Source organism: Giraffa tippelskirchi, chromosome 6, assembly GCF_054371585.1.
Source record: "Giraffa tippelskirchi isolate mGirTip1 chromosome 6, T2T-mGirTip1v1.2.pri, whole genome shotgun sequence".
NCBI lineage: Eukaryota > Metazoa > Chordata > Mammalia > Artiodactyla > Giraffidae > Giraffa > Giraffa tippelskirchi.
Window position 1 is genome coordinate 134200416 of NC_137280.1, and position 241293 is coordinate 134441708.

The 241293-nt window shown below is 51.3% G+C and overlaps 6 protein-coding genes, 3 long non-coding RNA genes and 2 other non-coding genes across 35 annotated transcripts; 6 read left to right on the top strand and 5 right to left on the bottom strand.

The window, feature by feature from the left end:
* The first annotated feature begins 423 nt into the window (after window positions 1-423).
* On the top strand, window positions 424-19624 carry CDX1 (caudal type homeobox 1). Its single transcript, XM_081495791.1, has 3 exons — window positions 424-1447; window positions 16187-16332; window positions 17151-19624. The coding sequence occupies exons 1-3, from the start codon at window positions 1003-1005 to the stop codon at window positions 17355-17357; spliced, it is 798 nt and encodes a 265-aa protein (XP_081351917.1). The 5' UTR covers window positions 424-1002; the 3' UTR covers window positions 17358-19624.
* Window positions 19625-25520: 5896 nt separating this feature from the next.
* SLC6A7 (solute carrier family 6 member 7) lies at window positions 25521-44058 on the top strand. The gene is made up of 14 exons (XM_081495790.1): window positions 25521-25553; window positions 30429-30612; window positions 32276-32407; window positions 32550-32784; window positions 34451-34589; window positions 35935-36069; window positions 36909-37012; window positions 37135-37259; window positions 37960-38072; window positions 38393-38524; window positions 39020-39119; window positions 39311-39411; window positions 40002-40169; window positions 43849-44058. The coding sequence occupies exons 1-14, from the start codon at window positions 25521-25523 to the stop codon at window positions 44056-44058; spliced, it is 1911 nt and encodes a 636-aa protein (XP_081351916.1).
* Window positions 33682-38345, bottom strand: LOC145508679 (uncharacterized). Its single transcript, XR_014055528.1, has 2 exons — window positions 37105-38345; window positions 33682-34691 (listed from the first exon to the last, which is right to left on the bottom strand). It is a non-coding gene; the product is annotated as an uncharacterized LOC145508679 (long non-coding RNA).
* On the top strand, window positions 41706-41868 carry LOC145511861 (U1 spliceosomal RNA). The gene has a single exon (XR_014058232.1). It is a non-coding gene; the product is annotated as a U1 spliceosomal RNA (small nuclear RNA).
* Window positions 44059-53484: 9426 nt separating the features above from the next.
* Window positions 53485-117299, bottom strand: CAMK2A (calcium/calmodulin dependent protein kinase II alpha). Of its 5 annotated transcripts, XM_081495792.1 has the most exons (19): window positions 117238-117299; window positions 101383-101477; window positions 94081-94140; window positions 87074-87128; window positions 86168-86233; window positions 85987-86059; window positions 82972-83074; window positions 81580-81663; window positions 81345-81439; window positions 80201-80323; window positions 79777-79860; window positions 78228-78270; window positions 75660-75700; window positions 70821-70853; window positions 69791-69839; window positions 63694-63769; window positions 60981-61075; window positions 56899-57127; window positions 53485-56645 (listed from the first exon to the last, which is right to left on the bottom strand). In XM_081495792.1, the coding sequence occupies exons 1-19, from the start codon at window positions 117297-117299 to the stop codon at window positions 56642-56644; spliced, it is 1470 nt and encodes a 489-aa protein (XP_081351918.1). In that variant the 3' UTR covers window positions 53485-56641. The 5 variants fall into 5 exon arrangements, with proteins under 5 accessions (XP_081351918.1, XP_081351920.1, XP_081351919.1 ...); XM_081495794.1 differs by lacking the exons at window positions 70821-70853; window positions 101383-101477; window positions 117238-117299 and adding an exon at window positions 94256-94487 and having other exon boundaries at window positions 81580-81737; XM_081495793.1 differs by lacking the exons at window positions 94081-94140; window positions 101383-101477; window positions 117238-117299 and adding an exon at window positions 87690-87851 and having other exon boundaries at window positions 87074-87257.
* TRNAG-UCC (transfer RNA glycine (anticodon UCC)) lies at window positions 69266-69338 on the bottom strand. The gene has a single exon. It is a non-coding gene; the product is annotated as a tRNA-Gly (tRNA).
* Window positions 77917-92882, top strand: LOC145508681 (uncharacterized). Its single transcript, XR_014055529.1, has 3 exons — window positions 77917-77990; window positions 88033-88139; window positions 92608-92882. It is a non-coding gene; the product is annotated as an uncharacterized LOC145508681 (long non-coding RNA).
* A 7124-nt stretch (window positions 117300-124423) lies between the features above and the next one.
* ARSI (arylsulfatase family member I) lies at window positions 124424-138420 on the bottom strand. Of its 3 annotated transcripts, none has more exons than XM_081495801.1 (4): window positions 138153-138420; window positions 136933-137076; window positions 129843-129982; window positions 124424-126018 (listed from the first exon to the last, which is right to left on the bottom strand). In XM_081495801.1, the coding sequence occupies exons 2-4, from the start codon at window positions 136960-136962 to the stop codon at window positions 124614-124616; spliced, it is 1575 nt and encodes a 524-aa protein (XP_081351927.1). In that variant the 5' UTR covers window positions 136963-137076; window positions 138153-138420; the 3' UTR covers window positions 124424-124613. The 3 variants fall into 3 exon arrangements, with proteins under 3 accessions (XP_081351927.1, XP_081351926.1, XP_081351925.1); XM_081495800.1 differs by having other exon boundaries at window positions 137752-138420; XM_081495799.1 differs by lacking the exons at window positions 136933-137076; window positions 138153-138420 and having other exon boundaries at window positions 129843-130375.
* A 46989-nt stretch (window positions 138421-185409) lies between these two features.
* On the top strand, window positions 185410-224048 carry TCOF1 (treacle ribosome biogenesis factor 1). 18 transcript variants are annotated; one of them, XM_081495802.1, is made up of 27 exons: window positions 185410-185567; window positions 188194-188249; window positions 191072-191217; window positions 193940-194013; window positions 194825-195011; window positions 195623-195696; window positions 197412-197642; window positions 198463-198672; window positions 198870-199094; window positions 199255-199458; window positions 199570-199752; window positions 199922-200176; window positions 200265-200456; window positions 205547-205774; window positions 205878-206063; window positions 206193-206399; window positions 209051-209161; window positions 213367-213550; window positions 214775-214911; window positions 216634-216738; window positions 217181-217418; window positions 217904-217986; window positions 218515-218695; window positions 220808-221347; window positions 221991-222088; window positions 222822-222865; window positions 223661-224048. In XM_081495802.1, the coding sequence occupies exons 1-26, from the start codon at window positions 185460-185462 to the stop codon at window positions 222846-222848; spliced, it is 4470 nt and encodes a 1489-aa protein (XP_081351928.1). In that variant the 5' UTR covers window positions 185410-185459; the 3' UTR covers window positions 222849-222865; window positions 223661-224048. The 18 variants fall into 18 exon arrangements, with proteins under 18 accessions (XP_081351928.1, XP_081351929.1, XP_081351932.1 ...); XM_081495803.1 differs by having other exon boundaries at window positions 205547-205684; XM_081495806.1 differs by having other exon boundaries at window positions 205547-205684; window positions 223664-224048.
* Window positions 224049-225208: 1160 nt separating this feature from the next.
* On the bottom strand, window positions 225209-232892 carry CD74 (CD74 molecule). 2 transcript variants are annotated; one of them, XM_081495822.1, is made up of 9 exons: window positions 232757-232892; window positions 229932-230104; window positions 229652-229725; window positions 229058-229120; window positions 228206-228301; window positions 227849-227936; window positions 226645-226836; window positions 226098-226157; window positions 225209-225826 (listed from the first exon to the last, which is right to left on the bottom strand). In XM_081495822.1, the coding sequence occupies exons 1-8, from the start codon at window positions 232831-232833 to the stop codon at window positions 226114-226116; spliced, it is 807 nt and encodes a 268-aa protein (XP_081351948.1). In that variant the 5' UTR covers window positions 232834-232892; the 3' UTR covers window positions 225209-225826; window positions 226098-226113. The 2 variants fall into 2 exon arrangements, with proteins under 2 accessions (XP_081351948.1, XP_081351949.1); XM_081495823.1 differs by lacking the exon at window positions 226645-226836.
* LOC145508685 (uncharacterized) lies at window positions 230873-235831 on the top strand. The gene is made up of 2 exons (XR_014055530.1): window positions 230873-230915; window positions 235557-235831. It is a non-coding gene; the product is annotated as an uncharacterized LOC145508685 (long non-coding RNA).
* The last annotated feature ends 5462 nt before the right edge of the window (window positions 235832-241293 follow it).

Sequence of the window (241293 nt, forward strand, 5' to 3'; positions counted from 1 at the left end):
ATTTGTTTTAAAATACTTTAGCAAGAAAAGGGAGGCGAGTCAGTTAAATAAGTGGGGCAGAATCTTGATAATGGTTGAAGCTCATGATGGGTCTATAGTGATTCACTCTACAATTCTACTTTTGTGTATATTGGAAACTTCTCATTAAAATGAAGGCAGGGGTGGGGAGGAGAGAGGAGGTTGTCAAGAGAATTGTGAAAGGTTCCCTAGAATATCTCTAAAAGGATGCTCCTACCCCACTTCTCTAAGAACTTCCTCTGGAGAGCCAACTCAGGTGAACTCCCCAATTGTTTGCAGACTCATGTATGTGCATATGTGCATTTTTCCCCCAGGGGAAAAACATCCACAGCTTTCAGGAGAGACTCAGAGGGGTCGTGACCCCTCCTCCCCCGCAAAAGATTAAGGACCCGCTACCTTAAAGACGGGAACCCTGTTTGAAGTCAGCGGTCCCTCCCTTTCACCTCAAACTGGTCCCTACCGACTGCGCCATAGGCCCGGTGCGGCTGTGTGACGCTAACCTGCAGTCCCCCCACTACCACCACTCAAATCCCTTTTCTTCACCTGTAAAATGGGGTGGCGGAGAGGTCGGTATGGCGGCAGGGAGGACAAGGCCGCGGGGAGGACTAGCCCCCAAGGCCGCTAGGCCGGGGCCTTGCAGGAGGCTCCCCATACCTAGTGATGCCTGGATGCTCGCCGGGATGCGCCCTCCGCGCCCCCACCCTCTCTGGCCCCAGAGTCCACCTCCCGCTTGGGGCGGCAATTTGTCTCCTTTTGAACCCCCCGCCCCCGACGGGTTTCCCCCTTTGATTCGCGGCTTGGAGGCTCCCCCCGCTTTGAAATGCAAACCCGCCTCGGCTGGGGCGGCAGGCGGCCCGGAGCTATAAAAGGCCTGGGTGGGGCGGGCGGCAGTAGGGCTGGGAGTTCAGGTGTGCAGTTGCTCGTCGGGGCAGCCGGCTGCGGCGGCTCCAGGGCCCAGCATGCGCGGGCGGCCTCGCGGCCACCATGTACGTGGGCTATGTGCTGGACAAGGATTCCCCCGTGTACCCCGGCCCCGCCAGGCCCGCTAGTCTCAGCCTGGGCCCGCAAGCCTACGGCCCTCCGCCCCCGCCCCCTGGACCCCCGCAGTATCCTGATTTCACCGGCTACTCTCACGTGGACCCGGGCCCCGTGCCCCCTGCAGCCTGGAGTGCGCCCTTCTCTGGGCCCAAGGACGAATGGGCTGCCGCCTACGGTCCAGGCCCCACGGCGCCCACCGCCAGCCCGGCCCCGCTGGCATTCGGGCCCCCTCCGGACTTTGGCGCGGTGCCCACGCCCCCGGGGCCTGGCCCGGGTCTCCTGGCGCAGCCCCTCGGCGGCCCAGGCACACCTTCCTCACCCGGAGCGCAAAGGCGGACACCCTACGAGTGGATGCGGCGCAGTGTGGCGGCTGGAGGCAGCGGTGGCAGCGGTAAGGATCCCTCTCTCGCTCTGGGCCTCGGAATAGTTCCCTTGGGCGCCAGCAGGTGCTGTCTGACCCTCTGCCGTGGCTCTGCTTGGGTTCTAAAATGTGACCCCCAACCACTCTCCCTGGAGGCTGTTCTCTCAATCTCCCCCTTCTGAATCCCGGCCTTCCAGAGCATTGGAAAGCACAATCTGTCTTTCCCTGTAGATAGCGAAACTGAGACCCCAGCAATGAAGAAAGGCCCCCTGTAGGAACTAACCACGGGTCCCCAGACCTTTACCCCTGGGTAAACTTTTGGCAGCACTGGTCCAGGTGGTCATCTGTTCCTTGCACTCCTATCTCAGCCTCCAAGCTGCAAGCCCCCAAGGGACATGCACGATATGTGTACACACACAAGTCACTTTCCTTTCCAGGTCTCAGTCCCCTATCCATATAATGAAGAGATTGGTGGGTCATATCCTTTGGGCTAAAAAAGAGCCTTCTTTGGTTAGATTGGTGGTGGTTGAGGGTCCCTACCTTACCATCCCAGGGCTCTCCCTGAACTCTTGACCCTGGGGGAGGGGACAGCAGCAGCAGTTGGGAAGGTGGCTACTGTTTGGTTCCTGAGCCTGTGACCCTCCTGCCCCCAGGCAGGCCTCTCGGATCCACCCTCTTCAAAGGCAGGGGAGAGGGCAGGACAAAGGCTCAGCTTTAATGAGGGGCGGCCTGACCTCTTTATAGGTCCCCCCTTTGTCATGTAACAGGCTGGGCCTTGGCTCGGTAGTGACTCCTGTCGGCCGGAAAGTGAACATGATACCCCATTGTCCTGACTGTGTTTGGCCTGTCCTGACAAAGGCCACCTGGCCTTAGGGGCGGGAAGTTGGCCTGCCCACCCTTTGATGTCCAGCCCCTCCTCCCCTTCCCCCAGCTGGGAGTGAGCCTGGGCCTTCCCCACCTCCCCCCTTTTCTCTCTTCACCCCTATGTACCCCCACACGGACAGCTCAACCTGGGGCAGATGCTGCGGAGGGGGTGCTCAGCAGCTACAGGTCTGGCTGCAACTGTACCACCTCCTTGAGAGTCCCTGGGACACAGAACCTCCTACCTGCCTCCAGAGGCCTCAGAGGACTGAGGTTTCTGCTGCAGCTGTGCCACTTGTCTCTGTGGCTAAATAATAACAGCTAATTCTTACAGAGCACCTACCAATGGAGCAGGCACTGACCTAAGATCTTTTCATCCTTATAACTTTATCATGGGGACTATTATCACCGCCATTTTCAAGATAAAGAAACTATAGCATAGAGAGATAACAAAGTAAGGCAAATATAGTTATACTTGTGTAACCAGTATATGGTGGGGCTGGGATGTGACCAAGCCTGTGCTCTAATCCTCTCAACAGAGTCCCTTAAATCAGCCATCTTTTCTAGGTCTCAGTTTTACCACCTGTGACATGAGCGAGAAGGGTCTTGTACATTTGTTTGAGTTACAAAAGGACTCCTTTGAAAAATGTGGTGGAAAGCATAAATGTTCTCCCTAGGAAAAAAGAAAACGTGTTTCCTAACTAGGCAGACAATTTCAGGGGTCCCAAAGGCCCCTAGAAGCTTTATCCATAAACCTCAGTTGACAATTTTACCTTAGATTATATGAGAGGAAGTGTCTGGGGCCCCTGACACTTGGGGTCCTGTGGTTTTGTGTCTGTTCTCTGAAGAAGGAAGTCCACTTGTCCTGCTCCTTTATTCTAGTTGCTACTTCCTGGTCATCAGCCGACTAGGGAGATGGATGAGGAGGTTCTCCAGGGGCCTGTAGCGGTCAGAGGACTGCCAGGAGCCCTGAGGAGCTTCCAGGCTGTATGATGTCAGACAAATCCTGGCTCTCTGGGTACTGGAGCTGCCAAACCCAGTTTGGCTTGGGTCTCGAAAGTCATCTGGAAACTGTTGCCCTGGGCACATAGGAGACCTAGGAGTAACTCTTCCCAAAGGCAAACATTCTTTCACCCTCACTCCCAGAAAGTAGAAGGGCAGGCCAAGGGAGGTTTGGGGGTTCCCAAGCAAAGTGGCCACCCCTGGAGCCAGGCCAGAGCCACTCTGCCTTTTAGAAGCTAGAAGCTGCTGCCTGTCCACTCAGGTGGCATCTGAATCTGACCAGTGCTCTTGAGGCAGGGGCAGAACTGGGTTGAGGTTACAGACCCTCCCTGAGCAAGGGGCCAAGCCCCCTCCTCTTTGGCCTCAGTTTGTCCCTCTGGGGAATGAAGATGTGGGGTCTCCAGGAGTGTTTCCTGGGTAACGCTGTTGTCTGGGACAGCAGAGGGAAGGTCAGTGCATGCCATCCCCCCCCAAATGCTGCTAGTCCCCCATCTGACGGTATCCTTCCTGCCCCTTCCTTGCCTTCTGTGCCTCTACCATTCTAGAATATCTGACTGGACAGTTAGAGACCAGATATACACATGGGAAACTGAAGCCTGGAGATTGTAAGGGAATGTTCTAGTTTCACACAGGTGGAGGCTGGGCTGGAGTATATGTTGGATGAGTCAGTTAAAATTTTTCTGATGTCTTCCCATTATATTTAGGGCAAAATTTACACTCCTTCCTGAGGTCTACAAAGCTACATGTGCTTCTACAGGCAGGTCGTATACATTTGCTGTATTCCCTCTTTCAGGAAAACTCTTTCCCTAGACTCTTTGCAAGCTGTCTCACCTTTCAGGTCTCACTTAGCTTAATGGCCACCTCCTCAGAGAGGTCCTCCATGATGTTCTAAAGTCGGCGCCTCCCCCACATACCCGTTGATAATCTTTGCCTTGTTTCCTTCAGAACATTAACTTACTTATTTGTGTGTTTGTGTGGTGTCTATTCCCACACCAACCCACCAAGGTAAACTCCCATGAAGTCCAGAACCATGTTTATTTGCCCCATGACTGTGTTTCCCTGATAGCTCTGTTCGTAAAGAATCCGCCTGCAATGCAGGAGACCCTGATTTGATTCCTGGGTCTGGAAGATCTGCTGGAGAAGGGATAGGCTACCCATTCCAGTATTCTTAGGCTTCCCTTGTGGCTCATCTGGTAAAGAATCTGCCTGCAATGTGGGAGAAGACCTGGGTTCAGTCCCTGGGTTGGGAAAATTCCCTGGAGAAGGGAAAGGCTACCCACTCCAGTATTCTGGCCTGGAGAATTCCATGGACTGTATAGTCCATGGGGTCGCAAAGAGTCAGACACGACTGAGCGAGCTTTCACTTCACTGCATTCCAGGCACCCAGCTCCGTGTGTGGCATTTAGTAGGTGCTCAACATATTCTGTTGAATGAACAAACAGCGCAAGTTGAGGGACAGTAAGACAGCTATGGGAGAACAGGGGAGAGATGAGATCTCGACCAGGAGATGGGGCCCACAACTGTCCAGCTGAACCGCTCATGCCAGTGGTGGAAGCCTCGTTGCCCCTTTCTCCCTGTTCCATGGATGGTCAGTACTCTGTTCTTACCCAGGGAATTGGCAGAACTGAGGCTGGGACTAAGATGCCAGTTTTACCTCAGGAGAGGGCAGCAAAGCTTGGGAAGGTGCAAGAGAGGCTATTATGTTGTCCATAAATAAAATATTAAATGGTTCTGAGTGATAACTGTCACTTGACTGAGGCCAGGATGGGAAATGACTGCAAGCGGCTCTATTCGTTTTTGCCTTCCCCTTTTGCAACTATAAATATTTTCTTTAGGAATGTTATAAATCATCCTCTGTCAAAGGTTCAGTCTCTGATGCAGTATCAATAAATAGTTTTTCACAGTTTAATGGCCCATTGGCATGGCTGAAGTCCCATACAAGTAGGGAAATGTCCACTCAGATGATAAGACTCTTGTAGCAGGGTTTGGACCTTGGTCCAACCTCTTCAGCTATCAGACAGAGAAACTGAGGCCCGTGGAGGGGATGACCCTCCCCCCCCCACTACGTTCCAGGCCTTCTCCCTTGGCCCATTGCCACAGCCACCAATCTGGCCTCTCACCTTCAGCCTCTCCCTAATACTCTGCTGCTCCTGGTGTTTAGTCACTAAGTTGTGTCCAACTCTTTGCACTTCCATGGGCTGTAGACCACCAGGCTCCCCTGTCCATGGGATTTTCCAGGCAAACATACTGGAATGGGTTGTCATTTCCTCCTCCAGGGGATCTTCCTGACCCATGGATCGAACCTGCATCTCCAGTGTCTCCTGCATTGGCAGACAGATGCTTTACCACTGAGCCACCTGGGAAGCCCCCCTACTCTCCTCAGTTCAGTTCAGTTGCTCAGTCATGTCTGACTCTTTGCGACCCCATGAACCGCAGCACGTCAGGCCTCCCTGTCCATCACCAACTCCCAGAGTCCCCCCAAACCCATGTCCATTGAGTCAGTGATGCCATCCAACCATCTCATCCTCTGTTGTCCCCTTCTCCTCCCGCCCTCAATCTTTCCCAGCATCAGGGTCTTTTCAAAAGAGTCAGCTCTGACCTCGATGTCCTCTAAACCAGGGGTCTCCAACCCCCTGGTACTGGTGTGTGGCCTGTTAGGAATGGGTGGCACAGCAGGAGGTGAGTGGTGGGTAAGCAAAGCTTCATCTGCCATCCCCCATTGTTCACATTACCACCTGAACTATCCCCCACCCCCATACTTGGAAAAATTGTCTTCCATAAAACCAGTCCCTGGTGCCAAAAATGTTGAGTGGGGGGGCGGCCACTGTTCTAAACCACTACTGGATTTACCTTCTCAAAGCTCATCCCCTGCTCAAGAGCATCCCATGGCTCCCCACTGCCATGGAATTGCCCTTTCGTTTTATACCATTCGATTGCTGTAATGAAAATCCAGCCCCATTTCAGAGTCCTCTTGAGAACCAGCCCCAACCTACTCTTGAAGCCACTTTCCCATTAGTTTGTTGAGATACAGAAATGCTTACCTGGGACAGTTAAGAGTCCAGCTTCAGAGCCTCAAGCCTGGGATTGTATTTCTATTAGAAGCTGCATTAGCTGCAGTCAAATTGATGTGGATCATTTCTCTAAGCTTCAGCTTCTTCCACTGTGATATCAAGATGATAACAGGATTACACCTTGAAGCAACGGTCCCTGCAAAACACAGCCCCGAGCCTGGCATACAGTAGGTACTCAGTGTACTGGTGCCTGTGACCATACACTGCTACCTGTCATTAGCAGGTACATGTGAGCACATACCTCATACTCCCTGCCTCCCTAGTGTGGGTTCCTTGACCTGAACTGTCCTCCTCTATCTTTAACAGGTCAAATGCTGCTTTGCCAAGGTCACCTCCTCTAGGAAGCCCTCCTTGGTTCCCTCCCCTCCAAGTACTGTATCAGATCCTTGTTTGAACATTTATCACTGACTGTCTTGTTGATCTCTGCCATCTACCATCTGTTATCCCCTCAAGGAACAGTCCTAGTCAGTCTCATCCTTCTCATCATGCCTTGTACATAGTAGGAGCTCATGACAATAACTGTGACATCGGCTGAGTCTCTACCACGTGCCAGGCATTGTGTCAAAAACTCCCCATGGGTGATCTCATTTAAGTCTCATAATAACTGTAAGAGGTGTGAGGATCTATTATTAGCTTCATTTTTACAGATAGAGTTAACGAGGCTCAGAGAGGGTAAAGTGACTTGCCAAAGCTCACACGGCCAGGTTTGCTGCTGCCCAGGATTCAAACCAAGCCTCTACAGCCTGATGACCATCTGTCAGATGAAGCGACACCCTCAGAATGGGAGCCCAAGCCCCCCTCCCCACGTGCATTCCAGTCCAGGTGGGGAAAAGGAGGCCAGTCAGTGATGAGCTGTAAGAGGCTGAACAGGGAGGATGGGCACAGCAGGCTGTTTAAAACCGGTTCTCCAGGCAGAAGCTCCATTTGACACCTCCTCTCTCAGATGTAGCTGGGAAGGGGGGAATGACCCAGTTAGAAGGTGGCAGAAGGCTTTTTTTGGTAGGGTGTTTTCCCCCCACTTTGCAGATATTGCTGCCGAGAGCTTGGGGAGTTGTTCTGAAGGACCAAAACAGCTTTGTTAGCAGCAAGCCTCTCTTACTGGTGGGAATTATCTTAATGAGATGCCCCTCAAGTTTCTGTCCCAGAGTTCTTGGGACCTGGAAACAACATATATGTCTGGAGTCAGGTCCATCACCATGTTAAGAGGCTAAGCCCTCCCCCTGCCATACTTGCCCCTCAGCCTTATAGGGGTGCCCCACAAAGACCCCTCAGCATCAACAGAGAGAGGGAACAGGTGTCAGTAGAAGCCAAGACTGACCCTCCAGGCTCCGATGTCTTCCCATTGCTCTCAAAGTCAAATCCAAGCCCCTCACCCTAGGGCTCAAAACCCTGCTAGTCGTTTCAGCCTCCTCTCATGCCTCTCTCATTCATTCACGAGGCAGGTGGTGCTAGTATCTGAGTCTTTCTTCTATTCTGCTAGGTGCTGGGGATTCCTGCCAGGGCAAGGCACACGGGGTCCCTCAGGGGTCTGGCCCTCTGTTGCTACTCTCTCTGCTTTAGGGCCTTTGCACATGCTCTTCTGTCTTCCTGGGATATTCTTCCCCATTGGTGACATAGAGACCTCCTTCTCAACCATCAGATCTTGGCTTAGATGTCACCTCCTCCAGGACACTTTCCTCAAGCTAAATAAAGTAGGCTCTGCCCCCTGCCACCCCACCCCCACATCTTAATCTAGCTCTGAGCTCCATGCTTCCTTTCCTTCACACTAATCACAGTTTGTAACTATTTCTTATGCTGGTTTGTTTTTAATCTACTCCCCACCCTTGAAAGTGGGAATGAACCATTTAACAAATAAGTACCAAGCACCTCCCATAGTAATAATAATATGCACTACTATCTATTGAGTACTCACTATTTTTCAAATGCAAGTATTTTTGACCCCAGAACAACACATTTCTCTATTAGAGTAGTGGCTTTGACTAAGGCTTTGTGAACAGTGGAGCTAGACAGAAGGATGTCCTTTGGAGGTTAAGCCAGCCAGCTGATGGTTGGAATGTGGGGAGCGGGGAAATTGCCACCCAGGCTTTTGGCCTGAGTGGCTGCAGGAGAGGGGCCATTTACTGTGAGGAGAAGGCCAGGAAGCAATGAGTCTGTGTTAAGTTTAACAAGGATTCATCAAGTACTCACTGTGTGTGTCTGGCACAGTTGTAGAACCAAATGAGCAAGATGGCATGGTCTCTACCATCATGGAGCATGTAGGGAGCCAGGAACCAAGGGGAAGGGATTTGCTAAGGTCCTCAGTGAGCATGAAAAGGGCTGGGGTCCACAGCCCCTCCCTCCCTGCACCTCTGCCCCAGATGTGACTCTTAGGCAGGGACCTCACCTCCAGACCACAGAAAGATGGCCAGGCTAGGGCAGAGGCCTGGAAACTCCACCAGGAGACAGTTGAGAGGCTACAGGTTGTTCAGCCCAGGAGATAGAGGGATGCAGTTGCTGCTTGTAACTCTCAGAAGGGCTGTTCTAGGCCAAAGGTGCCCCCTATTTCTGGTGCCCCTTGTGGAAAATCCTAAGAAGAATATAACTGGGTGATGGATGGAAGAACAGGCTGCTTTGCAGATAGTCCAAGCAGTCGGGTTAGGTATATGCTATTGAGGGTGTGGACATCTGGACTTTGCTGGGTGTTTGGTCTAGCTGTGTTGTCCAAAAGAACTTCCTGTAATGATGACTCTGTATCTATACTCTCCAGTGTGCTAGCTATTAGCTACATGTGTCCACTGAGCACTTGCTATATGGCTAGCATGACTAAAAAACTGACTTTTTAATTCTATTTAATTAATTTCAATTTAGGTAGCCACATGTGGCTAGTAGCTGTCATATGGGACAGCGCAGGAAAATTCCTCTCTAGGGTTCCTAGAACAGTAATCCATTCCTGATGTGCCCCTTATTCTCCACTGAGGATTCTCTTGCCTCTTTTGTCTCTGCAGTCATCATCTTTTCCTTCTTCTTCCTGATCCTCCTCTTCCTTTCCCTCTTCTCCCCACTCCTCCCTTCCCCTCTTTCTTTTTCTCCACAGTCACAGATAGCTTTTATTAATATCTTGTTAAATACATGATCACATCTACTCTCCACTGCTTCCATGTCTGAAGGAGGCATTCCTGTCCTCATTTCACAGATGAGTAATGGGATTCAGAAATATTCAGTGACTTGCCTGGGTTCCCACTGCTAGCCCATGGGCGGGCTGGGTTAGAACCATCGGGTCTATTTGACTATGAACTTTCTGTCTTCTTCACGGCCTCCCGTAGCCGAGTCAGATTGGGGACATCCTTGAAGAAGATAGGTGAGGGGAAGATGCAGAGGCGGCCTGGGAGGAGGAGGGGGCAGTGCTGACTGAGCTCAGTGACTAGGAAGGAGGGTGACAGTGGGGTGGAGAAGCTTGCCTAAGCCTGCAGGGCCCCTGAGTGTAGCTGGTCTGGCCATCCTCTCATCTCACCCCCACACCCATGCTAGCCTCACTCCTGCTCCAGGAATGAGCAGGAGTGAATAAGGAATCGTGCTAGAGCAGCTAGGACTGTCGAACCAGCCAAAACAAGGACTAATCATGGGCCCAATAGAGAGCCTCATGGCCCAGGGAGGATATCCATCTATCATGGAACTGGGCAACAGAAGTCCACCCACTGGTCATACACATGGGGAAATGGGTCCAAGCTGAACATCACATGCCCAGCTGGTGGCCCAGCCAGACCTCCCCACCCCCAGGCAATGCTCTTTGCCCTGAGGGCCCCCATCAGGAGGCATTCCTCCCTCTCCCAAGGGATCCCTCCAACATCCACTTCCACAAATAGCTCAGTTCAGCTTGTTGTCTCCATAGCTCTTTGCCCTTTGCAAACTGCTTTCACATCCATTCTGCTCCCCAGAGGGAAGGGAAGCCCAGAGAAGTTCAGCCCATTGTTAAGTCCACTAGCTAAGGATGAAGACCTGGGCCCAGGTCCTTAAGGGTGGGCTCAGAGCTACAGAGAAGTTCAGAATCTATAGGGCCCTGGGAGCTGACACCCAACCTTCTCCTGCTGCATAGGAGAAACAGGCCCAGAGGGGAGAAGGGACTTATTTACGGCCACACAGGTGGCACAGCACCAGGACCTACTTATTCCAACTGGTGATTCAGAATCCCCTTTGGTAAGCTTGTTAAAGATGGCAGAGAGACCAGGATGCAACAGGCCTGAGAGCTTGTGCATATATATTTTTAACAAGCATCTATGCCTGCCTGTGTGCATTTCTCTGTGTCTGTGTATGTCTTTCGGGTGCGGGGGATTTTGATGTACAGCCAGTGGGGTTGGACCACACAGAGAGGGGTCATGGATTTGTGTTCCCAGCTCTGAGGGCCAGAGCTGGCAGTGTCATCCCTCAGGGCCACAGACTCAGCAGGAAGAGGTCAAAGGAAGTGCTGACCCAGAGGCCACTTGATTTTCTGGGAGCCACCAACCCCGCCCTGGGGGCAGAGGCTAAATTCTGTCCTTGCCTGGCCCCGGCTGGATGAGGAGGCCCCACTGCAGACCACCAGGCTCCTGCCCGCACCCTCCAGCTGGGCAGACTTTGTTTCTAGACTCTCAGACAGGGAAATCAGTCTTAGAATTCTTTCAGCAATAATAACAAATATAATCAGAGCATCAACAAACATTGGGAGCTTCATGTTTCCAAGTTGGAAGGGACCTTATAAATAAATGGTCTCATCCAACATACAATCCATTGCTTAGATCCATTTCCCAGCATCCCTGCCATATGGTTATCCCACCATGGAAATCATTAGGATCTACCTCTCTCTGCATGCCTACTATGTGTTCGGTATATGCTAGGCATCATTCATCCATCCATCTCAAGTGATCTCCTATATACTCGGGGTGGGAGTTAATTATGGGAGACCTTACACTGGGTAATAGGTTCTAGTGCTGTTTCTAAAACTAGACAGACCTGGGCCAGGCCTCACCTGCAGATGTGCAGACCTTGCTGGGCCTCGGTGTTCTCATCTGTAAACTGGGGCTAACACTTGCACAACTTCATAGGTTGTTGAGAGATGTATACAAAGTTCTTGACACATGGACATATTGGCTGTTGTTAGAATAATTATCACCATGTTGTAGATATAGAACATGAGGCTCAGAAAGGTAAGGTGACTATCCTAGATCACCCAGCCAGTGAGAAGCTGGACAGCAAGCCCTAGAGGTCTGCCTGCCCAAACAACCACATGTCATGGTCACCTGGAGAGCTATTCAAGTATCAAATCCCCGAGCCCGGTTTTAGTACCCCTGAGTCTGAACTTCTGGGCCAGAATCTGTGCTTTTAAAAGGCTCCTCAGGCATTTGAGGCTGCTGGTCAGGAGTCAGGACATTTAGCCTGGAGCTTCCCAGGGCCTCTGCTGTGCATGCTTTAGGGGTGGGGAGCTTGCTAACCTCTATGGGAGCCTGATGCATATGGATGGACCGTTCCTAGCATCCTACAACTAGAGCAGAGAGAAAGACTCTCATTTGGAGAGTTATCCAAGGCTCTTGTCCTCCCATGCTTCACCCCTAAGAGCTGGTGGGGGGATTCCCACCCTCTGTCCCACCTACGTGCCCTGGCATCTGGCCCAGAGGGTTACTCATTAGGTGACTGGGAGTGGCCTGGCCCCCATCAGACACCTGTTACAGGAGTCTGGACTTCCCTCTTAGGCCCAGTGTCCCAAAGGCCTGTAAATCATTCATCCTGGGCCCTCTCCCTGCCCCACCGCTGTCACGCACCTCCCTGCTCCCTTCCTCCTGGGCCCCCAGGGTGGCACAGATGATAATAGGAGGGGAAAGGAGGGTTGCTCACAGCAGTGGGGAGTTCTGGCCCAGAGCTGGGACTGGAGCCCAGGGCTCCTGATTGTCATTAAAAATACAAATTCACATCTTCAGCGGGTAAAAATGCAAATACCCCAAAGACTCCCTCCTACCTGCGGCTCCCCAGGCTTCAGTCCCTTCTGCAGGCAGCCCCGATACTGGCTTCCTGTATATTCTTTCAGAAAGCACTCTATGGGTGCACAAACATGTTTGAGTGTGTGTATTCCATTTTTATACAAAAATAGTAACATACTATTCATACCATTTTGCCTTTTTAAAAACGTAATGTTTTTTAGAAATTGCTCCATATTGGCACATACAGAGCTTTATAATTTCTTCTTAATGACTGACTAATGATCCTCTCCATGGATGTACCATCTCTTATTAACCAGTCCTGACTCACAGACATGTACATTGTCCTTACTTTTGTGCTATCTGAAACAGCTACCTCTCTGGGCAGTTTTCTGTGGGATCAGTCCCTGGAAGAGGGATTCAGGAGTCATAGGGCATGTGCATGTTAAATGAGGCCGAGATCACCAAGTTGGCCTCCAAGGAGGACATTCCCATTATCTCCCTCTGGCCAGCAGATGGGACTTTCTGGTTCCTGGACCACACAGTGTGATTTCAAACATTTGGTTCTTTGGCAGAGCCATTTTCTCAGCAATAAATTGTGTGCTTTGAGCAACCTCCCCAGATAGAAGTTGGTCAGTGGGTTCCTGAGCCCATCAGCCCCTCTCTTGGGTCCAGGAGGCTATAACAGGTCCTGGGTCTTCACTGGCAGCCTTGCTAGAGGTGCAACTATGCAGAGAGGAGTAACTCTGCAGCTAGAACCCCATATCTTGTCTAGTTCCTGCTGCCCCCAGAGTTGGGGGAAAGAGCCCAGGCTGGAGGTCAGTAAACCTGAGCCCGAATTGATACCACTACCAGCCAGGATGACCCTCAGCAAGTGCCCTTTTCTGAGCCTTGATTTCCCCCATCTATGAAATGGGTGTAATAGATCCCCACTTGCTCATCAGGGAGGGTAGGAGTGAGGGTTGGAGGCCTGAGGAAAAGGGTGTCTTTATAGTCTCTCAGGCTGAGGTCTGGGTGGGCAGGAAGCCTCCTCCCCCTACTGCCAAAAGTGAATCTTTTTGGCATTTTCAACCTGAGGGCCATCCAGCCTCAGCCAGGACTTTTGGGGATCTGCCCTCACCATGGTCTGGACCCTCTCTTCCAGAAATACAGGTAGACCATGGGCCTGCAATTTGAGCTTTGATTGCCAATGCTTACAAGGCCATATAGCAGGCTCTGTGGACCCCAAATCTGGTGGGGTGAGGAGCTATGCACTACAACAGGAGCTGCAGGCCTGGTAACTGCCCGGGGCTTCAGTAATCCTGAATGTACAGGGAATTTGGACTAGAAGAACTCACAAGGCCTCTCTTATTTGGACCTCTGGCTGCTGTATAACCATTCTGAATGTCAGTATCTTCATCTATAACGTGGGAGGAGACTGAACTTCTATGACCCTTTCTGGCTTTGGCCCAGTGAACCCAGCGGGGCTGTGGGTTCAGAGATCTGCTGGGTTCCAGCGGTGGTGGCATTAGGCAGAATTGTTTTTGAGCTGGCGTTGAATTTTCTAGGTCAAGAAGGGGCCCCATCTGGAGCCAAGGCCTCAGCGGCCACTCCCTGGTCCCTTTCCTGGGTTAGGCCTGGCTGAGGGCCGAGGCTGTCTCGTGCTGTGTCGGGCAATGGGCTGAGGTCAGTGGTTGTGGAAGAGTCCAGTGTGGTTCTGCTGCTCTGGCAGGAAACTCAAGGGAAAGAGCCCAGGAACATCTGCTGTCTCCTGTTCTCCACAAACCATTTGGCTCTTGGGAAGCCCAGCACTGTCCTGCCAAGCTGTGTGGGCTGGGTGGGGAAGGCGGAGACTGGAACAGTGTGGGGGGGGTAGTTAGCACAGGGGTGCTGAGGGACAGGCAGGCCCAGAGCTGGGACCACGGAGGTGAAGGTCAGGTTGTTGTGGGGGCATCTGGGTGAAGTAGGAGGGGGTCGATGTTATTCAGACTGGCCATGCCCTGGTGGGATGCAGGGGTGAGTCTGAAAATGCTTGCATGTGCCTCCTGCTCATAGCCACGTGCTTTCTTACAAAAGGACACTGGTATTGAGTCAGGCCCCCACAGCAGCCCAGGCCAAGCATGACTCTTTAATAGTCTCTCCAGACAGACCTCTGATCCCAGCCCGAAAGAGATCCCTGACATTAACCCATCCAGTTCCTGGTCCAAGGCTGAGTCTCATGTGGAAGCCAAGCTACCACCTTCTTTCTCCTGAGTTATGGCAGGTCTCTCCACACTTCCCCCTTCTCACCAGTCTGTTCTCTATGCAGCAGCCAGAGGCATCTTAAGAGGCATCTTAAAACCTACATCAAACCTCATGTCTCTTCTACTCAAAACCCTGTAATGGCTCCTGTCCCAGACAGAGCAAAACCCAGAGTCCTTTCCATGGCCTGTGGACCTTGCATGACCTGCCCACTCCTTCTGCTCACTGTATCCTGGGTGCACCAGCCTCCTCACTGTTCCTCCCTCTTCAGACAGCAGGCACATCCCCACCTCAGGGTCTATGCACCTACTGTTCCCTCTGCTTGGGCACCTCTTCCCCAGACAGCTACATTGCTCTTTCCCTCACTTTCTTTAGATCTCTGCTTAAGCTCCCCTTCAAGGTAAGGCCTTCATGGACCACTCTATTTAAAATCATAGCCTCTCTCCTCCCTAAATTCCCAGTCCTTCTTTTTTCTCTGAAATACTTTTCATCAATTAACATATCAAGTAATTTTCATATTTTTAAATTTTTATTCATCTCCCTCCACTAGAACCTAAGCTTCATGAGGGCAGGGACTTTTAATTTTGCTCATTGCTGTACCCGGGACTTGGCCCACAGCAGAAACTCAGTAAATATCTGTGGGCTTATCTGAGCACTTCTGCTGTGCGCCTAGGCTCAGGCTAGAGTGTGAATGGCTCCAAACAGACCAGCCCCTGGTGTGCAGCCCCAGCTCAGGGCTTCGTGTCTAGAACTAGGGTCTTTTGAGAAACTTGACAGGTCCTGGGGAACAACCAGCAGCCCCAATACTTTCTGTCTGATTGTTTAGCCAGCAACCAACAGGCATTCAACAGGAATTGAGGAGCATATACCCCAGGGCAGTTCCTGAAAGCTTCCTGCTTCCAGCCTCTGGCTGTGGCGGCACTTCCTGCTCTCTCCACCACAGGAGAGAAGAGCAGCCGATGTCTCTATCTCAACCTACCCTTGCTGCCATGTGTTCCTCCAAGGATCCCCAAATTAGAACCACCTGGGGAGCTTGTGAAAAATGCAGATTCCACCCCAAGGCTTTCGAGTTTACACGCTCAGTGATGCTCTGGAAGCTGTGTTTTTCACAAGTTCCCCATGTGTCTCTTGTGCAGCCACACCTGGGAACTGGTGCATAAAAGCTGGTGGGCCTGGCAGTCAGAGTAGAGCTCTGGGTCAGCAGACCCGGCTGAAACCCCAACTCCACCTGCAGCTTGCTGGGTAACCCTGGGCAAGTTGCATCCTGTCTCTGAGCCTTGTGCTCAGTCGCTCAGTCGTGTCCGACTCTGCGATCCCATGGACTGTAGCCTGTCAGGCTCCTCTGTCCGTGGGATTCTCCAGGCAAGACTACTGGAGTGGGTTACCATGCTCTCCTCCAGGGGATCTTTCTGACCCAGGGATTGAACCCACATTCCCTGCATCTCCTGCATTCCAGGTGGATACTTTGCCTGCTGAACTGTCAAGGAAGCCTCTCTTTCAGTGTTAGGGACCCCAGATGAGCATGAGAACAGTGCTTGACTCCCAGGTTGGGAGTCTCCAGGCCTGATTGTTACTCTCTCAGCATTCTTCTTCAGGGGGCCTGGATTTCTCTTCCTCCTGGGAGCCCTGCCTTGGCCTTTTGTGGGCTCCTCTCCCCACTCATCTCTCCTTCTGGCACTTCTGCTTCTCAGGTAAGACCCGGACCAAGGACAAATACCGTGTGGTCTATACCGACCACCAGCGCCTGGAGCTGGAGAAGGAGTTCCACTACAGCCGTTACATCACCATCCGGCGGAAATCAGAGCTAGCTGCCAACCTGGGGCTCACTGAACGGCAGGTGTGTAGGGCCCCCCTACTTCAGCCACAGGAGCAATACTGCGAGTCTGGCCTCCAGGCTACCAGGCAGATTATGGAGCTCAGTCAAGGGAGAACAGAGAGGTTGTCTCCTGGCCATGGTCATACAACACAACAGAAACTGAGCTGCTGCCATAAATCCCCTGGTCAATAAAACCCAATATCCCTGGGCACCAATAGGGGAGTAGGGGGTCTGATTAATTATAGGCTACAGCAGGCTTTGATCAGTGCTGTTTAAATCCAGAAGAGGGAGCAGTCACAAGGAGAACAAGGAAGGCTTCCTGGAGGAGGGGTGTTAGAGCCTGGCTTTGGAAGATGGAGAGGAAGAGGGTTACAGAAAAATTTTGTCTTAAGAGTAAAGGAGCAGGGGTGGAGGGGTGGGTGTAGGGGTGGGAGGGAAGCTCAAAAGGGAGGGGATATATGTATACTTATGACTGACTCATGTTGTGGCACAGCAGAAACCAACACAACATTGTAAACCAATTATCTTCCAATTAAAAATAAATAAAATTTAAAAAGTAAAAAGTAAAGTAAAAGGATGGAGGAACTGCTGCAACTCCTATATATTGCTGGGCAAAATAAAAAAATATTACAGGTACTTCAGAAAAAAAAAAGGCAGGGGAACAAGTTCCAGAAGGGTAGAACATGTTCTGGGTACATGAACAGTTGGGGTAGCTAGAGCTGGAGGGAAGCCCCAAATGCCACATCGAGAAACAAGAGCTCCACTGCCCTCTCTCTTCCTCTTGCTCTGTCATTTGGTCTCCACACTGCCTGCCCCATCTCTGTTCTCTGACCCCACAGGTGAAGATCTGGTTCCAAAACCGGCGGGCCAAGGAGCGCAAAGTGAACAAGAAGAAGCAGCAGCAACAGCCTCCACAGCCACCCCCACCAGCCCATGACATCACCCCCACCCCAGCGGGGCCACCCCTGGGGGGCCTGTGCCCCAGCTCTGCCAGCCTCCTGGGCTCCTCCTCCCCAGCGCCTGTCAAGGAAGAGTATCTGCCATAGCCCCCTGACCAGCCTTGTGGGCTGGGGGCCTTGAGGACTCAGGTGCTGGGAATGTGGCTTCTGTTGGGGCCCAGGAGTCTGAGTCCCAAGCCGTGCCACTGACCTTCTGAGTAACCCTGGACAAATCACCCACCCTGCATCCCCTGGGCCCATCCGTGTAGTGAACCTGTCGAATAGGACCTTTTCCCGCTTTGGTGTTCTAGGCCTCAGGGGGATAAGGGCGCCTGGGGTGGGAAGTCTTAATTCCCAGGGGGCTAGGTGAGGAGGGGCTAGCTCCTCCTCCATAGGCTCAAAGGTGGGAGGCTGTTGTAGGGACCAGACTCCTGGAGAAAGGAGATGGAATCCAGAGAAGATGGCTTGCAGACTATGACCTGAGGGGGTCCAAGGGAAGGGAGTCAGCTGCTACCTGCCTTTTCCTGCAGCCTCACTTCTACCTGCCCCCATCATCACATGCCTCGAACCCTCTCCTTGCAGGATGCAAAGCACAAAGCCTGCAGGATTGAGCCTGGGCAAGAGATGAGCGTCCTCTCTGGGCTACACAGCATATCCCCTCACACCCATTCTCAGTGGGGTTTCCAGATTGTGGGGAGGCCCCTGAAGGGGACACAGGGGTAGAGTCTACCCTTCCAAGTTTCTACCACCCCACCAGGCTGTCCCTTGGGGACCAGGCCTCAGAGAGCCCCCAGAGGACTGTCTCTGAACCAAACAGACCTCACAACTGGGCTAGTGTGTTGCACAGAGAATGGAATCTCTTGGATGCAGCTTCAAGAATAAATTTTTTTTTCTCTTTTTAAAAATGTATAAAACTCATTATACATAGCATGAAAGGAAAATATTAAAAAGGTGTAAATCATCCTCATCCTTCTCAGCAACTGCATAGTCCCTCCTAGTCTCTGCAGGCCTACAACAAGGTCACCTTTAAAACACATGTGACAGATCAAAACACAACATCATTAGAGTAGGTCTATGAGACTATGTCCAATTTTAAGTCCATTTTGTAAGCAGAATCATCAGATTCAATCTTTCAGTCTTTTGAATTTTTCAAATACTCAGGGATTTTTTTTAACAGATGACATTCATTGGGCACTCCCACGTGCCAGGCATGGCTGGACCTGGGGAATGCACAGTCCTTGCCCCCCAGAATTCCCAGTCTGAGCTATGCTTTAGGTGTCAGGGGAGCAGAGCATCCAGGGAGTCCAGAGAGAGCTCCCAGCTTATTTTGGAGGGTCTGGAAGGCTTCCTGGAGAAGGTGATGTTTGAAGTGAGGCCTATAGGACTAGTGGGTGTTGTCAAGCCAAGAAGGAGGAATGGTTAAAAAAAAAAAAAAAAGATTATGAGCAACATGAGCTTGAAGTCTACTTTTTAGAAACTCCTGAGAAAAGCTACTATTTTCAGCTCCTTTTCAGAGGTGGAGAGGAGTCTGTTGCCTGGGGCCCTCACTCCCTAGAGGACTCCGGTGCCAGCTGCCTGCCCCTCTGTTTACTCTTCTGGGAGGTGGCCCAGCCATAAAACCTGTGTGCAGTCTGCCTGCCTGCCCTTTGCTCCTGGGACACAGGACAACATGCATGAGGTGGATCCAGTCCCCACGAGTCCCTGAAGAGCAGAGGCTCTTCTCCCTCCTCCTCCTCCTGGTGGCCTGGGAGGCACCATGGTCTACCTGAGGATGGTGGACATCAAAGGCATGGGGACCTGGTGGAACCAGGGGGAAGGACCAGGCTTCCAGGAGCAGAGGGAGAAGACTGGCGGCAGGCTGGCTAGCAGGGATGGAATATAGTTTTCTGATCTTCAGAAACGTTTGCTGTGTGACCCTCCGGTAATTGCTTCCCCGCTCTGAGCCTCATTTCCCCATCTGTAAGACAAAGGAGCTTGTTTATCAAGGAAAAAAATGGCGCTGGTCAAGTAAGTTTGGGAAGTCCTGCAGACTCAACCCTTCTGGGATAGTCACAGTGGTGTATTAACACATCAAAGATTGACAAGCCCCACAGCAAAGAAACCCCCTGAATTTTCTTTAATCCAGCATTCCTCATGCTTCACTATCCAGAGACCCTGACCAGCACCTACCAGCACCCCACAGAACACTGTGTGCTCTGGACTGTGGGGCTGGAGGGCCATGCTTCAGCTGTGACTCTAGTTAGCAAGATTTTGTTGTCACAAGCCCTGGACTCCAGCTTGGCTACTTCCAAACTGTGAGACTTCAGGCAAGTTACTTAGCATCTCTGAGCCTCAGCATCCCCATGTGTCAAATGGAAATAAAATACTCTAAGCTGTCTCAGAATTGTGTTTGGCACAGGGCCTGGCATGTAATAAGTCCTATGTTTTAGCCACCTGCTCCCAGGGCTGCTATATCCTAGGGCGACACGCTGGCAGGCCTGACTGATGCTCTAACTACCCCTGCCCCCAGGGCTGAGGACAGATGGTGGCTGGGAGGATCTGAGGCAGGACAAGCCTGCCCCCAACCACAGGAAGACCTCTGTGGGGCTGGAGGTCAGTCACCAGGCCTGGCAGGCTGGAGGAGTTGCAGCTGCTGTCTACTGGGAAGTCAGGGGGTTGGGTGGGACCCACAGGTTAGGCTGGCCATCACCTGTCAACTGCTGTTTGGGCTTCATGGAAAAGGACACTTTGATCTAAGACAACTTCCAAGCAGTGTCTTGAGCTGCCATGTGAGATAATACATTCCCTGCCACACAGAGAGTTCCACCAGATCTGGGGGTGTTATAATGGCTCAGGAAAAGGACCCCTCAAGTACTGTCAGACCCTGCAGTCACCCCAGTTTTAAGAGGTGTTCGGGTTTTCCTATCAAGAATGAGCCGGTGCTGCTTTTGCTTTGCATCTAGTGACTTTATGCTTCCCCCCTGGCTGGGTGGCAGACTCTGAGTTGGTATTAGAGATGCGGGAAGTGTGGAGGCAAAAGTGAAATCTGGCCTGGCCTGGCTGTGCAAGGCGCAGGGCCTACTCATGGCCTCTAGCAAATCCAAAACATGCGTGTTAGCACTACATTTCTGTAGACCCCTAACACCATGTTGAGAACCTGAGTCTTGTGGAAGAGACTCTGTCACTAACTGCCAAGAGCCTGGTGTGGGCTGAGCGGAGAGGGCCACAGATCAAGACTAGGGAGGGACTTGGGGCTGGGAGTGGAGTGTCCACACAGAGGAGGTCTCTAGGCAGGAAGCCAGCCTGGCTCTAAATGGATGAGATGCCCAACCAGTGGGACACAGAAGCTGGCAGCAGAGCAGGTGTAGGATGGCACGGCTTCAGAGGGTATGGCCGCTCCAGAACTACTTTCTCTGAATCTCACCAGATGGACTAGCAGTCTGGATCCTCATCTTTCACAGTCACCACTGGCTGGTATAACAAAACACATGCTCTTCAGCGATAAAGTCTGAACATTTAAGCAAACTAAAAATGTTTATTTATATGCATTTAAAAATACCTTCCTATATAATAAAAGGAAGTACATTTTCATCTCACATTTTCTTTAAGTCCAGTACATATCCCCATTTTTCTGGTTTGATGTGAGACTAAGAAAAATAAAGGAGAGGGAGAGGGAAGCGGGAAAGGGAAATAGATTATTTATTAGGTTTGGATTCCTAACTAGTTATTTTGCCAAGTGGTACCCAAATTTCCTCTTGGAGGGGGAGGGGGGTCATGTTGAGAACAACTGTCAAATGTGCTCAGTGGCAGAACTCATGGCCAGTTACATGATCATAAAACCAGGGTTTCAGAGGGTGACTGACTCATGTGGACAATGTCTTGTAAAAACTATTGGGGGGGGGGGTTGTTTGTTTTATGAAGTACAGACTTTCCCAACAAGGGCTGTGGTGATGAGGGTGAGGATGGAGGAAGTTGTGATATGGAGGGCACAGCCTGGGTGGGGTCAGACTCCTTGATTCCAGGCCTCACCTGCCTCTACTTCACTCAATGATTTTCCAAGTCCTGCTTCCTCTGGGCCTCACTTTCCCCATGTGAAAGGTGAGCCCCAGTGACTGCTGCTGTTGCTTGGTGGTCACCTCATGATGTGTTTGAGAATGGCTAAAGTCCCATCCCTGATCTCTTCCCCTCCCCTAGGGCTGGCTCCCTCCAGGGCTGGATCTGGGGGGAGCAGATGCTACTGGGAAGTGGCAACAAGGAGGCAAGTCTGTTAGGGTTCCTGAGCCAATGCCTCGTCTCTACTCCCTGTTCCCATGCTTCTCTGTGCCTTGCTTAGAGTCTAATGAAACCTACAAGCCAATGAGAGGGAGTGGTTCAGTCAAGCTGCCACCCATCCTGTAAGAGGTATGATGGCAGGCCCTTGGATCCAGGAGCCACTGGCTTTTGCCTCTCCCCAGGCATGGCCTGGAAGCAGATATCAAATTGCCAACATCTGTTGGATCATCGAAAAAGCAAGAGAGTTCCAGAAAAACATCTACTTTATTGACTATGCCAAAGCCTTTGACTATGTGGATCACAACAAAATGTGGAAAATTCTTCAGGAAATGGGAATACCAGACCACCTTATCTGCCTCCTGAGAAATCTGTATACAGGTCAAGAAGCAACAGTTAGAACCAGACATGGAACAACAGACTGGTTCCAAATTGGGAAAGGAGTACATGAAGGCTGTATAATGTTACCCTGCTTATTTAACTTATATGCAGAGTACATCATGACAAATGCTGGGCTGGATGAAGCACAAGCTGGAATCAAGATTGCCGGGAGAAATATCAATAACCTCAGATATGTAGATGATACCACCCTTATGGCAGAAAGCGAAGAACTAGAGAGCCTCTTGATGAAAGTGAAAGAGGAGAGTGAAAAAGTTGGCTTAAAACCCAATATTCAAAAAACTAAGATCATGGCATCCTGTCCCATCACTTCATGGCAAATAGAAGAGGAAACAATGGAAACCTTGAAAGACTTTATTTTGGGGGGCTCCAAAATCGCTGCAGATGGTGACTGCAGCCATGAAATTAAAAGATGCTTGCTCCTTGGAAGAAAAGCTATGATCAACCTAGACAGCATATTAAAAAGCAGAGACATTACTTTGCTGACAAAGGTCCATCTAGTCAAAGCTATGGTTTTTCCAGTGGTCATGTATGGATGGAGAGAGCTGGACTATAAAGAAAGCTGAGCCTTGAAGAATTGATGCTTTTGAACTGTGGTGTTGAAGAAGACTCTTGAGAGTCCCTTGGACTGCAAGGAGATCAAACCAGTCAATCCTAAAAGAAATCAGTCCTGAATATTCATTGGAAGGATTGATCCTGAAACTGAAGCTCCAATACTTTGGCCACCTGATGCAAAGAACTGACTCATTACAAAAGACCCTGATGCTGGGAAAGACTGAAGGCAGGAGTAGAAGGGGACGACAGAGGATGAGATGGTTGGATGGCATCACCGACTCGATAGACAAGAGTTTGAGCAGGCTCTGGGAGTTGGTGATGAACAGGGAAGCCTGGCATGTTGCAGTCCATGGGGTCGCAAACGGTCAGACATGACTGAGTGACTAAACTGAACTGACTGAGGCATGGCCTAAGGCCCTCCTGGCTTTATCTTCAAAGCTCAAAGATTCAGTGATTTGTGACCCTGGGTATACAACTTCACTCCTCGAAGACAGTTTCCTCAGATGCAAAATAGGGAAGCACAAACTTGACTTTCCAGGCTGTTGGAAAGAACTAAAATTTAGATATTGGATATGAGCTGGTCAATGCACACAGTAGGGCTCAATGAATTCCCCTTCACTTCACATTCATGGCTAAGCGGCTCCTTCCTTCCTGGGTCTGGAGAGGCCCTGCCTGCCCTGTGAGGCCAGGCTTAAAGAAAGGAGCAACTGGGTGGGACCTAAAAATCACTCGCTCCAAAATCATTGCAGACGGTAACTGCAGCCATGAAACTAAAAGATGCTTGCTCCTTAGAAGAAAAGTTATGACAAATCTAGAGAGCATATTAAAAAGCAGGGACATTACTTTGCTGACAAAGATCTGTATAGTCAAAGCTATAGTTTTTCAAGTAGTTATGTATGGATGTGAGCGCTGGACCATAAAGAAGGCTGAGCACCAGAGAATTGATACTTTCAAATTGTGGTGCTGGAGAAGACTCTTGAGAGTCCCTTGGACAACAAGGAGATCAAACCAGTCAATCCTAAAGGAAATCAACCCTGAATATTCATTAGAAGGACTGACACAGAAGATGAAGCTCCAATACTTTGTCCACGAGCTGACTCACTAGAAAAGACCATGATGCTGGGAAAGATTGAGAGCAGGAGGAGAAGGGGGTGATGGAAGATGAGATGGTTGGATGGCATCACTGACTCAATGGACATGAAAACTCCAGGAGATAGTGAAGGACAGGGAAGACTGGCGTGCTGCAGTCCATGGGGTCGCAAAGAGTCAGACACGATTTAGCAACTGAATAACAACAACAAGGTGGGACCTGGGGAGGAGAGGTAGACCTGGGAGCCAACCAGGTCCTTTATCTAAACCTGTGCTGTGCTTTAAACTCTTCCTGTCTCCTGCTCCAGGGAGAGGAGAGGCAGCAGACACTTAATCTCATTCTCCCCAAAGACCTCCCATGTTGGCTGCCAGTAGGGCAATGCCATGAGTGTCTGAACTGGGACACTTTTGAGAGTGAAAGGAGCATGATTTGTAATGTATATGCTGGGCCTGCTACCAAATACGGGTTCAGTTCCATAAACCAATGCATATAATTGTGCTTGCTCAGTCATTTCTGACTCTTTGCAACCCCATGGCACCGGGCTCCTCTGTTCATGGAATTTTCCAGACAACAATACTGGAGTTGGCTGCCATTTCCTACTCCAGGGGATCTTCCCAACCCAGGGATAGAACCTGAGTCTCTTGCATCTCCTGCATTAGCAGGTAGATTCTTTATCACTGCACCAGCTGGGAAGCCCTAGCTAATAATTTCCCATCCTACCTGTGGGCTCACTGGACCCTTACAACACTCTGAGAAGTCAGCCAAGCCCAAACTGGCTGACGGCCCACTTTACAGATAGGAAACTAGAACATTTTCAAGCTCATACTTCTGGGGAACAGGAATGCACGTGTTTATGATCTAAGTCGCTAACTATCACCACCATACAGTGGCACTTGCCCTATTCTTTCTTCTCACCCCAAAGTTCTTGTTTCATTTTCATCCCAAGAAAAGGGCATGTTCAGGACCACTACTAGTCTAGAAGGTCCATGAGGCCTGACTCTGTCACTAAGGTCCCTCACTAGCTCTGTGAACTTGAGTAACTCAACCTCTCTGTGCTTTAGTTTCCCCTTCTGTTAAATAAGGATAATAACCTCTTCTCCAGGTCACTGTGTTGAGAAAATATTAGCACCTAGCCCAGGACCTGGCACGCTTTAGGTGCTCAATAAATATTGGTAGGTTAGGTGATTGAATAAATACCTGACTATTGGCTGTTCATTTGTTGGCAAGAGTGGACAACCCATACTGGTCCATAAATGTTTACTGAGCCCCTACAATGTGCCAGGCCCTATGCCAAATGTTTTCTATGCACAAACTTCCTGGATTCCTCACATCCTTGTCAGGAAGGTAAGTTTGTTGTTCCCACTTTCCAGGTAAAGAAATGACAGCACAGAGAGTTTAAGTAAGGTGGACAGGTCACACAGAAAAGAGGAGGCACAGGGATGCTGGAACCCAAAACCAGGCTGTTAGTGTTCCTGTGCATGGCCTGTCTCCCTCATTGCCCAGCTAAGGGAGAGGGAGGCCCAGAGAGGGCAGAGTACTTGCCCAAGGTCACACAGGGGGCGATAGCTGAGGCCTCAACACCGAGAGCTTCCTTCCTAGACTCCCCTCCGCACGCGCTCAGGGCCCCTCCAATCCGCAGCTCTGCTTGCGGGGGGTGCGCATCCCTTCCCCCCGCTTCCCCCCTCCTCCGCTGTCCATCAGTCAGCCCATCAGTCTGGGAGTCTACACCGGCTCAGCGGTGCACCCCTCCCCAGCCTCGGGTGCTGCGCAGGGAGAGGCAGGGCGTTTGCAGCGCCCAGCCCGCGCCCCACGCCCGCAGCAGACGGTAGCGCCTGCGCCCGCGGCCCCCCAGCCGGTGTGCGGGAGTTGCGGAGGCCAAGGCGCGGCAGCCGGCCAGCGGCACGATCTCTTGCCCCCTCGCCTGCTCTCTGCGCTCAGGAAAAGCCAAGCCGGGAAGCCCTAGCGACCTGCCTTCCGAGATGAAGAAGCTCCAGGGAGCTCACCTCCGCAAGGTAGGGCACGAGGGCAGGGGCCCACCTGAGGGAGGGGTGCAGAGGCCCGCCCCCTCTCGAGCCCCCTGGGAGGGTTGGAGAGGACTCCGGGGGAGGCCGGCTGAGCTGGATTGCAGGGAGGGGCGGGGTCGCGGTCTGCGCGGGGTAGGTGGGGGGGTGGCCTTCCCCATCTGGGGTCCGGATGCAGTGTGACGGTGGGGCGGGGAGGGGAGGCGGGGAGAGGCTAGGGTTCATTGGGCCAGGTTCTGCGAACAGGTGTCTGCAGCGACAGGAGGCGGGAGGTAGGGGTGCTGGGGCTAGGCACTCGCCCCTCCCCGGTACCTTCATCCCTTTCCCCCAGGGGCTAATTGGGGGAGTGGGGGATGCTGGAATAGCTGAGACAGCCTTGAGCTGGATTAATGGGGGTGGGGGCTTGGACCTGGTCCTTATCTGTGCACTCTACACTGAAGCAGCCTCAGGGAGCCAGCAGGGGCACCCTGGTTTCCTGCCTGTGCTCCTGCCCTGCAGCGCCCACCACCTGCTTCCTCTCCACCGGCTTCGGCTTCTTACTCCTGGCAGCTTTAGCTTCCCTGCTAAAACCCCAGGCTGCCCCTCAGCAGGACACAAGGGAGGCAAAGGCAAGGAGGGAAGAAATGCAAGACCTCACAGCTCGGGAGGTGGGGTGGAAGCTGGCATGAGAGAGGAGGCCAAGTCTCTGTGTTCCTGGGCCCAGACCTCAGCCCCTCCCCACCTTGTCCTTGGGGTTGGACTCCCCAGCCAAGTTGCAAGTGCATGAGAAGGGAGAGTCTTGGGGGAAGTTTCTGGCTTTGGGCTTAAAAGTACCAGTATTAACCAAGGAGTCCAAACTCCTGGGTAGTGTTTCTGCAAATGCCACTTACCTGGTGACTCTGGGCAAGTATGTTCTCTAACCTGGACCATCGCTGGTCCGTCCCCAGTAAGGGGCACCAAAGCAGGCCCTCCAGTCCTGGGGTGGGGGGATGCCATGAACTCACAGCAGCTGGTATTGTTGACTGTCCTCTCTCCCATAAGCCACACCCTCACCCCCAACATGCACTCATTCAAGCTCTCTGCCCTTGGGCAGCTGAGTGTGGAACTACTGTGATAAATGGGTTCTTTTTATTCACTGACATGAGTGACTTGTTAGGGTCATTTGTGGGTCTTCTGGGTCTTAAGTCCAGCCGCTGTTCTTTTCCATCCTATTCTCTCCCCCCTCCTCTCCCTCCTCACAAGAGCCCCCGCCCCTCACTGGCACAAGGCCACTCATTATGTAAATACCCATGTTGTGTGAAACCTTCTCTCAAGTAATTCCCCAATAATTCTGGGAGCTGGGTCTTATTATCCCCCATTTATAGACAAGGAAACTGAGGCTCAGAGGGGTGCAACTTACTGTTTTCCTGAAGGTTAAGCCGAGCAACCTAAAACCAACAGGGCAGGGCTGGGGCCCTTGGCCTCAGGGTCCCCTCTCTTGGTCTTTAAGAGAAGGGGGCAGGGAGTGAGGAAGTACCAAGTGTGGCAAAGGAATGGTGTTGTTCAGAGAGGAGCATACAACTGAGAGTCAGGGGTCTGGGTCCTGGCTTTGCTTTGCCCTTAACTTACCATATGACCTTGAGCTCACCCCTTTTCCTCTGAAACTCATTTCCTCGTCTGCACAATGATGAAGTCAGACTCCAGATTCCTATTGTCTCTCTCATCCTGAAGAAAGTATGAGAGCCTTGGCTTGGGAAATCCTACCTTTCCCAGACCTGCTGCTGCTGGTGACTAAATCTGCTGGCCCCTAAAAGAGGGGTGAGGATCTGGCAAGCTCAGAAGTGTGTTCCTGTGCGACTCTGGGTAGGGAGCAGGGGGATCAGGGATGGGAGCCTCAAATTCAGGCAGAAGTGTGAAGCTACTCATTAAGCTTCCAGCCTGCCCCATTGATTTGGTTGCTTTCCTGTCTCTCAATGAGTTCCATCCTCACTGTGCCAGCCCCCTGGGATCTACCCCATGGTGGGGATGGAGGCACCACATAGGTTTTGGATTGGCTCAGCTTTGGAGGATCCCATCCTCTGTCCCTGGAGCAGAAGCAGGTTTCCCTCTGATTGGGGGAGGAGCTGACAGCATCCTGCTCTTGAAACTCTTGTCACCATGGAAACAGAGAGCCAGGACCGCTCTGTGAACACAGAAAGGGCAGCAGCTTCTCAGGAGGGATCAGAGGAACCTCATTATCGGGCCCTCCTGCCAGCTGGCCTGAATGGGACTGGGGAGTCACAGGGTGTCAGGCCTGCCTCCTCATCCAATACCAGGGGTTAGTGTCAATGGCTGCTACCCTATTCCTCTTAGAGTTCACCTGGGAGGGAGTGGCTCCAGAGGGCTGATACCCATTCAGCTGGAGAGGGAAAGGGGATTCAGAAGGAAGAGGTGGGTTTCATACAGGTCTGGGAGCTGCTGCTACCCTCACCCCAGCATGTTTGAGATCACAGCTAAGAAATTACCAGCAACATACTGGTTTCAACCCTTAGATCCCAGTTACTCGAAAAGCAGCTTTTTCATGCTCTTCCTCATTGTCACTGTCACCCATAATCATGCTAGGCTGCCCCCATCACCACTGCCCCTCTGGCTGATAGCCAGCCTCAGGCAGGATCACCACCACGGCTGTCATTATCACCGAGGGCCCAATGCTGTTACCACATTTCTGCCACTGCAGCCAGAAACCTCCAGTCCTGTGACACCTGGACCCTCCTTTCACTATCTTCATCCTAGCACTGCTCAGATGACAAGTCACCAGCAAAGTTTCCTCTGTCACCTGATGTGTATGTAGACCTCCTTGGGCTGGTGCCAGGAAGGGCAATTTTAGGAGATAAAACAAATCAAGTAGTAGCTGTTTGCTTGGACCTGATCTGATTCGTGACCACTGCAGTGAAGTCTCCTTGGTGAATTTTGCCTCACAGACCATCAGCACCAGAAGATGACTAACTAAAGATTATCTAGACCCACATTTCCTGGCACGCTAGCTCCTTGAAACCCTTTTCTTAAGTAGAATTGGAGGATAGTTGTCTGTTCTAGCCCCTCCTTGGAGAGTCACAGTGCATAGTGGCCCATTAAAGGATCTGACAAGTCCTGCAACAAAGAAACCTGTTTTGGCTTGTGATAACCCAGCTTTCCCCAAAATTTTGAATCAAAAATCCCTTGTTCCCTCAAACATCTACAAACATTTCAAGTGATTTGTTTTTGGAAATCTCCTCAGTGTCCATATGGGGAAATTTAAGGCTCAGCAGAGTCTTTCCTAAGGTTGCATAGTGAATTAGCACAGACCTGGGGTGAGAATCGTCATCTCCTGACATCCAGTCTAGTGGAATCACTGTTTCCCGTGGTTGTTCCTCAGCAGGAAGCAGGAGGTCCTTTTTCCTCTCTGAAAACCATGACACTATTTGATAACCTGCCTTCTTGGCAGCTCTGTTCTCCTCTACATGGGACATAGCTTTCAGAATCAAGCAGAAAAGGTCTAATGGTCCCCTTTCTCCTGCCCCGCTTCCAGAGGCACTTCTGGGAACTGCTGTGTGAATTTTAGATGGTCATCCTGGGGACTTTTGGCTTCCATCTGGGTCCAAAGGCCAGACAACTCATGGACATGCTACCTCACATCCCTTTGGTCAGGATTCCAAGCACTCTGAGGAGGGCTTCCATCTCCCAGCCCCAGCCTAAAGGGAGGATGCCCAGTGAACTTCTCCACCCTCCTTAAATTATGGGAGGGGATCTTAGGGACAGCTGGTTCCCATTCCTCTCTGTGCAAGCATCTCTCCTCCAGAGACAGGAAGGTCACAACTTCCTTAGACAGACTAGGGCTTCAGTAGCTTCTTCCTGCTTTGGAACTAAAATTCACAGTCCTCAGCAGGCCTCCTTCAGCCACAAAGCATAAATCTAAACCCAAGGGAGCCCACATTCCCTCCATGCCCCATCCTTTCTATGCTAAGGGCCCCCACTTCTTCCTCTTGTCCTCCTGTAACTGCTTTTCCTGAACATGCTCCAGTCCAGCCACCTGCTTTGTGCACATGCTCCAAACTGCTGGTATCGTTCTTAAAATACGGCGCTCAGAATGGAGTAGCAGAACTCCAGCACTGGGTGATTGAAGATCTGGGCTTCAGCATCTGGAAGTCTGGACTGAAGACCTAGTTCTCCCACTAGTCAGCCTCGTAAAAACTCTGGATGTGTCACTGATACCTCTTTGAGCCTAAGTTTCCCTTTGATGAATACTTAGCTCTCAGAGATTCCCAGGTAGCTCAGTGGTAAAGAATCAGCCTGCCAATGCAGGAGACACAGGTTCAATTCCTGGGTAGGGCAGATCCCCTGCAGGAAGAAATGGCAACCCACTGCAGTATTATTGCCTGGAGAATGTCCATGGACAGAGGAGCCTGGCAGGCTACAGTCCATGGTGTCGCAAAGAGTTGGACACAACTGAGTATACACGTACCTCTGTTCGTCCCTAGCTCTCAGAATTGTTTTGGGAATGAAATCAGGTAATGTTGAGTAAAATGTTTCGCACAGTGAGTGCATGATAAGTGCTCACACATGGTAACTGTTATTAAGATTATCATCAAAATAGGACCGTCACTTGATTTGACCTCTGTGTTAGCCAAACTAAGATTAAGGTAGCTTTCTTAGTACCAGAGCCACCTTACTACTCTCAAAAGTTTGTAGTCACCTGAAATCTTGAGGAGCTCCTGCCTGCTAACCTGTCAGCCCAGGTTAACAGTGAGAGCAGTTGATTATCTGAACCAATAAAGTTCTTTGCATTTAGCCCTGTTTGAGTTCATATTCTTATTTGAGATGGGGGGGGGGTCCCCAGTTCAACCTGGCCTCACCTTTCTGTCTTACCTCTTTGGTGTCTCTTACTGGCAGCCTGTCACCCCAGACCTGCTGATGACCCCAAGTGACCAGGGCGATGTAGACCTGGACATGGATTTTGCCACAGACAGGGGGAACTGGACAGGCAAGCTGGACTTCCTGCTGTCCTGCATCGGCTACTGTGTCGGCCTGGGGAATGTCTGGCGTTTTCCCTATCGAGCCTATACCAATGGAGGAGGTATGAGCCTGATGCCTGCATGAGGGGTGTCGAGGCCAGTGGACCAAGGCTCAGGGTGGAGTGAGGTTTTAAGTGACCTTGGCCACTGCCCCCTATGTGACCCTGGGCTGAATTAGTTGAAAGCAGTGACCTGGGCTGGAAGGAGGAGCTCACCCTGCCTAGTCCCTTTTCCTCTCCCAGTCCCTTCCTTCCTTTCTCATCCCCAGTGTGGATACTCACTCAGTTTTCTCCCTAAGCCTTGGCACTTCCTGGGCCCTGAGTGATGGGCAGAGATGGCTGCCTCTGCTTTGTGATAAAGGGCTGTATCTGCCTGTCAGTGGTTACTGTGCTCTCAGTATTCTTCCCATCCCTTCCTCTCCCACCTCACCTCCCTTGGAACCCCACTCCATCAATCAGTCACTCCTGGGTTCTTGAATCTCCAGCCTAGCATTGCCTCTTGGTTCCTTCCTTTCAAGCTGCAAATACAACATGTTTTCCATCTTAAATTCTCTGTCCCTGCTCCTTCATCAAGTGGCTATTTTAAGTCTCACCACCAATAGCTGGGGTTGAGCACTCACCATCTGCCAGGCCCCAGGCCTGCCTCACTTAACCCTGATGACAACTACCTGGGCGGGCACTGTTGTCTTGATGAGGCAACTGTGCTTGGAGAGGCCAGGTTCCTTGCCCAAGGTCACACGGTGGCGACCCAACGTTCCACCCCAGGGTTATCATCTCCGGAGCCAATCTGTTCCTGCCAGCACTCCATGTCTCCTCCCATGTCTACCAAACTCCTTAAAGAAGCACGTATTGGCAGAGCAACAGAAATGCAAGTAAAACTAGATGAAGCAGGGACAAGATGAATTGGGATGACGGGGAAGTATGGGATGAGTGCTGGCCTCTGAAGCTCCAGGAACTCAGGGATGGCCACAGTGGTCTCTGCCCTCCCTCTCCCTGGTTCCCGAGGCTTTTTCTCTCTGTGTGCTGACCTCATTTTTCCCTGGATCAGACTTCCTCCCTACAGGTGTGTCGGGGGTGGCCAAAGACAACTATGGAATGACTTCCTCCTCAGAACTGTTCCCTCTGAATGAATCTATGTTGAATTGCAGGGAAGGTCTCTAATTGGCCTGCCTTGGGATATGTGCCCAGGAAGGGTGGGCAGGGGTTGGCTGGTGTGACTGGCAGCCCTTCCAGAGCCATATGGTGGTGGGCAGTCCTGTAAAGGAGCTAGCTGCCAATATGAGAAGAAAAGGAGGAGGGATGCTGGGCACAGGCGACCACAGGTGGCAGCCACAAGCATCTGAGGTGGCATTGGGAGGAGGGGAGGAGCAGGTAGACAGAAGCCAGATTCTAAAGGTCACCGATTTCTGTACTGAGGAGTTTGTACTTTATCTGGCAGGGAATGCATTCATTCATTCACTCATTTGTTCATTCATTCACTCAATGTCTGCTCTGAGCCCAGTCCTGGCCTGGGCACTAGGGCTACAGAGGTAAGTAAATCCCCATACGTCCACTTGGCCCTCAGTGATCTCCTGGCAGAAAAGAAGACAGTCCTGCAGTGCCCAGCCCCACATGAGAAGTGAAGGAGTCTGCCAGTCACGGGAGCGAGCGGGGCTAGAGCTAGGCTTTAAGGGGAGCCGACCTCCCATCCCTAGACCTTCCCCACTCTCCCTCCTCCTCCTTGCAGGCGCCTTCCTGGTGCCCTACTTCCTCATGCTGGCCATCTGCGGCATCCCCCTCTTCTTTCTCGAGCTCTCTCTGGGCCAGTTCTCCAGTCTGGGACCCCTGGCCGTCTGGAAAATCAGCCCGCTCTTCAAAGGTGAGGCCCTGAGGGGGTGTGTTCAAAGCCTGAGGGAGGCAGGGAGGTTGCCCCCTACTCTCTCTGCCCTCTAGGCAGAGAGGGAGGTGAACTCTAGAAAGGGGATGGCTTCCCTGGCCTGAAGCCGCCCCTCCCCGCCCAGGTGCCGGCGCGGCCATGCTGCTCATCGTGGGCCTGGTGGCCATCTACTACAACATGATCATCGCCTACGTCCTCTTCTACCTCTTCGCCTCCCTCACCAGCAACCTGCCCTGGGAACACTGTGGCAACTGGTGGAACACGGACCTCTGCCGCGAGCACAGAGGCTCCAAGGACGGCAATGGCGCCCTGCCCCTCAACCTCACCAGCACTGTCAGCCCCAGCGAGGAGTACTGGAGGTCAGGCCCCTGCTGGCCCAGCAGCAGTCAGGGAGGGACAGAGGGCAGGATTGTGCCCGTGCTCCCATGGGGCTCTACATGCACCTCAAAGTTGAGTTCAGGTGCTGTGTTGGATGGACTCTGAGTTCTAATCCCAGTTCTTCACCTGACCAGCTGTGTGACCTTGAACAATTTATTTGGCTTGTGATGCTTTATCTTTGAATCAGGTGTGATAGTATCTGAAGGCTACTGTGAGGATTAAAGTAAAGAAGGCATATAAATTGTGCCGCTCAGCCTGGTGGATAGTGAGTGCTCAATAAATGCTAGTTGATAGTAATGATGCTGATGATAACAGTCATTGTCAACATCTGGAGCCTCAGTTTCTTCCTCTGTACAAGGAGTAGTAAGAGTCCCTGCTTCATAGGATGGTATCAGTCAGTCACTCGTTTATTCCCTCAATCTGTGTTATTGAGCACCGACTATATATTAGTAGGTAAAACACTTAGCAGAGACCATGGTCACACAGGACCTTCTTGGGTTAGTCTAACAGGAGAGAGGAGACTCTAGGAGAGTAAAGGGTATGAGAATGACACAGGTAACTCAGAACCAGCCACATCACGAGCCCCTGTGGGTGGCGGGGGTCAGAAGGGCATCACTGCCCATTGGCCTGTCCCAAAGTCCCACTTTATAGCTGAGAAAACAAGGCCCGGAGGCTTGCTCAGTACTTTCTGGCAGAGGCAGTACTGGAATCAAGGCCTCCTGATGCCTGATCCTCTTCTGGAACATTCCAGAGTAGCCTTGTTCCTAGGTAGGGACCATTGGCTGACCAGAGGACACCTACCAGATAACCATAACCCTTTGCCTGCAAAAGGCTACTCTTAGGAGTTTTCTCCCAAATGAGCCCCATGTTTTTAAATGTTTTAGCCTCCAACCTGCATTTATTACATAGTTCATTCATTTGTCCACTTGAAATGAATCTAAAGTGTCTGCACCTGCTGAGGAATATGTCTGACCAGTGGGGAAGGACAGGATTGGGTCTGCAACTAAAAGCCAAAGAACATGACATGGTCACTGGCAGCTGCCTAGGGTCTCCATGGCAACGCCATGGCCCACTGCATCACTTGGGGAGCAGGCAGGAAGCAGATGGCACTGTCACAGGGCTTCACTGAAGGGAGTTGAGTGAGTGGAAGGACTTCACAGAAGTGAGGGGATCCACATGGAAACGTGAGGCACCAGGGACTAGCAAAAGGGACAGTCATACCACCCCTGAGGCAAGGAGGCAGTGTTATCAGAATCAGGGGAGACTGAAAGCCTCAGAGGAAGGGCCACCCAACCAGAGCTGCGCTGTAGAAAAGGTAGTCACAGCCAGACCCTCTGATGGTGTGTAGGCGTGCATGCTTATACATGTATAAGGGTATTTGCATGTGTGCAAATACCCTAACCCATCATCCAGTCTCCTGCTATTGCCTCCCATTAGCCAGGCCCATGTGGAAACTGAAGAGGAAGGAGCCTGGGTGATGCTGTCTCTAGAGGCCCAGCTCCTGGGTGCAGAGCTGATCAGAGCAGGATGGGGAGGAATCAAACAGAGAATAGCCAGGAAAGCCTCGTGGGCTGGCCACAGCTTCACTCCATGTCTATGGAGCATTGGCAAGGTGACCAGAGGACATTCAGACCTTGTATCCCACAGCCGCTACGTCCTCCACATCCAAGGAAGCCAGGGCATCGGAAGTCCCGGGCACATCCGCTGGAACCTCTGCCTTTGCCTGCTGCTCGCCTGGGTCATCGTGTTCCTCTGTATCCTCAAGGGTGTGAAGTCCTCGGGCAAGGTGAAGCTGGGAGGCCCCAGAGGCCTGAGAGGCTGGGAAGGGTGAGGGCTTCCTGGAGGAGGCAGGGTGTGGACTGAGCCTGAGAGGATGAGTGGACTTCAGCTGGGAAGAGGGGAAGGGAGAGGACATTGAGACTGGGGAAGGGGGAGGCATTGCCTGAAGAAAGATGTGGAGATGGGGCTGGATGGTGGCTAAGCTGGTTCACTAGATTAGAAACATGCCAAGGGCAGGACCCATCTGTTATCTAAGCTTGTATACTAATCTAGTGCTTGGCTCTTTGAAGAAGCTCAGCAAGTGTTTGTTGAATGCCTAGAGGGTGGGCATGAGTCACAGCTCTTTGAAATGCAAGGACTAGAAGCCAGTTATCACATTCAGTTGGAAAGTCCAAAGGGTCTGCTTCAGGTACAGCTGGATCTAGGGGTTCAGATCAGGAATATTGTTCTCTTGGTCTCTCAGCAATGCTTTCCTCCAGACTGACTTCTCAGGCTTCATTCTTCGTGAGGTTGCCCCTAGCAACTCCAGGCATACATCTTTCCTACCTAATGTTCTCCCTTGCCCTAGGTTTCAAAAATCCTAGAACTGAGCCTCACTGGATAAATGGGTCTTAGACTCATCTCTGGACCAGTCACCCTGGGCAGAAGGGTGGTGTGCTCTGCTTGGTTGGGCCTGGAGCTGGAAATGGAATCAGTCCCAGGTGGAAAAGTCAGGCAACTGTTATGTGAAAAATACCAGCTAAAAGCTGGGGAGACAAAGCCCACTGTAGCTTATGGAGGGCAGGAAGGGCCAAAGAGCTGTTTCACTAGCTGGAAACCTTCTGAGTGGTTTACTCAATCATTTATAAATTAGAACTTGTCTCTCTGCAAAGTGCTGAGAGATGTTGTCCACGAGGAAAAGAACCATTAAAAGAAAGGTTAGAAAGCGTGGAGACCATTAGAAAGCCAGGAGAGGTCATCGTGGTGCAAGCCAAGGCAGTGAGGGGCTTGGGACTTGATGGTGTTTGCTGAGGGTGAAGCTGGAGGTTTGGGAACAGGTGGAGACAGGACAGAGGAGAGTTTGGGCATGTCCAATGTCTGATGACCTTGCAGGCTGGGTTTGCATGGGGGGAGGGGAGGGATGGGGGGTCTGGACCAGGGCGCAGGGCTGGAGAGAGTGGATGGGTGGGAATAGCCCTGGGAAGCAGTGATGTGTGGTGGGAATGAGGGAAGGAAAGAGAGCATCAGATGGTGGCTGTTTCCAACTTGGGCTACCTGAAGGTTGGAGAGGTGAATCAGTAAGATGGGGATTTCTGAGAGGAGGAGAGAAGAGAGAAAGTCACCTCCATCTGTCCCCATTTACTGTCTCTCAGGTGGTGTATTTCACGGCCACGTTCCCCTACCTCATCCTGCTCATGCTGCTGGTCCGCGGAGTCACCCTCCCTGGGGCCTGGAAGGGCATCCAGTTCTATCTCACCCCTCAGTTCCACCACCTGTTGTCTTCCAAGGTGAGACCCTCAAGGCCAGCATGTAAAGGGAGAGGTCAGGCTAGGGAGTGGAAAGAAGACTCCCTGGGGAAAGGGAGTGGGGAGAGGATCTTCCACACGGCGAATATTATATACGATTCTATGCAGTAGACATTATTCTCCCATTTTACAGATGAAGAAACTGAGGCCCAAAAGAATTAGCAGATCACGCGGCTAGGGAGCAGCAGAGTTGGGATTTCCACCCAGACCTGACTCGAAAACCCAAGGAGGGTATTAGTAATAATAATAGAAACAATGGTCCTGACAGGTAGCATTCTTATTTGTTGGTGGATGACTACGCCTGCCCCTACTCTAGCATTGTGCATAATGTAGTCATGTGATCCTTACCACCAGCCTATGATACCATTCCTACCCCCTCAGTACAGACGGGGGACCTGAGGCCCAGAGAGGTGATTGGCCTGGACAGTCTACACAGCTCAAAAGTGGGGGAACTGGGATTCAAATCCAGGTTCCTCCAACTCTAGGGAGGCAGTAAAAGGGTTACAGGGGCTGATTGTCAGTACACATCTACTGAAAATTTATACAAGGCACTACTTTCTTCAGAACTGGACCAAGCTTAGAGAGTATCTTCTAGATCCTAGATGGGGAAACTGAGGCCCAGAGAGAGGAAGGAACTTGACCAAGTCCTGTAGTGTTAGAGCGGGCCTTGCTCCTAGGTGCTGTCACTCATCAGCCGGGCCCTTCACCACAGCATCCCTGGGTCTGTCAACTGGCTCTCGCCCTACCTCCTTCCCTCTCTGGGCACCACGGTGTGCCAACCTCTCCTCTCTGCCCTCCCTCTGTGTCCTTCCCTGCCACAGGTATGGATCGAAGCTGCTCTTCAGATCTTCTACTCCTTGGGTGTGGGCTTTGGAGGGCTCCTCACCTTTGCCTCCTACAACACATTTCACCAGAATATCTATAGGTCAGTGCTGCCTCCCAGACCCCGGTGGCTGGAGTGGGTAGGAGAGTGGCTGGCCGGGGAGGGCCTTGTGGGTGAGGAGGGGGGCCACTCACCCTGGCCTGTGCCTGGACTTCTCCTGGCAGAGACACCTTCATTGTCACCCTGGGCAACGCCATCACCAGCATCTTGGCTGGCTTTGCCATCTTCTCCGTGCTGGGCTACATGTCTCAGGAGCTGGGTGTGCCTGTGGACCAAGTAGCCAAAGCAGGTGGGCAGGCTGCCTGGCCCTGGTGGGTGGAGGGTGAGTCAGGCACAGCTGGGCTGGGCAAGTGAGCATACATGTGGACCAGCAAGGTTGTGGATGGATATGGTGTGTGTATGTGCATGCACGGCATGCGTGCATGAATGTGTCTTAGCTGTTTTCTGAGTGTTCAAGTGCAAAAGGATGGGTGTGCAAATGAGTACGTATCAACCTGTGTCTGGAGAGAAGTGACTTTCTGGAGGAGATTGTCGTGTTTTGTCACATCTCAGGAACTTGCCTTGCTTGCCCAGATGAGTCACATCCTGTATGGAGGTGCCTGTGTAAGTGAATTGAGGGTTTGAATGATGTTGTGAATCAGTGTCTTGCACCAGTGGGAGTATCTGAGTGTGTGTGTGTGTGTGTGTGTACGTGGAACTGTTTGTGCAAATGATTGCGTACATAAGCGTATTCAAATGAGGGTTTATATTTGGTCTTGTGTTTACTCATGTACTCATTATTAATTCATTTTTTTATCAATCTGTGTTTATGGAGCACGGACAGTGTGCTGACCTGTGTCTTAGGAGTTAAGAAAGTGTAGGAAGTGTGCAGTGAGTGTACATCTCTGGGTTTGGCCCAAGTGGGTGTAAGTAGTAATCATGTATGTTTAAGTACATATGTGGGGCCCCCACGTTCCCCAGGCTGCTGACCCCGTGTGCCCTTGGCCCAGGCCCTGGCCTGGCCTTTGTCGTCTACCCACAGGCCATGACCATGCTGCCTCTGTCACCCTTCTGGTCCTTCCTGTTCTTCTTCATGCTGCTGACTCTCGGCTTGGACAGCCAGGTGAGCTGCCCATGCCGGTGGGTGTGCCTTGTGGTATGTGTCTGCGATGTGTGTGCATCTTGCTGTATGTGTTATCCGTGTGTGATGTGGGTGTCTCTGTCTGTATGTGTATCTATGTTTGGGTGTATCTGTCCAAGTATGAAATGTATGACTGTGTATCTGTGTATGTCTTCACATGATGTTTCTATGTGTATGATATGTGTGATGTGTGTGTGATATGTGTGTGATGTGTGTGTATCTGCATCTGTGGGATGTACATCTCTGTGTGTGTTTGTATGCGTGTGGTGGGAGCAGAACTCTGACCCCCTCCCTCCCCTCAGTTTGCCTTCTTGGAGACCATTGTGACAGCTGTTACGGACGAGTTCCCATACTACCTTCGGCCCAAGAAGGCTGTGTTCTCGGGGCTCATCTGCGTGGCCATGTACCTGATGGGGCTGGTCCTCACCACGGATGTGAGTGGTGCTATGGGGTGGGTGGACAGCTGGTGGGCAAGGCTGGGGCCAACACCTGCAGCGCTGCCTGTGGCCAGGCCAAACACGCCCCAAGCTATCTGCTTCCTCCTCTTTGGGAGAAAGCTAGTCCACCCCAGACCCTCTTTCTCAAGGGGCAGCTTGGCCTATGACCCCGAGTTCTGATTTTGGAGTCTGAAAAGTCTTCAAGCCTTATTCCTACACTTGATGAGTGACCTCAGGACAAGTGGCTTCACCTCCCTGATCCTGTTTTCCCACTGATAAAGTGGGGTCTACATATAGGCTATAGGCTTGTTGTGAGACTCAAATCAGATGGTGTGTATAGAGGGCTCGGCAGGCAGAGAGCAGTCACCCTCTCACCATCTTGCTCTTCCTACTGGCCTCCCTGCTCCCTGCTTACTTCCTGCCTGGAGAAGGGGCAGCACTGGGGATCAAGGCTGGGATGAGGGCACTCTAGAGCTGTGACTTGTGTTCCAGGGGGGCATGTACTGGCTGGTCCTTCTGGACGACTACAGCGCCAGCTTCGGGCTGATGGTGGTGGTGATCACCACGTGCCTCGCTGTCACCCGGGTGTATGGTGAGAGGGGCTGTGAGAGGCGGAGTCAGGCTCCCCGCTGTGGGAGAATGGGAGTCTACCCTGGAGCCCCCCTGCACTGGGTCTCTGGTCCCAAGGGCCAGGGTTTCCAGTGGGGGCAACTGGGGTGGAGGAGGGGCTGACGGTGCTTGTGGGGCTGTGGGTGGGGCCATTCCCCTCCTTTCCCCGTGCAGGCATCCAGAGGTTCTGCCGGGACATCCACATGATGCTGGGCTTCAAGCCGGGCTTCTACTTCAGGGCCTGCTGGCTGTTCCTGTCCCCAGCCACACTCCTGGTAACCAGGGTGGAAGGGAGGGCTGCTGGCTGGGGGCCCAGGGGTGAGAGCAGGGCCCCCGTGGGCATTCAGTCTGGGAGGACTGCCCTGGCCCTCAGTGGACCTCTCTTAGGGCTGGCAGATAGAGTGAGTACCAGGATCCTGGTCTACTCCCCTCCCCCGTGGTGCCCCCAGCTTTTGTAGCTGTGCTGGACCTGGCCCTGCATTTGATTGGCAGAATGAGTGGGGCTTTCTTAGGCTTCAGAGCTTTAGGGCTGGGGTGGTGAGGCTGTGCTTCTCAGCCTTGGATTTGGAGCAGCTCAGGGATAGGCCGTCTCAGAGCTGGACTGTCTCAGGCTTTGGCATTGGGTCAGCTTTGGACAGGGCTGTCTCAGGACTTGCAAAGGCTCCAAAGATGGGCCAGCTCAGGTTCTGGTATACTTAGGACTGGGCTTTCTCAGAGACTGGGTGGCTCTGGGCTGGGCTCTCTCAGGCCTTGGGATGGCCCTGGGCTGAGCTATCTCAGGCTTTACAGTAGCTCAGACCTGGGCTATCCCGAGCCCTGGGGCCTGCCCGAGGCCCTCTGTGACACTGGGAGCCCCCACCTGCAGGCCTTGCTGGTGTACAGCATCGTCAAGTACCAGCCCTCAGAGTATGGCAGCTACCGCTTCCCAGCCTGGGCGGAGCTGCTGGGCATCCTGATGGGCCTGCTGTCCTGCCTCATGATCCCAGCCGGCATGCTGGTGGCCGTGCTTCGAGAGGAGGGCTCGCTCTGGGAGGTGAGTCTGCCCCACCCCTGCTAGCCCCTAGTCCCCAACCCCATGGCCCTGCTCTGTGCCCAACCTCTAGAGCACACAATCTCTGCTCCAACACCTTTTTCAGAGCCTGCAGGGTGGTTTTAACTGGGAAGAGCATTTTTTCCTAACCAGTAGCCTGAGTTGTGAATCAGCTTAGATCAGCTTGGGCTGCAGCAGGCTCTGAGGGCCAGAGTCCTGTTCTGTGGCCCCTCATACCACGCGGGGCCTCTGGCAGGGGAGGAGCGCAATCCAGAGACCAGTAATGTTGGTCAATGCCCGCCTGTCCTGGGGGAACCTGAAAGGACAAGGGGTTTATCCACCATCCCATGGTGAGTTGTGCACGGGTCAGAACTTGAACTTGGGCTGCTGGCTTTCCTATGGAACTCAGGGTCTGAAGCAACATGGAGGGACCCCAGGGATGAGCTGTCACCCTCCTCCTGTGACCAGGAGCCCTGCCCATGGCCAGGGCTTTGTGGGGAGACCCAGGAAGCATACAGAGTGCAAGCCATTTGGCACGGGATTCTGCAGGCTTGGAAGATGGGAGTAGGGGCCCTCTGTGGGTCAGTGGACATGCCGGGATGCTGTGTGGCTGCTGGAGACCCACCCCCTCTGAACCTCAAGTGTCCTCTGCACACTGAGTCCTCCACTTCTGAGGCAGTGGGCAGGGAGTCCCCTGGTGGCAAGAGGGTGTCACAGTGAGCAGGGCTGAGTGAGCATGCTAGGGTCCAGAGACAGCGTTGGGACATGCACACATACATGCCCACTATCAGAAGTGTACTGGAGCCACCAGCACTGCTTCATGAGAGCTAACTGTTAAATATTCTAGAAAACTGTGAGCCAGTTGTTAAATCATTGATAACTTGAAATTGACAAGGGTGGGAATAATTATTACAGTGAAATTGGCTAGCAATCAGGCCTCCTATGCCCTTCCACTCCTCCCCAGCCTGCTAACCAGCACACTACTGCCCCCCTGCTCATTCACCTTCACTGTTCCTTGGCTGTCCCTCATCCCACCTTCCAGTTTCTGAAGAGAAGCTCAGAGCCCTTCCCTGGCAGAAGTGGATTATGGTCACACAGCACAGACCACAGGAGAGTCCTGGAGTCCAGCCACTGCTCTGTCTCCAACTGCTGTGTGACTTGAGGCAAACTCCTTCTCTCTCTGAACCTCAGGAGCCCCACCTGTGCTACTAAAGGAAATTTGTCTCCATGCTGAGAGCCAGGGTGTCTGTGAAGGGAAGGAGGAAGTTTATGGCGCCCAAGCCTGGCTTTGTCTCCCTCCTGTCCTGCTGCCACCACCACCCACAGCCAGGCAGAGAGGCCAGGGCGCTGGGGGATCTGTGAGTCCCACAGAGGAGTCACTGTCCAGCTCAGGAGCACCACCTTCAGAGACCAGGGCTCCCAGAAGTGACACACTAGGACAGGAGTCCTGGGGCTGCCACTTGCCAGCTTTGGGGCCCTAAGCAAGTGAATGCACCTCTCTGAACCTTGCTTTCTCTGTCTTTAAAATGAGGGCAGTGTGTCCTTACCTGTCAGGGGACTTGCCATCATCACGAAGGTGGTTTTCCAGGGTGTGGTTCATCCATTGCACTCCAGATGTGCTGACCCCTGTGATTTCCCCAAATGTAGGAAACTCGACCGCATAATTTGTGGTAGTGGGGGACTGAGCTCACGCTCTTCCTAGAAAAAAAAGGGGGAAAAATGAGTACAATGATACCTTCCCATAGGGTTGCTGTGAGAAGGAAAAAAGCTCATCAACATAGTCAGTACTGTGAGACACAGAAAAGCAGGGTATTTTTCAAGTTCAGGATGCGGTCAAGACTGCCTGGGTTTGAACACCAGCACCACCACTTCTCCCCTGTGACCTTGGCCAGTTTAACTAATGTCTCGGAACCATTCTTTCAGATAGTATCTGCGGGGCTGGAGGTAATAAAAATACCCTCTCACAGGGATACTCTAAGGATTAAATAAACCTATCCTCAGCACAGAGCTGGGATGCACGAGTCTCAGTTCTAAGCCAGTTCAAAATTGCCTCAAAATCAGGGGTGATTTTGCCCTTAGGGGATACTGGGTAATGTCTGGAGACTTTTTGACTGTCCTGAGAGGGTAGGGCTGGAGGAAGAATGCTACTGGCATCTAGAAGTCAGGGATCCTGCTATACACACTGTTCAGTGTGCAGAACTCCTCTCTGACCACAGTGTCAGCAGGGCTCTCAGGTTGAGCAACCTGGTCTAGACACTAGAGTGCAGCTGGAAACAAATTTCAGTCCTTAAACTCAGGGAGCTTGTATTTTAATGCAGGAGACAGACAATAAACAAACATACGAAGGCAGTCGTAAGTGTAATACTTAAAAACAAAACCAAGCCAGAATACAGGAATAGAGAGTGAAGGAAGTTCTGGCCAGGGTAACCAAGGGAGACCTCTCTGAGGAGGTGATAGAGACCTGACTAAATCACCAAGGTGATTGGTTTAGATGTCTAAGGGGAGAGCATTCTAGGCAGGACAGTCAGTGCAAAGGCCCTGAGGCAGGAGGGGCTAGCATGTTTGAGGCCAGCAAGGAGGTCAGTGAGACTGGATCAGAGCTGGTAGAGAGACTGTGGCAGGAGCCAACATCACAAAGATAGACAGGGGCCAAGACACGGAGGTGAGGTGAGCACTTTGGATTTCATTCCAAGTGAGATGACAAGTTTTTGGCAGGTTTCTGATCAGTGGGGTAACATGCTTCCAATAAACAACATTTTAATGGACATCACTATGCTTTGAGTATGGGGCCATGCGAGGCCCTTAGCCCAGGACTCACATACATTATCTCCCTTGGAACCTACACCCTGTGGCTCCTTACTGTTGGTGTCTTTCTTCACTGAAGAGTCTGGGGCTCTTCTCCCTAGCAGGGCAGGCAGAGAGCTTTGAGAATATGGTTTGAGGAAGATGGAACCCTAGAATGTCCAGGCTTAGTCATCATCTCAGTCAGCTCCCTCCTTCCATAGAAACTGGGCTGGGAGAGGGAAAGGTCAGACATCAGAGTAAAACAGAGGCACAATGTCAGAGATGGCCACTCTGGGATTTCCCTAGTGGTCCAGCGGTTAAGACTCCATGCTTCCAATGCAGGGGATGTGGGTTCAATCCTTGATCGAGGAACTAAGATCCCACATACCACCCACTGTGACTAAAAAATTAAAAAGAGAAAAACATGGTCACTCTGTCTCCATCCTCCTAGGGCATAGGTGTCCCACCAAAGCTCCCAGCTCTTCAAGACTCAGCATTTAGGGAAAGGGACCCAGAGTGGACTCCCAGACTGCCTGCCATGTAACCACAACAACAGCCACCATTTAATGGGCCTTACTCTGTTGTCAGCACCCTGCTGAGAGCTTCACCTCAGTGCCTTACTAACCATCCTTTGAAGGCATCCTGTTTCCCAAGTTACAGATGCTGGAAGCAGAGCTTAAATCTCATGCCCAAAGACCACCCACCCAACTTGTGAGCTGCAGGGCAGGATTCTCTCCACTCACGTGACACTCCTCTGGGGAAGTGACAGCACCCCCTCCCTTTCCCCCAGTTTTTGCAAAGACTAATCCAGGTGACTTGGTGAGGGTTTTGCCAGTGCTCAGCCGCAAGAAGCACTCCACCAGCCCTGGTTCTCACCCCTGTGGTTGCTTTGCTGCAGCGGCTTCAGCAGGCGAGCCGGCCCACCATGGATTGGGGCCCATCACTGGAGGAGAACCGGACAGGCATGTACGTGGCTACACTGGCTGGGAGCCAGTCACCCAAGCCATTGATGGTGCACATGCGCAAGTACGGGGGCATCACCAGCTTCGAGAACACGGCTATCGAAGTAGACCGTGAGATTGCAGAGGAGGAGGAATCCATGATGTGAGACGGAAAGAAGGCAGACATCAGGCCCTGCTGGCCCCCAAGGGGAGCTGCACACCCTCTGGGGTTCTGAGAGGCCTGAGGCTGTTGAAGGCTGCCATGGTGATGCTGGTCCCCAAAGCAAGTCCTTCTTTGTGACCTCTGCCTCTCCCAAAACCTCTGTCTGCTCCCTACACACACACACAGGCATTCAAAGCTGAGGTGAGCCAGCTCAGCCCTTCCTTCACAGACAGACAGACTGAGGCCAAGGAGGAGGGACTTACCCAAGGTCACATGGCAGAGGGGACTGGACCCCAGGCCTCCTAACCAGCTAGCTCCCTTTCTCACACGGCAGCTGGCACCACCCTCTCATCTCTGTTCAGGACTCAGTCCCTTCTCTTTCCCTAAGGGAGCCTGCCCCATACACTTCAGTGCAGCCAGAATCTTGAGCTGGGTAGGGAAACTCGGGTGTCCCAAGGTTCGTGAGGCCCCATCGTGGGTTAGCAAGTCAAGTGGGAGAAAGAGCCCCATGGGGTCACGAGTGCAGGCCAAGTTTCCTAAAGGAGGTGGGGCCTGAGGCCCTGGAGGATGGGCAGATTTGGAGAGAGAGAGAAAAAGAGGAGGGCAGGGTAGGGAGGGCCTCTGGCCAAGGCGCTCACCCAGCCAAGGTGTGGAGGTTAGAATATGGCCCCCTTTTCCTCCCCTGGGGCCAGGAGGCAGTCCAGGGAGTGACCAAGGGCAGAGAGCAGGGAGAATGGTGGGAGAAGCAAGTGTTTTCAGGTTACAACTGGATTCAGGTGCGAACGAAGACTGAGGGGGTGGGGGAGTCAGGGACGTGGGTGGGCAGGGCATTCGCATGATCCTGTGCTTTAGATAGAATATACTTCTGGCTCAATGCATAGGGTGGAGGTGGGAAGCCTGCTGAGGACAGAGCATAGGGGCCAATGCCTAAGCTAGGTTGTTAAGCGGGTAGAGGGAAGGGAAAGGAGGAGGACCCCACAACTTCCCTCACTGGACCCCATTTCCTCCTGTGCAGGGAGCCGTGGACACGATTACGACTGGGGGAGGGGGTACCTGCCCTGCCCTGTCGAGGTGGCGACAAGGGGTCATAGTCAGGACCTAGGTAGCCCCCACTGTCCTGGTAGCCCTCACTGTCTCCACCAGCTCCCGGCATTGCTGGGGAATTGACCTTGGCTATGGACCACCAGGCAACTAAGAGACTTGGAGCTGGTTCACACACATGACCGTCTGGTCCCAGTGCTGCCCACTCTGCTTCAGCACGCGGGTCCCTGGGCATGGACATGAGGGTAGAGGCAGAGAACAGCTGACACCCCAGGCCTGTGACCTGGGGACAGGTTACCCAGAGACTATGGCGTCTTCAATCCCCAGGCATGGGAGGGGCTGTCCTAGGGTCCCTCCTTCCTGAAGGATGAGGGTGGGGTGGGAAAATCCCTGAGCAGGTTCCCTGCACAGGGCATCCTCTGTGGGGCAGGGTGGCCTGGAGCAGTTGTCTAGCCTCTGTGCTCTCTCTCTCCCAATGTCTCCCCAACTCATCTGTGTTCTGTTGGCTTATTGTTAATAAACACCAATGAAGTCATCTTCCTTACCCTGTCTCCTTGCCACTGAGAGCCACAAGGTGGGCAGCACAGAACTTTCTGGTTCTTAGTGGACAGATAAGGAAACTGAGGCTTAGCTGCCTCCTTTCCTGGCCCTCTTGGCCTGACACTAGCTTTGCGATTTCTCCAAGGCAGTGGTGGGTGGGTGGGGCTTAGGAAGGATGATGAGGAAGGTCCTTAATGACCACTTAGTCTCCCATTATACCTATGGACAAACCAAGGCCCACCAAGGGTTAGAGACTTGCTCAAGTTTACCTCGTGGAGACAGGCAGAGCCAGGGACAAACCAGGGCCCACCAGTCCTCTTCTTTTCCCTGGCTGGCTGCCCTCCTTTCCTCCCCAGCCTTACCTGCAGTAGCAGCTAGAGCTCCAAGAGAGGGACTGGGAGGAGCCAAGAGTTTCCCAGGCTGGAAGAATTTCCTGGTTCTACCCACCCCCATCTGGCAGGACCTTGCCAATATAAAAGGGCCCCAGGGCCTTTCAAATGCGAGGCCCAGGTGTCTGCAAAGGCTTTGATTGGGGTGGAGAGGAGGGGCTGCTGCATATTTCGGATATTAATAAATTTCCCCTAACAAAGGGTCAGAGCTCCCTCCGCCCCACCCCTCTTTGGGGCTCTAGGTGGGGGACAAGATGGGTTTGCTAATTTGCAAAGGATGCAGGAATGGCCATCACAATTCAGAAGGCTTCTTCCCACACCCTGGGAGTGGGGGTGGGCTCAAGCCTTGCTCACAGAGCCCCTGGTGCCCAGCCTGCTGAGAACTGCCCTGGCCCTGGAGGAAGCACGCTCTGGACTTGATCCAGGACTAAGCCCGGGCTCTAGGACTGAGCTGTAGGCCTGAGTCCTGGGAGTCAGGAATGGAGGATCCTAAGAGTTTAGGCTTATCTTTTCCTAGATTCCAAGTCTGCATTTGGAGGATTCTAGGTTTCTACAGAGCCCCACCAGCTTCAGCCTCTCCAGCCTCACTCACCTGTCCTGCTTCCTCCTGCCTCTGCTTCCCCTGCTCACTGCCTTGCCTCTGCAGTTCCTGGACTGTCCTCCCTGGCCCAGTCTTCCAATCTTTCCTGCTTTTCCCATTTCTGCTGCTCCCACAGCCTTCCCTGCCGCACCACACTTCTGCTCCCTCTGCTGCCCACACCATGTCCCTACTACTCCCATCCTGGTCCCCATATTGACTTCATATCTCCCTGCCTTATACCAGTTGCCAGTTAGGCCCCAGTTGCAGTGGGAGCTGACTGGGGATCAGGGACCCACAGCTGGAGGAAAGCCTGACAGCACAGTGCTCACTTGAGAGGAGACATCGGCCCTGTCTGGAGTAGAACCCTGGCCTGGAATCCTAGAATGTCCCAGCAGGTGCCAAACCCAAGTGCCTACAGGGACTTGGGCAGGGAACCTGGGCGAGCAAAGCTGTAGGTGTGAGTGAGAGAGTAAGTGGCAGCTGACCCTCAGTGAGTGTTAGAGAGATGAGAGGGCCTGGTGTGGATTGTGGTGAGCTGGGAAAGAAGGTCTGTCTCTCTAAAGGAACAGCTACCGCCTCAGAAGCGTGGGCCCGGGTTGCCAGATATTCTGGGTTTTTAAGAGAAGAGGGAAATTTGGAGTTTCACAAAGTATGTCCCATTTCTAAATATGAGCAACTGATTCAGAAGGTATAAAGCAGCATGGCTCAATTAAGGCCTCCTCTTGGGCCCTCAATGCAGGCCAACAGCTTGGCAGACTTAGGGGCTTAGCAGTCAAGAGAGGCAGGGCTTGCCTGAGAATCCCCAGTGAGAATGACCTAGAGTACAGCCCCGCCCAGGGCGCCCCACACCTACTCAGCGCTCTGCTTCCTGTCTTAGTTGATCTTTGTGTCCGTGGACCCCTGACCTTGGGAGGCTGGTGGAGGATTCTGGGAGGCAGTGAATGTGCCTGGCTGGGGTGTGGTGGAAGGTGGCCTGGGGCCCTCCACTCCTATTCTGGGACTCCTCAGAAAAGGTGTTTCCTTGGGCAATGCTGGGAGGCACTGAGATGGGGCCCTGGACCAAATGCAGTGACTTCCAGCCTAAGATCTGTGAGAGCAAATGGGGGTGGGGGTGGGGCAAAGGAGAGAGAGGCTTCTGGCCACACATTAGATCAGTCATATTCCCAAGGTCAAGTGAGGGTCAACAGATAACACTAGGGGTCACACTGGTTATCTCAGTGTTTGATCCTCAGTAGGCCCTGCCCCCTGAGTTCCCCTTCACCACCTCAGCCAAGTTCATCTCTGCATGGTTCCCTGTGTAGGGCCAGGCTGCCTGACCCAGTGCCTCCTCCATCTACCCATTGGAATCCTGCCCATCCTTTTAGGGCCCACCTCTATACACTCTTCAGCACCCAGGTATGGACTCCTGGAGTCTTCATGGGGGCTGACTCAGCCCTACATCCAGCGAGCTCCGACAGCCCAGCCCAGCCTGCACAGGGCACTCATGGTCTTTTGAGATAAACCATTTCATGGAATTATGAATACTTTTTTTTTCACACTCCTTGGACCTGAGTGCTTGGGGCAGCAGCAGGGCACCATGGGAGGGATGGGTGCACTGCTCAGCCATGCAGGCACGGGGTCATTTCCAGCTCTGCCTGTCTTGGCCGTGTGGCCTGGGGGACCCACACTGCCACTTCACAGCTTTGCACGATGGGTGTAGCATCAATCTGAAAGCAGTTTCTTGGTGGCTCTGGGGACAGCCAGGGAAGAGTTAAGCCAGTCCCAGCCCCTCTGAATTCCACGTGACCCAGGGTTGCTGAGTCTCCGGGTCTGCGGTGGACACTGTTCTCCAGGCTCATTTTTTGCTAATGGCTCATGGAAAGTTTGGCTCCTTGAGCTCCAGACTGCTCCCTCTGGGGCCTGAGGCCTTGCTGACGCTAGTCATGCCCTGGAAGGGCGTCCAGAGCAGCCTCCCTCCTACAGAGCTATGGTCAGCACCTTTGCTCCATGTCCGCCTGACTTCCTGCTGCCTGACCTTCTCCCCCAGGACAGAGCAGCAGCCGGCCCCTTCCGGCTACATGGAGGCCTCTTCCCAGCACCCCCATCCAGGATTACTTTTCATTTGCGAGGTGGGGGCAGGGGGTGAGGGGAGCCTTTTTCCACTAAAGTCCACAGCATCTGTGAACTGTATCCCTTTGAGTACTGAAGTAGGTAGCTGGCCAGAGTCCAATCTCGACTCTATTGCTCACTGACTGTGTGACCAGCTGAATCGACTTTCCCTCTCTGAACCCAGGTGTCTTCAGACTCAGATGGGGAGAGTAACAAGAAATTAAACGAGATAATATAGCTGCTTGATGCATAGCTTTAAAAAAATGATTAGAGTGCTTCACATAAAACATGGCATGTAGAAATTCTCCAGGTGGGATGGTTCTCATGAGCCTGCTGTCCAGATAAAGAAACAGAGCAGGGGTGTTGTGCTTGGAGCCAGAGAAGGGCCAAGATGGAGGTGCAGGGCTTGCACCTTCCAGCTCCATGGCAAGTTCCTTGGAGGCTAGGCCAGTGACCCCATCAGTAAGATGAATGGGCTGGACAAGAAGCTCGTTGTGCCCCACAAAGGTGACTGGAAGGAAAGCTGTGGGCAGAGGAGAGCTCTGTGCCCTTGCCTGCTCAATTCAGCCTTTTGTCAGTGACCATGCCAAGGAGAGCTATGGGGGGAGCACCGCCTCTTTGGAGCCAGATTCAGGGGTTGCCCTCATTTGCAGGATGGACTTCATGAGTAGGAGCCCTGATGGGTTCTTCAGTGAGCTGGTATGTCCTGCAAAACCAGTTGGAGGTGGGGGATGTTGGGTTGGGGTTGGGGAGTGGGACAGGAATAAAGTCCTCTGGGCCAAAAGCCTTGCTTTGACCTTGACTCTGCTGCTCCAGGGTCAGGGTCTCAGAGAGTTTCAGGGGTTGGGGTGACAGGAGTCAGAGGCAGGGGAGGGGCCGATGGTCAATATTGATCTAGCTGAGTCAGGGGAGCAGGATGGGGAAGCAGGAAGGCTGGGGTGCGGCCTGCCGATAACTGAATCCCAGTGTGACTGTGGGACCCAAGGAAGGGGGGTGCTCGATACAGAATTCCCAAACTGGGTCCTTATGAAAACAACAGTGGTCTGCAACCCTGCCCAGTCCAAATGTGTACCAATCCCTGAGGGTGGAGCCTAGAATATCTGTATTTTTAGCAAACTTCCTGGGTGACTCTGAGCAGCCAGGCCAGTTTCCATATTTGGGGGCCACAGGATTACCCACCTAGTTGTAATAATGAGGAAACTGAGGTCCAGAGAGGGAAAGTAACTCACCCAAGGTCATACAGTGGTGATAATCCACCTCTTTTTCCTGAGGAAAGCTATAGTCCACTACTAGGTAACTCCATTCCCTGCCTGCTGTGGCCCAGGGCCCTGGAAGGGACGGCTGCCCAGAGGGAAGTAGCCATGGAGACCTTGGCAGGCCCAGGTGGAGAAGGTAGGGTGGGGCTCATCCCAGGAGAAAGGACGTGGGGGGGGGGCATTCCCACAGGACTGGACCTGCCCCGCCTTGCCCTCTGCAAACACTCCCATTACCAGCTGGGGGATGTTCCCTAAAAGATTTACTATGGCCCTGGTTTGGGGAAGGCCTTTTCCATTGCTCAAGACCCACCCATGCCCTGGAAAGGCATGCCCCTGGCACGACAGGGGGCTTCCCAGGTGGCACTAGTAGTCAAGAACTCATTTGCCAATGCAGAAGATATAAGAGATGCGGGTTCGATCCCTGGGTGGGGAAGATTCCCCTGGAGGAGGGCATGGCAACCCACTCCAGTATTCTTGCCTGGAGAATCCCATGGACAGAGGAGCCTGGCAGACTACAGTCAATAGGGTCGCAAAGAGTCGGACACAACTGAAGCTACTTAGCACTCAAGCAGCACGGTAGATTCAGGGGCACTCACAGCCTTCTGACACTTCTGGCCCCCTTCTCCCCCAACCCCTAAACAACCCACCAGTCAGGGCTCTCAGCCCACCTCTTGCCTGCATGCTTCCCCCACATCTCAACTTGCTGAGCATCCGTACAAATCCTCCCAGAACTCCCAGGCGCTACCACCCTCTCCTGCCTCTTCTTCTGGCTCCTGAAATCTTGCTACCAGGTCCAGCCTTCACCCTAGTCTGCCCTGAGTGCTGGTTCTCACTCTCTGGGATGGCGTCAGAGATTCCTGGGGACAGGAGACAAGCTAGCTCATCTCTGCGTCCTTCCTGGAGCCCAGTCCAGCTGCTGCATGCCCTAGCAGGTGTTCAGAGTGGTTCCGATCCTGAATCTCACCTCCTTCTCTCCCTGGGCCATTTTGGGCCAGTGTCTTCACTTTCTGCACCACAGTTCCCTTATTTGTGGAATGCAGAGAATCGTAGTCCCCACAGAGACGTGAACCGAGGGTCGTGAGAGCACATATAAAGGAGGTCAGGTGTGAACAATTTTAGCAGCACACATTTGTCAGGGGTCTACCCTCGGCAAGAATGACGATACCTGCTGCGTGCATCCGGAACATGGACAAGGTGCTGACTGACTTCAAAGAGCTCATGGTTTTGTGGACGCTTGCTCAGGTAACTTCAAATCAGTGAGCTCTGGTGAGGTAGGTAGAGGAGGCTGCGGAGCCTACGGAGGCTGTGGACCTAAAGCAGTGCATGCTGGGAGTGGGTAGAGGAGACTGTGGAGCCTGTGGAGGGACCTAACGCAATGCATGCTGGGAAGGAGGTGGGGCTTCCAGGAGAAGGTACCGCAGCTGTGTCCTCAAGGGAGCAGAGACGTTGCTATGCACTGAGCAAGGAATAAAAAGGAATCCAGTCCTCTGCAGTGAGTTCTGGAGTAAATGGGCAGTGAGGAGGTGGAGACTACAGATGTAGACAACTAAGAGAAGGCACCAGCTGGAGTGGATAGCGGTTAAAGAGAAGGGGGTTGGTAGGGGGAGGTTCCTGAGAATCCCAGCCACTGTTAGCTGGCTATCCACAGACGGGGAAACACAGACCAGGGCCCTGGAGCTCTGCTTGCGCTAGTCCTGACTCTTGCAAGAGGCCTCTTTGCCTCTGAGTCTTATTTTCTTCATCTTCAAAATAGGACTGTTCCAACTAGGGCAAGAGGTGTGAAAGTACCCTGTGAACTCTAAAAGATCATGCTCTTGTAGATAATAATAGCGCTTTAAGTGGATACCTCAAGGTTTACCGGGAGCTCCCAGAGCTTTATAGACTCACAGAACTCTGGACCTCCTGTAATCTGCTCCTGTGCTGCCACCTGCCGGCGAATGTCTGCAATGGCAGCTCAAGTTCTCAAGTCCTTCCTGCTGCCCAGGAGGGAGATCCAGGGCATCTGAGGGCTCAGGTCCAAGCAGTCTTGGCGCTGCCATGCCAGGCTCCAAGACAAGAGTGCAAATGAAGGGCCTGGATCCCTCTGCTTTACACCTCCTTGTGCTTTTCAGCCTTACTGCCAAGCTCCTCGCATGTGCTATAGGCACATGCCCTGTAGAAATGCCCTCTGGCCATCTCACATGCCAACAGCCAGGATAGACCCAGAAAACAGCTGGTGCGGAAATTCTGAAGCCCAGGCACCCAGAGCATGGTCTGGAGAGGACCGTAGGCTCCAGAAGTCACACTCCCCCCGCCCCCCAGTCCTGTGGAATAATCGAATACATCAAACACAAATTGGCACTTGCCATCAGCACTTGCCATCTAGCTCTAAAAGGATTAAATCATGTGCTACTGCAGCTGCTGATTTTTAATACCCCTTGAAAGGAGTTCAGGGAGGAGAGCAGAAATTAGGAACTCTGTGCTCTGGGAAAAACTGGCAGAACAGGTCTTCAGATTGTTAGATATTTTTAGGTGCTGATTTTATGAGCCCAATTCTTGTATCTCCTCTTGTCTAGAAAAACACTAAAATCCTTCGTGGTGATAACTCCTCGTGACTAGCAGACACCTTCTGCAAAAAATATGTGCTTGATTGAATGTACTCCCCCTTCACCAGAATCACATATATGCTGATTTTCCCCTCTACTACTTTGGAGCAGTTTCTCAGAGCTATCTGAAATGCTGTCTCCTTGGATATTGTCTTCATTTTGCTGCCAAATAAAACTTACCTTGCAACTCTCACGTTGTGCTTTTTTTTTTTTTTTTTTCAGGTCACATCTCTTAGGTGGGGGCATAACTTACAGTGAGCAACTCATCTGTTTTGCATGAGACTGTTGGGTTTTGTACTGAAAATTCATGTCAGCAATGAATGGTTGGTCACCCTGTCATGGCCTGAGGCGGTCAAATCCTCTGCATCACCACCCTAGGTCAGCCTGAGCAACTTGGGGTCAGGGAACCAACTAGCCTCTAATGTGGTAGTGGCCTCCCTTCCCCCAGTGGAGCCTTTCCTCCACTCCTTTCTCCAGCCCCAAGGCCTCTGCCCTAGACTCTATGTTTACATATAGTCTGTGGGTAAAGAGACCCTTCCTCTCCCTCCCCCTCTCAAGGCCTCTGGGGCTGGGGCCTTGTCTGTGAGGTTGGGCAGAGGAAAAATATTGGGTAGGAAGGGACTTCTGGAACAACTTCTTCACTGTAGAAGGAAACCAAGGCCCGGAGGAGAAGAGCCTTGCCCCAAGTCCCTAAGGGAGACTTTCTGTTGGCCATTGGTGGCAACTCATTGCTCTTGTGAAGGTCACCCCAGCCCCATCCCCGGCTCTAAGGCTAGGGCACACAGGTCCAGGCATTAATCCCATAGTGATTGGCTCAACCTTGAGCTTGTGACCAAGTTAGTCCAATCAGAATGAAGACCTGGGTCTTTATTTTGCAACTGGGAGGAACTAGAACAGGAAACAGACATACTCCCCCAGTGCTCTGCTTGACCAAGACAGAGAGACAGCAGGTGCACAGAAGTTGGTAGCTATTTATTGCACTGAAAACACCAAGAATAAAACAGACACCCCTTCTTCCCCCCAACCCCACAATAGCAGAAAGTTTGAGCAGTGGTCATTCAAGTTCACAGCCACATATTTTAAAAAAGAAAGAACTGAAACAACCCCCCAAACAAATAGTAACAAAGATACCAGCACGGGGAGTCTGACAAATACATCCCCTAAAGGGTCTCCCCTTGAAGGGAGACAGGAGGCCAGGGGTCAGGATCAGCGCTTGCTGGACGCACACACGGGAGAATGCTTTCCCGTGAATGTGTTTGCATGCTGGAGCCTAGGACTTGTCTTAAGTCTGGATTTTTTTGCATCTACAGGATGTTTGACTGTCTGGTGGTATTGGGCTCTGGGCCACTTTGTCTGCCAGTCTCCCTGCCTGCTGTCTCAGGATCACGCCGTGCCCTATGGTCCATACCAACTGGCTGCACACCCACAGGCATGGCCTTCGCAGTGGAGCCATCTCAACTTGGGGTAGGGACCAGCCTCCACTTCTCTGGCATCCAGAGAGGGGCACAGTTGACAGGAGGCATGTCAGCAGACAAAAGGCAGGAAGCTGGTGTCCTCCAGCTCAGCTCCCTCTGGTGGGGAACCGAGGGGAGAGCAGGGAAAGGACTTTCCCAAGGTCACACAGCAAGTCTGGTCAGAGCTGGGAATGAAATCCTAATAACCCCCAAATGTGGCTCTTTCCCCCACAGTCCTCCGCTGATGAGCAGAGGACAGGCGCAAAGAGGGGGCTGAAGGGTAGCTGGGGGAGAGATGGGGGACTGGCCGGCCCAGAAAAGGACAGGAATCCAGCCAGTGACTCACCCTGTCGATTCTCATGTGTATATTCAGTGTTCAGACTTCACCCCAGTGTTCTGTCTGATCCCCCATCAGCCCTGTAACATAGGCTGGGCAGCAATATTTAACCCTTTTAACAGAGGGGGAAACTGAGGCTGAAGAAAGGACCAGACTTTGCCTTGGTAGTGGCAGCAATCCCTCACCTTTGGCTTGGGGCCGGCTGTGGGAGCTGGCAGCTCGCAAGGGAGGCAGGCAGTTTTGCTGCTGGGACGCTGGGATCACTGGGCCTTACTGGGAAGCCCTCTGGACCTAGGACAGACCAAGTGCCTGCCCTGGGCCTTGGCAGCAGGGTCTCTGCCAAGGAGAGAGGCCAGTGATCAACCAGTTTGGAGACCAGGAGGGCTGGGTAGCCTCTCTCCTGGCCTGCGGCCCCTGCCCAGCCTGCCTCACCTGTCCCGGGGGCAAGTGTGCAAGAGAATGGGCCCAGCAGACAGCTCATGATCAGGGAAAACTCAGGAGGTACTGGGTCACATCCCATCAGTCCTGCTCCACTCAACACCCAGGATACCCCAGAGGTTTGGAGGGATCAAAGATTCCTCCAAATGTTTGGAGATGTGGCTCTTCCTCCCCTAAAATCCTCCAGAGGGGACAGTATCTCATGCTGGCAAAACACGGCCACACAGAGGCCAAAAGCACAGAGAGGCAGCAACATAATTCCGAGTCGGACACTGAGAATACAACCTCTATTTCTTTTTTTGTCCAAAACATGTAGATTGGTTTTGCTGAGTGTTATTTCTTCTTCTTTTTTTTTTTGTTTCAACATACTTACTGCATATAAAGTCATGCAAAGAAAACAGCGCAGACAGTAGATCCAGGTGGATGTGCCAAGGCATTCCACATCAGAGTCAATCCCAAGGGAAGAGGGAAAGAGAAAGGAAAAGAGAGATGCAAACCACAGCCGCCGGAGGAGGTGTGAAGAGGAGAACTCCCAGTGTTCTTTTTGGACCCGCATGAAGACGCATGCTCATGAACCCCCCAGAGATGGCTGGGGGGGCGCTGAGGGTAGTGCGCAGGTGTAGTGAAATCCTGGGCTGCATGGTCAAAAGGACCTCAGTTTGGGAGGCAAGCAAGATAAAGTCCAGATACTGCCACCCTGACAACCTCCCCGACTCTCTCTGCCCGGATTTGCTATTTCTTCATCAGCACTAACATCTGATGCTTCTCCAGTCCCCAGGGGAACCTGGGGGCTGAAACGTCAGAGATCTTTCCCCATCAGGCTGAGTCCACCTCAGCCCCAGATAAGCCACAAGTGACAAAGTCTATCTCAGAAATGACCAAAAAAAAAAAAAAAAAAAATCTAGAACAGGAAAAAAAAAAAAAAACTACCCCTCACCCCTCTTCCCACCTCCCTTCCCAACCCAAACCTTCTCACAATAATTTGAGAGGTCTAGTTATTACATAAATATCCATTAACGCGAAATCCATTTACGAAACACACAGAAGTTTGGCTATAAAAAGGCATGCGGTCCAAGTAGAAGTGATACCTAAAGGTTGTTTTCTTTTGCCCTCAAAAAGCAATCAGATTCTCTCCTTTGGATATGATGAAGCTGGAATTCTCCAGGCCTGATGGATGGGTGGAATGGGCAGCTAGTGTTGGAAGTAAACATCAGCAGAAGGAAGAAAGGAAGAAGTGGGGGCACCCTGAGAGGATCGAGCCCCCCACACTGAGGGAGGAGGGTCGGCTGGAGAACAAGAGGGCAGGACAGGATGGGAGAAGAGTTAGGAAGGCAGTTTGAGGCAGGAGGCTCCTGACATCTTGCTCCTCTTTTGCCCTCTCCCGGAGGGGGAGGTTGGTGCAGAGGGCTGGGGGTTCTGCCCTTCTCCGAGGACCCCAGAAGAGGGGAGATCAGGGAGGGGGTTCTGGCGGATGCCACATTCCTCCCGGCTCTGCCCCTCCTCCCCAGCCCCTGGGTGAACACACAGCTGGGACCGTGGCCTCCAGCCAAGGCAAGACCAGGCCAATGACAGCTGGGAGGGGGGTCCTCGGGGCCAGCACCCAGAGCACCTGGGCCTGAGGAAGCCCCACCTTGGCAGGGGACAGAGAGCAGGAGTGACAGGTGGAGATGGGGAGATGTGGCCATTTGCTCTGAAGTCATGATGGCTTTGCGAACGGACAGGCTTTTTCTTGACACAGGTATGAAGGTGACGGTGATAGTGGTGGTGGTGAGATGATGTGATTGGGGGAATTCCAGCAAAATCCAAGTGGGAGAACCAGCAGCCACATTCCACGGACAAAGAGTGGATCTCTGCGGTACAGCGCCTCCAGCCTGGTCCTTCAGCTGCAAGACATGGTTGACGTGGTGGGTAACGTGGGTATTTCTCAGGGCACCATGCCCACCTCCTTGGATGGAGTTCAAGTTGCCTCCGGGGGGGTCCTCCCCCTACCCCCTGGGACCCACAGGCCTGGTCTCCTCCCAGTGGTCTTCCCACCCCCGCCTCAGGGCCCGTCCAGCAGCTGGGTTCTCCAGTGTGTACCACCTCCAGATTGACACCACCGCATTCTTTTAGATTGTGGGAAGGAAGGGATCTTACTGCGGCAGGACGGAAGGCGCCCCGGATCTGTGGAAGTGGACGATCTGCCATTTGCCATCCCGGCGGTGCCAGACGCGGGTCTCTTCCGACTGGGCCGTGCGGGGGATGCCGCCGGCGTCCAGGTACTGCGTGATGCGGATGTAGGCGATGCAGGCCGACTCGTCACCCATCAGGTGGATGTGGGGGTTCAGGATGGTGGTGTGCACAGGCTTGCTGTTCCGGGACCACACTGTAGGCAGGGATGGGAGGGGGCGGAGGAGTTGCACCTGGGGGCCTCCGTCTCAATTCCTTCCCTTCCCCACTTGTCAGCAGCCGCCTCAGCAGAGCACCTCTGCCTGCCTCATTTCCAGAGGAGCAGGTCTCTGTGACAGGGCTCAGCTACCTGGGAGTCAGGGCACCGCTTGTAGATGACTAGATCAGACCCCAGCAGAGACACGGTGGACTTCAAGACAAGGTGAATTCTTCAAACGCAGGGGAATGGAATTTGAGAATCATGATATCTCAGACATACAGGTGAATGTAGTGTCAGGTGAGCTGAGACTGGAGTCTCAACCCAGATCCCTACAGAGGCCAGGAGAGTACACAAACAAGGGGGTTGAACTGGGTAAGAGATGCTAGATGACTACGGACCCTCTGTCTCTGGGTGAGGGGACAATAGGGAGTGGTGGGGACCGTGGTGAATAGTGTACCATGTCCCTTCTAAGGAGGTGCCCCGGACGCAGCTTCCCTGGCGTTTGCTATATAAGTGGGACCCGTGTTGCCACACCTCATTTTTCAAGAGACTCTAGAAATCTGGATTTCTAAGTCAAATGCTTCAGTTTTAATTATTGCTTTCAAATTTAAAACATCATGCAGACCACATGAAAAATGAGTAGTCAGATACGCCTTATGGGCACCTCATTAGCCACCTCTATTCTCAACGTATAGAATTATGGAAACTTGAAGAATATTAAAACTGTAGAATCTTGGAATTGTAGGGATGGTACTGGTGGCCATGGGATGTGGTCGCGGAGCTTTCCAGAGTTAGAGGGAAAGGCACAGCTCTTGTAATCATGATAGAACTGACAATAACCAGCCCTCTCTGTGTAATATGTGAGCCGCAATTATTACTATAATCATCATCACCATCTTGGTTCTAGGAACTCTCAATTTTTTTCAGCAAGATAGAAAACAAAACACAGGAAGGCAATCATCTCAGGAGGGGCTGGACAGGGGTCACCAGGATCTTGGGCTTCAGTGGAACCCTCACACCTTCTCTCAGTGTAGCCCAAACGTACCCAAATCCCACGGGAGAGATGATTCAAAATATAGATTGCCCAGCCCCGCCCTTGGAGATGCCAGTTCAGGAATCTGTCATATTGAAAAAGCTCCCTTCCCTCCCCCATCCTCTGATTCTGCTGCCCAGCCAGGTTTGTGAGCCACTGATTTCCTGAAAAATCAATTTTTTCAATCAATCCTAAAAAAAAAAATTTTTTCACAACTTCAGAAAGCATCCGATAGTATCTGCACCTAAATATTACACTCACATTATATCCAGGTTTTGGATAAATGACCCCAAATCACTGAGTCTTAGATATGTAGACTAAGAGGCTTTTACAATTGTGGGCTCTTGTATAGCAAGAGTGAAGAGCTTTTGCACTATAAGCTTTGGAGTGACCTCAGAGGTCAGAGGTCACCCCTTGGCCCTCCCACAAAATGCAAGGAGGCCTCTGTGAGCATCCTCAGCAGCATTCGGGGCTGGAGGCTCTCAACACTGTTTAGTTCAATGCATCTATTTAGCAGATCTGGAAACTGAGGTCCAGAGAAGCAATTGGACTTGTCCAAAGCTGGGCCAGTCTCTGAAAGAAATGCAGTAGAACCTAAAGAAGTCAGTCTCTAGGTGGAACTGAATTAGGACAATCTAGAACAATCCCCAAAGGGACAGAACTTAGCACTGTTGAGGGCACTGGGCCTTATTGCTGTCTGCCAGGGCTGGGGTCCTGAGAGTCATTTGTAAAGCAATGGTCACCCTAACGTGGCATCTCTTGAACGGATTCTAGGCTCCCAACATGTACCCTCATGGATAGCATGGGAGAAAGGGCCAGGTCCTCCAGCAGGAAAAAGCAAGCAGGAGGGTGAGACTTGCCCCAGGGCAGGCAGTTACTCTGTGTCTTGCTCTTTTTGATCCTTTGATGTGATCAGGTGTTCAAGCCCAGAGTCCAAGGAGCCAGTGTTATGATGGGACTCACTGCTAGAGTTAGGCCAAGGGTTTACACAGCCTTCCGTGTCTCCTCCCACTTTTGTATCCCTGAGTCTTAATAGCCAGCTCAGCCTGATCTCTGCTCTGTGGGGATTGTGGTGTTCATTGTGGGGAACCAGCACCCCCCAGAGGACAGACCAGTAGAGAGGTGCCCCTGGTGATCAGCTAGGGAGCTCCAGGCTGAGCGGGACTGACTGCGGGGTCCAGCCACCTCTCTTTACACTACCTCTGTTGCTAGCCTTGGAAAAGCAGAGTTTGATTTGTCAAAGAAAATGCAACTTCCTTCTTCACTCCTTTTTGGGGATGCTCTTAAGCCCTCGTACTCTGCAAGATTCCATTAGTCTGTGTGCAGGCAGGAGAGGTGTGCCAGCTCTGGTGCCCAGGTGAGGAGAGAGTACAGGGAAAGAAGGAGGCTCTGGAGGCAGTCGGGAGCCAGGTTCTGTCACCAACTTTCTGGATCCTTTGGACAAGTTGCTTCCTCTCTCTGGACCTCAGTTTCCCCTCTGTACAATGAAGAGTTGGACTAGAGCCAACTTCAGTTGCTTAAGTACTACCTTTATTTTTACCATCCACCTGTACTTACTTTATGGCAATCCATTCCAGTATTCTTGCCTGGAGAATCCCATAGACAAAGGAGCCTGGTGGGCTACAGTCCATGAGGTCGCAAAGAGTCAGACATGACTGAAGCGACTTAGCACGTGCACATACTTACTTTATGAAAATATTTCCTTAAATCGATTCACTTTATTAACGTATACACATTTATTTTAAAAGACCACTTTCTAAAACAATCATTAATGAATAACCAGTCTTACAGAATACACTTTTAATAAGCCCAATGAAAATGAAATCAAATTATATAATCCTAGCTCCATGCTCTTTCCTGCAAGTCACCTGGGCCTGAGACCGCTCTCTTTTTGATAAAGAGGTGAGTTAGAAAGTGGGTAGGTATTTAAGAGATACTAACATTAAACTGAGCCTTTCCTCTTGGCAGAGCCAGATATATTGAAAGAGAATTTAGAAAGGGACCAACTTTCTCACTGTGTGAACCGGTGCTGTTTCAGTGGGTGCCCACAAGCACAGGAAATCACAGAGTGTTGCCTCAGTGCCTTCCGTCTGGGGGACCTTGGCTGTGCCTCTTCTCAGGGCCTCCCTCCAGGTCCTAAGCTACATGAGTCTAACCTGCGAGTGCATTGGTTTATCTCTGTCTGACCCCTGGCCAAGGTGAGACACAGACGCAGGCAGAAAGCGCCCTAGGTCAGGCCCAGCCTCAGCCCCCTGACGGCCCCGGGTTGCAAAGCTGCCAGGGTCTCTCCTGCAAAGGAGAGGCCCGGGAAGGACAGACATGCGGACAGAGACCTAGACAAACAGGCAGGGCACAGCAGTGTGAGCTTCGTCCCCTTTTCTCCCCTAAGAGCGCATTTCCATGCCCACCCACTGGGGCACCTGCATGACAACAACCTACATGCCAGTTTGCAACCAGCTGGTCAGCTGGGGTGGCCGCAGGCATTCAGGTGACTGTAACTTGGGGGTGTGCCCCTGGGGGCTCCCTTATCTGTAGAAAGGGAATAAAGGTCTTCCCCAGGCTCTCCCAGAGTATGGGCAGGTGAGGGCTGGGAGAGCTTGTCACACTGATCCAAGTTTCCCATCCACAGCCACAGTGGTTGGACGGGCCAGGGTTAGGAGAGAGACTAAGGCGGTACCAAGCCCTGTCCACACGGGCCCTTCCTCCTCACTGGCTCCTGAGCCACCCCAGGGGCCCTGCCCATCACCCTGCTGTGCCATCTGGCAGGACACCGAACAGAGCAGACAACAGGCAGCCCAGAGGGAAGGGATTGCTCACGGTTTTCAAAATAGAATCGATGGAAGTCCAGGCCCTCGACCAGGTTCCCCAGGGCCTCGGGTTCGAAGGCCGTCATCCCAGGGTCACACATCTTCCTGGGGGGAGGAAGTCAGAGGAAAGATGGGCTGGGGTGGCCTCTCGGGTGCCCCCTCTAATTCCAGGGGCCTGGACCCCAGGAAGGGTGAGCCTGTGAAATCAAAAGTGACTGCACCCACCTCATAGGATCAATGAGGCTGTGGAGGGGACAGGGCTAGGACAGGTGCAGTGTGGACACTGCTGACTGGCAGGCGCTACTGGGAACTGGGAAGCCTGGGTCCAAACCATGGCTCTGCCACTTACATGTCATGAGACCAACCCCACCCCCTGCCCCCAAGCAATGGTTTAACGTCTCTGAGCAAGAGGGCCATACCGAGATGCCAGCGGGGATAACTCAGCCTGTACACAACTCTCCAAATTACATCACATCCCCCCACCACAGGCAGCAGAGCTTCCCAGAGAGGGCTTTCCTAATTTGTCTTCCTTAGGCAGGGGGGCCTTTTCCTTCACTTTAAATTGACTTCTGTTCACCTAGCAGATGTGTCCCTGGAGGGGGTGTGTTTTGCTACATTAAACGAAGGTGTCCTTTTGTTGGCAGCAGCGTCCTCTGGGAGCCCCATTTCCCTCTTCTGTAAGATGAGGAAAATTGCAGTCCAGGAAGCTATGCCTGGGAGGAAGGAGCCCAGGGCATGGCTGAGCACGCCCTCTGCTGTGTACTTTCAGCTCAATGCTCCCACTCGGGTCTGCTTTCTGGGAGACCCTAATAGCCAGATGGAGGAAGGAAAAAACTCTCTCCCCCATCCCTAGGTCTCTGAAATCTTCTGTGACACAACGTGGACCCCTGTGACAATGACAGTGAAGCCAGGGACAGGAAGTACCCCAGGACAAACAAAGATCCAACCTGGGGAGGGACTGAAGACAAGGGCGGAGGGCCCAGCCTCGTGTGAGCTGGAGCTGTGGTGAGTGCAGGGCGCCCTGCCCTTGTTCTGCCCTAGCCGCTCTGTCTGTGTGACTCCAGACAACTCGCTTCTCCACTCAGAACCTCAGGTTCTCCTGACAGATTGGCCAGCGGGGTTGTTCTCAGATCATGTGGGATTCCCAGGATCCTTCCAGATCCAGAGTCCTCTAAGGCGGGGCTCTGAGCTCTGACCATCTGGAAGACTAAGCACCTCCTCACTCTCTCCAAGGAACCCCTCTCCAGGAGGTCTCTGGGCCTCTGAAGGGACTCAGAAGCCATCTGCTCCAGTTCCATTGTACATGTAGGGAAACAGGTTCGGTGAGACGAAGGGACTTATCCAGGGTGACACAGGGTCAGACTCAGCCACCACAGGCTCCAGAGGTCATAGCAAGGGGTCAAAACCTAGGCTGCAGAGGAAGTGATATCGCAGAGGTGGAAGACTTGGGGGGTTTGGGGTCAAAAGGAGACACCTCTCCTTCCCTCCCTCCTTAGCTGTGTCTTCAAAGCCACTCTCAGGCTCTCTCATCACTGACTTAATTCTTTCCAGGGCCAGATGCAAAATCTGTTCAACAGCGCATTTCCATGTCTTTATGTAACCCTCAGGGCACACATGCACACATACCCATGCACACCCCTTATGCACGCACTCACAAACGTGCACGTTACGTGTGCATAGGTACATCACACTCACGTGTACATGCAGCCTCCGTCTCACACCTGCACCTTCCAAGGTCCTTGTTTCTCCAGAGATAATCAGCAGATTGCCGGGGCTTTGTCACCCGCTGCTGCTGAAACCCTCCCACGATCAGGATGCACCTGGCCTGCCCAGCCTTTGAGAGACAAACTTCAACTCCTGGGCATAGCAGTAACCAGGATCAGGCTGCCCAAGGAGCAAAGCCCACCCAGGTCATTCCTACTTCACCCAACAGGTAAGGGTCGTTCTGCCCTTAGTTGGCAGCTTTTGTCCACCAAAAAGCATAGGTAGGGACTTCAGACCCGGGCCTTGTCAGCCCTGGCCAAGACGTTGAGGCCTCAGCCCAGAATCCTGGCTCTCCTGGGGGCCCACTGAGGTCCGCTCCTGGCCTAGACCAGCAAGGCTGAAGATGGCCACCAGGGGGCGGTCCAGCCCAGTCTTTGTACACTGGTCGCTTCTCCAAGGGCTGGTCCAGCTATGTAGGGGATGTCTCATACCACTTGTTTCATATCATGCTATTTTTGTGCACTCTGCCTTATTCCTGGATGGCTCAGAATTGCTTTTTGCGGTTCTTTTGCTCCCCGTCTGCTCACTGAAGTTTGGTTTCCTGCCTGCTCCTGCCCATCTGAGGTCAGACGAAGTCCAGTGGCCCAGGCCCACGTGGCAGGACTGACGATGGGCCTGCCTCCCTCCCCTCCTTCTCAGCTTGTCTCCTGAGGAGGCCCATGTTGCAGTGGAAGCCACCCCCTCTTTCCTTGGGGAAGGAAAAGAGTTTTGTTGGAATTCTTCCTAGACAACAAGATAGGAGCAGGAAGAGCAGCAGGACTGAGATATAGACAAGTACTATGAGCAAAAGGCTTAATGAAAGCATAAAGTCTGAAGGCAAACCAGAGTTAATGAGTTCAGCCTGATTCATGGCACATGCAGTGTGAGTGAAGGAGGGTCAGAGACAGAGACCCCCCAACGTTAGCCATCAGCGCCCCCTGATTCAGGCAGGACATGCAGGATGCACCCAGCCAACTCACGTGTAGGACTCAAAATCTCCATTGCTTATGGCTTCAATCAGCTGCTCTGTCACTTTTATGATTTCTTGTTTCCGCACTGTAAGGCAGGAGGGGACACAGAGACATAATAGTGATCGTGATGGAGATGTGGCAGCAGCCTCCATATCCTGAGCTCTCACCACGCACCAGCCCCTGTCCCGAGGGCCTCACATTGTCTCAGTTGTCCTCACACTGTCTCTGGGTGTCATCACTCCCATTTCATGGAAGAAGAATCTGAGGCCCAGAAAGGTAAGAGTGTGAAAGTCCCTTCAACTACAAAGGGTAAAGCCTGTGTCTTAGTTGGCAGCCTCTGCTTCCAGAGAGCAAGCACCATTCTGGCTCTAGGTCTGATTTGAACCCAGGTCTTGACTCCAAAATACACTTCTCCATCACCTTGTTTTGTCACTTGAATCCAAGCAAGGTTACCTGTGATGATCACCACCAGCAGCCAAAAACCAGAGGTTCCCCTGTGGTCCAAACTGGGGCCACTAAGGAAGGGCTTAGGGCTTATTTATCCCTTAGGTCTGGGTGAGTTTTTATTCCATTTGCATACCTACAAGAATCAGGCACTGAGCTTTCCAGAACTTTCCAGGCATAATGAATCCCAGTTACTGACACCTGGTCTCCCCTGTCTGCCACTGAAACACCACAAACAGCTGCCATCTTTCTGGTAGAGGATTAGATATCAGTTTTCTTATTAGGTGTGTGTTGTTCTGTGCCCTAGCTTTCCCATCTGTAAAATAGGGATGCTATCACCTCTCATACATTCAGTGCTGAACAAGTGGTGTAAAGAACCTGGGCTTCAGTATCAGATAGCCTTCATCTAAATCCCAGCCTGGGTCCTTATTAGCTGTGCAGCCGTGAGCCACAAGGTTGTTTTCTCATCCATCATATGGAGACGATAATGCCCTCATCCCAGAGTTGCTATGACTATGGGATGAGATGATGTGCCCGAGGCACTTGGACCAGAGCCTGGCTCATAGTAGGTACACACTGTAAGTACCACTTCCTATATCCTCCCACATGCACTGTTGTATCTGCTCCTCACAGCCTGGGAGTGCGGGGAGGCAAGGCCAGTTTCCTGCCATTTGATATATGAGGAGACCAAGCCTCAGCAATGAAGGAACCGGAAGTCAAATGTCCTGGCTCCCAGCAGGGCTGTCCTACCAGAAACCTCACTCAGTTTCCCGGGGCCTTCTTCCCTTCTTCCCCAGGCTCAAGCTTGGCCTCAAACCTGGTCAGTGAACTGGCTGGCCAGAGAAACCTTAGGTGAGATGGGTGGACATACTGCCCATCTCTCAGGCTGGGAGCGTGAGAAGGAGACTGCTCCTGTCTGAGCCCTTGACCCTGCCTGCCCCTTTCCTTACCAACTGCAGGGAGCCACCACAGTGAGCCACACAGTCTTTATCTCCTGGCTCCTCTAAGAATCAGCAGGACTGGGAGTGAGTGTCTTAGACCATGAGCTCTGCTGGGTGACCCTGAGGTCTTGCCTGGCACTGAGACGGGTGCATGAATGAATGAGTGGATAAACCAAATCAGGGTCTGAGGCTGCTGTCTTTGCCCTGTTCCCTGGAACTGCCCAAGTTGCCTAGTGGCCTCTGTCCCTTGGAGCCCAACAATCCAGTCTCCCGATCAAGCTAGAGACTGAGGATGGAGAGAAACGCACCTCTATCAGGAGACGCCTCATTCCAGCCACTCCCACGTGGAATCATGGTGACCACCCAGGGAAAATTCACAGGCTCCTGGTGGGCCCTGGGACCCGAGCCACTCCCCTTGCCTTGTTTACATGGCTTTACGTACCCTTTCCACTTGACATTCCATGAGCTTCTGCTTAACACCCTGTCTCCTATGGGCTGCTTCTCCCCAACGTGTCAGAAAGACTAGCCAAGTGTTCAAGGGCATGGATTTTGGAGCCAGACCCCAGCTCTACTACTCAGTAACTGTGTGCCCTTGGGCAAGCTGTTTCCCCCTGCCTCAGTTTCCCATATGTATAATGGAGCTACTAATAGTACTTACCTCATAGGGTGGTTCTGAGGGTTGAGTTAAGAATATATCAACAAAAATAACTAACATACATATGGTCCTCACTCAGAACCAGCTACTGTTCCAAGCCCTTTATATCAAGTCATTTATGTAAATAATGATGCATTATGTAAAGCGTTGAGAGCAGTGCCCGGCGCTCCATAACAGAGAGCTGTGATTATCCTCAGTGGAAAGCTCTGAATTGGAAGTTCCCCCTGAGGACAGCCTCTATCCAGGCCGGGACACTTCCCAGCAGCCTGATACATGATGCTTCAGTTTTGGTTGAAGCTTTGGGGCTTGCAGCCTGCCTGGGAGGCCACCACACTGCTGTAGAGCTTCTTCCATTTGCACCCATGTCCTTCTTTTAAGTTGAAATTTCCCCCTAAAAGCCCCTTAGTTACTGGGGCCCTACACTATGCACCTGATATCCCAGACTTTATGCCTCCCACCTACCAGCCTTTTCTTCTCAGGGCTGAAAGCCTCCAGCATGTGGTTTGCAGGATCTCACTCAAGCTGGCTATCTACTCTTCTGGGGTACTTAAGCTGTTAGATGCTTCTGTGAGTATGAGCACACAGTCCTTGATGTAGCTTGAATATTGCAGAATCTCAGGCCTAGGGTAGCACTCTTTATCCCCTCCCCAATTCTGGATACTATACCTCTATTAATGCAGCCCGAGACAGTGCCTAACTTGGCCTTCACTCACGTAGGACACCAAGTCTGCCAATGGTTAAAGCCTGGCAGGCGGGAATTCCCTCGCTTCACTCTCTGGGACCAAAGATCTGGGGCTCTGATGCTCCTTAGATCTAGAGAAATTCACTCTTGTTCTGAGCCCCTCCCATGCCCTCAGCAGACCCACTGCTCTATGAAAGATTCATCCAGCAGCTGCTCAGTAGCAACTCTGGCATTTTTAATCTTCTAGGCATTCATCCAGACAACCAAGAGTGTTCCCTCATAGCTGGGGAAGCTGAAGCCCCAGAGAGGTTAAGACACTCTCTCAAGGTCACACAGCATGTAGCGGCTGAGATGAGATCAGCGTTCCTGGCTAATATTTCCCAGAATGTTTCTGCCCAGATTTGGAGGCAGCCCTTTGGAAAAGAAATGGAGTTTTCAAGGAGCTGACCAGGAGGAGGAGGGCGGTGGGGAGGAAGCCTAGCACAGCCCTGTGCAGCTTGGAGGGTGAGAGGCCTGTGTATCAGCCTGAGGGGCTCTGAAATATTCATGTCCCCTTCTTTGCTCAGGGGGAAATGTTCCCTGGAGGATGACATTTCTAATTAACTTTAATGTTAGGTCAGAATCCACCCTACCAGCTGCTATTCTCACTTAGTAAGAAGACTTAACAAATTAACACCAGAAAATGGTTCTCTGGAAATTTTCTCTGAGGCCTGGAGAACCTGGGGGAGGTGCAGGCCTCCTCTCTCCTGCCAAACAGCGGGAGAATCTCCTGGTTGGGCCAGCATCTCTTCCAGCAGACATAGCCCTTTACATGTATGGAAACTGAGGCAGGGAATGGGCTCCAAGTCCTACCATTAATAACAGTGACATGCCCTTTCTCTTCTCTTTGCTTCAGTCTCCCTCTTTTTATTTTATTTATTTATTTTTGGCTGTGCTATAGGCATCTGAGATCTTAGTTCCCCGACCAGAGATCAAACCTATGCCCCCTGCAGTGAAAGTGAGGAGTCTTAACCACTGGACCACCAGGACAACTTATTCTTCCCCTCTTTAAAAGGGACATAAATGAACTAAAATTCAAGACTTCACAAATGTTCCCATCCTGATATCTCTAAAGCAGAGGATAATGATTGTAAACATCAGGCCTTGGGGATACAGCCCAGAGCTGTTACTCCAGGTGGAAAATGTCTTTAACGGGTCACATTGCACATTACATTAATAGTGCATACAAACTTTACATTCTATTTCAAACATTTCTCCGTCTGTTTAACATATAAATATTTATCTTAAAATAATCTTTGAGTAAAACTGACGCTCCAGGAAAATGCCGTATAGCTTCCAGTCATTCAACCATAAGCTCCAGTTTGAAAGAAAAGAAATTAAGATTTATTAAACAGTGACCATATGCCAAGCACCGTGTAAGCACTTTAGACACAGCCTCTTGTTTCATCTGCACAGCAGTCCTCTGAGCTTGGTACTATTATCATCATCTCTTTACAGTTAAGGAAACAGAGACTCAGAGAGGTTCAGTAAGTTGCCTAAAGTCACCCAGCAAATAGACTCCAGTGAACAATCACAGAGCTCATTTGCCTCCACAGACCCTGTCTGCTCTGAGACCAGGATTATGAGGCCACAGCCAGTCTCCTCAAAACACCCAGCACCTAACTCTTACCACTGGGACAGGGAGCCTCAGATACAGCGAATGTCTCAGACACACCCTCTATTGCCCCACCACAAACCTATGGAATCAGGATCCACATGAGCAGGGCCAGGAATATGGTTATAAATCATGCTCGAGGGGCTGAGAATGCTGGCCTGATCCCAAGGAATTCTTCAAAATATTGCAATCTGAAGGCTGTCCTGACTGCCATTGTAGAAGCTTGATTTGTTCTGACACCAGGCAATGGTGATGGAGTGACCACCCCCACCCCCCTCCCAGCTGGGAATGACCAGAGAGGGATACACACAGGGTGGGACCACTCTTCCAAACATCCTGGTAGAATCAGGAGGCAGTCACAGTGTTTAGTGTGTCAAAACTGCCTTAAATCAGCCTGAATGGCAACGGTGCAGAATATGTGTTACATAATAAAACGCTCTTTCCTCATGACTGTATTCTTTTAGAAGCAGGTCATCTAAACCCCTGAAAATATCTCGACTGGCACCACTGTGGTCTCTCCGGGTCAGTGCTGTTTTTCTGGATCTCAGAGACTCCCCAGCCCAAATATGCCCGGGCTGTATCTCAGACAGGTATCTTGGACACATGCCGAGTATGAGAACCCCCAGCCTTGCCGGGTCTCCTTGTCCTGGGGGAACAGGGAGGGCCAGGTACAAGCAGAACAGCAGGACATCACTAACTCATCCAAGGACCTGGTGCCCTCCTGGGCAGATGTCAGCGCTCCACCCTCCCTCCTCTAAGCTCCAAGCACACTTTCCACCTGGCAAGGCCTCCCCAGCCGAGGTTACAGGCCAGGCCCTGGAGGTGCACTGCCTGGGTTCATATCCTAACTTTATCCTTTATGAGCTCAGGGACTTTGCACAAATTTACTCAACGCCTCAGGTTCTGGGCTGTTGAATGGGGTTAATCACAGTACCTACTTCCTAGGCTTGTTGTAAAGCTCAGGTGAATATCAAGCAGTTGAAACATGTCTAGCCCACAGCAAGTGCCCCATAAAAGAGCCATTATTCCCGTTGCCATCCTATTATTTCCTCTCTTACTATCAAATCACATTTATCTGGGGTCTTGCTCCCCCTTCCTTCTGAGTGCTGGTGAAGACTATTAGTCACTGGCTACAATAGCCCCTGCATTTTAGGTTGGTCTTTTTTTTTTTTTTTTTTCTGGCCATGCCGAGTGGTATGCAGAACTTCCCCAACCAGAGATCGAACCTGTGCCCCCTGCATTGGAAGTGCAGAGTCCTAACCACTGGACCACCAGGGAAGCCCTTGGGTTGGTCTTAGGCAGTGTTTCCCATATTCCAGTTTGTTGAACTTTCTACATTTTTGCTTGCCCTTCCTTTACTTCAAGTTTTTAAAATCAACTCGTCTTTTTTAAAAATTTCAAAAACACTTCCAAAGGAAAATGTATACTATTACATTTATGATTTGACTATGTTAATTTTTTCATGTTGAATTAATTTAATACATGTTAAAGTTAACACATAACTGCTGCTGTAAGAAAAGTCCATCTAGGTACCACTAGTGGGCTAGGCACGCCATACGGGGGAATGCTGCCCCACAATGTACCCAGACTATAGGAAGCAAAGTAAGGCTTTCTGCAGAGAAACAGGACACAAAGTTGGCCTAGGGGCCCCTCCAGGCAGGAGACTGTCAGTGCAGGGGGCCCACCAGGAGGCCTGGGAGCCCTGATACTGAAGGCAAGGCCCCTCCTACCTTTGGTATCTTCATCCTCAATGGTGGTATTGGTGCTCTCTGAAGATTCCTGCCAAAGAGAATACGGGAGGTGGTGAGGCCCACTCGCTAAGCAGAAAGAGGTGGGGTCAGCTGGGGGCTGCCCCAGCTGCCCGATGCTGCGGCCCCGTTTCCGTAAGCCTCATCGGCTTGGCCGTCCAGATGCTGCACTGAAAAATCCCATCAGCCTTCCGAGCCTAAGGAGGGGCCCGGGCCCAACTCAGCAGGCGGCTGGTGACGGGGAGCGGGGTGAGAAGGAAGGGGTGGATGCACGGAGAGCCCTGGCCTTTCTGGGAGGGCTGGGTGGGGGGGAGCTGTCCTGAGCCCTGTCTGCTGGAGGGAGCAGAGAGGGGGTGTGGAGGGCAGAGAGGCACATGGTGGCCACAGGATGGGGAAGGAGTACACACACTGGCAGGGGAGGAAAAGAGAGAGACAGGAGGCCCAGTGTGAGAGAGCCTGGGCTTTTCAGGGGGAGAAAAACCACACAACTGAGGGAGACAGCAATGGAGTCAGAAGAAGAGGGGCGTGGGCCACCATGCCACCACAGGAGCCCCTAGACAGAGGCAGGGGCTGGTGGCTCCTCTGCCACCGGCAGGCCCTGGGTTGCCTCGCAGCTCAACAAGGGCCTCCATGGCTTTGGCCAAACCAAGCCCCCCAGCGGCCGCAACTGGCACAAACCAATCCCTGAGCTGAGTTCCAGAGCCAGGGTGGGGAGAAGCGAGAAGCCACGGGCTGGATGTGGGATGGGGTTCAAATCAACCTTTGCTTCCAAGGGAGTTCCCAGGTCTACTATCAGGCTGCTGGCCGGGGCCATGGAGTTGGAGGTGTCAACAGAAACACGCCAACAACACGCACACACAACACACATATTGTCACACGAGGCACACGTACCAAGCACGCCCTGAGCCCCCTCTCCCCGCCCCGGGTTCCCATTGCAGCCTGCAGGAGGGAGGCGGGAGCGAGGGTTCGAGGCCCAGGATTTACCGGCGTTTGGGAGACGGCAGACACTCACCATTAACTGAACGCTGGAACTGGACTTTCTTTTCTGGAAAAACAAGGAGAAGAGATGGGACAGGAAAAGACACAGAGTGAAAACGGCAGGGAGCAGAGGAACGAACAACAGGGGAGGGTTGGAAGGAGGATGGGCCTCCGGGTCATCCTCTGTGGCCCCTTGCCAGCCACAGTGTCGGGACAAGGTCAGGGCCACCAGCAGCAGCTGACCCGGCAGGGACAGTCTTCTCCAGCCTGGAGTTCTGGGGCCTCGTGCACAGCTGCCTGGGTCTCAACAACACGACCACCAAGCTCCAGGCCAAGCCTCTCCTGGACCAGGGCTCACCTTATGCCAAACTGGGATGTAGAAACAAATCCTGGGTCTCAGATACTAGTTGCCTAAGGCCTCCAGAATCCAAAACTCTTGAGGGACAAAAGGATGCTCAGGTCTGGAGACAAGGCTCAATGTCTCCTCCTAGGCTCCCCCGTGTCTCTGCTGAAAGGACCCCACTCCTGATTTGGTTGACTGTCACAGTCACTCAGGAAGCTTGTCCAAAATATACATAACCAGGCCCCCTCTCAGGAGTTTGATAACTAGGTCTGCATCAGAGCCTGGGCATATTTATTTTAAACGATATTCCCAGGTGATTTCAAAGCAGAGACAGGTGTGGGAACCAGTCCCCTAAGTGACCTCGAAAATCCTCGGGCCCTCCCTTTAGCCTATTCTATCTTTGCAGGGATTTGTCATGTGACCTGCTGGAATCAAGGGAAGGAGAGAGGAACATGTAAATTATCTTCTCCTTTTAGTTCTAAGCTCGGAGTCTTAAAGACTCACACTCATAGGAGGTTGCAGGTCAAGACTGACACTTGCATTGCACAGGTGGGAAACTGGGGCTCAAGGTGGCTCAGATAGCTACTAGCAATGAAGAGGCTGGGGCCCCAGATGCAGGCCCTCTGCCCTGTCTAGGTCTTCAGGTACCCAAGGCCTGATGGTGGCTCTTCACGGCTCATCCTGGAAGCACATCTGAGAGGCCAGAAAGCTGCTCCCTGTCCTGCTCTGTGTGGGGATCAGCAGGGAGACTTGAGATGCCCTCTAAGTAGGCCTTTGCCAGGGGAGGCAATGGATATTCTTTGAGGGTCCTCAGGTCTAATTCTGGGCTTTCTGACTCCAAGATCCAGGAGCCTGAGATCCTTTCCTCTCCACCCAGGGCCTCTGCAGAGGTGGCCAGGGTGGCTCACTGGGCTTTTCCAGTGTCAGTGCTCGCAGCCCCTGCCTCTGCCCCAGCTGGCCTGGGCGGTGTGACTTCTGCAGCCAGCAGCCAGTCCCTCCTCCCCTCCCCTTTCCTCCTAGTGTCGGCTTCACTCCTGGCTGGAGCCAGGCCAGGCACAGCGTGTGTTGGACGGGACAGGCCCACACAGCTCGGCGGTCAGCAGAAGCCCGAGAGTGGCGTGGGGGCCAGGAGGTTCCAGGCGGGACACGAGGAGGGAACACAGAGCAGAGACTGCATCAGATTCGGACATACAGTGACAGGATGGGACATGGAGGGGAGGGGTCATGACACACGGATGGGACACCAACAGGGGCAGTGAGTGGGGTTGAGGGGTGGGAGCAGCAGCCCCTCTTCATGGAAGTAGTGGCCTAGTAGTGGCTGGGACGGGGGGGCATTGCTTCTTGGTAATGGAAAGACTCGATTTTCCTGAATCACAACGATGATGATGATACTAATAATAACCCCACACCAACCAGCATGTTAGTTCATTTCAAAAGTGGGCTGTCACCAGTAGAGTCACATCTCTTAGAACCACATGGAGAAGACGGTTCTAAGGTTGGTAAGGATGGTAGAAACGGACGATGGTCAAAATTAGCCTTGAAAAGCCCTTAAAAGCCTATAAAATACTGTATTGTGTTATATCTTGAACCAGCCAGTTTTTCGGAGAAGTGAATGGCAACCTACTCCAGTACTCTTGCCTGGAAAATCCCATGGACGGAGGAGCCTGGTAGGCTGCAGTCCATGGGGTCGCTAGAAGTCGGACACGACTGAGCGACTTCACTTTCACTTTTCACTTTCATGCACTGGAGAAGGAAATGGCAACCCACTCCAGTACTCTTGCCTGGAGAATCCCAGGGATGGGGGAGCCTGGTGGGCTGCCGTCTATGGGGTCACACAGAGTCGGACACAACTGAAGTGACTTAGCAGCAGCAGCAGCCAGTTTTTCCTCCAGCGTTGGAACCAGTCAGTGCTTCTTCAACTAAGCTCTGGGTGGAATCAGTGGTTTGTCTCTAGAGACGGAGTTGGAAGAGGAATGTGTGTTTCCCACTTTGGCTGCGCACGTGTTGGTTACCAGAGAGCATCATGGTGTGACTCCACCAGGCCCCCCCGCCCCGGTGGGAGACCCTCACCAGCTCCCCGAAAACAGCTCTTCTCCTCTTGCACAGATGACGGAATTGATGACCCGGACCCCCAAGGGAGGGAACAGGGCCCAGGCTCAAAACCCTGGCTTCTTGACTTGAAGTCCGGTTTCAATCATAGTAAAAACATGAATGGACCTCCCAGAACAACATCTTGTAAGCCAGATCCTGGGCCAAGCCCCTTGGGTCACTCTCATCTTCCTGCTAGATGTTCCCCCTCCTTCATCCCAAGCAGGAGGAGAAGGCTGAGCTGCAGAGAAAGGGTTGGGCCAGGAACAACAACCTTTGTGTGTCTCTTCCTCCACACCCATGCCACCCTGAAGAGTCACCCGGAGTCTGTCCTGCACTACAGGGAGCAGAGGCACGCTCTTCAGCTGTGCCCGCTGGAAGGTCCTGCAGTGACCAGCCAGAGCCCTGCCATGCTATAGGATGTCCTTGCCCTCAGACAGCCTCCGCCTCCTGGCCACGACCGGAGAGGAGCCAGACTAGAGCTCCATTCCACAACCTGGCCTGAGGGAGGCCCTGACCACGACTTTGCCAGAGTTACACCCGAGTACCAAGCAGACCTCGGCAGCCCTGTCTGGGCCCCTCCTCCTCCTACATGGGCCTCAGCCCACCATCACCTGTGGCTCTGCCTCATATCCCCCAAACAGGATTTTTCTCATGGTACCCAGCACCCCCAGTGTCTACACACGAGAGCCAGATTGAGCCCCAGCTGCTCTATGCCTGCCCCCCACCTACACTGCATAGCCCTCCATCATCCTTTCAAATTGGGAGGGGAGGGGGTGACTCATGGGTAACCCCAAACAGCAGGTAAGCCAAAACTCAATTCTGGATTCCATTACAGCATCTGGGATGGATGCATGTCAACTTTCTAAACTAGGCTGGCTTTAGATCTGTGGTTTCCAAATATTTTTTTGAGCAAACTTCAGAAGAAATCTTACCCCAAAGTCCAATACATAGAACAGAAAAGATAATACCATTGACTAGCATCTCATGAGCTCGTCTCACATGCCAGGACTGTGCTAAGTCCTCAAAACACAGTATCTTAGTACATTCTCACAAACAGCTCTGGGAGGTGGGAGACCCTTTCTACCTGTTGCTTGAACAAAGAAAGACAGACTCAAAAGATTCAAATAATGGGCCATAAGCTCACCCAGGCTCTCTCAACCACTGTGATGGCTAGTACATGGAGCTGTTCTGGCTGAAGTAGGTAAGAAAGCCCCGGCCCTCTCTGCTCAGTCTCCCACTTTTCAGTCCCTCCCCAGCTGCTGCCAGAGGTGCCTCCCAAGAAGCTTTGGGCTCCAAAGAGTTCCATTTGAAAATCATGGGCTTTGACTGATAACCAAATAATAACATATTCCTCAAGCACCCAAGATGAGAAGAGAAAATGATTTTTTGTTTGTTTGTTTTTAAAGCTGAAATCTTGGAAATCACGGAGTTCACATCGTCCCACTTCCCCACTGTACTTATAGGGAGACTCAAGCCTTCAGAAGGCTAAGAGCAGAGAAAAGGCCCATATCCTGGCTTCAGGCAAACAGCCCAGTTCCCTCCATGCAACCCCTGGCAGATCAAAGCCAGGAGCCTGAGACTCTACATGCCACTATGAACCAAGCCATAAGCCACCAGACCACCTGGGTGGCTGTGTTTGGACAGCATCCCACACCTTCCAGTGTTCTGGGCATAGACCAGCCCTGGGGCCCTTGGCCAGGCAGGGCTCTGAGCCCAGAAAAAGGCAGGGTCTCAAGAGAGGAGAATCCACAAGGCGAGCCAGTGGCAGGGGAGGAGGGAGCTGCAGAGAGCAGGGGACCAGGCCCCAGAGAGCAGAGGGAGAAGAGAAAGGAGGGAGGGATGGGTCAGCAGGGTGTGGAGGGAAGCAACTCGGGCATCAGGGTTGGGGACGGGGCAGGCCTGGGTTGGGGGTGGGGTGGGCTGTGGGGATGCGAGGAGGGGATTCTTAGCACTGAACCGGCAGGCCTTGATGGGGGTGGGTACCTCTGGATGTCAAAGCTGAGAGGAATGGCTGTCCATCCCCTGCAGGCTTTGTAGGTTGGACTGGGACATGCATTGGGTCAGGGGCCCCTTCCAGCCAGCCCACACTTGGGAAGGAGGAGGTCACCCCTCATGGTATCTCTGTCCCTTCTTTGTGCCCTCTCACTCACCAGTCCTCCAGAATCACAGAAATCTCCTTTAATTTACCTTTATGCCCACCCCAACCCCAAGCCACCTGCCTCTCCCACCCTCTTTCAACCCTCCCTTCCCCCACCCGCCCCCATCCAAGCTGGTGGAAGGGTGGGCACCGAAGCCCAGGTCTCTGGGTCTGGGGACCCCAGGCTGCATGAGTGAGCGCATCTGCCCAGAACCCTGTCGGCAAGCTTGGCTCTCACCCCAGCCCTGCAAGCCGGGCCCTGCAAGCCGGAGGCAGGCCCTGCTAGGCTGGCTGGGGCTTACCTTCACACCATCGTTCTTCTTGTTTCCTCCACTCTTCCCGCCTGCAGAGGAGAAAAAGTAGAGGGTTATCAACACCAGGCAGGGCACCAGGGCCCACAGCGCGAGGAAGAGCAACATCCACGGGCCGCAGAGGACACGGAGCCGCAGCAGCTATGTGAGGAGACCTCCTCCTCTTGCTCTTCTTCCTTGCTGGGTGGCCCGGGGACTGCCGGTGGCCCACCGCATAGGGGTGGGCCTGGGCTCCCCCCGGTTCTCAGCAGTGTCAGGCGTGACCCTCTGGCTCCATGGGTTGAGGAGGTGCCCACTGTGCCCCAGACCGTGGGAGCGCTTTCAGTCTGGGGATTCCCTCCAGATCCCGGTCACCACTTGTGCTGGTAGTGGCCAACCCGGAGGCCCGGCTCCCCAGCCCAGGGCTGGACGCTCCCTCCCCGCCCCGGCCCGCTCTAATTTTAGCCCCACGCTGCTGCGGAGGTCATGTGTCAGCCCTGCCTACTCACTCGGGACAGCTGCGAGCTGCATTTTGCCGGTGAAAAGAAGCAGATGCCCACCCCCACTCCCTGCTCCTCTGGTGCCCACCCCAGCTAGAGCACCCATTCCCTGAAGAGGCCTCCCCATCCTCATACTCTAGAGCTCTGCACTGGGGCTGGCCATCTCCCTGGTGGCCAGGAAAAGCAGAGCAACCACTCCCAAGGAGGCCTCACCTGGCATTTCCCAGTTCCTTCCTTCTCACCTGCTGGCCAGAGCCCTTGGAGAGGGCACCAGTCAGGACAAGGCATGAACGCCCAGCCCTGCGCAGCCTGACTTCTGGCAGCTTCAGATTTCAAGCAAATGGCTTTAAGTTAAATGAGACACAGCACTTGACATGTATGCAGTAGATGCTCAGTAAAGAGTAGCCATGCTAAGTCCTTTACCTGATGAGAGCAAGCTGGGGAGGAGGGGTGGTACTGAACATTGATGCCGCAGAGGTTTGGAAGGATGGGACTCACAGCTGGTCCAGCCCCCCAGTCATCCTCACATTCCCACCGATGACCCCTCTCAGGCTCTTGTGCATTTTTCCCCTCTTGCCAAGTTTCCACCTTACAAAGCAAGTGGGGGGCGGGGTACCTCTGGATACCAAAGCCAAGAGGAATAGCTGTTCCATCCTCCATGTACTCTGTGGGCTGGACCAGGATACACAGCAAGCCAGGGGAGGACTTGCCCCTCACGCCTCCGAGGCGACCCCCTCACACTCCAGCCCACTATGACTGGACTGGGGATCCCCAGAGGCGACACATTCTAATTTTCAGGATATTTTCTATGAAATGAGATTTTCTATGAAATCTCCCGGTTTTTAAGTGCTGAAAACTCTTGCCCACCGCCCCCCCCCAAAATTTTTGCAACACCACTGGCCCCCCAAGCACATGGAGAGAGAGGGAATAACTTATGCACTCCATTTTGTGAGCTCTGGACTAGAGTGCTCGAGGGGCCCTTCAGTTGTTAAAAAAAGACTCTGACTGCCTGGGCGGCTCATCTTTCAGTTTAAGGAACTTCAGGATCCCTGTCTGGGGAGCGTGTGGGAAGGCAGCTCTGCGTGGTGGGGAAAGCCCAAATCTGAAGTTCTAGGGCCTTCCCGGGCCTGGGTCTCATTCTCCCAGCTGGTTAAATGGGCAGGTGGGCCCTCTCAGAGAAGCCAGGCCTGTAGCTCCCCAGAGCCGAGCCCTCGTGGTGGGGCTGGCCACCTGTCCACAGCAGCCCTCCCTGGCCAGCCCCGGCACCAGCCCCAGCCAGAGGGCCCCTCGGGTGAGCTTTGCTATATCTGCTCAGCTGCCCCGTCAGCCATCCTGAGCTCCCCAGGGAGAAGCCTCTGGCCGGCGCTGGCCGTGGCACTCTCCGACATGCCAAGGGGAGCTTCTTGCTAAGCCCTGATGCTAATCCCTTCCCCTTCTCTCTTCAGGGCCACATGCCACAGGTCACTGGGCCTTCCCTGCCTTAACCAGCCTGGCTTTGACCAAGGCCAAAGGCTCCTACCCTGGACTCCTTGGTGACTCAGCCTGGTAAGGGCACGTGCTCTGGACTGGTCACACCTGCCCTGAAAGCTGCCTTTAGCAGCGTGACCTGGGGTGTGTCAGAGTTGACCTCCCTGAGCCTCTGCTTCCTCATTCAGAAAACAGGGGTGGCAATTGCCTTGTCACAAAGGCCACATCAGTGAAAGCATGGGAAGTGCTTGGTAACTGTGGGTAACAGGAATGCCACTCTCCCTGGGCCTGGCTCAGTCCCTCCCACACCTGGACCCTGACATATGGGAGGCCTCCCCACAGCTGGCCCAGCCTGAGAACCCAGCACCACTGTGAGGTAGGAGAGGTAAGGGTTAACTTCTAACCCTTCCTAGTGGGCCCTTGGCTTGATGACCTTTGATCTTTACCACTTCTGCAGGTGGTATCAGGTGAGCTAAGCCCTTGGTCACTGAAGCCTCTACACCCCCCATCTCCCCAGGCCCTCTGGCCTGAGGGCACCCAGATACCCTATCCGACAATGCCCCCACCTCCTGCAGGATGTATGTGAGGATGAATCCAAGGTCCTACCACCTACCAGAGAAGTTCCTGGTGGCCAGCATAGTGGTGAGGATAGCTCCCTGCAACAGACAAGAGAAGGCGGTTTTGGGGAGAGGAGGCCAGAGGTGAAGGGAGAGGAGAGACAGAGATGGGAGGGGGTGGGAAAGGAGAAGAAGGGGCTCCATTCAGACACAAAAATCTTCTGAAGTTCCTTGCCCTCCATTTCTCCCTCCCCACAGCCCTGAGACCATCCCCGCCTCCCGACAGAAGGGTGAGGCAGAGGTGAGCTAGGCCTTAGCTGGCACTGCTCAGGGGATAGGGCCATCCAAGGAGCAGATATTAATAGATTCCACCGGCCTGGCCAGAGCTGGTGGATGTGCTGGGGGACACCTGTCAGTGGAGGTTCCTAAAGGCCAAGGAAGTTTCCTGCTGGGGCAAGGACACTAGACTCTGCACCCCTCGGCCCTCTCTGTCTCCATTTTCTGCCCGGGCACAAAGCTCCTCGCTCTAGTACTGGTTCATCCCCCTCTCCGTAGTTCCTGGGCTCAGAACCTTGGAGGATTAATGAGGAAAAACCCTCCTCTATTCATAAGGGGGCTGGAGACCAATGGCCAATTCGGATACTCTGAGTCCAACGGTCCATGATTTTAAGACTCCCTGATTCTGACATTTTAAGACTATATCTATGACAGCTCCCACTAGGGGCTGGGGGTGAGACTCAGTTCCCCTGGCATCATGCTCACCACCATCCCCTTGGCCCATGTTTCTGTCTGGAGCCACCACACCAGGCCTGGGGGCAGCTGGTGAGGAAGTTCTGAAGGAGCCAGGGCCTCAGCATCTGTCACTCAGCATGCTGATGGCTTCTCTGTTCCAACCAGCTGGGGACCCCCTCTGTCATCCTTCCTACCTGCTCACAGGGCCTCCGGCAAGGTCTAGGACAGGACCTGTCACAGTCCTGAGAACACGCAGACCTGCTGAGAGGCCAGCAGTTCGGGGCTCACCTAGGGCACACTGTGGCTCCCTCAGGGCACAGCCCCTGTCAAGTCCCTTGGCGGTTCCTTTCCAGAGGTTGGCAGCTGGGGTCTCTCACCCTTACCGTGGTCGCATATCATCTCTGGAAACCTCTCCCTGCCCCCACTGAAACCCTTGCTGTGCCCCTAAGGGCTCAAGCTCACGCTTCCAGACTTCTGCACAGGCTATTCTCCATGTCTAGAACACCTGACCCATCTGACTTTACACTGTTAATACCTGCTTATCCTTCGGGATCTCAGATCAAATGCCACTTGCCCAGAAAGGCTTCTGGGATCCTTCCCTAGTCCATGCAGATCTGTTCCCCTCTCTGCCCCTCTATGGATCCCCACAGCCTCAGGGCAGGCGGTCACAGCACTCACCACTGCCCCGTAATGTCCTGGTCACTTGTCTGTCCTCGCCACCGCTCACTGCCCAGCCCAGACAGCAGGCGGTCAACAACGCTTGTTGACTCAGTGAAGGAAAGAACTAGTGAGAAGGTCTCTTGGCCTCTGTGCAGACCCAGGCCAACCTATTCCCTTGACTGTGGGGCATGGAGGATGAGGACCTGCTGTTACCTTCAGTTTTCTCCTGGCATTGAACTTCTTCAGGCAGTCCACGGTCTCCTGTCTGTGCATGCAGGAGGCCACGGTGGACCGGTGCTGGAGGAAGTGGGAGAGAGGTCTATGAGTGGAAGGCAGGCCCACCCGAGGTCCCCCTACTCCCAGAATATCCTGTGGATGCGGTCGATATCTTGTGAAGAACAATTCTCTGTTCTAGGGGATGGTGTAACCATTCTGGCACGAGACATTTGAAGCCAATAGCTCCCCCCCCGCCATTCTGCCAGCTCAGAATGCCTCCCACTGCCACTCTCCACCTGAGAACCACAGCAAGGTCAGTCTCTTGGACTAAGCCCCCTCAGCCCCATGCTGGGCCTGAGGGGAAGCAGCAGGTCCAGGACTGGAGGGATCCTCAGGAGGGGCTTTGCTGAGGAAGGCTCACCGAGATCCAGGGGTGCTTGAGGGCCTCAGCAGCCGTGATGCGTTTGGATGGGTTGATGGTCAGCATCTTATTGATCAGATCCTTGGCTTCCGGGGTAACGGTGTCCCATTCTGGTGATGGGAACTGGAAGGGGCAGAGGGGCCAAGTTTGCCCAGCCTACCCCAGGCCACCCCTGCGATCCCCCAGCCCCTGACTGGCAGGGGAGCAGGCAGGGGTCCTACTGCCCGTCCATTCGGGCATCCACAACCAGGAGGAGTTGGGGCAAGGTCCCCTGACCCCAGGACAAATCAGAGCAATGGCAGGGGGAAAGGAGGCCTCCCCCTGCTCTTCTGGGGCTGTGCCTTATCTGGAGAGCAGCAGGTCAGTGGTGACAGCCCAGACTTCAGAATCGGAAGGTTGGGTTCAAGTCCCAGCTCTGCCTCCTGGGCTATGTGACTTTGGACAAGTCACCTTGGACATATGACCCCTCAAGCTATCCCTAGAGATGTTGTAAGGATTAAATATGATATAAAATGCAAGGCACATGGCTCAATAGATATCAGCTGTGCAGAAAAGCAGTATACTTGGTAGGCAGAAGCATGGACACTAGAGCCAGACTGCCTGGGTTCGAATCCCAGTTCTACCATTCTTAGCTATGTGGTCTGGCCAGTTATTTAACTTCTCTGTGCCTCAGCTTCCCTATCTGTAAAAAAGCAGTAATAACAGTACCTATGTCATGATTGGTATGAAGATTAACTATAATAATAGAAAGCATTTAAAGACTGCTATGTGTGTTAGCTATTATGACTGTCTATCTATATACATACAATATATAATTGTGTATGTGAAACTATGGAGGGATAATCTGGCTTCTGGGGCCTGCCCTCTCTATATCTCACCCTACTTTTGTGCTGATTCTGCCTTCTGCGGCCCCATGGACTAAATCCCCATCACTTAGATGCTCCAATCACTAGCATGGCCGGCTCATCATCTGGCCCCAGTCAGCCCTCAGGCTCCACCTGCTGGTCACCCCCACCCCATAGCTAGAGAGTGGCAGGAGGGCAGGAGGGAGGCGTCCTTGGGTCTCTGGCCTCACTGGGCCTTGACTCTCACTGGACGGGGCCCCGGGGCTGGCAAGGAGGCTGGAGACAGGAGCACCACTCACATCATAGGCGCCAGCTTTGATCTGCTGGTACAGGCGATGCTGGTCCTCATCCCAGAACGGGGGGTACCCCACCAGCAGGATGTACAGGATGACCCCTGGGGAGAGGACCAGGAGAACCTTAAGCCCCAGGAGTAGGAGCAATGGGGGGCACATGGAGGAGAGTGATGGGAAAGGAGAGAGAGGGCACCAGAGGGCAGGCAGCCAGGGGGATGGAGGGGCCTTCAGATGGACTCACCGCAGGCCCACAGGTCCACGGGCTTCCCATACGGGTCCTTCCGCAGCACTTCTGGGGAGAGGTATCCAGGTGTCCCTGCGAACCCTGCTCCCCAGACACACAGACAGGCAGACACATACACAGAGGTTGGCACGTAAGTAACCGGGAGCAAGATCCTGCTGGAAGAGGGATAAGGCTGCCCTGGAGATGGGGAAAACACCCCTTGCCCCCAGAGCCAGCCAAGGGCTGGAAGCCCTGACCTGTAACACAGCAACACCTCTAGACCACAGTGGACAAGGACACAGTACACTCTCACCACCTGCCTTGAGAGCCTCATGGCAGAGTCACTGATCCATCCCAGGGTCCTTTCCACAGAGTCCTGCCTCAGAGTCACAGATTTCTGGCAGAATCCTCCCAGAAGCCTCCACCAGTCAAGTGCTGGTGGTCCTTGAGGTGAAAGGTCCTGGCCTGTCAGCTCCAGGCTGAGCTGAACCCTCACCCACTCTCCACTCCATTCAGGATCTGGTCCTGGGGTGGCAGGAGGCATATCCCTAACACTGGCTATGCCCTAAGTCCCTTAAATAGGTCCCTTTTCCTTTGGGGCCTCAGTTTCCTCATCTGTGAAACAAGGGATTAGGGATTTCTATCCTAAACACCTCCCAGCACTGTTGGGAGAACTACTTAAAATAATGGACACCCAAAATGTTTTGGTAAGTTATTGTGAGAATAGTTCCTATTAAGGAGTATGTATGCTAAGCAAGACTGAACTTTCTATGCCTGATCTCATTTAATCTTCATACAGTCCCAAGGAACATACTTTTATTATCCCCATTTTACAGACAAGGAAATGAAGTCTCAGAGAGGTGAAATGACTCACTCAAAGTCATACACCTTGTAAATAGCACAGTCAGGATATAAACCCAGAGCTCAAGCTCTTAACCACTGATCAACATTGCTCACTAAAAAGTATTCTCAGATAGCCAAAAGGACTCAATTATGCCAAAAATCTCAAGAGCATGCTGGGTCAACTGACTCCACCCCTTTTAATTTCCTTTGACCTATTCTTAGTTTCTTAGCCTCCGTTCCTCATCTGTAAAATCAGGATGATAATCTAGCACCCAGGCTGCTGGGGAACTCACGGAAGCCCCCAGCTGACAGTGTTGGGTGTGCACGTGAAGAAGTCATGTACTGTTTTAATGACAACCAAGTCCCAAGCCTGGACCCCAGGGAGTTAGGATGGGCAACAACCACTGACACAAAGAGGCCGGGTAAGGGGCCCTCTGCTCCCTGAGCCGTGGGCTGGGGCAACAGCCACCTCCAACCAGCCCCTGCTCAGGCAGAGGGTTCCTAGAGGCCAATGTGTCAACTCAAGGCTGGCCGTCAACACCCCTGCCACCCCCTGCCCTCACTCACCAAACCATGCCTGTTGCTCGCCCTCTACCTCTATGGCCAGGCCAAAGTCCGCCAGCTTCACCGCAGCGCCCTTGAGCTTGGAGGCCAGCAACAGGTTCTCCGGCTTCCCAGCACCAGAGAGAAGAGGAAACACGGGAGAGGCAGAAGTCAGGGGACAGTGAGCAGATTCAGAATCTCACCTCCAGAGGTCTGGGTTTTCAGGAGGAGCAGCTGAGCGATCCAGAGGCTCCCTGCCCCTGCCTCCCTCCAGCCCCAACCTCAGGACCCCTGCCCTTCCCAGAGACGGGACTACCCCCACTGCAGTCCTCCACCTGCTGCAAACGCAAGACCCTTCTTCAGTCTGCCAACCCTTCCTTCAGCTTCCCGCAGGGTTTGGTTCTGGGGCTGAGGTGGAGTGGGGCAGTGCTTCTATACTATATGTCAGTCCCTAGGCTAAGGGTTTTGCATACATCATTCGATTTGTCATCCCAACAATCCTTTAGGGTAAGCACTCTCCTTCTCCAGTGGCCTCCTTACATCCTCAGAGACAGTCACTCTCGTTCCACCTCAGGGCCTTTGTACTTGCTGCTCCCCTTGAGTGATTTGCTCTCCCTCTGAGCTTCACAGGTGTGGCTCCTTCTCATCATCCAGCTTTCACCATGTCACCTCCTTCAAGAAGCCCTCCATGACTACTCTATCTAAAGGGGGAGTTCCCAGGTATCTTCTGTCTTAGCAGCTTGTTGTTACCTTTACAGATCTCATCACAATTTCTAAGTGTTTTCCCATCTGTCTGTGTGCTTATTCATTATCTGTCACCTCTGTGCAATACGAGTTTCTGTCCACCAGTGTATCACTAGCACCTAAAACAATGGGCAGCACATAGCAGGCACTGAAGTATGTATAAAAATAAGGAAACCGAAGTTCAGACAGGTTAAGTCACTTGACCGAGGTCACACAGCTGGTGATGATAGAACCAGATCGAGGCACAGTCTGGCTAGAGATGTGCTCTGAGCCCCTCCATGCTGATTGCCGCAGGGCCTCCTACCTGCCACCTGTCCTATGGAGGCATGAAGGCTGCCATCTTCTGCTGAATCTGAGGACAGAAAGTTCTTCTCCTCAGGACAGAGAGGTAGTAAGAGTGGGGGCTTTCCAGTTAGAAAGCCCTAGCTTCTGATCCCAGTGCTGCCATTCCACACTATGGAACTTGGGTAAATTCATTTCACTTCTCTGGCCTCAGTTTCTTCTCCAAAAGTGGGAATAATGCCTACTTCATGGGGTGGCATATGGATTAATTGCAATAAATCCCTGTAAAGCACTTCCCAGTGTCCTACAAGTGTTTGATAGGCATCAGTACTCATACTTTTTGTTTGTAGATGGGGGGTGTGGGCTCCCAGTCTCTGCAGATAGCTGGTTTCCTCTGACCCGCTTTCCCTCTAGAACTTAGGGGTTCCACATCTGACCTTTCATTGCCCAAAGCTAGGCAGGACGCAAACAAGTATAGCTCCATCTGCCCCTGGTTAAGGCCTCTTTGGTCCTCTGGGGACTGTGTTCCCAGCATGTCCTGGGTCTTGGTAGCTGTTCTGCCCTGGTTTGATGAATGCGCCACTAATTAATCTACCCAGAGTGGCCTAAATTTGTGCTGCCTCACTCCCTGTTCCTCCTCTCGGGCAGGGGCTGTGGTTATAACGGGAACAGGCCCCTGGGGAGAGTTGCCCTGCAATCCGGCCAGAGACCCTCTTTGTGTGCACACTTGCCTGCGGGTCTAGACTGAGACACGGGGAGCTCACCTGGGCTCAGGTACGGAGCCACAGATGGCTCGTGACCATCAGGGGTGAGCAAGGGTTCTGGTCAGAGCACTGCACCCCAAAGAGGGATCTGGACTGACAGGAGGATAGCCAGGGAGGGGGCCAGGATGAGGAAGGCTTGGAAATTCCATCCTGGGGGGAATGGAGAATAGCCTGCAGAATTCTCAGGAGCTACTGCAAAGCCACCCACATGCCTCCAGGGCTGCTCTGAGCTGGGGGCTTGACCTCTGTGTGGCCTCAAAGGGTAGAACTGGGGTTCACAGGTGAAGCCCCCACCACCTGTGGGGGAAAGACTGGAGGAACATTTCCTAACGGTTCAAGGGGCTACCCCATAAAAAGTGAGTTCATAGTCACCGAAAGTCAAAAAGCAGAGAGTTTATGGACGCCCAGCAGGGTCACCTAGAAGGGGCTGCTACAGAAGCAGGAAGTGCAGTCAATGGCTTTTTAGCCCAAGCCCAGGGAGGGCAGGGGACCTGGGGTCAGAAGGCTAGGGCTCCAGCCCTAGCTCAGACACAACTGAACTGCATGTTCTCAGGAAAATCTGTTGGACTCTTTGGGCCTTCGTTTCCTGCTCTGCAAAATGGAGGTGATGTTAGGCAGCTACCAGTCACTGATGCTGAGGCCCAGCAGAGGAGCACCATGAAGTTGTGCTGACTGGGCGAGGCTGTGCAGCCAGTGCCAAGCCTACACCCTGCATCTGCTTAGTCCTGCTCATCTCTTCAAGTGGGAAGAGGGAGGACTCGGAAGGCCTCAAAGCCTGCTTTCCTACCTATCACTCTCTTCCAGAGACCGGAAGCAAGATTAACAATGCCTCTATCTTCCAGGCACTGTGCTGTCTCCTTTGACATCTTCACTGACCCTGTACCGAGGTTGCTGTGGCAACCCCCACTATAATGAAGCTGAGGCCTTGCAGCTAGAAAGTGGCCTCGCTGGAATCTGGACTCCACCAGAGCCAGCCTTGGCAGTCTAGCCGCCTCTCACCTGGCCTGGGACAAATCACCTGAGGCTGGGAGTCGGGAGACCTGTGTCCCGAGTTCAGATGCACTGCTTCCCTGAGCTCAGTTTCCTCATCTGAAGAGTGGGAAAAATTTTCCCACGAGCCCAACTCAGGAAAGCTAACGGGGCTATGGTAATAACACTGGGTCCGCAGGCTGAGGGAGGGGCCGGGCGGCAAACGAGCAGCTCCCGGTGAGCCGCCGCTCGGGGTGGGGGCGGGGGGCGGGTCGCTCACCTTCAGGTCCCGGTGCACCACCCCCATCTGGTGGCAATGCAGCACGGCTTCCAGGATCTGCTGGATGCAGTGACTGTGGGGAGAGAGGAAGGGGCGGGGGTGAGGGCGGGCCTCCCCTGGGAGGCCCCAGGAGGGAGCGCCCTGCCCCCAGGCACAGCAGCCAGGCTGCACTCTCACTCACCTGGCATCCGCCTCACTGTAATACTCCCGGGCCACTATGTCTTCAAACAGCTCCCCGCCGGTGACGCTGGGGAGACAGGCACAGAGTCACCCTCCCACAGAGGCCCCAGGCACCGCATCTTCTGGAAGAGTCTCCAGGAAGCTAAGGATGGGGCCCAGGGACCTCAGAATCTCAGCCCCAAAGGGACGGGCCCCAGAGGCCACGGGGATGCCCCTGATACAACCCCCTTCCTGACTTCCAGTCCACCCTCCCCTCCATCCTCAGCCTTCTCCTCCACCAGAGCCAGGCTGAGGTCAGGACTGGGGGTGGGACACTCAGAACTGTGATTCATCAGGCTCTTGGAAATCCAAGGGCTGGAGCTTTTTGTTGTTGCTTTTTTAATAGACTGTTTTTAAAGAGTAGCTCTAGGTTCCCGTCAAAATTGAGCCAAGGTACAGAGGTTTCCAATAGTCCCACTGCCCCCCGCCCACTCCCCGACCCCAGCCATGCACAGCCTCCCCCATTGTCTCAAGTGCTGTTCTTTACAGATGAGGCCAAGAACCAGTGAGGCCTCTCAGTCCGCGATTGCTTTTCCTTCAATTGCCTGGCTTTAAAAACTTTAAATTTATTCTGAAAGGAAACTTCATAGCACCACTAGAAATGGAAAACCAGCATCACTGGCCACAAATAGAAGCAAAACTAAATATATGATGATGAAAGTTAAAAGTGTTTGTTGGTGTGTCAGGAAAACCAGCCTGCACTGCTTGGGTGGCAGGCCTACCACATTTTGGGAAACTTTATCAGAAGAGAGAATTCAGCCCAATCTGGGGGGTATGGGGGCCCTTCAAACCAAGGGACCCAGTGAAGTCATCCCTGCCAGGGCTGCCCCCATCCCCACTGGACACCCCAGGGTGAGGCCAAACTTACAGGTCAAAGATCAGGTAATGGTGTCCCTCCTCAGAGATGCTGTCATGGAGCCGGACTGCAGGAGGGGCCAAGGTAGCTGGTTATGCAGGACACAGGGCTCCCCATCCACCCCCCTCTCACCCTTCAAATAGCCAACATTCCAATTTCTCTGAAAGTCACTGAGCTCAAGCCAGTTACCAGGTGCCTTGATAAAGCAAGAACAAAGGCTCATCTTTGTTGTCATTTAGTCACTCAGTCGTATCTGACTCTTTGCGACCCCATGGACTATAGCCCACCAGGTTCTTCTGTCCAAGGGATTCTCCAGGCAAGAATACTGGAGTGGATTGCCATTTCCTACTCCAGGGGATCTTCCCAACCCAGGGATTGAACCCGCATCTCCTGCATTAGCAAGTGGATTCTTTACTGTCTTAGCTACCAGGGAAGCCCTCACTGATCTCAGGCATCACCCAAATAAGCCTGAGCATAAAGACAAAAGACCCCAGCTTTGGTCAGAGTTTAGTCCCCTCCCCTCTCCAACCTTCAGTTTCCCTGCTGGGCAGGCCAGGGTCATGGAAAGAGCCTGTGACTCAAATCTCTGCCACCTGCTAGCTGTGCATCTTTGACCAAGTTGCTATACCTTTCTGAGCCTCTTTCCTTGCTTGGAGGGCTTCCCTCAAGCCCTCAAACAGTAAAGCATCTGCCTGCAATGCGGGAGACCCAGGTTTGATCCCTGGGTTGGAAAGATCCCCTGGAGAAGGAAATGGCAACCCACTCCAGTATTCTATGGACAGAGAAGCCTGGTCGGCTACAGTCCGTGAGGTCACAAAGAGTCAGACAAGACTGAATGACTTCACTTTCCTTGCTTGGACAATGAGAATGAAACTCCTGGAACTGCAGGCTTGTTGTGAGAATTCCATGAGGCACATAATCCATGTTGACTCAGTGCTGGCCCTGAGCTAATAGCCCTCCTCTGTTTCCAGGTCTGAGGAGATAACAGAGCTGGTGGAGGAGGGAATGACAGCAATTCCAGAGTTCTAGCCTGTTGAGAAACTGTCATCTTTTCATACCTCATTTATCAAGAACAGAGGTAAAGCTCCCAGGAGCCCAGAGCTTCCAAAATTACCCCCTAAGCTTCTTTCAAAAAAAAAAAGGAGGGAGAGCCCAAGGCCTGGGGCTGACTCTAGGGGGCCTGCACCCTGCCAACCAAGGGCGAGTTCTCCCAGGTCAAGTTCATGTCCTTCCCTGTACCACAACCTAAACAGGTCCATGGGCAGGGGGGAGGGTGGGCTCAAAGAATTATGGTACATCACACAATGGAAAATGTTAAAATAATGCAGTTCTTTATTCACTAGTTTTGAATCATATCTAAATTCTGTTGTTTAGTAAAAGAGCAAAGAGCAAAGCAGTATGCATAGTCCTTTCTAAAAAGGAGGATGCAATTCAGCTTTGGTATGGCATTAGTCTCTCTGGAATGATCCAGCGATGTGGGCACTGAGGTGGCCTTGGGGAAGGGAATTAGGACAGCTGGAGTTGTGGGCGGGTGAGACTTTTCACTGTAAGCCCTAGTGCCATCTGAATTTCTGCCACATACAATATTGAGTCCCTTAAAGCATATGGCCCTCATGTCGCTGTTCAGTTGCTTGGTCGTGTCCAGCTCTTTGTGACCCCATGAACTGCAACATGCCAGGCTTCTCTGTCCTTCACTGTCTCCTGAAGCTTGCTCAAACTCGTGTCCATCGAGTTGGTGATGCCATCCAACCATCTCATCCTCTGTCGTCCCCTTCTCCTCCTGCCCTCAATCTTTCCCAGCATCAGGAGCTTTTCCAATGAGTCAGCTCTTCGCATCAGGTGGCCAAAGTATTCTCTGCATAAAGTTTGGAGAGTGGGTGCCTATGCAGATGGGGCCCCGAGATGGAGCATGAAGGGATACAAATTTAAATAACATGTTTTTTAAAATCTTAAATAGTATATATTTATAAATAATGACCAAAAGATGTTTTTAAACTATTTTAAAGCAAAACTAAAAACTAAGTAGCCTGAGTATGTATAATTTAATCCTGCTTTAATTTTTTAATCAACATTTTATAATAAAAAATTTCAAAATACAGTCAAGTGAAGACCTATGTACATACCACCTAGATTCTATTAGTAGTGTTTTCTCAGATGTGTGTGCATGCTCAGTCTCTCCGTCATGTCTGACTCACTGTGACCCCATGGACTGTAGCCCACCAGGGTCCTCTGTCCGTGGGGTTTCCCAGGCAAGGTTACTGGAGTGGGTTGTCATTTCCTATTCCATTTCTTATATATGCCTTACTATATTTCTATCTATCCCTCCATCCCTCAATCTATTTCAATTTTTAAATGTGTTTCAAAGCAAAAATAGACTTTTGAAATGTATGTGTGTTTTGAACTGAGCATCCTATATTTTGTGTGTGCAGAATCTGAAAGCCCTATTTTGGTGCCCTGCTCAGACCTCCTGTAGGAAGATGGTGCAGCCATCCTGAAGCTGCTGGGGGGTTGGTTAACCATGCACAGGTGCCCTCCTTCTCTGGAGAACTGCCCACTGCTGATGGAACTGCCCACCTTGCCCACAAGGTTATCTACAGCCTTCAGGCAATGATGGACTAATGTGGGGAGGCAGAGGCCACGCAGAGGGCCAGTCTGCCTTAAAGAAGGGACAGCTCCAAGACAGGGTTTATGTTCCAGAGGCCTCCCCACTGCACCCTCCACCTGGGATCAGGTCAGAAATAGACTTGACCTGAAGCCGCATCTCTGCTTGGTTCCTTTCCCCCTCCTCCATCCTGCTTCACCTTATCCTTACAGGTCTCCCGTGGGAGCACACCCTCATGTTCCCACACACACACCTGAATCCTTGCCTCAGGCTCTGCTTCTAGGAAACCTGATCTGATATGTTTAGATGTACTTAGGAAGCTACAGACATCAAATACCACATGGAAGTATGTATCATCAATGTTAGCTCCAGATGCTGAGATTATAGGAGATATTTTAAAATTATTTGTCTTCTCATTCATCTACCATAAACTTGCTTTAATAGTGTACCAAGGTAAAGTTTTGAGAAAGACCCTTTACCCCAAAAGGATTCTTCAAGAGCAAACTCCTTCTCCTCTACTCTGCTCAGGTGTTTGAGGTTTTGACTCCTTTTTTTGTGATTGTGAGAATCTCTGAGAAGCCAAGCTGCATCCAGAACCCCCTCAAGAAAGGGCTTTTAGAACCAGGTCAACAGCCATTTGGGAGGAGCTCCAAGAAGACTAGGGTTCCCTCCAGCCAGAAGCCTCAGCCTCTTTTAGAGAAGGTCCTCAGGGCTCAGGGAAATGGACAGAATGGGAGAGGGCGTCTCCAGAGCTTCCTCTAGCTCCGATGGTGCCTTTGTACTGATTGTTGAAGGCTGGCCCTCTGAGCAGGGGCATATGGGCTGGATTCCAGTCCCCACCTGTGGGATGATCCTGGAGATGGCTTCAGTCCCCAAGAGGTGGCTAAATCTTGGCTCAGAGCACAGGAGAGAGGACTCCTCATTTCAGCGCTGTTTTCACGCACAAAACCTCTCTTCTTGTGGTTGGAGGCCACCCTGAGGAAAAACTCAGCCTAGAGCCCAAGAGAGGCAAGGATTCAAGGGCTATGGCCTATGTGACAGTACCACTGCCTGGTGGGGAGACTGGCATGTCTGTGCTCATGGACTTATGCTGTCACTGTCACAGAACAAACAAATCTGTAACCTAGTTTTCATTTGTGTAGCTGGATTCATGAACTTCTGACATTCTGTCCTATTTCCAACAGTTACCATTTCTTTCTCAGAAATTGAAGGGTCATACTTGTTCCTCTGGCCGCTGCCCCTCAACAAGACACTCCTGATGGTCACAAAAGGACTGAGAACATGGGCTTTGCCGTCAGACTCTCTGACTTTGCCTTCCAGCTCCACCTCTTAGAAGCTGTGTGACTTTGGGCAAATTATGTAACCTCTCTGAGTCTCCTTTCCTAGCAGCAGAGCCAATACCACTACACCGGACTGGTGTCAGGAGTTAATTCAAGATGCTAGTAAGGCACTCAACACAGTGCTTGGCACTGCTGCTGCTGCTGCTAAGTCGCTTCAGTCGTGTCCAACTCTGTGCGACCCCATAGATGGCAGCCCACCAGATTCCCCCGTCCCTGGGATTCTCCAGGCAAGAACACTGGAGTGGGTTGCCATTTCCTTCTCCAATGCATGAAAGGGAAAAGTGAAAGTGAAGTCACTCAGTCGTGTCCGACTCTTGCGACTCCATGGACTGCAGCCTACCAGGCTCCTCTGTCCATGGGATTTTCCAGGCAAGAATACTGGAGTGGGGTGCCATTGCCTTCTCCGGCTTGGCACTAGGAAGAACTTAATAAATGAAGACATCGCCATCTTCATCACTAACCTCACTTCCCTTGGCCACCCCATATCACCTGCTAAACTCTCAGGTTATCTCCTCCTGCTCCTTGGGGGGCTTTTAAGGTGGGGGTGGAGGTCCACTTCATCAGCACATGCTAATGGTACAGAGAGCAGAGTTCTGTCCTCCCCGAAGCAAGATCTAGGAGGGAAGTGCTTTGTGTATGGTGCACTTGTTCCCCCTGTGCTGAGCCCGCGACTTCCCTGACTTAGTCTCTTAGGGCTGGGCTGTGGCTACACACGGGCGGAGAGCAGGGAGCTTGGCTGGGATCACTAAGCAGGCTGAATAGTCTACTTTCTTTGGGCACAGACCCACTTCTCAGGTTCTATAGCCACATCTGGACCTCTCTCCACTCTTTTGGACAGATTACAACTACTTTGAACTGAAGTGCTTGGAGGCTCAGAAAGTGGTACCCTCCAAGGGCCCTTCCAGCCTTGACAATAGCTTTAGGTTCTTCTGAGCATCCTCCTGTTCTGGATCTCAGCTCTGTTCTCTACTTCTCTGTCCATCAGCTACCCCACTCCTCTCCCACCCTCATTTCTTCCACACGTCCTTAGAGACTAGCACATGGCACATGGTGGGGTCTCGGATGTCCTTGACATCAGGTGAATGAATGAAGGAGTCATAACTCAAGTGAAGATGATGAAGATGATGGCTGACATTTCTGAGATTCTACCACCTGCCAGGCTTGTGCTAAGTACTTTACTTGCAATATCTCACTTAACCCTCACAACAGTTCTAGAAAGTGGGTACCATGATTATCCTTATTCACAGAGGAGGGTACTAAGTCTGAGAAGTTCATAGCCTGCCCAAGGTCAGATACCAAATAAAAGGTAGAACTGGGATTTGAACCCAGGTGTGTCTGACTGAAAATTCCATTTTCTTAAGCAGCATATTATATATAGTGCCCCAAACCAATGACTCAAAATCTTGATGGCTCAGAGGAATGAGAATCACACAAAGATTCAGGCAAAAGGTAAGTCTCCGGTAAGGTTGTTCTGTTGGAGGGTGTAGACTGAGAAAAGATGGAGCAGCTTAATGATCCAGAGCACTTCCCTGGGGCCTGTCATTGTGCTATGCTTTGTTTGATCATCATAAGTCTACAAGGTATCTATCATTCCCATTTTCCAGATGAGAAAATTGAGCTTCAGAGCAGTTAAGCAACATGTCCTGGGTTACAGAGCAATTAAGCAGCAAGCCCAGGATCTGACTGCAGTCTGTCAGCCCCAGAGCCAACAACTTACTGCTCCCTACTAGACCTGGGAATGAGCGACCGAAGGATGAGGAAGTGTCGACCGGAGCCAACTGCAACTGTGCAGTGACACATGCACACATGCACACATGCACGAACACACACACCGCATCTCCTTCTTCCAGGACTAATGGGCTTTCTAAGAACTGTGGAATTTTGCAGTCAGAAACCACTCATAACTTCCGCCATTGTACAGTTGGGGAGCTGGAGGCCAGCCCAGATTGGGCAGGAACTGCCCATGGTCATAAGTAGGTCAGGGGCCAACCAGTGTAGCTCCCCACCAGCCGCCTTGCTGCCCCTTCTCCAACTCTAGCCCCACGCCTCCAGCTGCTGTCTGTGCAGCTCTGCTCCTTTTCCCAGGCACGGGGAAGGGGAGGTGCCTTCTGGGTATAAATAGCAGATGGAGATGCTTCTCTTCTGCAGGGGAGTTAACTGTTGGGGCCCTGGTCACAGAGAGATGCTTCCCTCCTGAGGGAGAAGGCGTGGTAGCTGTCAGGGTTGGAATGTTCCCTACAGAGCACTTAGATCTTCCTGCTCAAGTGTGACTGGTGAGCCAGCAGCTTTGGCATCACTTCACAGTGTGTTAGGAATGCAGACCCTCAGGCCCCATCTGGATCCACTCAACTAGAATCTACCTTTTAACAAGATGCCCATCTGATCCAGACAGCCCTCTCCTTGCAAAGATGGGAGAAAGTGGCTCAGACAGGGTAGTGCTCTTACCCAAGGTCACACAGCCATTCCCTGACAGAACTATATGTAGAATCTGCACTCGTTCCCCATCATAACTCAGAGCCCTGCCACACAGTTATACAGCCCTTCCGCTGTGCAGGGACGGGGGAAGGGAGGTCAGGCAGCCAGGTGTTATTTCAGGGCCATCCTGCCTGTCCTGGGCTCAGCCACTCCATGCAGTCTGCATTCAGTCCCTCTGGGGCAGGGGCCACCTTGGGGCTGACCTGGAGAGGTCGGCACTGCAGGTCCATGCAGGTGGGAAGGGCCATGATGCCAGGCTGACTCAGCATGGGGGTGGGCTTGGGGAGTGGGCTACACTGGTCAAGGCTAAGCCTGGCCTATTTTCATCTCTCAGAGCTTCGGAAGTTTTCCTGAAACAGCTTTTCTGAAGGAGGCTGCCGGCAGCGTGGGCTGGGAGGAAGGGCCCCTTCTTCACCTTCCCCCCAACCAAGCTGCTCTCTGAGGAGTATGGAAACCATGAAAGACACCCCCTTTCCCACCTCTATTTGCTGCCGTCCCCAAGAAGAGAACAGCTCCCCCTTCCCTCAACAAACACCCACCAGGGCGGGCAGGGGAGCTGGGCCAGGCCCCACCCACACCCCTCGCCCATCCCCCATGCTCACCGATGTTGGGGTGCTTCAGCAGGCGGCAGATGCGGGCTTCACGCTCCAGCTTCTGGTGATCTGAAACACACAGATGCCCAGATGAGTCCAGGGGAGGGAGGCACCTCCACCCACCCCATCTCTCCTCCTCACAGCCTCTAATGACCTCTCCCTCCCGGGGCCTGGGCAAGCTCGCCTGGGCAGAGCCTCTGGGTTCTCCAAGAAGGCAGTGGAATGCAGCTGAAGAGAGAGAGACCCAGGGTGCAGTGAGGCAGAAGTCCCTTTCCCGCTCTGGGTCTCAGTTTTCAGGGTTCTCAACCAAGGGGCATCTCCTCCCTGTATCAGAGCCAAGCTCCAGGCAGCCTGGAACACCCCATCCTCACATCAGGCTCCAACTGCCCTCCCCCAGCCCTGCCCCTCCCACTGCACCTCAACCGGTTGAACTGCTGAATCTCAGCTCTCCAGACACGCCCTGCCCAGCCCTCTCACTCTGGGACCTTTGCACACGGTTCTCTCAGCTTGGAAAGCTCCCTCTCAGCCTCCCACCTGCTCTTCACTGGCCATCATTCACTCCTATCCATCCTTGGATGTCACCCTCTCTGGCAGCCCACCCTGACTGCCAGCTGCTGGGGGCTCCTCCTCTGCGTTCCCAGGGCCCTGGACAGCACATGCCACTCTGTCTCAGGGATGTTGCTGTCCTTGAGGGCAAGGACTTGGTCTCTGTTGTACCCCTGGCATCTACCTAAATCCCTGGCCCATGGAAGGTGCTCAAGAAATAACTGAATGGGCTTCCCTGGTGGCTCAGTGGTAAAGAATCTGCCTGCCAATACATGAGACACGGGTTCGATCCCTGAGGCAGGAAGATCCCACATGCCTCAGAGCAACTAAGCCTCTGCGCCACAACTATTGAGCCTGTGCTCTGGAGCCTGGGAGCTACAACCAATGAAGCCCAAGTGCCCTAGAGCCCATGCTCCGCAACAAGAGAGGCCACTGCAATGAGAAGCCCTCACACCACAATTAGAAAATAGCCCCTGCTCTCCGAAGCTAGAGAAAGCCAGTGCAGCAATGAAGACCCAGCACAGCCAAAAGTAAATAAATAAATACAAATTTTAAAATAGGTAAATAGAAAGATGACTAAAGCTAAACCTTTAAAAAAAAAAAAAAGAAGAAATAACTAAATAAAAGAACAAATGATTGAATAAACAAATCTTTCTAAGGGAATGGGTATTCTCTGCAGGAGTAGGGTTGTATTAATTTACAGAAGATGCCTCCTGTGAGAGAAGTCAGCACCAAGGACACAGAGAGTCCCAGAGAATCTGCAGGGTAGAACTTGTCCACGGCAGCAAGGGGGCTTACCCAGAGATCTCCCACCTGCTTCCTGGGACTTCTGTCCAAATCCCCTAGATTTCCCTGCCCACCTGGGAGAGAAGCCTTGTTCAGGATCTGCACCCATGATCTGTGACTCTGAGACTGCTGAACACAATCATACCCGTGACCCCATTCAGTCCTCCTGACAAGCCCGGGCTGTGGGCATCACTGTCCCTGTTTTAAACATTTTTCAATTTCCTTTGTGGTACTTTTCTCACAATTTGGTATTTAATGCCTTAATCAAAAAAAAAAAAAACCAGTATAATAGGAGCCAGTCACAAATACAGAATATCTACTATGTGTCAGGTATTATGCAGAGCACTTTATATACCTCTCAAGCCCTCCCAATAATCCTCCGAGGATAGCGCTACCATTGTGTTGGCCTTACAGAGGAGGAAACAGAGGTTCAGAGAGGTTAAGTATCTGACTCAAAGTCACACTGCGGTGAACAGTAGAGCCATGCTTTGTATCCAGGTAGTCAGGCTCCACAGGTGAGCTGTAAAACCCTGTCGAGGATTTCCCCGGTGGCCAAGTGGTTAGGATTCTAGGCTTTCGCTGCCATGGTTCAGCTTCTTCCCCTGGTAGGGGAATTGAGATCCGGCAAGCCACGTGGCACAGCAAAAAAAAAAAAAAAAACCCTCAAAAGATAAATAAATAAAAATAAAACTCAAAACCCAATGCTGGCCTGTTCTCTACACCCTGACTCATCACTATCATCTCCATCTGCCTCCTATTCCCAAGTGGGAAAATTCAGGCCCACAGGAGGGAACTCACACAGACACTCAGAGGTGGAGCCAGGACTAGAACTCTGCTCTCTGAATGGCCCCTCCAGGGAAGGTGGGCACCAGGGAGGGTGATGAGGAGGAAGAAAATCCCAGCCCTGTCCCTAGGCTGCCAGCTCCCCTCTCCCCTCCCCTCTCCATTAGCGGAATCACCAGCTGTCCTCCAAGGGCTGCAGAAACCAAGATCAATACTGAAATGTGGCTTTTCCATCAGCAAAGCAATTAAGTCCAATCCTCTTTCGGTAGAGTGTAAGCTCCACTCCCCAGCTGAAGGCAGCTGCAGGCTAGGGGGGAACGGCTGGCCCAGCTGGGGGCATCCTCCTTTCTCCTCCCTCTCTGTCTCCTTCCAAATCCTTCAGGGTAGGGAGGTGGAGGGGAAGGAAGGCCGATTCCCAGCCAAAAGAGAGGGATCCCCATCCAGCGCTGGCCAAGAGCCCTCAGTAAGCAGAGGATGGCTGAATCCTCCCCAGCTCCAGACCCTGCCCCCCACCCACCCATCCCCAGCAGAACCAAAAGCCAGGCAGCTCAAAGTGGGGCCTAACAGAGGGGCCGAGGGGACTCCTGGCTCAGGCTACACATTCAGGGGACAAAGGACCTAAATCCAGAATTCCGATGTTTTTCTCCATGTAATGTCACCTGGGAGCATAGTTACACTAACAGGATTGAAAGAAGAAAATGCTGGTCACACAGCTTTAAACATGTGACTGGTTACCAGATGTCACTGCTGGAAATGCTAGGAACTGTTTTTATAAATCTTGTAATCATCTTATGCATAATACAATTACACTGCATTGCAACCTTCAGTGCTAAAAGCATTAATTTGTTGAATGTAAACATGTACTTTATACAATAATTTTTGTAACTCTGTTTGAAATGTTTTCATTGTCTAATATACAGGGAACCTCAAGAAATACAGGGACTGAGTTCCTCTTGACCTCTGAGGCCTTGTTCCATTAAGCAGTCTCTTGACAAAATCAAGATAATCATCAAAGTGGTCAAGCCTTGTTACAACTCAGAACTTTGAGGAACCACTCTTAAAGGCTCCCCCCAGCCCCCTAGCCAATAGTTAAGAGGGCAGCCAAGGAATTCTTATTAAAATATAAATGAGATCCTGCCTTCAAACTTTCCAACAGCTTCTTAGAGTACTTATAATACAATCCAAACTCCTCAAAAACATCCAGAAAGACCCTGCAGGGTGCTGAGTTCTGCCTCATCTTGGCCTTGAAGCTCCCCCCACACTAGCTTCCTTTGTGGCCTCAGCCACTGCAAACCCCTTCCCACCTCAGGGCCTTTGCACCTGCTGTGCCCTCTGCCTGAAATACTCTTCTCCTGGGTCTCCTCATGGCTGCCTCCTTCTCCTCAAGCAGGTCCCAGCACCATGTCACCTCCTTAGCTTCCCCAGCTGGCTTTCCCTCCAGCCCCATCACACCCCCATTACCCTGTCTTATTTTCTTTGTTAACACTCATCACTACTTGAAAATACCCAGCCTACTTGTGTGTTTAATGTTCTTTTCAGTCTCCCTCCCTAGAAAACAGGTGCGATGACAGCAAGACCTTGACTGTCAGTCTCTGCCATGTTCCCAGCACCCAGAGTCATAAGCAGCTTGTCCAAATTCTCATACCCAAGAAGTAGCAGAGCTGGGATCTCAACCTGTGTTCATAATTACTGTACTGTATTGCTTCCCATTTTCATAATTGAGAAATCAATCCATCCAGTTCAGTGAAGTCCCATGATGGTGAGAGATCTGAGAGAAGCTCGTCTGCAGCCTCCTGCTTGGGCACCAGGAAGCCTTGCTCCCAATACCCATTGTGATAGATGCTTTGTGAATTTTTTCCCTCCCTCCCAGGGGGCAGACCTCCAGGTGTTGGGGTTAAGGGGGCCAGGTCTGCCCAGAGCTCAGCAGGCAGTGGGTGGGTGGAAACTCGGGAAAGGTTCCTGGGGCCAGACAGGACCAGCAGGGCATGACAGGGGAGAGCAGAACCTGGGGAAGCCTGGGGGCTCTGCCAGCAGAGTGAGTGGGTTCCAGCAGGTATATGGGCAGCGGGGTTCTTGTTAGAGGCACAGGAGCCAGGGCAGAAAATAGACCTCTAAGTCTCAGAACAGGAAATGTCCCCTCCCTCCACAGGACTTCAAAAAGCCTCCAGATCCTGGGCAGTTGGAGAAATAATCTGGAGGGCCAAGAAGGGGTGGGGAAGTAGATGAGAAAGACAAGAAAGATGCGTCTCATTGCCTCCTTGCAAGCTCCCTTGCATAAACCTGAAGCTCAGGGACAGCTGAATGAGCTCATACCATGCTTCCCACCTGGTGTCCTGGGACTAGTCATTAGGGAGCCAAGGAAGTGACCCCTCAGCGCTCAGGTGGACAGTGAGGCTTGTGGAGGTTGCTGGATGGGTGCCAGCACTATCCAGGTCCATGTGCCCACCATCCCCTAAAATGTTGATGAATTCTTTGTTTGTCTGCCTGGTGAGGCTGTGGCTAGGAAGCTTCCAGAGCCCCTGGCAGGGAATTAGCACTGAGCATCTACTGGCTGTTGCCATCGCTGACAGGACTTTCTAAAGGCAGGGACTGGGGCCTCACCTATTGAATCCCCCACCCTCAGGAGTGGAACTGGAGCAGCTGTAGCTTTCAAAAGGCTCCCAGGGGGATTTGGCAGGGATTGGGACAGGAAAACATTTTTACCTTTCATTTCATGTCTTTATGGCTTCGTGGAATTGTTTATAGTACGAGCATTTTGTATAAAAAGAGTAGTTTAAAAATACACGCAAAAATCATCTCCCGGGTTTGGGAGCCGCTCAATAAAAGAGGTTGGCCCCATGGGAAGGGGGAAGCCATAGCTCCCGGGGTGGGGGGGTGGAGGACACCCCGGGGGGCATGGCCCCCTGCTGGGAACTGCCAGAGTCACCCAGGAGTGCCAGCAGGAGAAGCTTGGAGTGTGTTGCCAAATATCCAGCATTAAAACGCTCCCCACCCAGGCCCCAGGCAGGACGAACAAAGAAACCTGCTAAAGGAAGCTCTGCCCCTCCCCAAGTGCTGGGAGAAAAGTACCCAGTTGGCAGATTTCTTTGGAAAGGTTCTGAGACCCTCCCTCCAGCCCCTCACACTCACCTAGGCCTGGGCATCTTCCTCCCAGGAGGTTGGAGCTTTCTCAAATCACCAGAGAGGGGGCTTGGCAGTTACTGCACAGACCAGAGTCTACACTCCCCCAAACCCTTAGTTACCTTCCAGAAAAGAGGTGATGCTCCTTCCATTCCCCCACATGTGTTTCTTTCTGTCTCGTGCATGTGTGGATGTGGCTCTGAGATTGTGGTGAACGGGTCCAAGATTCCCCAGCATCCAGGGAGGACCCTGGTTCCTGATTCTCCCTCACTGGGGGCGGGGGGCAACCCAACCTGTCACCCCAAGCCATGACTCTAGCCCTGCCCCTGCTGTATCTCAGGGATTTGGACATCTCCCTTGACCAACTGTGATATAAAGCACAGAGAGGGCACCAGACAGCCACTAGTCACACAGCAACAGCCAGGCGAGCCCCGGCATCTGGGTGTGAGGCAGTTCTCCTGCTGGCCTTCCTGCCTGCCCTGGCTTCCCGCCCCAGGCTCTGGCCCTGGACCTTCCACAGGGCTCGCCCTTCTGCAGGAGCATTCACACGGGCTGTGTGCCATGGCGGGCCCCTGTCTTCAGAGGACCGCCGCCACCCCAGCCTCTTTTCCTTGCAGGATGCTGATCTGTCTACGGGGGAGTTTGCTAACTACAAAGTGCTGGGCTCCCAGCAACGCTGAGCCAGAGACATGAAAGGCAGCAGCACACGGTGCAACACAGAGCCTGCTGGGAGGCCCGTGGGGGCCAATGTGAACATCCTGTACCGGCCTCTGTGAAACCCACACCTGCTGGGCCCTGGCCCAGACAGCTGCCGCTATGCCAGACAAACACCTGGACACTCTGCCCACCCTCTTCCATGCTGCACAAGCCACGACTGCACAGCCCCCTCCTGTACCTGCCTCAACCACCAGAATGCCCCCCACACCTTGGAGGTCCCTAAGGCAGCTCAGACCCACTGTTCAGAGTGGAGATCTTTGAAGACAATCTTCCCCAACATGCTGGCTGTGGTCAGCACCATCACCACCCTAACCACATGCTAAGGGCAAGAACATAGCTTCGGAGCAGGCACTCCAAAGTTTAAAGTCCATACAAATTACCGATGTCTTGTCAAAATGCAGATTCTGATCCCTTACATCTGGAATTATAAATTTGCATTCCTATCAATCTCCTAATGATGCTGATGCTGCGGGTTTAGAACCACGTCCAAATTAGAATTACCTGGGGATCATTTCCAAAAACCCAAGTCACAGCCCAGACTAATTAAATTACAACCTTGGGATGTGGGATCCAGGCATGAGGAATGTCTGAAGCTCTCCAGGGGATTCCAGGCTGGGAAGCCACTGTCCAGGGGAGTATTTAGGAACCAGAAGGTAGACTGGCGCAGTTGAGGCATAGTGCGCCTGGTGTTCATGGGGTGCTGACTGAGCGCCTGGATATGTCAGGTGCTGTCCTGGGTGCTGGGCACAGACAGGGAATGAGACCCATCCCCACCTTCTTGGTGCTTATGGTCATAAAAGAAGATGAATATTAAACAAGGTACCAAACCAGTAAATGGGATAACTCCACGTTGGGAAAAAGCCACACAGATAGTAAATAGTAACGAGACATACAATGGGGAGGTCATCCTCAGATCTGGGGGTCAGGGAAGTCTCTCGAAGGATGTGACATTGAACTGAGACCTGAAGGCTGACAAAGAGCCAGCCTTGTAAGGAGCCAAGTAAGAGCATCTAGGCAGAGAGAAAGATAGGTGCGGAAGTCTGGCAGTGAGAACGGAGCTGAATGGCAGAAAAGCAGGGAAAGGAAGGCCTACCTGGCAGCTTAGTCTTTACCTGGGTGGGTGGATGAGGGGCAGAGAGCCTGGCCTGTGAGAGGCTATGGCATCCAGTCTAGACCCCCTAAGGAAGAAATATGGAGGCGTCTATTCTCATAGTATCCACAGGAAGAAGAGCCCCCACCTCTGACAGCAGCATCACCCAGAAGGAGAGACCCAGGTCCTGGTTCTAACCCAAGGGATAGAGGGAGGGCTGAAGGCAGGAGAGCCCTGGAGGGCGGGCCAGGCATGAATCTGGCACCTACCTCTGGCCGAGAGCTTCTTCGTGTTGATAATCTTGGCAGCATATTCCTGGCCGGCCAGCACCTTCACACACCTGCGCACCACTGAGAAGGCTCCCCTAGGACAGAGAAGGCAAAGACGGTGAGCGAGGGCCCGAGGGCTACATTCCCAGGAGACACTACAGTTCGCGCAGCTGCTCTGTGCTGGGAGGGAGCCTTCCCTCAGGGCTGCTCAAGCTCGTAGGGGCTGCTAGCGGCACACCTTGGGGACAGAGCAGGCCTGGAGACCCATGGGAGCCACTGGTAGTAAATCATTAGGAACTTGGCCTCAGGAGAGATGAGCTTTGTCCAGTCATATTAAGTTAGACTCGACAAATTCTAAAGCACTAAAATCATGCAATGTTAGAATCACAGAATCTAGGTCCCTGGAAAGTGAACCCACTCCAGTGTTCTTGCCTGGAGAATCCCAGAGACGGAGGAGCCTGATAGGCTGCTGTCTATGGGGTCGCACAGAGTCAGACACGACTGAAGCGACTTAGCAGCAGCAGCAGCAGCAGCAGCAGGTCCCTGGAAGTTTTCAGTTTTTTATTCTTTGTGTAGTTAACACGTTGACATGGTCCAAAGTTCAAAAGATACAAAAGTGTGGATAGTTAAGTGACTCCTTTCCATCCCTGTACCCCAGACTCCAAGGTCCCCTGCCCAGAGGTGGCCAGTGTTACCAGAGCATCTTTCCATAGATACCTTCCCCCTCCCCCATGCAAATACTGGACACTGCATGCTGCTCTCTACCCTCTTCTTCTTCAGAAATTTTTTTAGAGATCTTCCTTCTATATTATCACATAAAGAGTTTTCATTTAATCATGTGACTGTCCTATAATTTACCTAGCCAGTCCCCTATCGGCAGGCAATTAGGTTAGTCCCAGTCTATAGCTCCAGTCTATAGCTATGACAAACAGTCCTGCAATGCCTAACCTCATATGTGTGCCTTAGAATTACATTTCCCATGACTTCCCTGGTGGCTCAGATGGTAAAGCATCTGCCTACAACGTGGGAGGCCCAGGTTCGATCCCTGGGTTGGGAAGATCCTCTGGAGAAGGCAATGGCAACCCACTCCAGTACTCTTGCCTGGAAAATCCCATGGATGGAAGAGCCTGGTAGGCTACAGTCCATGGGGTTGCAAAGAGTTGGACATGATGAGCGACTTCACTTTCACTTTTCATGTATACAAGTGTCTGCAAATAAACTTCTAGAATAGGTATTATTTGGTCAAGGGTAGGTGTTGTTTTTCCCTGGAGAAGGAAATGGCAAGCCACTCCAGTATTCTTGCCTGGGAAATCCCATGGACAGGAGCCTGGCAGGCTACAGTTCATAGGGTCGAAAAAGAGTCAGACAAGACTTAGTGACAAAACAATACAAAGGTGTTGTTTGGTAATTCTGGAAGATAACGAGAAACGATCCATCTTAGAGACGTACCAACCTTCATGCTAATGTGTGAGGGGACCATTTCCCTCTGCCTTTGTCAATACAACGTGTGATCAAACTCTTATATCTTTACTAGTGAGACGTGGAGCACGGTGATTCAATGTAGATTTAATTTGGAATTCTTATATCAAGAGTGAAGCTGAGCATTTTTTTCATGTGTTTTTAGAGGCTCCTGGGTTTTTATCTTCAAAATATTTGTGGCTGGAAGAACTTGAAGCAAGGACTGTGGGTTTCACGGCTCACAGGAGACATTGTTGTCATGTGGAAAGTGGCCCATTTTCCACACTATTTGATTTTTCAAGAAAAAATAGAATTCTGGATATTTTAGTGACATTTCCCAAATTTTAAATACTGGTATCTTATCCCAAAAAATTTAACTCCCTGTGTCACGCAGGAAATTTCCAAATCTGGTGCTCTGTGACAACCTAGAGGGGTGGAATGGGGTGGGAAGTTCAAGATGGAGGGGACGTATGTATACCTGTGGCCTGATTCATGTTGATAGATGGCAGAAGCCAACACAATACTGTAAAGCAATTATCTTCCAATTAAAAATAAATTAATCAAAATTAATTTAAACGTAATATTTTGCTAAACAAAACTAGTTTGAGGGTTAGATCTGGCATCTAGGTGCCATGTTATACCTTCTACTACAAACATCATCTGGCGCAACCCCTTCACATCACAAAGGAGGCCCCTAAGGGGCCAGACACTGCCCATAGTCACCACTATTACCACCCTAACCACAGGCTAATGGCAAGAAACAAGTCTCCTGTGCAGCCTTCTCCAGTTTTAGTGTGCATATGAATTACCCAGGCATTTTGTTAAAAGGCAGATTCTGATTCCTTAAATCTGAGGCGGAGCCCAAGACTCTGAGCTTCCCCGTAGCTCAGGGGAGATTGCTCAAGGTCACACAGCTAGCTACAGGTGGTGCTGTTTTGAACTCAGATATTTGGAGCCCCAGACTTTTGGCTTCTGCACCCACTGAGCCTGCCGCTTGCGGGCCTGCACACCCAGGTTCCTGACATGGCCGTGCCCCACCATATCTTCCAAACTTTGATCCCCTCTCCTAAGCACACCGGCAGGTCCTAGCTACACAGATGCAGCTGATGGGAGCAGGGGCAGATGCTGGCAAGCACTGAGGAAGCCTGCAGGCTGGCAGAGATGCCCGTTCTCACAGGCCCCAGGGTGTTCTGTCACTGGCTTCGTGTCTGAGCAGCATGAAGGGAATGGGTGGGAAACTGTGGAGAAGGATGAGGAAGAAAGATCTGGGAGGTGGGCTAGAGGCCAGGAAAGATGACCTCGTAGGAAAGGTGGGGAAGGCCAGAGCTCATGGGCACAGCTACAGACCGCCATCCGGCTGGGTGGCTCTGCCTGCCCTCCACGTGGAGGGAGCAGCCCAGCGGGTCTCCCCGTCGAGGAGCACCCTCCCGTGACAGCTCAGCACACCTCCCCACCTAGCCCAGGACCACGGCTGCTCGTCCATCCACTAGACAGAGTTCCTAAGGACCAACAGGGCCTCCATAAATGTTACTATAGGAACAGGAGGTAGATTTAAGTGAGAGGGACTGAACTTAGACAGGGAAAGGGCTTCAGTCTGGGGTGTTAGAAACAGGAACAGGTATCTGAGGAAGGTGCCCACCCCACTCAGACCAGGACGTTCAGGTTCCTGCCCAGTGGGAGGCCATGATTCTCAGAAGCCCCAGAGGAGAGAGCATGTTTCAAACGGCCCCTTCTGGGAAAGATTCTGAGGATTCCAGGGAGAAGAGGGGCAGGAAAGGAGGGTTTGTCTCATTCACCAGCACCTAGCACATGCGTGGGGCTTTATGCAGAGGCTTAACAGGCTCCACGAACCTAGGCTCTACCCCAGGAACTGAGGACCTGAGAGCCATGTCTATAAAATAAGAGAAGTCATGCCTGCTGAACTTCCTCTTCACAACACAGTGTCAAGCTTTTGTGTAAATCCCAGGTTCTAACCCAGGTGGCTCTGTGGCAAAGAATCCGCCTGCCAAAGCAGGAGATGCCAAAGACGCAGGTTCAATCCTTGGGTTGGGAAGATCCCCTGGAGGAGGAGGACCCCCTGGAGGAGAAAATGGCAATCCACTCCAGTATTCCTTTTTTTTTTTTTTTTTTTGGCTGCACCGGGTCTTAGTTATAACATGTGAGCTCTTGGTTGCAGCATATGGGATCCAGCTCCCTGACCAGGGACTGAACCGGGGCCCTCTGCATTGGGAGCTCAGAATCTCAACCACTGGACCACCAGGGAAGTCCCCCCTCCAGTATTCTTGCCTGACGAATTCCATTGACAGAGAAGCCTGATGGGCTGCACTCTATTGGGTTTCAAAGAGCCGGACACGACTGAGCACATACGCACGTAGAGGGAGTTTATCGAAACCGATTCAGAGCTACTAATCCAGAGAACACCAGACTCGCGCGTACCCAGAAGGTATACTCCCTTCCGATGCACCTTCACCACTAAGCTCCTTGGCCCTCACAACAACCCTGCAAAGTCGCAATTACGATCCCCCATTTTTTCGGGACGTGAAACTGAAGCCTCAGGGGAGCAGGCATATTCCTCCCGAGGCTGTGACAAGAATCCAGGTCACCTGTCCTTGTTCTCCTGACTCTACCAAAGACAAGACAGTGTGACCCTCAAAAGCAGGGGCTCTGGGCTCACAAAGCCCTGAGATCTGATCGTGACTGACCCCCAACTGTGTGATACTGAACTTGGCACTTCAACTCTGTTTCCTCCTATAAAATGGGTCCTGGGTTTTTTCGGGAGATTAAGTGAGGCAACACACGCAAAATACCGGGCACAGTGCCAGGGCACACTGATCACTGAAGGGGGCGAGGAAATGGTCTGGGCCAAGGAGCCCGTTTTCTACCTATGAGGCCTCAGGTCTTCATCCACAAGTGGAAAGGCTCCTCCCTGCCAGTTCTGGTGCTGGGGATCAGGGATGGGGGCGCAGAGGAGAATCTGTAGCAAAAATGAGAGTGTGGGCAGCAAGCTCGCAGCCCTAACTTCCTCTCTTTTTAATCTTTTGTTTAAAAAAAGGCATGTTTCTGCATTCTCGTCCTGTGGGAGCGAGTGGCCACAGCCCAGCAGCTTTGGCAAAAGGAAGAGCCAGCCCACTCCTCCCACTGCCCTGAGTTGAGCAGGTGGCCAGTGGGTGGGTGGGCAGGAGCCTGGAAACAGGACAGGGCCGAAAAGGGGAGGAGGCCAGGATGGGGAGCCCAGAGTGGGAGAGAGTGACCAGAGGTCCAGGGAGGAAGGGATGAAGCCAGCATGGGAGGGCCCTGGCAGGGGGAGGATGTCCTTGGGTGGATCCTGGGTACAAAGGGTTCAGGGGCACATGTCTGCCCACACGTGTGTGTCAGCAGCTTGTCAATGCCCTCGTGTATGTGGTGACAAGTGCCATCACCCTGGGTATGTACACATGTTAGGAGAGGGTCACAGAATGTGGGCAGGGAGGAGTGTGTGTGAGATAGACAGACACTGGAGGGACAAAATCTCAGATCTCAGCCCTGCTGGGAGGTCTTGGGAAGGGGTCTGCCCCAGTGTGGGCCTCACGGGTCTCGTGGGGATGGGTGTGGGCATGACGCTAAAAAGTATAGAGGCCTTTCCACCTTCAATATTCTTTATTTTTTTGTTTGTGCAGCATGGCTCGCAGGACCTTAGTTCCCCAACCAGGGATTGAACCCAGGCCACGGTAATGAAAGCACCCAGTCCTAACCACTAGACCACCATGGGATTCCCTCCACCTTCAATAGTCTATACTGGAGCTGTCCAACAGAACTTTCTATGATGATGAAAATATTGTCCATCGTGACAGGCGCTAGCCTCCTATGGCTATAGAGCACTTGAAATGTGGTTAGTAGGACTGAAGAAATGAATTTTTAATTTTATTTCATTTCAACCATTATAAGTGGCTAGTGACCACCAGGTTGGATCGTGAAGTTCTATGTGGATAAGAACTGGCAGTCCTGAACCAGACCAACCAGAGTGCAAATTGTGGTCCAGCCGCTTACTAGCAATTTATTTAACCTCAGTAAGACTATTTTACTCCCCTGTAAAATGTAGGTAAAGACTAGTACCCACCCTGAGCAGTTGTTTCAAGGATTCAATATGAGACTAAAGTATGCAGTGGGTTTAGTCCAATCCTTGGAGTGTAGTAAATGCTCAGGAAACAACGCTTTTTATAGGCATCATTATCTCCGAAGTGATGAGAACAGCTGGCACCATCAGAAGCAAAATGGACCTTGTTTGCCAAGCTCAGGGAAGAAGCAAGCCAGGGAAGGAGGTGTGTGGGGATCATCGTGAGGGGATGGGGTGCTTCCCCAGGCCCCAGCAAACTGCCCTCGGGTGTAAGCAGGCAGGGAGGCAACACCTGGTTCAACAGACAGACGGGAAGGGTGAGGGCACGGTGATAGTGGGTCCATCGTGGATGAGAATGTGGGAACGTGCTAATGGGCCGTGAAAAGCAAGATTTACACTGGGAAATTGCTTTTCCGGCTGCCTGGCAGGCACGGTGTCCTGGGAGTTGCTGGCTGCCTGCCCACAGGAGGCTCATCACCCTCTCCGGCCCAAAATACCCCAAAATGCTGACTCGCAGTAATTCCAAACACCTGGGGTCCTCACTCAGCTTGGCTATCAGCTTGCTTATCCTTCCACCTGAAAGATGGACGCGAGGAGCCGCAGCCCCACTTCCTCCCGGGCCATCTGTGAAACGTATCTGCTACATAGGAATGGGAAAATGTCCCTGAGACCCAAGATCAGTTAGCACCAACTTGCCCAAGGCAACCTCCCCACCTTCACTCCAGAGCCTCCCAGAGCTCGGGGCGTGCCTATGGGTATCAGCAGATGGGGACAGACACGGCTTATGAGGGCACAGTCCCGGAGCCACTCTGCACTCCTCGGGGGTCTGACTGTCAGAAGTCTCGTCAGTCTCTATGTCTTCCTTTCATTGGCTGCTTCCTCAAACACACCCAGGACTCCCTCATTCTGGAAAAATAAACAACCATCCTTCCCTCAAACTTGAAAAGCTGAAAAACCAGGAGACTTTCTCTCGACCCACAAGCCTTGGCCACTTCCTTCTTCCTCCCTTCTCTGCTGCCAAACTTCCAGAGCAAGTGTCCGACATTCGCCGCCTCCTCTTTCCACCTCCCACGCTTCATGAACCCACCGCAATCTGGTTCCCACCCCCGGCGCCCTGGAAGAAAAGTTGTGCCAGGCCTGCCCACCCAGTGCCCCCCACCCCCACCCCTGCAGCCCCCAATGGGCCTGATCTGCCTAGCCTGCCCCACAACAGGTGACATTTGGCCCCAGTGGCCACCCAGTTTGAGGCCCATCTTCCCTCTCATTTCTGGGTCACCATACTCTCCCTGGCACCCCCCCAGCTTACTTTCACTTCTTCATCCCCTCCCATCCCCCTCTGAACATCACTACTCCTTGTTCTCTCTCCACCCATCCTCACCTCTTCCCCTGTCATCCCTTCTACCCAGGACTACTAAGCTGGGACCTCTGGGGAGGCTCCGGGCATTCATGAACATCCCTAAAATTTTAACTAAATTATTCTGTGTCTGTGCATTGTTCTGTGCAGAGGACGCATAGTTTTCATTAGCTTCACAAGGGATTCTCTGACCACCACCACCCCTACTCCCCTCCTGCAAAATGAGGAAAGCCACTGACCATCACCCAAGACTGAAACCTGCTTCTATACGGCCACTCCTCTCTTCAGAATTCTAGTCCCAAATTTCTAGCTACTCACTAGAAATACTATGTGATCAGCACCTCTTAATCAAAGTCCAGTTTTCTCCCTCCAAATCTCACCACTCCGGGTTAATGTGCCTAAGCATTCTACCTCTCTGAGATGAGCTGGGGTGATTTCAGAAAGTTTCTGCTCAAACAGACCTGTTACCTGTGAGAGGATTAACTTGTAATACTTCTTGGTGGGCAGTAACTCACAGTCCAGGTTAGCTGGTCTGATCACTTGGCACAGGGCAAGGCCTGGGGGCACGGAACCAAGAGCAGATGGGGTTTGAATATCTGGGGGAAGGGACAGAGCTGGGGTTGGCCACTGGAGCAGCCCCAACCGAGAGGCTAAAGTGTGGGCCACAAGTGGCTGCAGTGGACGCTGCAGTAATATCTTGCCATTGAGGTCTACTCTCTCCCCATTCTACAGTTAAAGAAACTGAGGCCAAGACCTTGAAGCCAGGAGTCCTGAATCATCATCCTTTGCTCTTTCCAATACCCTAAATTCTCAGACTCCCCTAACTTGGGGTCCACAGATGGGCATTAGGGTGGGGGGTTTGTGGGAAATGATGTACAATATCCTGTGAGGTGGAATGGGTGTGTGTCTTCGGGGGTGACTGTGGCTCATGTGAGATTCTCTGAGGGCTTCTGGATTCCTCAAACTGTTAAAAAGCTGGGATCAGATTTGTTCAGAAATGAAAGGAATATCCTGTTTGCATAACATGTGTGTGCGTGTGCTAAGTCGCTTCAGTCACGTCTGACTCTTTGCAACCCTATGGACCGCAAAGGCTCCTCTGTCCATGGTATTCTCCAGGCAAGAATATTGGAGTGGGTTGCTATGCCCTCCTCCAGGGGATCTTCCCAACCCACGGGTTGAACCCATGTCTCTTATGTCTCCTGCATTGGCAGGTGGGTTCTTTACCACTAGAGCCACCTGGGAAGCCCCTGTTTCCATAACACCCACCTCTATATACTTTAAGCAAATCCCTTCCCTTTGTGGGGACTTCAGTTTATCCATCTGTGAAATCAACTGTTGATCATTTGTAAGCCTTCTCTTTCTTTTTCTTTTCTTTTTCTTTTTAAGCAATAGTATCCTTTCTTAATAACAAACAAACACAGCTATGCAGGTCCCCAGATGGCAAACAGAGCAGAGGTGGCAGGGGCTGGGGGCTCAGAATCCCCTTTGCTTGGTTTTCTGTCTCTTCTCCCCATCTCAGCATAGCAGCTCTTCTCCAAACTCCACAAACTAGCATTTGAGAGCCAGAAAATCCTAGGACCTTTTCCTGAAACCACACATTCCTCCTCCTCTCCACCCCAGCTGCTGCCACCCACTTCCAGACTCCAAAAGATGCTGCAAGCACGCAGTGTCTTCGAGCCGTCCCGCACCCCCAGGCCTGCCCCACGCCAACCCAGCAGAAGTCTTGCTGGGGACACAGAAGGCCTGGGAACCAGAAGAGTCTGTTTGCTGCAGGGAACATTGAACCAACAGAAGTTCCAACATGTTCCTTGTTTGGGCTGTGCCTAGGTTTTCTTGAATGGGTTACAAAAAGGGAAATTAAAAAATATATATACACAGAGCTTGGTGACAGGATCATAGCAGGCAAAACGGGGGGAAATGGTGAGGGGCTGCTTTCTCCCACATCAGGGAGCCTCCCAGCCTGGCTCCAATCACAGGTACACCCCCAAAGACTTTCAGAGAGAAAGGCTCCAAGGGGTGAAAAGCTAAGAATTGAAATGGAAAGAGGCTGAAGGGCCCAGATCTCATGTGTCACTGACTTGTGTGACCTCAGGCAAGCCCCTGACCCTCTCTGGACCTTATTTCCCCATCCTTAAGACAAGGGAGCACTCTTCATTCTGATATTCGTATGCAATTGAGGCTATTCTGACCCCTAAACCATCTCCCACTTCGTGCTTATAGCAAAGCATCTTACCAGACAAGGACAGGGATGCAGGCAAGGAGGGAAACAAGACACAGCAGTGAGAAGAGGGCTTCCACATGCGTATCTCTGCTCGAACAGGGCTCAATATTTCCCAAGGCATGTTCATCTGGGGGTATAGGGTCAGTTCTGACAATGAGAAACTTCTTTAGGTTGAGCTGAAATCTACCTCCCTATTACTCTAGACATGTGGCCCTGCTCTGCCCTCCAGAGCCATACAGAGCAGTCTTTTCTCATCTCTGGGGCCCAAGATGTCCCTGCAGGGATAAGGGGAGAGAATATACCCCTGAGGGGTCTCTTTTCCCTGCTAAAGTCCCCAGCTTCTTGGCCCTCTCTCACCTGATTTGGCTTCCAGAACTTGGCCACCCAGCCCACCTCCTGCCCCTTCTAGACATGCTACAGGTTTTTAATATTCCTTCTAGCCCCTAGGTATCCAAAAGTTGAAGGCAAGGACTTCCTTGGTGGTCCAGTGGCTAAGACTCCATGCTTCCACTTCAGGGAGCACAGGTTCAATCCCTGGTCAGGGAACTATGATCCTGCATGCCCCATGGTGCCACCAAAAAAAAAAAAAAAGTTGAAAGCAACAGAGCATGCCTAAGAAGAGTTAAGACCACCAACCCCCCTGGAGCTGACATGCTCCATCAAAATACACACCTCAGAGACTTTGCCTGTGCTGTTTCCACTCTGAGAAACACTCTTCCACTCTCCTCCCTCTGACCAGCTCTTACTCAGCTTTCACTCCCCAGTGTCACTGCCTCAGGGGAGCCTTCCCTGATTCCTCCATCACCCCAACCAGTTGAGGTCTCTTTGTAGCTTATAACTCTGTGTTTGTGCTCATAGCCTTTATCCAGTTGCATTTAAATAACAATATCTGAAGTGATTTAGTTAATGTCAGATTTCCACTAGACTGTGAGCCCCAAATGGGCAGAGATGACATAAGTCTGGCACGTGGTATATGCTGGGCTCAGCTCGGGGCCAGGAACAGAGTCTGTGCTCAGGAAATGCTTGTTGAGTGGATGCAAGAGTCACAGACTTGTTCCTCCTTTTATGTGACACCGAGACCTCAAGGCCGACAGTGTTTTCTAGCACAGGAGGTCCCACCAGCCTCACAGCCCCACCTGACATCTTGGTGGGCAGCCAAGCCCCAAAGGGACCTAGATCTAGTGCCTGGGCTGAGCTTCAGCAGCCTGCAACATGCCGGGTGGTGGGGCACAGGTTGCGCCAGCTTGGCCTGAGCTGGGACGCTTCCTACCACACCACAGAGAGGCTCGGGAAGAGACCGTGACACACCAACGTGTGTGTAGGAGGGGTGGACTGTGGCCAAGGGACCAGCACACAAAAGAGGGAAGGAGAGAGAAACCAGAAACCGAGACCAGAGAGATGCAGGGAAGTAAGAGAGGGAAAGGCAGAGAGAGCGAGAAGACAAGAGCAAGGGAGAGTGAGAGAGAGACGGTGGCGGCAGGGGGACAACCCAGAAGCCTACCCAGCATCATCTTGCTCTCCCCGCACTGGGAGGTAAGGCTCTTGCTTGATGCCCTTTGGAGCCAGTGTGTCTGCACACACACATCCATATGCACCCGTGTGTGTGTGTGTGTGTGTGCACGCGTGCACTAGCAACAGGATGCAGGCGCTGCGTTCCAAGGCTGTGCCCTCACCCTCTAGGAGGGCCGGGGCCCCAGACTGCAGGGATGCTGGCAGCAGTCACCGTGTGCTGTGCAGGGAGGCGGGCAGGCGGCAGCGGGGCTCGGCAGTGTCAGTGTGTCTCAGCCTGTGTGGGGGCGGCCGCGTGGGGGCGGAGGGCTGCGGCAAGCACCAGAACATGTGCGTGCCTTCCGCTCTGGTGGCTTAGGGGAAGCGTGGGGGAAGGCTGTCCCCTTCCCTTGTCCCACTTGCCCCCCAACTTCCCATCCTTAGCTGCTGGCCCCTGAACATCACCTGGCCCCCTAACCTGGCTACCATTCCCACAGGCTCTTCCTGCAGCCTTGGGCAAACTGCCTCTCTCTGGGCATTGGCTCCACCATTGATGCTGTGAGGAGACAATGTCTATGGTCCTCGCAGCTCTGGTGTTCAGGAAGCCTGAAATTTCCCACAGATGTCTTTCACAGACAGAGGCTAAAGAGGGTAGCAACTCTAACGATGCTTTCCAGCATCTGCAGAAGTGCTCTGATCCCCAATTCACAGATGGTAAAGCTGAGTTACACCAAGGACAAGGAATCTGGGGCAATTAGAGGCAGAATCATGATGAGAAAACAAGTGACAGTTCAGAGTTCCCTCACCCGCAAGGGCACACCCTTTTCCCCTGGAAGTGTTCCCCAGGCAGGGCACCACGAGGGGTCCCCCTTATTAATCTTCTCTCCGTATGCGTAGTGCTGGGGACCTACACACAAGCCTGAGCACTGCCACCAGTCCCCCTGAGCAAGGTCATTTCACCTTCTCAAGCCTCAGTCTGCTCATCTGTAAGATGGGCGAGTAAGGCCTCTCCCTCCCTCAGAGATGAGCTAGTGGGTGGAGAAGTGCCACACTGGCCCCAAAGTGCTGTGAAGGTGACAGGTTGTCAGAAGCAAAATAAAAGCACAGTCTTGTCCTTGCAGGGGGTAGTGCCTCATTGCACAGGTATTTTCTCTTCTCCAGTATTACACCATGGATCCTCCTAACAGCCCTGCCAGGAGAGAGTGGGATTGAGAAACGCATCCTGCAGATGTCAGAGCTTGTGTACAAGAGCGAAAGAACCTAAGCACCCAGGGCCCTGGGCATCCCCCCTCCACCCCACCCCGGAACAGGGAGCTGCCTCTGGCCCCCACTGTCCCCCACTGATCAGGCCAGCCTGAGCCTTGTTCATGATACAAAGCCATGGGGGCTCCAGAGCCAGCTCCCCCTCCTCCCTTGGGCAATCTTGCTGGCCCCTACAGCCCTTCCCCCAGCTCCAACACCACCCTTGAGTCAATTTCAGATCCCTGTTTCTAGAGGGAAGAGACTGGGTTGCCTGTTCTCTCCAGCCTCCCTCCCTTCTCCCTCCCCCCTCAAGTAAAATCTCCTTCCCAGGCTCTCTCTGTACAGCCCAGTGATTACACAGGCTGCAGGGTAATTCTGCTTCCCTAACTAACCTCTCCTGGGACTGGGATTCAAAGCCCGGAGAATGTCAAGGGCTAGAGGAGGCATCCTCCTTCTCTATCTCCTGGAATTTGCCCCTTTCTCCCCCCGCTGCCACCCCCCCCACCAGGTCCTCGTCTTCCAGAAGGTTGGGTCTGCAGGGAGCTCTGGCCCTAGTGCACAGGCCCACTCTGACCCTGGAGCTGGAGGTGCTGCAACCTGCCTCCTGCCTCCAAACAAGCCTCTGTGCTCCTAAGGTCTGGGCTTCCGTTTCCCTCTCCCATGGGAGGAAGGGGGACTGTGGGGGGTCAAGGGAAGAGGGAGTGAGCTAGTCTCTGGGTCCCCAGAGACAGCCCCACCCCAACCCTCTAGGGAAGCTCGACTCAAGTTCCTGGCTTATGTGAATCGTATGCTGCAGTGGGACCTCATCCAGGAACATCAAGAGGCCCCAGAGCACTAATTCCGACCCCGACCCCTCAACCCCCTCAGCTGGCTGCCCCCTAGGTGGGGCAGGAGCCCCTCTTCTGACATCCTCTGCCAGCCCTACCCTGGGCTCCTCGAAGGCCTGCAGTCAGGAGCCAGGCCTCACTGGGCAGGGCGCCAGGAATCCCTCAAGAGGCTCGTGTCCTCCTCCTGTCCTTCTCTGCAGCTGGGAGGCCAGGGCCCTGCAAAAGGAAGTCAAAGACCCCCATGGCCCCTTGGAAGACCAGCCTAGCTGCCTCTGGCAATCACCATGCTGGTGATCTGAAGTGGGCTCCTGGAAATGGGAAGCTCAGCTTCGAGGTGGTAATAGCAGTGTCCTGGCTGGCTGGGATCTTGGGTCACCCCTTGAAGGATGGGCCCCATAGGCATCTGTGCTGCTCATCCCAACAGAAGAGGAGCTGTCCCATCCCAGCCAGACCGGTGGGTGAGGGTCAGGGCTCGGTCAACCCTTTCTGCCAAGCTGCCAACTCTTGTCAAAAAGCAAAGCCCTTGAGGGCAGTGGTGATCCCAGGGTGCCACAAGCGTCACTGTGTCTTCATGAGAACCATCTCACTTCATCCTCCCAGTCCCTCTTTATCTCCAGGTTACAGGTTGTGGGAAACAGGTGCCATAGCCTGCCCAGTGTCACAGCATTACGGGTGGTAAGGTCCAGGCTTTGTGCCCTGTGCTGGGTGCTGCCACTACCTGGTCGTTTGGACTGAAGCTTCGAGTGAATCGGGAAAGCCCTGACTCCCCAGTGATGCACCCTGGCCTTTTAAACCCAGGCATCAGAGGGGTAGCGCCTCATCTCCTTTTTTTCCAATACAAGCATCCTCAGGCCCCATCCTTAGGCTTCCTGCCGTCCCACGAGTCCTGATCTTGCCCGCGCCATTTCGTAGGGTCGAGCATTTTTCTAGGGAAGATAGACTTTCATCAGATTCCTGGAGGAATATGTGACCTTAAAAAGGTTAAGAGCACTGGTAATTGTGGAAGGAAATTGATCAGATTAGGCCTGGCCATGCCTGCCACTCTCAGTCTTTCTGCCATAGTCACAAAAGGGCTCTCTGTCTCCAGAAATTCTGCCCATGCCCTGATCCCTGCAAGAACCCTGGCAGATAGTGGGGCCGAGAAGGCTCATGAAGGCTCTTCCTGCCAAGTCACCCCCAGACCACCCAGTCTTCATGATATCCATCTCCTCTTAGGGCAAAACAGCAGTTTTATAAGTGCCTGAGTCACATCTCAACTCCATTTCACTGCACTCTGTGACGCAGTCCTCCCAGAACCGAGCCTTGGTCGCACCCTGAAAGGCAGCGCCCAGCTGATCAGGGAATCCTTGGCTCCAGTGGATGCTGGAAGCCAGCTGAGAAGGGGTCCCTGCACAAGTGCAACAGACACCCTGGGTCCTCCAGAGCAGCCCCAAACATTTCACTCCTGCTGTCCACACCACACCCCAAGGACAAAAACACACTCAGAAAGACAAGAAGTCTGCAGACAGAAGTGAGCACACATCTGCACATGGATGTGTGTCTGTACAAGGGTCTGGTGTATGCCTAGAGGTGTCAGGATAGCCTGGTGTGCAACTGTGTGTGTGCATGTGTGTGTGCAGGCAGCCTACTTGTACACAGTTACAGGCCCACCTCCCACACATATGCAGACACCAGCCTGAGCTCATACATGCCTTCAGCACCCACACCCCCACCCGAGCCCATGGGCCCAGGCCTCGGACACACACGCATAAACCTTCCATGGGTATGGCCCCCAGTCCACACAGATGTCCATATCCAGGCCTCACAGGGACACCAGCCAGCCCAAGTCCCACCTGCGCATCCTGACACAGACATATATTTACACACAGCTGATGTGCACACAGGTCCAACCAGCCATACATGTGTACATAAGTGACGCATGTATGCACCTTCGTTCTCATGCAAATCAGCCAACGGACCTCCTTGTGCCACTTGCATCCCTCCACCCCTGCAGGGCACACTTGCATTTTCAGGATTTCCACATGAAGCACACACCAGCACCTGCCCCCAGGGCACATACACATGAACAGTTGCACACCTTTTCAGTGCATGCAAGTGTACCACAGAGTCAGTGCTTACACAACAACACACATCAAAATGCACCCTTGCGTGTGCATATGCAGACCTTATAGCAGCACATACCTGCTTACAGGGAGACTCTCCCCTGCACTCCTGCTACTATATCAGGGGCCACCCAGGGCACTGGAGTTGCATTGCCCATAGGGCAAACTCTGCCTCAAAACTGTACCCCTACTACGGATCTATCTCCAGATGCTTCACAAACCTAGCTGGTGGCACCTGAGAGTGCTCCCCGGACACTCCACAATCCATGGGGCTATCCCAAGGGGCTCTCCTCTCCCTCCCCCACCTCCTCCCATCTTTCTCTCCACACCAGTCATCAGAGGCAGGAAATGAGCTCTGAGGCTGGACAACTTTGCCAAGGGACCAGAGCTGGTGCACCCTCACATCACTAGCCCCTGCAATAGCAGAATCCCCCCTCCCACAGCTCACTGACTGTCTCTCCCCTCCTCCCAACACCCAAGAAGCCTCAACAGTGGCTCAGTTATTAACCCCTGCTGTACCATTGCTCTCACCCTCAGCAGAGCTGGCAGGGGGAAGTTGGGGAGGGGCTGTGCTTATAAGGAGAAGTCGGCCACTCTGCACAGCCACTGTAGGTGCCTAAAGGCAGGAGGAACTACCCAGGAGATGATGAGCTCTGTGTCACCAGAAGTAACCAAGTTGAGGCCAGATGGCCACCTCAAGAAAAAAACTCAACAGGGGATTCCAGCCTTGGACTCGGCTGACTGGGAAGAACCCTTTTAAATCCTGAATTTCTAAGAATCTGTGTGTGCCCGGGTCATGTGCAGTTGTGTGTGTATGTGTGTGTGTTTGCATGCACAGACACTGCCATGCACTGTCAATCCTTCACCTCTACAAACACACTCATGCAGCTAGCCTTGGCACATCTTGGCAAACATGCCTGTACCCAACTCTAGGCACTCTGCACATGCAAGCCCCTCCAAGCACGTTCAGTCTTCCTTCCTGTGTGGGGGGGAAGCAGTGCGGGTGCACAGCCCCCACCCATGATGCTGAGCCCCCTGAGCCCTCCAGGACTCTCTGAGGTGCAACTCACTTTCCTAGTTCCTCGAAGAGCTGGTACTCTTCCGTGAAGCGGGTGCAGGTGATGGTGGCCATCCTGGCGCTGGGCGGGCAGGCGAGGCTTGAGGCTATAGTACCAGGACCAGAGCGCTGCTGCTCCCAGAACTAGGGGCCACTAGCCTGCCCGTGCTGCCAAGTGCGAACTGAGAACCAGCTTGACTGACGAGCCCCGGGCTTCTGAGCAGAGCACTGTGGCTGCTCACAGCCTCGCGAGCCTTCGTCAGCATCCAGGTCCCCATGGCAACCACCTCCGAAACGCCCTGTTCCCGTTGCCCCGGTAACTGCCTCCCCAACACCTGCCTGCCTTCCACTGCAAAACCTGCTCCCGGACGCCCTGGCCCTACCACACACAATACTGCAGGCCTGTGTGGGCCTGGGGGTGGGTGGACCCAGCACCCCCAAGGTGATGGACTTAGGGAGAGGCTGGCAGAAGGGGAGGAGAACAAACTTAGTCCACAAGTGATCTTCAGTCTTCCCACCACCCCAATTCCAACTGTGGGGCCCTTGTAACAGACAGGATGGGATTAAGTGGGGCAAAAAGGCAGTTACCATGGTAACGGCCAGTGGGTGCCACATTCCGGATGGTCCCCAGAAAAGACAGGAAACAGTTACCCTGGCAACTTCATCTCCTCTGGAGAGACAGGTATTGCCCCGTTGCCCTGGCAACAGCCAGGTTCTAAGGTTTACAGGGAAATGATGGCTAATTCATTGGAATCTCTCTCTCTCAGTAGATCACTGTAGCCTCTGTAAATATCTCTCTGCTCCCTTCTAATTTTTTTTTGCCTCTGCCTCTTTCTTATTTTGCTCTCTCTCTCTCTGTTCTTTGCCACCTTGTCCATCACACTGGCACTCTACCTAGGGGCCGAAGTGCAGAGGAGCTACCAGGGTTCTGGAGGGAACATCCCTGGCAGCCCACTCATCCCAGCCCCTCTCAGCTATGACAGTCAGCTGTCCCTCAGGTCCCCTCCTGAGGTCTCTTCCTTAGCCATGCTCTTAGCCCAGGCCTCCGGAGGGGCCATGGAGATCTGGTCTCCTGGGGCTCATGTCCCAGTTTCTGCTTGTGTTCCACGTCAAGGTGAAAGAGGTGGAAGCAGCAGTGGGGAGGGAAGCATGGCCTGGCTTGGAGGGGAGTGGCCATGGACCTGCCCTAAAATTCTCATTCCCAAATTTTGTGGGCACGTTCCCTGCCAATTTCAACTCTTCAGGGCGGTAACCATATCTATGGCCCCAAGATCACACCCCAGGACCTGGGAGTTAAGAAGAAAAAGGACTGGCATTTAAAGATCTGAGTTCAATTCCAGTCTTAACATACATTGACTGTGTGATGCTGGGTAAGTCACAGCCCCTCTCTGAGCCTCTCGCTCCTTTTAGCTGCCACTGGAAAGGAAGGCTGTGAAGACAGAGTTGGCTGAGAGCTGTGGAGGCCTTTGGGAAGTATGCAAACATGAGGCCTCTTTTTAGTTTCTAGAAGTGGCAAAAGGAAGATCTAAAGTGAGACCATGACTACTCCCATCACTGCAGCTTGAACTCAGAATCTCGGACCCTCGCACCTACCTCCTCCATTCAAGCTCCCTTCGTAGCCCTCCATGCCAGCACTTGTCCACAGTGACCACACAATGAAAGGATCCAGGATCCCAACTCTCTTGGGTTTCTAGCCCAGCCCTTCAGAATCTCCAAATCACCTTACTGGTCACCTCACTTAGTAGACACATTATCTGCTTGTTGGTAATCCCCAACCCCAGCAGATCCCTGACACTACAACCCTAGGTCCCCTAGGGCCCCTGGGGAAATCTGGGTACCCGCCAGTTCTGTCCCTTTTCCTGGGCAAGTCAGGAGTGGGAGAGAATGATGGAATTGACGCTGATGCAGCCACTTCTTCCCAGGAGAGAAACAGGAGGGAGGCAGAGAGGAAGGAGGGGAGAAGAGTCAGGGAGGAGGGGGTAAATGACTTAGCCACTAATTGCACCATTACCACCTTCAGAAAAAGGAAAAACCACTCAGTTTTGTTTCTGTGCACAATATGCTTCCTGCTTTGCCACCAACGTTGCAATTCAGAGGCAGAGAAGAGAGGCCTTTGCTCAGGGGCTGCACAGCTGGTGGGTAGTGGGCAGGGCACAGAATATACATCTAAAGGCGAGAGGCAATTGCAAGGGAGCTGAGGAAGGGCTTTACCGCCACCCCCCTATCCCAGACCCGCTAGCCTGTCCCCAGGAGGAGACTGCTTCCACACATGAAAGCACTGGAACCGTCTTTAGCGACCACTGAGGGCACCTGAATCATTGCCCAGAGGAGAGGAGAGGCAGCATTGGGCAGTGGTTAGAGTGACTCCATGACCTACAGACTGTGTGACTGGGGATGAGTATCCTAGCTTCTCTGTGCCTTGATTTCTTAATCTGCAAAATACAGCTAACATTCCCTAGCTCCGAGGCTGTTCTAAGGATTAAATGAGATGAGCACAGTGTCTGACATGCTATAAATGCTCAAAAAATGGGAAATGATTCTTATTAAGAAATTCAAAAGTCACTCCCTCTTCATACTGCTCCCTCTGAATCATGGAAGGACACATCACACATCACTCCAGGTGCCATTCTCTGAGTTCCCACTGGAGCTGAGCTCAGGTTTGAACGTCACCTTGCCTGTCCTGGTTTGCAGCATTCCTGCAGAACAAAGGACTGGGGCAGGAGAACAGGCCCAGTATGTCAGGTACTAACTTAATGCTGCTTTAGAAATTAACAAACAGGACAAAAGGGAATTGTGCCCCAAGGTTGTATTAATGGGGATCTAATGTTCTGAATAAAGGAGGTGATAGTCCAGCTTGGCTTGGAGCTGGCCTGAGCCTCTCCCCTCTCCTCACCCCTTCCTTGCTCCCCTTGAGCCCTTCCTTCTCAGGTATCCGTCTTTCCTCTTCCCTTTTGTCCCTTTTCCAAGTTTCTCTCTCCCTTCCTCTCTTTCTGTCAGTCTCATTTGTTTTCTCCCTCCTCGTGCTGGCCTGGACCCTGTGCACATGGTCCTAGGGGATGGGCAGGACCCAGGCTGTAGGGTCCTGATGTTGCAGAGATGCCTGGAGAGGATGGAGAGGGAGAAAGAAAAAGGAGAAGAGGAAAAGGTCTCCTTGGCAACTCCTTCTTATACACACACAAACACACCTCCGAACTTTCCAGAGCCTCGCACAGGGCTGTGGGCACTGCCTCAGACAGGCAACCTCCATCCTGACTGTAACTGCCACCCTGCCGAGGAGGCCCGACTGCTAATTCACTGCTTCCCCTGTGCCTGAGAGGCTGGTAGCTGTGCTCAGTGGTGGCGGACAGCGAGGAGCCAGCCTTGCTTGCGTGGTGCTGAGTGCACAAGACTCTGATTGCATCAGGGGGACTGTTTCTGCCAGACTCCCCACTCCCCAGGGAAGCAGCAGGCAGGAGAGCCCGCATGTGTGCCCCCCCAGCTGCAACTTGAATGCAGTACACAAGAGCAGGCCTGCCTGCCACAGCTTGGTGGCCAGGGGTGGGTGCCCTGGAGGGTGCTGAGCTTGGATCCTACACGCTAGGACAGGGAACAGGAGCACAGGCTGTAGGCCATGGACCTGGGGAGGGACAAACGGGGAGCAGGGCCAAATTCCTGGGTCACAGCAGTGGGTGACAGCCGACTCACGTGCCACCTTCCAGAGCCCCTACACGAGCTCACATGCACATGCCCGAGTGCCCCAGGGTCCTGCAGGGCCTGGGCAGGCACCATAGAAAACGTGCCATCCACACGGTCCCCGTGAGGCCTGTCCCATTAAGGGCAGTGAGCATGGGGGCAGAATCGGTGGAAAGTGGGCCAAGAGAGCAATGAGCCTACAGAGGGTCTGGGTGGAGAGTGATCTGGTTCGTTAACTGCAGTGAGTAATGCCAGCCTCACACTCAGAAGGGAGAGGAGGCAGGGGTCAGGCCCTGTGCCCTGAGGTGTCCCACAGAGGTGGCACTCCTTGCAGGGGAGAAGGAAGCAGTGAACCAAGAGACAGAGGACAACAGCTACTCAGCCCAGGTTTGCACAGCACAACCTGCGGCTTGAGGACCCAAGTTCAAGTCCTGTCGTTGGCGGTGAGTGCTTATGGCAGTTATTCTTTCCCAATGAGACCTCCGTTTCTTCCTGAGAAATGTAAAGACAAGATGTTCCTTCACTGACTCCAAGGACATGAAAAATAGTTCTTTCCACTTTAGAGCCAAGCCCTGTGCTAAGCACTTTACATATTGCACTATTTTTATACCTCACAACAAATGTCCGTGAGATTGGTACAATCATCGCCTGCTTTGCAGAGATCTGGCAAGACCTACTAGTCGAGGGTCTGTTTGACTTCAGCACCCCTGCCCTGATTGTAGGACTCCACTAGGGCTGGACGGGCCCAGAGTCAGCCCTGTCCCCTTACGGACAGGGGACTAAGGCCCAGAGAGAGGAAGCTGCCCTCATGCAGTCGCCGAAGTCAGGGGCTGCCAGGATGACAATCCAGAACACCTGACTCCCACCACAGTGCTCCTTCCCGAATCCTCTGCCCACCTCTTTCCTGCAGTCAGGGCTACTTGACTAGGTCCCAAGGTGCCCAATAGGCACCAACAGAAAGGAGGACATGGTGCCAAGGCCCCGCAGCGTACCTGCCCAGAGCCCTGCTCCTCCAGCCAGGTTGGGGTTCTCTCCTGGTTCCCAGGGGCCTGGTCATCCCTACCCAGGATGCCTTGGACAGGTTGCAGCTCGGACAGGGCTGCCCCTGGCTCTAACCCATCTGGCCGGCAGATCTGTGGCTGTTTGGTCCAGTCCAGGGGAAAAGAGGCAGCCTGTCTGGCATCTCCGGGCCCCACTCCCCCCAGATCTATGACCAGGGGCCAGAGCTGCCTCTGGTCTGCCCACCCTTCTACCCCTCCCCACCATAGGTGCTGCAAGCATCTGCCTGGGAATGTCATTCAGAGGCCTGACGCAGAGTCCAGACCCAGGTGCCCTGGCTGCAGGGGAAGGTAGGAGCCATAGGCTGTGGGAGGAAGGGGACCGGGCAACATGCTCCTCGCTGGGCAGAGCAGAAGCCATGGCAAGCAGGTTGAGCCTCTCATCACATTGTCCTGAGCCCCGAGTTGCTCCTTATCCTGAGACCCTTCACCAGTCCCAGGCCCCAGCCAGCTACCAGCACCCTGGTTAGCTAGGCTTGGGGTCTGCTGGGCCATGGATAGGGTCACAGGCTGAACTTGAGTGGAGCTCCTGGCCTGTTTGCTGGTTTCTGGGTTGGGCAGGAGACTGAGGCTGATGAGCTCTAGGCTGGGTTGAAGATGAGATCGGGCCTCCTTCTCAGGGCAGTAGGAGTGGGCACCAGCCCCAAGGCCCCCGTCCCAGGTGGGCTCTCCATGTTTAGGGCCCAGTGGGCCACAGAGGGGATGCCTTGGTGCCTAGGAACAAGCAGAAATAGGCCTTTTATGGTCTTACACTTGTGGCCCCCAAAGGCAGAGAAGTAGGGCTGGCTGAAGCTGGAGGCGGAGCCGCTCAGACAGAGCCAACTCAGCACACACAAGAGAGGCCTCTGCTCAGCTGGTGTGAGCCTGGGGTGGCAGGGGAGTCCTGGCTCCATACCACTCTGAAAGGGCCCAGCCTGTACAACTGGGACAAGGGTCCTGCAGAGCTGCAATACCTCAGGTAAGCGGCAGACCGTAGATGAGCCAGTCCCGGGGTATGCTGGACCTGGGACTGCAGAGTTCCCCTCCAGAGCAGGCAGAAACGCTGAGGGTGGCTGGAACCCAGAAGCCTCAGCTGGTCGTGGCCCCTGTCTCATCACGACCCAGGCATTGACGTTCTGGAGACAGAGAAGGGTTCTGGTTGAGGGAAGCCAGAATAGGGAAACGAGAGCAGGGTTGGAGGGAAGGGGCCCAGAACATGGAGGTCACCTCCACTGTGCAGCCCCAGCCAGACTGTCACTCCTGGGCTCAGCCACATTCTTCAGTAGGACTGCCGCTCTGCCACCAAGTCTTGAAACCCCTCACTGCACCGCACCCACCCCACCCCGCCCCACCCCACCCGTCCCGCTCATCCACATGCTGACGAGTCCTAACAGTCCTCCTTTGCCAGAGACAAAAATAACTATTTTCAAAATTCACAGCAGGGCTTTCGCCTACACACGCTGCACGGACTGGAAGCTGAAGGGAGATATGCAGAACGCAGTGTGCGGACAGAGGCCGCTACCCAGCCAGAGAGCCCTGAAACCCCCACGCCCTCCTCCCCACCGCCCAGTCCGTGTCCCTCAACATACACACACGCCCAGTGGTGCCCAGAACACCTAGGGGGAGGGCTCTCAGTCCATTCACTGTACATGGAGACAGTGAGGCCCAGAGGGGTCCCGAGGCCACACAGAGGATCTGGGGCAAGACTGGGCCAGAACCCACATGTTCTTTCCCCCAGACCATACTCAGGATCAATGGTGAGCTCACACCTGGCCCAGGACGCACGTGCACACACCCACACAAGCTCACAACAGCACTGCAGCCCTTGCTTCTGTGTTCCTGCGTTTTAATCGAGTTCACGGGTTCCTCTACAACCATTACTGCGGCCGGTCCTCTACAGGCCTGTGAGGTAGGCAGAGCCAGGGCTAGCATCCCCTTGTGTAGGTGTGGAATTCGAGGCCCAGGGAAGAGGGCTGGGCCCAAGGTCAGAGCAGAACCCAGATGTTCTGATGGTTGGCGTGGGGCTCTTTGCACCGCTGTTTCCACTACTTTTGATCCTGTAGCAGCTCACAGCCAGGCCCAGTTCTCCCCTTCCCTCCCAGGAAGGGGAGCTCACCACCACCAGTCTGTCCCTAGGACTGGCCCAGGCCTTGTGAGGATCCAGGAAGGTCCCAGGTCCCTGCACCTCCAACCTCAGCACTCAGGGGATAGCTTCAGACAGAGGTCAGATCATCATGCCTCAGCTCGGGTCCAGGCCTGGAACTGCCTTCGGGTGGCCCCTCACCCAGGAAGTACCACAAAGGTCCAGGGTTCAAGAGCAAGGCCTTAAGTGAGCTAGGTGGTGACTAAGTTGGTAGGAACTTCACCGTGGTCCCAGGCACCAGATCCACACCACAGAGCAACAAAGTCATTAGAGCTCATTCTCCAGATGAGGAAAATGAGGCTCAGAGAGCTCGTGCAGGTCACCCAAGGTCACAGAGCAAGTCAACAGAGAGGCAGGACTGGGACCCTGGGCATCCCAGTCTTGTTTATTCTTCCCCAGGCCCCAAACCAAGCTACCCACCCTTCAACTGAGAGACTCTATGGCCCCCATTTCCCTGAAGAGGAGGACTTGACCAGAAGCTCTTCCCTGGTGAGGAACAGGGCCAGCTTGCCTGGGGAAGTATCTCAGCCCTGCCCATCAGATCCGATGGGACATCATTCTGGTGTTGAGTTTACGGAAAAAGGATCTCAGCTTGCAAATCTTGCATTTTTTCTTGCGTCGCCCCCTGGACTGGCTTCGAGCCCTGCCTTCCTCCTCCTCTTCATCTTCTTCCTCATCACTGGCCCAAGGACCCCATGCACCCCCATTAAAGTCAGGATGGGCCCGGGGATTCTCAGCTGGGTATCGCACAGGGATAGCTGTGCGGTTATAGTCCACCAAGCGGGCCAACAGGGCTCGGACCACATCCGGCCGCTGGCCAGCGAGGTCCTCCCGTTCGTAGGGGTCAGCACTGATGTTGAACAGCCACACGGCCTGGCGGGCACTGGCCATCCGCTCCAGGTTCCACCAACTGCCAGGGAAGGCGGCCAGTGTCTGGGGTGGGATCCAGTCGCCGTAGCCGGGGTCTCCTGTCAGCAGCTTCCACTCGCCCACACGGATGGCGGCCTGCACGGCAGTATTCCAGATGCCGAAGCCGCCCTCCAGGGAGCCGTGCCGGGCATGGTTGTAGAGTGGGTCAATGTTGTGCAGAATCTCCGTGCGCGGTGAGGCCCGGCCCTCGCTGATGGCTGGCCACACGTCATAGCCATCCAGCCCATCAGCTGCCGAGGCAGTGCCCCCTGCCAGAGCCACCAGGGTCGGGTACCAGTCAGTGATGTGCACCAGTGCCCGGCTTGTCCGTCGCTTTCTCTTGAGCAGGGGGCTGTGGACAAAGCCCAGGCCCCGCACACCCCCTTCCCAGTAAGTGCCCTTGCGTCCTCGCAGCGGCCAGTTGCTGCCCCCCGAGAAGGTCTGGCCGCCGTTGTCACTGGAGAAGATGATGACACTGTTGTTGTAGAAACCATGGCGCTTGAGGGCCCAGGTGATGTTGCGCACGGCCTCATCCATGCAGGTCACCATGGCCGCGTACTTCCTCCGTGCCACATTGCCCATGGTGCGGTAGCGGTACAGGTACTCGCGCGGGGACTGCAGAGGCGTGTGGACCGCCTGGAAGGCCACATAGAGGAAGAGGGGCCGCTGGGGACTGTGGCTGGCTAGGATGTGGCTGACGCGCTGGGCGTACAGCAGAGTGGAGTACTGGCCGCTGAGCCCCCAGGCCACACTCTCACCCTCGTGCAGGTCGAAGCCGCACACCCCAGGGCCGTCGCAGTTGTCATAGGTATAGTAGTCCACGTTGCCTGTGAGAGAGCCCAGGAAGGTGTCAAAGCCCCGGCGTGTGGGCAGGCACTCCTTCCGGTAGAAGCCCAGGTGCCACTTGCCCACCATATGGGTAGAGTAGCCCAGCTCCTGAAGCTTCTGGGGCAGTGTCACCTGGTCCAGGGGCAGGCAGTTGGGCTGCCGAGGGCGGATGATGGAGTGCTGAAGTCCTGTGTGGATCTGGTATCTGGCGGGAAGAGGGGAGGACACAGAAATCACTGGTGAGCCAGAAACCACTGTTCTGGCTCCCCAACCCCCAACACTCACTCTGAGGTGGGCTCTGGTCCCAGCACTACCAGCAAGAAAAATAAAGTAACCAGTGCTGTGCTTAGTTGCTCAGTCATGTCTGACTCTTTGCAACTCCATGCACTGTAGCTTGCCAGGCTCCTCTGTCCATGGGGATTCTCCAGGCAAGAATACTGGAATGGGTTGCCATGCCCTCCTCCAGGGGATCTCCCCAACCCAGGAATCAAACCCAGGTCTCTTGCATTGCAGGTGGATTCTTTACCAACTGAGCCACCAGGGAAGCCCAACAATACCGGGATGGGTAGCCTATTCCTTCTCCAGGGGATCTTCCCAACCCAGGAATTGAACTGGGGTCTCCTGCATTGCAGGTGGATTCTTTGCCAGCTGAGCTACCAGGGAAGCCCAGTAGGTGTTATCAAATGTGCCCAGCACTTCAAATGCATTAGCTCACTGAACCCTCAAAGTCAACTGAAGCAGGTATTTGTCATCTTACAGATGAGGAGGTTGGAGCCCAGAGTGGTTAAGCCACTCAAGCAGTATCACACAGCTAGGAAGTTGGGGAGTTAAGAGTTGAACCCAGGCTAATCATGACAACAACAATTACAAAGGCTGATGCCAAGCACTTGTTGTATGCACAGTATTGCGGTGCTACGCCCTTTATAGGAAATATCTCACTAAATCCTCACTTTAACCTAGGAGGTACCTATTGTTATTATTATTCCCATCTCCCAAATAAGAAAACGGAGGCTCAGTAAATTAAATCATTTAACCAGTGAGTCACACAATTAGTAATTAGAATTGGGATTTGTATCCCCAACAGTTTGACTCCATATTTCAGAGTCCCTATATTCTAAGCTACTAACTTGTCATGGGGTCTAGAGCAAGTTCTACTCTCCCAATAAAATTCCTATTCACTCTTAAAAGTCCAGCCCAAATGTTACCATCACTATAAAGTTTCTCACTCTAAGAATGAGCCACTTTTGCTTCTGGGTTCTCACAGCATTTAGTACAAACCTTCACTGGTCCAACGTGGCCATGGGATTCTACTTGGCTGTACATACATGTTCTTGGGCCCAGTGATATTTAATGAGACTGCCCCTTACTCCTCTTTGTATTCCTAGTGCTCCGAGATGTTTCAAGGACACTCAATTACTTATGAAATGAATGAATGAAGAATGACACTCAAAGGATTTTAGAACCAGAAGGGACTCCAATCATTTTCTAGTTTATTCATCTCAACTTAAAAAGAAATTAAGGTTCAGAGGAAGGGAAAGACTTTGCTTAAGTTTACTCAGTGGTCTGCAGCAGAGCCAGGACTTGAACATAAAGCCAATCAGAGTCCCTAATCACAGACCCTTTTCTGGTAAATTAGGCTGCCACTTCTTTCCTCCATGGAGGCCCAAGTTAGCTCATGTGAGGAGTGAGCTGGTTGGAATGGGACACGTGTAAAAACCTTCCAGCTCCCAAATGTTATGAGACCAGTTCTCAGGTGCCTGCCTGCAAGTTTATGTGGCCCCGAGATCCAGGTCACTCACACAGGCTAACGCCCTGAGGCAGGAGCAAACGGTGAGCAGCACTCTTCATTCCCCATTTATTCATTTCTATCCCATTTCTTCTTCTGTGATTAAGGCACCCAAGTTATCTGCTTAGAGTGTCGCCTTCACTCAAACTCACAAGCCCCAGACTAAGTAGGAAGCCTGGAACTTCACAAGTGTATTAGAACTCCACACCTTTTTCTCACTGCCAGGCATCCAAGTTAAGCCAGTCATGACCTAAATTCCTGATACCTTTAAGCCGGGCACTGGGGTACATTTTTCTGTTTTGGTTTCCTTATCTTAAAGCTGTTTTGGTTGTTAGCTATCATTAGCTACTACTGCCATTTTTAACACTTTCGGCTGCACACACTATTTCACTTACTTTGCCTAAGTAACCTACAGTGAAGACTTATTACCTCCATTCCACTGATGATAAAATTGAGGCTCCCAAGAGTGCAGCAACAGGTCCAAGTTCAAGATGGCTGGCAAGCAGGAACACTGAGCTTTGAGCCCAGGTCTCTGTAACTCACACTCAAAACCTCTCAGTGATGTGGCCTCTGCAGACCCTGGGTCAACCTAATGAATGATTAGATTTGATACAAGAAGTACCCAAGGGCCCCGAGTGGCAGCGGGCCTCTTTTTTGCAGGGGTTGGACACTATAGAACCCTGCTTGGTAAAGTGGGTAGGCCAGCTAAGAGTCACTGTAGTCTGTCTGCAAGTGAGTAACATGGGAAACTGGCTCTCTCCAGCTTTACCAAACACGACTGGATGCACTAGCAAACACTAATGAGAGTAGTCAGCATCAGTCAGATGGAGCCAGCTAGCTGCAGGGGGCGGAGGGCAGACGCTGACGGGCCATGCTCAGCTAACTCTGCAGATGGGGGGGCGGGGAGGTGGCAGGGCCAGAACGCTGCCCTGCATGCTGCTCATTCCCCTGCTTAAACCAAAAGTCATATCTTGGAGAGAAATACTAACTTGTGCATCACTCTTGTGAATGCAGATTGCTCCTCCTTCTTCTGGAGGCCAGCTAACATTTGGTCTTTACTGTAGGCCCTCACCCCCAACTCATACACTCGCGCCCCTTCCTCTTTCCAGTTCTCTCTCTCAGTTCCTAGAGCTAAATGCTAAGTTCCAGACTGAAGAAAAGGCACCTATTTGATTCCCAGCTCCAGGGCCCCTCTAAGCACCTGGCTTCTCAGCCTTCTCTCCTACCCATCCCGAAGCTGGGCACAGGCACCGAATTTGGCCCTCCCTCCCTGACTCTGTGACTCAGTTTCTCCCATCCAAGAAACAGGAAGACTATGGCTCTGGTTTCTGAGATCACGCTAGTGGTTTCTAGATGGAATTTGGGAGAAAGCACGCCTTGGACCCCATCCAAGGAGGATTAGCTTCAGCCTTGCCAAAAGATTTTCTCCTAAGTGGCCAGAGTTTGCCTTCCACACCCCCACCTCCTGTTTCCCTGCTCTATTAATCCTGTAATCCTACCACCTTGCCTGTGGACAACTCCTTATGGAGAAAGCAGCACGTCGCCTTGGGGCTCCCAGCCAACTTGGGAGGATTTTGCAGATGAAAAAACAGAGGCTTTGAGAAATGAAGTAACTAGCCGAAGGCTACACAGGTCAGGCATCCTGTGTGTGCCTTTCTCCTCTACCTATCCATTCCTTGGCTTCCTCCCAATGTCATCATTAAACAATTTGGAGACCTTAATCCTTCCAGTGACATAGAGGCTGCCATTTATTGATAACCAAGCAGCCTATATGCAACTGGTTCCATCCTCACCACTCTTCTTCAAGATTAAAAACTGTTCTTCACCCCATTTTATGGACAAAAAAACTGAGGCTTGGAGAAGTCACATGCGGTGCTCAGGGCCTCAAGGTATGTAAATACTAATAGAAGCAATATTCAAACCTAGATGTCAGAGGCTTCCATGTTCCTCTAACAAAGAGATGATCAGATGTCTCCTTCACATGGTGTGGAGTCTGAATGTCCTAGAACATCAGAAAGAGAAGACCCCCAAAGATGATCCAACCCTTTCAGTGGGTTGGTAGGGAGACCAAGGCCCGGAAAGGGCAAAGGTCTTTCCTAATGATCACATAGCCAACTACAGACAGAATTGGCTGTGACCCGGGGCTTCCCAGCTCCCAGTGGGGTTAATGTCAGTACAAGTGAAACCTACAGCTGGGTTTATTTGGGGCTTGGACCAGCATCAGTGGCTTGGGTCATGCTTACCTGCCAGTGAGAAGTTGGCTCCGTGAAGGCGTGCAGATGGGCTGGATATAATAATTCTCCAACTTGACACCCTCGGCTGCCAGGCGGTCCAGCGTGGGGGTTTCAATATCTGAGCCATGGTAGCCCACGTCGTGGTAGCCCTGGTCGTCGGTGAGGATGAATATGATGTGAGGAGGCTGCGGTGGAGCAGCCGAGGGGTGCTCCACGCCTGCCTCCGCGGGCGCGTCGGCCACCAAGCTCGGCTTGGCCCAGTCCCAGGACAGGTAGCCGAAGCCGAGCAGGCTGACCAAAGAGAAGCCGGTGAGGGCGTGCATCGCCATGCCGGCTCGTGCGTCCCGGCGCGCAGGGCTCCCAGGGCCTCACCGCCTCGCGCGCCCAGGGCGCACGGCCCGCACGCCCGCCGGCCGGCTGGCCGGGACGCTGCTAGAGCGCTCAGCGTCCCGGGGGGCGACCCAGCGGCCGGTCCAGGACTGGCTGGACGATGAGGCCGAACCTGCGCGGCCGCAGCGGGGCGCTCTGAGGAGGTCAGGCCCGCGACCAGCAGCCTCCAGCCGCCCCAGCGCCCGCCCTGCGCCGCTCGTGTCCCTCTCCCCTAGTTCAGCCAGGCCAGCCTGAGACACGGTGTGGCAGCTTCTAAAAAGTGCTCTCGACCATCCTCTGACTCCCCTCTTCTTTCTAGCCCTTGATTTCTCCCGCCTCCTAATTTCTCTCGCCTCTGCTTTCCCTTTCTCCTCCTCCCGACCCTCCAGCCCCCGGCCCGGCCTCTCGCCCCGCCCGGAGTCGGGAGAACTGTCGGCTCTTCTTAGGGAGGTGGGCAGGACCCCAGAGGAGAAGGGGAGGGAGGCATGGGTTGGGCGGGTCTGTGGGGGACACCGCGGGAGAGAATGAGAAAAAGTTGTAACATCTGCCGGGGCCGAGCCCCAGGTGGAGGGGCGGGGCGTCCAGCGGCGGCTCCGCCCCCGGGCGGGAAGCCCAGGCCGCCCTCTGGCTCCAGCCTCCGCCCTGGCCCAGACTGGGGAGAGGAGGGAGGGGGGCTCCTTGGAATTCGATGGAATAGCTCTGGAATGGCCTGGTCAGACATTCCTCGATCATAGAGTCTTAGCTTCCGAGCGCCAGTCCTGGAAGGGATGCGCATCATTTTCTATTCCAACCCGGTCATTCCACCACTGGAGACACTGAGGCCTGGACATGGCCGGAAACTCGTCTAAATCACAAACAAATTGGTGGCTTCTTCCCCCAGGCTCACAGTGGCTGTCTGAAGTAGCAGTAGAGACAGCAGTGGAGAATAGGGAAGGCTTTGCCACTTACCAGAAATCGGGAAACTAGGTACTGGCCTTGCAGGCTTACCTCTCTCCTCAACCTCTCCCCCTCCTCATTCTTCGGTTGACAGCTAGACTGGCAGTGCTAGTATCCAGAGGACAGAAGCTGTTGTACACATCTCCTTATCCCCAGGCTCCAGAAGCTCCATCAGTACGGGTATCGCTGGGATGAACAGATGAATGGGCCTCGAGGGTCACCCAGGCCAACACCCACTCAAGAAAATCTCTGTACCAGGGAAGGCAAGCTTGGGGGACTCCTGGGCCAGGCAAGTATCACACATGAGTCAAGCAGAGAGGCTGCTGTGTTGCCAGAGGAAAGCAGGGGCTGCATGGGGCAAAGGACCTCAGCCTTGAGTCCAGCTGACCTTCGTTATGCAAGAATGTGGACCACTGTTTCCAGATCTTCTGATTTTCCAAGAACACCCAAATCTAGATTGTTATGAGAAATATTCTGATTGTTAAGAGCTAACAGCTCGTTTAAAGCCAAATCAAAGCACTGTACAGGCCAAATCAAACCTATCAGGAGGGATTGCCCTGGTGGTCCAATGGTTGGGAGCCTGCCCATGCAGGGAACATGGGTTCAAACCCTTGCCCAGGAACTAAGATCCCACATGCTGTAGGAAAACTAAGCCCATGTGCCACAACTAATGAGCCTGTGCTCTAGAGCCCACAAGCTGCAAGAAGAGAAGCCTCCACAATTAAAAGCCCAGGCACCACAAAGAAGAGTAGCACCCGCTTGCTGCAACTAGAGAAAACCTGGGAACAGCAACAAATACCCAGTACAGTCAGAAATAATTAATTAATTATTTAAAAAAGAGAAAGAAAAGATTTGCATACTGCTGTCTAAAGCTACTTCCAGCTCTTCAAGGACTGGCTCCCATCAGTTAAAAAAAAAAAAGTATCAGGAATATTTTAGGCCATCGGGTGCCTGTTTGCAACTTCCACTCTGCATCATTGTTTTCCAGATTTTAAACGAGGCTGTATTTTTTAATGGGAGAACTGAATTAAACAAAACTAGTTAGTGGTTGGTTTTTTTTTTTCAGTTTTACTACTGGAACTTGAGTCTTTAATATGCTGATCTCCAAAAGCTGTATTTCCCAATTGTGTGTAACCAAGGACCCTCTTTTTCACAGAGCTCCTCTAAGAGCCAGTGTTTTAGGAAATTTGACATACAAACATTGCCCAGGTGGGTCTTCTCTCCCAGCATCTTTCTCCTGCCAATATTCTGCCGTGATCCCTTCCCTTTTCTTTAAAACCACTGTGTGTGGGGAAAGAAACCAGACCTCCAAAATAGCAGCCCAAAGTGAATCTGCATTTCGAAATGAGGGCTGCGTGGGGCTGGCCACTCCTGTTTGCTCAAAGCCCCATATTTAGGATGACCAGATTTATCAGAAGGGAAAACTGAGCCTGTTGTTCTGGCAGAAGAAATGTTGAGGACAGACAGGAAAAATACAGCCTCTTGAGGGGAATGCTGCTAAAATGGTGCTTCTGGAGGCTTCAGCCTGAGGCTGTCCAGGATGTCAAAGTGGGACAAGTCACAGGAGGTCAGATGGACTTGAGTTTTGCATTCTTTGCATTGTCTGTCCCAGACCTGGGTTCTTGGTTCCTGAACTGACCAAATTCCTCCTGAGAAATGGCACGAGGAGAAACAGCAAGGGGGATGGGGTGGAGATGCAACCTTGAAGATACAGATCCAGGGAGGCCAGCTCACAGGCTGCGGATCTCCGTGGGGTTGCCATAGGGACAAGACAAGCAGAATTTCTGAGGGTTCAAGACCATGGACTCTGATATCACACTGCTTGTGTTCAAATCCTGACACTTATTTGTGGTTAGGCCTTGGGCGAATTACTTGGCCTCCCTCAGCCTCAATTTCTTCATCTATAAAATGGGATGATAATATAAACACAATACAACACAGTGCTCAGTAAATGCCTAGCACACAGTAAGCACTCGATGAATGTCAGTTGTTCTGATGATTGTTCTCTGTGCTTCTGAGAGAAAAGATTGAGTCCTGTGGGTGCAAGTTACTGGAAAACAGATTTCAGGCCAATTTAAGGGATTACTTTTGTGGGAAATCTGGCAGCTTGCTTAATAAAAGGATGGCAGTGATGGGTGAGTCACCTTGTGAAGAGGAGTGGGTGGACTCTTGTTCCCCAATATTCACATTTCTTTTAAGAGTCCCTTAGTAATCACTGAAACCCACAGTGGCTTCAGAGGGTTCCATCCTTGCCTCTGATATTCTAGAGAAATAAACCCTGACCCTCAAACTCTTCCTTTAATGCCATTATACAACTGGTTCAGGGTGCAACATTGAAACTAGACATTTCTAAAGGCTCAGGGATGACAAGGGGGGAGCTAAATACACCGAGTAATGTGAATTCAGGTCATGCCGCTTTCAGGAGGTGGCTCACTCCTCCCTTTGTGTTCTCTACCATGTGCCTACCTGCCCTCTTCCCTAGGACAATGTCCATCAGCCCTACCCCCATCCAGGTAGACTCTCAAGAACTCCAAGATGTCTCAAGTTCAGACCCAGGAAGTGAGGCTCAGAGGAACACAAGTTCCCTCTCCAGCTAAACCAGCCTTTGCAGTTTCTAGTTGAGAAGATAAGATGATTGACAGTAGAAATATTCACAGGGGAAATTTGTTCCCCCATTCCCATAGGAGCGCACCTACCCCATCAACCCCAAAGGAGAGCTATGAAAACCCTACCAGAAGCCTAACACCCGCACACAAAATGCAGATCAGATGTGGCAGGGGTGTAGTGGCATTACTTGTGTCGGAGATTTCCATTGATAAAATCAGGCTTCGAAAAGCTCTGAGCTCCTCATTACTGGAACCATGCAACAGGAGGGGAAAGTGCCCGTCTGTCCAGGAGGTAATAGGAAAGATTCCTGAACTAAAATGGGGAGCAAAACTGAAGGACTTTGGAAGTTCTTTCCAATTTGAAATCGTTATATTTCTAACTCTTTGTCCCCGGAAAATTTAGGATGTCAAGATATAAAGGTGAAAAACAGGTGAGTCTTTTTTTGTGGCTTTGTCTTTCTTTGCTGTGCGTGGTATGTGTGTGTGCACTTATGTAGGGGTGTGTGTATGTGCGTAGGTGTGTGTGTGTATTACTGCAGGGGGGATGTATGTGTGTGTGTAGGTGTGTATGTTATGTTTAGCCATCTTTGAACTAAAATTACCTTAGTACAGATATTATTTCCTTCTGATTTAATTACTTTGGCAAAGATCTTATGCACAGATTATGCATGCTGTAATCCTCTGGAACTCAGTTTGTCTATGCTGGACCAAATCAAGGATCTAAAAGAAAACATAGAAGGCCTCTGGACAGACAAAAATGTCACAGAGTTCAACCCTTTAACTTAGAGCAGAGCTCCTCAGGCCTTCCTCACTCCAAGCCTGCTGACTCTTACTTTACACACAATTCTTACAGGGCTAATGATTTCATGTGTCAGCCCAAGTATATTGGGAGCAGCTCAGAGGGAATATATAAGAAGGTGGCAAGAGGCACCTGCCTGTTCCATAGTAATACAGTTTCATAGTGAAAATATTAAGGAGAAATAAAGGAATACACATAAAATCAGCCTGATAAATTCCACAAGCCTGAGAGTTTGGAGCCATTTGATGCAGAAACAAAGAGCCATATCCACCCAAACAGAATCAAGGGCATCACCAAATCACAGCTGAGCACAGAAGTAATGATGGGTTGTCCTCCAGAGTGTCAATCCTGTTCAGGATCCTCTTTTTAAGAAAGCTAGGGAAGGCATCAACTATTTTTTCCCATCCAAAATGGTTACTATGACAAGTTCATGGTATAAGCTCAGCTTCAGTTTGTAGAGGATCCTCCCGGAGATTGCAGGCTCAGGAGGCATCGCGTTCTGTAGTGGTTCCATGGTGATGAGGGTGCTGCCCAGCTGTGATGCTGGAGGTCAGGCTCAGCAACTAGGGGCCAGTCCAGCTCATCCACTTCCTGCCTCCTCTTCGCAACTCTCAGAGGCCAGCATTATGATCCCTGCTCTTCGAGCCCCATAAGCCTCTGTAGCTTGAGAGGGTGCGTGGCACTTGGCCAAGAAGCACACCAGTGGGAGCATAGAATTCCACTCCAGGGGCCGTTTCTGATAGTTAGGCTATATCCTCCTACTGAGGAGAAAAGACCTCCACAGGAGAAAATTCCATAGGTGCCCTTGTTTGCATTGTTCAGTGACCACTGGCTCTTGCTTTAACCCCTATGCTGTCAACTAGGGCATCATTAACTATAATTCATTAGTGATTAATGGTAAGGTCAGAGGTGTCTAAAAAAAACAAGCTGGCTGCCATAGGAAAATGTATTGCCAGGGCCCCAGTGAAGTGTGTGTGTAAGGAGTTCAGGTAGAGAGAGACCAGCCTGCCCATGTGAGCCAGTCTCCCCATTGGGCAGGCTGAGGGGCAGCTAAGGCCTGGCTCTTGCTGGATATCACTGTATTGGGGCAAAATGGTTCTGGGAGGAAAAGTGCTTTCCTCCTTCATGCTAGGGCACCCCCTTTAGCATTTCCAGGGGAGGCACATTCCCCCAACCCCTGCTTCCAGGACCTCCTGGCGGTCTCGCTGAGCACCCCTTGCCTGTCAGGATCCTGTGTTAGACATCTGAGCCTGGAGTGGCAAGAGCCCATGCACCCAAAGCCCCTTGCTTTTAACCCTTCACGGGGCCCCAGCCCAGGGCATTTCAATGGCTCCTTTCTCTGGCGCTCAATGAAACATTCTTCCGAACAGATTATTGAAAGCAGAGCTCTGGGTACACAATGGGCGCTCTGTGCTCACAGTTGCTGCCCAATCTGTTTGCCCAGCCCGACTGTGGCCTTGCCTCTCCGCACACTCCCCACCCTCCACCCACCCGACCCCGGCCCCACCTCGAGGCCAGCTCAAAGGGAGGCCGTATGAAAGGACTTGTTCTCCGCCTTCTCAGAAGTTCCCGCCGTGGCATCTGCCAGCTTGGGGAGAAATTAGTCTAATGGGTCCCAGGTCTGCCTCCAGCCCATCCATCGATCTATCTGGGGTTCCTCCCACTTTAATGTCCAGAGGCTTCTGTCCTCACTGATCAGCTGAAGTTTCTCTTTCTCTCACATACACACACAGATATGCACATGTGCACACACATATGCACACACCAGATGGGACTTTCAAAGAAAGAGGTGAAGTCTCAGAGAATCAGACAGAGACTGGGGGCCACTGAGACCCAGTCAAATTGGGGGGTTCCTGAAACAGAGGGTGCCAGGCTGCCCAGCAGCACTGCCGCCCCCTCCTCCCACCCTAGGGCTCCACGTTCCTTGCAGGTTCAGGAAAGGCAAGAGCATTCGGGTTAAAGGTAAGATGCCGGAGCCAGATTGCCTGTGTTCCAGCCCAGCACTGCCATTTGCTAGCTGTGTGACTTAGTTATGTGAGTTAACCTCTCAGTACCCCAATTTTCTTATGTGTAAAATGGAAATAATAATAGTACTCACCTCATAAGGCTGTTGTCAGGATTATAACAGACAAGGCAAGTGAAACTCTTAGCACAGTGCCTGGTGCATAATAAGCTCTCGAGAATGGATGGCTATTGTTGTTGTTGTTATTATACTTCGATTCTAATGTCATTATATTTAGAGTCTATTCCTACAAATGTACAGCCTCAGGGACAAAAATCCACATTTTCTCCAGGTCAAGTCATTCCTCTCCTCCAAAACGTTCAATGGCTACCCACTGGCTGCAGTAAAAAAAAAAAAAAAAATCCAGCCCCTTGGTCCAGCACTTACGGGGAGAACTTTGATTTCCTCCTTCATCATAGGCACTGGATACTTGGAAGGTAAATGAGTACCATCACCATATTTCAGTTGTCATCATCTATTGTACTCCTTGGAGAAACTGGCTTTTAGCACAAATTTATAAGGAGACTCTGCCTGGGGGAAAAAAAACCTCTAAATGATTACCAAATTGAAGTTTAGAAGTTATAATAATAGCTTGCGTTCATTAAACCTCTACTATGTGCCTGGTACCATGCATGACACTTTACATCCATTATCTCACAATTCTCATGCAGTCCTGTGATGTAGGTAAAATTATTATCATCATCTTGGAGAAACTTGAGAAGTGAAGAAACTTGAGAAGTAAAGAAAGAGTGGCTCAGACAGTAAAGAATCCTCCTGCAATGCAGGAGACCTGGGTTCTATCCCTGTGTAGGGAAGATCCTCTGGAGGAGGGCATGGCAACCCACTCAGGTATTCTTGCCTGGAGAATCCCATGGACAGAAGAGCCTGGCGGGCTACCGTCCATGGGGTCACAAAGAGCCGGACACGACTGAGCAACTAAGCACAGCACAGCGCACGTCTTTTGCTCAGGGTCACACAGCTGGGAAGTGTCAGCGCCAGGATTTGAAGCTAGGTTTAAAATCTAACAACTGCTATCCATTCTCCCTCCCGTTCAGGACACCAGGCCTATCTATAGTGTCTTCCCTACCATTTTCCCCTTTGCACTTGAGTGGTTAAAAGCCACCTCTCCCAGTTTACTGGAATGCTCTGGAGGTCCCAAGGGCTCTGGGAGGTCTGAATGGGCCTGAAAATGTCACAGATACATACTCTAGGAATCTCCCTCACACCAGCATCCTAGGTGGGTCTGGCTCCTGAAGGACTTCACCCCTCAGGCCTCGAGGGGGGATGGAAACCACCTGGCAAGGCTGCTCTCAGGCCTGTTCCCTGCCCTCAAATCCCCATCTTTGAGGCCCCACTGCCAGCTTCAGTAGCTTCAGGATGTCCCAAAGCCCTTCAAGGCACAGGCTCCCCTGGCCGTCTATCTTCTCAGACCCAGATGTCACCTGTCAGCTCTGCTTCCCTGTGAAACAAGAGTCAGCCTCTCAGGGCAGCAATCTTGCTGGGCTTTTTCTTTTCGGGGACAGCACAGCACAGCCCCCGCTGCCTCTTGGCCTCGGCTAGACAGCTCCAAGGCAAGAATGCTCACTAATGACAGGGACAAGGCTTGCCTCTGTTCCCATGGCAACTGCTGCGCTCTACTTAGTCAATCACTTTTTGAAGCTCCTGCTGGTGTGAAGTTATTTTGCAAAGAAATGCTTAACTCTTATCCAGGAACTCTGCTTTGGGTCTTCAGATCCTTCCAGGTCCCTTATAAAGTTGATTTTCTCTTTCCTCCTTTTGTTGAAGTCCTTTCATCTTTAAAGCTCAGCTTCAAATCCCACCTTTTCTAAGAGACCTTTCCAGATCCCCACACCCCTCCCTTCCCCATGTGGAGTCAATCTCTTGCTCCCCACACTCCCCTGGGGCGTGTTTATGGCTTTATTAGATCACAGCCTGCCTGTTTCACAGTTATTTATGTGTCTCCTTCTGAGCCCCTGGTGAGTGATCAGCCCATAGTAGGTGCTAAACAAACATTTGTTTGAATTTATTTGAATTTCCCTTTCAGGGTTTTTAAAAAATTACTATTATTAACAGTACAGGCCATTACTTAATAATCCCTTATGCTTATAAAATTATTTACAGTTTATATATAGCTTCATGCTTGAGGGCACTGCTTTAAACCCCAGCCCCACCCTTACTAGCTAGCTGTGTGACAGCATACAAACCTTGGAACAGCTCTCAACCATCAGTAAAATGGATTGTTGTAAATATTAAAGTAAACGTGTAAAAGGTTTATTTAGCACAGGGCCTAGTGATGCCTCAATAAATGTTAGCTGTTATTATTTTTGTGGAGTCTCATTTGGACCCCACAAAAGCACTAGGATATGAAGAAGGACAGGGCTTTTGTCAGTGTTTATACACACAAAAAGACTGAGGCTCAGAGAGGGAAAGAGTTACCCAAATGTTCAGACATCAGTCGAGTGCTGTGGTGGGCACCTGCTGCCTGCCTTGGAGCCATTTTCCCCTCTCCTGGAGCCAGAACCCAGATTTTCCTTTGCACAACTGCTCCTCAAAAAAAAAAAAAATTTATTTATTTTTTTTAAAAGACGACTTCCTTGGTGGTCCAGTGGTTAAGAATCTTTCTTCCAGTGCAGGGGACTCAGGTTCAATCTCTGACCGAGGAACTAAGATCCCACGTGCCTTGGGATAACTAAGCCCGTGAGCCATAACTACAGAGCCCATAGGCTCTAAAGCCTGGGGGCCACAACTGAAAAGAAGTCCATGTACCACAATGAAGATCCCATGTGCGGCAACTAAGACCCAACACAGCACCTCTTCCCCCACCAAAAATTTTTAAGTTAAAAAAAAGGAAAAGAATTACTCCTCCCCACTGGTGGGTAAACTCCAGGTGCAGGCTTGGATAATTGGAGCATCAGATGTCCCCCTGCCACAGGGATGGGCAAGGGATCCAAGTCTGTCCAGTGAGACTTGATTCTTAGATTTTGATTTGAATTTTTGAGAAGAAGATAGTCCCTTTTCTGCTGGACTGTAAGCCTGGACCTGCCTGGGGCTAAGCCTAACATAGAGGAAAGCAAAGTGCAGAGGCGGAGGCAGATAAATCCATAATAACAGCATCTGAGCACATGAATCCTGAAGCTGGAACTACCCTTGGATGTGAGTGACGTGAACCCATACGGTCTTCCTGGTGCCAGTTTGCGTTGATGTCTGTCACTTGCATCTGAACAAGTACCGGCTACTGCTCCTCCACACAGAAGTCAAGGATCTCTTCATCCCATTCATTCACTTGAACACTTATTGAGCACCATCTGTGTGCCATTCACTCAATTGGCCTGAGGCTACAGGGGTGGACAGGACAAACTACCTGGCCCTCTGGGAGTAAATAGTCTATTGCCATCCCACTTCACATATGACTGAGGCTCAGAGAAGGGGATGCCCCAAAGTATGTGCCGTTCAAGATGATTTAGAGGGCCAGGGTCCTGGGCGAAGCTGGGCAAGGGCTGAGGCAGGCAGCTGGGACCAGTCAGTTACCAGCAGGACTGGTTTAGGGAGTCATGACTTTATGCTCATCCTGGGTCAAAGCAGGAAGGTTCTGGGCCAGACCTCAAGCTGAATGTAGAGGATGAGGTTCTAGTCTCCTGTGTTCAGAGCTCCAGGCAGGGAAGTTTCCTGGGAACAGTGTGGCTCTGAGGTCTTAGTTGGGGGGATTTGACTCCCATGCTCTTGGCTTAACGGACAACCTCTCCTTTTGAGCTGGAACTCTGATTGTTACAGGTGCTCCAGCATCAAGATTATTTTGGTAGGATAAATCTGGGAGAAGGCGTCTTCTCCCAGGAGTTTTCACCACACTTGTCAAAGGGAAGGGCCCCACTTTCCAGCCGAAGCTAAGGCTAGCTTTTCTGCTTTATTTGATGACTCACGCCTGGGAAAACCCAGTCTCTCCAGGGCTGGGCCCCTCAGGGAGACTGCAATGTCTAGATGCTTAATTTGCATTCAGTTTGTTTTATCTGTCTCTGGCTCATCTGTGTCTGACACGGGGTCTGGCACATAGTAGGTGAATAAGTTTTTCTCAAATGAATGTTTGTGGGATTTTTTTAAGACTGAGAAAGTGCCCGTTCTGAGGCAGATGGACCATAAAACTAGTATAGCATAAGCTTCAGGATCCCTTGCTGGCATGAGCCCTTCCCTAATTCCCAGGAGGGGCCCTGGCCATGTGTTCACATGGTCATGTGCTTCTGTGAAATTTGCACAAGTCATTTTAACTGCAATGGGTTGAGATCACTGACTCCACTCTGACCTCCTTCCTCGCTGTCGTATTTTCCTCATGTCAGGATGGCCGTGGCATTTTGGGATCTGGCTAAAGGGAAGGTGAATTGGGGAAATATTTAGTCTGCATCAAGTGGCTGTGTAAGTTCCATGTACAGTTAAGTCAGCTGTGTTGGTATTGAAATGTCTTTGGGACCCCTTTCTGTCCATGGAGGCCATTCACCTGTTCAGATGTACAGGCTCAGACCTCACACAGTGATGTGAACGTGTTCCCCCGTATCTGGCCATGAAACTATATGTCTTAGAGAAGAGAAACAGTTTGAAATCTAAAGGGCCAGAAACTAGGCTGTGGAAAATTCTTCCAATTACCAGGCCTGGCCAATTGTAAGCAGAGGATTTAGTGCTCAGAGACACTTAGACAAAATGGAAATTATTTGTCAGGAATATTCTTTGTAATACAATTCATACAATTAGAAATGTACCGTAAACTTTTGTTTCCTTTTTAAAAAATTCTATTGGAGCATAGTTGTTTCACAAGGTTGTGTCAGTTTCTGCTGTACAGCAAAGTGAATTAGCAATATGTATACATATTTCCTCTTTTTTTTGGGTTTCTTTCCCATTTAGGTCACCACAGAACACTGAGTAGAGTTCCCTGTACTATACAATAGGTTCTCATATGAAGAATAGTATGGATGTTCCTTAAAAAACTAAAAATAGAGCTACCATATGACCCAGCAATCCCACTCCTGGGCATATACCCAGAGAAAACCATAATTCCAAAACATACATACACCTCAGTGTTTATTGCAGCCTTATTTACAATAGCAAGGACATGAAAGCAACCTAAAAGGCTATGAACAGAAGAATGAATGAAGAAGATGTGGCACATATATACAATGGAATTTTACTCAGCCATGAATAAAAAGGAACGAAATTGTGCCATTTACAGAGATGTGGGTGGACCTTTTATTTCCTTTTGATGAGAATCCTGTTGTCAGTGAGTCAAATGGTGTCCCTCCAAAAGGCTATGTTGAAGCCCTAACCCCCAGTACCTCACAATGTCACCTAATTTGGAAAAGGGGTTCTTATAGGGGTTCTCAAGTTAAAATTAGGTCAGTAGGATGGGACCTACCCCAGTATGACCAGTGTTCTTATACAAAGGGGAAGTTGGATACAGAGACGTGAACAAAGGGAAGACCTCACGTAAGATGAAGGCGAGATCAGAGTGAAGCATCTGCAAGACAATGAACACAGGGGATTGTCAGCAGGGCACCAGGAGCCAAGAGAGAGACCTGGGCAGATTCTCCTTCATGGCCCTCAGCAGGCTCAACCCTGCTGACACCTTGATCCAGACTTCTGGCTTCCAGAAATGGGAGGCAATAATATATTTCTGGCATTTAAGCCACCCAGTTTGTGGTGCTTTGTTATGGCAGCCCATGTGTCATGTGAACGAAGACACACATAGAATAGAACTGGACAGAAGACCTGTGTCTCTAGGCCACCAACCTGGAGCAGTACCACAATCAGTGGTACATCCTGTGTGAAGTCCTGTGTTTTATGCATTCCAACTATCAGAAAGTAAAAAGAAAAATGCAGGGGACTTCCCTGGTGATCCAGTGGTTAAGAATCCCCCTTCCAATGCAGGAGACACAGGTTTGATCCCTGGTGGAGAATTAAGATCCCACAGGCCAAGGGGCAAATAAGCCCATGTGCCACAATTACTGAGCCAGAATTACAGAGCCACTCTTTCTTGGTTCAAGTTGAAAAGTCTTGGAGACTTAGTGGCTATATTGTGAATGGGAATGTAAAACAGTGCAGCAACTGTGGAAAACAAAAAAGCAATGAAAGATCCCACATGATGAAACCAGGACCCAACACAGCCAAATAAGTAAATATTAAAAAAGGAAGAAGAAAGAAAGAAAACTGCAACTAACCATGAAAGAGGAAAGAGTGATTACCTTTCCATTTTCTCTATAGAAAACGGTGACAAAGTAATTCTCCTACCAACAGTTTACCCTGTTGGCAACAGATTGCCCCTGTGGCCTGCCCTCATCCCCTAAATACTACACCACTCAAGCCTTCCAGAACATTCTCCCATTGTCCACAACTAAGACATACCCCAGAGGCCCTCTTCCTGGGGCCAGTTGTGTTCCCCAGATCCTATTTAGAAAAGCAAACAGGGGGGCTCTGTTCCCAGATCACAGATTTGAGACACTGGATAATGAAGGGATCAGAACAGCATGGATCCTACTTCCAAAACCACCTTTCCCCATCACTCTTCATCCCTTTTCCCCACCCAGAAAACAAAATCAGAGTTATCCTCTTAGAACCTGAAGGAACATTGCCTTCATGTTTGGCCACGGCGCACTGTCTCAATTACTCTGTGAAAGGCCATCTAAACATTGGCAATTCTGCTGGGTTTTTCTTTCCACCTTTTCCTCCTCCTACCACCCCCACCCCGCACCCCCCTACCCCTGGTCTGGCCTCCAGCCTGCCTTCAGTTTTCCCAGCTTCGCGGTGTCCTCAGAAGAACCCCTGCCCTCTTCTCTCCTCTAATCCACCTCCCACCCGCCCTTACCACCAGCCTCCTTGGCTGACTTTCGTTATAGGACCAGCCAGGGTCATGTTTCCTTAGGGTCTGTCTGGGCTCCTGGCTGAGGACCTGGGGAGCAGCAGAAGGAGACTTTGGTTGAGCCGTTTGGCTTCAGGGTTCAGGTGGTATGCAGTGGTTCCCCATGTAGAGGGCTGGGTCTGGGGCACCCTCAAACACAGCTTGAGACATCAAGATTCTGAACGCAGCACTGAGAAGAGGGGATCCATCAGGACACTTGGGGGCACAGAAACCCAACCTGCCAGTGTAGGCAATGCTTGTGTAACCGTGAGAATAGAGGTGGGACAGAGGGAAGCTTTGGGGATGACTTGCAGTCTTTCCATCTTCTACCTTTTCCCTTCTGTTGGTGTCATTTTCACATCCCCAGACTCACCAGGAAGAGACTCAGAGCTGCTCTTTCTTGGTTCAAGTTAAAAAATCCTGGAGACTTTGTGGCTATATCATGGATGGGAGTGTAAAATGGTTCAGCCACTGTGGAAATCAAAAAATTAAACAGAATTACCATATGACCTAGCAATTTCATTCCTAGTTATATACTCAAAAAGACTGAAAACAGGAATTCAAACACATATTTGTACATGAATGTTCATAGCAGCACTATTCACAGTAGCCAAAAAGTGGAAACAGCCCCAAAAGCCTTCAAGGGATGAATGGATAAACAAATTGTAGTAAATACGTACAATAGAATAGTACTCAGCCATTAAAAAGAAGAGAGTTCTGATACATGGTACAATGTGGATGAATCTCAAAACTAATATGCCAAGTGGAAGAATCCAGACACAAAATTTCACATATTATATGACTCCATCTATGTGAAATATCTAGAAGAGGTAAATCCATAGATAGAATGTGGATTAGTGGTTGCCAGGGAAATTGGAAAGGGGAAATCAGAAGTAATTGCTTAACTGGTATAGGGTTTCCTTTGGAGGTGACAAAAGGGTTTTGGGACTAGATAGAGGTGGTGGTTGTATAACATTGAATTGAATTGTTAACTCTTATAATTGTAGATTATATGAATTTTACCATAGTGAAATTTAAAAGTCCCAGAGAAGAGCTCTGATTGGCTTAGCTTGGAATCAGCTGTCTACCCTGGCCAATCAACAGGGACTAGGGGTAGATCTGCAGAAAGAGGGCAGTTCCCATTGCTTGTCACATGGTTGCAGTCTGGAGAAGTTACACTTCCTGAAGAGGTGGGAGGCAGGGTGCTCTTCTGAGAAAATGATACTTCAGTTTAATAAATAAAAGAACCTTTAAAGATCAGAGCTAAAAGAGAATTGGAAAGAAGCTTAAAGTCTGTTTATAAAAGTAACACGCTTGTCACATATACTTTAGAAAACCTTGAAAAATATTAAGAAAAAATAAATACCACCATGATTGTCGTGACTCAGAGATTATCATGGTTAACATTTTATATATATACATACAGATAAATAGATATAGATATCCTCCAGACCTTTTTTTAATGAATTTCTAGCTATAAACACACATATATAGATAAAAATGCCTTTAATGCTTTTTATTCTGTCTCCTGTTTTTTTTTCACTTAATCTATTTTGGACTTTTTAAAATGTCATCAAATGTAGATTCATGCCATCATTTCGCATCATTTTAATATCTGTGAGCCATGAATTTTGAGTGGAAGTTTCTGAAAGGCTCCTTTGATGAAGTGGCATTTGAACAGGCCATTGAATGATCAGGAGGCAGACATAGCAGCCAGGGCTTTCTCAGCAGAGGGAACCGTATGGACCAATTCAAGTCAGTGACCATCCACTCTGCCCACTAGAAGCGGGCCTTTGATGAGGGAGACAGAGAGGGGAGGTAATTTTACCAAGGTCATGCAATGAGTTTGTATGTTTACCAAGGTCATGCAATGAGTTGGTGTGAAGGGGCCGACGAACCCAGGACTCCCAGCTCCCCAGCTCAGGGCTCTGGCCTCTGCCAAGTCCTGTCCAGCCTCCTCACACCAACACTCAAGGCCCCACATCACCTGGCTCTCATGCACTTTCATTATCCTCACGGCAGATGACCACAGGTCACGGATCATGCTTTGCTTTTTGCACAGACAGGGAAGTTCAAGGCCCACTGAGGGAAGGGCTGTCTGAGGTCACGAAACTGGAGCGTATCAGTGGCTCGTGTGGAGACAGCCCTCGTGGCATGTCAGTCCCGGAGCTGGGGCTTGGCCTGGACTCCACGTGGAGACCCCTGCCTCCTCCTCTTGGAGCCATGCCTGTACCGCCCCTGCGTCACAGCGGCCAGCCCGCCTGCCGTGAGTCAGCAGCATTCTTCAAGGCTGAGCACACGGCAGCACAGCCACAGGCCCTCCCCTGTACCTTGGGGCGAGCCTCGGGCATCCTCTGGCTAGCCTGGGTTTGAGAGCCAGCCGGGTGAGTGGCCTTGGGTCACGGCCTGACGGCCTGGGAGCTGACCTGTGGGGCCTCAGGGATTCGGATGACTCAGAGAAACCTCAGCTGCTTCGGTGCTGCCCGGAAGCTAGACACTAACCCTGTGTGCTCTCAGTGAAGCGGCCTGGCTGGAAGGTCCTGGCAACAGCCTAGGCTGGGAGACGAGGTGGGAGGCAGTGAGAAGATTCTCTGACACCCCCTCCACTCCTCTTTGGTCAGGTCACTCCCCACCTCTGGGTGCAGAGGGAGTGGGAGATTGTAAGAGCACAGAACTTGCCATTAGACAAACCCGGTTTGCAGCTGGAGCTGCAATTCTGCCTCTTATTCACATGTGACCCAGGCAAGTTCCTTAACCTCTCTGGGCCTCTGAAAATGGGAAGACCAGTACCCACCTCATAGAGCTGCGACAGGACTAAACGAAATAGTGTATATAATTCACTCAATGCAGTGCAGGACAGAGAGAAAGCACTTAAGAACTGAATGCTATTACTGAAAGGATAGTAAATATTATCCAGGCTGTTTTCTGGCATTCTTCTTTTATTCATTCACCCATGCACTTAGCCAATATTTATTGAATACTTGCAGAGCTGAGAACAGGGCTTTCCAGAGACTAGAAGTCATCTTGTTGCTGATGTTCATGGTTGAGATCTTGGCTGAACAAAGAAAACGCAGATGTTGCCAGTAGGTGTGGTCTCCACCATCATGGAACTTACATTCTAATGGGAAAAAGTGACATCATAAGTAGGCAAACAGATAATAAACAAGAAAGTGACAGATATGGTTGAGAGTGATTTAGGGAGGCCACTTAGATGGAGTGACCAGGGGCAGCCTCTCTGAGGGGGTGATGTTTACCAAGATGAGAGGGTTGAACTGTGAGAGGCTGACTTTCTCAAGACGCAGGAGGGGGAGTGCTTCCGTCAGGGTGAAGGCAAGGGTGAGCCCCAGCACCCGGTGAAGGCTTGCTGGTGCAGGAAGGGTAAGGAGGTGGATGAGGCTGCCAGCGTGGCAGGACCTTTCGCACTGTGTTAAAACATGTTCTTTTCTTTTTAAACGCAATTTGATGACTCTGTGGGCTAGGGTTCCAGGGCAAAACTCCCGAATGCCTGAATCAGAACTCAGCTGAGAGAGCTTGACCATTTTCCCCAGGGGACAGCCTGTGTCCTGTCCAGGATGCTGTGACCCTCAGCCCTCCCAGCACTGGCCGGGGCCTCTCTGGAACAGGGAGACCACAGCAAAGCTGCCCAGCGCTGGCTATTTCTGGCGGGGGAGGGGGCGCCTGGGCCCTGCAGCTGCATTCCTGGAGCAGATCTGCCCAAATGGTTGGACCTGAGGAATGCAGAACCACCCCTACCCCAGACACAAGGAGCCTTTTCTCGTACAGGCCCCTGGAATGAGGCTCTCCGGGGGCTGGAGGTCACTGGATTTCTGCTGTTTATGGTTAAGACCTTTGCTGAGCAGAGAAAACACAGCTGTCAGCCAGAGGCCCAGCACAACACCTGCAGGGAGGGACCCAGGCTAGAGAGGGGAGGGGGCTGCCAGACCCGCCTACTGAGTTGAGTCCCACTGGCATCTATGTGACTGTCCTCAGCAGGGATGACAGCCTGCCTTAGATACTCCCCTGAGCCCACTTTAGAGGCAGGGAAGCTGAGGCCACTCAGCTGGATCATAATTCTCATGTCGAGAACTTATTATGGGCCCGCATTGTGATAAGAGCTTGACCAACATTTCCCAACAGCCCTGTGACGTGGTATCTCCTATTGCTGACATTTTACAGATGGGGAAACCAAGCCTTAGAGGGATCCCATTACATACCTGATGTCAAGGAACTGTTAAGTGCAGGAATCTGGATCTGAATCTAGGCCTTCTGACTCTAAAGCTCCCACTGGGATTTTTTTTTCTTTTTCTCCTGGTGTTGTTTTATTTATTTGAACTTTTTTCTCCAAGGAAACTTCTTATTACTACTATTAATGAAAAACCCATCGCAGGCAAAGGTAAAAAATGCAATGAGGGCCTTCCCTGGACCCAGTGGCTAAAATTCCATGCTTCCACTGCAGGGGGCATGGGTTCGATCCTTGGTCAGGGAACTAGGATTCTGCATGCTCTGTGGCATGGCCAGAAATTAAAATAAAGAAAGAAAGAAAAATAAATGCAATGAAAATTGAATAACATGTGGGGACTTCCCTGGTGGTCCAGTGGCTAAGACTCTGCACACTCAATGCAGGGGGCCTGGGTTAGATCCCTGGTCAGGTAACTAGATCCCACATACCGCAACTAAGAGTCCATATGCCACAACTAAAGATCCCAGGTGCTGCACTCAACACAGCTTAAAATCAATCAATTAATTAATTAATTATGAAGAAAAGCAAATAATGTGAGTAAAGTCTAACCAAATACTGTTGCAGTCCAAAGATCTGAGCCTGAGAGTTGCTCTCAAATGATGAGAAGGAGAGATTAACACGTGTCAGGTAGGTGTCTGTGACACACTAGCGCTACATGGAGGCTTTCTTCTTGAAAGAATCTGAAAGCTAAAATGAGAGGGAAAAGGAAGCCAGTTTTTCACCGTGTGCTTCCCAGTCCTTTAATGCAGCTTGGCTATGTGCTCATCATTCGTGCCGTCCACCAAACATTTCTGGATTTTTGCCTTCCAGGCTCAAGGAAGGATGACATTTCCTGGTTGCATTGTGGTTGGATGGGGCCACATGTCCAGTTCTGGTCCTGAATTGTACATTATTTGAGGCTGGAACATTTAATTGCTAATTAAATGATCCTCTAATACTCCCTTTTCCAGAAAGTGGTTGCCTCACAGCCAAGGTTCCTGAGTGAGGACCAAACCAAGGAAAGTGAACACCTGGCGGAACCACAGTGAATAGGTAACATAGGCAAGACATAAGCCATTAAGACTTTCAGGTTGTTTATTTAACACAGCACCACCCAACTATCCTGACTAATACAGCATGTCACCCAGAAGCACACTGAAGATGCAGCGCGGGCTTCTTTTCAGAGTCCACAGCCTTAATGCCCGTGTGGTACTGTCACTGGCCTGACCAAAGCCTTGGTCTTCCTTATGGAAGGCTCTTACCTTTAGCAGGTCTCCCTCCCTGGGCTCACTACTTTAGAAAACTATTGAAAACACACTCTTGTCCAAAGTGCCCTTGACTCTCCTCCTCCCAGGACTTTGCTTGTCCATTTGTCTCTGGCAGGAATGATACACACCTCCACTTCTGCCCCAACCAGTGTCATAGTAAAGAGACAGACTGTCTATATCTGGATCCAGGCTCTGCTGATTGTCAGCTGTGTGATCTAGACTCATCACTTCACCTCTCTGGGGATGTTTCCTCATCTATAACATAGAGATGGCAACAGAACTCTTCTATTTGCATAACTGTTGTGAGGATTCAATATGGTAATATATGTAAAACACAAAGAACAATGCCTGGTGCATAAGAAGATATTTATAAGCATCAAGCTATCAGTATGTTCCCTCTTCATTGGAATCCTGCCTTGGCCTTACTTCTGGCTTGTGCATGAAAGGCCTGGGGACCCTCCCCCTTATTCCTGAGGGTTCTTTTGAATACTAGGTGGAAAGACTGGACACCAAGCACAAGAGTTTGCTAAGGCTCTCATAACAAAGTACCGCAAACTGAGGTGGCTTAAAGCAACAGAAATTTATTCTCACACAGTTCTGGAGACTAGATATTCAAAATCAAGGTGTCCACAGGGCCATGCTCCTTCTGAGACTCTGGGTAGAATCCCTACCTCTTCCTAGCTTCTGATGGTGGCCATCGGACCTTGACCTTCCTTCGAGAGCAGGAGCATCACTCTAATCTCTGTCTCTGTTAGGTCACACGGCGTTCTCCGCGTGAGCTGTATCTTCACAGGGTGTTCTCCACGTGTGTGTCTCTTCTCTTTTTATAGAGGACACCAGTCCTATTGGATTAGCCTACCCTCCCAGACCAATATGACCTCATTTTAACTTGATTTCATCTGCAAGACTATTTCCAAACCAGGCCACATTCACAGGTACTGAGGTCAGGACGTCAACATATCTTTTGGGGAACATGATTCCACCAGAAAAGCCAGGAGTCGGGAGACATGGCCTCTTGACCTCTGACTTTCCCTATGGGACCACAGAAACGGGGACGCAGGAGGGCGGAGAGCTTTGGCTGGGGCATCAGGACACCTGCTTCGGCTCCCAGTGTGACCCTGGGCACTCCCCTTCCTGGCCTCATTCTTCTTCGTGGTAAGACAAGGAAAAGCACCCAACCAGGTTCTGTGAGACCCAAATAAGGTAGGAGGTGGTATGAAGGGGCCTTGCCACTTGAAACCCCATGCACAGATCAGAAGATTTTCTCTCAGCCCTGGACGGCTCTCCCATCCTCTCCCATGAGCCTAGCAGACTTACTGCAACGACAGCTTTTCTACTGACTCTGCTAATTAGACGTGCTCTAGCTCAGCCCCCCAACCCTTTCCATCTCTGAGGTTCTCTCATGAACTCACCCTTTCTCCAGGCTTCCTTAGTTCAGTTACTTGGCTCCCTAAGTCTCAGTTTCCTTCCCTGTAAAGTAGGAGGATTGGTTGCCACCTCATATGCTAATTGCAAGAATTAAATTTAGAGGCAATGCAGTTAAGTCAGCACAGTGCCTGACACATGGTAAATTGAATAAACATTCATTAATATTGATTTGATCATCACCGCAGGGAACTAGCGCATACAACATAGAGACAGTGCATCCAAGTCATTGCATCTCCCCTTAGCCTTGGGCCTCTTCATTCATGCCTTCATCCAGCAGCCTTCGATGAGGCCCCCTACTCAGTGTCTTGCTAGGCTTCTGAGAGGATGGGTCTGGTGTTTGGAAATTGCACTGGCTGGGCTTTCTGAGAGGCTTGAGGAATGACTCCCCTCTCTCTGGTTCTCAGTCTTCTCTCTTGCACAATGAGGGTTTGAGGCTGTGCAGGCTCGGGGAGGCCCACTTGCTTTCCTGTTGGGTAATTCCAGCCTGAAGTGGCCCTTGAGGGTACTTCTGGCCCCAGACCAGGAGCGGTTGAGGATGGACACAGCGGCAGGGGCTCGAAGGCCAGGTCTCTTGGTTCTGCTTCCTGCCCTGCCGCTGGCATGCTGGGGCAATGCCTTCCCCTCTTTGAGGGGCTTTGCTCCTTCATCACAGAAGAAGGTGGCTGGGATGGAAGCCCTTCAAGTCTGTCTTTCTACAGCTTAACAACCAACCACTTTGGAACATGCCAAAGGTACCCTTGCCACCCAGGCTTAATACCTGCCATGCCTGCCACCAGGAGCTCCATTCCCCCATGTAAGCATGACACACCACTTCACTTCATTCCGGTCTCCAGGAGTCAGCGAAGTGTCCCCTTTCCAGCCTGAGACCACACGCGTACACACAGCCCTGACACTGTTGTTCCCTAAAACATTTATCCTTACCGGACGTTGTACCCTTACTTGTAGCTTGCTATTTCCCTGGCTCCCCCACTAGAATACAAGCCTTATAATGACAGGGACCATCTCCATTGCATTCAACACAGCACCCCAGTGCCTAACATAGCACTAGGCACATTGTAGGTGCTTGATATATGGTGGAAGGAGGAGAGGGAAGGGTAGTCATGAATTTAGCCAAGATCACCTAAGAAGCCTTTTCTTCCTAACCATTGCTGTTGCTAAGCAATATTTTTTAGCTTGTATTTATCTGTTCAACTAATATTTACTGCCGGCTGGCTCTGCCCCAGGCATGGAGCTGAGCCCAGGGGATATGGAGGTGAACTTGATGCTCCAGGGCGTCCACTCCCAGATCTTACATGTTGTGAGGAAGAGCCAAACAATAAACTCGGCTTGCAGTCAGTGCGATAGCAGAGAACTGAGCACCATGCGAGGGTGGACTGAGGTCAGGCTGGGGGCAGGGAGGAGTCAGAGAAAATCTTCTCAGAGAAAGTGACTTGGGACCTGCATGGTCACTACAGGGAATAGGGAGGAAGGCTGGGGGCTGGGTCCCCGGTGTGGACCATGACATCCAGGGACAGTGCTCAGCCGTCCCAGCTCGGGCCTCCTCTACCTGTGTCCCTGAGAATCCTGTCTCCCTGGCTGCCTGGTTGGACCTTCCTGCCCCTCAACCAAGACAAGGCCCTCCCTCTACCCTGTGCACACACGGTGGCCGGGTCCTTTCTGAGCTGTTCCTGTCTCGTGGTGGCCTGGCAGCTGCCTGACCCGCCCCCACTCCACGGAGCATGTCCTTCCCTCCCTCATGTGACACACAGTGGGGTCGGGCTCTGGACCCCCTCCCTGACCTCGGCACTGTTGCTGCTTTCAGACTGGGCTCCTCTCTCTCCAGCTTCGCCTCTGGGGTGTCATCTCTCTGATTCCTTTCTTCCGTTTTCTCTCCTTACTCATCTCTTCCCTTCCCCTGAGTCTCAGGTGCAGCCCCATATTTCTTCCCAGAGTCCAGACCTGACAGGCCCCAGGTTATGTTGAAGGACATGTAAAGAAGCCATTGCATACAGACTCCACTGAGGAAGAAGAAGACAAAGATGGAAAAGGAAAAGAAGGAGACAGACAGGAAGAGGAAGAGAGGGGCTTCCCTGGTGGCTCGGTGATAAAGAATCCGCCTGCCAATGCAGGAGACACAGGTTCGATCCCTGTTCCGGGAAGATGCCAGGGAGCAACTAAGCCTGTGGGTCACAACTACCGTGCCTGTGCTCTAGAGCCCAGGAGCTGCAACTACTGAAACCTGAGCACCCTAGACCCCGTGCTCCGAAACAAGAGAAGCCACTGCATTGAGAAGCCCATGCACCACAACTAGGGAATGGCGCCTGCTCACCACAACTAGAGAAAAGCCCAAGCAGCAGTGAAAATCCAGCACAGCCAAAACAAACAAACAGACAAAAAATTGAATAAATAAGTAAAAAATTTTTTAAAAAGAAGGAGAGGAAGAGAAGTGCTCCCCTGCACCGTTTCCAAGCATCATCTCACTGCACCTCACAAGGGCTCTCTTGGCAGTCCCATTGTACCGACGAAGGCCTGTAACATTGGCCTTACCTTAGTAGGTGGTTGGGCAGGGGCTCTCAGCCAGGGCGCCAGCACCCAAGTCCTCTGTGCCACTTCTCCCTCATACCTTTCAGAAGGGCAGAGTCCATCCACTTGGCACCCCCATGGTGGGGCTTGCCCGGGCTGCCAAGTGAGCCAAGAGCCTGAAGCTTCTCCAGGGAATCGAACTGTTTCCCCTGATGAGGGAGTGGGATAAGGTTGGGAGGTGATCAGAACCATAGAATTTGTCAAGTTTGGGCAAAACCTCGGGAATTAGATGGCCAGCCTGCTCTCTGGACATTTTCATAAATAACAATTACAACAGCTACCATGTGTCTAGTGCTTAATACATGCTAGGCACTGCTCTAAGCAATTACACATGCATCATCTGGCTTGATTGTCAAAAAAACTATTATCCCCAGGACTTACCTCGTGGTTCAGTGGCTAAGACTCCACCCTCCCAACACAGGGGCCCCAGGTTCAATCCCTGGTCAGGGAACTAGATCCCACTTGCTGCAACTAAAGAGTTTGTATGCTGCAACTCAAGACCCGGGGCAACCAAGTAAATAAATATTAAAAAAAAGAAAAAACTATTACTCCCACTTTACAGATGAAGAAACCAAGGAGAGAAAAAGTTTTATTCACATAGCTGTTAAGTAATTGTGTTGTAAGTAAAACTAAGAGGCTCCAGATTCGAGCTCTTAGCTCAACTGATAAAGCATTTCTCAGGCACCAACGTGGCCCTTGCACACAGAATCTCCCAGGCTCATCCCCACTCCACATTGGAACATATGAGGGTAGAGGGACCAGTCATCACAGCACATACACCCCCAGGCCTTGTCCGCAACCTTCTGAACGTTTGTCCTCCAGACCAGAGGCTGTTTTCTCTGTGATGGGTCTGGATGCCTTTTAGAAGGAAAACACAATTTTCTTTTCCACTCAACAAGCCCATGTTTCTCTCCCCTACCTCCAGCCCCAGTGTTTATTTCAGCAAGGAAATGGCCTTTGAAGTCCTTACTTCTTGAAAGCTGACAGGGAGAGGGAGGCACTCCAAACATTTAAAAGCATGTCCACGTTTGGGTTGGAACATGGTATTTTTTAAGGGATTAATAACAGTTTTTGGAATCCACAAACCCTGCTGCTCTTTCAAGGTGAAAAATAAATAAATAAATAACCTCTTGAATATCTCGGCTGTCAGGGTCTGGGGGAAAATCCCGCTGAAGCAGAGAGCAGTGCCAAGGGTGCAGAACGAGGCAGAATCTGACGAAGAACGGCTCCAAATCTGGTCCAAGGGGAAGATGTCATAGGTCTACAGCAAAATGAGAGTAAGAACAATGTAGTTTTCCCTAAAGCTTCAGTCACTCAGTTTAAAGAACTGTCTTTTGTTCAGGAGTTATGCTCTTCCTGCTTTGTCTAGTATCAAAAAGTTCTTTCTTTGTGGAAATCTTGGCTATCTTAAACGATAGTCTTTTAACAGTGTATTTTGCAAAAGAAATAGCTGGCAATCCTATCTCAGTCTCTTTTTTAAAAAAAAAAAAAAGCTTTTTTTGTGTGTTTTTTTAATTAATTTATTTTTTACTAAAGGATAATTGCTTTACAGAATTTTGTTGTTTTCTGTCAAATCTCAACTTGAATCAGCCATAGGTATACATATATCCCCTCCCTTTTGAACCTCCCTCCCATCTCCCTCCCCATCCCACCCCTCTAGGTTGATACAGAACCCCAGTTTGACTTTAAAAAGCTTTTTATTTTGTATCAGGGTGTAGCCGATTAACAATGTTGTGATAGTTTCAAGCGAACTGTGAGGGGACTCAGCCTCCCAGTTTTTAATTTAAAAAATTTTTTGAAATGTGTCTGGTCTATGAAATCCCAGGTCTGAGGAGAAAGGAAGATCTGGAAGCAAGTAGTCACAATATGAAGTACAAACAGTGACCTCTTAGGGACCTCCCTGGTGGTCCAGTGGTTAAGACTCTGAGCTTCCAATGCAGGGGGCGTGGGTTGGATTCCGGTTGAGGAATTAGGATCCCACATGCCACAAGGCCAAAAAGAGAGAAAAAAGAGCAACTTAGAAAAAACGTTTGTGAGACCCTGGAAACAGAGACTTCATAAGACACTGGCCAAAGTGTTGAGGAGGTTCAGGGGAGGTCTCTCCAGATGCAGATCTTAGGGAAGGCTTCTCGGAGGAGTGGACACTGGCCTAGGCCAGGAAGAATAGGGACCACCACACACTCAGGGCTGAGAGACGGCACAGAAGGACCAGAACCACAGAGGAAGAAGCAGAAAGGCCCTGAGAGGACACCTGCCCAGCCACGGGCTCCCCCGAGTAGCTGATCTTGTGTACCCCTCACGACAAGCTTGCCAGCAGTGTACTCCAGTTATCCTCATGTGACCCCTCAGGAAAGGAAGGCACAGCAAGGTTAAGGTCACATGCAAGGTGGCCCAAGAGTCTAGCCCTTTCCTTTCTATGCTTTTGTTTTCTATTCCATGGTGGAGTTAAGAGAAATCAAAACCCAAATCTACAGTATACCAAATTGTTCATCAGTGGTTTGCATGGGAGATGACACCATAGGTTCTGTATAACTCTCTTTTTAAAAATAATAATAATAATGATGACATGTGAACAGCTTTAATCATAGTAAATTTCATTTTTTTTTTAGGTTTTTATTCTGTGCAGCATGTGGGATCTTACTTACCTGACCAGGGATCAAACCCATGTGCCCTGCAATGGAAGCACAGAGTCTTAACAATTGGACCGCCAGCGAAGTCCCATGCTCATTTTTAATATAAGTGTGAATTTCTTTAAAATAGAAAAGAGGCGGGTGCTTTGCTTCACTGTTTTGGTGGTTTTACCAGTAGGACAAGAAGGTTTATGGAGTTTCCTGACCATTCTCTGAGCTTCCCTTCCAGGATTGCTTGGTTCCTCTTTGTCTGTCCTTCCCTCTGGCTCCAGACCCTTTCCAACCCCCTTACAGGGCCCCAGCCTGGCCCTGGCGTATGATTAACTATCAGGACCACAGTGTGTTGTGATAAAGCAGAACATGTAGACCAGTGGGGAGACCACAGTTCTAGGACAGGAACTAGGTCTACTTCCTGCTTTGCCAGAAGTGTGCTGTGTGGCCTAGGACAAGCTCCTTTCCCTCTCTGGTTCTGATGTTACAGTAAGGCCCTTTCATACAGAGTGGCCTACAGCTGAATTAGTGCAGTGGTCAAGGAGGCAACCCCACCCACCAGATCCTGCCTTGAGTTTCCTTCTTTTCCACCAAGAGCAAAGAGGGAATGATGTAGGGCAGTCTGGGGAAAGGCAGTGTGGTACAGCAGGAGGAATGCTGGGCTTGCCTTCTGGAATTCTAAGTTGGAGATTCTCCATGTGGGCAGAATCTAGAGTATTCTACTCCAAATTCTCTGTGGCTTCCAACTGCCCTAAGAATAAACCCCCAGTTCGTTGCCATGTTCCTACATGACCCATCTCACTGGCCTCCTCTGCTCCCACTTCTGCGTATTGCTCACTGGCCCCCTGCCTTTCCACCAAGCTCATATACCCTCAGGGCCTTTGAGCTGGCTATTTCCTCTGCCCAGAACACTTTTCCTTATATCTTCACATGGCTGCCTCCTTGACTCTAGAGCCCCAAATGACCTGCCACTTCTCAGAGAAGGTTCCCCAAACTCCAGCCCCATCCCATGAGTCCAAGTCTGCATCCCTCCCCTTCTCCCTCCCCATGACAATCAGCATTGAGTGGGCCAACAGGGACCTACTGTCTGATTCCAACTGTGGCCTCAGTGCTTAGACAGTCAATAAATATTTGATGAATGGGTGGGTGATCAACTAGAATGGGCCTTCATTTTCCTATCAACACAATGGGAGGGTAGGTATATCTCAGGAGTTCTGGCCACAGACACCTTTTCAAACATAATACAGCTTAGGGATCCTCTTCCCAAGAAAGCACATTCACAATAATTTGTGTCAGCTATCAGGAGAGGGGTCCTCAGTATCTCTGATACCTACCCCAGACTCCCTGATCTTGCTGAGGTTTTCAGTTTGGGAAGAGAAAAGAATGAAAATCAAACAGCTCTTCCTCTGGTTGCAAAAGGCATTCAGGATTTGGTGCTCGCCTTCTGTGGGGTTTTTATTTCCTCATTTGGAGGCGAAAGTGCCCCTCGGTGTCCCCCTCTCACTCTTGCCTCCACCTCCTAGCAGTGCGGGCTCATTATGCTTGCTCTTTGCTTGGCCTCCCTGCTTCCTTCGGGCCCTTTCGTCTCCTCTTCCTGCCGCGAGGATCTTAAGACAGCAGACTCAGTGCCAATGCCCACCCCCCCACCCCACCTCCGCCCCTCCCAGAGAAATAGTCTCCCTTAACACTAATATGGTCCCCCATCTATAAAAACCTTTCAACTTCATAAACTCGTAACTGCAGAAATCTGTCCAAACATTCTGGGGCGGTTGTAACTATTGGTGTTGGCGTGAAGACCTGAGCTGAGCTGCCAGGGCTTTAATGAGGAAATACTTAACAGTCCCAACCCAGGGTAACAGCCAGAGAGGGCGGGGACCCCGCCGCTGGGTGCCAAGGAGCCTGAACTGGCCTCCGTGGGACAGTGGACAAGACAGGCTATGGAAGGATTTCTCGGCAGAGTGAAGTTGACTTAATCCTGTTACCTTTTGCGGGTGTGGTTGAAAGAGCCCGAGAGGGGTCAGAGGTGGCGGGACGGCTGTCAAGAGAGAGCTTAGCCAGAGCTGAACTTTCATGTTGAGACCCATGTAGCCAGACAGATGAAAAAGGCACTTTTTCCCTCCCAGGCTGAGGCGTGCTGTCTTTTCCATGATTAATGTAGGGAGAATGGCTTAGATGCTTCTGAGGGCCGGCGGTAAGGAGAAGTGGTCCTTTTTTTTCTCCTCCTCAGGCGCCTGTCTGGAAGACAGTGGAGGCGAGAAAGGGTCAGGCGTGTCGCTGGGGGCTGCTACTGGGTCACCTGGAACTTGCGCAGGAATCCACATCACGGAACACCCAGGGCACCTGGCCCCCAGGAGGTGGGCTGGGGGCCACCCCAGGAAGAAGAGATGCTGCAGCCCCAGCCGGGCAGCTACAGAGAAGCAACTGCCCATGGCGTTTCCCCTCCCACAAGCCAGATGAAACAGTTCCCGGGGAGAGGGAGAAAGAGCATACTTCAGAAGTGGGTGTGAAAATGTAGGGCTGGCAGATGAGGTGCCCCCCATGAGAAGGGGGCAGCACTGTGGCCTTGGATCTCCTGGAAATTAGCCTGCAGGAGTTCCCTGAGGTCTGGTCATCAGGAGAAAAGGGCTCATTGAATGTATGGTTAGAGGAAACTGCTGCTCTCATGACCCCTAGCAGAGACCCCCTCTCCCTACTGTGTGAGGAAGGGCTGGGACCTGGATGGGGCACACTCAGTGCCTGTGGCTCGGTAGGTAATTCTAAATGCAGGGCACCCAGAGGCACTAGGTTGGATCAGCATGTCTGACCTCCCCATGTGGTCCAGCCTGTCACCGTAAGCTTGAAGCCCCAATTTTCAGGGCAGTTGGCCCCAGGCCAAGGAGAGCCCATAAATTTTCAGTCCCTGGAGAAAGGAAGGTCACTCTGGCACAAGCTGGGGGGTAGGGATCTTTCTCAACAGAGTGATGAATCTCTTTTCCCGTCATCCCGTACACAGCTCTCAAGATCTTGCTTTGTTAACATCCTGGTTCCCACTGAGATCCTCCAAGACACCCTTGGGATGGAGCCCTTCCTTTTCCAGATAAGACCCTGGGAACTATGCTTGTAGCTCTGGGCATCAGGAAGAGTGTTGGTTAGTTTCCTAACTATTGGACAGAAGAAGAAATTGAGGCCCCAGAAAAAAGCTGAGCTAGAATCATAAAATGGATTTTCCCTTGGCAGGCATTTGGCAACATTCTGGTCTGGCAGGAGAGGCCTCTACAGCTCAGAGAATGGAGAGGACTAAACATGCCCCGATTCCCACACCTACACCCCACTGTACTGCATGGGACCCCTGAACATGGCTTCCCTTTCCTCTGCTCCTCTGAAGGGGTCCCAGCAGCCCAGCCCCATGCAGATGTCCCCCCAGCTCCCAGCAGAGACCGGGCCTGGGCTAGTGGCGCCTCAAGAAATTCATCATAAGACTTCCCTGGTGGCACAGTGGATAAGAATCCACCTGTTGGACACACTGAGCGACTTCACTTTCACTTTTCCCTTTCATGCACTGGAGAAGGAAATGGCAACTCACTCCAGTATTCTTGCCTGGAGAATCCTAGGGATGGCAGAGCCTGGTGGGCTGCCATCTATGGGGTCGCACAGGGCTGCCATCTATGGGGTCGCACAGGGTCGGACACAACTGAAACGACTTAGCAGCAGCCAATGCGGGGGACATGGGTTCAATCCCTGGGCCAGGAAGATTCCACATGCCACAGAGCAGCTAAACCCGAATGCCATGGCTAATGAGCTCCCGTGCCGCAGCTACTGAAGCCCACTTACCCTAGAGCCTGTGCTCCGAAACAAGAGAAGCCACCGCAATGAGAAGCTTGAGCACCTAGAGAAAGCAACTAGAGAAAGTCTGCATGCAGCAATGAAGACCCAGCGCAGCCAAAAACAGGCAAACAAATAAATATTGAAGTGCGTATATGTAAAATTAAATTTAAATTTAAAAAAAACAGAAATTCGTCATAGCTGAGAAGGAAAAGAAAGTCCCAGATGCAGGGGCAGGAGCTAAGAGAGCTGATTTCAGTCCCAGTTCCCTGCTAGAAAGTCCTGTGACTTTAGGGGACCCTTTTCCAAATATTCTTAATGTTTGAAGAACACGTTGTGTTTTACAAGGCTCTTTCACATATGTTATTTCATTCTATCCTTAATCTCTAGGGGCCTCAGTTTTCCCACATCAAAATGAGGGAATTGAATCGACAGATGGCTTCAAGGCTCTCTCCTCCACATGCAAAGATTTTGTGAGAGACTATGTTTTATAGTATCCCATATATTATATTATTCATTTTAGGGTTTATGGTTCTAAGATTCTGTGTCCTGGGATTCTATAACCTTGGGCTTCTAAAATTCAATGGTCTTTGATTCTGAGAATATGTGACTTTTTTTCCACGATTGCATGTGTCAGTATTTCCCAAATTTCAGGGGTACCCATACCACCTTGACCATGTAGGTTATGTCTGCAAGCCACCTGTATTATTATTCATTTAGTATTTTTCTTTAAATAGACTGTTTTTAACTTAAATGTCTTTAAAATGGAAACTTTATATCACTACTGCAAATGGAAAACCAGTCTCACCTGCCATAAATAGGAGCTAAAAGTAAAAATAAATACCATAAAAACAATGTTATTAAATTCTAACTAGATACTGTTGCCTGCCAAAGGCTCCGAGCCCAAGGCCTGCTTTAAAAAAAAAAAGATTTTAGTGTGTGTGTATGTATACACACACACACACACACACACACACACACACAGAGGCTAGCAAAGCTTAGAGAGGTATTAAAGACATGTTAGTATCAAATTAAAATGGTATAATGAGAAGGCCTGAAAATACAACGGAATTTTTCATACCGTTCTCATTAAGGGATTCAGTGTGCAGCACCATCTCTGGACATCACCTCTGTTCATCGCACGAGTGTGTCCCTTTACTGTTCAGATCCCCTGGCCCTGCTCTGCGGATGAAGGCATTGGGAACACTCACCTCCCTGGCCACACACATATGTCATCCAGAGATAATTGTCCTCACTTTTCCTGTTGGTTTCTTCTCTTCTGAGGTTAATGCCAGGTCCCCTCTACATTACTGCAAAACCAGGCCCTCAGCGTTAGGCCTGGGGCTTTCTCTGGTCATCTCCCTCTGGCTAAGAAGGGGGAGACCGGAAACCCTCAAAGTGAGCTCCCTGGAGACTGCTTGAGTCGTCCGTGGCCCCGGAGCCAATGGCAGAACTGAGCCAAGCAGAAGTGTGCCAGCTTCAGTACAGGGCTGAAGACAGCTGGACTTGCGGGTGATGACTTTGCCAAGGGGATGCAGGGAGGGCAGGCACTGACCCAGTGGGGCTGCACCGCCAGAGTCAGGGAGGGTGAGGGGCTGTGGGAACCACCTGACCTGTTCAAGGCTGTGCTCCCCTTCCCTGAGGCTGGCTGCAGAGCTAGGGGCATCAGGCCAGACCCTGACCTCTCGGAGTGCACACATGCTCAGTGGCTCAGTAGTGTCAGACTCTTTGAGCCCGCCAGGCTCCTCTGTCAATGAGATTCTCTAGGCAAGAATGCTGGAGTGGGTAGCCATTCCCTTCTCCAGGGGATCTTCCCAATCCAGAGATCAAACCCGTGTCTCTTGTGTCTCCTGCACCAGCAGGCGAATTGTTACCACTGCGCCACCTGGCAAGTCCTGACCTCTGGGGAGGAGGACTAAGTCCTAATCCCACCTACTGCTGGTCCACGGTGGGACCTTGAGCAAATCTCTCCTCAGTGGAGTCTCTTCCTCCCTGTAAAATCAGGATGGATACACTGCCTCTGACCATTGCGTCTGACTGCTTTCTTGCTCCCAACTGTTTGCATCTCAAGTAAATGGCTCCTGACATTACTGCTATAACAATAATAATAATAATTATTTGATCCTCATGATTCTTTGGGGAAGAATTCTTTGGGTGGAGCAGCAACTTTCTCATTGACAAGGTCGATGTGCTAAAACATATAAATGTTCTGGTACAGGGAAGTGCTTCATAAATTTGGTAACAATTCTGTTTTCCTGCTAGGCCCCCTGGTTCCTGAGGACAGCATCTGTCTCTGAATTGGGATTGGCTTCTGCAGCTGGCAGCATGACAAGTTCTCTGTGATGGTGACCTTGACCTCACATCCAAAGCAACCTCTCTTCAACTTCAGAGCAATAAATGAAAAGCCAGGATGGCCTTCCTCCCTGCTCTCTTCACCCTGTGTACGTTGCCACCTCTTGGCCTCTGCCTTTGCTCCTGCCTGCACCCTCGTCTCTGCCCCTGGTTTAATCCAGCCCTCAGGACCAATCTCTGAGACTAATATAAGAGTCCTGGGTGGACACCTGACCCTCTGATTACTTTTGGGAAGTCCCATGGCTGCTCTGGGCCTCAGTGTCCCCATATGAAGCAAAGCATTAAATTCAGTGTCCTCCAGGTTCCTTTTGGTCCTGCATAGGGAGTTGGAATACGCAGCAGTGCCCACCACAAGGAGAAAGTGACCCTGGCTACTTTGACCCCCTTGGATCAATGAAGATCTATCAGACTTGCAGTCAGGAGAATGGGGACAATCAGCTCTATGGCCTCCAAAGATTTGTAGCCATCACCTTTGCAGGCATCCAGAGGACAGGGCCATGCCTGCATTTACCCTCACATCCTCAGCCCAGTACAGTGTTGTTGTGCTGAGCCCAGTACATAAAAATTGTTTTGTGAATAATAGTCAAATGAATGCATGTATGCTTGAAAAGTGGTATAAGATTATTATTAGAAACTGAAGTTGGAGTCAAATGAAACAAGTTAGGGCTCCTTAACTTTAAGTTCCAAGGAGAGAAGCCCCCTCATTCCTTCCGGCTTTTCCTCTAGGCTCAAACTGCTGCATCACCCCAGTCCAGGCATCTGTTGGGTGCAGGGGGGAGGGGAGGCGGTGGGCGCGGCGGGAAGGTGGAGAAAGACTATTAACTTATTTTAGCTAAGTAGAGAAGACTTTCAGACTTCCTTGGTGCCTTAGACAGTAAAGAATCTGCCTGCAATGCAGGAGACCTGGGTTTGATCCCTGCGTCAGGAAGATCCCCTGGAGTAGGGAATGGCAACCCACTCCAGTATTCTTGCCTGGAAGAGTTCCATGGACAGAGCAGCCTGGCAGGCTACAATCCATGAGCCTACAAAGAGTCACACATGACTGAGTGACTAACATACAGAGAAAATCAGATCTACAGGCATCCTTATCCTGCTCACTATTCATTCATCTATTTCACAAATATTTCTGGAGAATGTCTGTGCAGTTGGAGCTATGCAAGCCTCAGTGGAAGACAGATGTGGAATTTGGTAAGTCAGAACACTTGATTCTTAGCCCCAGCTCTGACAGGCACTCTGACAATAAGCAGGTAGTTTCTCCTCTTAGTAGCCTTAGTGTCCTCATCTGTGAAATGGGGGAATTAGACTTGATAATAACTAAGACTCTTTCCTTTCATATTATCTATAACCAAAGTCTCAACCTCTGAGCTACAGATTCCTTGGTGGGGAGGATGGAGAGGAGGGCAGAGTGGTTTTGTTGTTGTTGTTGTTTTTAAGAGGTCTGGGACGTCATCAGTGCATCAGGAATTGTCTGCAAACTAAATACATGAAGTTACAACTCCTTTCACATGTGTTGGAATAAGGAGAAAAATACACTTTGCGAAAGGGTTTCATACGTTAAAAGGTAGAACCTCTGATGTGAATGGCACAGGCTCTAGTCCTGACTCACATGAGACTTGCAGTTTTACAATAAAATAAACTCCAAGTCACTTGAGGACGAAGAGAAAAACAGACACGGGTCCTGAAAGTCCAGAGACAGAGAGACCAGTGATCTTCTGGAAGCCACAGACCCCACTGAGAATCGGAGAAAAGTACTGACTCTTCCCCTGTGAAAATGCATACTGGCACCAAATTTCACATACAATTTCTTTTTTAAAAACCGTGTTTGGCTGCACTGGGTCTCAGCTGCAGTATGTGCACTCTTCACTGGGGCGTGTGTGGCTTGTGGGATCTAGTTTCCTGACTAGGGATCGAACTTGTGCCCCATGTATTGGGTATGTGGAGTCTTAACCACTGGGCCACCAGGGAAATCCTCACATACAGTTTCTTGGTGATCAAGGGTCTCCTAGTTCATTTCACAGACCAGAAGATAAGAACTCTTGATTTAGATAAGCCTGTAAGCAGGAGGCAGGTGACTCTAGAGAAAATCCCTACATTGAATTCTGGAACAAGAGCAGCAGAGGGCTTATTGAAGAGGCTAGAGACGCATCAGGGACAATGGCCTAGGGACCTGAGGGACCAGAGAGAGAGGGAGGGGGGAAGCCTGGGTGAAGTAAACCATGAGCCCTCTTCTCTTGTTCCTTTTGTTAGACAAAGCAATTCTGTAAGCTTTTGAAGGACCAAATTCACAAGCTTCAAAATATAAACGAGCAGAGCCTTTTAAATCACTGGGGAATTGTTTATGAACATAATTATTGGATTAAATTGTCTTCATAATAAACAGAGACTGGACTGAAAATCTAGAACCTCTGTGATTGGATATAGAACAGCAGAGTATCAAGAAGGGCCCCTGTCCAGAAGAGGCCCCTTGTTCAGAGGCAAGACCACCAGTTGAAAAACTATTTTTCCATTTTCATGAACATGTACCTCCAGGTGTTAGAATCTTGATGGGTATACAAGATTTAAAAGGTGAAAATATGCTTTTGATCCTTCAGTGGTAATCATTTTAAAAGTCATGGCCAAAGCTGCCAGCGCTACAATTACACCCAGCAGTCTCATGGCAAAGGACAAAGGACCCAGTGGCCAAGTGCAGTTTGATTGAGGCTGTTTGGCAGTCAAGGGCGTAGACCCCCTGAGTGGCTGTGGGGGTGGATTGGCTGGGGAGGAGGGAAGAAGTATGTACGGCTGAGAACAGGCTTCTCACACTTCAGTGTGTATCTGAGTTGCCTGGGTACCTTGTTACATTGAAGATTCTGATTCAATAGACCTGGGGTGCAGCTGAGATTCTGCAATTCCATTAAGCTACCAGGTGATGCCACTGATGCTGGTTCTCAGGCCACACTTTGCTAGCAAGGTCTCAGATAACAGCCATGACTACCAAGCACGGCTAAGCCCGTGAACTTTGCAGTCAGACAAACCTAAATGCAAATCCTAACTTCTCCATCTCACTTAGCTGAGTAACCTTAGTTACTCAGCTTGTTTGAGATTCAGCTCCTTATCTGTAAAATACAGGTTATAAGGAATATTTCCTTCATTCAACAAATACATATTTGGCATCAGCTCTGTGTTAGGCTTGTGCTGGGCCCTGGGGACGCAGTGGTGAGATAATACAGGCTCGGTTTCTGCTCTCATAGACCTGACAGCACTGTAGATGATGGATGTGAAGGACTCAGCACCGTGCCTGGTACATGGTAAGAGCTCAACAAATTACATCTATTTTTACCAGAGGAGAGGTATCATCAATTTCACGTGCCCAGGAAAGAGAACTCTTCTGTTAAATACTGACTGCTTGAAAGGATTTGGGATTCATTCTGCAATCCTGGGGAAAGAGATGTGAAGAGTACATGGTCTGTCTCCTTAAGGACCTCCTGGTTTAGTGGAAAGATAAGCATTTAGCCTGAGTGGCCCCTGTAAGCCGCCCAACTCTCCCCAGTGGCACAAGTTAGAAGTGGGTTCACTCTGCTCACATCCTTGGTCCTGAACCACCAGACTCCACTCAGTCCTCCAAGCTGGCCCTGGCTCTCTCTTGATTGTCCCACTCCCAACTTTAGTTTTCTTACTCTGCTTCTCATTTATCTGCTCTTTGCCCACCTCTTTGACTTGAGAAATGCTATTTCACCTCAGTAAGGATCCTGACTTCACTCTTGCTGTGCCAGCCAGACTGCCTGAGAGCTTTCACTTGGAGCCAGGCACCGCCCCACCATGGACGGTCAATCTAGACACCAGTGTTGTGGGGTTCGGAGGAGGGAAAGTAGAAAGATTCAGAATGCTCTGGAAATCTGCATGCTACCCTCAGGAGAAGGCCCAGTAGAGCCGGATAGGCCTAACCAAGAGGTTGGAGTTCGGGTAGTTGATGAAAGAATGACAGCCACATCCAGGGGGGCCTGGCTTCCAGGCCTGGCTTCCAGGCTTCCAGGCCTTCCCCACCCTGTGTGCTTTTTACCTGACACAGGCTTCACTACAGTGGGGTTGAGTCAAGGCCAGTAAGAAGGCACAGGGCAACTTCAAGGAGCAGCCAATGACAGGAGACCCAGAGGCAGCCTTAACCGTTAAATGAACTGCAAATATAGGACAGAGGCTATTTAAGAAACTATCATGAGCAGCTCTGGGCCCTGAAGACCCCATAAGGAGCATGGCTGAGTCCCTGCCTTTATCGAGCTTGCAGTCTAGGGGAGAAAGCAATCTAGTTGGCCGGATGTTTCAGTACCAGGCAGTGGGTCCCATCACCGGGGACACACAGAATTGGTGAGTGACCAAAGCAGACCTTTAGTGGGGACTTCAAGGAGAAGCAAGTTAAGGCGGGGAAGGATGAAGGCAGAGAAACTTTCATGATGGGAAACAGCACATGTGAGCGCTGGTCCATGTGGCTCCCATGAGGAGAGTGAGGAAGGGGTGTGCTAAGGAACGGGGCCACGCACAGGCCATGAAGGTTTGACCACTCTAAGGAGCCTGTCACTCTCCTGGGGGCAACAGGGAGTCAGCGGAGGGTTCTGCAGTATGATCCAGCAGTACAGCTACCAGCCCCCTTTACAAACGGGGAAACTGAGCCCCTGAAGGTTGGTAGGTCACTGGCCTGAGGTCACACTACTAGAAAGTGAGGGGCCAGGGTGCAACCCCAGCAGTCCAAGGCCAGAGCCTACGTTTTCAAGCTCATTGTTAAGTGCATCCGCAGATAGAAATGCACATATGTTAAAATTAACTAAAAAAAAAATTTTTAAACAACAACTGCACCCAGAGCGCAGGGCTCAGCCAGAGGCCGTACAGGCAAACCATATTTAAACCCGTTTAACAAGGAGCCTCTTAATGATCTCATTAGCCCAGACAAGACCCTTAGGAAACTTGAGGCGAGGCCCTGCTTTAAATGGGGTTTCTTTGAAGTGGCCACCACCTGAAGCAGCCACCTGAGAGAGTAGGCACAAAGCCAGCCTGTGAGGCCTGCGCCCGCTCGGGCCGGCGCCACGGGGCTGCTCGCACAGCAGGACTTGGCCCTTCGGGTGCCCTTTTGCATCCTTCGGGTTTCCATTAGCTCGCTCCCAGCCGCCCTCTCCATAGATTCATTCAGAGGGGTGACCTGGTTGGCTGCACATGAGGTCATGCATTACGATGGTGACAGCCAGAAGGGACCTGTGGCCTTCTCTGGGCCTCATCCTCTGAGGTCTGGACTTCCAGACTCCTCTGAACCCTGGCCTAGATCATGGCAAGAGATGCCCTAAGCGTGGGCTCACTCTGACCCCTGGCTCAACCTCCGCCTCCTGTATCCTCCAGTTCCTTTCATCAGTTCTCTCTTTCTCTCTCTCTTTTAATTCTTTTCCTTAAATTTTTTTAAAAAACGTATTTATTTGGCTGCACCGGTCTAAGCTGCAGCATGCCAGATCTTCGATCTTTGTTTCGGCCTGGGGAATCTTTAGTTGTGGCATGCAAATTTGTACTTTGGGCATGTGGGATCTAGTTCCCTGACCAGCAATCAAATCTGGGCCGCCTACATTGGGAGCTTGGAGTCTTAGCCACTGGACCACCAGGGAAATCCCCTCAGCAGTTCTCTTGTTTCTGGGCTGACCCCCCCCTTCCCTTCCAGCCGCCCCCACTCTTATTTCTCCATGACCCCCTCCAGGATGGGTGCCTGATCTGCCACAAGAGCATCTGTGGAGACCCCAACCAGACATTCCCCCTTCCACATGGATGTCTGTTTCTCGGGCCAGCTCCGGGTTCTCGGGGCTCCCTCTCCCTCTGGCTGCGTCCAGCATGAAGCGGGGGGAGGGTCAGCATCCCAGCAGGGCCTGGCCACAGGTGTTGGAGCTGCCCCAGCCAAATCTTAGGGTGACTGACCTTCCGAGAAACGAGCACCCGGCCTATTGTTCCACCACAGGGTCCAAAATCCAGACAGGCAGAAGGGAGAGATTCACCTTCCCAGAATTGCATGCCGAGGCCCTCCCAGCAGGCTGTGGCTGAGGCCCCTGCCTATTAATAGTCAAGCAGCTGTTTGCCTCCCTGAATGAGACTCTTTATTGCAAGCTGCGTTGACAAAACAGATCCCGCTCCTTCCTGCCCAGAATATTTGGGGGTGGAGGGGCCACAGGGAGATGTTCCTTCCTTCCAGGGAAGTTGAGAAGGTCAGCAGTGGAAAAGACCTTAACGGTGACCCCCTCTCAGCACTCGGGAGGCCAAAACCAAGCTCATTACTACCACTTCCTTTGCCCTCACCTCACTCCTCCTCCCACCTTCCCAGCTCCAGCCAACAGACCACTGTTGCCCCAGTATTTCCTCAAATTCTCTCCCCTCCCTTGTCCCAGTCCCAATCTAGAAGCCTCAGAGTCAAGGCCTCGAGTGACTGCCCTCTGCTGACACCCAGGCTCTCATCTCCCAGGCCCAGGCCACTTCAGTCCACTGTGTCTGTAAATCGCCGTGCTCTACCTCAGCTCCTGGCCTTTGCACATGCCATTTCTCCTGCCCTCTTCCCATGTTTAATGGTCCCTTAAGTCTGGGCTTAAAAGAGACCACTTCAGGAAGACTTGTTTCCCCATACCCAACTCAGCATGCTTCATGCTCTGCTAAATCTTCCTCCTTGTCTGAAGTTCTAAGGGGTAGAGCGGGGTGGTTTGTTGTTGTTGTTTTTTATTTTATTTCTCCACCACCCACCAGAATACTATATGACACTGAGCTGAATAAAAAAGGGGGGGGGGGGCATGTGAATTCTTCTTTCCCCTTTCTCATGCCCCGACAGTGTCACCCATCACCACACCCTGTTAATTCAACCTGATTGGGAAAAAGAGATCTGGACAAGGGCCGCCTGGGTTTGAATCATGACTCTGCCACTTACCAGTTGAGAGACCTTGGGTAAGTCTAACCTTGCCACGCCTTTGTTTCCTCACCTGTAAAATGAAGCCAGCCATAGGGCCTCAGAGTAATTGTAAGAGGCCAATGAGAAAATGCTTGCAAAGTGCTGAACCCAGTGCCTGGTACGTTCAACAAATGTTGTTAGCTGCAAAAATAACTGAACTCAATGTTCCATTCACCACAGAATCTTTCCTCCCCTCATTAACCACTGTCCATGATGGCGGGCTACAGCCCATGGGGTTGCAAAGAGTCAGACATGACTGAGCGAGTAATTGCATATGATGGCTGATGTTCCATAGCACACACTTTGAGACATACCTGCCTAGGCTGACCCTCCTCCTATTCAACAGGTGAGGGATGTGAGGCCAGAATGAACAGAAGAAAGAGCCATGAACCTCAGAGTTAGACCCAGGTGTGTGTCTGCATCTCTGTGTCTCGGCCTGGGCAGATAAGTCCGTGGTCAGCAATCCTCCCAGGATAGCACCAAGCCCGAGGGGGCCCACTGTCTTCACATTAGAGCAGCCTGGGCATAAGTTTGGGTTCCCAAAGCCCCTTGGGGTACCTAAGGCATGTTTGTGCCAGGAGTTGAAGGGATTTGTTCCTTCTCTGCCTGATGGGGGTAGAAAGGTGCCTGGGGTGGGGTGGAGGCAAGAAGAAGGAAGGAGGCATTCATTCAAGCCTTGGCGCTGGTGCTCTCTGCTTCCAGGAGGCTGGCTGGTTGCTCCTGCTCTGCTGGGCTTCACAGCCTTCTTAAACCATCTTCAAAGAGGGAATGCATATATATCCCCGCCTGGTGCAGGATTTTTCAGTCCCCAAAGCACATTTACTTCGATGATCTCACTTGATCTCTTAATTGCCCAAACTGTGAGCAGAATAAGGGTCTCCCCAACAAGGCTGATGATAAAGTTGAGGCTCAGAAAAGGCAACTACTTTGCCTAATGTCGCAGAGTGGGTGTGTGACCATGCTGAGGCTGGAACCCAGGTCTCCTGGATTGCCACCCAGTACTCTTACTACTCCACCTGGCTGTTGATTAAGGTAGGTAGCAGAATGTTCTCCGTGGTGTCAGAGACCCAGGCCCTTTAAGCAAATAACTCTATGCCCATAAAAATATGAAAAGATATTTATCCTTATTAGGATTCAGGAAAATACAAATTAAGAACTTTATGAGATATAATTTTACATCCACTAGATTGGCAAAAAAAAAAAAAGGAACCCAACAATGCCAAATGTTGGCAAGGATGGGGATCAATCTGATGCTTTCTGCTAGAGGAAATGTCTGTGGGGATAAGTGATTTGGAAAATGATCTGTTATCATATTTTATAAAGTTGAACATTCACTTTCTCTACAACCTAGCAATTCCACTCTTAGAGATATATACTCCCAGATATTTATTCACCAATGCTTACCATTCTGACCCCACTGGTTATTAAAATTTTGAAATAATTCCATGTTGCTATTAGTAACCAACTAATACCTATTGATAAATAGCTACTACTCTGAGTCTCTCCCCAATCCCTTGACCACATGATGCCCTGTGCACTGGCTGCCCCAGCCCCTACCCTGGGGACCCACCCTCCCCCAACCTTTCCAGGATCCAGCAACTATCCGGTTAACACCTAGCCTCTCAGAACACCGCTAGGACCAGGTTCCAGCTCCATAGCATTCATCCTGATTACTCAATGCCCTTATTTTTCCAGTTGTTTATTATTATTATTGTTATGTACACCCTAGAGAAACTCTTTTCCACATTCATCAAGAGAAATGCACAGTTTATTCATAGCTCAATGTTCTTAGTAGAAATAACAACTGCAACAACCACAATAACAAATCAACTATAAATAACTTGATGTGCATGGACAGGAGATGCCCATCAGAGCTGCTTCCTCCAGCTGGGTCAGAGAAGCTGCTGGGGGCTCAGGCAGAGGCAGGAGCTGGGCCCACACTTAGCAGGGTCCAGGCCCCATCAGATGGCCATGCTGGATAGCAGGTACTAAGCGATCTCTCTGGGCCAGGTGCTCTGTGCCTTTGGATTGTATCTTATTTACCAGTGGAGGAGGCAGTTACTAGTATTCATCCCAGTTTACAGGGAAGGAAATTGACATGTAGAGAAGAGGTAAAGGGGCTTGTCCAAGGTCACACGTCGTGGAGCTGGGGTTTGTGCTCCTGTCTGTTTGATTCCAAAGCCCAAACTCTTCTTTGAAAAAAAAAAAAAAAATTTTATTTATGTTGGAGTATAGCCAATTAACAATGTTTTGATAGGGACTCAAAGGAGCTCAGCCATACATATACGTGTATCCATTTTCCCCCAAACTCCCCTCCCATCCAGTCTGCCAGGAAACAGTGAGCAGGGCAGAGTTCCCTGTGCTGTGCAGTAGGACCCTGAGCCCAAACTCTTCTTCACTACTCTGTGCTCGTCATCACAGACTGGAGGTTCCTGGGATGTAAGATATCCTCCACTCGGGATCCCCAGCATCCAGACCAGAGCCTGACGTATGGAACGTACTCAGTACAGAGACTTGATACAATAAATCAATCAATCGATCAATCATCCTGTTGTGTCTGACCTCAGCCTCTTGACCGGGCCTCACTCTCTGCTTACCACTTGCCTAGTCCCTGAAATTCAAGCCACAGGCCATTTCTGCCCTTACTCCTTTGCTTCCTGACCTCCTGGTTTTGAATAGGGATTTTTGAGACATGTCTTCACTGAAAAGCCCCTCTGAATCTTTTTTTTTTTTAATATATTTATTTATTTGGCTGTGTCCAGTTTTAGCTGAGATGCGAGGGCTTAATTGCTCCACAGCATGTGGGACCTTAGCTCCCTGTGAAGGATAAAGTGAAAGTGTTAGTTGCTCAGTAGTGTCTAACTCTTTTCAACCCACAGACTCTTTTCAACCCACCAGGCTCCTCTGTCCATGGAATTCTCCAGGCAAGAATACTGACTGGAGTGGGTAGCCATTCCCTTCTCCAGGGAATCCTCCTGATCCAGGGATCGAACCTAGGTCTCCTGCGTGGCAGACAGATTCTTTACCATCTGAGCCACCAGGAAAGCCCCTCAAACTGGTGTCCCTTGCATTGGAAGGTGAATTCTTAGCCACTGGACCACCAGGTAAGTCCCACCCTTCCGAATCTTTAAAAACAAAGAACGTGATGCTAGCTACCCATGCCTTCATTCTCTAAACATTGATAGAGCACCTACTGTATGCAAAGCCCTGAGCTAAGCTTGGAGGAAACAACATTGTCCAGACATGGTCTCTGATTTCTGAAGCTCAAAGCCTGCCCTCAGTGACCCTGACCCTGAAACCACATCTCCCAGAGTAGCAGGTGCTGAAAATGAAACACACATACCCAGCTCAGTGGCCCTTCACCGCAGCCAACTGGTAAATCAAAGTGTCAGGCACTACAGGGCTTGTTTGGGTGATCTGTCTCCTGTCTGACCTTTTGCCTGAGGAAGAATCTGCTTTTGCTCCAGGAAGAGAGGTGTGATTGTAGGGAGTTCAGTGTGCTCATTTATTTGTTTTGATTTCCTTAATTCAATCTCTTTAACAAATAAAAATAAAGATAGTGTGTTTGCCCAAACAGTGGCAGGCCCCCTCTGAGATGTTATTATTACACTTTCCAGAATTAGAATCACACCATCACTGCTAATGGCCTAGGTTCCCCGGGGGAGTGGAGGAGCACCAGGTGAGGTTAGGAGCCTGGGTTCCCGGCCTAGCTCTGCCAATAATTGATGTTGAAAAAGTCGTTTCACCTCCTCCCACCTCATCTCCCTCCTTCATGAAATGAGAGGGCTGAACACGTTTATAAAGACTGAATTTTCACATTTATTCTCTCATTTTTCCTTCGTAATGTCCTGTGAGGAAGGCTTTTTGATCCCTGTTTTATTGATGGAGAAATTAAAACAGAAGAGGCAAGAGAGTCCAGGTGACCCAGCCAATCAGAGGCAGAGACAGGACTCACATTCAGGCTCCCAACCCTTGCCTGGAGTCCTCTTGTCTTCACCAAGTTTCTGGTACTAGAGTAACATCCAGATGCCTTTAAAGATCCTAAGAATATGTCAAGGGATCTTGACTGTGGGGCTCTGCAGACACAAAATATAAGAAACTGCTCAGTTTGATCTACATGAAATTCTTGGTTTATTCAGGGAGCTGTGGAATCCTTGATTCTCCCAGTGCCCGTATGATCATAAACACAAACACCAACATGGGTATAGTCACATGGCCTCGCAACATTACTGGACAATCAGATGGTCCAAAAATATAATTTTTAATTGTTTTAGATTATCACTGGGATGAACATGTAAAAAGTCATAGAGAACTGGTATGTAGAGAAAAATCTGAGATTTTGTCAGGCTGACTCCACGTCTCTGAAAAACCCCTCCCAGTTGTAACATTCTTTGAGTCTCCCTGGTAACCATCTGCTGGTGGAAATGACAATTAAGCTGTTCAGCAGCCTTGTTCACTTAGTTCCCCCATTATGGCTCTGTGCCAGGGTCAAGAAGGCCTGAATTTATCCACCTGCAGCAACATGACAAGGGAAGAGGAAACCTCCCAAGGTTATGGATGTGTCTCAAAATACCGAGTACAACAGGCCTAAACCTGGATGGGTATCATTCATTCATCCGCCACCTCCCATTCACTAATCCATCATTCTTAGAACATTCACTCCTGCCTGTTATATTCCAGGTCCTAAATTTGGGAGAGACGAGATAAGGTAGAAAAACAAAAAGAAGATTTACCACAGTGTGTATAATGTGCCACCATCAATGTCGTGTAAATACATATATGTATATACTCACCAGTAATGTTGCTTCCTCCTAGGAATCTGGGGGAGGGGTGGGAAGCTGGGAGACTTACTTTTCTCTGCATCCTTTTTGTACCTTTACAATTTTGCATCATGAGTATGTACCGCCTACTCCAGAAATCAGTTTCAATGTAAAAAGTGTTCCTGACTGCCAACCCAGTGCTCTGGTCCTCTGAGCAGGCTGAACCCTCTGTCTGTGGTGGTAATGGTGTCAGCGGTAGTGGTCCGGGGTCGGTAGGTAGGACGGATAAATAGGCATCTTCTGGCCTTGTTGACCACAGTTCTGTGGCCTCATCCAAGAGGCTGCTGACCTGAGAGGGCTCTTCCCACCCACTCCCAGCTTGATCCTACCCCCACAGGGTGCTGTACCCAGGATGGAGGTAACAGGGGTAACCTACCTGCTGTGGCCTCAAGAGATCTGTTTGTGTGGGTGTCATGTGGTCACATGTGAGTGAAGGTCACCCGGCCCGTGTGCCCCTTTCTTTCCCTGACAAATATTTCCCTTGGAGCCATCAGATGCCCTCCCAAGCCTGCTGTCACGCTGAACAGGCTGCTTTCGGCCGCTGTGGTGTGTGTCCTCCGTCCTCTCCTGCCAGATCTAGGAATGCCACTCACTCACGTCCCTGCCTCCAGAGCTGCTGAGCGTGGCTCAGGACCCAGGGGTGGTAGATCTTGTTTCCCCATGTTCCAGTTCCTCCAGAGGCCCAGCCCCACCAGTACTTAGATCGGAGGAGACTGTGTTGATCCCTTTGGGCCAGACGAGGCAGGGGAAGACACGCTGGATGGGTCTCAGGGGTTAACTTCTCCAGAGACTTTTCTCAGTGAGTCCTCCCTGGGGGCCTCAGTACTTCGTGCCACTGCCCTGCTCCCCACCACCTCCCAGAGAACTGGAGACTGTCCTCATCCCTAGTTTATTATTTATTTTTTTATTTTTATATTTGCCTGCTCTGTGAGTCTTGCAGGATCTCAGCTCCCCAAGCAGGGATTGAACCCTGCCCACAGCAGTGACAGCACCAAGTCCTAACCACTGGTTGTTGTTGTTCAATCACTAAATTGTCCAACTTTCTACAAGCCCGTGGACTGCAGCACGCCAGGCTTCCCTGCCCTTCGCTATCTCCCAGAGTTTGCTCAAACTCATGCCCACTGAGTTGGCGATGCCATCCAACCATCTCATCCTCTGTCACTCCCTTCTCCTCTTGCCTTCAATCTTTCCCAGCATCAGGATCTTTTCCAATGAGTAGGCTCTTCACTTCTGGTGGCCAGAGTATTGGAGCTTCAGCTTCAGCATCAGTCCTGTGAATATTCAGGGTTGATTTTCTTTATGATTGAATTCCCCTTCATCCCAATTTTAAAAGTGAGGAAGCTGGAACCCAGAGGTAAAGTAACTTCCTGCCAAGTTCACCTAGCCCATAAACCTCTCAGGCTGAATTCAGCCCCAGGTCAGCCCGGCTGGAAAAGCCACCCACCTCTCACTCCACCACAAGGCCTCCCGAGGGGACGATACACTGGAGAAACAGGCTCGGCTTCTACAGCTGACAGAAGCCCAGACCACAGAGGAGGCTGGCGCTGCTGCTTATATTAAAATGTAAAACCCTTGTGCATCAGGACTCCATAAATAAAGCGAAAAGACAAGCCACTGACTGGCATAAGATAGTAACAGCAGACCCAGGATTAGAGCTGTCACAGATCAATAAGAACGACACAAACAACCCAAGGAAACACAGCCCGGGATACAAAGGCAATTCACAGGAGAGGAAATCCAGAAGACCCATAAAACGATGAAAACCTTTCCGCTCCAATGATCAGAGACATACAAATTAAAAAATATGAAGAAGAGGCATTTGGCCCCTCTCAGACTGACATAAATTCCGAAGTCTGACGATTACAGCTTAAGCCTAGATGGGGCATGGTAGAAACTAGCCAGACTTTTAAATTCTAGGATGTCCACAGCCGTGTGGTTTGCATGGTGGAAAACTGGGAACAAATGCCCATCAACCAAAGAAAAGATTAATAAATTGTGGTACCTAGAGTGAAAAGGATTAGAACAGTGATGATGAACTCTGCAGAGCTCTGCACATTAAAGTGAATAAATTTCAAACAAAATGTTGAATGAAAACACGTTGCAGAAGGCAACGTACAATCTTATATCATTTATGAAAACTTGAAAAATCTGCAAAGCACAACTTTATGTGTTTTATGAATACATACATACGTAGCATAAATATGAAAACGTGTACAGGAATGATTCACAGAAACCTCAGAGAATGCGGTGGTGACCCTCCGGGCTGCGGGGGTGGGCGGAGGGTGGGGAAATGGGTTGGGAGGCCCTGGTTTATTTGTGATGTCATGGTTCACAGTCTAGGTCCCTGGGAACATGGGAGTCATATGTATTTGGCCCTGTATTCTTCATGTTAAATGTTTTATAATAAAGAAAAGCCGGGAGCTGGAAGTTGCTCCAGGGTCAACTGTCTCCCGGGTCACTAATTACTGTTAGAAAATCCCATCTGAAATGTATCCTAGTCACTGCTCCTAATTCTGCTCCTTTAGGATCCCATGTGAAAACCCAACTATTGATGGTGTCATCCGAATTGGCTCCTGCCCTCAACAGGCTAATTGTGCAGGCTGGCAACTGCAGAGAGAAACCCGCATCTCCCAGCCACCCCTTCCATTGCCACCCTCCTCCACCCCTCGCCAGCCCTTCCGGCCCTCTCAGCAGATGGCTGCTCACACAGCATGTTCGTTTCTGTGGAAAATCCTTAAGAAGCCCAGAGGCAAAGGAGGCTCAAAAAAATTATGTTTGCCAGTGGAGTTCTCTTTGCAGACTGTGGACCAGGCTCAGCAAGGCATACTCGGTGGGAGAAATGAGCTGGGAGTCATCAGGACATCTGTTGTTGAGTTGCTGTGTGACTCTGGGTAAGTGACACAACTTCTCTGAGCCTTGGTGTCTCCCCAGGTACACTGAGGAAGAAGCAAACCTAGAAGCTTCAGCAGGGACTGGGGAGCTTTGTAAAACACAGACACTGGGGCCCCAGAATCAGAATTGCCTAAGGTGGGGCCCTAGAATAGTCTTTCTAAAGAATTTCCCGGTGATGCCGATGCCTGGGCAAGTCTGAGAATCATTAGATGGTGATTCCAGGTTGGACATCCACATCTGTGAGCAAACGCTAACCACGCTACCTTGCTTTCTCTCCCCATCCCCAGTGCCTTCCCGCATCCTTGTTAATCACCACCCTGAATAGTTTATGCCAAACAGGGTGCTGGGTGAGAATGAGGGAGCAGATGAGCTCTCAGAACACAGCCCCTCGCAGCCTCCCACTCCTTAGTAACTGCAGGGAAGCTGAGAAAGAAGGCGGGGAGGAGGGCAAGAACCCTACCCTCCACGGGGAAAGGAAGGGCTGGTGGTGGGGACACGGCCCATCTGCCGAATTCCTGCCCCTCCGCTCCAAGACCCAGCGCCCCAGCTCCCAGAGCAGCTCCTTCCTTTCTTCCCTACCTTCACCCCCAGCGAGGACAGGAGTCACTGCAAAGCACAGAATTCTAGAACATCAGAGGCAGACCAGTGTTTTCCCAAGTGTAGCCATTCACTGTCATCTTACTACCTGTACTACTATTTAATTGATAATTTCTTTTACATTGACTCACTTTTTTTTTACTTGAATGCCTACTTTAGCCCCACTCTAAGCAATAATATCTGTGAAATAACAGGTTTGATGTGCTAGTTATTTTTTTGGTCTAATACACTTTAAAATAAATACATAATGATTTCCATTTTTAAATGGCCATTTATGTCTCTCCACTTTTCAGAAACATCGAACCAGTCCATCCTTGTTGTTTTACAGAGATGCAAACTGAGACGCAGGGAGAGGTGGCGGTTGCCACTGTTCACACCACTGGGTGGAACCTTATATTACTACAGGCATACACACTGGAGAGACTAAGAGGCACACACCACACCACAGTGGGGGTGGGGTGGGGGTGGGCTCCAGGCACCCTGGTGACCTTGACCTTTGGAGAGACCTTCCTTCGGTTGTGCACTGCCCCCTCCTGGCCGGTCCTTCTGTAATGTGGCTCCACCTGGACGGAGCCACCTGGAGAGCAGGCCTAGCTGCATTTAACGATGCTGAGATGAGAAGCTGGGATAGTCAGGGAAGGCATCACTGAGGAGGTGGCATTTGCCTTTGGCTTTGAAGGATGAACGGACTGGGATGAGCTTGAATGTCTATTGGGAAACTGTGATAGGATGCCATGGTCAGTGGTTCATCTAGGGGAGGTTTGGTAAGCAGAGGAGTAGTGTCAATGCGGCCCCTCCCAGTGCAAGGGGCCTGGGGAACTAGGTCCCCATGCCGCACCTAAGACCCCTGGTGCAGACAAATAAATAAATATTGTTTTAAAAGATAAATAAAAGGACAGGCAAGAAGAGAGTGACAGGGGAGAAGAGCATGAAGGCAGAGACTGCCTGGAGGGAAGAACAGTGTAGTAGCGGTCCAAGCCAAGAGCAATGGGACCGACCTCTGCCCCTATCCCACTGGGGACCCCTCCAAGTCAGTCCCTACCACTGGGCTTGTACCTTTATGGGCAGAAGAGACAACTGGGTTCCTTGCTCTCCAAGGACACTTTCAGCTCTGAGAAAGAAAATCACATAAAGAAGAAATTATGCCGATGAGACTGTGGTTTGTTACAAGCCTTTGGGCAGTTAATCTGGCTTTAGCTATTAAAATAAATCCATGCATCTCCTCTGGCCCACTTTTGATTCCATCCTACAAAAATTGAAGCTCCAGTCTGTACAAATGTATTTACTAGGCTGTTTTGAGTGGCACTGTTGTCTTAGCCAAACAACTAGAAGGCACTAAACTGTATCATGCTGTCTCCTGCCTCTGTCAATTGCCCCACCGGGGGCTGGTTAGGGCATTCTGCCAGCCAGAGCCTGTCCAAGTCATTCCACTCCCCGACTCTGTGGCTGAGGCCTTGACCTCACTGAACCTCAGTTTTCTTACCTGAGAGCTGTTAGGGACTTCATTGGTGGTCTAGTGGTTAGGACTCCACACTTCCACTGCAGGGGGTGTGGGTTCGTTCCTTGGTCAGGGAACTAAGATCCTTCATGCTGTGCGGTGAACAAAACAACAAAACAGGGCTGATAACTAGCTCTATGCTTCCTATGGTGCATCCCATAGGCTCATGGTACCCACTCTACGAATGTGAGCTGCTACTATTACTCAAAAGCCCGTGGCAGAGACAAACGTCTGGAGAAACAGCTCTGATATGTTATTAACTGAAAAAGCAAGTTGTGGACTTTTGTGTTTAGTATGACCCCCTTGTGTAACACAAAAAAGAGAGAGTGGACTAGGGGATTGAAACCTTGTGAAGGATGCCGGTGTCTGTCTGCAAGGAAGAACATGAGGCCAGGCCCCTGAGCTGGTTGAAGGGGGCTGAGGGTAGGGAACGTTATGAAAGCTCAGCCTCTCTGTACACTGGTGCCGAATCAAATCTCAGAGACAGCTCTGGGTGAAGCAGAAAAGGACAGCTTTATTGCTTTGCCAAGCAAAAGGAGACACACGGGTTTCTGCCTTGAAAGACTATGTGTCCCAACCCAGGAGGATTTTTTTTTTTTTTGGCCGTGTAATCCAGCATGTGTAGTTCCCAGACCAGGGATCAAATTCACACCTCTTGCATTTGAAACACAGAGTTTTAACCACTGATTGGCCAGGGAAATCCCCAACCTGGGAGAATGTGATGAAGGTGTTGTAACAATGGTTCCAAGGTGAAGTCTCTGACATGTGAGCAGGGCTTAATCTGAACTCAGGTGGCCTCCAATCTTGATGAGATTCTCTGGTCCCTTTAACTTTGCTGCTCCTCTCTTAATTGGCAGCCATTAAAATCTGCACTTTGGAACTCAGGGAAAGTCAGGGAAGCTGGAGTCTTGTCTATAATAAACAGGAGACAAAAGGGACTTTGTACCTGGGAGCCCCACAGGGCCTCACTTGGGTGTCAGGAAGTGGGATGGGTCTATGGCCATACCACCCAAAAGGTGCCTGATCTCAGAAGTTAAGCAGGATCAGGCCTGGTTAGTACTTAGATGGGAGAAAGTGGGCTGGGAATGAATGAAAGAGAGAAGACTAACTCAGTCTTTATATATCGATAAACTGTTTAACTTGTTAATTCAGTAATAACTTTTCAATCTTTCATAACCTTTAAAAACTCCAATGAGGCTGAAGGAAAAAAGAAACAGAGAAACTGTCATCCTAGAAGAGAGAAGAAAGCTTTGGGAAACCAGCTGCTGGCCCAAGTGACTTGGCCCAGGGAGAACCCATGGTAACAGTGGATAAGAGGGCCAACTTTGGGTGCTGGGGGCAAAGGGAGTCTCTCTTGAGAATGTTTGTGTTGGTTTTAGTCCAGTTTCTCCAAAGAAGAAAAGAAAAATTGAAGATCAGAGAGGGCAAGAGACTAGCCCAAGGTCACACAGCAGTGCCAGGTCAAAAAAAGCAGTTTCCTGACTCCTGGCCCAGGAGCCTCTTCCTTGTATTGAGCTACCTCCCACCTCTGTGCAGGAGCCACTTTTGCTGGGAAAATAAGGGAGTAGAGTCCTACCTGTTTAGCTTCCTTAACTTCTATTAACATTCCTTCCTTCACTCATTTCCTGAGTGCCCTGCTCAAGAAGTCAAGATAACCAAGGCATACTGCTTGCCCTACCCAAGAGTCACTCACAGTTGAGTGGCCTGGAAGCTTCTGGCTTCTGACACTAAGAAACATCTTTTTCTAAGTGGTAGAAAAATGCTCTGAGGCCAGTTTTGTGTGTGCTTTGTTTTGTTCTTTTTTTTTTTTTTTTAATGCACTGTTTTGTTTGTTGCTGCCTTAATTGTTGCCATGTTATATTTTATCAGTTTAATGTTTTGATTTTATGCTTGGGCCCCCAAGGCAATTCAGTGAAGGGTATGATTTGGAAAATCAAGGAAATAAAGAAATTGTCCACAGAAGAGGCAGCCTCCCAGGAGCCAAGGACAAAGCATAAGTGCCTAAAATGAATTTTATTAGGAACAAAACAAAAACAAACAACCTGTTGCCAGACAAAAGGTCTTAGACTGTCTTGGTTTGGTTTTTGTTTAATTTAATACCAATCTCCATTTCTCCCAAGGTCATCCAAGGACAAAAGACTTAGTTCCTTCTCCACTGACTTCTAGAAGCCTCCCACATTTCCGCTTCTAGGTCTGTACTCACCTGTGCCCTGTCTGCTCTGCCCTCCTCTCTTCCTTAGGAGGCAGGCTGTAACCACCCTTGCATTGACCAGTATTTATGGACTAGGGTTGGGAATAATGCAGCCAACAAGAGAACCACCAGTCTGCCTTCAAGGAGTTTACATTCTACTAAGGCAGGCATTCTTAACTGGGGCCATAATGCCCCAAGGGGCTGAAACTGGTTCTTGGAAGGGTTAAAAAAAACTTTGATCTTCCTAATGATGTACACGTTTATCACCCAGTTTGCCATCTCAGTGAGTAGCCCCACCAGCCACCCAGTCAGTGGCCAGGGCGTAGTCATCAATTTGAGTTGCCAATCCCCTCTGAGCTCAGGCTCCTGGTAATTGACCCTGTGGCTGCCCAGTCCGTGAAGACTTCCACTCTCTCCCTGAAAATGGACTGCATCTGTCTTCACTTTCCACATTGCCCAGCCTAGATGCCAGGGCCCAAAGGCTAGGCATCTCTTTTGCTAACATTTTAGACCCCTATACCCTTTTCTCCACCCATCTGGCACAGCCCTGGGCCTGAATAAACCTCACCCAGGACTTTCCCCTGCTTGCACGTGGGTAGGTGAGCCACAGTGGGGAAATCCCCCAGCCAACAGGCCAGGATGCTATGGGGTTGTCAACACTGTCAGGCATTTGAAATTTTGTGGGCAAGTTTGCTCCTCTGAACGCACACTCTCCTCCTTCCTTCAAACACCTCACCACCTCTCCCTCGCTCTCAGCAGACCTTGCCTCCCACTTTGCAGAAAAAATAGAAGCTGAAGATGAAATCTCCCTTAACATCCCACTATAAACCTACTTCTACATCTGCACCCATCCTCTCTTTGTTCCCTCTTTTGGTTCTAGAGAAGTCATCCCTCCTTCTTTCCAAGACCAGCCCTTCCACCTACGTGCCTGATCCCATCCCCTCGCACACACTCGTGAACATCGCTCACTGGTTTCCTCCCCTCTTTCCCACACCCTTAATTAATCTCTCCCCTTGATCCGCCATCAGCCTGAAAACAAACTCAGGTCTCTTCCACCTTCTAACACACCTCCCCTCCCTCAACACACACACACACACACACACACACACACACAGAGCCTGTCACAACATCTCTCTCCTCCCCTTCACACAAATACTTCTCAAAAGACCCACTGCCTCCCTCACCCTTCCTTCACTCATCAAACCGGGGCAATCTGACCCTCTCCATCACTGCGCAAACAGTATTCCCTAAAATCACCACCAGTAGTCCCCATGTCTGTCAATAACTGAAGCCGCTGGTCCCATCCTCATCCTTCTGACCTCTCAGAGCATTGCCCCTTGACTCTTCCCACTTGCCCGAAACTCTCAGCTTCCTTCCCTTGGCTTCCTTCCCTATGCCCACTCTCCTGGGTTTTCTCCCACCTCTTGGGCCCTCTTTCGCAGCCTCTGCAGGTACACTCTCATTTTCACAGCCGCAACCTGTGGGTGTGCCTCACAGCTCCATCCTGGGGCACATTCTCTTCTCTCTGGCCAATCCAGGCCTCATCCACAGCCACATGATCATCTGTCTCCTGACAACTTCCCATCCTTGTGTGCTTCCAAACCCAGGCCTATTCAACATCTACCTCCAGGGTCTCAAAAGGTCTTTCAAGCTTAACATGTCTACAGTGGAACTTGTATTTTTCATGACCCCATCCTCACTCACGCAGCAGCCCCTCCCAGTTCACCTTCAGTTTTCCCCATCTCAGTGAAAAACCACTGCCTGTTTGCATGGAAACCTCAGAGGTAATCCTGACACTCACTCTCCATCCCCTCCGTTCCCACACATCTCTATGATGATTTTACTTCTTGATACTTGGAACCTTCCACACCCTTCCACCTGTACTGCCACCAGCACCACCCCTGTGATATTCTCCCTGGATGCCTCCCTGCCCTCCTAACCCTAACCTGTCATCTTGCATCTACTCGTACACACACACCATTCTACTCTCTACCTACAGGGGCACATTAAAATGCAAATGTCATCCTATTCTTCTTGGACCTACACTGTCAGTGGCTTCCTAAATCTCTGAGGATGAAGATAAAGATCCTCAATATGGAATCTGCCTCTGCCCTCCTTCCAAACTCCCCAATCCCCCTGCTCTCCCTCTGAGCCCTGTCATGAAGGCATTTTCTCACCTCTTCTCTCAGTGGTACCTTCTGCCTCAGGCCCTTTGTACAGGTCCTTTCTTCTGCCTAGGATTCTTCCCCCTACCCCACTCTCTCCTGCACATAGTTGAGAGGTCCTCACAAAGATCACTTCCTCAGGGAATCCTTCCCTGACCCCCAAGCAGAGATAGATCCTGTCATCCTCTCGGATGATTTCATGGTAATGGCTAACGGACACACAAGCACAGTACTATTCTTGGAACTTTTCTGTGTATTTCTGCTTAGAACTCATTTACTCCTCATGGCAACACTATCAGGTAGAAATTATAATTACCTCTATCCTATGAATGAAGAAACTGAGGCACCAAGAAGTTATGTAACTTAATGAAGGTCACCTAGTTAATAAGAGACAAAGCAGGAGTTTGAACCTGGGCAGAATGACTCCAGCATAGCTTTTAAACACTCCTCTTCCATAAGAAAAAAAATTCTATCCTTTTCTTTTCTACACTTACTCACCACTGGTAACGATGTATTTGTATGTTTTTGTTTTTGTTAAATAACAAAAACATGTAAATAACAAAATACCTGTAATAAATTATATGTATTTGTTTAGCTTATGTCTCCCCATTAGACTATAAGCTCTGTTGGGGTAGAGACAGTTTTATTTCCAACAGTAGCTGTTCAATAAATATTTTCTAAATAGCTGAATTGTAGATTAGTCTCCTTCCTCTTCCTCACTTACCATATTCCATCAGTTACCTGGTCCTGCCCTTATTTCTTCCTGGAGCAATCGTTCCTAAGCCTAGGATGGTCATGTATGTGCTTACCCCGTATCCTAAAATTGGACGGAAAACGTTATGTGTCTGTACACCTTCAGAATTTTCTACAGCATACGTTAGGTGCTTCTGGCTCTCTTCAGTTTCTCGATGGACCCATGAAGTTAAGAACAGCTGATTCAGGACTTCCATGTTGGTCCAGTGGTTAAGAATCCACCTGCCAATGCAGGAGACATGAATTCAATCCCTGTTTTGGGAAGATCCCACATGCCATGGAGCAACTAAGCCCATGTGCCAACAGCTACTGAGCCCATGCTCTAGATCCCACATACCGCAACTACTGAAGCCCTAGAGTGCCCTAGAGCCCATGATCCGCAAAAGAGAAGCCATCGCCACAATGAGAAGCCCAAGCATTACAACTAAAGAAAGGCTGCGAGTAGCAGTGATGACCTAGTGCAGAAGACCAAATAAATAGGAAGACCCAAATAAATAAATAAATAAATAAATGAACATCCAAATAAATTAATAAAAATGTAAAATATATGTTAAAAGAAAAAAAAAGAATAGCTGATTCAAATAATCCCCAGCCTAACTCACCCTCTCCCTGCCAATCTCCTCTCCACAACTACAACACCCTCACATCCAATTTTGTTCTCCACAAATCCATCCTCTATGCGTTGGTCATAGCAATCTTTTGATCATAGCGATCTCTTTTTTTTTTTTTGGCTGTGCTGGGTCTTAGTTGCAGCACGAAGGATCGTCAATCTTCGTTGAAGCATGTGGACTATTTAGTTATAGCATGAGAAGTCTTAGTGTGGCATGTGGGTTCTAGTTCTCTGACCAGGAATCAACCCCAGTCCCCCTGCATTGGGAGTGCAGAGTCTTAGCCATTGGACCACCAGGGAAGTCCCCACTGCACCCTTTAAAAAACACAAACCCAAGTCATCCTCCTGCATAGAATCAGACAGAGACTGGCTATTGCCCTTGGAGCAAAGTGCAAACTCTGGCCAGGGGGAGGGGGTGTTGTAGGCCCTGTTAACTTGTCCATCCTTCTGTGTCCTTACTGGTTCCCTCAACCCTCCAACTCAACAGTCCAGCAGCACAGACCGCGTTTTATGTTTGGGTTTCCTGGCCTGTACCGGAGTGGTTTCTCCTGTCTATATTCATGCAGTGCCCTCTGTTTGGGATGCCAGCCCTCTCCTCTGCACCTAGAAACTCCTACTCTGTCTTTAAGCCTCAGCTTAGATATCCCCTTGGGGTTAGGGGCCCCTCCTTTCTTCCATAGGCTGTGCCTGCCCTAGACAATGCTCAGAAGACATTGAACCATAGTCGCTTGATTACCTGCCTCTCTCTTCCCTGTGAGCTTTGAGGGCAGCTGCCACAACTCATTTATCCCGCAGTCCTAGTCTAAGTGCTTGCCGAAGGTATGGCGCTCAATAACTATTCAATGAATGAATGAAAGATGACAAATAGCACCGGTTCATGTGTTCTAAAAAGAGTTGTGAAATGATTAAATGAGTGGGTAAGTGGAAGTTCGAGTCTAGAGAGAGCTGGAGAATAGGATGTTCAGAGATGAGTAAAACCCGATCGCAGCTGTCACACAGCTAAGAGGAAGACAAATGCCTTCCAGGAGCGAGTCTGAAGGATTTAAGAGGGAGGCATTCGACCCTTAGGCGGCCCAGGGGGCGTGTCCGGATCCGACTCCCGCCCTCCCCGCCAATACGCGGTCTCATCGCCTCCCATGCCTCCTCCCCTTTCACCCGCCGAAGCGGGGCCGGCCACCTTTGGAGATAAGACTACGCTTCCCGGCGTGCCGCGCGGCGGGCGGAGGCGGAGCCGGAAGTGGGGGGCGCGAGGTCTAAGGGCAAGAGGGAAGTGGCGGGCGGGGACTGAGGGGGGCGTGCAGGTGAACCGACAGGCCGGGGGTCGCCGGCATGGCTGAGGCCAGGAAGCGGCGGGAGCTGCTTCCCCTGATCTACCAGCATCTGCTGCAGGCGGGCTATGTGCGCGCGGCGCGGGAAGTGAAGGAGCAGAGCGGCCAGGTAAGCGTGCGCGGGCCGTGTCCGAGGGCCGCGTGCAAGATCTACAGAGAGGCGGCCCGCGCCTCTTCCTCTGGCGGCCTGCGGGCGCCCAGATCCCGGATCCCGCTGTGCTCTGGGGCGCGGCCCAGGGTGCCGAAGGGGCCGCAATCTCTGCCCCGCACCTCTGTGGCTCCCAGTTCCTCTGGGCCTCAGTTTCCTTATCTGTGGAGTGGGCGGGCCGGGGCGTAAGATTGGACGCTCTGGGCTTTATAATTCCCGCGCCCCTTACCTCCACCCGCTTCCGGGAGCGACAATTTAAAGTTTCGAAGTCTCGGGCCACGTGGCTCGGCACGGCTCCCTAGAACGAAAAGGTTGCTGCGAGTCTGAGGAGTGGATCGCTACCAGCCCTGGAAGGGGCGAAAGAGCGTCCCGAGAAGGGGCCTGAAGCTACTTAATTGAGCTGGAGCTCAAGCCCTTAGCAGCTCTTCTGTACTGATTGGGAGTTGAACTCGTGGTGTAGTCATTCTTACTTCATCCATTCCTCGAGCAGCTGTTAATCTGGCAGTGAGGGTGCTGGTGATAGAATAGTGAGGAGGGTCCCTTGGCTCACTAATTAGAGTTTACAGGCTAAATCTGTTAGGGGAGATTGACATAAATCAAAGGACCACAAAAGTAACTGTGCACTCAACACTGCATTAACTGCCAAGAATGAGAAGCATAGGCATAAGACAGGAATGGCAGATTGCCTTAGTCAGGGATATCCAGAACTGTTTCCTGAGGAAGTGAATGCTGCTTTGAGATCTGAGAGAAGGAAGTGGATGTTCCAAGTAGAGATGCAAAGTGTTACATATGTACTGGCCGCCAGAAAGTTTTTTATGACTGAAGTGTGGAGTACAAGTGTGACAGAGATCTCTGGGAGACAGAGGCAGGGAGCGGGCTTCCTTTGGTTTTGGTAAAGTAGTGGTAAGCCACTGGAAGGTATTAAGTTGGTGTGGTGGCTGTTGACTTGATTAGTCAGTGTCCCTTTGGCTATGGTGTAGGTTCTGGTCATGATACTTGCTGTCAGGACCTCTGGGAGAGACTGCTAAGTTGCTTCAGTCGTGTCTGACTCTGTGTGACCCCATGGACTGCAGCCCACCACGCTCCCCCGTCCCTGGGATTCTCCAGGCAAGAACACTGGAGTGGGTCGCCATTTCCTTCTCCAGTGCATGAAAGGGAAAAGTGAAAGTGAAGTCGCTCAGTCGTGTCCGACTCTTCTCAACCCCATGGACTGCAGCCTACCAGGCTCCTCCGTCCATGGGATTTTCCAGGCAAGAGTACTGGAGTGGGGTGCCATCGCCTTCTCCGATGGGAGAGACTAAAGGATGACAAATAAGACATCAGCTGTGCTTTTCCCAATCTTTGGACCTCGGTAGCTTTTCTTACTTCAGTTGTATCACTGAACAGCTACAGGGAACAAAAGGGAATACCTATCTTCTTTGGGGCATTTGCCTAGATGGAAGAATACTGCCCTTAGGAACCATACATTCCAGCAGGAACAGACAAATGACGGAATTTTTTTTTTAAGATAATGATACAGTGTGTGGGGGTGATGGTAGGTGCTAGTTGTAAAAATAAGGCAGGTAGAAGGGATAAGGAATGTCAGAGTTAAATTATCTATAGGGTGGTCATGAAGCCCGAATGAGCAGGTGACTTTTGGGTGAGGACTTGAAGAAAGTGAGGGAGTGAGCCATATAGGTGACAGAGCATTCGAGACAGCCAGCCCCGATGAGGGCGGAGTCCCCTGACAGATTTGAGGGACAGGGAGGAGGCCAGCGTGCCTGGGGCCAAGGAAAGTGAAACTGACCCTTTCAGTCACTGTCAGTTACGGTCTGAATGTTCCTGGCTGCTAAGCTGTGCAGTTACTGTTGTAGATGGTCTCCTTCAGGCCTGGGAGCAGCACCTTAGATGGGTACTGCTGTTATCCCCAAATAAAGAAAGAACCTGCGAGTTTAAAGAGCTGAAGACAGTAGACTATCCAGTTAACAAATTCTCTTTGCCTGACCCCAGATGCACCCTCCTGGCCACTCTGCCTAAATCCCTGACCCCACATTACTCACTCAGCCTCCTTGGGGCACTTGACACCTCAGGTTCTTGACATTTGCAGAGAGAGTAGACGTCTGATCTTGGCTCCAAAGGGCTTTGCTTCTACCAAAGGATTGGCACCATTTGGTTCCAGTCTCTGCCCAGTGGGTGAGCAGACAGTGTGGGTGTCTAGTCTGTGGTTTGTACTGCCTGGGGAGATTGACCAGCCTGACTTTTGAAAGGTCAGGGGTGGAAAAAGCCCTGTCTTGTGGCACCTAAGCCTGGAGAGTGCCAGGGAGGCTGGGGGCTGGATAAATGCTAGCCTGGAATATTGCCACTCTACTCTGTCAAAGGTACTTCTCACCAGAATATTGTCTTAAAAGGTTCTAGTTGGAAGTACTTGCCCTGCGTGTCTCTGAAAGGTTCGGGTGGTCCTGGCAGGGCCAAGCAGACATATTGCCCAGAGCAGAAAGACCCCCTTCTCAACCATCTCTCAACCATGATGTCATGAGAGTGGGGCCCAAGGAGGAACCTTGCTGTGCTCAGGAGGGTTAATTGCTGCTTTCTCTTTGCTTCTCTGCAGAAAATTTTCCTGAGTCAGCCTGTAACCCTTCTGGACATCTATACACACTGGCAACAGTAAGTCTAATGGGGCTGAGGGAGTGCAGGAGGGACACCCCAAGCTCTCAGCATGAAATCAGCTAGGATACTAATCTGGTATAAGATCTGTCCCCATAACCCACTGTAGATACTATTATCACCTCTAGGAAGCCACACCACAGATATGGGTCTGTCTAGTAGTAGAGAGGACACTGAGAGCTGTGAGCAGTGTCTCCTAAGGACAAGAGCTTCTTGGCAGCTTGTTACTCATTCAGTCAATGAGCACTTATTGAGTAACTACTGAATGCCGGGCTCTCAGCACAGAGATATTGTCATGAGTGAGACATGCATGGTGGCTCCTTTCCTGGAGCTGACAATGGAGTCAGGGAGGTAAGCATGCAACAGAGAAGGAGACAAATGAGTATAAAATTACAGTGGTAGTGAGGATTATGAAAAAGAGGTCCCTGGGGCCAAAACTGCCTGAATAGGTTAGCCTCACCTCATTCAGGTGTTTAGGGGTAACTACCTTGAGGTGACCTTTGAGTTGAGAACTGCAGGGAGTGGGAAAGTAAACTCGGCAATAGGTGTGGAAAGGTTGATGGAGTGTTCCTGGCAGAGGGAGCTGCTGGTCTGAGGCCTGTAGCTGCAGTGCAGTGCAGTGCAGATGAGACTGGACGGTCGGCAGGGCCCACTCCATGCCAGGCCTGATCACCCATGAGGAGAAGTTGTGTCTTTGCTCCAAGAGCCATGGGAGCCATGGAAGGGTGGAGTGGAGAGTAGTGAGATCACTGGCTCGACTGGATGGGCTGTGGATATCAGCCTCCAGACAAGAGCTGGTGGGGCTTGAGGCAGGAATAACATAGGAGGGAGACAGTTTGCAGGAATACTAGAGGATGAGATGGGGATCTGCCGATGGTTTGGAGAGGCAATGTAGTCAACTCCCAGGTGTCTGACTTGTACGCTTGAATGGAAGGAACCCAACGTGGAGGGAAAGATTTCAAAGACATGTTGAATGTGAAATGCCTGTGAAACATGCAAAACAAGGAGGGGGGATAATCCAAGGACTTATCAACAGAGGAATGGTTTGAAAATGAAGGAAGGGATAATCTTTCCCTCAGTGAACTGGCCTGACCACAGCCAACTATGGGAGTGAAGGACCTGCAGTTGTAACCCATGAGGAGTGATAGTGAATATGCAACTGTCTGGGTGGAAAAGAGATGGCAGAGGGGCAGTGGAGGGACCACTATCTGCACATGTTTGGAGACAAAGGGAGTGGGGTGTTCCCTGGGGCCTGAGAGACTGAAGTGGGACCCATGTGAACCTGCTTTAGGAAGACAAGTGTCAGCTTCTGAATAAAAGCAGTTGGTCATCAAAGCTGTCCAAAACGGAGGTGGGCTGCAGTAGAGTGGTGAGATCCCTGTCATCAGAGGCGTGTAAGCAAAGGCAGGCATGGTGGAGAAGGGATCTCAGCTTCCATTAGAGAGCTAAGGCCTTTGCAAGCCCTGTCAGCCCTCAGTTCTTGGCTCTCCTCTGCTGCTAAGGCGAGCACAGGGCACACACCCCACTTCCTCTTCCACGTGCCCAGGTGTCTGGCTGTTTGTGCAGCACTTCCTTCCCCAGAGGACTGCTTCACTGAGCCACGCCACATACCCTCCCCTACCACCAGCCCCTTCTCTGGATGAGGGGTACTGACTTGGACGAGGATCTCACACCCACCAGAGCCAGCCTAACCTGGTGGTTCAAACCCAGCTGTATGATCTTGGACAAACTTGACCTCCCCAAGTCTGTCTCCTTCAGTAAAATGAAGATAATAATAGTAAATAAAGTGCTAAACCTGGCCAGTGGAGGCATTACCCCTCTACTCGCCTCTGTTCAGAGAGCACCTACTCTGAGACAGAATTGTTCTCGATGTAGCTGGAAAAAAACTGGAAGAAAAAAAAATCTCTGCACCTGTGAAAGTTACATTCTATGGGGAGAAGAGAGGCAGGAGTGAACCTATACGTATGATAAATGAAACATGTTTTTGCAGAAGATTTCCCAACAAGTGGCCTTCCTGGGAACAAGGGAGCCAGGCAGCACATCCCAAACTGTGGCAGAGCGACATCTGTCCCATATGGAGAGTGTGGGACGCAGACAGTGACCCCCTCAGACAGGAGGCTGGGCTCAGAGGATGTGATGCTTGAAAATTCTGGCAACTCAGCCATCTGGGTGCTTATCCTCCCCAGAGCCTCAGACTGTGACTCTGGGCAGGTCCCTTAGCCATGAGACTTAGGCTAGGTACTCTAGATACTGTAGTAAGCTGGAAAAGGTTCTGCCAGCCCTCCCCTCCCAGGGCATGCAGTGGGGGCATCAAGCAGGAAGTAAGTAAAATAACAGGAGAGAGAAAAGTGCTTTGAAGAAAATGAAACAGGGCAGAGAATATCTTAGAGGACAGTGGTGACTGGGGAGGGCCTCTCCAAGAAGGCTCTACTGGAGTTGAGGCCTGAGGGACAACAGGGACCTGGGCAGTCTTCCAAGAAGAGGTCACTGTGGGTGCCACAAGTCCTGAAGGAAGGAGGAGCCTGGATGGTTCTGTGAAGTGTATACAGTGCCGGCACTTAGAGCTCTGTGACTCTTCGCTGCTGTTAGAAAATACTGTCCACCCTTCCTGAGTGTTTGGAGATGAATAAACTGTAAAAATACAGTGAAATGAGTGAAGATGCACAACACAGAATTGTGTCTGCACTCTGTTTCATCACTCTTTAAAGTCTCTATACACTTTCCCTTTGGGGACAGGGAGGATGTGGGAGGTCTTCCTTTTCAACTCTCCTAGAGTTGTCCTTGCCCCCTGGTTGAGCTTGCCAGTCACCCTTGTCCTGCAGAACTTCGGAGATTGGCCGGAAACGGAAGGCAGAGGAAGATGCGGCCTTGCAGGCCAAGAGGACCCGCGTGTCAGACCCTATCAGCAGCTCAGAGAGCTCAGAAGAGGAGGAGGAAGAGGAGGCAGAAGCCAAAACCACCAAACCCAGTAAGAGCCTTGGGTGCTGAGAGGGCCCCCGTCTCTGAGCTGGGGGCTCGGTGAAGTACCTTGCACCTCTCGGGGACAGGCTGTTGTATATTGGATTGTTCCAAGGAAGAGTCCACCTCCAGCTGCACCTTCTGTGAGCCCTCGGAGGACCAGGTCCTTTTAAAGGGAAGGTTGTAAGAGCCCCACATACCTATTTCAGTCTTGATTTGAGCCCTTCCTCTGGGCCAGACATTGTGTCCCAGATGCTAGGAATCCAGTGGTGAACAAAAACATGAATGGGCTCTTAGAGTCTAGAGGTATGTAGAGTCGGTCTCTCCAGTCAGGAACTGCATTTTTTTAAGCCCTCCAGATAATTCTGGTAAAAACAGAAAAGCAGCCCACACTTTCAGAAGAAATGTTAGAGAGATTTCAGAGACGACAGCTGGCGGGCCCCTCTTCTGTGTGCTCAGGGGCTGTTTCAGCAGTCGCCTCTCTGAAGTGAGCAGGTTTAGCACCTGCACGCTGTCCCAGGCACTCTGGTTCCAGCACATGGGCAGGGGCCACCCTGTGAGGCCTTCACAGCCCCTTCTCCCCCCGTTCTCCAGGTAGTTTGTGCTTTAACCAACAGTGGTCACAGCTCCACAGAAGAATTACCGTTCTTCTTTGCATTATTGGTTTTTACTTACATAGAAGGTAACTTCTTAATTTTTAAATATATTTTCTAATTGTAAAAGAAATACAGGCTTCATTATAGTCATTATAGAATATGTGAAAGTGACTTTTTAGAGAGGTAGGGGAAAATTACCCATATTCTTGGCCACGTATAATTTGGCAAATTATTCTTCCATTTATTTTTCCTGAGCATGTTTTTTCAAGTATTGGCAATCATACTGAACATATATTTTATACTTTGCTTAATCTTTGAAAATTATAGTGCAAAACAAGTTCGCTGTGAACCCTACAAAAACATACGGAAGAGAAGTGGGAGGTTTCCTCTTCCCCTTGCCTGCTCCCTTTCCTCTCCCTAAATGTATCTCCTGGAGGGTAGCCTGACGATGCTGACGACGCTCCCCTTTGCATCTGCACTCATACAGATCACATCCGTACAGGTCTACATTCATACTTAAAAACTATTTGAAACAAAATCTGTAAAATTGCCTACTGACGAGTTACTCAATATTAATGAATTTTTTAAGCTGTAATAATGGAATTATAATTATAGTTTTTAAGAGTCCTCATTGAGAGAAACCTGCTGAAATATTGTTGGGCAACATGATATGATCATGTGTGCTTTAACCAACAGTGGTCACAGCTCCACAGAAGAATTACCGTTCTTCTTTGCATTATTGGTTTTTACTTACATAGAAGGTAACTTCTGGGGATGGATGAATGAGGGGCGCAGCTGAAGTAAGATTGGCCACAAGTTGATAATGGTTGGGGCTGGGTGGCTTAATCCTCTTCCTCGAACTTATGAAGGGGCCTAAAGTGTTCCATAATTAAAAATCAAGAGAGGGCTTCCTTGCTGGCTCAGTGGTAGAGACTGCCTGCCAGTGCAAAAAACATGGGTTCAGTCCCTGGTCCGGGAAGATCCCACATGCCATGGAGCAGCTAAGCTCGTGCGCCGCAACTATTGAACCTGTGCTCTAGCGCGTGTACTTTGCAACAAGAGAAGCTGCTGCAATGAGAAGCCTACGCACCACAACTGGAGAGTAGCCCTGCTCTCTGCAGCTAGAGAAAAGCAACAAAGCCCCAGCTCAGCCAATAAATTAAAAAAAAAAAAAAAATGAAGAGAGATGGAATTAAATGTCAGGAAAAGATTTAGATCATGTCATTCCTGTCAACATCATCATATTTTTTAACCTAATCAACACTTGTTTTCTCTTGGCTTTATTTATTCATTTATTTTTGGCTGTGGTGGGTCTTCCTTGCTGTGTTCGAGGTTTTCTCTAGTTGCGGTGAGGGAGTGGCTACTCTTGTTTGGTTGTACAGGCTTCTTGCAGTGGCTTCTCGTTGCAGAGCACTGGCTTAGTAGTTGTGGTGCATAAGCCTAGGTGCTCTGTGGCATGTGGGATCTTCTCGGATCAGGAGCTGAACCTGTGTCCCCAGCATTGGCAAACGAATTCTTAATCACTGGACCACCAGGGAAGCCCCCAACAGCATCTTCTTTATTTCACAGCATACGTTAGAAATCTTTCCCTAACCTGAGAAAGGAGACAGTATCCTAGTATCAAGGCAACAAGGATCTGGAAACCGACATCTAACAAGATTCCGGTCTTGTAGTTCAGCTCCCCACCCACTGGGAAATGGTTTAAATTTGGCCAGCTTTCTCTGTGGACCTGGGGCTGCATGACCAGCCCCTGTCTTGCTAAGTGGCATTCGGGGCTGCACTGTGACAGGTAGCCTGTGGGAATGGCATCCCTGGAGTTGTTCAGGCCTCCGGGGTAGTATGCAGTAGGTCTGGGAGCCAATCCTTTTCCTCTGGGGCCCTAGGTATCTCGAGCCTCCAGAGAGCTGGGACCCCATTGGAGATGCAGTCAGCCGACTTTCATGTCACCACTCTCCTCCCTTGCTCCTGGAGATATGGTTGAGCACCACAGAGCCCTTCCTCAATCCAGGCTCAGCCTCAAATCTCATGCCAACACCAAGCAGCCATACAAATTGAATTGTTAGGTGAGCTGAAACCTTTCTTCTTCCCTGAGAAAAGGCTGGTCTGGCTCACCCAACGGGTATTTGTATCTTGCAGCCCCGAGACTAGCAGCTACCAACTCCTCAGTCACAGGGACAGTTTCATCTTCAAGTGTGAAAGAAAAAGCCCAGGTGAGTAGGACCACCTTCCACGCTGTCACCCATGGGAGGTGAAGTGCCCTGTAGGACATGTTCCCTGGCATCAGAGAAGGATTGGTTGTGCGTAATTGCCCAACTTGGATTCAGATCTCAGTCACCAGCTATGTGATCATGGTGTGTCCCATTCAACTCTCCGGGCCTCAGGTTTTTGTCTGTAAGATGGGGATGATGCCTACTGCTGTGAGCCATTGGGCACCTTATGTACCTGGGGTAGACGGCGCCTTTCCTCCTCCAGCCCTGCATTCAGCTCTTCACTCAGTGAATCATTACCAATACAGTTATGTTCCAGGTATTATGTGAGGCAGTGGAGACACCATAGCAAACAAGACACTTGTGGCTTTGAAAGCTCGAGAAACATTTTCTAGACTGGAAACTACTTAGAAGGCAGAATATCATCTTCTGGTCATCCACAAAGCAGTGTCTCAGACATGTAAAGGACTGTGTCCCTGATACTGACTGGAGCATTAGCAAAAAATATGTAGAAATAATCACGAGGCCATGATAACATCTACAATAAATTGCTACTTACCGCTTAGCAAAACTGCTGTGTCCTAAGAACTGTAATTCAGTTCCCACCTCTGCGAGGGGAGGTACCATTTTCAGCCCCACCTTGACTGGCCACAGGTTGGTAATAAATCCATAACTTTGAAGATGAAGAAACAGGCTTAGAGAGGTCGTGCGCCCAAGCTCACGGGTCTAGGAAGTGACGGAGGTGGGAGCCGATGTGGTCTGTGCTCTTATCCTCCTGACCATACCCAGTGTCTGTCACTCCTGTTCTCTGTAGGCAAAGACCACGAAAGCCAGCAAGACAGTGAACTCCACGACCCACCCTGCCCCTGGAAAGGCAGTGGCCCACCTCCTCACTGGGAAGTCACCCCAGAAGACGACGGGGCCCTCGGCAAATGCTGTCTTGGTGTCAGAAACCGAGGAGGAGGGCAGCATGTCAGCCCTCAGAACCGCCGCCACGCCTGGTGAGGAGCCCCACCCTCTAGGGCCCAGCCCCAAGGGCAGGCTGGGGAGGCAGACCTGGGCACTGCTTTGTCAGGCCCCTGGGACATTCTGGAATTGAGGCGGTTGTCTCCATGACGGTGAGGACCCCCACCTCAGGCCACTTCCCCTTCCCCTGGGTGAGAGACAATCTGCTGCAGGGGTACCTCAGCCTTTGCTGATGGAGTGTGAGCAGCCGGGGTGGGGTTGGAGCATTTTCTGATTTATTGCTCTCAGGTGGGTACAGCGCCCTCCACAGAGGCTTCGAAGCTAAGCCTAGAGGCCTAGATTTGCCTCTGTATCGCATATAAAATAGGCATTTGCCCTGCCTGCTGCCCTGTGATGGTGGAAGGAGGTTTTCTAAGCCACCAGGTGCTGGCACTTGTGTGTTAAGACCTGTTGTTACATCTCTTACGAGGCCCTCAGCTGTGCAGGAGCAGGGAGGGGTGTGGTATGCACCTTAGCTGTTCGTCTTCCATGGGGGGAGGGGCAGTACTCATACCTGGCCCTGAGTAATTGGTGCGGAGGGTGCCAACGAAAGGTGGGCGGGTCTATAAAAGGTTGGCCCTCAGTCTCCTCCCTGTTTATCCCTCAGGAATGACATCCGCCGACCAGGCTGACAGCTCCAGTGAGGATACCACCAGCTCGAGCGATGAGACAGACTTGGAGGTAATTGCCACCCACCCTCAGAGCAGCCCTCTGCAAACCTCTAACCCTCCCGGGGCCTGGCCAGGGGCCTCACCTCCCAGTAGTACCAGTGTCACTTCTCCCCATTCAGTGGGTGTTTTGGGGTGACCAGGAGCTGGAAGACTGAGCCCTGGGCAGGTTGAGAGCCAGATTTTCACTGTGCTCTGGGCAGGAAGAGGGCCTGGAGTTGGTGGGGAGAAACACCATCCTACCTGTGAGGCAGGGGCAGACTTTCTGGGAGGGGCGGCACGGGACCAGGGCCTGATGCACAGGGCGCTCCACCGGGTGGGCATGTCGGGGCATGAGTATTCGAGCAGGAAAAGCTGCACGAGCAAAGGCCGTGGGGTCAGGAGCGTGGCTGTCTGGGGTCAGGCTACTGAGGAGGTTCTGGGTCTGCTGGTGAATGCTGGGCCTCAGCACTGGCCTGAGGAAGTCCGTGGCCTTGTCTCTTCTGTGAACCGTGACCTGGAGTCCCTGCAGGTTATTCCTTAGTGTGCACCTTCCAAGTAGTAGGCAGGGTTCCTGCTGCCGTGGGGGAGTGAAAGGGACCCTCAGAAATTTAACTGCAATGGTGATGGTTAGGATGAACGGAAAACACAGAAAGCCATGAGGGGCAGTAACAGGAATGTGATGTGGGCAGAGGGACAGCACGGGCAGGGATGGACACAGAAGATTTGGTGCTTTTCAGGAACAGTGATCCGCAATTTCATGAATGAAGGGGAAAGTGATGTAAGATGAAGTCCGAGGTAGGCAGGGGCCAGATCCGTGCCTGACCATGAGGACCACTGAGAGAAGTTTGGGTTTTGTCCTGGGGGCTGTGGGAAACCATTGCAGGGTTGCAGGCACACAGGTGAGATGGCCTGATTTATGATTCCAAAACATCGCTGGTTGTGGCCTGGGTTGGAGGACGGTGCTTCATAAGTGCAGTGAGATGGTTGAGGGGGCTATTGAAGTAATGCTGTCAGGAGATGCTGAAGCCTGGCACCAGGACACCCAGCGGAGAGATGGGGAGAGAGAACAGTAGGATTCGGGGATCAGATTGACCTGGATTGACCTGGCACCCACGGTGCTTCCTACCTTACCTTCCCACCTCAACCAGTAACCCCTGAAGGTGCAGGCCTAACTGCGGGCTGCTTCTCACATTCCATCCCACCTTTGGGCCCTAGTTACAGCCAACTATAAAGGCACCCTGGGCTTCCATCTCCAGGCTCTGTCAAGGGAAGGGGCACACACATGGCCCTGGAAGCCAGCAGCTAAACACGTAGCTTCAGTGGGCCAGAGCCCAGAGAGGGAGGGAGTGTGCCCCAGGAATCTCAGCAGGCTGGTGCCAAGACTAGAGTTCAGGTCCTGGCCCTTTGGCCCTTGTGGTAGCCATCATGATCAGATCCTGTGTTAATATTTGGAGGGGTAGACAAGTGTGAACTGTCCTGCTTGAGAGAGGCTGCCCCTCCACTGAGCCCTGTGTGCCAGGTGGTGGAGGAGGTTTGTGGTTGAGAGCTCTGCCCCTTACTATCAGCGTTAGTGGTTTAACCTTTCTGAGCCTTTTGTCTTTTTCTGGAAAATGGGTGTAAAGATGGTTTCTTAGGGAGTGGTTTCAGAACCAGATAACATTAAGACAGAGCTTTACAGACTATGGAGCGTCTTACGCTCCTCAGGGGTAGACGGGGGTATTCTCTGATCCCATCCTCTTGTTCCAGGTGAAAGCCGCAGTAAAACCACTGCAGGTCAGAGCCTCAGCTGCTGCAGTCAAGGAGTCTCCAAGAAAAAGTGCAGCCCCAACCCCAGGAAAGGCAGGGGGTATGACACCCCAAGTCAAAGGCGGTGCTGTGACCCCAGCCAGCAGGGCCAAGAAGCCAGAAGAGGTCTCAGAGAGCAGCGAGGAGTCCGAAGAAAGTGAGGAGGAGGCCCCTGCGGGGACAGCCAGTCAGGTGAGGCCCAAGGGAGGCCTGCTCCTCCGGTTCCAGGGCAGCTGTGTAAAGAGCACCTCCCCTGCCAGAGGACACTGGCCCTGGAGTTTGGGGAGAGGGAGGCGGGGCTCTGGGAGTTGAAGGGCAAGGACACCTGATTTTGCTTCAGCTGCTTCTGGAAATTGCCCTTCCTGCCCAAAGGGAAGAACCCTGCCCAGCACCCCCTTTGCCTCAGTTCCTGTGTTCAGTAAACAGGCTGCTGTCTTTGTCCTGGCTGGTCCTGTTGTGAAGGGACTTGAGAAGTTTTAGTTACCTTGCCCCCTGGCTTCTCAGGCCAAATCATGGCTTGTTAGCAAACAGGAATCCAGCTCTTTTCCATCTGCTAGGACCCCCTTCTTGCATGGGTGGCCAGAGCTGCAGCTGGGCATGTCCTGAGGGAAAACCAGAGGCACTGGGAAACTGTTGGAGTCAGAGAGCAGTGAGGATGAGGGGTCAGACTGGTGGTAAAAGGCCCTTAGGGCCCTGAGCCTACCCAGGTGAGGAGCCTGTCCACCCTGGCCATCATGGAAAACTGGTATAAGGAACTGATATCTATCTGGTACCCAGGGGATGAGGCATTGATGGTCAGGTGAGAAGGACAGGGGGTGTGAGGGCCCCAGAAATGAGGAGATATGGCCATCTGGCTGGTCAGTCAGACTGGCTGGAGCGTCAGTCAAAATGGGGAGTGAGGAGAGAAGCAAGGGGTCTCGTGAGCCTCACTAAGGGCTCAGGCTTCATTCTTAAGACATCACAAGAGAGTTTTCAGAAAGAAATGAACAAACCATGCTTTCTCTTTTACCAGGTGAAGGCCTTGGAGAAAACTGTCCCAATCAGAGTTGCTCCTAGTCCTGCCAAGGGGACCCCTGCAAAAGGGGCCACCCCAGCACCCCCTGGGAAGGCAGGGCCCTCAGCCGTCCAGGCCATGACAGGGAAGCCAGAGGAGGACTCAGAGAGCAGCAGCGAGGAGTCAGACAGCGAGGAGGAGACACAAGCTATCAAGACTCCAGTGCAGGTGGGACCTAGAGAGAGGATCTCGGAGCTGGCACCCCACCCAGGAGGCCTTCTGAGGGCTCGTTCTCCCGCTGCACACGCCCCAGTCACGCACAGGGCTATGTGGTGTCTGCGGTGTCTTCGACCCCATCTGCTCTCCTGTGTTTCCTCAAGTCCACCGTCTGGGCTCTCTCCCTAATTCTGTTTCTCTCTCTCCAGGCAAAGCTCTCTGGGAAGATCCCCCAGGTTAAAGCTGCCTCCGCAGCACCTACCCAGGTGCTTTCCCCTAAGAAAGGGGCCCCTCCAGCACCCGCTGGCAAGGCAGGGCCTGCAGCCACCCAAGCCCAGCCCAGGAAGCAGGAGGAGGAGGAGAGCAGCAGCGAGGAATCGGACAGCGAGGGCGAGGCGCCCACGGCCGTGCGGCAGACTACAAGCCTGGCTCAGGTGAGGCTGGAGGATACCCAGCCCAGCCCTGGGAGTCGCCTGCAGAGACTCTGTGGGCCTCTCGTCCTCTGTACCAGAACCTCCATTCGCCCTCCTCACCTCCTGTCTTACCTCACACGTTCCCTGCTAAGCCTCCTGTCCTGTCCTCTGTCACTCCCAGGCAAAGCCCTTGGAGAAAAACTCTCAAGTCAGAGCTGCCTCAGCCACGGGTGCGGGACCCTCGGCAAAGGGCACGGTCCCAGCGCTCCCTCAGAAGGCAAGGTCTGTGGCCGCCCAGGATGGGAAGCAGGAGGACTCAGAGAGCAGCAGTGAGGAGGAGTCAGACAGTGAGGAGGAGATGCAGAGGGCAGGGACCTCAGCCCAGGTGAGTCCTCTGCCTGTGAGATTCATCTCTCTTGCTTAGTGCCCGAAGCCCCCTACCCCACCTCCACTCCCTGGACCGGGTGACCCTCTCCATCTCTGTGTCTCACTGTAGGCACAGTCCTCTGGGAAAGCCCTCCAGGTCAGACCTGCCTCAGGTCCCACCAAGGGGCCCCCTCAGAAGGCTGGGACTGCAACCACCCAGGTCAAGGTTGAAAAGGCCGAGGAAGACTCGGAGAGCAGTGAGGAAGAGTCAGACAGTGAGGACGAAGCTCCAGTAGCCAAGACTCCAGCCCAGGTAGGGTCTCGGGAGGGGCGGCTGCACGGCCTGACTCTGAACTGCCCCCACCAACCAGTCAGCTCCACGGGGTTCTGTGGGGAAGGATGGCAGTGAGCTCCAGCCCTGAGCACATGGGGGCTCTGAGTCCAAGATCCTTCTCAAGCTTCTGAATTGTGTGTCCCCTCAGGCAAAATCAGCTGTGAAATCTTCTCAGATCAAGGCCTCCCCAAAGAAGGGCACCCCCATTACACCCGCATCTGCCAGGGTCCCCCCAGTGCAAGTCAGCACACCAGCCCCCCGGACAGCAGCAACAGTGAGTGCGCCCACCTGCGCGTCATCCCCAGCCATAGTCAGACGCACCCAGAAGCCGGGGGAGGACTCTTCAAGCAGCGAGGAGTCCGAGAGTGAGGAGGAGACAGCTCCTGCTGCAGCAGCGGGACAGGTGAGACCAAGTTCATTTGGCTGGGTTGAGACCGGCCCTCATGGGTCCTTTGGCCCCTGTGATAGGCCTCTCTTCTGTGTCATTCCAGATGAAGTCTGTAGGGAAGAGCCTCCCTGTGAAAGCTGCCTCAGCACCCACCAAGGGGCCCTCAGGGAAAGGGACCACCCCAGGGCCCCCTGGGAAGGCAGTACCCGCAGTGGCACAGGTCAAGGCTGAGGTGCAGGAAGACTCGGAGAGCAGTGAGTCAGACAATGAGGAAGTGGCTGCAACTCCTGCTCAGGTGAGGCCTGGGACAGGGCTGAGGATGGGCTAACCCGGATTGCCTTTGCCCCGGGTATGCAGAAGCCTGAGCGGCACCCTCAGCTCAGCCTCATTCCACACTTTCCACTCATCTCCTCTGCCCGTAAGAGCTGCAGGGTCGAGCGCCAGGGTCTCCTTCATCGCCTTTTGAGCTCCCACTGAGATTTCTTTTTACACCAGCTCTGTTGAGTACTCCGTCTGCCAGGTTCCATCCTGTCTGGGGCTCCTTTGGCCCTGGCTCTCATAGTTCCCAGCCTAGATGGGGAGCATGGATGTGAACACAGATTGTATCGGCATGTATGGAGGATGTGTGCCTAGGCCAGCAGAGCATGGCAGACGATGGTATCTAGGGCTTTTTCAGGAGAGATCTCTTGGATGAAGTGGCACCTAAACTGTGGGCTGAAAGAGTTGGCCAGGTGATGTGGAGTTCTCCAGGCAGAGAAACCAGCCTGTGCGAAAGCCAGGAGAGTGCCTGGCTTTTTGAGTTCCCCAAGCAGAGTGTTCTGGTGGGATCACTAGGGGAGACCGTGTGAATGGCAAGTGGTGAGAAGTTTGGAGCTGGGCTGCCTGGGTTCAAGTCCTAGTTCCATGTCCTAGCAAGTGCCATAATCCATCAGGACCTCTGTTTATTCTTCTGTAAATTGGAAATCGACCTGCACAGAATTGAATTTGATAAGCTCTTACCTGCCACATCCAGCCAAGGGGCTTGCACACAGCAAGTTCTTATCCATCTCCCTTGAGGGAGCAAACCCAAGAGTTGTCTTCCAGACTTGGAAAGCGGGGAGAAGTGAAGATAGCTCACTCCCTGCTCACCCACCCACCATTTATTATTTTTAATTGTCTCTCTTTTTTTCACTAACCGCTCAAATTAGTCATTTCTTGTTTCCCTGTACCGGAGTACACATTTCTGTGAATTTTTTTTGTCTTACTCTCACTGTTGTCTTGTGGGACCCAAGGTCTTGTAACTCCTTTACTGAAATTTTAAGCTATTCTTGGCCTTCTCAAAGTCTCAGCTCAATAGGCCCTTATCCTGTTTTTCCAAGCTACAGACACATTCGAGAGTGCCTTAAAAGTTTCAGTGTGCTGATCACTCAAGCACATCACTTAAGTCTTCACATTTGAGCCTTCACCTGTCCCATGAGACAGTGTTCATTTGCTTTGGTTTCTGGACGAGGAAATTGGAGTGTAGAGGAGTTGTTTGGTAATTTGATCCAGCCCCACCAAAAGCCCCTGACTCCCAAAGCCTTTCCCACTTCCTTCTACTAAGGTTTCGTTTGTTTTGGTTTTTTTGGCCAAGATGCATTGCAGGGTTTTAGTTCCCCAACCAGGGATCAACCTCATGCCATTGGAGTGGAAGTGCAGTGTCTTAACCACTGGATCGCTAGAGAAGTGCCTTTCTGCTACATCTTTACCACAACTTTTCCAGCCACAGAAAGTCATATTTTGGGGCATCATGTTCTCTTGGGTTGAAAAAAAGAGCAGCCAATCCCTCTCCAGGGGCCTAGCCTTATAGCCTGGGGCTCTGTCAGACGAAACTGCCTTTCCTAGCTTCAAGAGGTCTGACGAGCTTCTGCTAAAACAAGCAGGACTGATAAAAGGAGTCTTATTGGCCAACTTCTTTTCCTCACCTTCATCCAAGGGATGAAGATAATAACTGCCTCTGTTGTGAGGTTATTATGAGGATTAAATGAGGTAATACTTGTTTGGCCTCACCCTCAGTGCTGTACATATTAACTGGTTTCTAATCAGTATTTCTAATCAGTATTCTCAGCATTGCTGAGGTCAGAGATTGATCTGCTCAGAGATACCCAGTCAGCTGCAAGTAAACCGTCCACTGAGGAAACTGAAGTTCAAAACAAACAAATTAACAGTCAGAGGATGGGTTCTGGAAAACCAAATGTGCCAAAGACTCAGGAAGATGATTCATGATTTAAATGCCGTGAATAGAAAGATAGCCCTGGTGTGAGAAAGGCAGGGGAGAGATGTTCAGTCACTGTTTGATGAATGGCCAAATAAGTGGTGTGGTGCCTTCTGGGCCTGACTTTGTGATGTATATGGTCTTATGTCCTGTGACATTGTTATACTTGCTTATCGGTTCTAGTGACTTTTGTAGATTCCTTAGGATTTTCTATATACAGATCATGCCTTCAAATTAAGGACAGTTTTACTTTTTCCTTTCTAATCTAGGTAGCTTTTATTTCTTTTTGTTGCCTTATTGGACTGGCTAGCACCTCCAGTAAAATGTTGAATAGTAGTGGTGAGAGCAGACATCCTTGTCTTATTTTTAATCTTAAAAATAAAGCATTCAGTTGTGTGATGTTAGCTGTAAGATTTTCATAGATGCTTCTGATCAGATTGAGGAAGTTTCCTTCCATTTCTAATTTGTTGAGAGTTCTTATCATGAATTGGAGTTAGATTTTTGTCAATTGCTTTTTCTTTATGAAAGTGATTTTTTTTTTTCCTTTCGTTAATATGTATGACAGTTGTTTTGAGGGTATTAAATCAATCTTTCGTTCTTGGAATAAATCCATCTTGGTCAGAGTGCATTGTCCTTTTTATTTGTTGCTGAGTTTGGTTTGCAAATCATTTGTGAGGATTTTTGTGTCTTGTGTTCACAAAGAATACTGGTTTGTAGTTTCCTTGTGATATCTTTGCCTGGCTTTGGTATTGTGTGATCCTGCCTCATAAAACCTCTTTTCTCAGAGTTTGTGTTGCACTGGTATTATTTCTTTTCGTAATGCAATTCAAATTCATAAGTAAAGCCGTCTGGCCCTGGCCATTTTGTGTATGTGGGTGAAGATTTTTAATGACTCAGTCAGTTTCTCTAATTGATGTTGGTGTATTCATTTTTTCTTCTGAATTAGTTTATATTTTGTACCTTTTAATACTCTGTGCACAGTTAATAATTTGTGCCATTCTAGAAACTTGTCCCAGAGAAGGCAATGGCACCCCACTCCAGTACTCTTGCCTGGAAAATCCCATGGACGGAGGAGCCTGGTAGGCTGTAGTCCATGGGGTCGGTAAGAGTCGGACACGACTGAGCGACTTTACTTTCACTTTTCCCATTCATGCACTGGAGAAGGAAACGGCAACCCACTCCAGTATTCTTGCCTGGAGAATCCCATGGACCGGGGAGCCTGGTGGGCTGCTGTCTATGGGGTCGCACAGAGTCGGACACGACTGAAGCGACTTAGCAGCAGCAGCAGCAGCAGAAACTTGTCCATTTTCATCTCAGTTGTGTAGTTGATTAGCTTAAATTTGTTCATAATATTCCTCTATATCCTTTTAATATCCATAGGATCTGTAGTGATAGCCTGCTTTCTTTCATAATTTTTGGTAATTTGTGTCTTCTGTCCTATTACTTGGTCACTTTAACTAAAGAATTGCAAATTTCATTCTTTTCAAAGGAATAACTTTTGGCTTCATTGATTTTTTTTTTTTTTTTCCTCGTATTTTCATGTTTTCTATTTCGTTAATTTCCAGTGATCTTTATTATTTTCTTCCCTTACTTTGAGTTTGATTTGCTCTTCCTTTTCCAGCCTTTTAAGATGGAATCTTAGATTTTTTTTTAATTTTAGATTTTTCTAATTTAAACATTTAACACGATAAATTTCCCTCTGAGGACTGTATTAGCTTTGTCCCACAAATTTTAAACTACTGTATTTTTAATTTTATTCTTTGAGCCATGGATTATTAAGAAGTGGGTTGGGACTTCCCTGGTGGTCCAATGACTGAGACTCTACACTCCCAATGCAGGGGGCTTGGGTTCAATCCCTGGTCAAGGAACTAGATCCTCTGTGCTGCAACTGAGATGCAGTGCAGCCAAGTAAATATCTTAAAAAAGAAGTGGGTTGAGGGACTTCCCTGGCAGTCCAGTGGTTAAAACTGTGTGCTTTCACTGCAGGGAGGCTGGTTCAATCCCAGGTTAAGAAACTAAGATCTCACATGTTATGCAACATGGCCACACACCAGGAAGAAAAAAAAGGGTGGGCTAATTTCTAAATGTATGGAATTAATACAGATTTGTTTTTGTTGATGATTTTTAATTTAATTCTGTTGTGGCTATAGGATATATTTTGTGTGATTTCAATCCTTTTAAACTTACTGACTTGTTAGGGCAACTTAGACATGGTGTCTTTTGTTTTTATAAGTCTACGTCAAAGACGTTACTCCCCTCTGATAATTTGAGTTCTGTGCTGATTAGCCCCTTTTCTTCATCACACATACACTATGCTTTAGACTGTTTTCTTTGTTCAGTTCGTGAATGTTAATTTCACTTGGTCTTATATAAATGAGGAAAGCTAAGTTATGGGGCATATCTCTGCTCAGATGACATCTCTGAATGACATGGGCCTTGAGATGCTACCAAATCCCTCATCCTATTTCACATTAGCAAGGTTTCCTTTGACACTCTTATTAAGGATTTTGCTTTTTGTTGCTCTTTGAGTTTCTAGGTCTGTATTTGCTGGAGACACTGATAAACTTTTAGGGGATTCCTTGGACATCAGTTAAGGTTAGGTTAAGCTGAAGAAAACCTCAGATAACAGTGGTTTTCCTTTTTGTTATGCCATCCTGAGTACCTGGCTTCTACCTGATAAACTAAGATGGCTGCTTGAGCTCCAGCTATTGCCTCAGTATTCCAGGCAGCAGGAAGGAAGAAGACACATCTCCTACATGTGTAAGAAAGTCAAATGTATGCTTGACTTGCATTCATTAGCTAATCACATGGCCATCTAGTTGAAAGGGAGCCTGCAAAAACCTTTGTTCAGGGTAGTCTTATGCTTAGCTAACTCAAAGAAAAAGTGCTCACAACGGTAATGAGTTTGAGTGCTTATTGTGTGCCAGCACTGTGTTAAACACTGTGATAGCTCCCATTTCGTCCTCACCCCTCCTCATTCCTATTTTACAGAGGAAGAAAGTGAGGCCCAGTGATGTCAAATGATTTGCCCAGGTTCATACAGGTGTTATTGGAGGAGTCAGAATCCGGACTCCGGCATCTGACTCCAGAATCGGCATTCTTGGCTAGCTGCTTACATCCTTTACATAATTAATTCCCTTTTCTCCTTCCAGGTGAAGACTTCAGTGAAAACCCCTCAGACCAAAGCCAACCCTTCTGCCACCAGAGTGGCTTCAGCCAAAGTGGCAGCACCAGCTCCTGGAAAGGGTGCCCTTGCTGTTGCTCAAGCCAAAGTGGGGTCCCCAGCCAAGGCAAGTAGGACCAGAGCCGAAAGAGGTGCCGGGATGGAATGGAGGGGAGGACCAAGCAATGGCCCTAGCCTGGACAAGGGTCCTACTCAGGTGGGAGTGACCTCCCCAGAACCGTGCCCTGGGTGGGGTTTCACCTAAAGGGAACTGTGCTTTCCTCTTCCTTCCTCAATACCATTCCCTCCTCCCGATTCAGGTAAAACCACCAGCGAGAGCCCCCCAGAGCAGCACCGTCCCTGGGAGGGGCCAGGCATCTGTGTCGGCTGCAGGGAAGGCAGTGGCTGCAGCAGCCCAGGCCCAGCCGGGGCCTATCAGGGGCTCACAAGAGGACTCGGAGAGCAGTGAGGAGGAGTCGGACAGTGAGGGAGAGGCACCTGCTCAGGTGAGGCCCCGGGGGGCGGAGAGCAGCCCCGTGCTTGTCCTCTGGACCAGGAGCTGCCCACAGAACAACTGCATGTGCCCCAGCCATCTCCCGTCCCCACCTTTCCTGATCCTGTTTCTCTCACTCCAGGCGAAGCCCTCAGGAAAGACACTCCAGGTCAGAACTGCCTCAGCCCCCACCAAGGCGTCCCCCAAGAAAGGGGCTGCCCCGGTACCCCCTGGGAAGGCAGGACTCCCAGCCGCCCAGGCCAGGAGGCAGGAGGAGGACTCGGAGAGCAGCAGCGAGGAGGAGTCGGACAGTGACGGGGACGCGCCAGCAGCTGCACCTCCAGCCCAGGTGAGGCCTCACGAGGAAGCAGCTGTGGTGCCAGGCCTCTAAGCTTCCGCCACCTACTCCCACGTCAAAACTTGGGTTCAGGGCCAGGTGAAGAAGCAAGACCAGATTTAGGCTCTGACTCCAGGGACCTTTCCCCCAGCTGCTGTCCCCCATGTTTCCTTAGGTAAAACCTCATGTAAACAACCACCACCCCAGGCCAAACCAGGGCCTCCCCAATAAAAGGTGGCTTTGGTACTCCCATATCTACCAAGGCCTCCACTACTCGAATGGGCCCACCAGCCCTGTGGGAGGGCATGCCAGGCCCTCAAGGATGTCCCAGTCAAAGAACCAGGAGGGGGCTTCAATGTGGTGTAGGTACCATGAGGCCCTGGAGAGTGGGAGGAAGCCAAATCTCTCACCCCGTTGTCCTGTAGGCAGCGGAGCTTGGGGCCTCCTGTTGGTATGTGTCTCTCTCAGGGAGAGTTCTTCTTCTAGCTCAGTGTGAAGCCTGGGGAGTGGGGAGAGAGAAGGAATGAGGACCCGACTTTTATCTGGATGATTTTTCCTCTGTCTGCTTGCAGGAGTGGGTACAACCTGTAGTTCAGGGTGACAGACTCCAGGACTCACAGGGCTCAGACATGTGGTGGAAATGACTTGAGTGGTGCAGGCCTAGTGGAGGTGATAGATGGCAGCTGACATGAAGCCTTGGTGTCAGGAGAGACCAAGGGAGTGGTGGCAACAGGGCAAACTAGAAAGATGGTCCCTCTTGGCTCCAGCCAGTTGTGACCTGCTGGACATGTGTGGCTAGATCTTCATTCCTTAAGGGAAGCTGGCAATCCCTGCTCCAGGCTGTGCTCTAATTCCTCCTAGATTTGTGTTTTCTTCACAAGTGAACAAGCACCAAGAGGTGTAAGTGCTCAGAGCACTAACCTCTCTGCCTTCCGTGTAGCAGATCAACTACTGAGCGTGCTGTCTTGTTGATAGAGATGAAGGCGTGAAAGATGTTGGCCCTGCCCTCGAGGAACTTGTAGTCTGTAGGGTGAGGCAAGGTGACGGGGTTACTGGAGCATGTTCTGGTAGTGCTCCTTCTGATGGAGCTGGGAAAATGAGTGTCTGAGAGGCTGGATGAGATGATTGAGCTGAGCTTGGAGGAAGACCTGGGGTTCCCTAGACACTAAAGTGGAGATAGGCTCCCCAGGGAGGAGACGGGAGAGTGTGTAAAGGAAAGGGGTTGTGAAGTCAGGTGGGCTCAGCAAAGGTCAACTGTCCTGCAGACAGCAGTCACTTCTAGTTGCTTGTTACCAATAATATCTATGGGACCCTAATGCCAGAATGAGACACAAGGGTCCTAGCCATGTTTTGGACCGTGAAGCTTTTTGTAAAGTTTTAATCAGGTTATTGTATCAGTCAATACATCTTAATCTGCAAGAGAAAACAAGAGCTACTTCATAAGAGCTCAGATGGTTCTTAAGGGAATTGGTTATCTCAAGGCATGAAGTTTCTTAGTAGGGCTTCTGTGAAGGTGGTCCCTTCAGCTCAGCATCATTGGTGACTCAGATTTCTTCTACCTCCATGTTTTATCTGCCTTATTGTCACAGCAGGGCTGTAGCATCTCCTAAAGAGAAAATCCCCCAGTTGACTTCCCCTCCACTTAGCTCCTTGACCAAATCTAAGGCATGTGTTCTACCTGGCCTCTGCCATCCCCACCCAAAAAAAAATGCCACTCACTGATGAGGGGCCTGCAGTTCCCGTGATTGGCGAAATTGGAGGCTCCAGGGACTTCCCTGGTGGTCCAGTGGCTAAGACTCTGCGCTCCCAGTGCTGGGGCCTGTGGTCAGGGAACTAGATCCCACATGCAGCAACTAAGGCCCAGTATAGCCAAATAAATAATGAATTAATTCTGTGCGTGCTAAGTCGCTCAGTCATGTCCGACTCTTTGCGACGTATGGACTGTAGCCTACCAGGCTTCTCTGTCCATGGGATTCTCCAGACAAGGATACCAGAGTGGGTTCCATGCCCTCCTCCAAGGTATCTTCCCGACCCAAGGATCAAACCCATGTCTCAAGTCTCCTGCATTGGCAGGTGGGTTCAAGAAACTGGAGGCCCCAGCAGTGTGGGTCCTGCTTTTCTGAGTAGTAAAAATTGGACCTTCATGCCAAAAGGGAGCTGCCCTCTGCCACCAGCACCTTGCAGTTTAGTCCCTGCTCTAGGTCCTCCTCTGGCTCCTGACTGCCATCACCAACCAGCCCCCCTCGTTTATTCCTGGGCTGGCAGGAGAGGATAACAGCTGGTTGAACTGCTCTCAGCCGGCTCCTGCTTTTAGCTGGGGATGTGACAGCCAGATGTGAGCTGTGCTGGGGCCTCTGGCTCACCCCTGCCACCTTGTCCCAGGCTGCTGTCACCTCTCATTCAGACGCCTGGCCAGCAGCACACCAGCCCTCGGGTTTTAGTGGTGCCTGACTCACACACCTCTTTCATGGTTGGAGGCAGCTCTGGAGGGAGGATCGGCAGTGTGGAGGCCTGTGTTCCCGGTGTCTGTGGGGCATGCTGGCCACCCCGCCACACACATTGTGTAAAGGGGGTCATGCTATCTTCCCGGGAGTGAGGATCATTGCTCGCCTTCCTCTCAGCTAACAAACGCCCCCTTGCCCACCATGTTCTTGTCCCCTCAGAAAGAGGGTAGCTCCAAAACTGCCACAAGCAAGACCGTGGGCCCAGCATCCCTGGAGAAGAAAGCAGAGGAGTCCTCAACCAGCAGTGACGAGGACCTGCCGTCGAGCCAGGTAGGCCGGGCCTGTCCCTGAGGGCTCTTAGGCTAAGAGCTGGGCAGATGGGCCTGGGAGACGGCAGGGCCGGGGGCGGGTGGGGCACGGGGAGGGCCGGGGGCGGGTGGGGCACGGGGAGGGCCGGTCTGTCCCACTTATAGTGCTTCCCCATTTCCAGAGCTCTTTCTTTTTTTTAACACTTTCATCTCCACAATAAACCTAGGAGGCAGGTAGCAGAGCCTACCAATGGAGGGTCAGAGTTGGCTCCCACAGCTCCGAGGAGCAGGTATACAGCATGCTGCCTGACAGGGAGGGCCTGTTACTGCAGGAAGCACGTGGTGTGTCAGGAATCAAGGCCCAACAAGCTGGAGTGATCTCCCCAAACTCTTATGACCCCTAAGAAGCCCAGGAAGAGGCAGGCACTGGCCCCTGGTTCCATGTATACCCCACTTCCTGTTGGGTACCGGGAGCCTTCTTTGCAGGGTCTGTCAGAACTCCGCTGGCCTCCCAGACCTCGCTCAGGAAGCTACGGCCCATCTCCACACACTGACAGCCATATACCCCTGAGGGCGGAACCAAGCCCCCCTGTCTCCCCAGCTCCAGAGGCTTGCTGGCGTTCACCTGGCAGGTGCCTGAGCTTCTGTGTGAACCCCAGGCCTTTCCCACAGTGGGCACTGCCCTTTGTCCTCCCCTAGCCCCAAGATACTAGAAGCTTCCGCCGGGCCCTTCAGAGATGCTGGAGTCCACAACCGTCAGATGAGTGGGGTCTCCCTATCCAGCTTCCCTTAACTATCACATCATACACTGATTAGTCCATCAGTAGGGTCAGGTGTAGTGCACACCCATGGTGTTGGGGTGCTCACTGCCTTTCTCTCCTTAATAGCCTAGATTAGAAGAGTAACTGTGAACAACTCCATCTACCGTTGGTCACTTCCTGAGTGCCAAGGACTGTGCTAGTCCCCATATTTTCATTTTTCTGTTTAATCCCCACACCAGCCCTATGAGGGAAGGTGCTTCTTTTATTCCCATTTTGAGGAGGAAGGAATAAGGCCAGAGAAGTTGGGCGAGCTGCCCCAGCATCACATGGCTGTCATAAGGGGACACACCTGGTGTTAGTACTCTGCTGGCTCCCTGGCCCTGCCCGGACACTCCCCTCCCGGTGGCAGGAAGACAGCAGGGCTTAGGCCCTTCCCTCGGGCTCTCTGTGGAGCCTTTCGGAGGGAGCCTGCCTCCTTTTCTGTGCAGGATCTAAACAGCTGGGAGGGAGGGGGCCACTTCGCCCTTCTCTGCGGGGGCGGACTAACACAATTAAAGTGAACATCATGCTTAAACTGAACCATTTAATTGGTATGTTAGTCCTCAAGGTTTTGGAGTCCCTGTTAGAAAAGAAAAAGGAAAAAAGTCAACACTTGGTGCATTCCCCGGAAGGATTCGGGGAAGACGGCACAGCCCAGGGGAGCTGCAGCCTCCTCCCAACTTTGGGGTTTTTTGGCTCCTTAATCCCCATCTCTCTAATTATGATTATTATCGTTATTATGCATTTATCAAGCACTTCTCTACTGATGAGTTTCACTGTTTTTATTATTAGCCCATCACTGAGAGAAAGGGATTGATACCAAGGTGGTGGGCAGAGCCCCAGGCTGGGAGGCAGCGAGGGGCTATGGCTCCATTCCCAGGTCCCCTTACTGTGCCTCAGTCTCCCCCACTGCAGGGGTTGGGCTTTTACCCCTTTGTTTTCAAAGACAAATCAGGGGATGGTCCCTGCATGGCTCAGCCCTGTTGTGCAGGCATTAATCCCAGGCCAGGTTCTGTGCCGGGGCCTAGGGTAGGTACCAAATTTTAACAGACAAGGTCCTGCCTTTAGAGTTCCAGGTTGAGTTGGAGAGAAAGAAGAGATCTCTAAGAAGCTGAAATTAGGTGTTAAATCAGAGATCTAAGATCTAGCATTGTTGGTCCTAGGAGTTCCTGTCTGGTGCTGGGAGGACCAGCTTCCAGCCCTGGCTCTGACACCAGTTTGCTGGTCACCTTGGGTGAGGCCGCTGGCCCTCTCAACCCCTGGGGTGAGACTCCCTGAGGGCTGGTGAACCATGGAGGCTCTGGGCCACATGCCCAGGAGTGGGATTTTTCAGCTCCTTCAGGTGTGGGCCTAGGATGTGCTACCAGCTCCAGACAGTTCTGGGAGAGGCCTCAGAGAAGTGCTGCCATCCAGAGCTCGGGTCCCCTTGTGTCTGTGTCCGTCGTCCCCAGGGTCAGCAGTCTGGGCCAACCCCGCCCCCACCGCAACCCAAATGAGGGCACTCTTGTGATGCACTCAGCTGTGACTTCTAGAAGGCCACTGGATTTGGTCCTACAGGCACTGACTCCTACAGTAGAAAGGGATCCTGTGTGTTCCTCTGGGCCCTCACTGCCCAGCACCTACAGGGGGCGGGGTGGGGGTCCAGCCAGGTGTTCAGGCTGCTTCCACTTCCAGTGAGTCTTTCCTGACCCACCCCAGAAAGGAGGTCCTTGTCACCCCATGTGTATCATGCTTTCCAAAGCAGACCAGAAGCTCTTTGGTGAGAGAGCCCAGGCTGGGTTACTAAGAGCCCTTCCAGCAGATGGGAGAGTGAGCCTCACGAATTTCAGGGGCTGGGCCACACGGTGAGGTCATGGCAGAGATGGGGTCAGAAGTGTGTCCCACGTACCCCACCTGTGAACTCTCCTCTCCCATCCAGGGCTCTGTGGGCAACCCCCTGCCCCACCCCCAGCTCAGAGGCGGGGCGGGCAGCGTGGGCAGGTAGAGCAGGGCGGAGGCTTCTGCCGCAGAGCTGCTTTTAATATCCCAGACGCTATTGTTTGCCTCAGTGGGTTCGCTGCCTCTCTTCGTCCCCGACAATCTGTTCCTCTGTCTTCTCACATATATATAGATCCCCCCTCCCTCAGCTGAAAGCCTTCTCCCACTTCCATCCTTCTCTCTTTCATCACGTGGGAAGGAAGTCTCTGGAAGTGGCAGATCAGAGCGGCTGTGGAGGAGGCTGTTTGGCAGGGGTAGGCAGGGCCCGGGCCCGGCAGAGCTTCCCCCTCGGCGGGCCCCTTTCTGCTTTCCATTTCGTGTTGCCTTTCCCGCAGCACCCTAGAGGATGCAGAGTCAGGCCCAGTGGGGTGGGCAGAGACCTGGGTTCCAGACCATGGCCATGGGCAGCTCCCCCCTGCTCTCCTGCTGCCCTGTGGGGTCAGGGGGTGGGGGCAGAACTCAGACCAGACCTGACCTCTGGGGAGTGGAACGTAGGCTCCCCGGGTGTCCTTCTATGTGGTGGGCACGTTCACTGGAGCTGCGGTTCTGAGACATCCGTCAAGAGTCCACAGGGAGTGTTACTTTTTTCTCTTTTTTTTTCAGTGTCTTACTGGAAAATGCAGAGGATGCCCCAAACTAGAACAGTGTAGAGTCGCCAGTCACCATCCCAGCTTTGGTAGTTCTGGACTTGTGACCAGTCTTGGTTCATCCACATCTTCACTCTCTTCCCCAACACCACTAGATTCCTCTTTTTTGTTTTTTTTAAAGCACAATCACTAAAAAGTTGGCCCACCTAGTCGGCATCCCCATTTCCCCAGTTGCCTCATGATGTTTTCTGTATCTGGTCAAATAGGAACCTAGATAAGGGCCATCGGCTACATTGGGTCCCTTTGGTCTTAGTTGGTTTTCCCTGAGCAGTTTACTTGTTGAAGACCCTGGGCCCGTGTAGTTTGGGCCACATTCCTGCCTTTTGGCAGGAGGCAGCATCAGAGTCTTGGGCATGGGAGCAACTAGACTGTGAACAGCCCCCTAGGTGAACCATCAGGCAGCTGACGGGGCATTGCTCAGAGCACCCCGCACAGCAGGTGTGTGTCTCTGAAGTCAGCGAGAGGAAGGAGGCTGACCTCCACATTCTGGGCCTGACTCGGCTTCAGTTAGGCTGTGTGACCTTGGGCAACTCTCCCCCCCTCTCAGGACTTGTGATTTTCCCATCTGTATGATGGAGCTGATACTGCTGATCTCAGGGGTTCCTCTGAGGGTCAGGTGGGCTCCTGTGAGCTCTGAGGTGCCCTGCAGGGTCTTGGCTGGTGCCTGGGCTGGGAGTGAGCTGGCAGAGCCTTGGGAGCTCTCTGGAACCCTTGCCTTGTAACACCCTCCCCTACCCACCTTCCCTTTCCCCTGGCCAAGCTGTTAATCACTGCGGGGGTGTGTTTTGTTTTTGTTTTTCAAGGTGATTAAAACCCCTCTGATTTTTGTCGACCCTAATCGTAGTCCAGCTGGCCCAGCTGCTACCCCCACCCAAGCGCAGGCTACAGGCACCCCGAGGAAGGCTCAGGCCTCGGAGAGCACAGCCAGGAGCTCCTCTGAGAGCAAGGATGAGGACGTGATCCCCGCTACACAGTGCCCGACTCCTGGTGAGCACGGGCCACCCTGTAGGGCCGACTCCCTGGCTGCAGCTGCCAGGCGTGTGCACACACACGCACACACATCCATTGAGGTGCCAAAGGGAGAAGACACTGGCTGAGTCTCAGCAAGTAGTTGGTCTGGAGGGGCTTAGGGCAAAGTCTCGACCCTATGTTGGTTCATCCCCACGAGGGTCTGGCTTGAGCAATAACTGTGCCAGGGCTTCTCTGTGCGGGCTCCAATAGGTAGAACCCAGACTAGAGATTCGAAGCTGCATTGACCAGGTTTATAGTTCAGGAGGAGCCTTGTAACAGCTGGCTGACTGAACTTGGAGAGGGCTGCAGGATAGTGAGCCTCCCCTTCCTGGTGGCATGTAAAGGAGATCAAGTAATCCCTAAACAGAGGTGTAGGGAGGAATTCCTGGAGACAGGATCAGATCTGGGCTTTCTTTGACTTCTGACAATCTGTGATTCTGACAGTGATAGCAAGAAAATGGGTAATGATTATTGTTGTTGTTACCAGAACACTTTTTGGTGAGAATATTAATACCTGATCTTGGCGGGTTTATTAAGAAATGCAGATTAGCTGAAAAGAAAAAGATCACTTGTAATCTCACTGTCCAAAATAATCACTGTTAACATTTTACAGCTATTAACTTTACAAAAACCAAAGGTACACTGTGTATTTTTAGTGAGACCATACTGTACACATGCTCAGTAATCTTGACATGTTGTGATGTTCCGTAGTTACAGCGTGGTCACCTGGGAATCCCGCAGTTTTTTCAGCCAGTGTCAAGTTGGAGGAAGCTAAGAGTTTTATGTGGGGTGTTGGGCTGTTACAAACAGTGCTGCAGTGAACACATGTGATTGAGCCTCTGCACATGACCAAGGCTTTTCTAAGAGAGGGTTTTAAATGCGCAGAGTCGTGTTTGGCTCCAGTGCTCTGCCTGTCATTCAGGAGGAGTGGCTTGGCCAGCGAGGGGGACTGCAGGTGGGGAGGGGCTGAGGAAGAGGCCTGGGGTGTTGCCCACAGCTGCCGTCTCATCTCCTTATAAAACATGAAGACAGTGGCTGCTCCTGCCTGGAAGGCTTGGGAGGGGGTTTAAGGGGCTTCTACCACATGGGCCCTGGGCACTGCACCAGGTTCCCAGGATGGGCCGATAGAGCGGGTTTTGCTGCTTGGGGGAGACCACAGGGCTTCTCTGCCCTGACATACCCCCTCCCCCTCCATCTCAGCCACTAGGACCAGCGTGGTGACTGTGCCCACAGCCCCCCCAAAGGCGGCCCTCAGAGCCAGCGTGGTGGGGGCCCCCAGCAGTGAGGACACCAGTCAGGGGTCTGAAAGCAAGAAACAGGAGGCACCAGCCACTCAGGTACCTGGTGGGCAAGGGGGTGCTGACAGGCCAGTGGGCTGAGGGGCCCCCTCCTCGACACCACTTCCCCTCAGGGTTGCTGGGTGGCACTGTAGTTGCTCTCACCCACCCTGTGGAAGCCAGGGCCTTTCCTGGCCTGGCCATAGCCCTGATCCATGCCCCCGAATTACCCTCATGATGAGGTCAGGAAGCATCCTCTGGCACGTGGCCCCCTGGGGCAGAGCCAGCCTGACTCCAGCAGCTTCTCCAACAATATCAGGCTTTTGGTTTGATATTTCTCTCATGGTTTGCCATGAACAAAAGTTGTCCTTTGTTAATGTTCATCATAGTGACCAGTAGTGTTCTTCTTGGCCTTCACTATTTTCAGTGCATTTTTATTTCTTTGGTCCTTGCTGGAATCTAAAAAACAAGCAGGGGAGAGTTAATGGCTCATTGTTCAAATGATGGAACTGAGCACCACGCCCTCAGCAAGAGGGTCAAGACGTGTCCAGGATCAGGTGGGATCGGAACGCAGGGCTCCTGGATCCTAGTTCATTGTTTTCGGGGCCCATTGCTTGTGGGGCCGTAGCCGTTTGTTTTCCCAAGCCCTTGCACCCGCCCCTTTTTTTCCTGAGATGGCAGGAGCGAGAGCTGGAGACACCGAAGCAGGATTTGGGCACCTCTACTCATTGGGGCTCATCATGACCTCCTACCCAAAAAGAGCTTCCTGGGAGCATGGTTGCTGACTGGGTGGCTGGGTTGTGGTCACTGCACCCACCAACCTGCATCCATTTGGCCTTTCAGCCAGCAGATGGTGCTGAACATCTGTCCATGCTGGGAACTGGGGGTACAGCAGGAAGAAGACAGGGAGGGGCCCTGCCCTCATGGAATTCCCAAGGTGGGGGACAGCCATTAAGCAAGGAGACCAAGAGTTAAAGTACTCACCAACTGGTGGGTGCTTTGAAGGGAGTAGTATCGATGTAAGCAAGGAACAGTGGAGTGACCTGCCTTAGAAAGGATAGGCCGGAGTGGCCTCCCAGAGGAGGCGACACTGGGGCCGGAGAAGCAGCCAGGCCTGGGCAAGCTGGAGGGCCCTCCAGGCAGGAAGACCCAGGCGCAGAAACCTCTGGGGAAGTGCTTGGGGGTGTGAGAGCTGGGAGAAGGTGGGGTAGCAGGGGCAGAGGGGCCAGGCCTCACGGCCCCTGGTGAGGGCTGAAGGGAGATTTTAGCAAAGGATCACACCCAGTTCTCATTCCATTCTCTCCTTGGCTGCTGGCAGGCGTGGGAAACAGGAGCAGCACCAGGGAGCCTGTTGAGTCTGTTGCAACCACTAAGCTAGAGGCTCAGACTCAGTGGCGGGGCCTCCAGAGGGGCCTGAGCCCCTTCCCTCCCCTGGGCTGGGAGCTGTCTGTGGATCCTCTGAGAATGATATGATTAACTTATTTTCTGCTTAGTCAGTGGCAGTGCCCCTTCGACCGCCCCTCAGCCCTCCACTCCACCCCTAGGTTCCTCTGGCAGCTACGGGTCCCCTCCCGCCACAGCCAGGCAGGATGTGACCAGAGTGTGGCCTAGATGGCATGCCAAGAACTCGGGAGCCCCAGGCCAGGCTCTTATCCACCTGTGCAGTCTTAGGCTGGAGTCAGCCCCTAGGTCATGGGTCTGGGCCCATCCTCTTTCTGGGGTCCCTGGGCAGGGTCCTGTCTGCATGGAGCCAGGCTGGCTCCTCACCTTTGCCTTTCACAGGTGACCAAGAGGAACCTCCCACTGACACAGGCTGCCCTGAAGGTTCTTGCCCAGAAAGCGAGTGAGGCTCAGCCTCCTGCTGCCAAGACCCCATCTTCAAGTGGGGTGAGCTGGGGAGCTGGGGGCCAGGCCTCACCCCGGAGGGGATAGTGTTCAGAGACACAGGAGGTAGAAGGCAGGGTGCAGGCAGGGGCAGCGCCAGCGTTTAGCTACCCCGTGACCTCAGCATACGCATTTACCTTCCCAGGCTTCTACTGTGCATGCCCCTGCACCAAAACTTTTTTTTTTTTTGGTGTACTGCATGGCTTGAGGGATATTAGTTCCGCAATCAGGGATTGAACCCAGGCTCTCAGCAGTGGAATCCTGGAGTCCTAATCACCGCCAGGGAGTCTCCCACTGCCCATCCTAAAGAGTGGTGGGAGAATTAAATGGGGCCTGTGTGCAAAGCCTCTAGTGGTGCCTGGCCCTTCACTAAGGTATTCAGTAAGCACCAGGTCTTATTTCCCCTAATTTTTCCTTTCCATTCTCTCTCCTTTCCCCGAATCAGACTGACAGTGCTGTGGGAACACTCTCCACGGCGAGTCCCCAGAGCACCCCAACCCAGGCCAGAATGGCCAACAAGCTCAGAAAGCCTGAGGTTCCTGCAGCTCAGCGGGCCACAGCCACTCCCTCGGGGCGCCCCATAGCCAAGGCCCCTGCGACCTCAGATGACAGCAACAGCAGCTCTTCAGGGAGCGAGGATGATGCCGAGGGGTCCCAGGTGGCCCTGTCAGCCCACAGGCCAGGTGAGGCTCCTGGGAGGGAAATGCTGGAGGGCCTGGTGGAGCCCTGGGCTCAGGTCTCTGCTCTGTATCTGCCCATGTTCTGTGACTTTGACCTAGGCATCTCACGCAGGACCTCAGTTTACCCAGCTGCACAACCCCGTGACCAAATTGGTCCACATGACATGAACAACCTTTTTACTTGACTGTTTGGCCATGCCCAACCTTTTGGGATCAGGCTTCTCTAACTGATCCCCAGAGTCCCAGGACCATACCTCTCTTAGGGATTAGAAGGTTTGGGCATGCAGGTATCTCACAGGAAATGCTGTGAATAGCAGTAGACCATGGAAGGGAGCAATGAGGGGCAGATGACGCCTTAGATCAGAGGGTGAGGCGCGTAAACAGGGACCAGGCCACCTTGGGGCCCTCCCACGCCCGGAGCACTCTGCCCTGTCCAGCGGGCAGAGGGTACCTGGGGTTTCCAACAGTTACCTGTGCTTCTCCTATAGGCCCAGCCCCCTCCAGGAGGGAGACCTTGGTGGAAGAGACCACAGCAGAGTCCAGTGACGATGAGGTGGTGGCACCTTCCCAGGTAACTGCAAGGGAAGGGGCTGGCAGTCTCGGGAGCCTTGAGGTGGGAGCCCCAGGCCAGGCTCTCACCCACCACGCAGTTGTGGGCTGAGGCCATGCCCTGGGTCGTGGGTTTGGGCCCTGGCCCATCCTCTTTCCAGAGGCCCTGGGCAGGGTCCTGTCTGCATGGCTCTTCTCCTGAGGTCCCACTTCAGCATAAAGCTGTGAGAAGCAGACTCTTGGAGTCTATAGAAAGGGTTTACCTTGATTTTAGGTAATTTCCAGATAAAAACATTCTCTAACAGATAACAGATGGGATTTCTTTTAAGGTTATCATCTGTATGTGGCAAGTGCCGGTGCTTTTCCGTTTGCATTAGTAATAAGTTTCCTTTTTAAATGCGCCCATTTAAAATATGTATTAATTATAGTAGTGCAGGAAGTATGCACACAGAGCTGATGTGCCTGCCACCCAGCTGGCCTCAGGGTCCCTGGGTTGGTCTCTTCCAGCGGGCCATGCACTGCTGGGCTTGTTCACACTGGGCTTCTTCAGTCTCTCCTCTCAGGTTTTGTGACCCCTGGGCTGACTCCAGCCAGTTCCAAGACTTCAAAGGCCATTCCCAAACCAGATGCCAGCCCCTCTGTTTCCTCTACTCCGGCCACCAGAGATGCCCCAGAGGGCAAACAGGAAGTGGAGCCCCAACAAGCAGCAGGCACCATGTCACCTAAAACAGGTGAGTCGAGGGCTGTAGGAAGGACACAGCAGGATGTGGAAGAACAAGGCAAGGAACCTCTTTGCCTCCCTCAGGAGCAGTCCCGCCAACATGGTCCTGTCTGCCAACAGGGCCTCTCCAAGTGAGGTCTGGTACCCCTACATCAGGCCTGGAGGTGCTCGTCAAAATGCAGGGGCCTGTACCCTAGTGTCTGGCTCCTATAGTCTGGGGCTGCCCGGAGGTCAGGTTATCCAGCCCTGTGGGACGCTGGTCGGGGTCCAGGTGGCTTGGCCTGGGGGTTAGGGGTGCAGAGAATATGCACATGGCCCCTACCTTAGAGGAAATGCACCTGAACTTACAGGGTAGGCCTTGGCTCTCTCTAGCTGTTCCTGTTGACTTTTCTTCCTAACAAGTGGGCTCCTGGTACAGGGTGTAGGTGCTTGGGATAGCTCAGACAGAAGATGGGGTCATGTTTGAAGAAGTCTCCTGCACGTGGTGAAGACCCTGGGCAAAGGACTGATGCGCTCTGAAGCCTCAGACAAGCCCATGGCGACTCTGGACCTCGGTGCCTTAACCGTACAGGGCAGGGGTTGATGGATCCAATGGATTGGTGGATGGATCCATTGATGGATCCAATCCATTGGTGTCACATACAGAAAATGGCGTATGTGGAGAAAGTCACGTGGTATTTGGAGGGCAGACTCGAGTGCTCAGGTCACCTGGCCTAGGGTGTCAGCCACCACTGACTGTGCCAGCACTCTGGGATAGTGCCTCAGAGGGTTTGCCTGGGATAGCTCTCGAGGTTCCCTGGCCTTGGCATTCTAGGGTGTGTGGTAGACAGGAGGCAGAGAAGTGGGTTGCTGAGGCACCCTGAGCTCTCCTTGGCTCCCTTCTCTAGCTGACTCCTGTTCTTGCCATGAAGAACCAGAGGACTGAAGTGGGCCTCCCTCTGCCCTGGGACCCCCTCTGTCCACCTCCCCAGCACCCCAGCGCTGTGAAGCCAGAGCTGCTGCAGGTCCCACCGTACCCTGCAGGGAACAGCTTTATCCTCCCCACATGGAGCAGGGCCAAGCTACCAGCACCTCCCAGAGTGCAAGGCGTCGCCGCTCTTGTGCTGTGACACCCCAGAGGGACCTGCGAGGTTGGGGCAGTGCCGGGACTATGCTCAGCTCCCAGTCCTGGGGCTTCTAGCTGCAGCTTGCCCAGTGCTGGGTCAGCAAGAGCAGTCATTGCTCATTTTCTTCCCCAGTGTTCTCTTTGTGAGAGGCGGGTGTGACAAGGAGACATTTGAGAGGGGGCTGTGGAAGGTTTTTTTCACACGTGTAGTCAGCACACAATTATCAAAGGAGAGCAGAGGCGTGGAAAATTCTAAACAAAGGCTGCAGCAGAAGTTGCTCTGGCAGGCAGTAAACCTGCTTAGTCAGCCACCATGTGCATATTCTCTGCACTCCCCCACCCCCAGGCCAAGCCACCTGGACCCCTGACTGCAGAGGGCTGCAGACCCACAGGGTACAGGTGGGCATAAGTTGGATGGCTACATGACCTTGGCTCTTTTTTATGCATCTGTGGTTTAGAACAGTGAGGGGATTCAGTGCTCGTGCAATGTCTCATTTTATAAACAGGGAACTGAGTTTGGTTTTCAGACCCAGGACCCAGGCGTCCTGTCTCCCTGCCCTGGGCTCCTGACTGGAAGGTACCATCTATCCTGTCCCATAGATTCTTTGATTTGTTGGCGGATTACAAGCCCTTTCGGAGAAGGGAATGGCAATCCACTCCAGTATCCTTGCCTGGAGAACTCCATGGACAAAGGAGCCTGGTTGGGCTACAGTCTGTGGGGTCTCAAAGAGTTGGACACGACTGAGCAACTAATATTACAAGCCCTTTGATTAACATTCTGGAGTTAATTTCCATCCCCAGCCTGAACTTGAGTTTTCAGTGTGAGGAGACATGAAAAGAGCTCTAAGTGAGAAGCAGGGGGAGAGGTGTGGGCAGGAGACCCAGCGGGTTCCTATGGTCCCATCTGAACCCCACCAGAGAAGGTCAGGTCTATGCTGGACGCCGTTGGCTTTCATGCCACCAGAGGTCTAGTCCCTGCTTCTCTCAGGTCCATGACCCCAGGTCCTCTCTCCGTAGGCCGAAAAGAGGCTGGTGCCACACTTCAGAAGCCCGGGAAGGGGCCTGGGAGTCCCCCGGCCTCCATGCTGGCGCTGCAGAGCAACATCACCCAGCGCCTCCTGAGTGAGCCCTGGCCCCTGAGCGAGGCGCAGGTGCAGGCCTCGGTGGCGAAGGTGCTGACGGAGCTGCTGGAGCAGGAGAGGAAGAAGGCCGTGGACACCGCCAAGGAAAGCAGCCGGAAGGGCCGCCTGGGCCATAAGCGGAAGCTGTCTGAAGACCAGACAGCCCCCAAGGCCCCCAAGAGCAAGAAAAAGAAGCAGCTGGCAGCCGCGGATGGTGGGGAACATGTTGTCTCCTCAGAAAAGGCCCCCAGGACTGTCAAGGGGAAATCCAAGAAGGACAGAGCAAGTGGTGACGTCAAGGAAAAGAAGGAGAAGGAGTCTCCCGGCTCTCAAGGGGCCAAGGAGAAGCCGGTAGGGGAGCTGGGGACCCCGAAGGGTGACGAGGGAGACCACGGCAACCTCAAAATCAAGAAAGAGAAGAAGAAATCCGACAAGAGTAAGTGCCCGCTGCAGCCCAGAGCGCACTTGCCCGGTCCTGCTGAGGGCTGTCAGTCACCACTCGGGCGGGCGGCCCTCAGCGAGCACAGAGAGGGCTGAGAATGTCTTGTCCATCTTGGGAGCAGGATGGGCAAAGCCGGAACTAGGTCCTGGAGTAGCGGGGCCACCACCTCCAGGAAGGCACTCACAGCTCCAGGGCATGTTCTGCTCGCAGAGCTCTGCACTCCCTCACGGCGGCCACAGCCATGCACACTGGCAGCCCAGGCTCCTGGGGTCCAGGCTCCTGGATAGCAGCCACTCCTTGCTGCATTCTGTGCTGGCATCCTCATCCAGCCAGGCCATGTTTAACCCCCACCCCTGCCCTGTCTGATGTGTGATCACTCATTCCCATTTTACAGGTTGAAAGTGTCTTTTTAAAATCAGTGTGTAGAAATTTTACAAAGTGAGTTAAAACGGTAACAGTCCAGGGCTTCCATGGGGGCAGAAATCATAAGACTTGAGCTTCAATGGCCCCCCAGGGTGTGGAGCATGGAGAGGAGAGAGCTCTAGGGCCCCTGGAGACCTGCCCTATGTCTACTGACTTTGACCCCAACCCTTAAGATTAACATCTGTTGTTTAGCAATTTTACTTTCTTCCCTTAGAGAAAAAAGACAAGGAGAAAAAGGAAAAGAAGAAGAAAGCAAAAAAGGCCTCAACCAAAGACCCTGGCTCACCATCACAGAAGAAAAAGAAGAGAAAGGTAGAGTGAGTCCCAAGGAGTCTTGGGCTAGAAAACGGGACCCAGACCCAGTCCCCGGGTGAAAGTGATCAGCCCCAGCCTCTGGATGTCAGGGTAGGGGGTGGGGTGAGCCAGACCCAGTCGCTGTGCCCCTACCATGCTCAGGGTCCTGAACAGGAGCTTGTGTATTGTGAGACACGGGAGAAGAGCTAGGAGGTGGGGGCCACCCTGAGGGGCCCGAGGTCTGTGCATGTGGGAGCCATGGAGCAGCCCTGTCTTGCCTGTGAGGTAGGAGGATATTATGACAAGTGAAGAAAAGAGAAGCCCCCCTGGGGCCAGGAGACTAGCTAGGCTGTTATAGGTTTCTGGGTGAGAGAAAACGTTCCCTTGGATGTGTGTGCCCCAGCTGGTGGGGTATCCCCACAGCAGAAACACTCACGGTCTGCGTCATGCACGTCAAGGGCTGACCACCTGACCAGGGGCCCTCAGCTCCTCATACTCTGATGCAATTCTCACCATGGCCAGCAGGGCCACGGTCAGAAAATCGGAGCGTCTGCTGCTTCAAAGTCCTGGGCTCCATCCTCCAGGACGCAGGGGGCGCCCTCCGCACCCTCAGGATCTCTGTATCCCCAGTATCTGTTCTGGGGGAGCCACGGAGCCTTGGGAGGCAACTGTCATAGCCCCTTCTGGTGGGGGTGGCGTGGGTGGGGAGGCACTTCAGGTACAAGAGCCTCTCCTGCTTCTCTCTTCACAGAAGAAGACGGCAGAACAGACTGTCTGAGGGACACCAGGCGGCAGGTACACTCCTGACCTGGGAACCCCTGCTGACCGTCTGGATGCTGGGGAGGGCGGGAGGTCAGCTCCAGCATCCGCCGTGGTCCTCAGGAGCGAGATGGGGCCTTGTGGGTAGACCTGAGGGGAAGGGGTTTTGGAGAAAGAGGGTTCAGTTCCTCAAGGGCAGTGGGTGATGAGAGTCTGGACAGTGACCACCACTGAGCTGCTCGGAGCAGGGAGGGGGGCGGGGGGGGTGTGCTGGGATGTGGTGGGGGAGGGGCCCACTGGCATGCTTCCTCCTTATACATGAGGATAAGGCTTGAGGTCGGGGACAGCTCAGTCTCTCCTTCGCCACTGTCACTCCTTTTCTTTCCTATTTTGTAATTCGAGTGCCTTTCCTCACGGGAAGGAACATGTTTTGCTCAAAGTGAGCCATTCTGATGGCTCCATGCTTCCCTGGTGGTGGTGAAGGGGTGGAGTGCTCCACCCAGCTGAGCAGGCCCCAGCTTGCTGTAAACAGCGGTGATACAGGCCTGGGCAGGTGGTGAGGCTTCAATGAAGCTAAGCTCTGAAGCCCTCGTCCCAGTTCCTGGGACACAGTCAGCATCACCAGGTACCCACCGTGGTTAGTTAATGCTCCTCTCCTGCATGGGGAGAGCTTTTGATTTGATTTTGTTCTCCTCGGTGGAGAAAAAGTTGGGGAAGTCTTATATCTCCTTCTCCCAGGGATTTCTTAGTCAAGTGGTGGCCGGCCCCATGCCTCTGCCCTTTGCCCACCGAGGGTGGGAATTGAATTTTTAACTTCCCCTCCCTCCCCAGAAGACGATGGCCAGCTGCGGTGTCCATGCTGGCCAAACCAGCGAGCCCAGCAGGGAGGCTGGTCTGAGGAGGAAGAAGCCTGCCTGGCTCCATGACCTCTGCTCACTGAATTCTCTCCAACGCAGGATGCCTTGGATGGATGGACGTGTACAGTATATATATATATTTTTTTAAGTGACCTGCCCCTCACTGCTCAGCCCCAACATACCCAGAGGCCTCAGGACTTTCTGCCTCTGCTCTGTAGACCCAGTGAGGCTCAGTCTGCAGCTCCTTCCATGCCCCGGTCTCCGGCTGATGCTGAGGCTTTGTCCTCCTTTTGTCAGTTTTTTCCTGTTTTTGTTTGTATGGTTTTATGCAAGAACTCAGAAAATAAAAGACTTGAAGGAAAGGTGCAAGTTCCCAGTGCCCCTGGGCAAACACTCTGCAATTAATTGATTCTTGGAAGGGAGAATCTGACTGACACTGGGAGATGAACAGACCTCATCTGCTCAGGATTTATTCTTGACGGTGTATCAAGACTCTGGGATACTGTGGTGAGTGACACGCTGTTTGCCAAAGGAGGAGACTCAGTGAAGGGCCCTGATGGGGTGGGGAAGGCTTTCTGGAGGAGGTGGCATCTAACTAAGCTAAGGGGGAGCTCGGGCATGGTCAGGCTAGGTTACAAAGGTTCTGCTATGATGAAGGCAAGAAGTGGAGGCACTCAAAAGATGTGTCAGGGTGACATCCACAGGAGTTTGTGATGGCGATGATGGGGGGATGCCACTTCCCTGGGCCCAGAGCAGTGTGAAGTACCTCTGGTCGTGGAGGTCCAGGGCTTTTAGCCTTCTGCTGGAGACAGTGAGAGGCCATGCAGAAACAGCACTGGGCTTGGGGGGTCTGGGAGAGTCAGAGTGACAGCAAACTGTACCCTTAACTGGGGGCCCCTGGGCAAGGACCCCCTCCCAGGTCGCCTCTCTTCCCCTAAGTGTGCTGGCTAGAACAGAGGCTGCAGAGCATTTTCCTGTTAGGTTCCTTTGACCCCTAGCAAGCCTTCAGACTTAGAAATGGAGAGATTTCAATAAACTTTTTCATTTAGGACTCCTCTTGGAAAGTCCAGAAATGTGACCACAGGGGCCTGTGCTCCTCCTGGCAACAAGCAGCTGGGGCCGCACAGCGGCCACCCCTTAAGTAGGACATTGGCCCCCAGTTCCACAGCCCCCACTCCCTGGTGGTCCCGACACAAGGGCCTGCGTTGTTGCCATCTGTCATTACACTTGTACTGTTCTTAGTATAGAAATGAAAATGGGAACAGGAGAAGCTGGACCCAGAAGAGCTGGTGCTTAAAGAATTATGGGCAAGAGCCTGTTTCTTCTTCTTAGAAGTAAAGTATTCCTGTGTGTGAAACATGGAGAAGTGGTCTGTGTCCAAGCACTGCAGCCCCCCAGCCCGGCATCTGTGTGTGGGCTCCCCAGGCTGTGACCTCCCTCCTCGACCACAGGATTCAAGGACTTCAGTTCACCCCCTTGGGGTAGACAGACCATGTCCAACAGAACAGCTGAGAGCTGGGAGTGTTCTACTCACTACCTTTTATTCTCACAGGAGCCGTGGCCAGAGGGCTGATGACAAGCTTGGCTGTGCAGAGGGAGCTGGGGGATAGCAGAAAGTGAGGGGAGGGGCTGCAGTTTGGGGAGGCTGGTTCTTCTGGGGTGTATGATGCTGGGGAGAGGGAAGGGGTGGCTCATGCCCCCAGTTAAAGGACTGGAAAGCCGAGGCCTGGAGGGGAGGAGACAGCAGAGGTGTCCGTCCTGGGACTTGGGACAGTGCCATCCCTTCTCCCTGCACCTGCCCATCACTTCCGTGGGCCTTGATCTTGGAGTTCCGTGTCAGCCTGCTGTGGTGTCAGCAGTGGGGGTCAGCCTCACTCATGGTCCATGTCCCTGGGCCTTGCGTCCCTGCTAGTGGATGGGAGTTTGGGCAGCAAGTGTACTGCTCATCTGTGCCGTTCTGATATGATTATTGTGTCCAAGGATGATGGAGAGGCAGAGTCTGATAGAATGAGGTGCAGGGTGGGAGACAGCAAGGGGAGGGGTGTGTAAGGGAAGGAGGGGGCTGGGGCAGGGAGGGAAACTGTGGCCTTGCAGGGCTGTCTGGGTGCTGGTGTCTGCGTCTGCTGAGCTCGTGGGGCAACTGCAAGGAAGGAAGCATCAGGTTAGGGCTGGAGTCACTTGTCCCTGCCCCCTCCCAGCATCCTGTGGCCTCAGAGCAGTCGAGGGCCCTTCACCCTCCACTGCCTCCTGCTTGGATACAAGAATTGACCGCCATGGCCCTGGAAACCCCCAGCCCTGGTCCTCATCTGTGAGAAGGAAGTTGGAGAATGGCCTGGGGTCATCATCCACGAGCAAGTTGGCCCCTCTGGGGATAAGCTGCTGGGGACCAGATGCCCTGCAAGGATGCTTACCTGACTGAAATCCTGCTTACACCTCCAGCCCGGATGACGGATACTCCATCTCCATTGGGTCTGCAAAGGAGCAGAGAGTCCACTTGTTAGTTGCAGTCCAGCCTACTGCGCCCACTGGCAAGGAGCCTGGGTGGGCTAGTTCTTCCCAACCTTGCCACAAGCCTGGTGCTTGGTAGAACAGGTGTGAACGGAAGGACGCTTGTTGGATGGCTGCAAGCGGCAATGAGATGTGGCTGGGGAACTGAATGAGCGAGGCCAAGGAGGGGGTGATGAAATCAGATGGGTGGATCTGGAGGACCCTGGATGCATGCGTGGATGGGTAGAGTGGAAGGTTGGAGGACAAATGAATTAAGTAGATGAGTGTGGACATAAGGAGAGAAATAATAGTACACAAATAAATAAGGAATGCACAGGTGGGTGGATGCATGGCTGAGTGGCTACTCCCTGGAGTTGGCACCTTGCGTGTCCTAGCCCATGTGCCAGGGGGACGACCTGCCCCTCAGCCTTTCTGATCCTTCCTGCTCCTGGCATAGTGGCCACTGCTTACCACTGCAGTTATGGCGCCCGCGGCTCCTGGTGTGGGGGACCTCGGTGCCGTTGGGGAAGACGCACCAGCAGTAGCCGATGCTCCCATAGCACTGGAGCGGCATATAGTTGCCGTTCTCGTCGCAGTTGGGCTTGAACACGCCCGGGTGGATGGCAGGGATGCGGCTGACCTCTTCCTGGCACTGGGTCAGTACTGAAGCGACAGGCACGGTGAACACAGTGAGTGAGCGGGCTCTGGGCTGGGGTCTCAGCAGAACCAGAGGTCCACATACCACTGTTGTGTGCCTAATGCCTTCTGTCCAAGTGACTGCACTTGCTCTATCCATTGCACAGATGGAGAAACTGAGGCCTGGACCAACAAGGTCCAGGATCAGAGAGGAAGTGAATGGCTGTGTTGCTAATTCATCTCAGAACATGATGATTTCTTCTGACACGCAGTGCCTATTAGAATTATAATTGCACCTATGATTCTGATTTCTAGCGAAAAGCAGTAGATGCCTTGCTAAGTCTGAGCTCCCATTACTGGGGGTATCCAAGTAGAAATGGGGGTTACCATGTGATGAGGCTGTTACAGAGGGGATTTGAACATTAGCTGGGAGTTGGTCAAGATAACATGCAAGGTGCCCTCTGAATCCATGATGGAGAACCCTGGGGTTCAGGAAGGGTGGGCCCTTGATCTTCCACTTCTGAAACTGAAGCCCAGAGAGAAGAGACTTGCCCAAAGTCACATAGCCAATTAGCACCAGGATGAGAACAGAGCACCCATAAAGACTTTCGGGCTGAAAACCCTGGTACACATTGCCCATGAGATGGAAGAGCCCCAAGGCCCTCTTATGTAGCAGCCATGGCTGTGTGACCTGGGAAAGGTCCCTTGGAAGAGTGGGAATCATGAGCCCAACCCTCTCATGGGAGCCTGCAGGATGCAGTGCTGGGTGGGGAAGGTCATTGCTATGACTCCTGAGATGTTTTGGGTGGGTTTTGCTCCAGGCCTCCTTGTGCAGTTCCATCCTCCACAAGGGAGGTCACCTCCTGAAGGTACAGGATGGGGCCTGGGGGCAGCCGAGCCCAGAAGAACAGGCAGGAGAAACAGGAGTGAGAGCTGAGAGGCTGGGAGAGCCCTGTGCTTGCATCAGGGAGCACCCAAGGCCTTATCCCTGAGGGAGCTCCCAGAAACCCCGCCTCCCCAAGATTCACGTTCCCTTTACCTTTTGGTGGAACCTCAAAGGGCTTCTCCTCCGGCGAGTTCTTGCTCATTTCAAACAAGAGCCACTGATGCAGCCAGCTCTCAAAGAGCTAATGGGGATAAAAGCAGAGGGTCAAGCTTAGTAGCCCACTCCCACCCTACTGACTGTGCCCCTGGGGACAGAGACATGGAGGGCCGGTGGGGACCTTAGACACCCCACAGGGTTTGGTCAAGGTGGTTCCTCGAGTCCAAGCATTCTCCCATGGTGGGAGTTTCCTAAGTGCTGGGAAGCCCCCTCCAGCTTCCCTGTTCACGCCCCTCTTCCCAGGGCTACTTTAGACAGGGAGGCAGGGTACCAATGCAGGGAAAAGCTGCTGACCTTCCAGTCCAAGCCGTCCATGGAGTCCTTAAGGTGTTTCAGGTTTTCTGGCAGGCTCCCCTTCAGCTGCGGGTACACCTTCAGGGGGTCTGCCTTCTGCAGGGTAGCATGGCAGAAAGGAAGGTTAAAAAGCTTCCAGGCAGGCAAGGTTTAATGTACAGTTCATGTTGCCCTGATCTTTGGTTCTGAGGTGTGGAGCCCAGACCTCAGCACACTGGAGCTAATGGGGAAGGGAACATGTTACAGTAATCCAGGGGCCCAGCTACAACACTCCAGGGCTGGGAGTTGGGAGACCCAGTTCCAGGCCCAGTTCTACCAACAGCCCTCAGTCTTCTGATCCTTGCAGACTCTTACTCTTCTTCCAGGTCGCACCTCCTTCAGAGGGAATCCTTAACTTCATCCCAGCCCTCTTGCCCCAGCTAGGTCAGATCCTCAGCCTCTTTCTCTCAAAGCCCCCTGCACATCCCTCATCACCTGGTCACTTGTCTGTCTCCCATGCTAGCCTGAGATCTCCATGGATTAGGAACTGATCTGATTGCTTCGCACTGTGGCTCTGGAGCCTTGCACAGTGCCTGGTGCTGAGTAGACATGCAGTAAATAAAACAGGCATCTTCAGCAAGTCACTTCCAGACTCTGGGCCTTAGTTTCTCCATGTCAAACACAGAAAAGTGGGGAGCAGTGGGGCCGAACTTCATAGAACATTAAGGGCCACATTTGTGTTCCTTCACTAATCTGCAGAGCCCATGTTGAATGTCTGCTGTGAGCCGGGCCTGGTGCAGGTCTTAAAGCACAGCCCCAGCCAGGGGCCTGGGGATGGGTGGGAGGTGAGGCTACCTGGTCGGGTTCACTCACCAGGAGCAGGTGCATCACGTGGTCCTGGGTCATGTTGCCGTACTTGGTGGCGTTCTTCATGGGCTGTGGAAGGAAGGAAGGAAGGGGGAGTTCCCAGCACTGGCCCCTGGGGGTGGGGCCCAGAGCAGAGCCAGCAGCTGGGTGGCTGGGTGAGAGTCTGGATTCCCAGATGTTCAACAAGTCCATCTCTACCACCTCCCACTGTGAGAGCTTGAGCAGGTTGTTACCTTCCTGCCTCAATATCCTGTTCCTCTACTCTGCATAAGCTTTCCTGCCCAAGGCTTTGTGGACAGGAGGGAGAACAGAACATCATCTCTGTATCCAAGGCTCTGAAAATAGGAGGGGCTGTGAGACGCTCTGGGAAATGAGAAGCACTTTGTAATTTGTGGAAGGCTGGGCCTTCCTCCCAGAGAGGGCCCCAGGAGGCTCTTTCCTCCTTCACCTCTGGAATTTCTGATCTTCCCCGAAACAGCCAGGACCCCCCTCTCCAGCTGCGCTTTTCCTGAGCCAGCTGTCCTCCTTTGTCCCTTGGCACTTGCCCTCCATCCAGGCGGTATAAGCCTCCCTTTCCTACTGCCCTGGGATTGGCCTTACCTCCGGGCCTGCCATGGGCAGCGCCCGCATCAGCATGGGAGTGGCCATCCGCATCTGGCTCAAAGGCTTGGCAGCTGTGGGGGCAGAAGGCACAGCATGAGTGTGGCCCCAGTGCCCAGGGAAGAGGGTACTCAGACCCGAGGACCAAGAGCTCAGACCCAGATGAGGGGCTGGAATATCAGACCAGAGGGCGAGGACAGTGGGCGCAGCTGGGGCAGGAATGAGGGTTCTCTGAGGTGAGGGGCAGGGGGGGTTGTCAGGACAGAGGCGGGGCACGCACGCTTGGGAAGCTTCATGCGCAGGTTCTCCAGCTGCAGGTTCTGGGAGGTGACCGTCAGCTTGTCCAGCCGTCCCTGCTGCTGGTACAGGAAGTAGGCAGTGGTGGCCTGGCCGGCCAGGAGCAGAGCCACCAAGACGGAAAAGCCCGTGTACAGGGCTCCACGACTGCACTTGCTGTGGGAGGGGAGGAGGGGGACGTAGGTCAGAGGAGAGTCCACAGAGGTGGCTGCCCCAGGGACTGGCTGGGAATGGGGGAATGTGCCCCCCCAGTTCCAGCCCTTGCCCTCAGCTGCCCCTAACAGACACGCACTTTAAGCACAAATAAGTGCCTATGAACTTACAGCTTGACGATATTCCCCTGACCCCCTACCTCCAGCCACTGCTGCCCCTATAGCTCTCCCAAATAGAAATCCTGGAGCTGCCCCTGTGTGGGGAAGAGCCAAGAACAAGGGTCTTGTCTTCTTGAGGAACCAGCAAGGACAGCTGAGGAAAACCCAGGAAGACCCTGCTGCCTAGTAATTCATGACATCACAAACATGGCTCATTCTCATTGCCTCGCTGCTCGCCAATCCTCTGTGATTTCTGGACCAAGGCCCAGTCCAGGGGATTATTACTCTGAAAGGAAAATGTAAAAATCCTGTGTGGAGAAAAGGAGAAAACCAGACAGGAGGGGAAAACAAATCCTACTTTTTGGCCTTGCCAAGGAAGAGGGGCGGCCTGGCCTCTGAAGTGGTGAAAAGTCCACCCAAGCTTGGGTCTTCCTGAGTTCAAGCTCTATAGCCTTACCTCTTCAGCAGCCCCACACCCAAATTGAGTCCCAGCTGTGCCTCCCACTGTCTCTTCTCTGAACCTCAGTTTCTCATAAGGTCTAAGAATCTAGAGAGTCATAATAAAGATGAGACCCTGTAACCTGGATTGGAATCCTGGTTCTGTCATTCTCTTAGGGAACAGGGGCAAGTCACTCAGCCTCTCTTAGTAACTTGAGGTAAGAATATCTACTCAAAGGGTTGTTATATAAAATGAGATCAGGATAAAGCTCTTGACTCCATACCTAGCACCTAGTTAGCAGTCTGTAACACTGAGCACTTATCTCAGGGGAGTTAATAATTAACTTTAGCATCTGGTTTCCTTCCTCTTTATGCATCTTGATGGCCTGTCTCCTGGTTCTGGATGAGTGCCAACTCTTGTCACTTCCTCCTTTCTACTGCCTCTTTCTTGAATAAGTAATTGGCCAAAGTCAGGAGCCAACCAGAACTGGGAAGAATCATGGTACAAATGTTGCCAGGCAGAAGTGTTCACAAAAGGGTCCAAAACAGGACAGGACAGTTTTTAGAAGCAGTAATTGAACTGAGGGAAAACCAGACAAGGACTTGACAAGGGGGCACCCTTTCTGCTCACTGAGCCTATGCTGGCTCTGCAACTCACTGCGTGGCCTGTACTCAGAGGGGACCCATTTCCCCTCCCTGCAAATTGTGCCTCTAGAAGGGGGTCAGGTGGTAGACAAACTCAAATTTTAATATCAGACTAGTCCTGGGTTCAAATTCTGGCTCCAGTATTCACTAGCTGCAATAACTTTGGTGACTTACTTGTTAATACGAGTCTCAATTTTCTCCTGTGTAAAAATGGGACTAATAAAAGTACCCAACTTAAAGAGTTAGTAAAAGAATTATGATTAAGTTTAGCATTTAGTTATATGCCCACCACAAAACTAATCATACTAATATCTAACTGTTAACAAGTATACAGTGAATAGGAACTATCATCATAACCACTGTCATTATTATTGCTGCTGCTGCTACTACTGAGACCCAGAGAGAAACTGTGATTTATACAAGTCATACACGACAGTTGCAGAACCTCGACCAGAATCCAGCCCTCACAAGAGTTGGCCCTCCTAGCCATGAGATTCCCCAGGGTTTTCACAGGCCAAACACTAACTGGTCTATCTCTAGTTACATGTCCCGCAGTATGCAGTTCCTCATGACATCTCCGAGAGTCTTTCCCAAACCCCTTTCTGCCTGGCAACTGCTGACATCACAACAAGTCCCTGTAATATGCAAATTATCTGGGGGGGGCAGGGACATCGGGGTAGCTGTATTCTAACCATTCCCCATTTTTTTTCAGGGAAACAGATGGATAAGGATCTGGGAAAGGGTTCTCTGGGTGGCTGTGCTGGCCCCTTGCTGCAAGGGAGAGGGGCATGGGCAGGGTACCACCCACATCAACCCACAGCCCCTTCTAGAAATTTAGCCAGAGCCCCCCACCTCACCCTTTTCTGACCCTCCTCCAGCATCTCTCATTCCCTCCTGTGATAGCAAACATCTTCATCTACTCTACAGACACCTGCAACTATAATTCCCTCGATATAAACACATATACCAACTTATGATAACTAGGAGGAAACTCCTCTGTGATGAGCTGCTTCTGCCATTCTCTTTTAGAAAATCTGCTTCTCCATCTAGGATCCATAATATTTTCAAAATTTCTAATCTAGGGCTCATGGCCCAGCTCCAAGGGACTCTGGGAAGCTCCTGATACTGTGGGAAACTGTAGGGAAAGAGTACAGAGCTCTCTGATTTTCAGAAGAGAAGTATATGACACAAAGAAAGTTAAAACCCCTGCCCTAGAGGAACTCCCCCATTTTACAGGAGGGAGAACTGAAGCCAGATGGCCAGAGACTTGCCCCAGATCACCCAGTTAGTGTTGGAGTCAGAGCCAAGTTCATGCCTCGTCTGACTTCCGGTCTAGTGCTCCTTCTATAGCCCCTGTGCACGTACGTCTGTGCAGTCCAAGATTCGGCTGCTCTCTCCTACTGCTCACACATACCTCTCCTGGGCTCCAGGGCGCTGGCCCAGCATGGGCAGCTGCTCATGGTTGGAGATGAGGTCACGCTGGTCTTCCATGCTTCTTCTGACCTCTGGTCTTCCTCACTCCTACTGCTGCCGCTGCTGCCTGCGTATCTGGGATGCTGAGCCCCCTGCTCACCTCTTGAAGTTGGAGCTGAGGAGGAATCTGATTCGTCCACAGGAGGCCACTCCGCCCACCTGGTAGAAGTGGAAGTGAAAGCCACAAAGCTGGAAATACCCCCACTTCAGCAAGTTGCCTTTAACGGGACAGGATTAGTAGGGGGAGCCCCCACCCAGGCAGGTGAAAAGGCCAGCATGTTTCCATTGGCTGCCCATGTCCCTCGTCACTTGTTTCTGGGCAGACCTGTGGATTCATAAGGCTCTTTGGAGGTTTCAAGAAACAGGCAAATGTTTACTCCCTAGACAGGAAATCACTTTGAAGCAAAAAAAGAGCCGAAAATTCTTTTTGTCTCCCCTCTCACCTGTAGATGAGTGGGTACATAAAAGGGCTGCCCCCCTTTTGTGAACTTAGACAAATTCCTTTCCTTCCCTCAGGGCCTGTTATGTCTTCTCAAAGCCAGGAGAGGAAAGTTGGATTCAGTGTTCTCTCTGCTCTCTCCTAATGCAAGCATTTTATGAACCTGAGTCCCTGGTTCCAAGGCTCTGGTACTAGTATTTGCCAGCACTCACCCAGCCCTCCTTTGAGCTGGCACTGTGCTAATCATTTTGCATGCTTTGTTTCATTTAATCTTTACAGTGACCTTTTGAGGGCTGTTTTAGTTTATTATCTCTGTTTACAGATAGAGACACTGAGGTTTTGAGAGGCTACATGTTTGCCCAGAATCATGCATCCATCTCTTGATTTTAACCATTCCACCCTTCTGCTTCCTAATGCTCAAATTATGTCATTCAAATTCATGATAGTGGAGGCCTCTACAGGGAGGGAAGGAAAAGGGTCTGGGAAAGGGTACCCAGGGGAGGTTTAACTGTGTTGGCATGGTTTTATTTCTCACTATCTATGGCTTGTAGACCATATTTGTTTTATTAATCTTTATGTCTTTTGTGTGTATGTTTAAATTTTCATCAAATTTAAGGTCAATAAGCACACGAAAAGATGCTCCACATCATTAGTCATTAGGGAAATGCAAATTGAGGCCACAATTAGGTACCACTTCACTCCACTACGATAGCTATAATCAAAAAGACAAATAATTACAAGTGTTGACAAGGATGTGAAGGAATTGGAACTCAGATATTGCTGGCAGGAATGTACTATGGTGCAGCTACTTTGGAAAACAATTTGGCAGTTTCTCAAGAAGTTAAATACAGAGTTACATATGACCCAGTAATTCCACTCCTGGATATCTACACAAGAGAGATTAAAGCATGTATCCATAGAAAAACTTACACGCAAATGGTCATAGCACCATTATTCAATATAGCCCCAAAGCAAAAGCAACCCAAATATTCATCAACTGATGAGTAAACAAAATGTGGTATATCCATACAATGGAATATTATTTAGCCATAAAGAAGAATTAATGTCTCAATAAAAGTCTTATTTTAAAAAAAAGGAGTGAAGTACTGATTCATGCCACAAAATTAATTTTCAAAGCATCATGCTAAGTGAATTTGACCAAACATCTGAAGAGACAAAGTTTGACAAAAGTTATTTTAGAAAATTCTGTTCTAAATCCTAAAAGACTGAGAAGTATTGATATGTAAATAAAATTCACTTATCTATTTCAAGTGAAATTGAGATTAGATGCTACATGTTTAAATTTGTATTGTATACACTTTAATAATGCCATTTAATTATGATACATATTTTAAAAAATCATGATAAGTGAAATAAACCAGACACAAAAGGCCACATATTGTACTATTCCATTTATATGAAGTGTCTAGACTAGACAAGCCATAGAAACAGAAGGTAGATCAACAGTTGCCAGGGGAAAGGGGATGGGGAATGATTGCTGACGGGTATGGGATATCCTTTCAGGGTGATGAAAATATTCTGGAATTAGACAGTGGTGATGGTTGCACAGCTTTGTGGATATATAGGAAAACCACTGATCTATACCATTTTAAAAGCCTGAATATTATGGCAAGTGAAATTGATAGTTCAATTTAAAAAAAGATTTCTTGGTAATGATGGCTAGAACACGTATATGTTTGCTTCCTCTTTCAGTTGGCTTCTGTCACTAAAATGACAAAAAGTTTATTTTTATTTTTTTTACTGTAGATCTGTAAGGACAGAGAGAAAAGGAGAAAAGAGCAGAATTTTAGAAGCTGGAAAGCAAATGGGTTAGGGGTAGTCATTAACAGAGCCAAGAAAGGTTAATTCTAAACCTGCAGCTAGAAGAGCTGAGAAGCCACCAGTTTATGTGGTAGAACAGGTTCAGAAATTGAGTACTAGACACCCTGGGTAGGAGTACAGTTGGATGTCCATGTCCTATCCCTCCCCAACTACTCCTCCCTCCCTGAAAGAGGGCTGGAAGTTTATCCCCAGGCACAGTGCAGGGCATGGGCCCAGCTCGGAAGATGAGTCCCAGCCTTCTCCCCGACCCAGTTTCCAGAATGCCAGAAGCCAGACCTTCTTTCTCTGGGCAATAAATGAGAGAATCCTTCTCTGGAGAGCATGACCATCCCACAAGGAATGACCTAAAGATTCTGATACTGGGGTTCAATGATGAAACAACCCAGCCAAATAACCCTACAGGGAAGACCTCAGCCAATAAGCCATTCACATCGGTCACAGCTTCCACTTTATTTTTTAGACAATCAAGGCTCTTGGGACATCTGAAGAAAACCTCTAACATAGAAGAGAGTGAACAAAACAAATAACCAAATCTCAAAAAGGAACCATGGAGGAAACAAATAGATATTAACAGCTTTAGGGAGATAAAGGAGAGATACTGCACTCATGATACAAGAATAGGATGCTATAAAGATGCATTAAAGATTAAAAGCATAAGGGTAGATATTAAACAATCAGTAGGTAAAAGATAGTTTTTTAATCTCCCAGAAAGTAGACCACCAAGATAAAAAGAAATTGAGAGAAAAAATAAGAGAATTAAAGACCAATCCAGGATGCCCAATAGCCAAGTATCAGTGTTCCAGAAATAGGGAACAGAGAAAACAAAGGTGGAAAAAAAAAAAATCAATGAAAAAATTCAGTACAATGTCCAAATTGAAAGGACCTAGTGAATACCAGAGACAAAGTATGAAGATAATTTCACACCAAGGTACATCAAGCGAAGTTATAGAAAAATAAAGACAGAGAAAATTTCACAGAAAGAAGCAAGACAGATACAAAGGACAAGGAATCAGAATAACTGGACTTCTTTAGAGCAGCCCTGGAAACCAGAAGATAATGGAGCAATGCCTTCAAAATTCTACGGGAAAATTATTTCCATCCTAGAATATTTACTGAGCCAAATTATTAAGTAGGTATGAAGGTATTGTTAAGATATTTTCAGACATTCGTTATCTCAAAATTTTTTCTTCCTCAGAAAGCTTCAAGAATGTATGTTCTACCAAAATGAAGGTCTTTACTAAAAGTAAAGGAAGACTTGGAATATAGGAAGCTGAAATTCAACTCACAAAAGGGAATGGGGAATCCCCAGAACGATGGCACAGAGAAATCCCAAGAGAAAAGCAACAGATTCGTATTGGATCAGGTCCACAGGCTCTGAAAGACATTTCTTCAATAAGATAAAATTGATAGACAGCCGATAGATCTGAACATACTGAGAGGTGATTTAGATCATTTTTTGGAGAGTATGAAGTTGAATTATGATAAATTTCACAGAAAATTAAGCAAATGAAAAAAGACAGACAACTATTTTGTTGTTGTTTAGTTGCTAAGTTGTATCAAGACAATTATTAATTTTGGGGAAAACAAAAGTTATATAGGAAATCAATAGTCATCACACCATACTACACAGCACAGCTATAAATGGCATTTACTGTCATAATATGGTAAACTTTGAACACTGATCTAACTAAACATACAGTAGAGGCATTTGGGGAGGGTACTGCTGCTGCTGCTCTAAGTCGCTTTAGTCGTGTCCGACTCTGTGCAACCCCATAGACGGCAGCCCACCAGGCTCCTCCGTCCATGGGATTTTCCAGGCAAGAGTACTGGAGTAGGGTGCCATTGCCTTCTCCGTTGGGGAGGGTGAGAGGATAGGAAAAGTGACTTAGAAGAGAAGGAAAGAGGACTAAATCTTGGTCTTGTGTCCATAGTGAAAAGCCAACCAGATCAAGTTTAAAACTGAAACAATTTGGAAGTAACAGTACCAGAAGTTACTGAGAGACGTAGAGGTTAATACTGAAAGAACCAGCTAAAAACGTTTTAAAGTGGTGGGAAAAGGAAGGTAAGGAACTTCTGGTTTTTGCAGGCAGCCTTTTAGAAGGATTTGATTATTTAAATATGTGAATTTATAACTTTGATATGAAGTAAAACTCCATTTAACATCAAAGCCAGTTGATTCTGAGCCGACTGTGATAACAAAATGGCAGTCTAAAAAAAAACCTTTTCCTTGTGAAGCAGCTTTCAGTCAAAGTTCAAGGTGACCCCAAAGGTCATCCTGTCCTCGCCCACAAGAGGCTGGAGATGATTCCAGCTAGAAGAGTGGACTGGATGATGGTTCCCTTCTTTTCTTCTAGTAGGGTAAGAGGTCTCAGGTGTCACACAGGCCCCACTGCCCAGTGAAGGAGTCCTGTCCTATCCATCCTCTTGATGGAGATGGAGACAGAGTGACAGGAAGCAGGAAGGCTTGGTGTCTGCCACACCCTGAGAGGGACCCGGGGTTAAGGCAGGATTCAGCTCCCCCACTGTTCATATGAATGAAAGTCTGACTCAGAAAGGGGAAAGGAACAGGTCCAAGGTCACACAGAGCTGAATCTGGTCTAAACCAAAGAGCTTGGAGGCCAACTTCTTGGAATAACATTCCAGTGCCAAAATGGTGGATCCCAGGGCTGAGGAAGGGAAACACAGGTGAGTTGGAGACATCTTTTTTTTTCCCAGAAAGCAAAGAAGTGCTCAAGGACCACTGGTGTTTGTCAGAAGGACCCTGGAGCCAACTTGAAGGAGCACCTGCCAGCCAAATATGAGACAATTCCAGCATCAATAAGAATAATTTACCCTGCTTCTTCAAAAGGGACTATATAGTTCAATCCCAGTTGATAAGGAGTTTTTCTTTCCTTTCTTTTCTTTCTTTCTTCTTTCTCTTTACAGAAGAATGCAAGCTAACTAATGTAAAAGAGAAGACAGAATTAGAAAATCACCTGCTTATAATCCCCAGTGTAATAGTTAACTCAACCACCAATGGATGCCAAAATCATAAGACAAAGGGTTGAGGGACACAGGATATCCACCTGCCATGGCATCTCTCCAGAGTCCTTGCTAGTAAAAGCTGCCCTACAATGGTGCAGACTTGCGGTTGCCACCACATGATCAGACTTTTAGCATCACCGATCGCAGAGCTGTGTGACATTTTGTGTTTCCTAAAGAGGTAAGATACTTAGCATCAGCTGGGAAGTATCTTTGCTAAAAAAAAATCATTAAACTGAATCTGCCATTAGACCTAAATTCTAATTTACCAGACACAGAAGAACGAATGAAATAAAACTATGAAGAAACAGACGAATTCAGAGACAGTCTCCAAAGAACAACGGTACCCAAGGAAGAGTCAATGTCATGAAAAAAGATGCGTGTGTGGGTGTGGAGAGGGTTCTGTATTTTAAAAGATTAAAGAAACATAATAACCAAATGCAATTTGTATATTCTGACAAGATTTTGGTTGGGGAAAAAAGCTGTAAGAGATATTTTTGTGAAGCTGGGGAAATTTGAATATAGACTGAATTTTAGCTGATACTTGGGGGTTATTATTGCTTTTCTTAGGTGCAATAAGGGAATTTTAGTCTGCTATAAAAATATATTTTTAGAGGCTGAAGGCTGAATGAAGTACTTGGAGGTGACATGAAATGCGGTTTGCAAGTTATTTTCAAAATAGCTCAAGAAAAAAGAAAATAGATAAAATTAACAATAGGTGAATCTAAGTGCAATATATAAACATCTCTGTATGTTTGAAATTTTGAATAATAAATGGTTGGGAAAAAATTAAAGGCAATAGTGTACAAATCCAATCTCCCCCTATATAAAAACTGTGCTAGCTGCTCAGAAGACACTGTATTTCCACCACTGTTCCCTTGACACATTATTACATTGACAGTGGGCTCTTCCACAGCATAAGCAAAAAATGTATGTTGTAGTCCTCCTTGAAATTTCTCAGAAATTATCAAAAGTTTTGTATTGATAAGAAAAAAATTCCGAGGACTTCCTTGGTGGTTGGGACTCTGTGCTTCCAATGCAGGGGGCTTGGATTTGATCCCTGTCAGGAAATTAAATCCCACATGCCACAGCTGAAGTTCCCTCGGGCTGCAAGTAAGACTTGTCTCGGCCAAATAAATAAATATTTTTTAAAAAATTCCACCTCCACTACTACAGGATGTGTGATTTTGAGCAAATGACTTAACTCCTCTCTGCCTCAGTTTCCTTATCTGTAAAATGGGCATACTAATAGAACTTAAATCATTGGCTTTTTGGGATAATTGAATGAATTAATATACATATGGCTGATGTACAGATTAAGTGTGCAATAAGCATTAGGTAGTTCAGTGATAACTTTTTTTCTGCAAACTTTTAAAAAGTAATTTTATTTATTTTTGGTTGCAGTGGGTCTTCATTGCTGCATGGACTTTTCTCTAATTGCAGCGAGCGGGTGTAACATTGTGGTACATCGCAGTAACTTCTCTTGTTGCAGAGTGCTGGCACTAGGGCTTCAGCAGTTGCAGCACATGGGCTCACAGTTGCGGCTCGTGGGCTCTAGAGCACAGACTCAGTAGTTGTGGTACATGGGCTTAGCTGCTTCACAGCATATGGGATATCCCCATGTCTCCTGCATTGGCAGGTGGATTATTTACCCCTGAACCACCAAGGAAGCCCCTCTGCAAACTTGCTGAATCTGAATCTGGGACTGTGCCCAGAGATCTGGAGCTGCACAACAGAGCCAGAGGGGCCCATATCCCCACCCCTGGATCATCCTAGGAGTCTCCTGCTATGGTGTCCCTGTTGAGCTGGTCTAGGTTGAGATGCCTGTTCTCCCTCAGTCTGGGCACTCCAGGTCCCAGAGGTGTGAGTTCCTGCCAGTTCACTTGGGTGAGCCAGGAGGTGGAATCCCCCAGGACCTCTAACCGTCCTGTGTTCCTTCTTGGTCCCCAAGTTGCAGGAGAGGAAAGAGCCACCCCAGGTGGTAGGCGGTATATGCCCAGCCCTATCCACCACCCCACATGGCCTGGCCATCCTTTCTGTGTGGGGGCCCCTTGGATCCTAGCACATCTTAGCTATGGAAAAGAGGCCAGAAAAGATCCTCTCTATGGGGAAGGAGCAGGCCCACGCTACAGCCCTGTACCTGTCACGCCTGGCCTGGGCAAGCTCCTTACTTCACTCCTCTCACTTGCTCATTTACACTTTCGACAATTATTTATTTCTCATCTACTTCGTGCCAGGTCCTTGGGCTATGTCAGTGAATGAAGCAGACAGTATCCTTGCCCTTAGGGAGTGTGCATTCTAGTTGGAAACAAACAAGCAAACTTGTTTGTTAAAGAGTGATGGCAGAGACGGGGAGACAAAGGGTGCTACTCCATTGCAGGATGGGGGCAAGTGGTAGGTACTTTATAGGGTGTTGGGCTGGACCTCACTGACGGGGCGAGGTTTGGGCACAGGCTTGAAGATGAGGTGGTTAACCAAGGCCATGTCTGAGGGAGGGATTCCCTGGACAGAAGGAATGGCCAGAACAAAGATCCCAGAGTGGGGATGCACCTGGCTGAGGAATAGCAAGGAGGCCAGAGTGGTTGCAGTGGAGCCACTGAGGTGGGGCATGATAGGACACGAGGTAAGCAAGTTCTTGGGCCAGATCTTATAACCATGGTCACAACCTTGGCTTTTACTCTGAGTAAAATCAAGAGCTATGGGAAGGCTTTGGGACTTACCTGCTGGTCTGGTGGTTAAGACTATGCTTCCACTGAAGGGAATGTGGGTTTGATCCCTGGTTGGGGAACTAAGATCCTACCTGACAAAAAAAGAAATAAGCACCATGGGAAGGCTTTGAGCAAAAAGTGTCATTATCCAAACTGCGGTTTAAAACGGTGGTTCAGGCTGTGTTGAAAGTCAGTACAATAGGGGCATATAATCCCCACCACCTCTTGGGCCTGCCGTGAAGGTCCGAGGAGAACGAGAGTGAGGAAACATTTTATAACAAACAGCTTTGAATCCGCCTGCAGTGTGGGAGACCTGGGTCTGATCCCTGGGTTGGGAAGATCCCCTGGGGAAGGGAAAGGCTACCCACTCCAGTATTCTGGCCTGGAGAATTCCATGGACTGTATAGTCCATGGGGTCGCAAAGAGTCAGACACAACTGAGCAACTTTCACTTCAGTTCACTTCACAG

Excerpts from the sequence above, each read along its gene's own strand:
- CDX1 (XM_081495791.1), top strand. The coding sequence starts at position 1,003 with ATGTACGTGGGCTATGTGCTGGACAAGGATTCCCCCGTGTACCCCGGC. Across the intron at positions 1,448-16,186 it reads TGGAGGCAGCGGTGGCAGCG|GTAAGACCCGGACCAAGGAC; the intron begins GTAAGGATCCCT and ends TCTGCTTCTCAG. Across the intron at positions 16,333-17,150 it reads TGGGGCTCACTGAACGGCAG|GTGAAGATCTGGTTCCAAAA; the intron begins GTGTGTAGGGCC and ends CTGACCCCACAG.
- SLC6A7 (XM_081495790.1), top strand. The coding sequence starts at position 25,521 with ATGAAGAAGCTCCAGGGAGCTCACCTCCGCAAG. Across the intron at positions 37,013-37,134 it reads TTTCACCAGAATATCTATAG|AGACACCTTCATTGTCACCC; the intron begins GTCAGTGCTGCC and ends TTCTCCTGGCAG. Across the intron at positions 39,120-39,310 it reads CGCTGTCACCCGGGTGTATG|GCATCCAGAGGTTCTGCCGG; the intron begins GTGAGAGGGGCT and ends TTCCCCGTGCAG.
- TCOF1 (XM_081495802.1), top strand. The coding sequence starts at position 185,460 with ATGGCTGAGGCCAGGAAGCGGCGGGAGCTGCTTCCCCTGATCTACCAG. Across the intron at positions 195,697-197,411 it reads GCGATGAGACAGACTTGGAG|GTGAAAGCCGCAGTAAAACC; the intron begins GTAATTGCCACC and ends CTCTTGTTCCAG. Across the intron at positions 214,912-216,633 it reads AGGAGGCACCAGCCACTCAG|GTGACCAAGAGGAACCTCCC; the intron begins GTACCTGGTGGG and ends TGCCTTTCACAG.
- ARSI (XM_081495799.1), bottom strand. The coding sequence starts at position 130,162 with ATGGCGATGCACGCCCTCACCGGCTTCTCTTTGGTCAGCCTGCTCGGC. Across the intron at positions 126,019-129,842 it reads AGCCAACTTCTCACTGGCAG|ATACCAGATCCACACAGGAC; the intron begins GTAAGCATGACC and ends TCTTCCCGCCAG.
- CD74 (XM_081495822.1), bottom strand. The coding sequence starts at position 232,833 with ATGGAAGACCAGCGTGACCTCATCTCCAACCATGAGCAGCTGCCCATG. Across the intron at positions 227,937-228,205 it reads TGGACGGCTTGGACTGGAAG|CTCTTTGAGAGCTGGCTGCA; the intron begins GTCAGCAGCTTT and ends TATCCCCATTAG. Across the intron at positions 226,837-227,848 it reads CTTTGAGGTTCCACCAAAAG|TACTGACCCAGTGCCAGGAA; the intron begins GTAAAGGGAACG and ends CTGTCGCTTCAG.
- CAMK2A (XM_081495792.1), bottom strand. The coding sequence starts at position 117,299 with ATGGCCACCATCACCTGCACCCGCTTCACGGAAGAGTACCAGCTCTTC. Across the intron at positions 94,141-101,382 it reads GAAGAAGCTCTCGGCCAGAG|ATCACCAGAAGCTGGAGCGT; the intron begins GTAGGTGCCAGA and ends TGTGTGTTTCAG. Across the intron at positions 83,075-85,986 it reads TGGTGCACCGGGACCTGAAG|CCGGAGAACCTGTTGCTGGC; the intron begins GTGAGCGACCCG and ends GGTGCTGGGAAG.